We start from the raw sequence: 288,358 nt of genomic DNA on the forward strand, positions 1-288,358 counted from the left end.
AAGCTTATACACATGAAAGAAACAGTTAACTAAACTAAAAAACGACCTACTGAATGGGAGAAGATATTTGTAAATATTTGCAAATGATGTATCTGGTGAAGTGTTAGTATCCAAAATATATAAAGAACTCTCACAACTCAACTCTCCAAAGTAAATAATCCATTCAAAAAATGGGGAGAAGATAAACAGACATTTTTCCAAAAAAGACATACAAATGGCCAACAGTGGCTCAACACCACTCATCATCGGGGGAATGCAAATCAAAACCACAATGAGGTATCACCTCACACCTGGGGTACCTGGGTGGCTCTGTGGTTGAGCATTTGCCTTCAGCTCAAGACATGATCCCAGAGTCCAGGGATCAAGTCCCATATCAGGCTCCCTGCAAGGAACTTGCTTCTCCCTTTGCCTATGTCTCTGCCTCCCTTCGTGTGTCTCTCATGAATAAACACATAAAATCTTTTTTAAAAAAATTATCACCTCACACCTGTCAGAATGGCTAATATCAAAACCTCAAGAAACAACAAGTGTTGGCAAGGATGTGGAAAACAAGAAACCCTCATACACTGTTGGTGGGAATGTGAACTGGTACAGCCACTGTGGAAGATAGGATGGAGGTTCCTCAAAAGTTTAAAAATAGAACTACTCTATGATCCAGTAATGACACTGTTGGGTACTTACCCAAAGAATATGAAAACAATAATTTGTAAAGATATATGAATAATTATTTACAATAGTCAAAATATGGAAGCAGTCCACGTGTCTATCAATAGAGTGGATAAAGAAGTGGCAGTAAATATATACATTGGAATACTATTCATCCCTAAAAAGAATGAAATCTTGTCATTTGCAGTAACCTGGATAGATCTACCGAGTATAATGATAAGCAAAATAAGCCAGTCAGAGAAAGCAAATACCATGTTTCACTCATATGTTGAACTTAAGAAACAAAACAAATGAATTAAAAAATATGTGTTATAAGTATGTAAGTTATATGTGTTATAAATATGTAATGGAGGATTACAGATGGGGGACATGGGTGAAATAGGTAAGAGGAATTAAGATTACACTTACCATAATGAGCACTGAAGAACGTAGAATTTTGAAGCACTATGTTGTACACCTAAAATAATAACATTGTATGTTAACTACAGTGGAACTAAAATTTTAAAAATTTTAAAAATAAAGTATATATTATAAACCACTATTAGTATGTGCATTATATATTCTATAGTTTTATATTATTGCAGTATGAATATTTATATTTCCATTATCATGAATGTCCTCATAACCTAATGAGCCAAGAGGACACAATTTTTGAATAAATAGCAAAAATACCATTTGTAAAAATATAACAGATATTCCAGAAAAGACAAAATTAAAGAGCAAAAATTTAATGTTATTTCAAATACATTTTTATAAAGTCTGACTTATCTAATAGCATATATAATATTATACTTTCTTTAGCCTATATTTGTAATATTTACATAAGTTATACTACTAATCGTCCTAGGTATAGTGTAGAAGTTTTGCAGCTTTTTAAATGCTATGAAAATATACAGAAACCCAAGTATAAAGGCCTTGTAGGACTTTATAAACTAAAGCTATAACTAAAGCTTTTAGCCTTTGGTATTTTGCAATTTACTATTGCTCACCTCTTAACATTTCTGCAGATTCAGATCCTAACATTTTTATTATTTTATTTTATTTTAATTTAATTTAATTTTATTTTATTTTATTATTTTATTTTATTTTATTTTATTATTTTTAGAACAAGAGAGCATGTTAATTAGAAATATAGAAAAGAGGAAGAAGATAAAATACATAAGAAAAGGAATAACAAGGGGCAAGATTTCTCAGGAGATGGTAATGGTAAACTTGCAGGGAGGGGACTGACTTCCAATAGAAGGGTGCCTCATTATGGCAGGAGGCAAAGATGAGAGAATGGATGGGATCACATCGTGGATTGGGAGGTATTGTACCTTCAGATGATTAAATCCCTAAAAGATTCTGTTTCCCCTATGAGACATAAAACAATATCTTATGAGAGAATGGATGGGATCACATCGTGGATTGGGAGGCATTGTGCCTTCAGATGATTAAATCCCTAAAGGATTCTGTTTCCCCTATGAGACATAAAACAATATCTTATGTTTGTTGCTCAAGTAAACTAAGGATGAACCCATCGTAAGGTGTTACTGTTTGCTGCTTCTTCCAGGTGAAACTCCCATACCTGGGTATCTGAAAGAATCACGCTTGCTTTTCCCAACCGTCAGTTTTTCCCCTGCCATTCTATCCAAAAGGCATGATAGTCATTTTCTATTTCTCATAATGCATTTTCAGCTTCATTGACTTATCACCACTTAGCATACTGAACACTTCTTTATTTTTTTGAATATTTCTTTATTTATGGATCATAATCTGCAGGACAAAACAAATTCTGCATGTTTTGTTCCCAGTTATATGTAGCACCGAGAACCATCAGGACCTGGCCGCTAAGTGCTCAGTAAATATGTATGAAAAGAAATACGTTGATTCTGTGGGTGGCAGTGGGAAAATAGAGAAGGGACGAGAGGGTAGGCATAGCTGAAGTTTCTATGGGTTGCAAAGGTCTGAAGTGGAAAGTTATACAGAATGCCAAAATAACGACCAGAGATGCAGGGTCAGTTTCCCAGGCAATTTGGGAACCTATCTGAGGCCCTCGAGGTGATGCAATGATCATGGATTTATGGTGGTACCATATTCCATGTTTCATTAATTTCTCCAGCTATACTTCAATTATTTGGCCCAGCATGGAAAAGGCCATAAATTGAAGAGAATAACATAAAAATGATAATATAAGAAAGTATATGTTAGATAGCAAGTAAAAGAAAAAGGCAATGCCATTGAGCAAGAAGGCTTCAGGAAAGTCAGCAGAGTGGGTACTATTTAAATAGTGCCTGAAAGTCTATTTTAGTTACTACAGAAAGGAGATTGGTATTTTGGGTTTAAGGTAGGGAAAAAAGAAAACAATAAACAGGTGCAAAACAATTACTCTGTATATCAACAATGTGCTATTATTGTAATTTCTAATTTATTATCATTATTGTTACCATGAAAACAAATGTGCTAACTGCTTTCAGACTGTTGTGTAACATTTCAGAGGCCATAAATTTGTAATTAGTGCATGCACGCATGCGCACATGCACACACACACTCAACTCTAATTAATAAAAAATAAGTTAAAATATGTCTGGTTATCCTTCTTGCCCAATGAGAAATATTTATGGAGTTGTAGGATGGAGCTGAGGAGGGATAGGAAAAGGCAAAAGACAGAACTTATCTATCTTAAGAGGAAACCACTTAAGTAATAGATAATTTCTGGTACCATTCTAAACTAAGCAGACATGACCATCTCCTTTTGTTTCCTTATTTTTAAGCCCCTAAGGTGACTCTAATGCATGTGCAGTCATTTTATTTTGAGCTCTATACTTAAGTAGTGGTTATACTGCAAATATGTGCTGCAAATTCCTTTCAAAGTCTCTAACTTTAAATCTAGTTATTACAATTATTCTACAATTTGACCAATGAGATCAAGAAATGTATGCTAAAAAAAAAAAAGAAATGTATGCTAATGATAGATAACTAATTAGATGAGACAGCTGTTTCAGAAACTGTTGGTCACTGACGCTCTCCTTTCTTTAGCAGAATGCAAAAAACAGATTACCCCAAGGTCATGGAGAAATAAATGCTTTAGTCAAATAAAAATGTCATGCTCATAGTCTCTCCTTATCTCAAATTATTTTGAAAAATCAATACTAAGCCATTGTTCAATCTACGGTGATTTTTGTCCTGCAAAATACATTAACCTAGTTCTCCATTTCCCTTAAATGTAGTATAAGATTATACGAGACCTTTGCTGGTCTATGATGCATCCACTGGGGATTATTATTATAATAATTAAATATATGGACACAAAATTACTGAAGCCTAATTTCAGTCACAGAATACAATTTCCATGTAAGTAGTGTCTGATTAGGTGATCCAATTTGGAATGAAAACATTTACCCTAGTAGTTAAATTAGTTTTTAAAAACCATATTCAAATAAAACTTAACAACTATTGTACCTTCAGAGCTCTTAAGTTCAGCCAAATAACAACTCATCAGATGGAACATCTTCCCACAAGGATACCTAGAATGTAATTTTTGCAGGCTTCAAATAATCAGCAATATCCAGTTTTAGTCAATTATATGAAAAACTGATAAATTTTTCTAAAGTGCTATATGCTATCTGTATTTTATAGCTTGAGAGGATTTTTAAAATAATAAGGATGTAGATCAATTGATGTTTATATGTGTGTGCATATGTGTGTGCATGTGTGTAAAGTACGATGAAGTGGTGCACAGTCATTAATATGAATATGTATTCTAAGTGGAAAGCAGAAGCTACACTCTACAGGCCTTTTTGAATATGTGCATATGTACAGAAGAGATCATTTATATGCAGACACACAGAAAAGACCTAAAAGCATTTTTAACAAAGTAGAGGCTTAGACTAGATAGTAGGACTGTGGATGAGCTTCAGTTTTGTTTCAATATATTCTGATTTTTCTTTAGCTATAATTTTGGAATATAAAAAAATAATGAAGCTACAGAGTGCTTAGCAGAAAAAGATATTTGAGAACAACTAAGCCCTAAACCAAAACTTCAATGAAATATTTCAGAAAAGGACAAAAGAGAAAACGAATACACACAATGTATGCCAGAGAAGCAGAAAATAGAGTGATCATTCTAGGAAAGCCTGCATTTAAAAATGTTTTTCCCCACAAGCCAATAGTGTCCAAGGTCAATTGTTTTAATATCTATGAATTAGATCGGAAAATGTAGTGGCTTCAGCAATAACAGGCCATTACAATATCAACATAATAAAGGATAGTTCTTAAAGGATCCTATCGTAGGAACAAAGTGTATGGATATGCTCTCCTGGGAATAGACAAGGACAAATTACTTTACTGCTGTTTTACAGGAGATTTTCCACAACATTTATGAGGGATACCTTGAGGTTACATTGTAACAGCATGCTTCAGTAACCAACACTATTAAAAGCAGTTTCAATCCATTATCTACTGGAAATCAACAAACTATAAAATCCGGTGCCAACCAGTAAAACAAAGTCAGGTCAAATAAACCAACGTTTATGTCAGTGTTTGTTAATTGTGGGGAATAAAATTGTTGTTAAGAAATTATTTGTTCTATATCATAGATGTGGGTAGTTAAATGAAGATTGCTTTGAAAACTTTTACTAGCTCACAATAAACACATCATATATACTATATGACCTTGAAAATATAATTTTGCAATTTGGTTATTTAAGTTGATCATTAGGTTTATTTTAATAAAAATTAGAGCTTACAGTGCAGACTATCCACTGAGTATCTTTTTTTCAGAAAGAAAGTAAAAATTTCCCCCCACAGTAAATAAAAAAGAAGTGACCATCATTTATTTGTCTATTTATCCAAAGCGTATAAATGAATGAACAAGCAAATAAACTTATTTGGGGGTAGGGGTAGGTGGAGGTAGCTGAGCAAGTGAGTGTGTGTGTGTGAGAGAGAGAGAGAGAGGGAAGAGAGAAAGAGAGAGGAAAAGAAGCAGCAGGGAAGAATGGAAGAAAAGGAACAGAGGGAGGGAGAAAGAGGAAAAAGGAAAGAGGGAAGAGAATATTAGTGATTATGGCAAGTGTGAAGCCAAGGCTGTTGATAGCCAAGCCAATGTCTAGCTCCATCAAACATGTTTGGTGAAACATGAATCACTAGGGATTACTGGTAATGACTTTCATGTATCAGGATGGAGGAGAAAGGGAGAATTCTCTTCTATCTGAGGGCAGCATCATGGGGAAATGGTGAGGACTATAGGATTTGAAGTCAGACATGGCTGAAACCCTCAGTCGGGAACTTGCCAGCTCTGTGACTATGGGTAATTTTCCTAACCTTGCTGCAATCACATTTCATACCTGGGGAATGTGATACTAATACTGATCTCATGGTTAGTATCAATATGATTAAAATTGATGATTGAATCTATAATATAGGAATTCAATGACTCAGTAAACTGCTCAGTAAACTGATAGAATGGCAGCTTTCATTGCTGTGCATGACTCAAAATCTCGATTTTGTTCCAATTTTTAAATAAATCTATTTTAAAAAGACACAGTTCTGCCAATATTGTTAAGTATTTATTTACAATTGCTGTAGAGGAAGTGAGGATATGTGCTTTGACATTATAGAAATAGTCTGGAGCCTAGAGAAGTAGCACATAATAGGTATTCAATTAAAAAAGTTGTGAAGTGAAAAGACAAAGGAAAAAAGGATTGTAAAACGAGAAAACAATTAACAAAATGGCAATAATTACATACCTAATGATGATTACTATAAATGCAATTGGGCTACATGTTCCAATCAAAACTGGATAGGGTTGACTGGATAAAAAATATAGTCCATCTGTATGTTGCCTATAAGAGATCACTTCAGACCTAAAGACGCATACAGAATGAAAGCGAAGGGATAGAAAAAATTTCCATGAAAATGAAAACAGAAGGAAACCTAGGGCAGCAATACTTATATCACATAAAATAAACTTTAAAACAAAGACTGAAACAAGAGACAATGGACATCACATAATGATAAAGGGATTAATCCAACAAGAGTATATAACACCTATAAATATCTATGCATCACACATAGTTGCATCTAGGTATAAAAAGCACCTTTAATAGACATAAAAAGAGAAATTAACAGTAATTCAATAATACTAGGGGAATTTAACATCTCACATTAATGGATAGAACATCCAGACAGATAACTAATGAGGAAACAGTGGCCTTAAATGACACAGTAGACCAGATGGGCTTAACAGATATTTATAGACACTCCAACCAAAACCAGAAGGATACACATTCTTTTCAAAAACACATGGAACATTCCCTAGGGTAGACCACATGTTAGGTCACAAAGCAAGTTTTAACAAATTTAAGAAAATTGAAATCATATCAAGCATCTTTTCTGATCCAAATGGTATGAAACAGAAATCAATTACAATAAAAAAGTGAAAAAACACAAATACATGAAGGCTAAACAATGTGCTACTAAACAACCATGGATGAATGAAAAATTAAAGAGTAAATTAAAAAATACTTTGAAACAAATTAAAATGGAATTACTTAAAAAATCTATGAGATACAGCAAAAGTAGTTCTAAGAGGAAAATTTATAGTAATACAGGCTTATTTCCAGAAACAGGAAAAATCTCAAACAATCTAACCTTACAGCTAAAGGAAATAGAAAAAGAAGATACAAAGCCCAAAGTTAGTAGAAAGAAATAATAATGATCAGAGTGGAAGTAAATAAAATCAAGAGGAAGAAAATAGAAAAGATAAATAAAACTAAGCTGGTTCTTTGAAAAGATAACCAAAAGAATAAAACTTTGGCTAGACTTACCATGGGAGGGGCAGGAGAGAACCTAAATAAATAATATCAGAATTGAAAGACAAGTTACAACCGATAGAGAAACACAAAAAATTATGACGCTACTATAAAAAATTATAAGCCAACAAATGGACAGTTAAAACAAAATCTCCCAAAACTGAACCAGGAGGAAATGGAAAATCCAATAGCTTGATTACAAGCAAACAAACTGAATCAGTAATAAAAAATAAAACTTCCCAGAATAAGTTCAGGTCCAGATAGCTACATAGATGAATTCTACCAAATATTTAAAGAAGAGTTAATAATAATTAACAGTCTTATTTACAACTGTATCAAGAAGAATAAAATACCTAAAAATAAATTTAGCCAAGGATGAAAGACTTGTACTTTGTTAAGTATTAACTCTTCTTCTCAAACTATTTTTAAAAATTGAAGAGGAAGAAATTCTTCTTAATTCAATCTATATGAATCCAGTGTTACTCTGATACCAAAACCAAAAAAGACATCACAAAAGAAGAAAATTACAGGCTAGTCTCTCTGAGGACTATAGATGCAAAAATCTACAAAAAAAAATTAGCAAACCAAATTCAGTAATACATTAAAAGAATCACATGCTATTATCAAGTGGAAATTATTCTGGGGATGCAAGAATGGTTTATTAACTGCAAAATCGATCAATAAAATACACCACATTAACAAAATGAGAGAAAAGTCATATCTCAATAGGTGCAGAAAAATCATTTGAGAAAATTCAACATTCATTTAGGATAAAAACTCTCAACAGAGTGGTTATAGATGGAACTATCTTGACATATTTAAAGCCATATATGATAATACCACACCTAAAATCATACTTACTGATGAAACACTGGAAGCTTTTTCTCTAACATCAGTAAGTAGGATACTCTTGTGCTTTTATTGAGAAGCTTCATTACAGCAATCAGACAAGAAATAGAAATAAAATATAGCCAAATTGGTAAAGAAGAAGTAAAACTGTCACTATTTGCAGATGACATGATATTATGTGTAGAAAAAAAAGAAAACCCTAAAAACTCCACCAAAAACAGAATATATGAATTCAGTAAAGTTGCAGAGTACAAAATTAGTCTACCAAAATCTGTTGCATTTCTTTCTACATATAACAAAGGAGAAGAAATGGAAATTAACAGTCTTATTTACAACTGTATCAAGAAGAATAAAATACCTAAAAATAAATTTAGCCAAGGATGAAAGACTTGTACTTTGTTGTTTTTTTTTAAAAAGATTTTTTATTTATTCATGAGAGACACAGAGAGAGAGAGAGAGAGAGAGAGAGAGAGAGGCAGAGACATAGGCAGAGGGAGAAGTGGGGTCCCCTCAGAGAACCCGATGCAGGACTCGATCCCCAGACAGGGATCACACCCTGAACTGAAGGCAGGCGCCCAACCTCTGAGCCACCCAGGTGTCCCAAGACTTGTACTTTGAAAATGATAAGATTTTGTGAAAGAAGTTAAAGACAATACAAACAAATAGAAAGATATTCCATGCTTGTGGATTAGAAGAATATTGTTAAAATGTCTATACTACCCAAAGCAATCTACAGTCAGTGCAATTCCTATCAATATACAAATGGCATTTTTTCACATAACTAGAATAAAATTAAAATTTGGATGGAACCACAAGACATCCCTAATAGCCAAAGCAATCTGAGCAAGAAGAACAAAGTTGTAGATATTACATTCTCAGATTTCAAACTATACTACAAAGATACAGTAATCGACATGGTATGGTACTGGCACAAAAACAAACACATAGATCAATGGAACAAAATAGCCAACAAATAAACCCATATTTATATGGTCCATTAATCTATGACAAAGGAGGGGAGAATATACAATGGAGAAAAGTCCCTTCAATAAATAATGTTGGAAAAACTGGACAGCTACATGAAAATAATGAAAATGGACCACTTTCTTACACCCTATACAAAATTAACTCAAAATGGATCAAAGACCTAAATATAAGATCTGAACCTATAAAACTCTGAAAAGAAAACACAGGCAGTAAATGCTTGGGCATTAGTCTTAGCAATATTTTAGGGGGACTCTGTCTCCACAGGCAAGGGCAACAAAAGAAAAAACAATTAGAACTAAATCAAACTGAAAAGCTTTTGTACAGAAAAGGAAACTATCAACAAAACGAAGAAACCTACTGAGTGGAAGAAGATATTTGCCAACGATATACCCAATGAGGGGCTAACACAAAAATATATAAAGAACCCATAAAACTCAAAACATTTTAAAAAAATCCAATTTAAAAATGGGCAAAGGACAAAGAGGACATACAGGTGTCCAAAAAACACATGAAAAGATGCTCAGTGTCACTAGTCATCAGGTAATGCAAAACAAAACCACAAGGAGGTGTCACCCAACGCCTGTCAGACTAGCTAGCATCAAAAAGACAAGATCTAGTAATTGTTGGCAAGGATGTGGAGAAAAGGACCCCTCATACACTGTTTGTGGAATGTAAATTGGTACAGTCACTGTGGAAAACAATACAGAGGCTCCTCAAAAAAATTAAAATAAAAATGTCATATGATCCAGCAATTCTATTACTAGTATTCGTCCAAAGATAAACATTAATTTGAAAAGACATATGCACCTCCTTGTTCATTGTAGTATTATTTACAATAGCCAAAATATGGAAGCAACCAAAGTGTCCATCAATAGATGAATGGATAAAGACACTACACACACACACACACACACACACACACACACACACACTCTGGAATGTTATTCAGCCATAAAGAATGAAATGTGTTCTTTGCTATAATATGGATGTACCAGAGGATATTATGCTAAGTAAAATGAGTCAGACAGAGAAAGACAAATACTGTATGCTTTCACTTGTCTGTAGATTCTAAAAAACAAAAACAAAACAGAAATAGACAAATAGAACAAAGTGGTGGTTGCTAAAAAAGAGGGGGTGGGGAGGATGGTGAAAATAGGTGAAAAGAATTAAAAATGATAAATTCTCAGGTGTAGGGCAGCCCCTGTGGTGCAGCGGTTTAGCGCCGCCTGCAGCCCGGGGTGTGATCCCAGAGATCCGGGATCGAGTCCCACATTGGGCTCCCTGCATGGAGTCTGCTTCTCCCTCTGCCTGTGTCTTGCCTCTCTCTCTCTCTCTCTCTCTCTGAATAAATACATTTTAAAAAATCTTTAAAAAAATAAATAAATTCTCAGGTGTAAAATAATTAAGTCATGACAATGTAAAAGTACAGTGTAAGGAACAGTGCTAAACTATGTATGGTGACATGATAACTAGATTTATTGTGGTGATCATTGTAATCATTTTGTAATATATATATATATTGAATCATGATGTTATACACTTGAAACTAATATTGTATTTCAACTACACTTCAATGTAAAATAATTTTTGATAAAAAAAAGATTGAATGTTGACAACAAAACTGCACAAGCAATATCTGCCCAACAATACAACACTTAGCACACTTAAATAAAAAAACCAACTTAATAATATGTATTTTGGTTCTGTCAAAAACTTATGTCATTAAGAACTAAATGGACACTTAAAGTTTAAGTACCAGTGAATTTTATCTTATTTGGTACAAAAATACCTATAAAATCAAGACATCTCCAGAGAAAATTGAAATTGCTTTTTGGCTTTTATATTTTATGTCTACAAAACCATTTCATGCCTGCATAGTTCACTCCACTATGACTGTATAGTTATTTTAAGAAATAGTAAGTCACCTTTTTCAGTATGAGCTGGCAAAGTTTAGGGGTCTTCCTTCTGTTAAGATGCAGAACAATAAATAGCAAGCACATTACCTTTGCCTTAAGCAGCCCACACAGCAGGGAAAGAAGAAAATACACAAACTGTTTAATGTCTAATATAGTTAAAATAAAGACATTATATAAAGGAAATATGAAAGCTTTTCTTCCATGAATCATCTATTAAATATAAAATGCTGTTATGTCTGTTATACTAGATTCTGGGAAAATGAGACATTTCCTCTATTTTTCATTTACATTATACCATTGCATTGTATTTTGATGTTCTTGTATCTGACCCATGATTTCTCAGAAATATTCAGGCTTCCTCCTAAGTAGTAAAGAAGTAAGTATATTAATACCGAGCATCTATATAAATGAAAACTAACTTATGACAGTGGTGTCTTAAATATCAACTAGACCTCCATTCACTGTTAGGACACTATCATGGTCAATGCTAGGGTCGGGCACTGTAACCAGTGTTATGATTTTATGTGGAAGAGGATAGCAGATACTTTCTATTTCAACCTAAGTTTCAGAATCAGTTTGTTAAATATGATTATAACACTCGCTGGTCAGGAGAATAAACTCTAATACTTTTATAACCTGGATGAACCATAAATCCCTTGAAAATAAGGTTCATACTGGTGAAATGCACTCACCTCTGACATGAGTTCACTTCCCTTAAATTCAGTCTCCAGCGCTATTTTCTGTAAAGGTAGTTCATTAACTACCATATGCCAAATATGTAACTCGATTCATAATATAATGTAATAAATGTGATAAAACTGCATTGTAAACTCTAATTCCAGCCTCTACTTTTTTAAAAGTGTCCTATATATAGTCACTATATATAGACTCTCTCTATATATAGCCATTTAAAGGTCAGTACACACCCTGCTTTAAATGTTGACTTACCTATAAAACTTCCAAATGCCTCAATGAGTAGTTAAGCTTTTCTCCAAGTTTATAAAGACAGAATTCTTATGTAATGAGAAATACAATTGTTCTTAATGAGAATTCATTAACTCCTATATCACAACTTTCTCTGAGATTTTTCAGAGCAAATTTATATATAATTAAAAGTTAGTAAACATTCCATATAATTGACTATAAAATATTAGCTTTCATAACAGCATTTTTCCTGCATGCAATGTGATTCATTAACATAAAGAAACAGACTGTACATAAAGACTATGGGATACTTTTTGGCTATTATCAAAACATACAAAACAAATGAAAAAAACACATAAGAACAATGTGTTCTTTATTTACCTGCAATACCTTTAAAAATTTCAAGCGTTTCACAAATACACATTTGCAAGTCACAAGTACTTATAATAACAAGGGCTTAATATCAAAAACTGTTTCAGATACCAATATTCAATAAATTAAGATTAAATGTACTGAAAACTTCATGCCTCTTTGTACAATTCTTATTTTGCTAACTAAAAAAATATTTCTAAATCTCTTTACTTTGTATCGCTAATATTTCTTGTATTTCTGTCTTCTGGAAAGATCATGATATCTAAAAAATGGAATACTGAAAAAATAGTGTTGGAATTTTGATCTGGGGAAAAATGGAACCCAAACCAACCAGATTATATTAGAAATAATGTTGTCAATATGATCACTGAATAAATATATTTTGTAATAGGCAAAAAATGCATCAGAATTGGCAAGCCCACATGTTCAACAGATACATTATTACTCATGGGTTTATGTACCTTAATGAAGTGAATCATCTAATACTGCCACTTAATCATAGGATATTAAGAGCCTGCATGTTGAGTGCATTGGGTTAATTTCATTAGAGTTTAATCTGTTGAAAGGAAACATAAAAAATAAGATGAGGAGACATATCATTTAAATGTAAAATGAAAATGAAAAAAATTCATCATTTGTGACCTCTATTATCTGTTCTAACCTTCTAAAATTTATTTTAATCTAGCAGTAGCTTCTGGCATACAATATGTGTCTTCTATAGTAAAAACAGCATTTCTCTCCACAAAAAAAAAAAAAAAAAATAGCCTTTATTTCACCCGTCAACTGGCAACCATGAGTAAAGATGGCCAATTCTTTGGGTTATAGATAAAGCTTGATATTTAGACCTATCAGAATCAACAGGGTATCATCATCAAAAACAGTAGATAGCAGAATAGAAACATTGTTCCCCCTAAATTTATAATAAACCAAGTGTAAAAAGTACACTTGAGAAAAGTAAAGAAATATAAATTGCATATGAAAATATGTAGAAGGATACCTCACATGCTATCTTTCCCTTTTTAAAAAGAAATTAACAGAAATAAAGCCCCTGAAATAAGAATAACCACAGGCAACAACATTTAGAGGGCAGAAACATTTATTTCCTATCTCAGAACTACAATCTCAGAAGAATCCATTATTTACTGGGATGATTTACATTGGTTAATATCCATATATAATAAGCTGACTCAAGTCACTTATAAATGTGAAATATAAATGAAAAAATATCATTTGTTCTTTTTGCAATTCCCACATATCACATTATCATGAAAGTTTAATCATTAAAAAAACTAGAATAATTTTAAACTGAAAGTATACTTATCTATTTCATATGTTTACTATAAAATAAAGAATTTAATTTATAACCAGTTACTTTAGGAGAAAGAAGGAAAAGATACAATCTTTAATTAGTATTTAATTGAATTCAACAGACTTTTTAAATTTAAATTCAATTTGCTAACTCAGCGCTCATCACATCGCATGCCCTCCTTAAATGCCCATCACCCGGTTACCCTATCCCCCCATCCATCTCTCCCTCAGCAATCCTCCTTGTGTTTCCCAGAGTCAAGAGTCTCTCATGGTTTGTCTTCCTCTCTGATTTTTCACTACTGTTTCCCTCCTTTTCCCCTATGGTCCCTTTCATTATTTTTTTATATTCCACATATGAGTGAAACCATATGATAATTGTCCTTCTTCAATTGACTTATTTCACTCAGCATCATACCCTCCAGTTCTGTCCACATTGATGTAAATGGTAAGTATTCATCCTACTGATGTCTGAGTAATATCCCATTGTATATATAGACCACATCTTCTTTATCCATTCAACTGTGAAAGGACATCATGGCTCCTTCCACAGTTTTGGCTATTGTGGACATGGCTGCTATGAACATCGGGGTGGAGGTGCCCTTTCATTTCACTACATCTGTATCTTTGGGGTAAATCCCCAGTAGTACAGTTGCTGGGTCATAGGGTAACTCTATTTTTAACTTCTTGAGGAACCTCCATACTATTTTCCAGAGTGGCTGCACCAGCTTCCATTTCCACCAACAGTGCATGAGGGTTCCCCTTTCTCCACATCCTCACCAACATTTGTTGTTTCCTGTCTTGTTAATTTTAGCCATTCTGACTGGAGTAAAGTGGTATTTCATTGTGGTTTTGATTTGTATTTCCCTGATGACAAGTGATGTGGAGCATTTTTTTATGTGCCTGTTGGCCATGTGTATATCTTCTTTTGAGAAATGTCCGTTCATGTCTTCTGCCCATTTCTTGACTGGATTGTTGGGATTTTTTGGGTGTTGAGTTTGATTAAGTTCTTTATAGATCTTGGATACTAGCCCTTTATTGGATAGACCATTTGCAAATATCTTCCTCCATTCTGTAGGTTGCCTTTTAGTTTTGTTGACTATTTCCTTTGCTGTGCAGAAGCTTTTAATCTTGATGAAGTCCCAATAATTCATTTTGCTTTTGTTTCCCTTGCCTTTAGAGATGTATCTTGCAAGAAGTTGCTGCAGCTGAGGTCAAAAAGATTGCTACTTGTCTTCTCTAGGATTTTGATGGATTTCTTCTGTCTCACATCTAGGTCTTTCATCCATTTTGAGTTTGTCTTTGTATATAGTGTGAGAGAATGGGCTAGTTTCATTCTTCTGCATGTGGCTGTCCAATGTTCCCAGCACCATTTATTGAAGAGACTGTCTTTTCTTTTTTTCATTGAATATTCTTTCCTGCTTTGTTGAAGATTAGTTGACCGTAGGTTGAGGATCCATTTCTGGGTTCTCTATTCTGTTCCACTGATCTAAGTGTCTGTTTTTGTGCCAGTACCATTCTTTCTTGATGATCACAATTTTGTAATACAGCTTGAAGTCAAGCATTGTGACTCCCCTAGCTTTGGTTTCCTTTTTCAACATTTCTCTACCTATTTGGGTCTCTTCTGGTTCCATACATATTTTAGGATTATTTGTTCCAACTCTGTGGAAAATGTCCAAGGTATTTTGATAGGGATTGCACTGAATGTGTAGAATGTGTAGGCTTTGGGTTCAATAGCCTTTCTAAAAGTTTTAATTTTAATTCCAGTTAGTTAACATACAATGTTATATTAGTTTCAGGTGTGCAATATAGTAATTCAACACTTCCATACATCACCCTATTCTCATCATGATAAGTGCACTTCTTAATCCCCATTACAGATTTAACTCATTCCCACCCACCTTCCCTCTGGTAACCATCAGTTTGTTCTCCATAATTAGGAGTCTTTTTCTTGATCTGTCATTTTTTGCCCTTTGCTTGTTTCTTAAATTCAACCTTTGAGTGAAATTATATGGGGTTCTTTCTCTGACTTATTTTGCTTAGCATTATACTCCCTAGCTCCATCCATGTCAATGCATATGGCAAGATTTCATTCTCTTTATGGCTGAATAGTAGGCCACTTTATATACACCACATCATTACCCATTCATCAAAATAGACAATTGCTGCTTCTGTATCTTGGCTATTGTATATAATGCTGCAATCAATACAGGGGTGCATGGATCCCTTTGAATTAGTGTTCTTGCATTCTTTGGGTAAATACCTACTAGTGCTAGATAAGGTAGTTCATTTATACATTTTTAAATAACCTCCATAGTATTTTCCAAAGTGGCTGCACATGTTTACAATCCCATCAACAGTGTACAAGGGTTCCTTTTTCCTCACATCCCCACCAATTCCTGTTTCTTATGTTGTTGATTTTAGCCATTCTGATAGGTGTGAGGAATAGCTCTCATTTGATTTGCATTTCCCTGTTAATGAGTGATGTCGAACACTTTCATGTCAGTCAGTCTTATTTTTTTTAAGATTTTATTTATTTATTCATAAGAGACACAGAGAGAGAGGCAGAGACACAGGCAGAGGGAGGAGCAGGCTCTATGCAAGGAGCCCAACGTGGGACTAGATCCCATGACTCCAGGATCATGCCCTGGACCGAAGGCAGGCACTAAACCGCTGAGCCACCCGGGCTGCCCATTAGTCAGTCTTCTTTGGAGAAGTGTCTGTTCATGTCTTCTGCCCACTTTTTGATTATTTGTTTTTTGGGTGTTTTATACGTTCTTTTAGACTGTGGGTACTAACTCTTTATCAGATATGTCATTTACAAATATCTAGTAGGTTGTTTAAGTTTTGTTGCTTCTTAGCTGTGCAGAAGACTTTTATTTTGATGTAGTTCCAATAGTTTATTTTTGCTTTTGTTTCCCTTGCCTCAGGTGCTATTCTAGAAAGAATTTGCTATGGCTGATGTCAGATTATTGCTTGTGTTCTCTTTTAGGATTTATATGATTTCAGGTCTTACATTTAGTTCTTTAATTGATTTTGAGTGTATTTTTGCATATGGTATAAGGAAGTAGTCCAGTTGTATTCTTTTATATATTGCCATCCAGTTTTCCCAACACCATTTTTTTGAGGAGGCTATCTTTTTCCCATTGGATAAGCTTTCCTGCTTTGTCAAAGATTACCTGACCATATAATTGTGGGTTTATTTCTGGATTTTCTTTTTTTTCCCATTGATTTTCAATAGCCTTTTTGAGTATGCTTTATTAGTGTGACATACATTTTATACACACACACACACACACACACATAGTTTTTGGCAGTGAAAGTGGTATAAAGTGATTAGATTCTGAATATATTTTGGAGGTAAAGTTGACAAAGTATGGTAATGGATTGGATGTGTGTAGGAGAGAAAGCAAAGAGTAAAGATTGACTTCAAAGATTAGAGAATAATGAATATACACTTTTGTCTGTTTTTGGTCATTCTCCACCCTCCATTAAATTGTATGTATATCTCAAAACATTATAGCACAGGAGACATTAAATAAATATTCATTGAATGAACAAAATATGAAATGCATTTAAAACTTCATCCAAATACAATTTATAATATACTGACGATTTTTGTATAGAGTATTTGCTGAAAAAAAATCAGAGGAGACATTGCCATTTTCCTATTAATTACCATCTGACTTCTGGTTACTGCATATTTTTATAGATTTTTCATATATGTATAAAATTATTAACTTCCACAGATATAGGATAAGATCTTCCCTTAATTAAATGCCTAGGTCAAACAAATCTATCTTCTCAGAAGCTGAAAATATTGAGGGTTCTCAGAAACCATCATGAGAAGGAATACTAATTTGTGATAATCCATTTCAAATACAGCTTCCTGATATAAAGTGATCATACCCATGTAAAAGATTACTTTTGAAAATAAAGTTTAAAAAAATTGAATATTGGTATTCATTATTTAAGAGAGCTATCCAGTTAGTTCAAAGAAATCAAGAAAGTTGAATTAATTTTCTAATGATCTAAAAACAAAACAAAACAAAACTTAGCTTCTTTAAAGAGAGTTTGCCAACAATTCTCTTAATATGCAAGTTATCTTAAAATTTACAACTTAGTCTACGGCCGTACCACCCTGAACACGCCCAATCTCCTCTAAAATTTACAACTTAAATTGTCTTCCAAATTTTTCACTACTCTAAGACATTTAAATTACTTCTCTACTCTAAGGATAGATCTTTATAGTTGGTTGTCTGCTGAAGAATGTGGACATAGTAGAAATCAGATGCTTTGGTTATATAATTTTGTCAGTAGTAACTAATAATAGGTGAAAGGACATTTATCTAGTGGCACCTGAGAAAAGATTACTGCCTCTTTTAAAAAGAAGCCTAATTTCAGTTATTGTAATACATAAACAGCTCTCTCTGGCTGTCAAATGGTCCTTTAGGTAGAAATTACATTCTTTTGGATTTTTTTTTTTTTGGCTTGTTTCTACTTTTGTTCTTTGGTTAATTTTTTAAAATTCAAATTAAGTAGGTTATGAGTTTCAATTAAAGACAATTATCCTAATCACATTTATATTATCATGTCATAAGAATTACAACACATGAACTTCTACCATTTGATTGCAATAATGCCTGGCATCATTATACAAGGTTTTTTTAAAAAAATATTTTACTTCAGAGAAAAAGAGGAGAGTGAGAACACCAGCAAAGGGAAGAACAGAGGGAGAAGGAGAAGCAGACTCCCAACTGACTGGGGGAGTCCTCGCCAGGCTGGGTCCCAGGGTCCTGACACCATGACCTGAGCCAAAGTCAGTTGCTCAACCAATTGAGCCACTCAGGTGCCCCTACAACAAGTTTTAAAACTGCTACTCAGCTCCACTAATCCATCACATAATATTATTTTAAGAATATTAAAAGCCTAAGGAAATTAGAGCTCCATAATTAACTATATACATAACTCATCGAGTATTTTGCCCAGACTGCTTCAAACTCATGAATGACTGCCCCATTATCAGGCCCTGTGGATTTGGTTACATATCCCATCAAGATTATCTACTTTCCCAAGAAAGTCAAATGATTCCAATCAAAATGATGTTAAGATCTCTAGAAATGTTTTAGAAAGAAAATGAAAATTATAATTATGCTTAAAATTAAGAGTATCTGGAAAAATTATAAATGACAGGTAAAAATAAATTTATCTCCTTAAAATTCAACTTCAAATTGTGGACAGATTAACCAGAAACTGGAGATTTTCCTCTGTTAAATGCTTGTGGCCAGGTTATGGACAATTCCCAGTTGCGGCGAGGTGACCTTCAGAGTCAGCCAGCCTTGAATCCAGATCTGGCTCTCTACTGACAAGCTTTGTCATTCATTCTTCCACCTCAATTTTCTCCCTTATAAAATGTGAACAGTAAAATAATCTCTTCCTAAGTTTTTGAGTAAATAATAATTTTTAAATTCTTAACAGAGTGGAGGAGATTGTAATCACCCAACATAGATGAGTCAGAAATACAAAATAAAAAGTGAATATGCACTGTAATTACGGCTGAAAATACTGACATGAATACTTATTTAACAAGCAAGGCTCTGTGTCCGTTCTCAAGATGCCTAGTGGACATTAAGCTAAATTGTGTTATGACTCAAGAGCAGAAAGGAGATTTTTCTAAATAGGAGAAAAAGAGGAGTCTTTCTGTATCCTCTAAAGAGGAGCCTTTCTGTCATTTGACAAAAAAGCAGAAAAAAATGAGAAAGTTTACCTAAGGAAGGCTGTTTGGGGTTTTTGTTTTGTTTGGCTTTTGATAAAATTAAGATATAGAGTGATGCAATGATCTGTGTGTTTCATGGTGAGGTATGGAACCAAGATTTCTTTCTTGTCATAACAGTATTTTTTTCTCCCCAAACCCTATTACCTCAAATCTAATCCTGAACTAAGTATTTTTTGGAAATCGATAGGTTAGTCTCTAGGAATTTTTTCAGAAGATTGTGTTATATAAAATGGAATAAAGGAGAAATTCTAATTCAAAGAATTCACTAAAATTGTAAGCACCCAGTTTGCATTTTAAGGTAGATTTTATCCACAGTCCTCTCCAACATAAGCAATCCCAAACTGTATTGTAGTATAAACAATTCTCTCACTTGGCGATTGTAAAGTACTGCTTCTTCATTCAAGATAACTCACCATAGGTCTCTACAAATAATTGCTCAAAAGCATTTTTTAGGGGCACTTGGATGGTTCAGTCCACTAAGCACCCAGCTTGATTTTGTCTCAGGTCATGATCTCAGGGTCCTGAGACTGAGCCCCACCTGGGGCTCCACACTCAGAGAGAGTCTGCTTGAGGATTCCCTCTCTCTCCTCCCTTCACTCTCACTTTCCAAATAAATCTTTTTTAAAAAGTTTTTTTAATCAAGATATTTATAGATTATAATAAGAGCCATTTTTTATAAATTAATATTTAAATGTCAAAATACTGTACAAAAAAAAAAAAAAAAGAAGAGGAGATAGAGAAAAAGCCTAGACTAAAATCACAGAAATACTGCTTGACTATATACTATCAACACTGAATAGTGAAGAATCCCATAAACTGAAAGGGACTCAATTCTCCATAATTGGCCAACAATCCACTGACAAGATCTACAGAGCTGGAATCTGAGAATCAGAAGAAGCTGACAGGGAGACCCATATATCAGCTCAGCAAACAGTTCAGGAAATGTTCACTGAATGTCCATTTGATGATAGGTACACACCTATGAACTGGAATTTAAAGGTCAGTTGCTATTCACTAAAATGTGTTTGTAGTGTTTCTGAACACACAGCTAGACTACATTTCCCAGGTCCCTTGAAGTTAGCTGCAGTCATGTGACTGCATTTTAGCCAATCACTGTGGGCGTGAGTGCTTCCTACCACTGTCCTACTTGGTCATAAAGCCCTTTTATGCACCCTCAGGCTATCATCTTCTGTCAAATGGCAGCAAAAAACAAGAGTAAAGCCTTAGAATAGTTTCTCAACCCTCCTTCCCATTATTACCTTCACCAAGGGATAGTTTGAGAATTTTTCTTTTCATAATCCTTCCTTACTATAAAATGGTAATACTATGAATATATTGTGCTATAAATCATTTTTTATACTGTGGCCCTTTGGAGGAACATAGACTATAGTAATGCTAAAATTGTTGTCACCTGTACCCATTTCACCTCCCCAGAAACACACACACACGCACACACACCAATTTTTACTCCCTTTCATGATTTGGCCATATTGAGAATGTGTTCCCTGGAAAATTAGAAACAACAAATGGAAAGTGTCAGGGTCCAATTTAGATGGCTTTATGATCACAACGTAAATTGCAAATGCTAAGCCATTGTAGATTTTGGGTCCAAGCTGTTATAACAACTTAGCCCATCCTAAGTAATATGAAGGTCTTAAAATGTATCTGTAAAAAATGTAATAATATATCTTGCCCACTTAGTGAAAGAATCCAACAGTTGGCAAAAATTAATAGCAAGCAGTAAAATCCCTGCTATACAAAACAAAAAATAGAGAATTCCACTAGATAGTAGTGACTTAAAGATTATGTTTCCCTTTGAAAGAGAAGTCCAGCCACAATATCAAGCAGACTATTAGTACATCCATTCAATCACAGAACTCCCTTCAAAACAAACATAAGAGGGGGGTAATGAGGGACTTAATGACTGCCCAACATCCTCCTTAAGCTCACTATCCTCAGAGCTCTCTCTAGAGAGCCATTTATTTCATGAGGTATGCAAAGACTAAGTATTTCTTACTTTATATACACTCTATAAAAGGTAGTAGAGAAAATATTCCTCAGTCTGAATAGTCTACATTTCTATTTCCAAAAAAAAATTACTGAAGCCTATCAAAATGAGACAAGCTTAGAATCCTTAAGTTTGCAGTTATTTTAGTTTTGAAATTAAAAAGTAAATGCAACATTTTATGTAGATTATATAAATGCAAAATAACAATTATTTTAAAATTTTAAATTAAGCTGTATGTTATAGACACAATGAATGCTGGCTGAATACAAATTGCCCTCTGTTATATTTAATTATGTAATGAAATAGCACATAATTCTTATTACTTTGGACAATTAGATTTTTGTTATTAATGTTTTCTTCCAATTGTTTTAATTTTTCAAATATATAGGTACCTGAAGTTTCAGCTGAAATTTTATCAACTGATGATAATTTATGGTGTTTTCTTAATTGGAAAAGAAAGGTGGCAGATTTCCCAATTCATCCATTATGGCTTCTGAGTGTGAAAAATATTCAGCTTAATAGTATGCCTCACTTAAGGGACCAGGTTTATTATATATAAGTGATTCTTTGATTTCCTGAGTATACATACAAAAATGGCAGCTAAAATAAGCATAAGAAAAATCTGTACCAAAAATTTACATTATGTCTAAGAAAATGGATACTCTCGAAAACAAACTGTAAAAGCTACTTTAAATTTTAAGGTGGCCGGATTATTGAAATGTAAAACAAAACCCTAAATTTATTGATCATGCTTTTAAATGAAAGATGTGGTATAAAGTAAAAAAAAAAATCAGAATAATTGAAGAATTCTCTAGCAGTTTAAATAAGCTTTTCAAATAAATCACTTCACTGGGAAAAAATATATGCATCTAATGTGTGTGTATAGTTGCTATTGTGTTTTCTATAGATTTCTTGACATTTCACCCTATTAATATTTGCCTTTTATTTTTATTTTCTTTAGTATTTGCTTTTTAAACCAGATTTTACTAATAGAATGTCCCTGAATTTAACCAAAGAGCCATTTGTGAGATGGAGAAAATTAAGATAACCATCCAAAACTCTCCATCAATGTCTATATTTTTGAGCCTTACATTTACATAATTTGCCAGTTTGGGAGGGTAGCTTATATGCTGCCTTCATGTGGATTTATTTATTTTTTCTTTTTTTTTCCTTTTTTTTTTCTTTCTTTTTTTTTTTTTTCATGTGTATTTAAAAAGTTATTCCTCAGGAGACACAGAGCCAACCTGGGCCCATGACATGAGGAACTCCACACATTTTTAATTTCAGCCCTATCACGCCCTATTTCAAGTGTCCAGTCTTCATGACCACATCACTGGTGTGCAACAATGCCATTCACTGATTTTTGTTTGTGATATCTACAGTTAATGATTTATTGTAAATTAAACTGTAAGGAGAATAGGTTAGTGAGATCTGCTTTTACTAGTTTCCTGACAACAGCTGTAATAAATGGCCTATAAAAAGATCTACATGGACCTTGTATACATATATATCACATAGACGTTAAAGTATCTGGATTCTTTACAGACCACACTGCCCTATGTTGACTTGTAGATCTTTCCAGCAAAGTCCATGCGATTATCAAATTCATCCTAGGAAACTTCAGATGTTAGAGAACTGAAAGATGAACAAAATGAAAAATACAAACCCAAACAAAAAATTTCATGTTGGCGTAGAAAAAACACGAACATCGTTTTGACTCATAGAGTTTTATAATTATAGTAATAAATTTTATCATAAAAATATTAAACATGTGCTAGATATGGTGATTTTAGGTATCACACACACACACAATTTGTTCACTTTTAGTAGCCCTATTATGCCCCATATACTCTACTCTAACAAAGGTGGGACCCCTCAAAAATTTTATCAAATTATCAGAAATTCACTCTCCAAAATTTTAAGCCAAATCAAGTCACTGAAATAAACCCTAGAAATTCACTTCTAGAAATTTCTAGGCAAGATGGAAAGTAGAATTTAAAGTTGAAATACCAACTGTTTTTAATGCTTAACAAGCTCAGGCGCCCTGGTGCTTCTCCCTCACAGGAAAACTGAAGCTTTGGCCAGCCCACCAGCAGGGGCTTCAATAAAAGCTACTTTCTTTCCTCAGTAAAACCAACGCAAAGGCAGTCTGTCGGAAAACCGATGCTTTTGTAAAGTGGAAAACTCAGCAGAAGGATGAAATTGTTCCGTTTCAGGTAGAAAACTCTTTACACAGCCTTTCCATCCATTTGGTCAAAATTGAAGTTTTTAGTCTTATGAGACACTGAAGGGTGAAATTAAGGCTCTCCCTAGCTTTGACACCCCTGCTGGGTGGAATTTGAGAGAAAAGGCCTCTGTTAGGTCACATTTTCTACTGAAATTATTAGACCTCTGCTCCAATCCCACAGACCTGACTGAATTTTCAAGTGTCTTTTGTTCCTTTATAGTCCTGAAAAAATATATAACCTTTAACTACTAATCTTTAGTTGTGATGATTTAAAATATATTTGATCTAACCCAAATAACTCATTGAGCACAAATTCCTCATCTTCCAGTTGATCTGCTTCATTGCTCCAATTGCCTCTACTGACACATACACTGTTCTGCTCATTCATCGTGACCTCCAGCCGTCACCCAGAAATCTCTGCCATGTCTCTTACTATTGAGTTCAAATCCCAACATCCGTCATTTCACCTTTCTTGCTCTATAATAATCCATCGTTCCTCCCTATCCAAAGTCCACCTGCCCAAAAAAGAATCAGTCTTACTCTTCACAGAGATTCCTGCTCCAGCATACATCTGACCCTCCTCTCATCTCACTGCAGAACAGGTGACCCATCCTATTGTATCCAACTCAAACATCTATTCAGAAAACCTGAATCATTGGTGGTCTCCTTTCCAATTCTCTCTACATTCAGAAGCCTCATGGTTCTAAAAATAAAATAAATAAAAATTACTACACAATATAACTCTTATTCCATTTTTTTTATTTTTTATTTAAGATTTTATTTATTTATTCATGAGAGAGAGAGAGAGAGAGAGAGGCAGAGACAGGCAGAGGGAGAAGCAGGCTCCATGCAGGGAGCCCGACGGGGGACTTGATTCTGGGTCTCCAGGATCAGGCCCTGGGCTGAAGGCGGCGCTAAACCACTGAACCATCCGGGCTGCCCTCTTCTTCTGTTTTTTAAATTTCACAATCAAATATCTCAAAATAGTAATCTATAATAGTTTCTTCCATTTCTTCACCCTCCACTCTAATTCTCATCCCATTCCAATCTGGCTTCTGCCTGTTGCTTCTCGGAGATATTCTCAACCAAGATCACTGTCAACTCCTAGGTCCTAAATCCCTCGAGTATAGTTTATATTCCCCAGGTGACTCTCAGGAGCACTTGACAGAGGTACCCACTTCTTCCTCCTGAAATCAGTATTTCCCAAGCAACATCACTCCAACTAATTCTGATGCTCCTGGTTAGCCTTCTTCGCCAACTCTTTCCCAAACTGCTTATCACATTTATATGGGATCAATACCGATCTCTTATTTGTTTTCTCCTCCACTGTCAATTAACCTTTTCACCTCCCCATAGAATGGCCTATCACCTGTGGGTCCAAGATCCTGAACTCCATGCTTATAATCTGGGCAAACTGCTGGTGTCTAGGCCCATGTGATACTCATAATCTTGATTTAATGACTGAAATTTTTTGAGCCCTTACTATGTATTAATCTTTAAGGATAAGCACTAATAACTGAATTACCTCATTAAATCCTCAGAATGCCCCCTAGGTAAGTACTATTATTATCACCACTTCACAAATGAGAAAAGGGAGTCTTGGATCAAAGAGGTGCTCAAAGTCACAGGGTTAGTGGGTGGGCAAGCCAGAATTCAAACCAAGTTACCTAACTACCCACTCAGTGTCTGCAGATGAGATGTTTGGTGTGCTCCACCTCAAATACCTGAAAGAGATTTCATGAAGGACATGATTGATTCTCCCCTCCCTCTACTCCCTCTGAAAAATCCACTGCATGCCCACCTCTCTCCTCAACACTTCTAATCCTCCAGTTACCAGCAATTATGTAAGGCCCCTCTTCTCCAGCAGGTTTCTACAAACCATTAGGGCATTTTCTGTATTGGTCACCATTGTATCCCCAGAAACAGAGGACATATTTGGTATCATTTCACTTAAAAAAAAAAATCTAGTTAACTGGTGGATTAACTATTAACTACTGAGGCTGAATCATGAGTAATTACTGAGATTTAGGACTACACATCTCTTGTCACTGTCCTTTCTGAGAACTATTAAGCTACTTCCCAGGTAGAGAAAATGCTACTTAATGTGTTATCATAAGCAGGATAGAATAGATCGGTTATGCTACTTCCCAGGTAGAGAAAATGCTACTTAATGTGTTATCATAAGCAGGATAGAATAGATCGGTTATATGAACACAGGAAACAGGGGAGGTAAAAACTATTGAGCATTAAGGTCTAAACTCCATTAGACAGAGACTAAGTCTCTCTTACTAACACAGTACCTTTGGTGCCAACCAGAGATCTCTTGCATTATAGGTGTTCACAGATATTTGTTGAATAAATTAGTAAATGCTTAAATAGAATGGAAAAACGTTCATGCTTCACACATTATCAATTTGTTGTATAAATTTTTTAATGCTTACAGTATTTCTAAGATGACTTTTAATTGGGAATCTGGGGCTTGACAAAGTTTAAAAATCTCTCCAGACTTTGGAACCAATTTAAGCCTGACTCTGAAGTCCACACTTTTTTATTTTTCTTGCACCATACTGTCATCCATTATACATGCTGACTTCTTTATCTTGGGTTCAAATATTTCTAGGTAGTCCAAACAATTGAAGTTGCAACAAACTCTAACCTTTGACTCCTTTATTGTATGAGCTTTGAATAAGCCATCAGCAGGAGAATATTGTTTGACATGTGAAAAGCTTAAAGAACAAGCTAAAATTTAATATTGTTCTGATTCATTTATACTTGATTTTTCAAATTTTGCTTAAGGTAATGATTTGTAATTTTTAATTTAGAAGGAATTGTCCATGCTGTACTTTAATTAATAAATACACTCCATAAAGAAAAGTGATGAATACAAATGAAGCTTGAATAAACCTTGGAAGGAAAATCATCACAAAAGAGAATTGCATCTTAAAACAGATATGTGAAAAAGCAGTGCCACAAAATTATTCATTACATAATGAAGTTTAATAATAATAATAGTCATTTATAGAAATTATGACAATCATAGTCATTATGGAAATATTTTAATAATACCTTTGGTATTCATGACTTCATTTGCATGAAATACCACTCAATTACTAACTTTAGATCAATTGAACAATTATGTCTATTGGAGTTGTTCTAAAAGAGAATTATATTCATTCTAGCTCCTATCTCCTTTAAAATTACACTGCTTTATTTATATCACTAGATACCCAGAGCAAGTCAAAGAAATAATTAAAATAGAAAATTTCAAATCTTGCCTTAATGCGTGTTTTATAAATAATTACAGGTTTTTGATCTCATAATCTGATTCACTACTGCTGAGCTAAAGAAATAATAGACGTTTTAAAAGCCAGAAGTCCTGATTAACATAAAATTGTAAATATTGGTACCATAGTTGATTAAACAGTTTAAACATTTTTTAAAATGTTTACATTTCTTCTTAGTTTCCTTTTCATGCTACATTTTTAAAAATGTCATAGCCCTTACAGATTTAAAAGATAATCTATATTGTTATAGCCGTCATTATAACATCCAACATTCAAGAAGAAATCATGAAGTATTTGTATATTATCTTTCACGGGGATCCCTGGGTGGCGCAGCGGTTTGGCGCCTGCCTTTGGCCCAGGGCGCGATCCTGGAGACCCAGGATCGAATCCCACATCAGGCTCCCGGTGCATGGAGCCTGCTTCTCCCTCTGCCTGTGTCTCTGCCTCTCTCTCTCTCTCTCTGTGACTATCATAACGAAATGTTAGCCAAAGCCACCATACACCCATCTTTTCTTTTTTTCTTTTCTTTTCTTTTCTTTTCTTTTCTTTTCTTTTCTTTTCTTTTCTTTTTTCTTTTCTTTCTTTTCTTCTTTTCTTTTCTTTCTTTTCTTCTTTTCTTTCTTTTCTTTTCTTTTCTTTTCTTTTTTTTATCCAGTTTTAACAATATTTTGCTGTTATTATTCCTATCACAGGAAACTGTACAATTTATAAATGTAGTATCAACTAGAATATTTCCATCTCAAATGGTTTAAAAAAAGCAAAGAAGTGTTATGTCAGTGACATAACATAGGGTTGCGTCTTCTCAGAGAAGCTATGCCCTGAGCAGAGGGGCAGGGTCTCACTCTGAAGGCATTCACTGTGCCATCATTTAGGAAAACAACATCTCTGGATAGAGAATGTACAACCCAATGAAATGAACCTCAGCTTGGGAAATTTGGAGGTGGGGGCCAGTGTATCAGGAGGGGGCCAGGAGAGTGATGGGGGCCTGCAGACTTGGGCTCCCTTCTGTGCTTGCAGCATTATCACAACCTGGCTGCACATGAGAAGCGTTTCAGGTGAGGGTGAGTTAAAAAATATACCAGTGCAACAGGTCAGATGATTTGATGGTGTCTGAGTATCTCCTTTTCCTTTTTACTCCAGCATATTAATACACACTGTTACATTAGTTTCAAGTGTATAATATAGTGATTCAACAATTCTACATGTTTCTCAGTGTTCATCACAGTAAGTGAACTCTTAATCCCCTTCAGCTTTTTCACCCATCGCTTCCCTCTCTCCTCAGGTAACCATCAGTTTGTTCTCAGCAGTTAATGTTTCTTGGTTTGTCTCTTTTTTTCCTTTGTTCATTTGCTTTGCTTCTTACATTCTGCATATGAGCAAAAGCATATGGTATTTGTCTTTCTCTGATGACTTATTTCACTTAGTGTCATACTCTGTTGATCCATCCACATTGTTGCAAATGGCACAATTTCATTCTTTTATGGCTAAATAACACTCCATTGTATATATACATATATACGTAGACACACACACACATATATGTATATATATGCATATATACACCACATCTTTATCCATTCATCTATCGATAGACACTTGGGTTGCTTCCATAATTTGGGTATTATAACTAATTCTGCAATAAACATAGGGGTGTATATGTCTCTTCAAATTACTGTTTTCATTTTCTTTGGGTAAATAGCCAGTAGTGGAATTTCCGGATAATTCTACTTTTAATATTTGGAGGAACCTCTATACTGTTTTCCAGAGTGGCTGCACCAATTTGCATTCCCAGCAACAGTGCATGAAGATTTCTTTTTCTCCGGGTCCTCATCAACACTTGTTGTTTCTTGTGTTTTTGATTGTAGCCTTTCTGACAGGTGTGAGGTGGTATCTCATTGTGGTTTTGATTTGCATGTCCCTGATGATGAGTGGTGTTGAGCATCTTTTTGAGTATTTCTAATAAGCTGTCCAAGTAATTTATTTATTTACTTTTCTCTAAGCAATCTTAATATGAAGCTAGGATCAAGAACCAAAGGGTGGCATATAGTACTCTCAGAAGCTGTAGAAACAACTAGGTTGAGGGAACTTGGTAAAATGCTTGCCCACAGCAGGATTGGAGAACCACCATTGTGGGGAGCATCTATTGTTCCTGATTTTTCCATGCTTCTTGTCTGAGTACCTTAGTAGGCATTAGTGGTTTCTAACATGTGATCACCAGACCACCAGCAGCAGCAGGATTGCCTGGGAACTTGTTCCAAATGCAATACTTACTTAGGTCCCATCACAGAAATACTCAATTAGCAAATCTGGGGATGGGGACTGGTAATCTATGCTTTAACAAGCCTTCTGGGTGCTTCTGGCAGTTCATTAAAACTAAGAGAATCATTGGCATAAGTAAGGTGGTAATATAACTCGGCTAAGTGAAGTGGGATCAAGAGAATAATTTATGTCTTCAATACCTGACCAGGGCCTCATGCTGAGGACTGGCATGGGCTAGCATGTAGATGGCAGTGGGACTTAACGTAAGAGAACCATAGTGATAGTGAGCCAGGGGCAGACAGACAAGTCAACTGATCTACCTGCTTCCTGTCACATGGAAAGCTTTTCCTATTTGAAAAGCTGTGCATCCAGTATGTTTGGATGTTGCACTGTTGTTGATATCTCCCACCAGATCTGGTGTATGACGAAACACTGTGGAATGAGTCAGTAGAAATAGAAGGCTAAGTGTTGGAGGGAAGGAGGAGAGAGACGCAGAGAGGCAGACACTGGATCAGAGGTTAGAAGACTAATTTAAGTAAAATAGGCAGCTCAATTATTTCAATCCTAGGAGAGCTCCACAGTTGATAATGATGCTACTTATAGCAGTAAACATGGAAGAAACAAGCAATTGTGAAGGTAGCTCTGGGACAAACAGCAAGTTTTGTTGATGATGCCCAGAGATCCCTTGTCATAGTTGGTAAATTAAAAGCATTCCCTTGGGTTCCATATATTCATTACCATGAATCCATGCCCTGCAAATGCAGACAAATCCAGTCCCAGGATACCCTGTACTCTATGTTGGTGGCTACTCATGTGTGATATTATTTTCCAGGTGATATAAAGACAACAAGCTTAATGAGATTCTGTTACCAAGGTTGCCTCTAACTCCTTAATTTCTGGTTCATGGGAAGGCAACATGATTCCAATAACTATTTTCTTTACTCATTTTCTTTCACTTCAATGCAAACCTGTGTTTGAATACAGGTTCCTTTACTTATAGCCTTATTTAACCTCACAGGAGTTCAGTTTTCTCAGCTATAAAATGGGAATAACAACATACTATCATCTGAGGGCATCTGGGTGGCTCAGTCCCTTAAGTGTCTGACTCTTGGCTTCTATTCTGGTCATGATTTCAAAGTCCTGAAATTGAGCTCTGAATTGGGCTCCAGGCTCAGTAGGGAGTCTGCTTGAGATTCTCTTTCTTCTTCTCTCTCTAAAATATATAAATAAATCTTTTAAAAAATACTGTCAGCAGATTTTATATGATGCCATGTTTGTGCTACACCCAGCACAAGGCATGAAACATACTATGTGTTCAATTAGTAGAAGCTGTTTTCTGTATATTATTTTAATATTCATCACTGCAGCCTGGTAAAACAATCACTGGTCCACCTATGTCAAGCAGGAACTGCAGCTAGCCATGTGACTCACCATAGAGTTTGTCTTTCCCATTCAGGCCCTCCAGAGAACAGAAAAACCCATGGGGGCATAGCCAGGTGGACTGGACTTTAGGCCTCCAGCGATCACTCATAAATGCAGACCACCCTCTTGCACTCACACGTACACAGAGTGGGATAACTTCGTTTCGTTGGACTGATGCAAATTCAAATTTAAATGCTCCTCCTGGCCCTCAAGTGATTTTGAGTTTTGCTGTACATGGTTATGGAAGCTGCAAATATGACAATATCCTTGTGGCTTAACCAAACCCCTGTAATACTAACCCAAAGTAAGTTCAACAGCAAATCCTAAACTGGAGTAACCTGTGTCCCCAGTGAGATAACACAAACCCCAGATCAGTAATACTTGCATTATAGTGAAAACAAGGAGAGGTAGGGTTGCCAACACTTCTCACAGTCTCTGGATTAATGCTACTATTGGGGTGGAACATGCCATCAGAAAACAACGTTAAATAGTTTTCTGAAATAAGACCCACCACTCCCCTTTGGAGCTTACTCAGTAGGCTGAGTGAGGGGTCTGAGGTACATGCTGAGGTCAGTGGTGCTGGCTGTCCTCATCCTGCGGATTGGAATTCTGTTGTTAACACCACGAATCAACTGCTGTATGAAAACTGAGTGGATTTGGCCTCAGCCTTTATTAGAATATGAAATCCAAGTGGCAGAGTAGTAGCATGGTGGTGGTTCCCCACTGTTGTGTAAGAAATTGCAACAAAACTCGCTGTTTTATACAACACATACATTATCTTAGAATTCTGGAGGTCAGAAATCTGACATGGATCTCACTTAGCTGAAGCCAAGGTGTTAATAGAGCTGCATTGTTTTTTGTAGATTCTAGGGGAAATTTCTTTAATCATTGAGGGTGTTGCAGAAGTTAGTTCCTTGAGGTTGTGGGATGGAGGTCCCGGTTTCCTTATTGGTTGTCACCGAAGAGACTTTCTCAGCTTCTAGACACTGACTGCAATCCTCAGCCTGCTGTCCTGTGTATCCTCAGCCCATGGCCCCCTTCTTCCATCTTCAAAGATGGCAATGGTAGGTCAAGTCTCTCATATTCTACATCTCTCTGATGAACTCTCTTGTCTTACTCTTTCACATTTAAGGACCCTTGTGATGACATTGGCCCCATGCAGAAATTCCAGGATAATTCCCCCATTTAATGTCAGCTAATTACCAGTCTTAATTCCACATGCAAAGTTCCTTTGGCCATATAAAACAACACATTCCTGAATTCCAGAGGTAGAGTGTGGACATCTTTGGGGCCATTATTCCATCATCAGCATGCAGTTATACAAATGTAAACTTGGCTAAGAATATATAGGACCAAGGGATGAATTGTTGAAACAGGCAGTTTACTATGACCCTGAATGTCCCTGCACCTCATTGCTGTATGCACTTCTAAAGTAGCTAGTCACATAGGTAGCTAAGTTGGTCAAGGTGACCACAACATGACTCCTTTACTGCTATTCAGTCTCTAGAAAAGGGCAGCTGGCTCAGTCCTCATGCTGCTGAGGGCATGTGGAGCCACCTCTGATCCATACATCACTCAGTGGAACTTGGAAACAAGGGAACTAGCCCTACCATGCTGGTACCTCTGCCCTTTGCTGTGTTGTAACACTCTTGACCTGATCCACTGGAATTTGGTTGTCTACTTGCCGCACATGTGGAGTACTGACAGATGAATCTGTTAATCATTTTAATGGATTGACTTGTGTCCCTAAAAAGATATGTCTAAGTCCTAACTGCAGGGACTATGAATGTGACCTTACTTGGAAATAGTCTTTAGAGATGTAATTAAGTTAAGGATTTCATGATGAGATCACCCTGGATTTAAGATGTGTTCTAAATGTGATGACTGATGCCCCTATAAGAAAAAGTTGGGAATATTTAAACTCACCTCCACAAATACTAAGAGAATCATGACTAGGGCTTCCACAGGAAAAGTTTCCTTTAGCACTAAATTTGCAACATAGTTTGACTTCACACTGTGTGTCTCTAGAAGAATAAAAGAACTTTGAGGGGAACACAGTTCTGTGTGCTGATTCTCTATGAGTCCCAGGATAATCAGTATGGTAACAAGGTGAATATTTTTTCTAGACACGAAAATGCTGCTTCTGAATTTCCAAATTTTTAATAATTAATTACTGAAATACACCTGGTAGAGTTTATGAAGAAGTCAATGTTTTTCAGCTCAGTATGGGTAAACACAGATGACAAAGCTATATTTATTTTTCTTAGGTGCTGCCATAAGGGGAACCAGCACATCTGCTTATAAGACTGTGGCCAATATAACAAAACTTTTCAATCCATCTTCTACTAGTGTGTATCTCTTCCAGATATTCACATATACTGAATAACCTAATCTCATTAGCACTTTATAAGTGTTGATAACTAATAGTTGGGGAAATTACTTAATATTATGACAGTTATAAGCAATAAAAATTATATCACAGAATATAACTCTTTAAATAGGAGATAAACCTACAAAATACATTAGGGAATAGTTTTCTCCAACATGGAAGTGAAAAAAAAAAAAAACATCTACTCACAGTTCACATGTGCAATTCACTGCACCTGTGTGTATAGATATGTTCACGCTATTCCCCTTTTATATTTATATATAATACATCCTTGATAGCTAAAAGCTGAATACCATTTGCCTATCCTAATAATGATTAGCAAACTTATTTGTTCTGTTTTTCCTTGAAATGAAGTTTATTTTTTTATTTAAACTAATTTTCCTTTAAAACCTGGCTTTTATTTTATTTTTAAAGATTTAACTTATTTATTCATATGAGACACACACACACACACACACACAGAGAGAGAGAGAGAGGCAGAGACACAGGCAGAGGGAGAAGCAGGCTCCATGCAGGGAGCCTGATGTGGGACTTGATCCCGGGGCTCCAGGATCATGCCCTGGGCCAAAGGCAGCACTAAACTGCTGAGCCACCTGGGCTGCCCGAATATATTCACTATTATTACAATTGTTTTGATTTATCAGAAAACACATTTTTATTTATTGGAATTTACTGGAAACTCAGTTTCTTTAAAGGAGAAGAAAATTCACGGACACAAATAACTGAAAATCCCAGTGGTATCTTTTTCATTATTTTTATTTTAATTCCAGTATAGTTAACATACAGTGTTATATTTGTTTCAGGAGTACAAGATACTGATTCAACAATTCCATACAACACCCAGTGCTCATCACAAGTGCACTCCTTCATTCCCATCACCTGTTTCTCCCATCCCCCCACCCCCCTCCCCTCTGGTAACCATCATTTTGTTCTCTATAGTTAAGAATCTGTTTCTTGATTTGTCTCTCTTTTTTCCTTTGCTCTTTTATTTTGTTTCTTAAATTCTGCATATGAATGAGATCATATAGTATTTATCTTTCTCTAACTGGTTTATTTTCCTTACCATTATACTCTCCAGCTCCATCCACATTATTGGCAATGGCAAGATTTCATTCATTTTTATGGCTGAATAATATTATATATATGTGAATAATATTATATATATGTGTATACACACACACACCCCACATCTTCTTTATCCATTCATCAATCGATGGACCCTTGGGCTCCTCCCATAATCTGGCTATTGTATGAGACATCACCTCATAGCTGTCTGAATGGCTAACCACAAGAAACAAGTGTTAGTGAGGATGTGGAGAAAAAGGAACACTCATGCCCTGTTGCTGGGAATGCAAACTGGTTCAGCCACTGTGGAAAACAGTATGGAGATTCCCTAAAAGATTAAAAATAGAACCACCTTATGATGCAGAAATCTCACTCTGAATATCTACCCAAAGAATATAAACACACTAATAGAAAGGGATACATGCACTCCTATGTTTATAGCAGCATTATTTACAATTCCCTGGGTATCTTGATCCAGGCTATGTCTTAAGCCAGGGAAGCTCATTATGTCTCCTGGTCAGGTCCCTGTCTATGCCTAAGCTCTCTTCCCCATGCAGCTCCATGTGAAAGTATGATGCGTTTTTACTGCTCTAAATCTGTATATTCTCAGGTTTAACAGCAAGAAAGTGTGTCTCTTCAAAAAGTCTAAGCATCCTTACATTTAATTGTCTCTGAGGTGGTTACTTGCCCATACTAGTATGGTACCCAGCAAACTTGATTTTGATTAGATAAACATGAATCACCCCACCTGAAGTTAGAGGTGATATTAACCTTAAGCAAAGGGTGTGGCCTGAAATTTGGGGGGTGGAGTTGATCCTAGAGGAAAAAAAATGCATGTTAAGTAGAAGCCAGGTGAATAGATGTTATGGTTCTCTAAATAATGACCATCCACTAATAAGACAAAATTGATGTTGAATCTCCAAACACATTTACTTTTATGTTTTGCCAATAAAATAAATATTTAAGTATAGATTTTTTTTTATCTTCTGGTCTCAGATGATCAGATCATTATCATAACAAAAAATTTAGGAACTTCCTAATTATCTTTATCATCTTGGATTTATCAATATTTGGCCTACCGCATTGTTATACTTTTCTCATGCATATGTAGCTCTGCATGTCTGTGTGTGTAATTAGGAGGGGGTGTTTTATATATATTACATATATATATATATAATGGGTCTCTATGTAATATGTATTTTATATATATCTATCTATAGGGTCTATATGTAATATGTATTTTATATATCTATCTATATATATGAATTCTATACTGGGTAGATGGCAAATAAAATGGTGGGACATATTCTGATATAATAAGTGTCATCTTGTCCATTTTCTACCTGAAGATGAGATTTATTTTCAGATCGTATCCCAATAAAAATAACTATCTCTATGGTGAAGTGAACCTTGATTATAGTATACAATGTTTGGAATAAAAGTAGATAAAGGTACAGAGCAAAATGTAGCCATTCTTAGGTAAATAAGTAGTCAAAACATGTTTAGCTGCAGATGCTAACAGAAAACTTCCAAAATAACAAGTCAGTACAGGCTTAATCATTAAAGAAACTAAACTATATCATTAGTGTACACCAAGAATAATCTGAATTGATGGATAAAGTCCCTAAACAACATAGAAGGTACTTTAATTTCAGTGCAAATACATTTGGACAGAGACAAACAACAGGATCTAAGGATAAAGCAACCAGGAAAGGTCATAACATGACAATTCCTTTAGCTACACAAGCTAAGTATAGCCACCAGATCCTTTGAGGGGAATACTTAAAAGTTAATTTAGGAGATCCCATGACTTCTTTTTCTGTGCCTTCCCCACCACTTCTATAGCACATGGACTTTTGCTAGCACATCTCCTCCCTTTGCTCACCAGTGGTCTTCAGATCAGTCCTTGGAGCTCCATCACCAAGCCATGGACCTGAGAAGTAGTAGATATAGGTTTTAGAGCCTTAGAACTTCAGCTTTCTTCCAAATATCTCTCCCCAAGCCATTTCTCTCCTTGACTTCACATACTCAAGGATTTTGAAAATCAGTAGGCTTGGGGAACCTGAGGGCTCAGTGGTTGAACATTTGCCTTTAGCTCAGGTCGTGATCCTGGGGTCCTGGGGTTGAGTCTTGCATCAGGATCCCTGTGGGGAGCCTGCTTCTCCCTCTGCCTATGTCTCTGCCTCTCTGTGTCTCTTATGAATAATTAAAATCTTTAAAACAAAACAAAACAAAAATTCGTAGACTTCACTTGTTTTCCCCAAGCTTCAACCAAAGCAAATAAGCCCTTGCACTTATTCACTTGGTATGGAATGCTCTTATACGACACCTCTCCAGGTCATGACTTCCTTTCTTCTTTCTGACCAAAATCTGAATAGTCATTTCTCAGGGAGAAGCAATGCCATAAATCTTCTAATTTTCAGCATTTGACACAGTTGCCATTATAGACTGCTTCGTTGATGATTTGATTTGACTGTACTTTTCCTAAGGACAGCTGTTAAATTGTGTGTCTTGCCACCCTTATAACCCCTATCTACACTGTGTGTGTCTGAAATATAGATTGACTATCTCAACATTTGTTCCAGATTTCTTCTAGTTTTTCCTCTTGTATTGCTAAACATCTACATTTCTTTGAATCTCTTACAGCGGGAGCTCCAGATAGGCCTTAGAGGATGAAAAGAAACGTGCTCAAGCAAGGCCTGAAATTGGAGCTGATCTCAGAGTGGGAAGAGTGGCAGTAAGAAACTATAGAGTTGGCAGGCCCAGGCATAGGGTGTCTTCTATCCCCATCTTGTAGGTAAGGTAGAGTGATCATGGAGGCAAGGATGGAACTGTGTCACAGAAAGCTGTCCCTTCCTGATACCTTCTCCGAGGAACCCATTTAATTAAACCTGTTCTGCGGTGATCCAACAGGGGTCATTCCTATACATCAAGTGTGGAGTTTACTTCCAAGTCCTAAGTCATCGGATTCCTTGTATTACATACTTATGTTATTTATGTGTTTTTTGATACTTAAAACCAAACTCTGACTTCAGCAAATGTTTGTTGAATTAATCAACAAACACATTAAAGCGTAAATGTTACCTGACTTTAAATGAATTTTTTAACATATAATAAATACCTTTCACCTTTTATAAAATTATGTCTTAATATTCTTCTTCTGATGGGATGAATTGTACCATTTGAACACTCATATTGCTTCATCACAGAAAACACTGAAAACCTTTTTATCTAGTTTTGAAAAAACAAAATGCTGATACTGCCTTTACAATCATTACAAATAAAAAAAACTAAAATAAACTTTTTCTTATAATGAATGACATGCTAATAAGCAAAAAGTGGATAAGACAAATCTAACATAAAGAATGAAAAAGGCATTCCTCATATGGTGCAAGTTAAGCTAATAAGCAGTGACTCATTCAAATATAAAATCAGAAAATATTAAAACCCAGAAAATTATCTGGAGGGTAGGACAGATTTGGGCTTTAAAATTTTGTGAATCTAAATTTTTTCTTTTTTTTTTCCTGTTTGTATACAGAGCCAAAGGACGTAGTTCTAATTATGAAATGCTCATTAATGTGAGTAAAAAACATTCCAGCTACGTCCACCCAAATTGTGCCAAATAAACAGTTTCTTTGGGAGAAATTGAATTAATTCTATCTGGCTTAAGGTAGGATAATTAATTTTAACTGGCTTAAGGTAAAATTATTCTTGTAATACAGACTCAGCCAGCTAATTATTTCTCCATATGCTACTGTTCCCCTACACCTGCCTCACGTTGGCATAGCAGACCTTTCACATTTCCCTACTCTTTCCCCATGTTGTCAAGGACATGCCACCAAAATAACCATCAACTTGCCTCCAGCACAGAGAACCAGAGTTTCCAGCATTAGTGAAATAGACACTTGTGGTATTTATTTAAATTAACTATGAATTGAAAAAAAAATTCTCAAAAGTAACTTGATATTATCATTAACAAAAGATATTTACCCTAATCACTAAAGTTACACACACACACACACACACACACACACTATTCAATAATGCAAAATCAGAAATAACCTAAAATCATTTAAAGGGGATTATAATATATTTTGAAAACACTGTGTGTTGACTTGTAGTTTTCCAAGTTTTAGTGGATATAAAAATCATTGTTTTTTGTTTTTTGAGATTTTGGCTGAATCTATCAATATTTTATTTTTATTTATTGGCTGTTAAAATAATTTTTTAATTTTTATTCAAATTCCAGTTAACATACAGCATAATATTAGTTTCAAATGTACAATATGGTGATTCAACACTTCACTAGAACACCTGTCACTCATCACAAGTGCACTCCTTAATCCCCATCCCCTATTTTACCCATCCCCTACAACCTCCCCTCTGTTAACCATAAGTTTGTTCCCTGTAGTTGAGTCTGTTTCTTGGTTTGCCTCTCTATATCCTTTTTTTCCCCTTTTGCTCATTTGTTTTGTTTCCTAAATTCCACATATAAGTGAAATCATATGGCATTTCTTTCCCTGACTGATTTATTCCACTTAGCATAATAGTCTCTAGCTCCTTCCATATCACTGCAAATGGCAAGATTTCATTTTTTATGCCTGAGTAATATTCTATTATATATATATAATCATGATAAATATTATATATAAAATTATCGTGTGTGTGTATATATATACATATATATACGTACACACTTATATATGTGTATATATATAGAGAGAAAAAACACATTTTCCTTATCCATTCATCAGTCTAATGGATGCCTAGCTACTTTTTAAAAATATATACATTGCTACTTCCCAAGTTACATGTCTATTAACTTGGAATTTTCATTTTAGGAAAGCACCCTATTTGGTACAGTAGGACCATGATCCAACTTCAGGAAACATTGCTTTAAGAGGTAAGAACATCTAATCTATTTTTGAATTCCTTCTCTCTACCATGTGAATTCTACTGAACATACATGGAATAACAGAATGCTAGCAAAGGAACTGAACGTGAAATGTGAATGTGATTTGTAATTTAATTGACTTCCTATTCATGTTACACTAAAATAGGGCCACCTTCACACACACACACACACACACACACACACACACACATACACATACACACACACACGTGGAACTATGAAAATTAAGTCAAAGTTGGTTAAAAAGCAAAGAGATGATTATTGTTAGTTACTGATGTATTGATGCTTCCTTTCCTCTGTTTTCCTAGAATTTAGAGAGAATTAGAAAGGCTGCCAAATGCTGTGGGGATTTAAATACCATTAAATTAAGCAAAATAAAATGATAGGGAAACAGAAAGTGATGGGCAGTAGCAGAGGAATATGAAATGAAAAATCTCTCAATTATGTCAACAACCGTATTAAATTTAACTGCATGAATTAAAAAGAAATAAATCCAGCAAGTGGAAAGAGTACGCTAAGCTGTATCAAGAGCCAACAGCTATTTTAGTGAAAATAAACTGAAACTCTAAAGAAACAGTACATTGTCCTCATGAACCCAAATTAGTGCTTTTATTTAAACCTAGTGGCTAAATTTTGGAAAACATAATAGGATAATGGCATTTTGGTGCTGGGAGAATCTCAGCTATTTATTCCAGACTCTTTTCTTAAAAATGAGGAAACTAAAGTACAAAGAGTATTATTTGGTCCGAAATATTGAGCACAGACCAGAATAGGAGTTTATTCTTTCATCCTCTAACTTCAGGCCCCATTTTCCTGTTACAGATGTGTTCGGTCACACATTTAGTGGTTACCACTTTCCCTGATTACTAATACAGATGCTCTTTGGAGTCTCTTTTGTAAAGGCATCGCACCAACCTATGGGTTTTTCCCTCATCTTATAATTTTATTTTTAATTTGAATTTTTGCTTTAGTCTTAAAGAAGTATTAAAACCATAGTGTTTTGTCATTTTAAGTAAGAAACTAAATATTATGTCTTTATCATTGCTTTAAATCAAGCTAATATAAATCAACCGATAACAGTTATGTGAACTGCCAATCATTTTGCAATAATATAGTGGATTATTAGTAGCATGCTAGACACATCAAACAGAAAATGATATAATTTCATATCTGAATGTCACAATTTATAATACAAAATTTCATGAAGTTTCTAAATCTGCAAAATATAAGTGACCTAAATGTCAAAATTTGCCTCTTGGTTTTAATTGGCTATCAGACAAAATATCATTGATCTGCTATACAGAAAAGAGATTTTGAAGGATATTATAAGCCTCCAACAGCCTTATAGACCTATTGCCCTCTAGCATAGAATTAATAGGAAAGTAGAAGAATTAAATATTTAATTAAATAATGAAATTTAAATAATGAAAATGGAACATAAATTCATTTATTTATATATCTAGCACATATTTATGAAGGTGTGCCAAACACTGTAGTAGTTGAGATTTACTATTCATAATTTTAATTTAATAAATTTAATTTTATTTAATAAGCTATGATTGCATTTGTGAAAAAGTGAAACCCCATCTCGTGATAATATATCCCTAGAAATAAGGATTCATATATACAAAATCTTACCTTCTCTCTGGTGGAGAATCACAAAACAGAAAAAATAAAATTCCTATTTTAGAGTTTATTTATAAAAAATCAACTCATTGTATGTATGTGCATGTACATTTGTGTGCATGCAAGCATATGTATATTTAAGGGTGAGTGAGGGCAGTCATATTATATTAGAGAAAGTGTCACCCTATTGTGTAGTATATTGATTTATTTCAATCCCACGGGAACTCTCAGTAGATACCTCTTTATGACATTCATAAACGGTACTTAAGAATCTATCTCTGGTAATTTCAGAAATTCTTGGGGAAAAGAACATTGTTCTGCTCAACCCATGCAATCCCATTCACTTTTGTTAAAATGTATACAAAATCAGGATGCATTTCTAATTTTCATGAAATAGCTAAATTATCAATTCATAATGACATCCACAGGTAGCTTAGTGTTTTGCCTCAAAGAAAAATGAATTATTTTCATTTTTATACACAAAATACATTTCACATATGAAAGGGTTAAAAATTTCCAGATATCCAAAATAATCACTATGTCAAAAATTAAAATTTCTGGTGTACCTTGGAAAGCAAAGCAACATAAGAATAGTTAAAAGAAAACTTGAAATGACCCTATCTAATTATGTTATTCTGTATTTAAATTATTACTATTTTATAACAGTATAAGAATAGGTATTATTTTTATTCTTAAATTATTCAAAAATGTTATGAGCAAAGAAGGTTTTGAAAGAGAAATAGTGAATGCAGAAAAGTTAATAAATCCATAGGTTTGCCTACTAAACATCTGAATGAAAATAAAATATTTCTAAGGGTAAAGTTACTAAACAAAATAAATGTGATGTCATTCCTATTCAAGGAATGGACACTATCAGAAAAGTAAATTCATTAGGAATTGACTTTGATGGCCTTTCCACTTTTAGATTAATTCATCATTTTCCTGAGACACATCAATTACCACTCTGTCACATTAACTTTCTGAAAATGACCAATTGTGTGACCTGAAGGAAGGAGTTCAGTTGCCAGAATGACTTAAGAAAACAAGCCTCCAAAAAACTTCATGAGAGGCATGTTGACTAGTTCATGGGGCTTTACCCAGTAGAACACTGACAGCTTTATCCAATAACTTTTCACTTGAAGAAGTCTTATTTGGAACGGAGAATACATACACTGCATAACAATAGAGTTAATTAAAGCTTTCTAAGTACAAAAATCTGTCACTTGATAAAGGAAATAAAGTAAATCATCATTGATAGGACAAGAATCATATCTAGGAAAATGGTTGGGAATTATGATTCTACTTTTCTCCATTACAGCAAAACAAGGACATATTGTGATAAATATTAGTTTATCTGTGTTTGTTCCCAGTTTATTTTGTTGTCTTCTCTATCATGGGCTCAAACTTCACTTTTCCCTTCCTTGTCCCTCATTTGTCTTCTTTTTTCCTCTCTTCTCTCCTCTTCTCTCTGTCCTCCTAAAAGTTCCTGGAAGTGAACAAAGGGAGGAAGGAAGGTGGAAGTAAAACCTCAGAAAGAGATCAGAATTCATGAAGTCCTTAAAGTTTTGTTTTCTTTTTCTTTTCACCACCCCTTTGTGAAGATGTCCTTTTCTTAATCACACAATTTACCAAGTTGTCTCAGAACTTCCTTCTCCCTGTACCTCTCATAGGCATGGTCCCACCTCTCAAGTATTCTTACTGATTAGTAATTTTCTAACCTAGTAACTTTCTTAATTAAAAGTTCAGGTGCATGCTGCTGTATGTTTAATTGTAAAAGATTGATGCACACGTAGCTTTAACATAGGACATAAAAGCAACAACAAGATGGAGATTCGTGTGATGCAATTATTCATGCTAAGGAGAATCTTTGTCCTTAAATTAATAGTGTACTTTACACTATTTTTTTAAGATTTTATTTTATTTATTTATTTGAGAGAGAGAGAGAGAGTGTGTGTGTGTGTGTGTGTGTGTGTATGGGGAAGGGTTGTGAAACAGCAGGAGAATCAGACTCTGTAGGGAGCCTGGCACAGGGCTTGATCCCAGAACCCTGAGACAATGACCTGAGCAGAAGGCAGATGCTTAACTGACTGAGCCATCCAGGTGCCGCAATAGTGCCATTTAAAATGAAAATTTAAAAATTTATTCCCTATAATATGAAAGCCAAATATATGCAAAATATAGCACTATGTATTTCAAATATGTATGTGAAATTCTTCCCTTCCTGTATAAATAAGGATTTATTTTTAAAAAGTCATTGAACAATGAAAACATTAAAGTTCAAGAAATTAACACAATTTATTGATATGGAGATTTCTGTGAATAGCAGGCAATTCCGTGTCTGTCACAGATATTTGTTAAATGTGATTGGATATAAAGATAACACAGTAAGAGACTTTACACCTCTTTTAGAGACTGATAATTGAGTAGTTACTGTTTTGGCACTTCTATGTCAGCACCTATATATAAGTGTTACTCATATATAGAACTTATTTTCACATAAGTAAATGGTGCTTCTATATGGTAATTATATACCTATATACACAGAATACTCCTATATGATATTTATATGTGTAATTATATACATATAAATAGCTTTTATTTAAAAATATTAAAACTACAATTTGGCTTCATGTTATAATAAAATCTACAGTATTCTCTGGACTTAGGCATATTTTATTTGCAGCTTTGATTCATTTGGTGTTTGGGGACATTTGAATCTCAATCCCAGTGGGGGTCTCTGTGGAACGAAGGATTTTGACCTGTAGCTGCACTATGATAAGTAATTATTTTGGTTCAAGGGTAAGTCTGAATCCTAATGAAGAGCATTGGAATCACCAACACCTCTTCCTGGTCATCAAGATAATATATACTTAAGGGATAGTTTTCTGACTTATGAACACATCCACTGGTTTGGTCAGGCCTTCCAGAATCTTCTCAGTTTCCAACTTCTGTTTAGTTCTAAGCTGAAGAACTACACTTGTCCCAAAGAGACCAGGTGTGGCCCCTGTGCCCTGTTGACAGGACATGCCAATTGATGTATATACCAGTTCCAAACAGTCCTCATTCAACCCTCATATTTCTTAACTGACATATTTTAAGTTATAATATTTTGATGTAACTAGATAGGAATCAAAATGAAATTGAATGAGTTATTCCATACATATTCTCATTCTATTTTATTAGCCTTATCATAATGTACTACTGATAATAATTTATGTGTTTATCTCCCCATATAGACTTTAAGCCCATTCTGGGCAGGGATAATGATTCATTAATCTTCACATCACCCAGCTTCTACCGCAGTAAGTGATACAGAGTGTAACAGAAAAACTTGTTCTGTTCCAGTGACTCAAATGCAAACAGGTATTTTGATGATCAAAACTTGTTTCATAATTGAAATAATTCTGTTCTCCCACAAGTAGAAATCTGTATAAAAACATCTCTACAGATTTATCAGTTGTATATGTTAGAATCAAATATACTATTATGGCTGGTTTCTGAATCCATATAATAGAAAATTAGGATTACTGACTATAATATTTCACTTTAGATATCTGTACTGACAAGTCACAGAACACCAATGCAATTGAATCTTGCATATGCAATTAATCCCTAGAATCACAAAGAATAAAGAAAAGTGATATGGAATTCAATTTTTTTTTGGCCATTTAGCTTTTAGGACTCATATGAGTATGAACTACTTATATAATTTAAAAAAATATGAGCTTATCAAACACACTTTTAATTCACTGTTAACAAGATAGAGTGAAATAATAGAATTGTGCACTAAGATATTATACATTATTTTTTAAAATATTTTATTTATTTATTCATGAGACACACACACACACACACACAGAGAGAGAGAGAGAGAGAGAGGCAGAGACACAGGCAGAGGGAGCAGTAGATTCCATGCAAGGAGCTTGATCTGAACTCGATCCCGGGTCTCCAGGATCACACCCTGGACCGAAGGTGTTAAACCTGCTCATTAAACCGCTGAGCCACCCGGGCTGCCCACTATACGTACTTTAATGGAAGAAATAGAAACAAGATGTAAATGTTTTTCAGCATGTTGACAATAAAACACACAAATTGCACCATTAAGAGATTATTTTTAAAATCTAAAAACTATTTATTTTTAAAAATCCCATCTATGCAGTAATTATGTCTATTGGCTTTAGGATAAAACAATTGCAATTTGAAGTTCTCAAAGTCAGATTCTGAATTTAATTCTAGTTTTAGTATTTGTTCTATAGGCTATAAAAGGTATTTGCAACATGAGGCATTGAAATGACTCAAAAATAATTTTTCTGAAAATTTTTCTGAAAAGAACCAGAGGAGTAAACTTCCACTGAATTGAATTGTTTATGCAGATACTATCGCTGCTGACAAATGCTTATTAGACAGTTGTTCAAACTAATCGAGAAATATACTTACTGAGAAATAAGATCAATTGCTTGAAAAATACTGAGACAAAACTATAAAAGGAAACAAAAACCACAAAGGTCCATCCCTTCACTTTTTTCTTCCTTTTGGAAAAGCTTGGAACTGTCAAGTTTGTCGTATTGTAACATTTTCATACAAAACTGGTTACACTCTGTTTTCATATTCATGAACAATGTTATTCTACCTCACAATGAGAAAGAGAGCAAGCTATCAGATGTTAAATAGAAAGGAAATGTTCAGATTTGGAGGTGGGTGGAAGTGAAGGCAGCATCTACTGAGCATCAGGGAAGCACGAATAGTGAGTGAGAACATTTGCTTCCAAGGAGCACCAGTACCTTGCTTTTCTCCTGCAGTTCAATTTGTGACGTCTTGAAATCAGGACCTTGAGAGTTTGAACTTAATCTAGTTTTCCTATCCAGGAGCTCTTCCATTTCTTTCACCTGGGCCTTTAGCCTTCTATTTTCTTTTTCCAGTCCTTGTTTTTCTGTTTCAAGCATTTCCCTCTTGTCCCACTCTGAGATATTTTCAGCCTGCAATCTCTCTAGCTAAACAAAGAAAACACAGAGAGGCAACATGTAGCATTGGTAATTGCTAAAAGGCAAGGCACCCTGCAAAACAAAAACAAAAACAAAAACAACCCACTATGGAAGGTTCACAGATACATACATTTATATAATTTTTAAAACGAAAACTGGATTTGTCTGAAAATTTGCAAACAACACAAAGGTCCTAAGACCAGGCCATGCCTTAGATAAACATACCTTTCCTCTTGGTTCATGAGACTATTTCTAAAACCATATAGCCCATATTTGTCAAATAAGTATGTCAAGTGAAAAACAATGGTACTCTGCCAACAATTTCCACTTAAATGATGAACATTTATCAATTGAGAAGGCACAAAATAATTTCTTGGGCAATTCTGGTTGCATGGATATACTTCATGTATTCATTCGCTGGTTTATGTATTTATTTACTATACCTTTCGAGTTCCACATATTATGTTAGTCACTGAGAACAAAGACAAGTGAATGTAACAGAATATTATACATTCCATAATTGGAATACCATAAAATATAGTCACACACACAGTGAGTGAGTGGTTAATTGGATTTCCAGGGAATAAAGGTTGGCCACCATGGCCAGCGGGCCAAATCTGACTCATCTATTTTAATAGATCCCATAATATTGGCGTTATTTTAATGGTTGAAAAAAAGAGAATACTCTTATAGATACATTAACATTATATAAAATTCAAATTTCAATGTCACAAATAAAGTTGTATTGGAATGCAGCTGCATTCATTTGTTTACATCTTGCTTATATGACTGTTCTTACACTAACAGTGACAGAGTTGAACTGCTGGGATAGAGACTGTTGGGATAGAGGCAGTATGACCAGCAAAGCCTCAATTACTATCTAGCCTCCTACAGACAAACTTTGTTTACCTCTACTTTCACCCCATGGTTCCTAACCAAGGTTACACATGAGATTCTCTTGGGGAGATGTTTATAATTACCAGTGACTAGAACCCACCTCTAGAAGTTTTGATTTAATGGATTTAGTTTAATTTTTATGTCCCCCTGGGTCAGTTTTTATTTCTAACATTTTTATATTTAGATTCTAAAGAGGCAATAGCAAATGGGTTTATATTATGCAGTTTTATTGTGTTTAAATGTTTGCTCATTATAGTGAGATTGAATTACATTGGTCTGTTATGATTATTTTTTCTTACTCAGGATATTGTAAGCAGAAATGATTAGTAGCTCTTTTAGCTCTAAATTCTAATCCTGAGCTCTGAATTCTAACCTTGACTTCACCATTGATTCGGTGGGTAAGCTCAGACTGGTAACTTCATCTCCCCAGTATGAACAATTTATTCTCCAATGTGACAGAGTTTGTGAAAAGTGAAGTTAATTAAATTGACAGGAAAACACTTTGCATAGCAATATTCTACTTAGAGAAGAAACACTGTGGTAATATAATTTGGGAAAAATAATTATATAGGTATTTCTCCGATATATTTAGGCATACGTATATCCAAATGTCAAGGTAATTTTATGGCATAGATCTGTATGGTGAAGCCATTCTTTCCAGTAAATAAGCAAGTAGAACCTAGTCCTGTTTCTGTCACTTTCTCATTGGCTGATTCCGAACAAAATGTTTCCTCTTTCTGTTCCTGTTTTTAAATAAAATTGAGAACACCAGACCCACCAAATTTGTGGAATTATAGGGACCAAATAAAGTCAATTATTCAAAATGCCTTGCAAACTATGTAACATATTTAAAATATGAGACATGTTAAACAGTTAAGGATAAAAATTGGAAATTATCTATTTTTACATAGTTGTTTCAAATGGCCTGACTGCAAAGTGTTGATTAGTATTAGACCATTACAAAGTATTTTTCAATGACATTTTAAATTCTAAAAGAGAAATCAACTGAATCAAAAGCAACTTAAAATGTTAAGACTTAAAAAAAATGGAAAATATTAGATTTCAAAATATCTTTGGAAATGGATTTTGGCTAAAAAATTTCTAAAATCTGTTTTCTCATATACATGAAATTGTACCATTATTGTAGAAAATATTATGTTTCCAAACCAGAGAAGCTCTCGCTTCTAAAATGCAGGAAACAAAAATTACATTCTTGGAACTAGATCTTGTTTATCAATTAAATATAATAAACTAAGGTATGTTATTTTATTTTCAAAGATTTATTTTAGAGAGAGGGTGAGAGAGAGAGAGAGAGAGAGGGTGCATATGAGCAAGGGAGGAGGGGCAGGAGGAGAGAGAGAATCTCTGCTGAGCAAAGTGTCTGATGTGGGGCTTGCTCCTAGGACTCTCAGAGCATGACCTGAGTTGAAATCAAGTCAGACACTCAACTGACTGAGCCACCCAGGCACCTCAAAGTTCACATTTCAGATGATGTGGTTTAACATGTGGGGTATCTATTTGGGGATATGAGGTGAAAATAGTATTTCAAAATCCAATTACCAACATGTCATTTTTTTAATTATTAAGATTAATGCTTAAACATTTTGACTATCATCACATCACTTATCAGAATGAAAATAATAAAGCTATAACAAAAAGTCATTAACTTGGTGATAAAAAATTAATTTTAGGAAAATATATGTATTTCTGGCCAAGGACAAATATGCTATGTCAAGGCTTTGTAAAATTATAGGCATTTAAAAGAAATTGCTTAAGTCAATTTTATACCTGATAACAGATAACAGGTAGAACTAAGGTCTTAAATAAGTAACAGATAATTTTAATGAATAAACTCCAAATCTTTAAAAAAAATAATTTATAAAAAGTAATAATTATAACAGTTGTAACAGAAATCTTAAATAATGATGTCTTATTATTTTCTATTTGTAGTTTATTGACACAGCAATTATTTCATAAATTTATGTATACACGACACAGCAAAAAAGTAAAGGTTCTGTAGAAATTGGAACATCATAAATATAAAAGTTTTATTTCTTTTCTCATTTTATAAAATTTTTTATCAGGTTATTCTTTTCCAAGAATCATATGAAAATCTACTACATGAAAAGCCATTCAACTGAGGGGTATATGGGTGGCTCAGTCAGTAAGCGTCAGATTCTTGACTTCCACTCAGGTCATGATTTCAGGGTTGTGAAATCCATCAGGCTCACACTCAGTGGGAAATTTGGTCAATATTCTCTCTCCCTCTGCCCCTCCCCCAGCTCATGTGTTCATGCTTTCTCTCTCCAAAATAAATAAATAAATCTTAAAAAAAAGAAAGGCATTCAACTGAATGCAAGTTAAAAATAAAATAAAAATCAGGTGCTACTTTAAGCTTCCAGAATTTATTGTAAGCAATTTTAATAGTAATATCAAATTGAAATGGAGTTCCATTAATTTGCTTTTAGTGATCAAGAGAAAATCCTAAAATGTTCTAATTCTAACTCTACTATACTATGAATTTTAACTAATAGTGGGTACTATTGTTAATTAAATTTCATGTAATATGGGAATTATTGAAAAAAAATGTTTTCTAAAATTTTTAATGTAAAAATATATTATCCTAAGAGTTCAGTAAAATATTTGTTGAGTTAATGATTTCTCATGTTATGCATATTAAATATTGTGAAAAATATGTAAACACCCAAATAACTATTCAGGTGTTTAACAAATATTATTACCTCTTACATAAGAAGCTTGGAATATTCTATTGACAAAATACAAATAAATATATAAGTATAGATTGGGCAGAGACTCATGAAGAATGAAACTCCCTGAGTGCGATGAGAAACATCTGCAATAAATTAAGCAATCAGAGGTTTCTTAGAGGAATAATATGTAAGCTGAAACCTGAAGTTTAAGAAGGAAGAAACAGAATCAAGGCAAGAATGTTCCAATAAAGGAAGCAGGAAATGGGTTTGAACATTATTAAGAGCCAAGAGTTCTATCATGAAATATTAGGTGTGGGATAGAGTACAATATGAAATCTAGACAAGCAGGCAGTGGTTCTTGAAAGTAAGTGTGAACCTAAGAATCATTTGAGTTGCTTGTGGAAAATGTAATATTGTGATTATTCCTAAAGATAGAATATGAGGCCATCTCTAAACATTTTAATCTACTCACCTGATGTTATTGCTGCTTGTTATTGAGAGAACATCAAAGATTCTAATCAGTATAATACTAGAATGCAAGTTTATGAAACCAGAGCTGTGCCATTTTGTTCATCGGCCTGGGACCTAACACATGCTATGGAAGTGATCTACAAATACTGTTGAAGGAAGAAGAAAGTGCACAATGGTAGTCTAGGAAACAGCCTTCCTATATTTCAATTAGACAAAAAGCAAAATTAAGAAAGCATCTTAGAAGGGCCAGTTATTTAGCTTACTATGCCTAACACCAGTAGGATTTCTCAGATTTACTCTTAACTCACTGATCTTGGCATAGCTCCACTGCATTTTGTGGCAGGTGAATGACCCTTTCAGTAAAATGACCTACAGTTGAATCCCAATTCCTTTATCCTGAAAGCCTCCATTTTTCATTTATAAAATATAGAAAATATTTCCTAGAGCCTAGTCTTATGAGGCAGAAATTATATTATTTGTATTTATTCTAAACTCAGTATTTCATGTGATGTTTGTTTTCTAAAGGAAAAAAAAAACATATCAACAGCTGAATTAAATACTGACAGATGAAAATAGTATATTAATTTTTTATATTTTTATCAAGATGACAATCATTTGGTAAATGGACATTGTCAAGCCCCCCAACAAAACTTCCCCCCCAACAGAAAACCCCCAACAGAGTGTACTATGTGGCATTCTGCGGGTTAGTGAAGAGTCATCTAAAACCACAGGGTATTCCAATAATATATTTGCAAACATTCAGAATTTTCATTTTAGACAAGTCAGCCATAAAATCACATCACAAACTGAGGTTTTGGAAGTAAGAGGTAAAAGGCAGGAAGCTTGCTATTTCCTAGCAGTATGAGATTATTACTCTTTTACTGAGGGTAATATATATTTCTGGTAAAGAGTTATATAGGTTATTTCTTATCCTTACAATAATCCTGTACATTTGTACTTGCTGCCGTGAAGAAAGTGGGGTCCTTAAGGGTAGAAGCAATTCTCAAGGTAGGCAAATAATCCAACCTATGGCTTACCTAAAGTTCCTCTCTGATTCCAATCCTGAGCTAATTATATCCACACCATGCTAACAGATACCTGCTAATATATGTATATCCCTTTGCAGTAGTACCCATCACATTCTGAGGGCATTGTACTATATATTTTCTTTTGATATATTTTGGAGTTTTGAATATTGTTCATCTTTCTCTAACAGAAAATTTACTCAAAAGAAAAGCAATTCTATTGACTCACAGTAAAAAGTTGATTCACATATTACTGGTGTCAACCCACCCCGGGGTCTTTTAACATTCTTTCTCTAAGTCTTAAAATCACAAATAAGACGGCACCTGGGTGGCTCAGTCGGCTAAGCATCTGCCTTTAGCTCAGGTCATGATCCCAGGGTCCTGGCATGGATCCCCACATTGGGCTCCCTGCTCAGCATGGAGTCTGCTTCTTCCTCTGCCCCTCACCCTGCTCTTGCTCTCTCTCTCTCTCTCTCTCTCAAATAAATAAATATTTTTTAAAAAATAACAAAAAAGAATTGGATAAACTCTTTCCTAAATTAAAGTCTACTTCTCACCTGTTCAGAGTTACATACAGCTCAGTGATAGCTCACACCATCTTTTACCAAAAGTCAAGAGAATAAATGATTTTAGTAATGGGCAATGTCACATGGATTTTCGTTACTTTAATTTTATTTTATTATTTTTTTAAGATTTTATTTATTTATTTATTCAGGAGAGACACAGAGAGAGAGACAGAGACATAGGCAGAGGGAGACACAGGTTCCATGTAGGGAGCTCAATGCAGGACTCGATCCCAGGACCCCAGGATCATGCCCTGACCCAAAGGCAAAAGCTGAACTGCTGAGCCATCTAGGCATCCCTTTAATTTCATTTCAAATCTATGAATAGTTTCTAAACATAAAGATCCCTAGAAATAATTTGAAATAAAACGTGTGACAAAGTTAAATAAAAGAAGAGGAATCCACATGCAAAAGAAATAATCTAGGCACAGACACTACACCCTTAAAAAATTAACTCAAAATGGATCACCAACCAGAATGTAAGACACAAAACTGTAAAACTTCATAGATGACATAAAATACAGGAGAAAATTTAGATGATCATGGATTTGGTGATGGCTTTTTAGAAACATAACCAAAGGCATGATTCACGAAAGAAATAATTAGTAAAATAGACCATTAAAATTAAAAATTTCTGCTCTGTGAAAAACAATGTCAGGAGAATGGGAAGACAAGCCTAAGACTGAAAGAAAATATTTGCAAGAAACATATCTGATAAAGGACTGTTATCCAAAATACACAAAGAATTCTTTAAATTCAACAGTAGGAAACAAACAATGCATTTGAAAATGAGCCCAAGATCTATAGATAATAGATAATGAAAGCAATGGGATACCACTACACACCTATTAGAATGGTGAAAATCCAAATACTGACAACACCAAATGCTTGTGAGATTGTTGGAGCCACATGAACTCTCATGCATTCCTGGTGGGAATGTAAAAAATATGGTCACCTTGAAAGAGAGTTTGGCGGTTTGTTGCAAAATTAAACATGTTCTTATCATACTATCTAGTGATCATTATGCTCCTTGGTATTTAGTAAGAAAAGTTACAAACTTACATCCACATAAAAATCTGCACACACACAAAAAAAAAACAAAATTAAAAACCCCCAAACCTGCACTAGGATGTTCGCTGTGGCTTTATTCATAACTGCCAAAACTTGAGGCAACCAAGATGCCCTTTGGTAGCTGAAGGGATAAATTGAAGGGTGTCCAGACAATGGAATATTATAAAGCCCAAGAAAGAAAGGCACTATCAAGCCAAGAAAAGACATGAAGAAATCTTAATGCATATTACTACAAAGCCAATCTGAAAAGACTTCATCCTGTGTGATTCCAACGACAAGGCATTCTGGAAAAAAAGCACCATAGAAAGACTGAAAAATATTAGTGTTTTTTAGAAGTTGCAGGAGGTAAAAGGACAGGTTGAAGATAGGGAAGAATAAGTAGGTAGAGGACGGAGGATTTTTATGGCAGTGAAAATACTGTATATGATACCATAATGATGGATACATTAAATATCTGTCCAAATCTTTATTATGTATAACACCAATACTGAACCTTAATGTCAACTACAGGCTTTGGGAGATAATTCTGTGTCAGTGTAGGTTCATCAGTTGTTACACTGTGCTATTCTGTGAGAGATTTGATAATGGGGGGTGGCTACGCATATGTGGAGTGGGAGATATAAATCTCTATACTTTAGATTTTGTGGTTACTAAAGCTTCTTCAAAAAATAAAGCGTAATAAAAATATTTTTTAAAAAGAGACTTTTTCATATTTTGGATATTCACTCTATATCAGATGTATGTTTTATAAATATTTCTTACTGATCTTTGGCTTGTGTTTCAATTATCTTAATAGTGTCTTTGTAGCAAAAGTTATAAATTTTAATAAAGTACAAATTAACAGTTCTTTTTCAAAAAAAAAAAAGAAGAGAAAAAGGAACCCTCATACACAACTGAAGGGAATGCAAACTGGTGGAGACACTATGGAAAATAGTAAGGAGACTCCTCAAAAAATTAAAAATAGAATTATCATATCACCCAGTAATTCCACTAGTGGGTATTTACCCATGAGAAATTAAAACACTAATTTGAAAAGATAAAGCATCTCTACGTTTATTGGAGCATTATTTACAATAGCCAAGATATAAAAGCAACCCAAGTGCCCATCAATAGAGGAATTGATAAGGAGGTACATATACATATATATACACATATACAATGGAATATTAGCCACAAAAATGCATGAGATCTTCACATTTGCAACACCATGGATGGAGCTAGAGGGTCTCATGCTAAGTAAAATAAGTCATCCAAGAAAAGACAAATATCATACAATTTTACTAATTTGTGGAATTTAAGAAATAGAACAAATGAGTAACAAAAGAAAAAGAGACAAACAAAAAAAAATACAGACTCTTAAATATAGAGAACAAACTGATGGTTGCCATAGGGGAGGTTGGTGAGGGAAGAATGAAACAGATTAAGGGGATTAAGTATGTGCACTGTGATGAGCATCGAGTAATGTATAGAATACTTGATTTATTATATTGTACACCTGACCTTAATAAAACAATTTATGTTAGGTATACTTCAATTTTAAAAAAGGAGGCAAAAACACATGAATTAAAGACAATGCAAGTAAATTACAAAAGAACAACGCATCTATGTATAAATAAATCAATATATATTAGAATGACAAGAAAAATACTTTTATAAAGACTTTACTTATACTCTGGCAGAGAAAACTTAATAGGTTTCACAAGTAAAAATTGAGTATTTTGGATCCTTGTTTTTGCAAGAGCCAGGCAGTCTAAAAAGTCCTGACTAGTGTTACAAAATTTCACACGCAAATATCACTGAATCACTGAAAAATGATGTAGATGATGTAATAATCGTCTATGAATATCCTAGTAACTGTTAAGATTTAAAAATGTGAATGAACACACTGTTATGTTAAACATAGAAAATTGTTTTATGAGCATGTCCTTAGAACAGCCAGAGAAGAGCCATAGCTTAAAAACAAAGCAATGAAAAGATGCTTTTCTGCACCTCTCCTGCTGAGCTCTAATATGCTGCAGTGGATTTCTTATAAACTTGATCAGGCATGAACTTTACAGAAGCAGTACTTCTAGAACTTGAGAAGTGAAACACAATAGAGGGTTTAAATGTGGATCTTGTTCCAATAAGAATAGGAACCAGAGGTTTATATAAGATGTCTAATGGGACTTAATTTTGCCATGGATTTCCTACATCAACTGTGCTCTATCGTTAAGAAAAGCTGTGTAAACACACAATCCATAGCAAGATCTGCATTAGGAAAATGAATACACTAGAAGAAAGATGAAATTAAGCAAGCTATGAAAGGTAGACCTTTTTTATTTTCAAAATCTCTGCTAAAAGTAAATTTAAAAGTAGACAAACAAGGACGCCTGGGTGGCTCAGTTGGTTAAGTGTCCAACTCTTGGTTTTGGCACAGGGCATGATCTTAGGGTCGTGAGACTGAGCCCTCCATCAGGCTCCATGCTCAGTTTGATATTTCCTCTCTCCCTCCCCCTCTGCCCCTCCATCCCTGCTTTTTTTCTCTCTCTCATTCTCTCTTAAAAAAAAAAAAAAAAAAAAAAAGACAAATTGACAAATTCTCTTGGCCCCAGAGTTGTCTTCTCAGAGATTTTGATAGTTCTCAGTATCATTTTACCTAGAAGGTGTCCTGATTAATTGCATGTACTCTGATAGTTCAGATAAAATAGAAAGTTAACTTTAATTATTAACACTGAGCTGTAAAGGAGGAAAAAGCGTTCATATAATTTACAGGAGAAAATCATAGAAAAGAACAATGATGTAAAAATGAAATAGTGTCAAGTATTTACAAGCATCCCCTAAATCACCACTTTACATCAAGAAGAACGTGGTATAACACGTTCATATTTTAAATATGCTTGCTGCTTTTTAATATCTGATTTTGGGGAAAACTTGACAAAGAGATACATTGATGGATTCTTTAAAAAAAAAACATAGTGAAGAATAAAAATTAGTTTGTCTTATTGATCAATCCAGAATAACACAATAATATTTTTACATTAAAATTAGATCATTCATTTAAAAGATTAATATTATAATGAGGCAAGTTAATTCCTTCCGTTCATCTTTAGTCTGAAGCCAGTACTTTGTACAGACTCCTCTATTCATTACTGGCACGTAGTGACAAATCTGTTGACAAATCAAATGTCCATTTGCGTATGGCTCTGATTCTGGTCTCCTATTTCTTTGGTCTACCAATCATTGCACAAACATTGCTCCATTTATTATATATACTATATATAACTTTTATGTATACAAATATAAATTTTTGCTAGTGATAAATACTTAATTGATATCAAGTAGTATCTCTAAACTTTCATGAATTATGTTTTATGGACTCTAAGTAGATAATTATGTCATCTGTGATCATTATAATTTTGTATTTTTCCAATTCTTATAATTTTATTTATTTTGCTTCTTCTGTTGAACTGTTTGTCATCTGGAGTAGAATCTTAAAAAAGTGACAGCAGGGGTATGCCTGGGTGGCTCAGTGGGTTAAGCGTCAACTCTTGATTTTGGCTCAGGTCAAGATCTCAGGATCATGAGATTGAGCCCTGCATTGGCTCCGTGCTGGACGTGAAGCCTGCCTAAGATTCTCTTTCTCCCTCTCCCTATCCCTCTCCCTACCCAATCCTCCATGCACTTTTGAGCTCCCTCTCTCTCTCCCTAAAAGGAAATAAAAGTGATAGCATGTTTCTAATACTCCATCATTAAATAAAATATTTGCTCTAAAATTTTGCTACCCCATTAAGTTGTAAAAGTCCATTTTGATTCTACCATGCTAAGATGTTTTTCTGGAAAATCTTGAAATAAGTTGTAGCAACTATTTTTATGTAAATTTTGAGATAACCACATAATTAATTTTTTTCTTTTACTATGTGCTGATTTACATAATAAATGATCTAATAATATAATATACCTTTCTTTCCTGTGATAAATCATTTTTTTCACTGTAAGATTAAGACTACTTCAATTTGGTTAATATTTTTGCCACTACATCTATGTGTGAGAATGACTGTGATTTTCCTTTTTTATATTATCCATGTCTAGACGCAACATTAGCATTAAACTAATACAGTGGAGAAGTTTGGAAAATGTTTTTCTCTTTTTCTTCTCTGGAATATTGAAATTATTACTTTGCATGGTAGACCTTAACCACAGCATTTTGATACTGGAGTTTTATCACGGGTAGAGTTTTAATTTATTAATTTTTAGTTTACTTTATATAATGTTCTAAATCCATTCATGCTTTCTATTTCTACAAGAGTCATCCTGGATAAAGCTATATTTTTCTGGTCAATAATTTATTTCTTGTAAGATTTTTTTATTAGCATCATGCCTTCATAATATTTCCCTATCTTTGTGGAATTTCTGCTCTATCTAAAGCTGTGTCCCTTTTTTATTAGTAGTTTTTCCTAATTATAGTTCTTGGTTAATTTTACTTAAATTTCATTTCAGTTTCTTTCTTTCTTTCTTTCTTTCTTTCTTTCTTTCTTTCTTTCTTTCTTTCTTTCTTTCCTTTTTTTTAAGAATCAGCTTCTGGCTTTGTTGATGATCTCTATTATACTTTTTAAATATATTATTAATTACTAATACTATCTTTCCTTCTTTCTACACCTATTGTTATTTTTTCTGCTAGAATACTAGCTTGTTAATTTTTTGGTCATTGTTATTCTGTTATGCTGGGTATCCAACAAGCAGCTGTATAGTGTGATTAAAAAGGAAATAGTTTTATTAGGAAGAATGAGCATGAAAGAAAATGAGGAGGAGTCAGGAGAGGCAGGGGGCAGCTGGATGGCAAACAGGACTGACTTAGATTTAGGGGTGGAGAGAGGAAAGGAGAGAAGATTGAATGGAATCATCTTAGATGTCAGCGTGGTCCAAGGAGAGTTAGATGAGGCCATTCAGGAGCTCTTAAGTCAAAGTCACTAGTGAGGAGGTCCCATCTCCCAGAAGCAAGGAGGCCGCCCTCTGCTGAGAGTAGTCTGTGGGAAGCATGATCTTACTGCCTGGTTTTCAGAGTACAAGCAACTGGAGTTCTGGGTTAATTACGCTCCCTGTAATTGAGATCTGAGTGTCACCATCCCATGGTAGACATAACTGTTTCCTAATATAGTCATTGATATTATAACTATCCCTGAATTTTGCAGCATCCCTCAAGATTTCAGTGCTTTTATCTTTCAGTCTTATATTCCATTAAATTTCTTTCTTTGACCCATGAGTTACTTAGATGTCTGTTTTCCAATATCCAAATAAAGAAGTTTCTTAAAGTTATTTTCTGTAATCAATGCTATAATCAATGACCACCCATGGTCAAACAATAGCGCTTTTGGGGAATCACACAGTTTAGAACATGAACACAGACTAAATCCCTATCTCTCTACACAGCCTCCAAAAATCTACAATGAGAAAAAAAAAATCAGTCATTCTGCAAGTATAATTAAGAGACTACAAGAAAATCCTTTTTTTTTTTAAGATTTTATTTATTTAGTCATGAGAGACACAGGGAGGGTGGGGAGAGAGAGAGACAGAGACACAAGCAGAAGCAGGCTCCATGCAGGGAGCCCGATGTGGGACTTGATCCTAGGACTCCAGGATCATGCCCTGGGCCAAAGGCAGGCCAAACCACTGAGCCACCCAGGCGTCCCCAAGGAAATCTTAAAACTCCATTCAAGAGGATTATTATAGGTCATAGTATTTATGTGAGTTTGTAACAATTTTTGTATGTTGTAAGACAAAGCAAATAACTTTATATATTAGCATTATTAAAAAAGAAACAAAATTTTAAAAAGAAATAAGAAATTAAGAAAACAAGACATGCACTTTAGAAACTGATTTGGTAGTTTTCCAAAAAATAAGTTTTCCAACACTTTATTGGTATTATTTCCAAAAACCACCTACACTATGAATGAGCAATTCCACTCCTAGAGAAATAAATTCCACTCCCATGATTAATAAAAACAGCACCACAAAACATAAATAAATTAAAATATATTAAGAGTTGTATGCATTATAGTCAAAATCTGAAAGAAAGTAAGGGTTCAGCAACAGGAAAGGGATAAATAATTTTCAGACTATTAATACAAGGGAGTATTATTACCAAATAAAAGGGACAAACTATTGATACATGAAACACCACACATATGAAACAGAATATGATATGATGAGCAAAAGAAGGCTGGTACAATCAAGCATGTATATTTCTATTTATGTGAAGTTCTAGAATGGGAAAAATTTATGGTAGCTCTAAGCTAGGAAATTGGAAAGGGACATTAGTGAACTTGAGACCTTCTCAGGGTGATAGAAATATTCCATATCTTGCAGAGTGTGCTTTATAGAGATGCTTGCATATTCCATGATGCATTGATCAGTATCACTCAAAATCTTCTCTGTAAATTGTGTGTAAATTATACCTCAGCAGAAAAGGTCAGCAATAAATACTTAATGCTAAATTTAAATGAAAAATGTGAAATATGAATGTAAACGCGGTTTTCTATCTCTGTCTACTGAAAGGACACAGAAGCAATTATATTGCAAGGGAAATGACTATGTTCAGCACCCAAATCTTTCCAGTAAGATAAACCAGGGCTCTTTGAAAAATCCTTGATTCCAGTACTGGAGCTAGGAAAGTAAAAGATGAACCCAGAACATAATTGTGTCTGAAAACTGTTAACCACTCAGTGATTAATGGAAAAATATCATAAGAACACCAGTTTCAGCTTAAGAGGACTCCTAGTGGCTAAACCTGAGACAATATGAACATCAAAAACAAAGACAGTATTAATGTATAACTTGTTGAATAAAAATAAATTTGTAAGTCATTAATATAACCCAAAGAGAGAAAAACAAAGAGAAAATTTTTTTTAAAACTTTTTAAAAAATTTTTTGCAGAAAAATGCCAGCTAAAACATGTAGAGGGATAGTAGAATTAGAACGTTTGCAATTATGAATTATAATCATTATAACCATTGTAAATAAAGATCATCCATGGGTACCAAAATCATTAGATAAAAGTACCTAGAGAACAGGGTATTTTTAGGATATTAGAGAATTTTCTGAAAGATCATTTGCTAATTTCAAAGTGAGTATTATATTAGAGAAAGCTGGAAGTCCACACTCTAATCCAGCACTCATGTTCAGCATTGCTCAGAGTAGAACAACATGGCATCATGTTTTTCCATATGTGAATCATAAGAAATATATGTATAAAGTACATGCTATTCTTGCTAAAAAAAAAAAAAAAAACAAAAAAACAAAAAAAAAAAAAACACCTGTTTAACCTGACTGTAATGTAGCTTGTAACTTGGTGGTTCTCAACCAGGGTGGTTTTACCCAAAAGGTGACATTTAGCAAAGTCTGAAGACATTTTTGTTTGCTACGTCTGAAGAGGCACTACTGGCATTTGATAGAGAGAAGCCAGGGATACTGCTAAATGTCCTACAACACAAAGGAAAACACCCCACAGCATGTCAATAGTGGTAAGGTTGAGAAAAATCTTGCTCTACACCTACCTTCCTCTTTACAGGTAGTGCAGTACATAGAAGAATAACGAATACCATAATCAAAGAATTAGACAATCCCAGAATATGGCATATTCTCCCACAGGACTAATCTGATTTTTAAAAATAGTAATGTATGAAGAAATAATTGGAGAAGCACTTGTAGAATAAAAAGATGACTAAATAAGATAAGTCCTTATGCATTAATAAACTCAGTTGCATTAAGACAAGCAGAAAAGACATCCTTGGACAAATAGAGGGAATTTAAATATGAACCAGATATTGATTATATTATAATCATTTCTTAGGATGGATAATTGTGGTCATGTAGGAAAGTGCCCTTATTCTAAGGTGATACATGCTGAAGAATTTGAGAGAAGTATTATGATGAATACAACTTGTGTTCAAATAGTACACAAATGACAGAGATTAATCTTAAAAGAGAATTAATTTAGAAATTAACAATGAGATATATGATGATATCATTTATAAAAGTTTAAAGTGTACATTTTCCAAGAACATATATAAAGAATAGGTACATATTACAACAGTTGCCTATAGAGGGAATGGGTGTGGGAGGGGGATATACAGATAATAAAAAAATGAATGAATGAATGAATGAATCCAAAAAAGAGAGGGATTTTGCAGAGACCCATTGTGACAATGTGCCACGAACAAAGGCATATTGCACAAAAAAATTCTCTGCCTCTAAGTACAAAAATAGATCCAAACATCAAGATATAAATATTAGTGTATGAATGGGTGCCAAAACATAATTTAAAGAGCTAGTTATATTTTGTAAAAAGGAAACTGATAAATATGGTTGATACTGGTGAAGAAACTGAAAGGTAGAGAGGATAAAAATATATCTGTTTTCCTGAAAGACTCAGATAAAGACAGTTGTACTAATAGGGCCCTGAAACACAAACCTTCTAGATGTGATTCTGGTACTTGAATGGTGCAAGGACCCCATCGCTGGTGGTAGCAGGATACAAACTGTGAATCTCACCTGTGGACTAGGATAAAGTCGAGGGGAAGCACAGAGTTGAAGGGGAAGCATTGTATGTAGTCATTTAACAGTTAAATAATATAGAGGCAATGGTAATTATGTGGATTTTGAACTTGGCTAGATTTTATTAAATGACTTGGAAGCCATAAAGAAAATAACTGACAGGCTCAGGTCAGCCAACTTTCAAATCAGGGAATGTTATTAAAGCCAGAAGTTGTCCCTGACCGTGTTTAAGGAAGCTCTTATCTCCTGAATCCAGCAGGCAGACTGAGTGTCTCCAGGCCCAGGAATCAATCTTACATAGAAGAACTGCCCAGGACACAAAACACTTAGTCTTGGCAGTTCTCCTGTGCTAAATCAGGGCCCTGGGAGGGAAGCAGTGGGACCTTGGAACGTGGAAAGAGCTTATTTGAGTGGATGCACTTGAACACCTTGAAGCAATATCCCATCTCAGGGGGATTGCTGAAAGGAAAGCCTCAAAGACCATATTGATACAATAAATCTGCAGGCCCCTTAGAGACAGCAGTGAATGGTGATGATGGACAACTAAATGTAACAAGTGATAACCCAATCTCATATTCTCTTTCTGGATGTTGTATTTTTGCTGGACCTCAAATGACCTTGGTGTTCTTCAGAATATGTCATTGGTCCATTATATTGAACATATCATGCTAATTATATCTTGTGGACAAGAAGTGGGAAATACTCTGGGTGCTCTAGTAACTCACAGGTATGTCAGAGAGTAGGAAGTTCATCTACATAGATTAAGGACCCTACCACACCAATAAAATGTTTAGGGGCCTAGTTTTCTGGAGCATGCAGAATTATCACCTCTAAGGTAAGGGACAAGATACAGGGCTAAGAAAGAGGCAGAATGGGTGGCCTTGGAGCCTGGAAGGTATTGCACTTGGAAATAAGGTTATGACCCATTTAGGGGGTGATTTAAAGCACGGCATTTTTGAACGGGACCTAGAGCAAGAGAGGGAGCAGCAGTTCTAAGATGTTGTGCAGGCTCCCTTGCCATTCATTCCACCTGGCCCAGCAAATCCAATAGTATTAAAGTGTGTCATCAATAAGAATGTATTATGGAGACTTGACAGACCCCAAAAGAAGAGTCTTAGAACCAACCCTGAGGGTTCTCTAATAAGGCGATGCCATCTCCGGAAGTGAACTGCTTTTTATTTGAAAATAAAAATCATAAAACCAGTTCCTAGTAGAGAATGAGTCCTGTCCAGAAGCCAGTAAGTGACTATGCTTCTGGGGCTGCCCATCATGGTCTGACTATCATCACACCCATTAGGCTATAAAATCAGGCAGCCTTAACAGCAACTCTTCCTATAATGGAAATAATCTATTGAGGATCAGGCCCAACAGATGCAGAGGACAACAGTAATTGACACAGACAGGTGGACCTCACCCTCAAGGTCCCTACGTGTATTACATGCATGTCTCTCTCTTAGCTCACACCTATGACTTTGGGGCAGTCTCTGTCAGTAAGCTAATGTAGAAGGACAAGAAATCAGCATGAGTAGGTCTTCTTGATAGGTTAGCATGAGATAAAAATGGAGCTACTTTACTACCTACTTACTCAGCAGTGGCCCTGAATGACAGTGATGAGAAAAATTCCTCCCAGTACTTGGAGAAATACACTTGTCATCAAGGTTGAATGGGAGTACAACTGACCAAAGGTAAAGATATCTACAACTGACTGGAAAGTGGTGAGTCATGTGGCCTCTGGGCCAGGGACCTTGAAAGACTAAAGACAGAGAGGTCTGTGCAAGAGGCACAGGGATGAATATATGGATGTGGACTTAAAAGTGTGATTTTTTTTGACTCCCATATCCTATCTGCCAGATTTTTGACCACAGAAGAGGCATTTTCCAACCAGGTGGGAAGAATGTTGGCATCCAGTCAACATAGGTCATTCTCAGTCCACCCCAGCCTGGTGCTTGAATAATGGGTGATAAATGGAGTTGTTGTAATATCAGGGTTCAAGATGACTCCTGAGTCTCAACAGAATGGGCTTCCTCTTAGCAGGGTGATCTAGTCATTCCTCTGCCAAATGTGTGATCTGTGAGCCTCAAAGAACAGCCACTTGGTGATACTATACTAGACCCCTTCTGTAAGGGGCAATGTACAGTTTTCACCTGAATTAAGAAGTACTTTAAGTTTGTCTTTTCTCTGGTCTCTGCAAGCACCATGATCTAAAGACTTACATGGAAAGTGGTTTACCAACATAGATTCCTGTCTCTGAAACATCACCTAAAAGCTTAGGTACATTTAACAGCAAAAGATATAAAAAATGGGTGTATTACCAAGGGATGCACCAGTCCTCAAATACCAAACACAAGTCAACAGCAAGCCTGAAAAGGTGAGAATGGTTTGTTAAATTACATCTATGTTTTCCAACTTGAGGGAGATACTCTATGAGGCAGGAGGACATCATCCCCTACTTGTAGAATATACAGTGGACTAATGGCCAGTGTATAAGGCTGTGTCCCAGTAGATTGAATATGTACGTCCAGAAACCAATGCATGAAAGTAGGATTGTTTTTCTCACCTTTATTCGTAGTGTGTCCCTGATATTCTCAATGTTTGCAGAATTGTATTTATTCTCTGGCAGGGATAGATTAAACATCTATGTAAAAAATGCTTTTCTACTGTGCACTATAAATATATTATGATTTTGAGATTTTTCAATGTTTTTAATCACTTGGGAATATTAAAAGTTTAAGAGTCTTAAGAAAATATTGTTTGAGTGTTGATAGCAACATTAGAGGTGCGCATGAGTTAGCTTTACATCTGTAGTTTAGGTTTTCTGTTTTAGAAGGGGAAAGATATTTCTCAAGTGTGAGTCAGTTAAAAAAAATCAATTACTCAAATATGTCAGTGAGCCAAAGCCCAACGCGAACATTTGTCCAAATTCAAAAACAAATGTCAATGGCTATGGATCGATTACATGAGAATCTTCAACTCACCTGACCTTTTTACTGAAAAATTCTTAGACATTTATGGTAGAGGAAAGATTTTCCCAACAGATTTGATAAAGGTCAAAGTATAGACTTGAGTATTATTTGAAATTTAGTTTCCAATAATTATTTTTGATCAGAATTCCAAATAACTTGTAAGGAAAATTTTAAATGGCTCTCATCTAGAATAAAGCAAATTCCTTTTGAATTTCTAAATGTATTTGCTTTTTTTTATCTCAGCTCCCACCTGACACTTCCACATCTCACCTCCGCGAAATAAAACAGAAGAAAGAAAGATCTTCCTCTCTTCAGGGATTAGTCAAAGTATCAAATTTATGGAGTTTTGAAAGACAATAGTTTCTAGTTAATTTGGATTAACTGATAAACCTTGGTGGAGGCCAGGATTTGATGCAGAAGAAGAAAAATTGTAGAACAAGTTCAGAAATTTTTAAAGATTCAGGAGCTAAAAACAAAACAGTGGTCAGAATTGTGGGATCACCTTACGAAAGTCAGTGATGGTCTAATGAATATTATTTCTCATTTTATTCTCTGTGCTATTGGGCATGAATTTCCAGTGTTTGATTAATAATCATTGTCTTGTTTGTTTACATTCTTACCCAAGTGGCTCAGATTCAAATTTTCTAGAGTGCAGCAATGCAAAGCCTGCTTTTGTATTGCACATAATCACTGCCTTTTTAAGGATGCTTGATGATTTTTTTTAAGATTGGTAGAATGATAATTATGGTTAAAATAATTTTTTAATATATTAAAAAATCAAGGGTTCCTATAATCATGTATCATTATTTAGCTAGTTTTGCTTGCTTTGTGTATTTATATTTGGTATTCTTTCATGGGAAATTTATGTTCCAAAAATATTTTTAAAAATAGGTTCAAAATAAGACGAAAAATATTTAAATATTAAGTTTACTTATGAAGGTAGGAGGTTTAATTCTAATTCTCCCATGTACTAACTGTGAAGCCTGGGGTACATTCCTTAAACTTTCTGAATCTTCTTTCTCATCTGTAAAAACAAAAACTATGTAAGTGCTTCTCTTATAGGGTCGATGTGTTGATGAAATGAAATCATATATGTAAAGGGATTATACAGTACATGGAACCTACAAAGCATTCATAAACATTAGCTGTAAATACCTAGTGACACTCAATCTGAAAGAAAACAGAAACATGTATTTTAATATGTGTATCTTCCATTAATTTTTAATATTTAAGACAAAAATGCAGAGATTAAGTGACTTTTCTTCTTCCTTTCTCCTTTGGTCTTTTCTAATCCTATCCATACTCATTTCCAGATGACATCCTCTACTTTTTATAAGACATACTTTCATTGATTGGTCTATAAAATACTTCATAAAGGGGTGTCTGGGTGGCTTAGTCGGTTAAGCCATCTGCTGTCATCTCAGGTCATGAGGTCAAGGTTCTGGGATGGAGCCTGGCATCTGGCTCCGTACTCAGCAAGGTGTCTGCTTCTCTCTCTGCCCCTCCCTCCCCCTGCTCATGCTTGCACGTGCTCTCTTTCTGAAATAAATAAATCAAATCTTTCAAAAACACTTTGTAAGAATAATTATCTTGATTTATCACTTGTTTAATTTATTTCTTTATTAGTACAATAATTATTATTGTGGTAATTACTAGAATGCCTAAAATCAGAGACTCAGATATGGACTTTGGAGAATTTTTCTTTTTCCAGGATACTTCAACCTTGCTGAAAACACACACAAAAAAGCCTCAGGCTGTAAGACTTATAATTCCAGAACAACTGCTTTGAACTTAAGCAGATTAGTACTGAAAATAAAAGCTAATATAATCGTGGGGATCCCTGGGTGGCTCAGCGGTTTAGTGCCTGCCTTCAGCCCAGGGCGTGATCCTGGAGTCCCAGGATCAAGTCCCACATCAAGTTCCCTGCATGGAGCCTGCTTCTCCCTCTGCCTGTGTCTCTGCCTCTCTCTCTCTCTCTCTCTCTCTCTCTCTCTCTCTGTGTCTCTCATGAATAAATAAATAAAATCTTAAAAAAAAGCTAATATAATCCGTTACGGTTAAAAATAATTATTCCAATAAAGGCCTACCTCAAGAAACAAGGTAAATCTCAAATAAATAGCCTAACTTTACACCTAAAGAAGCAGTAAAATAAAGAATAAACAAAACCCCAAATCAGCAGAAAAAGGGAAATAATAAAGATTAGAGCAGAAATAAATGACAGAGAAACTGAATCCCTCCTAAAACCCCAATAGAACAGATCAAACATATCAATAAAACCAAGAGCTGGTTCTTTGAAAAGATCAATAAAATTGATAAACCTCCAGCCAGACTCAAATAAGAAAGAAAGAAAGAAAGAAAGAAAGAAAGAAAGAAAGAAAGAAAAAAGAGAAAAGAGACAGAAAGAAGACCCAAACAAAATCAGAAATCAAAAAGGAGAAATAACAATCACACCACAGAAATACAAACAATGTAAGAGAATATCATGAAAAATGATATGGCAACAAATTGGACAACATAGAAAAAATAGATAAATTCTAAAAACATATAAACTACCAAAACTGAATCAGAAAGTAGAAAATTTGAATAAACCAATTATCAGCAATGAAATTGAATCAATAATCAAAGAACTTCCAATAAAGTTGAGGACCAGATAGATTCAAAGGTGAATTCTACCAAACAGTTGAAGAGGATTTAATACTTATTCTCAAAATTTTCCAAAAAATAAAGGGGAAAGAAAACTTCCAAATTCATTCTATGAGATGAGTGTTACCCTGATACCAAACCAGATAAAACACTACAAAAAAAGAGAACCACAAGCTAATATCTCTAATAAACATTGGTGCAAAAATCATCAACAAAACATTTGCAAACCGAACCTGAGAATACATCAAAAAAAAAAAAAAAATCATTCACCACGATCAAGTGGGATTTATTCCTGGGACACAAAGATGGTTCAATGTTTGCAAATCAAATAATGTGATATATTACACCAATAAGAGAAAAGATAAAATTCATATGGTCATCTCAATAGGTGCAGAGAAAGCATTTGATAAAGTACAACATCCATTCTTGATTAAAAAAACCCTCAATAAAGTAGTTTAGAAGGAACATACTTCAACATAATAAAGGTCATATATGAAAAACCCAAAGCTAACATAATACTTATACTCAGTGAAAAATTTAGAGCTTTCCCCCTAATATCAAGATAAGACAAGGGTGTCCACTCTAACCACTTGTATTAAACTTAGTACAGGAAGTCCTAGCCACAGCAATCAGACAAGGAACAAAAGGTACCCAAATTGGTAAGGAAGAAGGAAAACTTTCATTATTTGCAGATGACATGACTCTATATATAGAACACCCTAAAGACTGTATCAAAAACCTACTAGAACTGACAAATGAATTCAGTAAATCTGCAGGATACAAAAACAAAACTGAAATCTTTTGCATACCTATATATCAATAATGAAGCAACAGAAAGAGAAATTAAGAAAGCAATCCCAGGGGCACCTGGGTAACACAGTCAGTTAAGTGTCTAACCCTTGACCTCAGCTCAGGTGTTGATCTCAGGGTCATGAGTTCAAGCCATGCACTGGACTCCACAGTGTGGAGCCTACTTAATAAAAATAAAAAATAAAAAAAAAAGCAATCTCATTTACAATTGCACCAAAAATAATAAAATACCTAGGAATAAACTCAATCAAAGAGATGAAAGATTTGTACTCTAAAAACTATAAAACATGGGAATCCCTGGGTGGCTCAGTGGTTTGGCGCCTGCCTTCGGCCCCAGGTGTGATCCTAGAGACTCGGGATCGAGTCCCACGCCGGAATCCCTGCATGGGGCCTACTTCTCCCTCTGCCTGTGTCTCTGCCTCTCTCTCTCTCTCTGTGTGTTTCTCATGAATAAATAAATAAAATCTTAAAAAAAAATAAAAACTACAAAACAATGATGAAAGAAATTAAAGAAGACACAAACAAATAGAAAGATATTCCATTCAAGGATTGGAAGAACAAATATTGCTAAAATGTTCCCACTATCCAAAACAATCTACAGATTTAATGCAATCCCTATCAAAATACCAAAAGCATTCTTCACAGAACTGGAACAAATAATACTAAAATATGTGTGAAACCACAAAAGACCTGAAATAACCATAACAATTTTGAAAAATAAAAACTAAGCTGGAGATCAGTCTCACAATTCCAGATTTCAAGTTACACTACAGAGCCATACTAACCAAAATAATACAGCTCTGGAACAAAAATAGATACATAGATGAATAGAACAAGACAGATAGCCCAGAAACAAACTCATGGTTATATGATCATTTAATCTTCAACAAAGCGGCATTGAGAATAATAATTGATCAGATGATGTGATGAAAATAAGCACGCTAATATGAGTTTGCCAAGTCCACTTATTGCCTCTATGGAAAGCAGTGAGCTGGATCTTGAAAGAAATGTGCAGAAATTATAGGCCAAAGGGCCAGGGAAGTCCCAAATATTTGTGAGTGCACCCAAAAGAGGACAAGACCTGGAGGGCATCAGAGTGGAAGCTGTAGTTAGATCATCAAGAAAACACGAGGTGACTGAGGTTGGCAGTTTTCATTAATGCAGTCTCTTCTCTTCCCACACACATGACAATCTTCAGTAGACTTTTTCTTTCTTCCTTTCTTTCTTTCTTTCTTTCTTTCTTTCTTTCTTTCTTTCTTTCTTCTTTCTTTCTTTCTTTCCTCTTTCCTCTTTCTTTCTTTTCTTTCTTTCTTTCTTTTTTTCTTAGTAGACTGCTTTCTATCCAATAGAATACAGTAAGGAATTTATAGGAGAGAGAAAAAAATCTCAATTTGTAATTAAATCGTCAATCTAATTTAGCTAGAAACACCTGGCCACCAGGAAAAACTATTGTTGATGGGGTATCTGCACAAAGGAGTTTTAAATTCTTTAGCTCACCCTGCATAACTCTAAATTTTTTTTCGTAAAAATAACTATTATTCAAGGCACCCAATACTTCCTGGATAAATCATCATGGGCTTTCATCTGTTACTCAATTTTATATTTATCAGTTTTCTGTAAATGCAAGACAAGTGACAGTTTTGGTCTTGGATAATTGGACCATTTAGACTTATATTTGTCTAAATAACCAGAATGCATATCCATGTGTGACAGCTTAATTTTCAGTTTTCCCAGAATATTATTTTTCTCTAATGGCTTACTCATATAAAATATCTCTTTAGAGATTCTGTTTCCTGAGTTTTGTCAATATAAACCCCAAATGTGCCAGAACGCTTAAATCCATATCACTAACAGACTTCTAAATTAACTTGCTTGCAACCATCAATATCCTGTTTCAAAATTATGTAATTATTTCTGATATATTTATTAGAGTATTCTCAGTAACCTAACTCACTTTGCTACAATGTGTAAAGTCAGTCAGAGGTATGAGATACAAGAGATTTAAATCAATTTAGATTAACATCTATTGTGGCACTCTCAGAAAATTAAATTATGATGGCGCTGGATTTCTAATTATACAACTCCCTTCCAATCAAAGATAATACTATTTAACTCTGTCAGTAAATAAAATCCCAGGCATCTCTTCATTTAAAATTTATAACTAGCTCAACTCAGCATCATGCAGATCTGCTACATAGCTCCCATACAGTTGAAAACAGGCACTTAACTGTAATTTTTGATGAATCTTATGTCCCTCACTGAAGGCAGTTCTCTGAGGGCATGCCCATTTCGACATCACAGACTACTGAATTACTAGATCCTAGCACAGTAGGTGCCATACAATATACACAGAATTCAAATCTGAATTATAATTTAAGAAAACATTCTGAAAATGATATTTTTTTTAACATAGACCAAAAACATTTTTCTGCCCTCTGTATTTTCTCGCACCTTAAAAAAAAAAAATCTGGTGATGAATTGCTCCTATTGGACTATGCTAGTTACTCTTCTAGTGATCAAAATATTCTTTCAAATCAAGTAATTCCTGATATTTACTACTGTGAGAGAGGGAGAGGAGGAATTTTTGCTGCACTGTTAATCCAGCAATGTTTTAAAAAAACTTTAAAATATATTCCTCTACTCCAAAGCAATGGTCTAAATCTTCTATAGATCAGATCACCCTTTTTATCACACTATTTCTTGCTAATACTGCAGTCTTTCACTATTTCACCTGATACTCCCTTTTCCTGCGCTATTGGCTAGCTGTTGTTCATCTTGCGTATCTCATTCTGGACATCTTTTCTGGGTACCTACCCCGATCACTGCACTTCACCTACCAACATACAGAACACACCGTATTTAACTGTCTGGGTTTGTTGGTTCATTTCCCAACTGTGGCCATCACTATGTCCATCACTTTCTCAGACTCTTGGTGCTTAATCCCAGTGCCAAGCACACTGGAGATGGTTGGGAAATACTTGTTGGTAAATGAATAAGATAATGAATGAATGAGTATGTGAATTATTTATTTTCTTACCTTGTTTTGTTTCCTACTTTATTATTACAGAGAAAACAGAAAGACTCTGCAGCATGTTCACATTGAGAACATTTTCCCTTTAAACCTCAATCAGGGCAGCCTGGGTGGCAAAGCGGATTGGCGCCGCCTGCAGCCTGGGGTGTGATCCTGGAGACCCGGGATCGAGTCCCACATCAGGCTCCCTACATGGAGCCTGCTTCTCCCTCTGCCTGCGTCTCTGCCTCTCTCTCTCTCTCTCTCTCTCTCTCTGTGTCAATAAATAAATAAATAAATAAATAAATAAATAAATAAATAAATACCTCGATCGATAATTTAATGTCTGGGTATGAAAAATTATGGCACAAGATGTTCATGTTTTATCTTGCATAAGCAAAATAAGGAGGCCTACTTATATAATCACTAGTTAAAGTTAACATGTTACCCATTTGGGCTTTTTTTTCTCAATTAGGAAGCAGTATTTTTAAAGTGAATAAATAAAGACATTCTAGAGGCACCTGGGTGGCTCAGTCTGTTAAGTATCCAACTCTTGGTTCTGGCTTAGGTCATAATCTCAGGGTCCCGAGATATGGCCTGCATGCGGCTCTGCACTCAGTGCAGAGTCTGCTTGACATTCTCTTTCTCCTTCTCCCTCTGCCTCTCCCCTGAAGTTCTCACACTCTCTCTCTCTCTCTCAAAATAAATAAATAAAATCTTAAAAAAAAAAAAGACTTTCTAAAAAGGGAATGTGAAAAATAAATGAATATATTTGGTCCCTTCAATTTATATCATGCTGCATTCAATTAGGATTAGGAAGAAAAAGAAATTTTAAGAGCATTTTTTGGTACTATGTGGAAAGATGTTAGCCTTACTGAAGTATCAGAGACAATATGTGTCAATGGCAGAACAAAACTAGAGCTAGAAGAGCCTACTGTGGATAATTCACTGACATCAGAAAGGGAGATGTAAAATGAGGGGGCCTATTTCTTTAGGTTCTTTCCAGCTCAAGAATTCCATGGTCTTTGCTCATATACTCATCAAAGATCTGCCTAAACATCAATGTATGAGAAGATAGAAGCAAGAGTCTAGGTGAATCAGAAATGGGAAAAGATCTTCTACTTTCCTTGGAAGATCTCACCAGTCTAACTTTAGAGGCACATTATTCACATTAAAAGATGCATTGCCCTATCATTTATTGGAACCCTGCTTGACGTTGGGAACTGGCCAGTACACTTACTATCTTCGAATTTAAGAGTTCACAATGAAGAAGAGGTAGAACCTATGTACGCACATGGAAGTTACTAAATGAGATCTGGATGGCAAGGGAAAAAATATGTATTTACCAAATGCCTATTACCTGTAATGTACAGTTTTAGTACTTTACATATACAAATGAATTGATCCTTTATATAAGCTGTTATTTAAATGCTATTTTGCAGATAATCAAACAGACTCTATTAATAATTCCTAGAATGTTAGACAGCCTGGTATTGCCAGGATAAGAACTTTGATCCAGATTTCTTGCATACCAAAAATGGAATATATATATGTATACACACACACACATATATATGTATATAAAATCGACATATTAGAAATGTATATTTTTAGGAATGTATATTTTCAGAAGAGTATGTGGAAAAGGTCGAACTTAGTCATCCATATTGAAAGAGATTAGAATTTTTTAATTGAAGTGTGGAGATAGTTGTAGATACTTAAGCAGTTGTAAAAACTAATTAAAATAGATTCCATGGAGGGGAGGAGCACGATGGCGGAAGAGTAGGGTCCCCAAATCACCTGTCTCCACCAAATTACCTAGAAAACCTTCCAATCATCCTGGAAATCTATGAATTCAGCCTGAGAATTAAAGAGAGAACACCTGGAATGCAACAGTGAGAAGAGTTCGCGCATCTATCAAGGTAGGAAGACGGGGAAAAAGAAGTAAAGAAACAAAGGCCTCCAAGGGGGAGGGGCCCCGCGAGGAGCCGGGCTGAGGCCGGGGCGAGTGTCCCCAGGACAGGAGAGCCCCGTCCCGGAGGAGCAGGAGCTGCACCGACCTTCCCGGGCGGAAAGGGGCTCGCAGGGAGGTGGAGCAGGACCCAGGAGGGCGGGGATGCCCTCGGGCTCCCGGGGACACTAACAGACACCTGCGCCCCGGGAGATGCGCCGAGCTCCCTAAGGGCTGCAGCGCGCACGGGGGGGCCCGGAGCAGCTCGGGGGGCTCGGGGGCGGCTCCGCGGAGGGGGCTGCGGGGCGGGAGCAGCTCGGGGGGCTCGGGCAGAGGAAGAGGCTCCGTGCAGAGGGGCCTGCGCGGTTCCAGGAGCAGCTCGGAGGGGATCGGGCGGCGGCTCCGCGGAGGGGGTTGCGGGGCGGGAGCGCGAATCCACCAGCGCAGGCTCCGGAGCACAGGGCGCCGGGACACAGCCCAGGATCCCGCCTCCCCCGGGACAGGCAGAGGCCGGGAGGGCCCAGGACAGCGAGGACGCTCCTGCCCCAGCTGAGCAGATCAGCGGCCCCGCCCCGGAGCCTCCAGGCCCTGCAGACGGAGTTCCTGCAGGAGCTGAATCCAGGTTTCCAGAGCTGCCCCGCCACTGGGGCTGTTCCTCCTGCGGCCTCACGGGGTAAACAACCCCCACTGAGCCCTGCACCAGGCAGGGGCACAGCAGCTCCCCCAACTGCTAACACCTGAAAATCAGCACAGCAGGCCCCTCCCCCAGAACACCAGCTAGACGGACAACTTCCAGGGGAAGCCAAGGGACTTAAAGTACACAGAATCAGAAGATACTCCCCCGTGGTTCTTTTTTTGTTTGTTTTGTTTTGTTTTGTTTTGTTTTGTTTTGCTTTTTGATTTGTTTCCTTCCCCCACCCCCCTTTTTTTTCTCCTTTCTTTTTCTTTCTCTTTTTCTTCTTTTTTTTTTCCGTTTGTTTTCTTCCCTTTTTTTTCTCTTTCTCTTTTCCTTCCTTCTTTCTCTCCTCTCTTTTTCTCTTTTTCCCAATACAACTTGTTTTTGGCCACTCTGCACTGAGCAAAATGACTAGAAGGAAAACCTCACCTCAAAAGAAAGAATCAGAAACAGTCCTCTCTCCCACAGAGTTACAAAATCTGGATTACAATTCAATGTCAGAAAGCCAATTCAGAAGCACTATTATACAGCTACTGGTGGCTCTAGAAAAAAGTATAAAGGACTCAAGAGACTTCATGACTGCAGAATTTAGAGCTAATCAGGCAGAAATTAAAAATCAATTGAATGAGATGCAATCCAAACTAGAAGTCCTAACGACGAGGGAAGAACGAGTGAGTGACATAGAAGACAAGTTGATAGCAAAGAGGGAAACTGAGGAAAAAAGAGACAAACAATTAAAAGACCATGAAGATAGATTAAGGGAAATAAACGACAGCCTGAGGAAGAAAAACCTACGTTTAATTGGGGTTCCCGAGGGCGCCGAAAGGGACAGAGGGCCAGAATATGTATTTGAACAAATTCTAGCTGAAAACTTTCCTAATCTGGGAAGGGAAACAGGCATTCAGATCCAGGAAATAGAGAGATCCCCCCCTAAAATCAATAAAAACCGTTCAACACCTTGACATTTAATAGTGAAGCTTGCAAATTCCAAAGATAAAGAGAAGATCCTTAAAGCAGCAAGAGACAAGAAATCCCTGACTTTTATGGGGAGGAGTATTAGGGTAACAGCAGACCTCTCCACAGAGACCTGGCAGGCCAGAAAGGGCTGGCAGGATATATTCAGGGTCCTAAATGAGAAGAACATGCAACCAAGAATACTTTATCCAGCAAGGCTCTCATTCAAAATGGAAGGAGAGATAAAGAGCTTCCAAGACAGGCAGCAACTAAAAGAATATGTGACCTCCAAACCAGCTCTGCAAGAAATTTTAAGGGGGACTCTTAAAATTCCCCTTTAAGAAGAAGTTCAGTGGAACAGTCCACAAAAACAAGGACTGAATAGATATCATGATGACACTAAACTCATATCTCTCAATAGTAACTCTGAATGTGAACGGGCTTAATGACCCCATCAAAAGGCGCAGGGTTTCAGACTGGATAAAAAAGCAGGACCCATCTATTTGCTGTCTACAAGAGACTCATTTTAGACAGAAGGACACCTACAGCCTGAAAATAAAAGGTTGGAGAACCATTTACCATTCGAATGGTCCTCAAAAGAAAACAGGTGTAGCCATCCTTATATCAGATAAACTAAAATTTACCCCGAAGACTGTAGTGAGAGATGAAGAGGGACACTATATCATACTTAGAGGATCTATTCAACAAGAGGACTTAACAATCCTCAATATATATGCCCCGAATATGGGAGCTGCCAAATATATCAATCAATTATTAACCAAAGTGAAGAAATACTTAGATAATAATACACTTATACTTGGTGACTTCAATCTAGCTCTTTCTATACTCGATAGGTCTTCTAAGCACAACATCTCCAAAGAAACGAGAGCTTTAAATGATACACTGGACCAGATGGATTTCACAGATATCTACAGAACTTTACATCCAAACTCAACTGAATACACATTCTTCTCAAGCGCACATGGAACTTTCTCCAGAATAGACCACATATTGGGTCACAAATCGGCTCTGAACCGATACCAAAAGATTGGGATCGTCCCCTGCATATTCTCAGACCATAATGCCTTGAAATTAGAACTAAATCACAACAAGAAGTTTGGAAGGACCTCAAACACGTGGAGGTTAAGGACCATCCTGCTAAAAGATAAAAGGGTCAACCAGGAAATTAAGGAAGAATTAAAAAGATTCATGGAAACTAATGAGAATGAAGATACAACCGTTCAAAATCTTTGGGATGCAGCAAAAGCAGTCCTAAGGGGGAAATACATCGCAATACAAGCATCCATTCAAAAACTGGAAAGAACTCAAATACAAAAGCTAACCTTACACATAAAGGAGCTAGAGAAAAAACAGCAAATAGATCCTACACCCAAGAGAAGAAGGGAGTTAATAAAGATTCGAGCAGAACTCAACGAAATCGAGACCAGAAGAACTGTGGAACAGATCAACAGAACCAGGAGTTGGTTCTTTGAAAGAATTAATAAGATAGATAAACCATTAGCCAGCCTTATTAAAAAGAAGAGAGAGAAGACTCAAATTAATAAAATCATGAATGAGAAAGGAGAGATCACTACCAACACCAAGGAAATACAAACGATTTTAAAAACATATTATGAACAGCTATACGCCAATAAATTAGGCAATCTAGAAGAAATGGACGCATTCCTGGAAAGCCACAAACTACCAAAACTGGAACAGGAAGAAATAGAAAACCTGAACAGGCCAATAGCCAGGGAGGAAATTGAAGCAGTCATCAAAAACCTCCCAAGACACAAGAGTCCAGGGCCAGATGGCTTCCCAGGGGAATTTTATCAAACGTTTAAAGAAGAAACCATACCTATTCTCCTAAAGCTGTTTGGAAAGATAGAAAGAGATGGAGTACTTCCAAATTTGTTCTATGAGGCCAGCATCACCTTAATTCCAAAACCAGACAAAGACCCCACCAAAAAGGAGAATTACAGACCAATATCCCTGATGAACATGGATGCAAAAATTCTCAACAAGATACTGGCCAATAGGATCCAACAGTACATTAAAAAAATTATTCACCATGACCAGGTAGGATTTATCCCTGGGACACAAGGCTGGTTCAACACCCGTAAAACAATCAATGTGATTCATCATATCAGCAAGAGAAAAACCAAGAACCATATGATCCTCTCATTGGATGCAGAGAAAGCATTTGACAAAATACAGCATCCATTCCTGATCAAAACTCTTCAGAGTGTAGGGATAGAGGGAACATTCCTCGACATCTTAAAAGCCATCTATGAAAAGCCCACAGCAAATATCATTCTCAATGGGGAAGCACTGGGAGCCTTTCCCCTAAGATCAGGAACAAGACAGGGATGTCCACTCTCACCACTGCTATTCAACATAGTACTGGAAGTCCTAGCCTCAGCAATCAGACAACAAAAAGACATTAAAGGCATTCAAATTGGCAAAGAAGAAGTCAAACTCTCCCTCTTTGCCGATGACATGATACTCTACGTAGAAAACCCAAAAGTCTCCACCCCAAGATTGCTAGAACTCATACAGCAATTCGGTAGCGTGGCAGGATACAAAATCAATGCCCAGAAGTCAGTGGCATTTCTATACACTAACAATGAGACTGAAGAAAGAGAAATTAAGGAGTCAATCCCATTTACAATTGCACCCAAAAGCATAAGATACCTAGGAATAAACCTAACCAAAGATGTAAAGGATCTATACCCTCAAAACTATAGAACACTTCTGAAAGAAATTGAGGAAGACACAAAGAGATGGAAAAATATTCCATGCTCATGGATTGGCAGAATTAATATTGTGAAAATGTCAATGTTACCCAGGGCAATATACACGTTTAATGCAATCCCTATCAAAATACCATGGACTTTCTTTAGAGAGTTAGAACAAATTATTTTAAGATTTGTGTGGAATCAGAAAAGACCCCGAATAGCCAGGGGAATTTTAAAAAAGAAAACCATATCTGGGGGCATCACAATGCCAGATTTCAGGTTGTACTACAAAGCTGTGGTCGTCAAGACAGTGTGGTACTGGCACAAAAACAGACACATAGATCAATGGAACAGAATAGAGAATCCAGAAGTGGACCCTGAACTTTATGGGCAACTAATATTCGATAAAGGAGGAAAGACTATCCATTGGAAGAAAGACAGTCTCTTCAATAAATGGTGCTGGGAAAATTGGACATCCACATGCAGAAGAATGAAACTAGACCACTCTCTTTCACCATACACAAAGATAAACTCAAAATGGATGAAAGATCTAAATGTGAGACAAGATTCCATCAAAATCCTAGAGGAGAACACAGGCAACACCCTTTTTGAACTCGACCATAGTAACTTCTTGCAAGATACATCCACGAAGGCAAAAGAAACAAAAGCAAAAATGAACTATTGGGACTTCATCAAGACAAGAAGCTTTTGCACAGCAAAGGATACAGTCAACAAAACTCAAAGACAACCTACAGAATGGGAGAAGATATTTGCAAATGACATATCAGATAAAGGGCTAGTTTCCAAGATCTATAAAGAACTTATCAAACTCAACACCAAAGAAACAAACAATCCAATCATGAAATGGGCAAAAGACATGAACAAAAATCTCACAGAGGAAGACATAGACATGGCCGACATGCACATGAGAAAATGCTCTGCATCACTTGCCATCAGGGAAATACAAATCAAAACCACAATGAGATACCACCTCACACCAGTGAGAATGGGGCAAATTAACAAGGCAGGAAACAACAAATGTTGGAGAGGATGCGGAGGAAAGGGAACCCTCTTGCACTGTTGGTGGGAATGTGAACTGGTGCAGCCACTCTGGAAAACTGTGTGGAGGTTCCTCAAAGAGTTAAAAATAGACCTGCCCTACGACCCAGCAATTGCACTGTTGGGCATTTACCCCAAAGATACAAATGCAATGAAACGCCGGGACACCTGCACCCCGATGTTTATAGCAGCAATGGCCACGATAGCCAAACTGTGGAAGGAGCCTCGGTGTCCAACGAAAGATGAATGGATAAAGAAGATGTGGTTTATGTATACAATGGAATATTACTCAGCTATTAGAAATGACAAATACCCACCATTTGCTTCAACGTGGATGGAACTGGAGGGTATTATGCTGAGTGAAGTAAGTCAGTCGGAGAAGGACAAACATTATATGTTCTCATTCATTTGGGGAATATAAATAATAGTGAAAGGGAATATAAGGGAAGGGGGAAGAAATGTGTGGGAAATATCAGAAAGGGAGACAGAACGTAAAGACTGCTAACTCTGGGAAACGAACTAGGGGTGGTAGAAGGGGAGGAGGGCGGGGGGTGGGAGTGAATGGGTGACGGGCACTGGGGGTTATTCTGTATGTTAGTAAATTGAACACCAATAAAAAATAAATTAAAAAAATAAAATAAAATAAAATAAAATAAAATAGATTCCATGTGCCTTTTCCGCAATTTTCCCCAGTACTGTAATTTAGTAACTATATACCCAGATATCAACTATATAACCATATATAACTATATAACCAAATATCAACAATTATACAGTCGAAATATAAACCATTTCTATTAGAAGAATGCATTATGTTGCCATTTTATAGGCACATTTGTTCCATCTCATCACTCCTTAATCTCTGGCAACCACTAAGCTGCCCTTCATTTCTAAAATTTTGTTATTTCCATAATGTAATATAAATTGAATCATAGTTTATGTATTTAACAAGACTGGCATTTTTCACTTAACATACTTCTTTGGAAATTCATTCAGATTGTTACAAAGATTAAGAGTTAATTCCATTTTATTGCTGAGGAGTATTCCAAGGTATGAGTATAATGGCTTGTTTAGTTTTTTACCCATAGAAAGTCATCACCATAGTTTGCAAGTTTTGGCTTTGTCAAACAAAATTAAAGCTTCATGTGTAGCTCTTGAGTAAATATAAATTTTCATTTCTCTACAGAAATACTCAGGAATGCAACTGTTTGATGACATAGTAGTTGCTATTTGGAAATTTACCAAACTGTTTTCCAGTTTTATCATTTACATTGCCCCTAGCAATAGTGGGTGGTCCAGGAGCTCTGCAACCTCGCCAGCATTGCTATTGTCACTATTTCTTATTTTAGCCTTTCTGAAAGGTGGTGGTTATATCTCACTGTGGTTTTAATTTGCATTTCCCTAAAGGTTAATATGTTGAGCATTTTTTCATGTTCTTATTTGCTGGAGACAAATTCTTAGTTTTCCTTCACCTGAGAATGTCCTGAAGGATATTTACACTGAGTATATAGTATTTTGAGTTGACAGTTCTTTTAGAACTTGGATGATAGTGTACTACCTTCTTTTGGTTTCTGATGAGATATTCACTGTTTTTTGGGTTTTTTTTTTTTTCTGTAGGTCAGATTCAATTTTCTTCTTGGTGCTGTGAAGATTATTTTTTCTTAATTTTCTGAAATTGACTCAAGTGTCTTGTTGTGGATATAGTTGAATTTAAGCCGTTTGGGGTTAACCATATTTATTAACTATAGATTTGAACTTTTTCCTAAATTTGGATATTTTTCACCCATTGTTTGAGTTCTATCAAGCCCCATACTATTTCTCCTCTTATATGGGCCTCCAAAGGCATATGATATGTGTTTGATCTTTTGTTACCACCCCACAGGTGGGACCTCAAACCACCTCAGCTGCTGTTAGCAAAGGCTCTATTTTTCTTTTCCAGGCTGCATAATGTCTAATGTTCTGTCTTCGAGATCACTGATTCTTTCCTCTGTCCCTTCCATTCATAATTTTAAAAATAGTTATTGTTTTTCAGTTCTAACTATTCCATTTGTTTCTTCTTTGTATTTTCTATTTCTCTGAGACTTTCTTTACTGAGAATTCCTATGGTTTTTCTTTGTTTCTAACACGTTCATAATTGCTCATTAAAGCACCTTTATGTTAGCCATTTTAAAATTCTTGCTGGTAATTAAAACAGCTCCACCATTTTGGTGTTAGTATCTACTGATTTTCTTCTTCCGTTCACTTTGAGATATTTTGTTCTTAATAGGAGTAATTTCCAACTCTAATCTGGATATTTTGAGTATTATGTAAAGAGACTCTAGATTTTATCTAAACATTATGTTTTAGATGGGTTCCTATTACACTATTCTGGAAGGTGAAAGAAGGAAGTAGCACTGCCTTGCTACTTCCAGGTGAATGGAGAAGTTCCATTTCTTCACTAGACCTCCTTGACACATGGTTGGAGGTACTCCTGTTAATTCTTTGTGAAGGTGAGAGTTCCAGGCACCCACCAGACCTCCCCAACTGCGAGAGGGTGGATGTGAAAGCATACGCTCCCTATGTTTTCCACTGGCACCACTGGGGTCTGCTGGCCTCATTACTATCTAACAGGAATACAAGTCCTGGCTTCAGCTCAACCCTCTCTGCCACCACTTCAGAAGGGAGGACTGAGGGGACACCTGGGTGGCTTAGTGGTTGAGCGTCTGCCTTTAGCTCAAGTCGTGATCCTGGGGTCCCTGTGGTGAACCTGCTTCTCCCACTGCCTATGTCTTTGCCTCTCTCTGTGTGTCTCTTATGAATAAATAAAATCTTAAAAAAAAGAGAGAAGACGAAGAAGAAGGGAGGACTGGGTACCTCTTTTGTAGTCTGGCAACGGTGGGAGTCCAGGCTCCCCATTCAATTTTGCTAACAGGGGTTGAGGTGGGACTACCTTATTTTTCTGTGGGTGAATTAGAATACTTATCTGAAAGTTTTCTGTCTTTTTTTTTTTTTTTTTAATTTATTTATGATAGTCACAGAGAGAGAGGCAGAGACATAGGCAGAGGGAGAAGCAGGCTCCATGCATTGGGAGCCCGACGTGGGATTCGATCCCGGGTCTCCAGGATCGCGCCCTGGGCCAAAGGCAGGCGCCAAACCGCTGCGCCACCCAGGGATCCCGAAAGTTTTCTGTCTTGAGAAGCTGACAGTTCCATAGTTGTTTGGCTACAGTAAGCACACTTTAGTTGCATTGTTTTATCTTTTTTAGAGAGAGAGAGAGAGAGCATGAGTGTGGAGGGGGAGGGGTGCAGAGGGAGAGAGAATCTTAAGCAGGCTTCACACCCAGTGCAGAGCCGGACACAGGCTTCCATCTCACCACCCTGAGATCATGACTTAAGCTGAAGTCAAGAGTCAGACACTTAACTGACTGAGCCACCCCGACACCCCTCCATTTTTGCTTTTATCTGTACTACTGGTGTTTCCAGGTTGCTGGCTTCTTTAGCTCCAGTTCTGGGATATACACAGCAAAAAGAAAATTCAGGAAATTCACTTCCATGTCATTTCTTAAGTTTTTTTTTTTAAGATTTTATTTATTTATTTTAGAGAAAGAGAGATAGCAAGTGGAGGAAGAGCAGGGGGAGAGGCAGAGAATCCCAAACAGACTTTATGTTGAGCACAGAGCCTAACGTGGGGCTCAACCTCATGATCTGTGAGATCATGACCTGAGCCAAAATCACAAGTCAAATGCTTAGGTGACTGAGCCACCCAGGCACCCCTCATTTCTTAAGTTCTAAGTTACATAGATGGTATGCCTCTTCTCTTCAACTTTGAGATACTTTTTGTTTAAGTACAATGTTCAGAGTTTTTAGTTGTACTTATTGGGCTAAATTGGGAAAAATATGTCTAATTCGTCTTTCTGAAGTGCAACAGAAATAGGATACATACATGTGGATAGATGGGAACAATCCACAAATAAGAAATAAAGTAAGGGATCAAAATTCCTAAAAGTTTGAAACTGAAAATGTTGGCAATATGTTTTTTAGAATAATAAAAGATAAACCAGTTATTTTCTCTCGAATGAATGTGTATCCCAAAAATGTTGGACTAAAAAAACTGTAAAAGGAGTTTTTCCTGATTATGAGCCTGCTTTCAAGTAACACCAGATTGTAGAAAGAAGTAATGATTTCTTGACTCAGAATGCCTGTTAATTTCCATTCTAAAAAAAAACTTTTCATTTCCAGTTTGAAGGGCCCTGATCTTAAATAAGGAGAACAGATGAAATGTATATGTTATACATATGCATATACTGAGAAATATCCATTTACCCAGCGACTTGGTGCTCAGAGAATTCACCTCATTACACATGGGCCAGAAGAGCCAATTATGTAAATACTCTGGGACCTTTTTGTCAGGGCTGCATTTCAGATTTCTTTAACCAAATTTCTACAATGAGAAGCTTACTTTTGAAAAAAAAAATAGGCAGATTTAAGAAATAGAACATACTGGTCAAGTGAAAACAATACTATTATCAAATTGGCAAGTATTAGTAACAGCTTAAAAATTGTCCATCATAAATGGGAATCATCAATGTTTAAAAATTGTGATGTCTGATATTAAAATACTGTTTTTTTCCAATTCAAACACTATTGTTTGAAAATCCATTGCATTTCTTCAGTAAACTCACAGGGTGATGGACAAGGTCAGCAGTGTCTAAGAATGACTGACTGTTGGCAACATTTGGCTTGTGGATTAAAACTCATTAGCTAGGGGGCCTTGGTAAGTGGCCTAACTTACCAACAATCTGAGTCTTGAGTGTGCACCTCCAGAAAACTGGAACTAAATGACAACATGGGTAAAAATTTATTTCGATAATGTTTGACGTTATTTTGTAATCGTGAGCAAGGTAAATTCTCTAAGGCTCTTTCCTTTAAAAGTAGACAAATATATATATATATAGATAGATAGATAGATAGATAGATCATAGAACAAATAACATAATAAAATATGTTAACTATGCTGGAATTAAAATAAAAAACTTAATAAACATGAAAACAAAATTAAAAAAAGAATATACAGATAAAGGTATTAAGATATTAAATGAAATCTTATGTGTCAATGGCCCAGCACTATAAATGTGACATATTTAAAGTTATCAGTAAGTGGTAGCTATTATAATAGACATTATATCAGTAAAGATGAGAAAACAGCTAGAATTCTATGTTTAGATAAGTAAAATACAAATTAAAATGACCTTTTTGTTTATCAGGGAAATATTACAAAAATAATATATACTGTTTACTGTTGGATATAGAATAATGAAATGAGAATGTTTATATATTGCAGATGAATGAGAATGTAAAATGATATAATTTTTCTTTCTTTTTTAAAAAATATTTTATTTATTTATTTATTTATTTATTTATTTATTTATTTATTTATGAGAGACATAGGGAGAGAGGCAGACATAGGCAGAGGGAGAAGCAGGCTCCCTGAGGGGAGCCCGATGCAGGATTTGATCCCAGGACCCCAGGATCATGACCTGAGCCAAAGGCAGGTGCCCAACCACTGAGCCACCCAGGTACCCCAATGATATAAATTTTTTAAAGGATAATTTGTTGGGATCCCTGGGTGGCTCAGCGGTTTGGCGCCTGCCTTTGGCCCAGGGCGCGATCCTGGAGACCAGGGATCGAATCCCACATCAGGCTCCCGGGGCATGGAGCCTGTTTCTCCCTCTGCCTATGTCTCTGCCTCTCTCTCTCTCTCTCTCTCTCTGTGACTATCATAAATAAATAAAAATTTTTAAAAAAAGGATAATTTGTCAATGTGTATAAAATATTTGAAAAAATAAACATTCTCTTAACCGAACCATACCATTTCTAGGAATTTACCCTAAGCCATTTTTAAATGTCCAAACATGTATGTGTACATACAAACTGCAATTTTGTTTATATATGTAAAAAACTTGATTTTTAAAAATAGTTTAATACTTTAATGGCACAATCACACAATGGCTTTTATGAAAACATATTACACAGTATGATATGATTTTAGAGACCTTAACATAGCCAGTGTAAAAAGTGAAATAATGCCAACAAAGGGTGGTTATCTGTCTTCTTTTCTAAGGAAAGAAAGTAGCTTTTATCCTAATTTAAAATTGAAATGAACACATGTATGCTCACATATATAACACACACATACATGCTCATTGTTTCTATTAAGAATCTGTCTCAATATTTTGTTTAATATTTAATTTTCTCTTGAACAAATCTGTCTTTCTGCAATTTAATTCAACTGAGTATACCAGTCAAGTGAACATAGTAAGACACAGCCAATTCATGTCTTTCATTTGCTTTCAGCTTTCAGTGCTCTATTAAGATAATATATCATAGTACTTGAATGTCTTGTGGAAAATTACTTTTAGGTGTTTAAAAGGTTTGTATCCTAATCTAAGAAACAGAGTTGAGCAGTATCGATATGAAACAGCTAACACAAGACCACTTAATTAATAAGTGAGTCTCTGAACTTTTTACCGAATCAAACTAAAAAAGCTGTACATCAGAGATCCTATGTTGCTATGGTTCCCAGTGCATCTGAGAGTGATGATATAAGATCATGTACTTGGCTTTTGAGGAGAGTTATAATAAATAGCCAGATGTGCCTTTCTGTTTTTGTCTCTGTTAAGTAAGCTTTTATACATGTTGTGCAAAGCTTCATCTAAGATGTTCTCAGATCTCAGAGCCAAGAAAAAGTGGCGCCTCTCCTGATGGTTTGTTTGATTCCTTTTAGAAAACAGCCATCATAGAAACCAACAATTTTCCCATTTGACTTAACTGGTAGAAGAATTGTTTTCAACAGATCAGCCTTTCTCATCACAGATCTCTGCATATGCCTTTCCTCACCCCTCCACCCCTTTCCGTACGTGACTTGTGGTAGAGGTGGCAATGGCACTGATGCAATAAGGAAGAGCTCTATCTCTATCCTTAACAATTAGTGTAACTTCCCAAATTAAGGCATGCTGCCTCCGACAGGTTTTCCCTTGCAGTGTGTGACCTTTCCAAAAATCCTATGTGATGACTTTTATTATTCTTACTTCCATTATTTCAATCTGTAAACTGAGACTTAGAGGCATAAGGACTTGATCAGAATAAAGTAATCAGTGATGGAGCTGCTTCTGGCTGCAAAAATCTATGACTTATGCATTTTCTACTGCACTACGTTCTTCTGATATAAAATATACTGTGGTGTGAGTTCAGTCTTTACAGACTTTTATAAAGAAGAAACCATCTAATACAAATCTCCTTCCTCCCAGCCTGTATTTCCTGAATTGTTCCTACACATTGGTATCCAAGACATTCTTCCAGAATTATGACACAAAATAAGTAATTTATGACTTTCCACTTTTAATGCACTATCATTATTTTCTATGTACTGCGAATAATTCAGTCCCCTATTTGCAAGAACAATAATTCCTCCTTTATTAACATGACAGAGAAAACAGAGATTACAATCTGTGAAAATTCTTTTGTTGGTGGTTTGCGGTAGAAGTGTTGAAAATAAATGTTCCCACCATTTTACTTGTTATACCTAAGAAATGAATTAACTAACAAAAGTGAGGTCACCCCACCTGTCTCTCACTGTTGCAAGCTGCCAACAGCCATGTTAATTCCACCAGAAACTACATGCAACACATTTTGTAAGTCATTGGTCCTGACAATAACTTAACACAGATCCAGCAGCTGACTGAACCTTGAATATGTATTTACTCACAGTTAGAATTGTATTGGCTATCGGGTGGTTTTTTTCATCAAATAATTTTTCTTTATAATAGTCAGATAATTCTGACCTAGTCATGAGTCAGTATCATCCTACAGCATTTTAAGTCATATATAAACTGATTATATTATTTTTGATATTTGGCAGCATCCTTCTTCATAAAGTAACCCACAATGCCTCAGCTATACTTCTTAAAATAGTATTTCATTTAACAATCTTCAAGTATGTTGTGGTATTGTGATCTTTATCCAATATCTTACCTCAGTTCTTAACTGGTAGATCAGTCTATCTTTGTTGTTTGGGGATTTTGATTCTTCTTTTATATCTCCTGATATTTCTTCCATTTCATTTTCATGTTGAATGGGAATAATGTTAAACTGAAAAGAGAGAGAGAGAGAGAGAAGTGAAAACTATAATCACATCATGCTCCAAAGGCTGGCTCCAGGATAATCCACATTAGTCTTTCATTTTGCTTTTAGTTTAGTTTTTTGTTTTCTATGTGGATTCTGAAAGGATTTACTGTTGCTGTGGTAATTAATGTAGTTAAACCATTTATTTCTTATATTTGAAAAATTCTAGGTTGTTTGAAAACAAATCAGCAAATCTCCATAAGCCCAAACTCATCAATTGAAAAAATTGAGCAAAACTTGGTTACCATACAGAGTCCTGGTAATTGACCAATTGGATTCTAAACAAATCCGATTATTTTATTTTTTAAAAGATTTATTATTTATTCATGAAAGACACAGAGGGGCAGACACATAGGCAGAGGGAGAACCAGACTCCCTGCAGAGAGCCTGATGCAGGACTTGATCCCAGGACCCCAGGATCATAGACACTCAACCACTGAGTCACCCAGGTGTCCCTAAACAAATCCAATTAATACTGATCTTACAGACTTGAATATTTGTAATACAGTACCCTGTGTAATTCTACTTAATAATGTGTATTTTCTATGAAGTCTAAAGTGTATGCAGATTATGACAAAGGCAAACTTGGGCAATAGGAAAAATACACCTATGCAATGCTGGAACTGGTAAAAATACATTTATAAATGACACCAATAAATTGTGATATGGAACTATAAGAAAACAAGATAAATAAACAGTGGCATATCCATTATTATATCTCCATAATAATGGAATATTGTTCAGCACTAAAACAAATCATGAAAAGACCTGGAGGAAACTTAAATATATGTTACTAAGTGAAAAAAGCCAATCTGAAAAGGCTGATCTGAAACGGCTGCTTATTGTATAATTCTAATTATGTGACATTCTGGAAAAGGCAAAACAATGGAGACAATATAAAGTCAATAGTTTTCAGGGTTGCAGGGAGGAAGGGATGAAAGGTGGAGCATAGAGATTTTTAGGGCAGCGAAACTATTTGGTATAATACTGGTGGATACATATCATTATACATTTGTCTAAACCCAGAGAATGTACAATACCAAGAGTACAATTTTAAGGTAAACTAGGGACTCCAGTGACAGCGATGTGTCAATGTAGGTTCATCATTTGTAACAAATGTACCAGTATGGTGGAGGACACCGACAATGGAGATGGGTGTGCTTAAGTGGAGGAGACAGGGAGCATATGGGAAATGTGTATCTTCCATTCAATTTTGCTGTGAACGTAAAACTGCTCTAAAAAATGGTCTATATAAAAAGAAATATAGAAACATGTGAAAAATCCTATACATGCACAGTAATTTTTCCCCCTAGCTGTCCTTATAGTCTTCAACAGAAACACAAAATTTGATAAACCTATAAAATGGGTAATACATACACATATAATATTTTGTTAACTTATATTTCCCCTAAAATATGTGGGTAAATAATTTCCAAATTTATATAATTTGTAAGTAAGCCCACAATAAATTAGAAAATAAAAACAAACATTATGCTACCTATTTAAAATTAGAAATTATTTGACTCAATATTATCATTGTTAATGGTACTATTAAGTATGTACTAGTCTCTAGGAACTGGACTTGCATGTATTTCCTTAGTTAAAGCTAGACTAGTCTTGTGTGTTAGGTATTACCATCTTTACCTTAAAGAAAAATAAGCCAGGACAGCCCGGGTGGCTCAGCAGTTTAGTGCCACCTTTGGCCCAGGGTGTGATCCTGGAGACCCAGGATCGAGTCCCACTTCGGGTTCCCTGCATGGAGCCTGCTTCTTCTTCTGCCTGTGTCTCTGCCTCTCTGCCTCTGTCTCTCTCTCTCTCTCTCTCTCTCTCTTCTCTCTCTCTCCTCTCTGTGTATTCTCATGAATAAATAAATAAAATCTTTAAAAAATAAAATAAGCCATATTTTTACTAGCCTTAAGCAAATTTCCCGAATTCACAAAGCTAGTAACTTGAAGAAGCACATTTTAAGAATGTTCTTGCCAAATGCACTGAGTTCTTAATCATAAACCAGTAGCTACATCTATAATTATAAAGCTAAAAGCCATAGTATAGTTTACCGAAAGGCAAAAAGCTTATAGTCACATACTAGAAATGAACTACAATGGTGTTAGGGGGCTGATTTGCCTAGTAGAGAAGCTCCTTGTTCAGAGTTAGCAACATGGAGAACACACCATGGAAGGCAAGTGTGGAATGGGACACAATGCCATGGAATTCAGTAAATGTCTGTCTATGCATGTTTCACCCTACTTTCATGCAAATAGACAAGAGTGGCCTTAATCACAGGCTAAAATAAAATAAAAGTCACTTTGCTAAAGAAAATAATAAATTGCAACAGTAAATCAAAGCATTTGGTTTTGGTTTGAATTCACCAGAGTAAAATCCAACTCATTCTGGTAATTGAATATCCTTTGTTTAACTTTCTGAAATCTTGACCAATAATTCCCAAGGAATTAAATCAATCAATAAGCTCTCTCGCTGTCAACAGAACTTCAATCAACATTACAACTCAAAGGAGAGAGGAGGCAGGAAAATAAATTTTCATGCATAACAGTATGGGAAATCCACACCAATTCCCTAAAATAATTCCATTTTCATTTTTCACTGACAGTTAAATATCAAGGATCTCTAGACATATGAATAAACCAAGAATATGAATAAAATAGCCAATATTTGAAAACACAATGGTGAAAAAGAAAGATAAATGGTATAATTTAAGATATGAAAGAAAATGTTATTAAAAATCTAATCACTATGTTTGGGAAAAATGAACATTGCACTCATAAATTAAGGACAGGACAATTTCAAAACTACAAAGAACAATAAAAGAAAAATTTAAAAATGTGTCTAATAATCCCTTCCTTTAGAAAAATGTACTAGGAAAGTTGGAAAATAGAGTCAGATGTTGAAATGTCTCAAAGCTCAACTCTTGGAACTGCTCACTTGATGCATGCACTCCTTTGGACAGCTGATGTGCACCCATAGCACTGCATACTAGTCAAAATTCTGACAGTCTCCCACTGTCTAGCTCAGTCCTGTAGGTCTCCTTTGAACTTCGGACCCACATGTTCCATTTCTTACTTGTCACTTCTATAGGTACCCAAAACTTAACATGTTGCAAAGACAAATTAAGAACTCCTCTAAATCTGTTTCTCTGCCAGTCTTTGCCATTTCTGTAATTATCAACTCTATGCTTCCCTTTGATCAGGCCAAAGATATTGGATTTATTTTTAGCTTCTTTCTTTCTCTGACACATCATTTCCAAACTGAAATCAAAATAATTCAACTTTGGGATCCCTGGGTGGCGTAGCGGTTTAGCGCCTGCCTTTGGCCCAGGGCGCGATCCTGGAGACCCGGGATCGAGTCCCACGTCGGGCTCCTGGTGCATGGAGCCTGCTTCTCCCTCTGCCTGTGTCTCTGCCTCTCTCTCTCTCACTGTGTGCCTATCATAAGTAAATAAAAATTAAAAAAAAATAAAATCTTTAAAAAATAATAATAATAATAATTCAACTTTGCCTTTAAAATACGTAATAAATCTAACCCACTTGTCTACCGACACTACTACTGCCCTGATCACCACCAGGGTCTCTCCCAACAGTTATTTTAATAGCTGCCGCAATCTCTGTTCCTCCATGTAGTTCTGGAGCCCCTTTCCCAAAACAGCAATCAAACAAAGCATTTTAAAAGTAATTCAGATAATGTCACTCTACTGCTCAAATCTTTCCTGTGGCTTCCTAATCCATTCAGAGTATAAATCAAAGTCCTTATCATCTGCCGCGTCCTGGAACCCCTCAGTGTCCTTCTCCTACACCTGATTCTGTCAGTTACTCTTGCCTTCTCAAGGGCCCAACACTCCAGGCAGGAAACAGCAAAAGTAAAATAAAAACAGTAAGTGAAATATTGTACAGTGAAGGCTATTAAAACAATACAACAACAACAACAACAACAACAAAATAATACAACAGGAAAAAAATGATGGCTAGATTAATAAAACACCTATATTTCTCCCTATGAAAATTTGAGTTATTTTGATCATTTTAAAATTATATTTTAGACTCAAAATCACCTTAATTTTGCCACTTACCCTATTCAACTTCAGGTTCAGATTAATGGAGTTATAACTAAAATCTAATTAGCAGCTGAAAAGTTGAAAGCTGTGGATGTATAGATGTTAAAGATTATTCATTTAGCATAATTATGAACGTCATCCACAAGTGATATATCATATTACTTAAATCGAAAGTGACAGAAACAGAAGGTATCTGAGGAAGTGAATGAGTCAGCATTAGAAAGCATTTTCCAAGTTCAAGTCCTTTTATTTAATATTTATTTAAGTAAAATCTCTTATAAGACTTTTTCTGAAATTGCATCATAATATAATTCCAAAATTCCTCTTTAAAATTCCTCTTTTCATACTGCAGTATTTGCGAAAGGTTAAACCAGGCAACTTGTCATATCTCTGACTTCAGAAATATCTGCCATAATTTGCTTCTGGAAAATTAGCAACACTATATGCAAATATTTATTCCACTATATTTAAATTAGCATGGATTGTAAAGTCTTTTTGAAGATAATTCTGGAAAAAAATATTGTGTAACATAAATAAAAATATTTTATTACCTATTCAGATCAAATAGGAGAAGAAAATTTCATTTCAAAAAGGGCACAAAAGTATAATATAACACACCCTGTTATTTCAATTTCATCTCACATTTTCTCCTTCAAAATAATCTAAAACGATTAGGTAATTATTGCTTATCACAAAGATCAGGCCTTTGTGAAATACTGTGTTCAATATTTATGTCAATATTATTAATAATACAACATAATTCAATCTCCTCAAACATCAAACACACCATTTCTCCTCAACAATCTTCAAGCTTCATTCATGGAGAAGTAGAAAAGCTACACATAGGTAGGGTTCTCAACTTCTTGTTAACATCATCTACAAATTTACATGCATCTATACAAATCTTTTCTTCTTTCCTCTTGTTAAAGAATGTAAATATCCTTCCTAGAGTCAAAGACTAATCATTCCATTTGCAATCAGGATTTGGTACCTTTGAGGTACTTGGCAAACTCATTCTAAAAATTGTTCCTCTCTTGGATTTTCAAGATTTCCTGGTTTCTCCCTCATCAACATGTAATTGATTGATAGTTTCCCTTCAGGTTTGAGAACAGAGTATGAGAGATCAAGTGTAGAAGATCCTCTCCCTGTCTTTCTCTGTTTCTCTCTGCTCCTGCCTTCTTTTCCAGTTTTGTAGTTTCTATTCCAGCTCTTTGTTTCCTCTTACTTTCAAGTGCCTTGGAAGAGTTGCTGATGCTTATGTTTCCCCATGTTCCCCCCTCACTCATTCCTCCATGGCTTTTGCTACATCCATTCCCAATACTTTCCAACACACAATATTCAACCTTGTCCTTAATTTGAATCTTTGGCAGAATTTGATTATTGTTACCAATGCCTTTGTTCAAGCACTCTTTTCCTCTGGTTCATGGGAAGGATCCTTCCCAGCCATTCTGAATTACATGCAATTTCCTTTTCTCTGTCTGCCCTACGTGGTGCTAATCCTCCCAATGGTCTTTTGTTTCTTTCAATATACCAACACTGCAGGATCACATTTACTCCCATGGCTTCCATCACCATCTCACTGTTAGTTGTTCCCATTTCTTTCTTGCAGTCATACATCCAAAATCCCACAAACATTCCTACCTCAAACTCAATATATTCAGTATTGAATCCATTGTTGTTTCCTCTCAAGTTTCTCTTCCTCATGATATGCTTCCTTTGGTGGAAGACCACCCCATAGAGAAGGTCAGAAATCTGTAACTTCACCTTCTCTCTAACCTCCTAGCATCCCCAGGCATTTCCAACATTCATTGAATCACCAAGCATCACAATTTCTTTCACTTGCATTATTTCTCAACTCTTCACATACCCCAACCAAATTTAGGACACGTGATTATTTCTTTCTGGATTACCATGACAGACTCATAAAAGTTTCCCCATCACCTGGACCCTTGAAATCTCTCCTTCACACTGAAGGTTAAGTCTTTTTTTTTCCTATTGTAATCAAAACTGATGCTGGTCAACACACTGCAATGGCTCTTCCCATTACTTTCATGTTGATGCATACATTTATTTTATTTTTTTTATAATAAATTTATTTTTATTGGTGTTCAATTTGCCAACATACAGAATAATACCCAGTGCTCATCCCGTCAAGTGTCCCCGCTCAATGCCCGTCACCCATTCACCCCCACCCCCCGCCCTCCTCCCTTTCCACCACCCCTAGTTCGTGTCCCAGAGTTAGGAGTCTTTATGTTCTGTCTCCCTTTCTGATATTTCCCACACATTTCTTCTCCCTTCCCTTATATTCCCTTTCACTATTATTTATATTCCCCAAATGAATGAGAACATACAATGTTTGTCCTTCTCTGATTGACTTATTTCACTCAGCATAATACCCTCCAGTTCCATCCACGTTGAAGCAAATGGTGGGTATTTGTTGTTTCTAATGGCTGAGTGATATTCCATTGTATACATAAACCACATCTTCCTTATCCATTCATCTTTCGATGGACATCGAGGCTGCTTCCACAGTTTGGCTATTGAGGCCATTGCTGCTAGAAACATCGGGGTGCAGGTGTCCTGGCATTTCATTGCATCTGTATCTTTGGGGTAAATCCCCGACAGTGCAATTGCTGGGTCGTAGGGCAGGTCTATTTTTAACTCTTTGAGGAACCTCCACACAGTTTTCCAGAGTGGCTGCACACATTTATAATTTGGCTCGTGGAATAAGTATTGAATATCAAATAATACAGTCTAAGACAAAGTGTTTATCAGTTAGGCAGGTTCTGGTGGCCATACTATATTCCTATAAGAGGTCAGGAAATTGAAGAGGAAATGTGTCCAAACAGGAGGTGACCCAAATGCAGTGGACCCAAGGATAACTAACAATGAAGTTAAGGTTCCAAGTAATATCTATTAGCTCTAAGTGCTTGGAGAAGCCTCCAAAATTTATCATAGCCGCAAAAATTTTAGCCAAAATTATTTAAAATAAACATTGCTTAATTCCTTCCCTCCACCCTAACAAATGGTAATAAAGACACAAAATATGTTGAGCTACAATCAAAGGAAATTTTCTTGTATTTTTCAGGTCAAAATAAAAGTGCTAAATAACTAATCTTAGTGATATTCAAACTGTTTTGCTCTCATGCTGGTGTATCCCTTACTTTTTTTTAAAGATTGATAGAGTATATTTATTTAAATTTAAAAAAACTTATATTTCTGCCAAATTTTAAATATTTTAAATAGTTGCATTAGGGAACCCTGGGTGGCTCAGTGGTTTAGCACCTGCCTTCAGCTTAGGGCGTGATCCTGGAGTTCCAGGATCCAGTCCCACATCAGGCTCCTGGCATGGAGCCTGCTTCTCCTTCTGCCTGTGTCTCTGCCTCTCTTTCTCTCTCTCTCTCTCTCTGTCTTTCATGAATAAATAAATAAAATTTATTTTATTATAATAAAAATATATTTTTAAAGATATAAAAAATCTTTATTTAAAGATAAATAATTTTTTTAAAAAATTAAAAAAATAGTTGCATTATATCTCAATGTTAACATCTGAAAACCACAAAAATATGGTACTATCACCTATTCAAAACATTGTATTTATTTCATTTCTTGAATTTTTATTTTTATTCCACCTTCCCCAGATCATCATACTGTAACATGCTTATATTTGAAAATGTTTTTACTCAATAAAAATACATACATAAAATATATATGTATATATTGTGACTATAAGGCTCCAAATGTTAAAAAGTTTCTTTGGATTGAATTATATCTGCAATTATTATGGGTACATGATTGCTTAAAAACAAGACAAGATAGCACATATTGTGATAAGTAATTATTAAATATAAACTAATCATTTACTGGAAATGCATCTCTTAATGAGACAGATAGATACATGTCTTCAATTAGTTTGTGTATCCATGGATGAAATTACTTATTGATAAAATGAAATAAATTATCATCAGTTTTCTGTATTCTTTTTTAAATGTAGGCACTGAGAAAGTTGATCACATGTTAATAGAAATGGAAGATGTTTTGTTATAGCAAAGGCATCGTTTTTGTTGTTTTTTAACATCTTTCTAAATAAGTGATGAAGCCACTTTTGATCTTATATACAAATTAATTTTTTATCATCTATAAACTGACCAATCCATTAGGTCCTATTCAAGTATTTTTATGAAAAAGTAAAGCATAAGCCATCTTTAACAACAAAGGTTTTGTGATCCATTGATTAGTTGGTTTCTCAACACCTAATATTTCAAAATGTCTATAAGTTCGCATTTTCCCCACTCTGGCAAAATGTTCTAAAATAACACTTGGGTTGGGAGATAGTTGATTTTCATTTGAGAAGAGGATGGAAGATAATGTGGGAAAAGAGAACTCGCTTGAAAAGTACTTCTTTGGTGCAGTGGTGGTAGTTCTTTTAGGGTAGACAAATCTCTCCATGAAAACAAGCAGAGCAATGACAATAACAAAATCAAAAGCCTATGGAGGCCTACTGCAAAATCAGGTGACAAGTGTTCCTTACAAACTCTAAGATACAGGTGTGTTAAGACAATCTCAGCTTCAAGAGCTGCAGAAATCAGCATATGTTTGAGAAAATTAAATGGAAGCAACATGCCCTGAGAACAGGGGAACCCCAAATGACAGCACACATCCCTGAAAGTGTGTTGGGTCAATGTGAACCCAGCAGATGAAACTAAGGGAATTTTATACTTTCTAACTGGTAAGTGAGCATAAGAGGCCCACAGTGAAATCCAAAGAAGTGCAACAGTCTATATACTGTATACTCTCAAAAACAAAAGCAAAAACAGACAAAACTTCCTTTAAAATTATATCCTACAGGCACTAGGGTGGTTCAGTCAGTTAACTCTTGATTCAACTCTTGATTTTGGCTCAGGCCATGGTTTCAGGATCATAGGATCAAGCCCTATGTTGCATTCCATGCTCAGCGTGGATCCTGTTTGAGATTCTCCCTCTCCCTCTCTCTCTGCCCCTCCTGCTGTGTCTCTCTTGCTCATAAATAAATAAATAAATAAATAAATAAATAAATAAATAAATAAATAAAATCTTTAAAAAAACAACAACACACTGCATTAAAGTGGGAAATGCTGAGAATAGAATCCATATGAAAGGAACAAGACAATAAAGGCAGAGAGATCCAGATAAATCAGAGAACAGAGTCAGGGGTTTTGGAAAGGACCATTGCCATGGTTATGGCAATGAAAAATTAACAACCCAAAGGAAAATGAACAAAGGTTATGGCAGTACCACCCATTAAATAATGTATTCTTTTCTCAACAGTAGGAACTACTCATCTTATTATATCTTACACTCTCCTACTTAAACATAGCATTGGATTCTCTATTCTGTTCCACTGAACTACTTATGTTATCCTGTGTCAATACCGCATTGATTTGATCCAAAGACTTTCTCAGCACATTGTGATCAGTGGTTTTTTTCTGTATTTGTCTGAGCTCTTCTCAAGTATTATGCATTTACTCTTCACAATTATTCAGTTCAAAAAGTAAAAGGAAAAACCCACTGCGTTGGAAATTCTAAGTGGCACTGTAATAAATACATGAATTTGATGTGTTGCATGTTTCTATTTCAGAATCTCTAAAAAGGATACAAGTCCCATACTTGTTCAATGATTTCCTAGGTCATTTGCTGCTATTGAGAAGAGGAGTACTTGGATTTCCATTTCTGGGTGCTCATTTTCAAAACAGAAATGGATCACTTCTAGACTTATTTTTTTATCCAGTTACCTTGGCAATTTTTCCTATTGATTTTATATATACATACACACATACACATTTTTTAAAACTAGGGATTCTTAAGTTTTCTAGACATACAAACACTTCATTGTCTTATTACATTCAGTAGAACCTCTAAGACAATGATAAACAACTGTAAAAGCAGACATCATTGGAAAATTCTTAATTACAATTGAAACAGTTTTAGTGTTTTCACCTTTTTAGGAAACATCTGTTATGGAGGTGTTTTTGTTAAATTGTAACATATAGCCTTTTTATGTTTAGGTAATTTGTTTTTATTCCTATTTTGCTTTTTTAGATTGTGTTATACTAGGAATGGAAAAAAAAAAAACCTGCCGCAGGTTTATTTGTACAAATAGCACAGGAGGACACCAGGCCCATGCAGACAGAAGCCCAGGGGTCATACCAGTCCTTCCGTCCTCACACTGGCAGGCAGAAGCCTCTACACTGGAGCCTTTGTGGGGGCCTGGGCACCTTTGGGAGCCTGCGCTGCAGGAGTAGAAGCAGGAGTAGAAGCAGGAGCCAGAGTCAGAGCCGGGGTTGCAGCTGCAGCCTGGGCCTTGGTTTGAGCCTTGGCCTTGGCCTTTGGCCAGCAGAGCCTGAGACCTTTGGCAATGCGGGCACGAGCACATTTCCCGAGCTTGGGGTGAGCGATGTAGGCAAGTCGATTGAGCTTGCAGCTGCCGCCCTTTGGGATCTTGGGCTTAACCTCCTTGGGCTTGACAAGGGCCTTGATAGCCTCAGCACGCGCAGTCATGGCCTTGGCATTGTTGGCCTGCATCTTCTTCAGGCCCTGGTCCACTCCTATATATTATAAGTAAAAAAATATCCTAAGGGCAACTTGGTGGCTCAGTCAGTTAAGCGTCTGGTTTTGGCTGAGATCATAATCCCCAGGTCTTGGGATAAAGCCCCAAGCAAGCCTCTGTGCAGTGGGAGGCCTGCCTCTCCTTCTCCCAGAGGGAGCTTACTGCTCCCTGTGCCTATATTCTCTCCCTCTGTCAAACAGATAAAGTCTTTTTTTAAAAAAAGGTACAAAAGCCCTAAATCTACATAAGAATGACTAACACAAAAGGATCGTAGTTGAATCATGTGGAATGCTATTATAAGGACAAAAGAATGAAGAACAGAGTAATGTTCTTACAGACAATGAAAATATGCTATAGATGAGAACATTTTAGAAATACATGCCCATGAGAGAAAAAGAAAACAAGAGTCATTTTTTTCACTGACCTAAACAAAAATAATAAAATTATATATAATACGAAAGAGCAACAAAACCAAGAATTAGAAAAACTCAGAAATATCATAGTACTAGGAAAGAATTAGAAATAAAAGAAAAAGCATTTCAGAATAAACTACAAGGAACATAAAAACAAGTAAATTCAATAGGTAATGTCTTAAGTGATAAGGTGAAAAGAAATAATATGCTAAAACTCCAAAAATATTCAAGATAAAATACTAAAAAGGATATCAGAAACTGTGACAGAGCAGAGTGACAAGGATTTAACATATTTATAAGTTTTCCATTTCTTTCCACAAAAATGACCTTAAATAGTGACCATCACTGCAGCAATGTATTCATCCATGCACAGATTGTGGTCTTAAGATATTTCCTCTTATGAGAATTTAGGACTCTTTGAAGACAAGTCATACCATTTAGTATATATCTTGTCATACCATAGAGTAAGGAAACTATAAAAGATTACTAGGATTGCATCAAATGTTCTAAGTTGCCAATATTAAAAAGATTTTCCTCTCTAAATATAGTAGCTTTGAATATCATTTAAGGATGATTAAGTATAGTTATTATAAAAAACAGCAATAAGTTTAAATTCATGAATTTATATAATGCTTTAAAAAACTAATTTGATTAATACTTGGGAATGCTAGTAATCCAACTCATTATTTTGTAAATTGGTAAGGAAAGGGAAAATAATCTATCTTGTATCCCAACTATGTCTAAATGAGCAAGTATTGTATAAGAGGAAGTTTTTAAAACATATATATTATTTTTTGAATATTTAAGTAATCTCCACACCCCATGTGGGGCTTGAACTCACAACCCCACGATCAAGAGTTGCATACTCTACCAACTGAGCCAGCCAGATGCCCCAGAGAGGAAGTTCTATTTAAATGTTCCAAATGATAACTTAAGCAGAAATAATATAATTAGAAATCACAATTCTGCAACTCCTAATTAATGCAATGAGCATCAGTCTATCAGCACTACAAAGAAGCACATACAATATGCTTTCTAATGGAAGAACACATTATCTAGGAGAGAGTCTTGAAACTGAGTCAAGTCGTACCTCTTGATCCAACTAACAGTTAATAGGAAATTTAGAAGATGAAGTAATATATTAAGCATTAAATATATAAATGCAATCTATAATATCCAGAATAGAACCCTAAAGGATAAATAACCTGTTTTTAGAAAAAATAAACAAACTATAATAAGGAAAAAAGGGAAAAAGTTGCCTAAAGGAAAAAAACCTACATATTAAAATGAACTTAGAAAAAGCATTTAATTAAAATGCCTACACTTTATTTGATTTTTTATTCAAATAAGTAAACTATGAAAATAAAAGATATTTATTAGAAAACTAGAAATTTGAATACCAAATATTTGATATTAGCAAATTATTGGGAATCTTTTAGGTTTCAAAATAGTATTGCTATTTTTAACAAAAGTCCTTATGTTTTGAGATACATACAGAAACAGGTCCAGATATAATAATACAAAGTTATAATGTGGATGGATGGTATGGGTAAAAATGACTGGCCAAAGACAATCATTATTAAATATAGATGATGGAAAAATTAGATTCATGATAGTATTATATCTGCTTTTGCATATAGTTGAGATTTTCTATAGTAAAAAGCTTAAATATAACAGACTCCCTGCCTGTAAATCTATCTCTTATCCATGTAGATGAGCATACTTGGAAAGTCGCCCAACTCTGGCTTATCTTAAAGTATAGAATCTATTAATCTACAGGCTTTGTTCTGTTAGTAATTCAGTTCCAGAAACTTTATAAAGACACTTACTGTTCAGGGCTGTTACAGTAAGTTTATACACACCCACGTCAGGTCTAGAGCCGCAGGGGGCTCCAACTCTTTTACAAGCATTTCATCACAGCACCTGCTTGGGGGCCAGCAGGCGCAACCGGGCTGTCCCCATACAGGTCCTCACATCACAATAATGCTTTATTAAAAGGAAGATTAATATGCAGCTTGGGGGGGGGATTTTTACAAGTATGAAAAGGATATTAAAGTTTCAGATAGAAACCATTTATTAGCAGCACCTGGGTGGCTCAGTCAGTTAAGCATCTGCCTTCGGCTCAGGTCATGATCTCAGAGTCTTGGGAATTGAGCTCCAAATTGGGCTATCTGCCCAGTGAGGAGTCTGCTTCTCCCTTTTGCTCTCCCTCTGTGCTCTCCTTTTCCCTCTCTCTCTCTTAAATAAATAAATAAAACCTTAAAAAATAATAATAATAAATAAATAAATAAATAAATAAATAAATAAATAAAATCTTTAAAAAAAAGAAACCATGTAATTTACATGTTATAGGAGGTGATGTTTTTCTTCTATATGTGGTTGTGGGGGTGCAGATGGAAACAAATGGTAGTCTATTCAAGAGTTAAATGTCCTAAGATTATAAATCAAGAGTATGAAAAATAACACATCTCTGTTGTGCCTATTGGAAAGTACCAACAATCTATAATACTTTCTGGCTCTTCCAAATGCATAAAATGCAAGCCCAGTACTTGCTTCAATAATCCAAGGTTATACTTTTTATTGATAGCTGACTTCTGTCCACAGAGCCACTCAAAGGCCAGGGGAAAGCCAGTTAGAATCCCAAAGAATAATTTATTATTCTTAACAGATTTATCCACAAGGTTATAAAAGAGTATCAAAGTGGTCAATAGAGGATTAATCATGACTTGCAGAGAATGTTCATCTAAGAAATTTAATTTGTATTTCATCAAGAAGTTAACTAGTATATATTTTAGATAAAACATCGATTAAGAGAATACAATGAGGTGCAGTTGTTTGTGTGGATATTTGTCAACAGATGTTTCTACAAACGTGTTTTACCAATAGAAAGAAGTTATTTTGTATAATGATCGATGAACAGAGAAATCAATAACTTTCCTTTATTCCATGTTGAATCTAGAACTAGTGCTTTTTTCCCTCTTAACTTTCGATTTATCCATTTCTAACAATCTCAGGTGTTAAATCATGACAATGACAACAAAAATTGTATTTCTTAGTCACAGACTCCCAATAAACTTTCTAGCATTTTTATAAAAGAGTACAGCAGAGTGATCCAAAGCATACTAGGAAAACATCAGGAAGGATGTGTTCTAGATATGATTCTGCTAAAGCTCTTCTCTCACCTTGGACAATCAGACCTTTAGGACCTCAAATTACTCTGCTTAGTAGGATAAGCTAGATTTTATTTTACATAAATTTTCAGCATGAATATTATGTGAATGTGAGAGACTGAAATTACATATCTCTTGATAAATTAACAAAAGGAGGAATGGTTAACAGCTTGGAAATTATGTAAAAAATAAAATGTTATCTAAAAGAAGGTAATGACTCATATTTTTTAATCTAAAAAGGAATAAAATATATTTAATACAAAGAGTATTATTTTAAAACAAGTTATCATGACTAACCAAAACATTCACAAAATATATGAAAAACATGTTCTAAATAAAAACTAACTGCTTTTTTTTCAAATGGCATATGTAAGGGAAACAGGATGGAAAGCCATATTTCTAATATATGGTCAAAACAATAGTGACTGTGGATAGGATGGAGTAATAGAAGCCAAATCTGCCAACCGGAAACCATGAAAATAGCAAGAAAAATAGAGCAAACAACTGTTGTAAAAATCCTGATTATCAGGCAATTCCTGAGAAATGGAAAACTAAGAAAAATAGCCCTAAACTGTTATTTACTGCTTGGAGTGAATTTTCACTTCATAGAATATGAAGGAAAAGCAAGGTGGTCTCCCTGAGTTGAGGTGAAGCTGAGAATGAAGTAGGCTGAGGTGGTCAAGAGTTCCAGAAATTCCTGAGCAGAGGGAGAACCCTAGAGCTCTACAGAGCGCTCACCAGGGTGGTGACCAGAGCATAATTTTGAGGAAATTTACTCCTAAAAGGATTAAAAGAAACAATCCCTATGACTGAAATAAGGCCAGTAATAGTAATTCCTATTCCCATCTGACAGAGAAAAACCTCACAATTCACAGTGCATTAGGTGAAGAAATCAGAATGGTTTTGCCTCTGGATTCAGTAGAAAAAATAACTGTAGACTAAAAGCTGCTGTGGTCTCGCCTAACCAGGCTTAAAAGCTTCAAGACAAAAAAAAAAAAAAAAAAAAAATCTCTCCAAGTAATGGAACCAGGTCACAGAACAAAGCTTAAGAATATTTATTTAATTTTTTAAAAGATTTATTTAATTATTTATTCATGAGAGACACACAGAGAGAGAGGCAGAGACATAAGCAGAAGGAGAAACAGGCTCCTCAAGGGGAGCTGATGTGGGACTCAATCCCGGAACTCTGGGACCATGCCCTGAGCTGAAGACAAACTCAATCGTTGAGTTACCCAGGTGTCCCAAGAATATTTTTTTATTTTTTATTTTTTTATTTTATTATTATTTTTTAAAGATTTTATTTATTTATTCATGAGAGACACAGAGAGAGGCAGAGACACTGGCAGAGGGAGAAGCAGGCTCCACGCAGGGAACCCAATGTGGGACTTGATCCCGGGTCTCCAGGATCACACCCTGGGCCAAAGGCAGATGCTTTAACCGCTGAGCCACCCAGGCGTCCCAAATATTTTTTTTAAATATGAAAACATTCAGCACCTACTCAACGATGTAAAATTCCTAACGACAGGAGTCCAATAAAAAATCACATGTCATGCAAACAAATAGGAACACATGACCCACAATGAGGAGCAAGATCAATCAATTGAAACTTGCTCAGAAATAATAAAAATGATAGAATTAAAAATGACCAAGAGGGCCTTAATGTTCCCCTGAGCTTGATTAAACTTTAGGCAGGTTTATTTGTGACTACAGGCTCTTTACTTTTCATTTTTTTAGTGTTTCTTTTGAAAACAATGCCCTGTAATTGTAAATTCTTTCTCTATCTCTCTGGGGTATAAATCTTCTCCCAGCCTTTTGCCAGCTTTATAACCCAGGCATGGCTTTAGGAGCTGGAAACCATTTCTTTGAAATGTAATGGTGAGGAAAATAGCATTCTTTTGCCCAGTCTATGGGAGGGCAGAAGCCTAACTTCTGTTGTGCTATTTAGCAAACACTGATAACCTAGTCCTAGAGAAGACCATCTGCAAACAAAGCAATGATCAAAGTGCTGGATATAGCCCACTAACCAAACTTCCTCTCTCAGACCCCTCTGGCATATTTCCATTATCTCACCACAATGGGACTACAATGGGTGCTAATTACAAGCTCCAGGACAACTTCAAGTGTCCTGATGTACTTGTAATTGGAGTCTCTAAGAAACGGTTGGGGATAAGTACTTTAAAAAATAATGATAAAAAATGTTCCAAATTTAATTAAAGAGCATAGATACACAGATTCAAGAAATTCCACAAACTCAGGCACAAAGATATAGTTCATATCAACACATATCAAAATCAAATTGCTCAAAGTCAGTAATGAAGAAAAAGTTTTCTCTCCCCCATCATTTATAATTGCCTAATGTGCTTTAAAGGTCTTGTTTTTAAGATTTATTTATTTATTTTAGAGAGACAAACAGAGAGAATGGGGGAGGGTGGGCAGAGGGAGAGGAAGAGACAAACTTAAGCAGACTCCACACTGAACATTAGCCCCATGCAAGACTTGATCTCAGGACCCTGAGATCACAACCTGAGACTAAACCAAGAGTTAGATACTTAATCAACTATGCCACCCAGACAACCCTGAAGGTCTTTAAAAAAAAATTCAGCTTGTTTAGACACAATTGACATACACACTGTGTAAAGTTTAAAGGGTCCAATGTGATGATGATTTGACCCTCATACATTGTGAAACATTTACTACAATGAGTAAGTAAAAACATCCTTCACCTCGTACAATCATCACTTTGCTGTTATTGTTGTGAAAATATTAAAGCTCTACTCTTATGGCAACTTTTAAGTATACAGTACGGTATTGCTAACGAGAGTCCCCCTGCTGTCTTCCACAGTGGCTGCACTATTCTGCTTTCCTACCAGCAATGAATGAGAGTCCTCTTGCTCCATATCCTTGGCATCATTTGGTGTTGTCAGTGTTCTGGATTTTGGCCATTCTCATAGGTATGCAGTGGTATCTCACTGTTGTTTTAATTTTCATTTTCCTCATGATATAGGATGTGGAGCATCTGTCCATGTGTTTACTTGCCATCCATATATCTTCTTTAGTGAGGTGTCTAAGTTCTTGGCCCATTTTTAAATCAGGTTGCTTATGATCTTACTGTTGAGTTTTAAGAGTTTTTGTATATTTTGGATATACAGTCATTTCTCAGATGTGTCCTTTGGAGACAGTCTCTCGTAGTCTGTGGCTTGTCTCCTCATTCTCTTCACATTGTCTTTGTAGAGAGAAGTTTTTTATTTTACTGAATCCAACTTACCAATCATTTCACTCATAGATTGTGCTTTTGTTGTTGTGTCTAAAGGTGACATCGCCATAGCCAAGACCATCTAGGTTTTCTCCTAGAAGATTCTAGGAGTTTGATTAAGTTTTACATTTAGGTCCATGATCTATTCTGAGTTAAATTTTGTGAAAGGTATAAAATCTGTGTCTTTGGGTATTTTTGCACATGATCGTCCAATTGTTTCAGCACAACTTGTTGAAAAGACTATCTTTTATCCACTGTATTACCTCTACACCTTTGTCAAAAATGAGTTGACTATATTTATATGGACCTATTTCTAGGTTCTCTATCTTTTTCCACTGATCTGTTCTTTTGTTAATACCACATCTCTTGATTTCTGTAGCTTTATAGTATGTCTTGAAGTCAGGTAATGTCAGCTCTCTACCTTAGTCCTGTCCTTCAATATCATATTGGCTGCCTCTCCAAATAAAGTTTAGAATCAGTTTGTCAAAATCTACAACATAACTTGCTGGAAATTTGACTGGGATTGCACTGAATCTATGGACTGAACTGAGAACTGATATCTTAGCAATATTGAGTCTCTGTCTCCACAAACAGAAGCATCTTCAAGATATATTTTTTTAATGTGATACCACTCTAGGTATTGATTATAAGGCCTTGAAACTTCACAGAATATTGTTCTTTAACTTCACACACACACATACATGAGAGAGAGAGAGAGAGGTCATGCAAGAGAGAAAATGAGTAAGCTGAATCCTTAACGCCCAAAAACAGAACAAAACAAAAACAAGAAATTATAGAACATCAAAGTTCTTGGGGGAAAAGTATTTTAGATTTTTACTTTTAGGTAAATGGATTTTTTTTTAAGAAAAACTTTAAAAGGATTAGCATGGCTTAATTCTTAATTAAATATTGCCTGAAGTAACGCATAATTACTACAGTAAGAAACTAAGAAAAACAAATACTCATGTTTGAATATATTTTCTTGCTGTTAAAGTATGTGTTTTAACTTCGCCAACTAAAAAATTAGTGCCAAGTTTGGTTATAGTGAAAGAAGGTCTTACGTTTCTGTAAAGCCTTAGAAATTGAAAAAATTGTTTTTTGCTTTCTGATTTAGTCCTTTTCTATTAAACATGAACTAGTAGCCTATACATCTGTCAAAACCTAAGTGTTCATTTATGGAAAATACTTTAAAATGTTTATCTCTTGCTTCAGGCATGAACAAAACAGCTAAATATTAATATTTTTGTTGTAGGGAATAGAAAATTACACCTCTTAATACTTTTTTTCTAAATGAGGCTTCCATAAAAAATATCAGCATAATGTTTATGTCTTTATTGAGTTATGGCAGGAAGAGTGGCTGAGATAGCAGATTACAGAAACTGTATTCAAAAAACAACATAAAGTGGAGAATCCAGTCAAAATTCCATTTATATGAAATGTCCAGAATCGGCAAATCTATTCAATTGGATTAGTGATCACTTAAAGCTATGGTGGTTGGAGGGCAATTCTAATGGGTATGACGTTTCTTTTTGGACTGATGAAATGTTTTAATGTTGATTGTGGTGATGGTTGTACAACTCTGTAAATACACTGCTACTGAACTGTGCTCTTTAAATGGACGAGTTGTACAGTATGTGAATTATATCTCAATAAAGCTGTTAAAATATGTAAAGAGCAAAGATTACTTCGTCGAAAGAATTATAGCAATTATGCCTTCTACTTTAATTTTAAATCTCAAAGAGCATCTGTTAGGAGCATTCCTAATGAAATGACCTGAAGCACAAAATAAGTTTTCACCTCTTAATTTGTCTCATGGCATCCCTATCTGAGGAAAAATTAAAAAGCCTACTCACTCATTTCTCTGTCTCTTTCATTATTTAACACTGAGATGGTGGTTCAAAGTGAATTTGATACTTCCCAAACTCATTCTCCATCAATATTAAAATTGAATTAAACCTAGGATTTAAGTCTAAAATGCATACAATGCTGTTTACTTTTTATGTACATAAGTCACTCTTGGAAACATTCCATCTTATATAATTTTTCACTAATTTAAGGTTTGTTAATGCATTTCTCCTCTCCCCTAACATATGGCATTTTTGAAATCTTTGGAGATAAGAGCCTGACCTGTGCAAATCTTTCCCATGACCAAATAGCTGACAATACACTTTTCTTCTTTGGGATTTGGTGTCTTTTTATGTAAACAATGCAATATGTAGAATCAGCAAAAGTCATCTATGTAGTGGTGGTTGGAGGGGGGGGGGGGGGCGGTGGAGAAAGCCAGAACAATGGAAAATAGGCCAAAAGCAAGGAGTTAGAAACCTCCAGCAACTCTCCTTCCCTTGCCCTAAAACATTTACCCCATCCTCATTAAGCACTTCTCACTGAGTCAGATTCAGGTAGTGGAAGATGAGTATTGTCTAGGTGAAGAAATAAAAAGCAAGCAGGCACTTGTAATAAGTGCTAAAATAACAGAGTGGAACACCAGGAATCACACTATGCAGAAGAAAGCCATCTCCTGGAGTTTGGGAGGTTGAGTTAAGGGAAAGCAAAGGAACATGAGGAAATTCAAGTTTTACAGAAGCTGATTATTTTTTTTTACAATTGGGGACAAAGCAAAATTAGGAATGAAAGTAAATATTTATTTAGAATTAGGAAACAACATTACAGATTTTGGAATATCTGACAAATACCATAATATATCACAAAATCCTGATAAATAATATAAAGGTCTAGTAACAACTATTAAATAAAACTAAAAATTTTCCCCAGAATTTTGACTATATACATTTCATCAGCTTTTATTATGACAGTGACTGTGTAATGTCATTTTTAATAAAGAGGTTTGTCTTTCTGCCAGAATAGTTGGTCAGGTTTTTGTGAATTGAACTTAGATAAATAAGCTCACAGGATAACACACAAGCCTAGCTGCTTTTTGGAATATTCCTTTTTTGAAACTTGTACCCCACAAATATTGGTATCCTAGGAATATCTTTTATATGATTTTCTTTTTTGTAATCTAAAGCTTTTACTTACTTATTCATGAGAGACACAGAGAGAGGCAGAGACACAGGCAGAGGGAGAAGCAGGCTCCCTGCAGGGAGCATGATAGTGGGACTCGATCCCAGGACCCCAGGACCATGAACTGAGCCAAAGGCAGATGCTCGACCACTGAATTACCCAGGTGCCCCTCTTTTATATGATTTTCATTTAAAAGTATCAAGTTTGTTTCTGAGAGGAAAGAACTTCCATAATGACTAGGAACATATAACAAACACGTCTAAAAATATGTCCCTCTATATGCATACTGTATGTAACTTCAGTTCAATTTCAACTTGGTAAGACCCCAAATATTTCCACAGCTACTTTATGTCCAACATAGAAGAGGATAAGCATGTTAGGGGCAAATTCAGAGTGGACAGATACAGAGATTTAAACAAGTATGTCTTAATTATCTTATTTTTGAAAATTACACAAAAATATATGATCATATTTACAACTTGCTAGGATGCCAAGGTCCTAGAAGGGTCCATGTCAGGGGCATGGAGCTGAAACTTCATCTTGTTTGTACAGTGGCCTTTGCAGAGGAGGAACCATGCTCCTTCTCCTTTGTAGAACAGAAAGTAGTGTGGTTCAAAACGCTAAATCACCAAGTAACAAGTGTCTTTCTTTTAACACAGTTTTTTTTTTCCATAATACATAAAGAAATTACTTTCAAGTTAATCTACCAGTCAATATGAAAAATAAGTAAAATAAAGTATACATTCCATTTCACAATTTATGTTGCTAACTAGGAACACATGTAACTCTTTCAGTGCCAATAATACAGCTGGCCAAAAAGGAACAAATCATTAGATGGGAAGAAACCAGGACTTCAGCAAGTAGATCTGGGTAACCTATGGGTTTTTTAATAAGGTTGGTGCATTAGTCAGAGTTCTTCAGAGAAACAGACAAATAGAAGATATATATCATTCTTATTTTATCTTATATACATTATAATCTTTCCAAATATTTTTATTTTTTATTTATTTATTTTTTATTTATTTATTTATTTTTAATTTTTATTTATTTATGACAGTCGCAAAGAGAGAGAGAGAGAGAGGCAGAGACATAGGCAGAGGGAGAAGCAGGCTCCAGCACCGGGAGCCCGACGTGGGACTCGATCCCGGGCCTCCAGGATCGTGCCCAGGGCCAAAGGCATGCACTAAACCGCTGCGCCACCCAGGGATCCCTCCAAATATTTTTAAATTTTAATTTTCCTTAAAGATACTTATCATGAGGAATTGGCTCACACGATTTATGGAGGCTGACAATTCCCAATACTGCAGTTGGCATGCTGAAGAAACCAAGGAGAGCCAGTGGTGAAAGTTCTAGTTAAATTAAAGACCTGAGAACCAGAAGAGCCCGTGATAAGCCCGTGGTAAGGTAGAGTCTGAGTCCAAGAGGCTTGAGACCCGGGAAGGGCTGATGTTTCAGTTCAAGTCTAAAAGTAAGAAAAAAAACTGATGTCCCAGTTGGAAGACAGTCAGGCAGGTGGAGTTCCCTCTTCCTAGCAGGAGGGTCAGCCTTTTTTGTTCTATTCAGGCCTTCGGCTGATTAGATAAGGCCCACTCACATTAGGAAGAGCAATCAGCTACTGATTCAAATGTTAATGTCATCCAAAAACATCCTCACAGACACACCCAGAATAATGTCTGACTAAATATCAGGGGACTCACTGGCTGAGTGAAGTTAATCTGCAACATAAAATGAATGATCACAATTGGTTTTGAGGATCTTAATGGTCCCCCCCAATCCTGCCCTGAGATCTGTTGTTTTACAGAAGCAGATCTCAATTTTGGGTATTTATCAGAATGATGAGCTTCTAAAAATACAGATACATGATAAGCACTCCTATCTAATTAGATCAAAATGTCCAAAGAGTGACCTGGAGATAGATAGATATAGATACAGATATTATCTATATGTATCTATTTGTATTTAAAAATTCCTCTTCATGGATTCTGCTAATTCATTACTAAATGATTCATTCAGTATTAAATGATTATTTATATTTTTTTATAAGATTCAGATTATAGATGGGAGAACCCTCATGAGATTCCACTGGCACTTCATTTCACTTACATTAGAAGAAGTTTTAATGTGAATATATAATTACATTTTTCACTGTTTTTTATCACAATTTCAGAACTATGTTACAAAGGAAAATTGCCTCATGTGACAACTGCGCATTCTAAAGTGCATCCCAAAGAGTACTCTCTGTTCCAGTTTGTCATCTGTGCTTCTTCAGTCCTCCCATATGATCCCTGTAAAAATACCAGCTAACAGAGCCTTCTGTCTCTATGATTTCTTAACTCTCGTTAAAACTACTGATACTAATTAGAATGCACTACAGCCCTGCAGAGGAGTCAGTGATGCTCTGAGTCTCCACCACATGCACAGTCCCTTCTTATCAGAGCAGCCAACCTGAGTTCCTTCCACGTAACTCGCCATGCTCTGAGCTGCTACCCTGGACACAATCCTGCCTGTGCCTCCTTCAGATGCTGCTATCTAGAGGGTGGCCAGTGATCTATGAAATAATCTAAGTCAAGAACTCATTTCAGCAGAGGTAATGATTAAATGAAAAGAAACTGAAAACCACACAAAAACCTACACACAGATGCTCATAGCAGACTTATTCGTAACTGCTAAAACTTGCAACCAAAGATGTCCTTTGGCAAGTTGACGGATAAACAAACTTTGATGCATCCAGACAATGGAATATTATTCAGCACTAAAGAGAAATGAGCTATCAGGGTGTGAAAAGACATGGAGGAAACTTAATTGCATATTACTAGGTAGAAGAAGCCAAACTGAAAAGATTATATAATGTATAATTCCAACTATATACATTCTGGAAAAGGTAAATCTATGAAGACTTAAAAAGATCAGTGGTTGTCAAGGATTAAGGGAGCAAGGAAGGATAAGCAGACAGAGCACAGATTTTTAGGACAGTGACAGTAAAAATACTCTGATACCATAATGATCGATATACATTATTATACATTTGTCTGAACCCACATAAATGTACAACACCACGAATGAACCCTAAGGTAAATGATGAACTTTGGGTGAATATCATATGTCAATGAATGTTCATCCTTGATAAAAAGTGTACCATTCTTGTAAGTGATGTTGATGGTGGGAAGCTAGTATGTGTGGGGGCAGGAGGTATATGGGCAATCTCTACTATGGAGAACAGCATAAAGATCCCTCAAAAAATTAAAAATATTATCATGTGATCCAGCAATCCTACTTATGGGAAAATATCCAAAATAACTGAAATCAGAATCTCTAAGAGATATTTGCATTCTCATGTTCAGTGCAGCATTATTTACAATAGCCAAGATATGTATTTACAAAGATATATTTACAAATGAATTGATAAAGAAAATGTGGAATATACATGTGGTGTAATATCATCTAGCCTTAAAAGGAAGGAAATCCTGCCATTTGCTACAACAGAGATGAACCTACAGGAAACCAGGGTAAGGGAAATAAGTCAGTGACAGAAAGACAGATATTGCATGATTCCTCTTATATGAGGTATCTAAAATGGTCAAACTCATACAAACAAATAATAAAATGGTAGTTGTCAGGGGTTAAGATGGAGAGGGAAAAAAGGCATTGTTTTTTAAAGGGGTATCAAGTTTCTGTTACATGAGATGAATAAGTTCTAGAGATCTGATATGCAGTATAGTACTTACAGTTAATATGGTATCATGCACTTTAAAATACATTAACAGGATATATATCATATTAAGTGTTCTTACCACAACACAGACATACACAGGCACACACATGGACAGACACACACATACACACGAAGAATACAAGATAATTTTAGGAGGTGATGGATATGTTTAGTACTTTGGTTGTGCTAATGATATCACAGACATGCATATGTCCAGACTCATCAAAACGTATACATTAAATATATTTTTTTGCATATCAGTTATGCACCAATAAACCAAAAAATTTTATTAGAACTACTTGGAATTCCAAGAAAAATGCATCTTCCAAACCCCCCAAATCATAAACTCCTAACTCTAGAATCCTTACCCTTAAATTATATATTTGAAAAAAATTTTAAAGTATGTTTCTAAATTTAAAAATGATATGTAATGCATATGAAAAGAATTGGGCAATTTAAAATTCATCATTCCAATATTTTATATCATACAGATTTTTTATTTTTTATTTTTGTAAAGACTTTATTTATTTGACAAAGAGAGAGAGAAACAGAGGACACACAAACAGGGGGAGCAGCAGAGGGAGAGAGAGAAGCAGCTTCCCCACTGAGCAGGGAGCCTGATGTGGGGCTCGATCCCAGGGTCCTGGGATCATAACCTCAGCTGAAGGCAGACGTTTAACTGATTGAGCACCCCCATATTTAAAATGGTATACCATATACTCTTGTTTTAGATCAGGTTTTTTCATTCAGTTGTATATAATCAAATACGTTTGATGTCAGTACATGGTAGGGGTGAAATGGGCATACATGTAGGGAAGAGGAAAGATGGCAGGTGTCTCTGTTCAATCTTCTTTGCAACATGAACTGCTCTTAAGGGTAAGAATATTAATGTTCTTTAGTAAAAGGAGCATTCTCATCTCTAGAATGGTCTTAACTGAATATCCTTGTATAGAGCTATCTTATAGGAAGAGGTAAAACAAGAATCTTTAGATTTATGAGTCATACATTTCTGGAAAATGTCCTGTCAACTGGCATAGAAAATAAAGATGTTTCATAGACCAACTGTCCCCACTCTGTGCAGCCATTATGTAACTAAGAGAACTTAGTTGTTTTTTTTTCTTTTTGACCTACTTTTATTATTAGTCTCAAACTAGTAATTTCTATAATTTGATATCAACTAATTCCTTTGTGTTATGTTTTAATTTTTAAAATAGTTTTGCTTACTTAAATGATGTTGAAACATCTGATTTCAACCTTTTTCTTTTTATATTTAACTGTCAGTATATCTATACCTATCTACATCTTTATATCCACAAGCAAAGTGGGTTCTGAATAACCTAATTTTCTTTCACAATTCTTATAATAGCCTTCGAGTTAAGTAACTCATCACAGTGTTCTGGGTGTTACCTTGGCAATGTCTATAAATTATCCACTAGTAGTTCAATTAATTCTGACTTATGTAATTTAGTGCTTATATTATTTTTAATTAGGTTTGTTTAAAAGGGTCTTGAAGGCACTTATATCAGCAAACTGGTGTCCCATATGCTTCACTGTTCTTAAACATTTACAGAATTCTAATACGGTATTTTATCAGCCTCACTCTTTGGCCTGATAAGCTAATTTATGTCTTGCAAAGAACAAATTGAACAGATTTTCATGATGGGTAGGATGTTAGGGGTGAAGGTTCACTCCAGCACTCTGGAAATTCTAAAATCCTCAGGGATGCAGAGCAGTAGCCTCATCAGGCTAACAAGAGAAGTCTAGGATTTCCACTACCCTCCTTACCCGATAACAACAGTGATCATTCAGGGCATAGGCATATAGAGCTAGAGACAAAACAAGCTGATCACCACAAATTATAACACCATTTATTCATCACTGGCTAGAGGGAGATGAATAAGGCAGATGTGATATATATTATAATGAAGCTGACAGTTCACAGGGAAAGGCATATAGTAAACAAACATAAAATAACTACACATTTTGACAAAGCCTTTTAAAATCTTGCACATTTCTTTGAAGGAATATAGTGAAGGAAGCATTTTTATACTGAAATCTTTCCTTTTTATAAAGTGATATATAAACTGAAGTTAATGGCAAGAAGTGACTGGCCAGTAGGAGGTGAAAGCATTTTGTGTGACTGTTCTAGACAGAGAAAATAGCATGGAGCAAAAGGTACTAGTGAAGATTGTCCAAAGAAAAAGAAAAAGGAAATATAAATACAAATATGAATGTATACACACGTGCACATATATAGATGAGAGAGAGAGAGGTTTATTATAGGAATTGGCTCATGTGGTTATGGAGGCCAAGAGGTCCCAGGATCTGCAGTCTGCATGCTGGAGAACCAGGAGTCAGTGGAGTAAATTCTAGTCCAAGCCCAAAGACTTGAGAATTGGGAGCCAAAGGTATAATTCCCAGTCCAAGTCTGAAAGCCCAGTGTTGGCTGTTTGGGACAGGAGGAAATGAATGTCCCAGTTCAAGCAAGAAGCAATTTTACCCCTTCCTCTGCCTTTATGTTCTATTCAAACCCTCAGCAGATTGGCCTGCCTGCATTGGGGAGGAAGATCTTCTTTACTCAGTATACCATTCAACTGTTAATCTCTGCCAAATATACACACACTCTCTTTTTAAAGATTTTATTTATTTATTTGAGAGAGAGAGAGAGAGAATATAAGCAGGGAGGAGGCTCAGAGGGCAAGGGAGAAGCAAACCCCCCTACACACCCACTGAGCAGGGTCCCAATGCAGGGCTCGATCTCAGGACCCTGGGACCATGACCTGAACTGAAGGTAGATGCTTAACCAACTAAGCCACCCAGGTGTCCCCCAAAGACATTCTCAAAGACACACCAGAAATATTTACCAGAGATCTGAGCACCCCTTAGCCCAGTTGAGTTGACACATAGAATTAATCATCACATGGGACACCTGGGTGGCTCAGCAGGTAGCGCCTGCCTTCAGCCCAGGGCATGATCCTGGAGTCTCAGGATGGAGTCCCACGTCAGGCTCCCTGCATGGAGCCTGCTTCTCCCTCTGCTTGTGTCCCCAACCCCCCCATGAATAAATAAATAAAATTTTTTTTTAATAAATAAAATCTTAAAGAAAAAGAATTAACCATCACAAATCTGACCTTCATCAACACAGCATCCATATGTATCTCTTAAAACTACACTTAATCTTCACATAAAGACCAAAACAATCCATCTAACATGATACATCTCTGTATAGAACTGAAAATGCACTAATCCCTTCTCCAAAAGAGGAAGGGAAGTCCCTGAGTAATGTTTACTCTTCTGATATCCCATAATTTAAACTCTGAAATAAAATTAATAATTCTTAAATACTGATATAAAAGTAATACATCTTATGTTAATGATAGGGAATCAGAGAGGAAAGAAAACAAATATATAAAGAGATAGGGCACAGTGTTGGTTTCTGCTGCTGGCAGACAGAAGAATAGGGAGAAAGACATATTCATAGCAAAATAAGGAAAAACTACTGATGACTTCATTTCTATAACTGGTCATCTGGTTGTAGCTACTTTCTTCAACCATTCATTCTGTATTCCCTTTGTCTTCAGCAAGCACCTAGATGGTCATGGTTCTTTACCTGATGGGATGACCCAAACCTTCATTCCCAAAGGCACAGGGCCTTTATTAATCCTGCCTGCATTGAATTGTTACAGTTTTCCATCAACCGTAATCACAGAACATGGTAATGCTGACTCCTTAAGGGATTTCCTACACTCCTGATATACTCTTCCTCAGTTCCATGGTGTAGCACCAATCCAAATTCCCCTGGTAGTCAGGAGCAATCACTCCACCTGGCACAGGAACAAGTATCATCAGTTGATAAGAAGAAGAAGAAGAAGAAGAAGAAGAAGAAGAAGAAGAAGAAGAAGAAGAAGAAGAAGAAGAAGAGGAAGAAGAAGAAGAAGGAAGAAGAGAGGAAGAGGGAGAAGGAGAAGAAGAAGTGAAATCATGTAGATGACAGTAAATAGTAAAGGGAGGGGAGCTTTTTTCTCTCTACTTAAAGTATGCATTCCTCTGGATGGTCAACTATTTGCCTACAAATTCAGGTGTCCCTCCATCTGTTACTTCTTCTTTCCCAGGAGAAGGAGGAGGAGGAGGAGTTATCTCACTGGTGAGTTTAAATGAGAAATCAGGCACCTAGAGCTCTACTCCTTCCCTCCCATTTTTAGGGTAAAAGAGATCTGCAAGAAGCACACCTTGCATAATCTTTCTCAAACACAAAAGATGAAAAGTGAAAGGGACTCACATGAAAAACAGGTCTCAACCTGTTTAGCCCATTTGTGGGGATGTAAGTCAAGCTCTTTAATATGGATTTTAGGATTAGGAAGCTCACTTTCCCTTAAATATAAGTCTTATCAGTAATAATGAAGGTAATACATTAATTAATATATTTATTAATAGGAGCACCTAGATAGCTCAGTTGGGTAAGCATCTGCCTTTGGCTCAGGTCCTGATTCCACAGTCCTGGAATGGAGCTCCATGTCTCTTGGGCTCCCTACTCAGTGGGCAATCTGCTTCTCCCTCTCCCCCTACCCTTCCTCCCACTTGTGTTCTGTCTCACATGCACTCTCTCTCTTTCTCAAATAAATAAGTCTTTAACTATATGTGTGTGTATACATATATATTTATATTTATCAATAAGATAACATATTAATCAGTAAATGTTACTAATTATGTAATATATTGTTTCCTGCATTAGGAACTGGTTTGATGGTTACAAAATTCACTTTGTCTTTTTTTTTTTTTAAGTATATAGCTTGAAGACATTTCCTAACATTCCTTACAATTAGGTATCACTATGCAAATGAGTACTTGCCTGTGGGTTATAAGGTACACCAGACCCAAGCCTAGAGCACAAAGCATCTCCATATGATTCCCATTCTCTTTTTTCTAATCTTGCTTGGATGCAGAGTATTCAGTTGCATGACCTCTGAGAGCCCAGGGGACAGAGAGTCACTGTATAGAAGGAGAAGGCTACCCTCCAAAGGGAGTATATGTGAGTCAAAAATAATCATTCATTGGGTCCTACCTGCTGAAATTCGGGACACTGCTTGTTAAAGCAGCTAGGGTTGAAAAGAGTGGTATCATTATCAGAAGACATCCTTTGAATTGTCAACATCTGGTGGTTTAACCAGGTGGATTCAGATTTCCTTAGACTTCCGATTACTTGGAGGGACGCATACTTTAAGTACAAGGGAATTCACTGAAGAATTTGAAGCAAGGGTGTAATATGATCCAATTTATGTTTTTAAAAATATCACGCTAGTTGCTGGATGGAAAAATAAAAAGTCAACAGTGATGGATAAGAGACGACAGGAGGGGGCAAAGTAGGAGATCTGAAGGTTATGATGAGGAAAGCAATAGAGAGGGAACGTAGTGGTAGGAGCTACCATTTAGGGTTAGAACTGAGAAGACATTAAGAATTTTTATCATTTCTATGGAGTAATTTAAGCCACAAAATAGCAAAATGACAGTTTTTGAAGAAGTTTTGCACTCGCAGCTGTACTAACACTTCACCATACACCTATTTCAAGTAAGTATCTTCGAGGACCCTTTCCTTATGTATGCAGAACAGTTCCCATAATGGCAAGGAAAGAAAAGCAAAAATAAACTATTGGGACTATATCACAGTAAAAAAAAAGTTTCTGCACAGCAAAGGAAATAGTCAACAAAACTAAAAGACAACCTATTGAAAGGGAGAAGATATCTGTGAATGACATATCTGAGAAAGCGTTACTATCAAAAATAAAGAACTCATACAAGTCAACACCCAAAAACGAATAATCCAATTAAAAATGGTCAGAAGACATGAACAGATATTTCTACAAAGAAGACATACAGATGGCCAAAAGACACAGGAAATGAGGCTCAATACCACTCATTATCCGGGAAATGCAAATCAAAACCACAATGAGTTATCACCTCACACCTGTCAGAATGGCTAAAATAAAAAACAAGTGTTGGCAAGGATGTGGAGAAAAAGGAACCTTCGTGCACCAAGGAATGTAATTTGGTACAGCCACTGTGGAAAAAAGTACGGAGGTTCCCCAAAAAATTAAAGATAAAAATACTGTGTATACAACAATTACACTGATGGTATTTACCCAAAAAAATGAAATACTAATCCACAAAGGTATATACACCCTTGCATCTATTGCGTTATTTACAATTGCCAAGAGAGGGAAGCAACCTGTGTCAGCTGACATAATCTTTTAAAAAGTGAAGGTATCTTTGATGAAACTTCAGTAAAAAATAAAGAAAGAAAAAAAATCTTATTTCTGAAAAAAAATAAAAGTACTAGTGTAGAATTTTAGCTACATATAATGCTAATTCTAACCTTCTATTACCCTCAAATCAGAAAGGTGTTTTGAGATATTTGAGATTATACTTTAATGGCAGCTCTTAGTGTCATATACAGTCCCACAAAGCCTATCTCTATCAGTATTTAATATAAATCTTTATAAAACAACATTGTAAATTATAAACTACTGGAAACATTGTTATTATCATTGTTTATCAAATTCCTTGATAAAATCCTATAGAATATACTGGTGAAAGCACAAAATTTTCAAAGACAGATTACATTTTTAAAGTTACATTTAATTTTTCAGTTTGAGACCAGTTTTAAAATGTTAGCAGTATTCTACACATATGGTAAGATATCTTTCATTAAGGAGAGAATCAGTCATTTATTGTTAAAGCAAAAGTAGCATAATTATTTGTAATCAATATTACTTCCATGAATATTTGATTCTCTAAATGATAAGATTTCATGAAAATGACCATTTAAAAAAATTGGAATTCATGATGTAATTCCAAATCAATACTTACAGATGTGCAAAGGAAAAGCTGAATAAGTATTAAATTCAGCATGGGAGTAGCATTTGGAACATAATCATCTCTACCACTCATTGTCTTGGTTGCATTTTAAATACTTATTAGATTTTACAATTGCATTCTTATATTTACTCTTCTCTAAATGTCAGTGATTTAAGAATGATTTCTCTCTACAGATGCCAGATTTTCAAATACATTTTTAAAAACCTTGGTCTATTAAGCACATCTGTTTCCAACTCCAAAAATTGCCAATCTTTCTATCACCAGTTCCTAGCCAGGCATGTATTTGCTTGTAACAGTTTCAGGCATCTAAAACAGAATTACACTTGTGTTCAAAATTTTTTTATAGATGAAGAGCTACAGTGAAAGTGAAGGTCATTTATCATAATTTTTGAAGAATGGAGTAAGAAGAGAGAATTCATATGAAGCTCCAAAGGCTGCATCATGACATGTTTCCGGATTGTCAATCAACTGAATAGAAACTTTCAATATTTTACACTTATACTCTACAATCCCATTTCTAAATGTACCAAAAAATTCTTCTTGTTCTAATCTATTATAAAGCAATTAGACAAAGTACATACAAAAATTGCATATGACAGTGTTTTTGTTTATTCAGTTTTTAAATACTTTCAAATATTCCACAATATTTTATAAGATAATTTAAACATATGTTCATACCACATCTCTTCATAAAAGCTTTAAAGAATATCACAAATTCCATTTCTAGGGAGTGGAGAGAGCTATTAAAAAATAATCTCATATAAATAATTCAATGTTTTTTCTTTATTTCTATAAAATTAACTTTCCATCATCTACAGTAAACTTTTTTTATTCATTGTCACTTCCACTCAGTGTTCAAATTTGTAGTTCACTGAACTGAAACTTGCACTCAAAGTTTAAATAGTTGAACAAATCTCACAACAATGTTGAGGTTTTCCTGTTCCAAACACCCTATAATTTTATCTAGTAAAAGGATCAGATTTGTACTAATACATATTTCTGTATGGGTTTCAAATTGTAGACCCATTTTACACTGTAAAATGCTACATTGGTTTTATCTTTTCTCATCTATAAAGCTTTGTTAAAGTAGACATGTTCCGACTTAACGTCCAAAATATCATCTTTGAATATAAAACATTAAACATCTTAAAATATACATATCCCTTTGTAAACCAACTCAACATTACGACTTTTTTCCAAACCAGTTACTATACAAATGTTAAATTACTTGAAAAAAAAGCCTTAAAAAACGAACTTTATCAGGTCTGCACTGTCCACTAGTGGCAAGAGATAGTAACTGCACATTTCTTTTAAAATTCAATTTAAAACCCATTCTACCTTCAATATTATCTTTCTCAATCAAATTTAGAGACCACTGTATTATAAGGGCAAATACATAGAAACTCTAAACATAATATTTTTGTGTTGTGAACTATTTTCCCTGTATAACATTAATTTACTGTCTTTGGTCAGACTCAGAGACATCATGTTCAGTTAGGTACCTGGGAATATAAATACTAGGATCCATATATAAATGTATGTGTATGTGTACACACACATACATTGTGTGTGTGTATATTATATATATGATTTATATATGTGATGTACATATTTATATATATGATTTATATATGATATATATATATATATATATATATATATATAAACCTAAAGTTTGAGCTAGAAACAAAACAACTCTGACAATCTAACATGAACATATAAAGAAGAGGTAAACTTTATGTAGCAAAGCCTTAATTATTTAACTTACCCCTCATTGAGAAATATTCTCAAACAGTCTGTAGCTCTCTCTGAAATTGCCTTTTGTTAATAAATGATTTTTAAGCAGGAAATATTTGCTCTAAAATATTAGGAAAAGCTCTCCCTCCTTTTAAATCTCAGTGGTCCAATGTGTTAACATCTGACTATTTCTGAACCAGTGCATGATAATTACGACACTCGACATCAGAATGCTTGCATATGACTCAGAAGTCAGGCATATGCTTCAAACAAGGTTCCTCATGGGATTTCAGCAAACTTAAGTTAATGACTCTAGGGCACCTGGGTGGCTCAGTGGCTGAGCATCTGCTTTTGGCCCAAGTGGTGATCTTGGGGTCCTGGAATCGAGTCCCACATCAGGCCCCCTTCCCTCATCAGGGAGCCTGCTTCTCCCTCTGCCTGTGTCTCTGCCTCTCTTTCTGTGTCTCTCATGAATAAATAAATAAAATATTTTTTAAAAAGTTAATGACTCTAAACTTTACCACCTGCTGGAAACAAACCTGAAGCATCATTAATGTGGATTTCATAAACAAAGAGATGTATTACTTACCAATTTTTTTTTTAAATGGACGTAATAGTGTTTTTGATTAAAGCACAGTTACATAACTGATTACTTACCTTCTTTAGACAGCTGGTCAAGGTACATATGATCTGTAGGCATGTGTGTGTGTCTGTGTGTGTGTATATGTACAGATATAATGTATAACATATAGTATATAATTAATGTAATACACATATAAATACACATACATATATATACACCCCAACTAAATGTTGACTCATTTGAAGCTTTTGGCTTATTATTTTGTTAGGATTTTTCTTTTCTTTGCTCATTATTCTATCCCACATGCTTACCTGGAACAATGCTTTGGTGCACACAAAACGTACAATTAATATTGTTTAAACAATGAATATTAATAAATCATTGAAATGGGAAAGGTTCGTGACAGCATTTTATTGATGAAAATGCAAAGGGAAAGTATAAAGGCAAGTAGCTGATCCTGAATAGCCATACAGTCAATATTAAAAGAACTTAGGTGCACTTGAGATATATTGATATTTTCAGACTGCTACCTAAACGAGTAAAGTAAAATTGTTTATTATAAGTGCTAGGATATAATGACTCTTTAGCAGTCCCCTCACATGAGCCTGACATAGAAAGTTAATTGTGTCACGTTCATTAAAAACATACATTATTTAGAACAAGATTTCTTATGAGTTGAGTTTGACTAAGTTCACATGGACATGTCAGCTAAAATATCCCTCTGATGGAGGAAATTCAATTTTTTTAACCTTTCCTCTTGTTTATAGAGCTTTCTGCCCATGAGGTTACATATCTGAACAGAGAAAACTGTCAGTTTCATTTCTTCCTCTACATTGTATGCCTTCATACCTCTTTCAGATTTTTTGGCTTTGATTCTTTCAGTTCTTCATACTTCCATTTCCACACAGACAAAGCTGACTCCAGTCGTTCTATTTCTTTTTCCAAAGATGAACGCATTCTAAATAAAGAATTAAGAGCAAAAGAGTCTTACAATTTAAAAATAATTTTAGGAACACATTCAATTTTTGATTTTTTTTTTTTTTAGATTTTTATTTATTTATGATAGTCACAGAGAGAGAAAGAGAGAGAGGCAGAGACATAGGCAGAGGGAGAAGCAGGCTCCATGCACCGGGAGCCCGATGTGGGATTCGATCCCAGGTCTCCAGGATCGCGCCCTGGGCCAAAGGCAGGCGCCAAACCGCTGCGCCACCCAGGGATCCCCAATTTTTGATTACCTATTTTCCTTATCTTTATACTCGTATATGACCATTATAATCACAAAAAAAAACTTTTCTAGCTAAAAAATTATAAATGATGAGTAAAACTTGGTTTAGTTTTTTATTCTGTTAATTAGTATTAGAGTAAGTTAAGCATTTTTAATTTTCCTTTGCCATTATCAAAGTATTTGAGTTTCTGCCAGCTTTCTCCTCTATTATTCATGCCTTTCTCTCATTCTCTTATTCATATTGTTTCCTTATTTAGGAGGATATATATATATATTTCTAATTTTAACATGGCTTTTATCAACTTCATATTGTGACTATATATAAATAAAGAAATCATCCTTTGATATGAAAGAGAATGCTAAGGAGTCCACATAAGAATTTAAGAAATCATTTACTGGAGATATAAAAATACTTTTTAAAAATATTTGCAATTTTGTTTTAATGAAAAAATTTCACTTGGATCTTTATTTTAAATAATTGGATTAATTTATCCATTTCTACAACAAATGACAGAATTAGAATTGAAATCTGGTCTTTTAATATCTTCAATTATTGATTTTTTTTGTATGCCCATATGTCTATCAGAGTGATTCACTGAAAATAATTGTTTACTTCTGGTTGTAATTAGCATATATTGACCTTTGCAGATGGCCAATCTTCATCTGTGTGGTGCATCAGATTACTGTTAAAAAATGTAGTGTTTTTTCTACTTCCACGGACAGAGTTGCTTTATTCAATCCTTGCTTCTAGGTTTTGACAATAGGATATTAGCAGATATGACAGACCCAGATGTTTGAAAAGAATCTGTGTGGTTGGGCTTCTTGTCTCATGTCTCAGCCATCACTGTGAAAAGAGTTTCCCCGAGGAATTGCTGTCCCCAAATAAAAACATAAAGCAGATCTGAGCCCAACCTTACCATGGAGACAAACCCAGCTGGCCCACCTTTTTTGTCCATATGGGCAAAATAAATAATTGTTTTAGGCCACTGAATTTTATGGTGTGTGTGTGTGTGTGTGTGTGTGTGTGTGCACGCTCAGGTTGTTTTATTGTATTTTTTTCTGCAGCAAATATAACTGATATAGAAAATGATACTTAAAAGGGGGATGCTAGAGGAAAAATGGTGATAAAGCATAAGCAGCTGGAAAAAAAAATGGTGATATGTGTTATTTGGTGGTGAAAGACATGATGAAATCATCACTTGCAGTGATTTGGAAAATGGAAAATGTGCCTGACACCATCAATGGAATGCTAGTGGGCACCATGTGGCTGAGCCTTCAAAATGTTTATGCAACTGGTTTTACCTTCTTGTATTTTGGCCACAGCAATGGGAAGTACATAGCAATGTGGACTCACTGCTCCCAGTGGGAGTATGAGAGACAGGGATCATAACCAGCCTCCCCTGCAGAGCCTCGTCTGGATCAAGCAGCCTTTAGTTGGCTCACAGACTCCAGCTGAATAAAGTCTGATTGTTGTATACCACTGAGATTTTGTGGTTGTTAGTTACAACCTTATTGTAATTAACCAGTATACACACTTGGGTCTATTTCAGTGATAATATCAGTAGAAGTTTCTTAGAAACATGTTCATAGACCTAGAAGATGCATCCAGAATCAAAATTGAATGAAGTTTACATATTTATGAGAAATATGAATCTTCCATAGCAATACTGTGAAAATAATTCAAAATAGAATTAGGTCATAAATATATTAGTTTAATCCAATCAGTGGATAAGTAGCTTATTAAAAAGTTATATAATTATATTTGCATGAACCTTTGAGAATGTGAGCATTAGCTAAGTTTTAACCTCAGAAGACTCAGGTTGCAAAAACACCGACACCATTTATTAGACTATAATTTTGAATCTCCTATTAACAGCAAATACATTAAAATTAACAAACAAAAGGGCTTGATATGAAAGTCTAGGTCCTATGAACACTGTCTATGAATGTCTACAGCTCCAGATAACAACTTCAGCCCAAAATCCTTATAGATAAGCAGACCCAGCCAGTTAATGACATCCAAGTTACTTTCCAAGATATTATTTTTATCTTAGTGACTATGGTTAGGATTTCAAGAATGAGATTAAGTATAGAAATAATGAACAAACTGCCAAATACTAATGTTTGGTGTCACACTTAAACAGAACATGAAAAAAATCACTGTACATTAAAATATGTTATATATTTGGCATTTGGATAATTTTAAGGTTTTCAAATGATAAGTCATATTTGAATATTTAAGAGAAATTGAGTATTGACTTAGACTTGTAATTTCAGTTGCAAAAATAAGAAAATTTCACTAAATTTGTAACTTCACTGGAATGTTTAAGAATCACTGTACTCTTAATTTACTAGAGTTGCATGAGTAGAACATGGGAATCTCTATTTTTGTCAGGGATTGAAAATTTTAAAAAGGAAAAGGAATATAGTAAATAAAGTGATTTTATTAAAGGATACTAATTAACTACATTTGTGTAATAAGCATACATTGATAAATTATCTCAAAATTTATTAGTAGAATAATATAAAATTTACTTGAAAAATTGAGAAAAGTCTACACTTTAAAATTTAGGATCATACATGTTCAGAAATCACCATCAGTTCTTAACATTGCAGTTTAAAAGATCAAATGATAATGTTAGCAAAAAGGCTCACATTACAGTAAAAATGATTTATTATTATTGTAGAATAAATGTTGATTCTTAAAAATGTCATAAAAAGTATTGGGGTAAATATTCTTTCAGAATTTTATAAGAGGTTCAAGAAGAGTACTGCAAACTATATATTAATTAAGCTTTTAATCTTAATTATACAGAAACATAGAAATATTCTAAAGATAGAATTATATCTAGATTACACCTAGACCTAGAATTAGTCAAAACCAGTTCATAAAATAAAAATAATATAATTTTGCCCAAATGTGTTATAAGGAAATAGATTCTTATGCCTTATTTAAGACATATTAGTAATATTTATAATATAGTATTATTTATCTCTTCATGTATGCATCTTAAATATAATAACTAATATTTATTAGTTTACTGAAATAAAATTATGTGTTTTTATTACATAAGATGGTATAATTTAGTCTAAGAAGTGAAAGGAAAGGCAATTCATAAACATGTATTTAATGATATAGCGATGCTTGGATATTTTTAGCAAATTTATACAACTAAAATATTTTTAGTTGACTCTATGCAAGCAAACATTGAGGACATAAGGACCCTGCACACTTAAATTTATGCAGCAGAGGGCACTCTTTAAATTCTTAATTTCTGGCCTAATCAATTTATTCTATATTTTAGAGGAATTTCCAAAATTACTAACTATGCAGTTAAATTTATAATTGAAATTTAAATTATCATCAGATCATTTGAACTATTAAGGCAAAGAAAAAAACTTATTTTACTCTATAAAGAATATTGCATATTTAAAAAATAGTAAGATAAAGTTCAGCCAAAATGTAGTATTTTTAATATGATGATATAAACTTTTAAAGATCTCATTGCTGAAATATATAAAATTTGAAGAACTAAAAGATAAAGTGTAAACCAAAATGATTTTTCTGGAAAGGTATTATTATATTTCTATACAATCCTTTGATAGTTATGATGATCCCACAATAATTGAACATAAAACTTGGACATATATATATAGACAAAAATTTAGCCAAAATATTTTTCAGGGATGAAAATTCCTGAAACACTAATATTTGGGGATAAAAGTAATCACTTTTGAACTGTGCGAAATTTTATTGTAAAATAACAAGTACTTTCTTAAAGTTCTATCAATATTTGTTTTTGCCAGACAAAAACAAATTAACTTATAATAACATCTAAATATTAATTTTTCTATTAGTCTAAACTGTAGTTAGTATCAAACTATAAATAATAAAAAAGTTTTAAATATGTTTTTAATCAGCAACATATTTGTCATTTTGTGACTCTACTCTCAAGTATTAACAATTATATCCTTAGCATTTTTAGCATCTTTCAGCAAATAGCCAAGCCATATATAGTTAATTTAATTAGAAAAGAGATGAATTTTTAAAATACTATGAAACTCAGAAATATCCAAAATGATCAGAGACCAAGACTCTGAGATGATCCAGCCAGGAACAAAGGATTTGCTCTCATGCCACAGAGCTGATCCTATGAAGACCCCACTGCCTGTTGCCTGTCCACTTTCTTGGTATCAAATATGTGTCTAATGAGTAAATATTTCGAATTAGCCAATATAAGTAAAGTAGTAAAGGATATTATTAGCTCAAAGAATCTTTTTGAGGAAACTCTGGGAAGATCCAGAGAAGCAAATGGGGAACCTGCACAGCAAGAAATACCAAAGATGATGCCATAGCAATCTTCCCATCAGTATTTCATTGCAGCCACCATTTAGGTACGGGCATCACAGCATGACCTCAATACCACCAACTCCAGACATGGCGATATTTTCCCTGGAAACCACTGCTGCCTCTTGGATCAAGATGTAGCTACTACCACAGGCTTCCTCCTCACCAGGATAGGTGCTCTCTTTTTCTTGGGGCATTAGCTTTTGCTAAAAAGGCTAGGTGGCTACATCTCAAGAGCTGTTCCTATGTCAAGTGCCTGCACCTTAACCACAAGGGAGACTCAAGTTGAGACTTACTAACAATTTTGTAGTCTATGCAGAAAAACAGACTCCATCTCCTTAAGTAGGGTATTACTCAAACATAAAAGACACTATACAATAAAAACCAATTGCAAAAGTGCACAAAAAGTGGCTTGAAATGGATTAAATATAAGACTGAAACTGTAAAAGTCCTCAAAGAAAACTTAAGGAAAAAGCTCCTGGATATTGGTATTGGCAATATTCTTTTGGACTCAACACCAAAAGCAGAGGCAGCAAAAGCAAAAATAAGCAGAAATAAATCAAACTAAAATGCTTCTGCACAGGAAAAGAAACAACAAAATGAAAAGGCAACCTATAGAAAATATTTGGAAACCATATATCTGATAAGGAAGCCAAAATATATAAGGAACCCACACAACTCAATAGCAAAAATCAAAACCAAAAACACCCCCAAACAAACAAAAATTAAGGAATGAATAAGGTAAACAGTTTTCCAGGAAGACATACAAAAGGCCAAGTATATGAATAGATGCTTAACATTAGTAATCATCAGGGAAAAGCAAACCCAAACTTCAGTGAGATATTACCTCATTATTTTAGAATGGTCATTACCAAAAACACAAGTGATAACAAGTGTTGGTAAGAGTGTAGTTGAAACGACATTGTTGAGGGGAATGTAAGTTGGTGCAGCCACTGTGGAAAAAGATATGCAGGCTCCTCAAAAAATTAAAAACAACTGTTGAATGATCTAGCAATCCCACTTCTAGGTATACAGCCTAAGGAAAGGAAACAAATATCTCAAAGAGACCTTCATGTTCACTGCAGCATTATTTGCAAAAGCTGAGATACAGAAGCAATCTAACTGTCCATCTACAAATAAACAGATGCAGAAAATGTGAGGGGTGTGTGTGTGTATGTGTGTGTGTGTGTGTACACAGTGTAGGACATTACGGGAAGTGAAATAAACCAGATGCAGAAAGACAAATACTACATCATTTCACTTATATGTAGAATCTTAAAAATCTCATAGTAACAGAGAGTAGAATGGTAAATGCCAGGGGCTGGGAAGTGGGGACAGTTCGTAGACATCAGTCAAAGCGTACAAACTCTCAGTTATAAATCCTTCTGGAAACTAAGGTACAGCATGATGATTATAGCTAACAATACCAGACTGTACACTTGAAATTTTCTAAGTGGGTAGATCATAAGAGGTCTCACCACACGCAAAAATTAATAATGGTGTTAAGCGATGGATGTGTTAATTAGCTTGATTGTGGTAATCATTTCACACATATACCAAAACATCACGTGTGCTTGTGGGGATGTGCACAGGGTGACATATGGAACTGCTAAATCACTGTACTGTACTACTGCAAATTAACTAACTGGAATTAAAATAAAAACTTTAGGAACACCTGAGTGGCTCAGTTGGTTAAGTATCTGCCTTTGGTTCAGGTCATGATCCCACAGGGTCCTGGAAGCAGCCCCATGTCAGGCTCCCTGCTTCTCCCTCTCCCTCTGCCTGCCTGTCTGCCTGCTTGTGCTCTCTCTCTGTCAAATAAATAAATAAAATCTTTTTAAAAATATAAAATAAATAAAATAAAATAAAATAAAATCTTAAACCAAATTCATCACATTGCTCAACTTAAATACACACAAATTTTATTTCTCATGTATACTTCAATAAAGCTAGAAAAATAAATACATATGTATAAAGGAATACAAATCATAAATTACTTTTTTAAAAAGGCAAAGGTTTACCACATATCCCATTAGTAATAGTGAATAAATAAGTAGGCCTGACTGTGTAATTTATAATAATATTACATTAAATAATATTAACTAGATTTGCATGCCATTTTGTTCATTGGGCTCATTGAAGAATATATATATATATATATATATATATATATCTCATTTTATCAAGAAAAAACACACCATTTATGAAGCAAAGCAAAATAATATATATATATGTCTCATTTTATCAAGAAAAAACACACCATTTATGAAGCAAAGCAAAATAATTGAAGCATACTACTTTTCTTCCATAGAAAATAGACTAAGAAATAAAATAGTGAGGCGAGGATTAAGGCTCTGCTTAAATGCATGGTGCAAACATTTTCTAAGGGATACAGGTGCCATCTGCAGTTTACTTTGAGAACTGGTTCTAAATGAAAATATTTTTACTTCATCATCTCCTTTACATAAGATCTGACATTGCCAAAATTCCTCTCCCTAAACGTCTAGGTACACCTAGCTCTGTAAGTGGATGAGGTTCCCATCCTCACTTCACATTTTCCACATGGGAAGTCTTTATCTGAGAGATCAAAAATACACAAATTCTCAATACATGAGGAGCTTCTAGATCCCGGAAAATTATTTTCATAAAACTGAATAGTACTCAGAATACAAACAATATAATAAAGTTTATTGTTTTTGATAAGGAGGTTGTCATCAGTGACAATGGTGAAAAGCATCCCCTGAGTTCTCTTGGCTGATTCCTAGACAAGAGAATTTTCCCATTAGCTGGGAACATAGAAAAAATTATATTCACATGTTCTCAACTCCGGCCATCAACTTGCTGATTCCAGGAGGAAGAATTTAAAAGGTTAGACAGATTTATAGCAACAGCATATACTATATCCTTGGGAAACAGTCTCTTGTGATAGAGAAAAGGCTTTTTGATTGCCTCACGTGGACTGCATGCTCATGTTGATTCATGGACACATAACACCCACGGGACTGTTTATTAGAGAGAAGAGTGAAGAGACAAAGTGGAATCAGAGGTCCCTTTCCCCCTTTTTCTCTGGCCCGATTATGGTTTATATATTGAAGTCCCAGAGAGTTGAAGAATTTACTTACTATAGGGATTGGTAATTTATTCCATGGGAGTCAAATATATAAGTGTGCGTCTGTGTGTCTGAGTGGGAGTGTAGAGAGATACACATGCGTGTCATTAAAACTGGCACCGCAGGGAGTTTATACGTAGGAGGGAGCAGCTTCATATGGTCCGTACTACATTATGTCAGTGAAGTAACAGTGTGAGTGGGTGTGAGAGAAGTCTGTAACTACTAAGAAGTTAAACCCTTCAAGAAATAAAACACAGATTTAGAACTTGACTGAGATCTACAGTTCCAGATAAAATTAATTTTTAATATGGGTACAGGCCTAAAAATTAATTCAAATTTTTTCTCCTTTCTACTAATATTGATTGCCTCTATTAGGAATTTGTACTCGATGACAGAATAATAAATATTTATTATATAGACAGGTACATTATTACAATGTATTGTGATTGTATTATCACAATCTACTCATATGGCGAGGTATAGATAAAGCCTCTGAAAAAGGGAATTAGTAGGGCAATACATTTAGAGAGACTAAAGAGAAATTTCTGGTTAACAGATAAAGAATGGCATATCAAGGGCTTATACTATCCATGAAAGGTCTGTGTGCATGTTATCATTATTCCAATCTATTTAAACTAGGAAAATTGAAACCATTATATAACATATAATAATATTTATACCTATTTTTCCCCAAATTTTCCTGCCCATTAAAAGTCTTATAACTAGGTGGAAAAATAATGATTTTCAGATTTGGGGGCCATACTGTAACATGTTTTAAATATTCCGCACAATGCTAATCATTGTCTAAGGTGATTATGAAGGAATAACAAATAAATCATACTGAGTAATTCACACCACTAGCCACTTTCCCAGACAATATTTGTGTTTGATCCTCATAATAATTTGGTGAATAAGGCTGAAGTGATGCTATGTGACTTTTCAGACAAGGTAATTAAAACAGCATATTTTTTTTTTCTGTGCTTTTAAGATGTTTGCTTTCAATCAAGCCACGGCACTGTGAGGAATCCATGTGGCCAAACGGATAGGACACCTGCAGGTGTTCCGACTAAGACCCCAGGGGGAGAATCAAGATCAAGTGCCAGATATGAGAGTAAGTGAGGAGGCTTCAGATGATTTTGGCCCCCAGCCCTTAAGTCATCTCCAGCCTTGAGCCATCTCAGCTGAAGCCACATGTAGTGAGAGATGAGCTGTCTACACAAAGCATGCTCAAGTTTCAAGAACAGATTATATGGTGACTGTTGTTTCAACACAAACCATCGTGTGGGCAGTGTTGCTATAAACCAAAAGATAACTGGAACATAGGCACCACTATCCATATTTTTACAAAGGAAATAATAGCACAATCTTGGCTAACCCAAAATCATGTAGCTGGATATGTGAGAACCAAGGTAAATATCCAGGTCATCTAATCTCAAGTCTAGCTTTCTTTGCTCTATACCACAAATGATAATGAATAAAGCACAATTTTCTGCAATCAGTAACTCACAAACTGAGTTGTCCCTTATAAATATTAACATATTTTTCATTTGTAATGATTCACTGATGTCTGCTAATGCTGTAGAAATTTGAAAACCACTGGCTATTCTAGCCATTTACATTAATGATTCAAATATAATTAAGGTGAATTTGCCAGAGACAAGAACAAAGTTATATCAAAAGAATGATAAAAACTAAAAACTAACAAGTTTTAAATTACTTTTCAAAATTCAGAACTTGACTTGTTTTGTCATTGTTTCTGGAGATTTCCTCTGATCCTTTCTTGTCTTTGTCATTTTTGGTCTCTCCTTTGCACTCAAGAGTTCCCTTTAATATTTCTTGCAGGGCTGGTTTAGTGGTCATGAACTCTTTTAGTTTTTGTCTGGAAACTCTTTATCTCTCCTCATATTCTGAATGATAGCCTTGCTGGATATTCTTGGCTGCAGATTCTTATCACTCAGCACTCTGAATATATCGTGCCACTCCCTTCTGGCTTGCCAAGTTTGTTGAGGAATCTCCAGCTAGCCTTATAGGTTTTCCCTAGTAAGTTCAGGACTTCTTATACGTAAGATTTTGATTAACTTGTCATTAATTATTTTTGTAAATAATTGGTAGAATTCACCAATGAAACCATATAGTCTTTGGCTTTTTTGTTTGGGGAGATTTTTGATTTTTAATTCAACTTTCATTCTTGCTACTGGTCAAAAAAGATTTCCTACTTGGAAATCAAGATCAAGATTGGAATCAAGATGCATGATTCAATCTTGGTAACTTGTGCATTTTTAGGAATTATCTGTTTTTTTTTATTTTCTAAGTCTGTTTATGATAATATGTTATCCCACTCTGTATTTCTGTGGTTATCTCTTGTATTATTTTCTCTTCCATTTCTCATATTGGTTTTTGACTTTCTCTCTCTTTTACTTAGTATATTTAGTTAAAGCATTGTCAATTTTATTTATATTTTTTTTAAAAAACTGGTCATTACTTTCGATGTTATGTTATTATTTGTTCTAGACTCTATTTTATTTCTGATTTTTCTTTGTTATTTTCTTCCTCTACTAAATTTCAGCTAAGTTCATTCTTTTTCTAGTTTCTTGTGGTGTAGTGTGATTTATTAAACTTTTTTAAAAAGATTTCATTTGTTAATTCACGAGAGACACAGAGAGAGTGGCAGAGACATAGGCAGAGGGAGAAGCCAGCTCCCTGTGGGGAGCCTGTCCGGACACCCCAGGATCACACCAGAGCTGAAGGCAGACACTCAACAGCTGAGCCACCTAGGCATCTTGAACTTTTTTTCTTAATACAAGCATTTATAACATAAATTTCACTCTAACATCTGCTTTTGCTACATTTCACAGGTTTTACAATATTGTGTTTTCTTTCTCCTGTGTTTTGAGACATATTTTGACTTGCTGTTGGATTTCTCATTTGGCCCACAGCCTGTGCAGTAGTGTGTGTATTTAATACTTACATATTAAATATTTAATATTTTAAACATTCAAAAATGAATACATATCAAATGTTTTTTTAAAATATTAGTACTTAATGACTAAGCATAGGTAAAATACATTATCAAATGGCCAGTTTGCTAGACTTAATTCAGTAAGTTTGAAAAATCAGACTTGGTTAAGGGAGACAATGATTCGCACTTACTCTCTTTCTTTCCATAAAATTTTTTGGAAGTCATCCAGATGCACTTGCAAAGCTGAAATTTCAGACACTTCATTCTCCAAAGGTAGGTTTATTGCTTGCAGTCTTAATGCAGATTTCAGTGTACAGTTTTCAGTACCACCATTCTTGAATGAATCAGGGCTGTTAAGATTCAGTTTCATCTCCTCATTTAACCTTAACTGGTCAATAATCAAATCTTCCTGAAAAGAAAAAAATATAAAACAACTATTGTTAATTTTTTAAATCTAGTGCAGAAAACACATGAAGAAAACATATTTTGGAGAGGAAATAAATATTATGATTCACCATCCAATTACTATTTTCATTTATCAGTCTGTAATTGAGACATATGACTGAACTTTAACTTGCATTCCTTAAGCCTTTTTTTTTTTCCTTCTATGTTCTACATTATAGTGAAATACATTTCAGTCTATGAAAACTTTTTTATTTACAATGGAATCTAGGTTATATCTACCATAAATCCCATACATAATAGAAAGGTTTAAATTTTTAGATTGAATCATAGAAGAGCAAGATATCATGCTCTATATTTTTAGAGGTGGAATTAGAAAGGAGTAACAATATAAACTGATATTATTTAAAGAAATAAAATGAATTCCTAAGGTTTCTGAAAGTATGTTCCATGGGTTGTTAATAGTATTTACCAGGTTAAAGAAAATGGATAAATAAGGTTACAAACTGCTATATTAGATAAAGCTTCTAAAAAGTTTATTTTGTGCAGAATTCTTAAAAACTTCAAGACTCTAAGAATATCAAGAAATTCCACGAGTGGATAATGTGAAGCATTTCCTAAAGGTATTTGCCTATAGTACCCATTTTACAGGAATTAATCATGAAGCCAAAGTCCCAAACCTTTGTATGAAACCTACTGTATGAACAATTTATTATTATTGTCATAATGAGGGTAAATGGAGAGAAATCTCTCTAAATATTTTCTTTTCACATAAAAATGCTAATTTTTGCTAAAAATATTACTAAGATCAGTAATATGGGCTGTTGAACTCTGTCTCTTCCCAAAAACTGGTATGTTGAAGTCTTAGCCTGCACCCAGTACCTTAGAATGATACTGAATTGGGTACAGTGTCTTTAAAGAAGTCATTAAGTTAAAATGAGGTTAATATGGTAGGCCTAGAGATAGTGTCTTTACAAGGAAATTTGAAGATAACCACACACAAAGAAAAGACCATGTGAAGACACAAGGAAAAGGTGGCCATCTGTAAGCCAAGAAGAGGCCTCAGAAGAAACCAAACCTGCTGACACCTTGATCTCACATTCCTAAACCTCTAGAACTATCAGAAAATAGATTTCTGTTGCTGAAGCCACCCAGATCTGTGGTACCTAGGTATGGCAGCCCAAGCAAGCAAATGCAGTCACCACTGGGTTTGTCATTTTCTCTTTCCTCCCCATTACTGTATACTGCATTCAAACCCACACATAATCTCTGGATTCCTCTGTGGAGCTTTTTTCTTACCTTACTGTATGTGTTGTCTTTTGTAGGAAATTCTCTTTTCACCAGATACTCTCTGATAGACTTACATGTTTGTGAAGCAATTTGAAATTGGTCTCCTTGTGCAGAGGACACTTCCATGAAGCTGGGATGCTTCAGGTCCTGGGTAGTTTCTAACACCTTTTGGTGTGGCAAACTCTGTTTCTTTTTCAATTCGCTCAATTCTTTCATTGTCATCTCTAATTTTATTCTGAGCTGTCTTCCTTCCTCCCTGGCACTGTTCCTTTCAGCCCGAACTTTGCTCCACTTTTCTCTCCAATTAGCAGTGCAGTCTGACCACCACCGCATGGTCTTCTCCATCTGGGCAGCTCTGGCCTTGACTTCTTCAAGCTCCCGCAGGCGAAGCTCTTCACAAATATTCCATTCATTGGTATTGCACGAGTGTGCACAGAAGTTGTGAGCAGCATGTGATTGCAGCCCCTGAAGTGGCAAACAGGAATGACAAGTGTCCCTAGGGGAGGAATCAGGGGCTACGATGTCACAAGGTGGTTTTACTGATGACTGCTGCATCTGGAAGATTTGTGTTTCTTCAATTAACCGATGGATGGAATCTAAATTCATATTTACCTTTTTGGGTCTAAAAAAAGAGAACATAATTAACATTTTAGTTTCCATTGCAATGGAATGAGCAAGACCTATATTACAAAAAGAAGGTGGATGAAAACAATATATCTTTCAATATTACATATTTTCTTTTCCACTATAACTAAAAATACAGAAGAACTTATGTATTTGTAATTATCCTCAAAGAAACAGAAATTGCTCATATTAAATTTGGCCAAATGAATACAAATAAAAATATAAAGATACAATCGGGAATAGCATATGACATGAATAATTCATTTTAGCAAATCCAATTCTTTTTAGGTAATATTTACTGTAATCTGTATTGTCCCTTAACTACTCAGGGATCCTCTTTTCCCTGCTAATTCAAGCACAACCCATTTAAGTGGAAGGCGGAATCTATTGATCTCCAGGTCCCTTTTCTAATCCCAGGGGCTAAATCCTAATTGGTCTAACTCTTTCATGGTGGCCTACATGTCATTGACCATGCATTAGCATAGGATCAGGTTCCGGCTGAGATTTGAGGGAAAATTTGTTGGGAAAGTTTCCCAACTATAAAACAAAAAAATCACAAAGTGAGAAACTCTTTCCCTCTGCTTTCTTCCTGCCTAAACAAAGACATGATTCTGGAAGAAGGCAAGTGTAACAGCCACCTGATAATACTTAAAATAATGGAACAGAAAGAGGAAAAGGGCTTGATTTAATGATTGAACTGTGGCATGAAATCTCTGGTTATCGTACCATGTGAGAATGGTTACCTAACTTTATTTAAGGTGTGATTGTTGAAGTTTCTGTCACTCCCAGTTCAAAGTGACATTAGATTGATACATGAATTACTTTCATCCCATGGTTAATATTATGATAAATTCTAAAAAAAAAAAATATTGTGAATAAGACATGGTTTTTGTCTTAAAGATTTTGGAGTTCAGTGGGAGACAAGCACATGAAAATTAAAAGTACATATTCACACTATAAAAGTATAGTTATTTACTCAATCAATCTTTTTTTAGTATATATTATGTGTCAAATCAGTGCTAGGTTGCTACGGTATGTAGGAAGCTCTGTAAGAAGCACTGCTCAAGGAGCGATGAACTGTCTCCTAGAAATGAAAAGACTTCCCAGCATAGATAACAATGTTATCAAAGTTTCATAGCTTTCATGTTATCATAGTTTCAAAGCTTTATAAAGGAATTACAAGCAGCTTCCCATATATATAACACAGACAAATTAATTGGTCAAAGCAGACCTACTTATCAGTATGTACACCCATTACTTTATTCAATATTGCAACATAGCCATATTGATGACAGCAAGTAGAATTTTTTTAATAAATGCTTAAAACATGCAGGTTAATCTATAAATTAATAAAGTTCTGAGGTCGTATAATATTACCCATTTTTATTATCAAATAAGATTTATTGGTATAAATAATATTTAATGTACATGACATTAATTCCTCTCATTGTTTTATTTGCTTTTATATAACTATATAAAACAGATCATAAACTGTCTCCTTATGAGCCATCCATTTAATCAACTGAAGGGGTGTCATTAAACTAACAACTTACAAAATAAGTCTTTTTTTTTGTTTTTTTTTATTATTTTAGAGAGAAAGTATGAGCTGGGGGAGGGGCAGAGTAAGAAGGAGTGAGATAATTCTCAGACTCCCCACTGAGTGTGGAGCCCAGCATAGGGCTTGATCCCAGGACCCTGAGATCATGACCTGAGTCAAAATCAAGAGTCAGCTGCTTAACAAGCTGAGTCATCCAGGAACCCCCAGCATAAGTCTTTATATGGTAAGAAAAAAAGTATATAATATTAAATGTATATCACTTTCAAGTTGTAAGTAAAAAACACATTTTAACACGTGTTCTGTAGAGGTGCCAAACCAATTCACTTTCTATTATAATACTTATAATAATATAGATTCATGGTTGTAATTATTTTTGTTAGCATTGGTATATGTCCAAGCACATTTGAATTACTGCTGATTTGGAGCAATTGTTCCCTACATTTACTGCAATTCAGAGGGCAATGATAATATAGCTGACCAAATTTCTTGGACCATTACTAAACCAAGATCAATATTAAAAAAGAAAATAAAGAACTCTTAGAAGCAATATTTTATGTATATGTTCACATATCATATATATACATATATATATACACATATATATGTATTTGTTATTCACTATTTAAAGATATTTCTGATATTTTTTGGCTGGAATTCCAAAATAAAGACAGGAAAGTTATTTCAGCATATTAAATTTAAATTTATCCTTGCCATTTTTCAAAATAAATCAGTACCATAAAATTGTAATGTCTTTAAAAATGTCTCATTAATTTTTATTTCACTAGTGTTTTGAAGAGTCTATAATTGGATTCTGGTACATGGAGACCTTGCTTACCAATTAACTATGTATTTTTTCACATCTGACTAAACAAAATTGAGTTGGGTTTAATCATTCAGTCCTTGAACTTGAATAGTTTTTCCTGTTCTAAAGTGTTTCTCAAGCAAGTGTAAATGGGGATATTGAATCCTTATGTGTATCTACTGAGGCACTCATTTTCCCTATACATATGTGCATGCTCCTCATGTTTTATTTCAATAACTGTGAAAGTATTTGTCAGTGGTTGTAGTACAAAGCCTTTGATGCATGAGGAAATATCTTAATGGTATGGACTCTTTGGTCTCTTACACGCAATTTTGCATTGTCCTTACTACAAAAAGGAGTGAGGGAGCACAAGGAAACTTTTGAAGGTGGTGGATATGTTTATTACTTTGATCATGGTAATGGGCTCACAGGTGCATGCCTATGTTCTAACTCATCAAATGATATACATTAAATATGTGCAATAATTTGTATTAATCACATCTCAATAAAGCTATTAAAAATGTTCATACAACCCGGTTACCCTGATGACTACAAGTATTTTTAATGTTGTACATTACCAAATAAATGAAAAATGATGGGTCTACTCTGTATAAATAATATTGCTAAGCATTATTTTTCACTAAAGATAAGTTTAATGTATAAGACATTGAGTTCCAGATTCTATTGATTCAAACTCTGATTCTGCTTCCCACATAGATGATCTTGGACAAATTATATAAATTTGTCAAAATACCTTTGACTCATTATCCTTATCTGTAAGAGAAGACAGAAATATTGTACTTCAGTTAGTTCTTCTGACCAGAAAGTGGAAAAAATGCCTGCAAACTGGCTGGCCCAGGTTGTCTCTTAGGCAGAGTGACAGTTTTCCTCAGTGCTATACAAGTCACCAATATGTAAAAAAAAAAAAAAAAAAGTCACCAATATGTCACTTTGGACTACTGCATAATTTTTTTTCAGTTTCTTTTCTCTCTTTGGAAAGAGAGGTGGTATATTTAAAAAACAGAGATAGCAACAGATAAATGAAATTTACCAAAAAAGCTCTTAATTTCATGTAATAAAGGTTATAATCAATTTATATATCATATTCACATTATTCAGTGAAATATTCAGTGCTACTATTATCTCCATCCTAGAGATGAAGAAATCAGGGCTTAGGGATCTAATGTAAACAGCCCAAGTCATACATGTAAAAGGGGTCAGCAGAGCTTGGGAATTAAGGAAATTTGAACCCAGAGCCACTCCCCCCCCCCCCATATCAACAGCCTACAACTTCGAAACACCTATGTTCGCTACAGTAACATCATCTTTTAGGTTATTGCAGAAACATATTTGGCAGATTTCCATTTTGGTTATGTTTATGATCCAATATCTCCCATTAAATCACATCCCAATTAGTCAAGTGATCCTGATATTGTGCTTTGAGTTTAATCTCATTATAGATTAAAGAAACTGCAAGTTTGGGGCTTGTAAATCCCTGCAGCCTCCTCTCTGTCATCCTGCTTCCGTGATCCACGCTTCAGTAATGCTGATGTCCATTCCCTGCACAAACCTCCCCTAATTTTCTCCTTGGAGCAATCACATTGCTACTCAAGAGACTCTTGCCTCTCTCCACATGCTCACCTCTGCTCGGTTTCTCAACCTTTGGGTATCAGTTAGTGAGACCTATGCTTGATTGACTCTCCTCCATCCCTAACCGGCCTGACATCAGAGCAGGAAGTTTACATTTGGCTTCCTCTGTTGATAGTGAACAATATACACACAGATTCTGCGATCCTGGGACCTTGTTAACACCCAAAAGTAATACATAAAACTAACATCCACAAATTTTAACTCGCTTTGAAAGAAATAAACAGTGTATTGTGATTCCACACATAATATATGCTTAAAGAAGTCTCTCTGGGAGAACCTGGGTGGCTCAGTGGTTGAGCGTCTGCCTTTGGCTCAAGTCATGATCCCAGGGTCCTGGGATCGAGTTTCCCACCAGGCTCCCAATGGGGAGCCTGCTTCTCCTTCTGCCTATGTCTCTGCCTCTCTCTGTGTGTCTCTAGTGAATAAGTAAATAAAATCTTTAAAAAAAGTCTCTCTGAAGTGACAGACGTCTCATGTATTATCTGAAGAATGAGGTGGACCAGAAATAAAAGCATTTTTGGCAGAAGTTGTACTATCAGGGCAGAATAAAAAAGGGTCCAGAGGGATTTTTGTTTTATTGTTTATACTTATTTATTTCCATTAATCTATAGGAAAAGAATTCTAAATGAAATCCTTCTTGGATTTTTTTCCCCCTAAGAAGCACAGGACCACTAACGCATGCACAGTAATGTTAATAAAAGCCATAAGCAAAAAGTAAATAGATTAATATAGATTCAAAACATAAAGCTAAGGAACAGTTATTCCTTCATATATGATGCCATATACTCTGATAAAAATCAAAAAAGAAAAATCAGATTTTAATACTTAAGAAAGTAAAACACCACATTGTATTTTAAAATGTGGCCTGTCACACATGCACAAGTGATTATATAACAAAAATATGTATACTGTATGGGTCTAAAGCAGAAAAAAAATAATTTTAGAAAGTTTTGCAAGAGAACACTAAACATGAACTGTGAGACAGCAGTTGTAACAGAAAAAGGAGAGTGAACAATTACAGCAAAAGGCAAGATCACACCATTGCAGTCAAGCTCAGGTTCTGTCCATGGGTAAGTATTTTAGAAATCCATACACTGTGGCAGTTATTTGTCTATATTTGTTGACATAAATGCAAAATTTTGGAACCAGATAGAGGCAGGAAATACTTGCACAAAAAGGCAGCTAAATATTATAAAATAAATTTGTATGTTATTTAAAGCTTGGATACTTTTCTTTCCCCCCAAATCCTCATAGTATAAGCATAATTGAAAACATTTAAGACACAAATATTTGTTTGCTAACAGTCTTTATCAAATTATAAACTGCATTATCTGATCAATTAGAAATTGATTTTAAAGAATTGGCATGGAATTCATATGATAAGCCCCATCCTGCTCTTAGAGACTCTTCCCTGCTTCCTAAGTCTTTAGCCTCCTACTCTTCACCCTGTTGCTGAAGCCATGTGTGATGCCTTATCTTTACTCTAGGTTTTCAGTAAAAAATGATTTGAGGAAAGTAATATATTTCTTAGATAATGCTCAATGATAAAAAAAATTAACTCCATTTCTTTTTTAAAAAATCTATTTCAGAATAATCTCTCCATATCATATCTTTTTTTTCCTCCAAATTCCTGGTTTAATAAGGACTTGTTTATTTGAGAAAAAAGGGTCCCAAACATCAGGCTGTTCACAAAAATAACCCACAGTATCAACTTTAGAATACAAATCTTAAGACTATTACACTAATTATTTTTCTAGAGGATGCATTTGACATGCCAACTCTCATTCACAAAAATACATTGTTACATTTGTGTTGAACAGCCCCACATAGCATTCTTATGTGGGGTATAACACACATACCTCTAACTCAAAGCTGCTCTCAGGTGCTACTCAACTAATGCGATTGCCTTTGCAGTTAGGGAAGCAACTACTGAGCTCATGTATGAATGGAAAGAACTGTACTCCCTACATAACAAGAGATTATTTTGGAGACAGTTGATAAAAACCACACATCCTTTTTATTGTTAAGTCACAAAGAGGTATCAAAATTAAAAGTAAAAATTACAGGGTAAGACTTACCATAACTACTAGGAACGTCAAAGGAAGTGAAAACGGGACTAGGCGCAGGGCGATATGAATTAATGAACATGGGAAGGATAAGGATGGGGAGAACAGTGAGCATGTGCTGAAGGGGAGAGGATCTGGTGAAAATTTTGATATTAAACAAGTGCCTAGGTAAAGAAATAATGGGACAAGATTTCTAAACCCCGCTATGTGCTTAAGAGTCATCATTCTCGCCATTGGCACTGTCTCTGTCATCCTCTCCTTCCTCAGCCTCTTTTTCATCATCCTTGATCAACTCCAGCTGGTCATCCCCCCGATCTTCATTGTCACCATCATCCAGTAGGTCCCCCTCCTCAGCAGAATCATCTGCACCCCCCTCAGACTCCATCGTCACATTAGTCTCCTCTTTCTTCAGGGAGCTGTTGTTCTGCTCCTCTTCTGACTTACCATTCATACATTCATACTCCTTGTTTGCTCTGTTCTTTCTCATTTTTTTCCAGGCTTTCCAGTAGAGAATCCACTTTTTGTTTTATCTGGGTCAACTCCTTCTTAATGGTTTGAAGGTCATCTCCTTTCAACTTTCCAGACTTGGAAGAAGATCCTCGCTGTCCACTCTTAGAATTGAAGCCACTTTTGCCCCTTTGTGAGATGTTTCCTGATACACACTGGCGTTTTGAGGAGGAGGGTGTACACATGCTGGGTAACTGTACATCCTGACATAATAATCTCAAAGAAAGTCATAGTCCAAATCAAAAGAGGAGCCGTACATCTCCGCTGCAGATCGTTTCACACCTGCTTTTCCTCGGTTCACTTTTGGCTCTGCAGCCAGATTATTATCTAAAACCTGGCCAGCAATCATTCTGCCATCCTCTCCTGCCACAGCAGCCTGGACACTTCTCTCATTAACATACTGAACAAAGGCAAAGCCTTCATGAACAGAGCAACCCACAATTTTGCCGTATTCTGAGAAGATTGCCTCCACATCAGATTTCTTGACCACAAGAGTATTGAGATTCCCAATGAATACATGGGAGATCATGGAGCAAGGATCTGTCTTGTTGGCAACATTGTTGGCCATTGTCTTTGATGGTAAGGTTCCTCACAAAGCCGAAAATGTAGCTGAAGATCAAAAAAATCTCACAGGAGTGAGGAGAGAGAAGGGATTTGATTCTGAATCTCCCACTCCCGGGTTCTACTGGAGAAGCCAACTGCTGCTCGAGGGCAACAATGCGGCCGTCACCTCCACATCATACCTTGATGTCTTTATTACCATTCCCAGACAATTGCCATGTTTTCTACATGGCTTTAAGAAGAAAACAAAAACAAATAAAAACCATTAAGAAAACACTACATTTAAAACAAAAACCTTATTGGTTTGACATAGAAAGTGATCAGTTTTACTTCTTCAGAATATGAATAGAGGAATAAAGAAAGATCCAAAATCCACAATCCATTTCCGTTTTATAAAGTGCCAATGTATCATCTGTAATGAAGCTTAGAAAATTTCTTTTTTCTGGCAGGCTGATCATGTTGAAGCTCTTATAATGCTTTGCCTGCCAATTACCAATTTAGGTTTAGATCATTTAGAATTTCTTGGACGATATAATATAATTTAACTACTCTTATGTAGAGCTTAAGGTATCAATCAGGTTCAAGTAAGTTCTGTTTTAAAATATTCCTGAAATGTCTCACCAGTTGAACAAATATTGCAACATAAAGATATTTTCCCTAAGATTTGAGTTTACAGCTTAAATATATTTCTTCTAACAATATATACAAAACCTATGTTACTTATTACCTATTTGCATGGGAGCCTGACACTCGTTGAATTCCTTGGCATTTCCTAATATTTATGTTTAAATTTCAAGGTTTCAGTGAACAAAACCACAAATGATCCCAATTTTCTCATGCAATCTAATCCAACTTAATAGTGCCAAATAAATAAACCAAAATATCTGTTGAGACCTTACGCCAAAAATGAAATTAGTATTAGCTGTGGAACTAGAAAGCCCTGTTGAATCTAATTTTCATATGAGGATAATCTTGCTACTATTTCCAGGTGGCTAACAGTCAGAGTGCACATTTTGTTGGAAAGAGCACTGAAAAAATGTGGTTAAGTCAAAGATCCTATCACTTTCCAAAGTTAGACAGGTGACCCTGAATCTGGAATATGTATCACTATGTAAATATCATTTTGTATAATTTCATGAAAATTAAAGAATGTAGAGGGCAATGTAACTATGTCCATAAATATTAGTTTAAAAGAAATCAAAATAAAATCCCAAAGAACAAATAGCCAATAACTCAAAATTATGCTTATTATTAATTTATAATGTGAAGGTGAATTACCCTATAAAATATAGGGTATATATTTTAGGATATAAATATAGGGTATATATAATATATATATATATATTCCTATACCATATATATATATAAAAATATATAATTCCTATAACGGTTCCACAACAAACCAGGTAGTGCTGAAACAGAGCAGTTATGCTTTCCATTTTTTGTTATTGAAAATCTATTTCTTTGTTAAAATTACACATTTTTTGAAATATTGGATCTATCAACTATTTTCCAATATTTATGTCCACTTCAGAGTTTGAAACCACCAACTATTCCAGTTTCCCTATGCATTTCCTAAGCAAAATTCCTTCATCATTTACCCCATTCACACTTGCTCCTAAAGAATGTATGAGGTTAAGTCAGAAATTCTTCATAGGTCTGGTTACACTTTGCATTGAACAAGAGAAAGCCCTTTCCTGTCAGTATGATTCAGTAATATTTTCTCACACCCATTTGATGGAATGTGCATCGCTGCCAACTACTTTGTGTTAGCTGACTGGAAAGTTTTCACAGGCTTAATAATGAAGTTTGGAGAATACAGTCCAAATGATTGTCATGTTTACTTTTGAAATGCAGCTATAAAACTTTTTAATAAAAAAAACCTATTCTTAAAGTCTGTTTCATTTCCCCAATTGTACATTCTTTACATTAATAATCCAAATTGGTTAAAATCTATCCCACATCAAACAGCAATACAAAAATCTGGAATCAGAAGCAGAAATGTCATAATGTATGTAGACTTTTGTAAGCCCTACCTATGTATAATATTTCTAAATACTTTACTTCATGTACTCTACTTCTTACTAAAGCAAAGCAATACTCCTATAAAATCATGCAAGATATTATTTGTTAAGCTTTATCTCTTATGTATGATCTGGCATTTAATTTTCAGAGTAAAGAGCTATGACCATATTGGTGACAGAGATTAAAATGTATCCTTTGAATTATAAATCAGATTTTTAAAAGTCTTTAAAAAGCTCAACTCCCCCAAATCACAAGATTACTGGTTCATTAGAAGTTATAGAGAACATCTAGAAGAGATGGGGCAAGGTAGTTGTTTTTCTGGACAAGAACAGATTTGAGAAACCCACATTCCAGAGTTTAAGAGGCAACTTGGAAGCCCTCATATTTATAGCTACTCCCTGTCAGTGGCTACTGAGGGCCTGTTTCCAAAATATTTGCCAGAGTAATCTTCAGAAGTTTCAAATACACCCCCAAGAGGTTGTGTAAGATTGTCATCTTTGGTTTAAGATTTTATTATTTAATTGAGAGAGAGCATGTGCCTATGTAGGAGCAGGGGGGAGGGATAAAGGGTGAAGCAGACTCCCCGCTGAGGAGGGAGCCAGACATGGGGCTCGATCCCAGGATCCCAAGATCACAACCTGAGCTGAAGGCAGATACTTAATAGACTAAGTCACCCAGGTGCCTTGTCATCCCTGCCTTGATGGTCAAATAAAGCAATGTTCTAAACATAGAAGTTAGTATTTGTTTATTCAGTATAATCATTAGACAGTGCCATGATAAAACACATTTAACATGAATTTAGGAGCAATAGACAATTCTGCAAATAGTTAACTAACATTGTAAAGGTGGTGGATTAGTTTCCTATTGCTGCTATAGCAAATTACCACAAACTTCAACGGCCTAAAGCAACACAGATTTATTATCTTACACTTCTGAAATTCAGATGCCCGTGATAAATCTCACTTGGCCAAAATCAAAGTGTGTGCAGGGCTGGTTTCTTCTAGAGGCTCTAAGGGGAGGATGTTTCTTTGCCCCTTTCAGCTTCTAGAGGTCCCTTACATTCCATGGCCCATGGCCATCATCAGACCACCCCAACTATTTGTCCCCATCATCACAACTCCTACTGCCAGTACTGATTTTCTGCTCTTCTATCAGGACCTTTGCAGTTACATTAAGCCCACCTAGATAATCCAGGATAATCTCCCCAACTCGGAGTGCTTGACCTAACCGCACCTGTAAAATCTATTTTACCATATGAGGTAACTATTACAGTTTCCAGATACTAAGATGTGACATATCTGGGCAGGGAGGGGCATTGTTCAACCTATACCAGGTGATATAGTGAAAAAGAGATTGGATTTTGAAACCACATAAATGTGACTTCAAATTCTTTCCATAATTGGGCTATTTCTTGCTTTGTCCTTTACTGTCTTGTGACCTTAGAAAATTGCTTCATCTATAAAATGGAGTTATTAATAGCTTGTCGTGGTTGTTTCAAGGGTATCACATGAATTTTCCCTCTGTGTGGGTCATTTCCCTCAGTATACCCTCAGCAACTGACTGCAGCATCACCGCCTTCTCCATGAAGTAATGCCCCCTTTCTCTGCTCCTATGACAAAAGAGACAGTTTATTTCATCTGTTGGTTTATTTTCACTGTTTTCATTTCCTCACATTCTTTCCTTTCATCATTCCACTCCAACTGGAAATCTGTACCCTCCATTCCACAGAAATCCCACTTGTCAAGATCACAGAGGACCTTAATATTGTCAAATCACATATTCAGTTTTTACCCTTGCCTAATGTGACTGCAACAATGTTCACAACAATTGAAAATTCCTTGCTCTTTAAACACATTTATCACATTTTTTTCCTTATCACCACATGATTTTCACCATTCTCTTACCTCCTTCTCCTTGGCCTCCTTTGTTTCTCCCTGATGCTCATCTCTAAATATTGGAGAGTCCAAAGCTTGGTAATATGAAATAGAATGTCTTTGCCAATGAATGCCAAGTTCTTATCTCCAGTCCTTTAATGTCTCCTGAGCTCCAGACACACAGTGCCTCTGTGCCTCATCTGGATGTCCAAAGAAACCTCCACCTCAACCTAATGTTACAAAATTGAATTCTTATCCCCAGCCTGCTGCAAAGTTACAATGGAAGTTTTTCTTCCATTATTAACTTCCCAGTAAATGGTACCACTGTCCATCCAACAGTTCAAGTCAAAAGCCTAGTTTCTCTCTAACCCACATTTTGTCAGCAAATTCTCCTACCTCATTTCTTCAGATGACTTCCTAAATCCATGTATTTCTTTCCACCTTTGCTGCCTCTATCCTGTGGAAACCACCACGACTTCTTTCAGCATTACTACTTCTGAGATGCCTACTAATACTTCTGTCTAGTTGGTATTCAGCAGTTAAAAAATGTTTTTAAAAAATTTAATAAACTTATATAACTCTCTAATTACCACTTGCCCATGCCTCTATTACAATTAGAATAAAATGAAAATGTTTAATCACAGTCTGTTTCATATGACCTGCCACCAGCCTTACTCCCTGGCCTTGATTCCTGTCTCCCGTTTTCTCTCACCTTCCCTTTTGGCTCCAATCATGTTGACTTTCTTTCTATTCTTTGAAGAGGCCATGTTCATACCTGTCTTAGGATCTTGTGCGTGGAATGCTGTTTCCTCAGATCTTTGGATTCAGATATGTTCCCCTGTTCTGAGTATTTAAATTTTAAGAGGCACTGAAAGTTCAAACCAAGAGAATAAAATGCTACTAGTATAATTTAAGCACAACCTCCAGATGTTATAACTCTTTACATTTGTATAATGTTATCTGTTTTAAAAACACTTTTAGTGTATACTTTGCATGATGCTTATGGAAATTCTATTAGGAAGCTATGGGTGCCCGGACCAATGTCAGAATACCTGACTGATAAGTGGCAGAGACAGGACATGATTCAGATCTCTCATCTCAAAATTCAGAGTTATTGCCACTGCACCAGATTTTTTCTTTTACAAATCTTCAGGAAAAACATCGGCATCCTGACCCAAATACCATAGCAAAGTGTGTGATCTCCTTGCCCGTTAACTTACAGAGAGTGAGGGTCAAGAAGAAGAATTTAGTTTCAAACTATCAAACTACCCAGAAGGCAGAATTTAGTAGCCAATACCACGTTCTTGTGTTTCTTATAAAAGAAAAATCCAAAGGCCATGAAGACTGTACCCAGAGGAAAGTAGTGGTACCAACACACTATGTTGGTTCTCACGCTTTTAGCCTCCGAACAAGAGACTCTGTTGGAGTCCAGCTTTCTTCTCTGAACAAACATTAAATTCCTTGTTCAAAAAAGGGAAATTAAAAAAAATTCAATATCCTTAAAGTGCCTTCCCAAATCACCTCAAAAAAATATACACCGCACACCCTATGTGTGTGTGTGTATATACATGAACATATAAATATATATACACACAGTACACGCACATATATTTTTGAGTTGCATATGATTTTAATATTATTATTTAGTAGACTGAGCTAAACTTCTGTGTATATTTAGGAGTGTCAGTAATATTTGCAGAAAATAATTTCTGTTTAACCCATTTTCACTACAATGATATGCAGCAAAGACTTCAGAAAAAAATCAGTTACTCTCCAAGTATTTTTAATACAAATTTCTGTGTTTCATTATTGTTTCCAAGGTTATGTCACATGCTTCTAAAGTCTTTTTTAGATTAAAAAAATAAGTAGTGTCTGCATAGATTATCAAGTTCTCAGTAAATGTTTGCTCCACTGCAGATCATAAATCAATAATCAGTAACATATATGAAGATTATATTTCTCCATCCAAATCATGCATGTTTACTAAGCCTGGTTTTATGCCAGGATAGAAAAAAAAAGGCACTGCCTATATTTAAAGAGTAGACATTTAGAAATTGACAGATTTGGTTGAGTAGATGAAGATGCACAGTTAAAATAGTTCATTGAACATTCATTCTTTTTAAATAGTAAATAGTAAGATAAGGAAACTATAAAGAATTACTGAGAATACTGACATTTCTCCAAAATAAAGTACAAGTAAAGGATGAGAAAAAATGATTGACTCTGAGTTAATATTAATTAGAATTATTTGGGGGATCCCTGGGTGGCGCAGCGGTTTGGCGCCTGCCTTTGGCCCAGGGCGCGATCCTGGAGACCCAGGATCGAATCCCACGTCAGGCTCCCGGTGCATGGAGCCTGCTTCTCCCTCTGCTTGTGTCTCTGCCCCTCTCTCTCTCTCTCTCTCTGTGACTATCATAAATAAATAAAATTTAAAAAAAAATTAGAATTATTTGCAATGTCCTTTTAGTGCCACAGAGTAATCTTCAACTGTGTATTTTTGACATGTAGGATCAAAATGAGAAAATGTCTTGGTATTGTTCAGAATCTACATTATGGATGTATGCTGAATTCCAAACTGAAATATTTGGTTTGTGACTTAGTCTAATCTTGCCAAAAGATCCCTGAAAGAAGTAGCTCAAGAGTATTCTTGGACACCAAATATAAAAAAGAAAAGAAAAAAAAAACAGCCTAACATATTAAATTATAAACATATGGATGGAATTTCCTTTAAATTACACTTGAGTCTAAACCTTAGGGGTAAAGAATTTAACAAAATACATTTGAGGTTTCCGTAACACAAAACACTTGAGAAGTTAGACAGGGAATTCGACTACCCCAAAGACAGATGAGATTTTCACTCTAATATTGAGTAAATGGAACCTTCTCTCCTGTTTTGAAATATCTTTACTCTAAAATTAATATATAAATCTTTACTAAGCATCTTTGTAATAAACAGTTATGTGTGTGTGTATATATATATATTATAGTTAAAAGGTTATTATTTTATTTGTTTTTATATTCTGGAGCTAGAACAACTGAGAAATCAAGAGAAAAGCAAAATAAGAAAGGTATACGTTTAAAAACAAACAAAAAATACATACATTAATTTTCCCATACTTTGTCCTATCCTTTCTCACCTAACCCACAGCAATCTTTTTCAAATGATTATGCTTTTGACTACTAAGTACTTCATGGTATGCGAGTACCTAGAAGCAGTGGAGAATGAAATATTACACAGGAAATCAGGTACGTTTATACTCGAGTCCATTGTCTTCTCAATGATGAATTCTTGTTTTTTTTTTATTATCCTCAAACAAGCATATTTTTAAAAACACTGCCTACCAATGTATATAAAATAGTGAACATTGTCAACGTTGAAAATATAGATAAAATATTAAGGTAGCAAAAGTTTGCATAGAAAGTATATGTTTACCGAAATTTTAAAGATTTATTTATTTATTCATGAGAGACATAGAAAGAGAGAGAGAGAGAGGCAGAGACACAGGCAGAGGGAGAAGCAGGCTCCATGTAGGGAGCATGACATGGGACTCAATTCCAGGTCTCCAGGATCACACCCTGGGCTGAAGGTGGCGCTACACCGCTGAGCCCCCCCGGCCACCCCTTGTTTACTGAAATTTTAAAGCAATTATGATTGTAGTAAAAATATGTAAACTTTTAAGAGTGATTTTATCTACATTATGTGGTTCTATTTTTCTTCTATATAAGGCTTTCTAATATATACAGCAAAATTTTTCATATATATAAATATGCATGTGTATATATAAATAATCACTCAAATAACAATCCAAATATATGAAATAGAGATTTTGAATTAAATTCTAAATTTAAATAATTTGCATCCAAATTACTCAACAAATGGCAGAGTTGGAGCACACCGGAAAGACCATAAATAATAGTGATACTGTGTAGATTGTAGATACTGTAAGGTAATGATACATCTTAGGTATATTTGGTGACAAGAAAACATATCACAATGTATGGAATGAGTACTGCAGAAATTTAAGGAGGCTAAATCAAATGCCAATCTGCTCTAATCCCTAAATTCTCTTTTGGATTAGAACATTCTACTAGAATACTTACCATGAACCCAAACACTGAGGTTGAGGCAACATATCTACAGTTATGTGTGTATGTGTCAGTATTTCAGACATTCACAGCATATGTGGATTTGCAACCTTACCACTGAGAACTTCAACTAGACCACACTTTAATTTTTGTTGATTAATAGTAATAATTTTACTTCCTGATTATGGCTAGGTTATTCTCATTCTCTCTCCCTCCTTCTCGATCTCTAAATCTCTCTCTCTCTCTCTCTCTCCTCTCTCTCTTCATACAATTACATTGGGAGGCTTTAATGCATTTCAATAACAAGACTAACACTTGTTAGAATCTAAGTTTTTGTTGCTGGTTTATAACTGAATTCTTTATTGAGAAAATTGTAGATTCACATGCAGTTGTAGGAGAGAATGCCAAGATATCCCATGTACTCTTTAGCCAGTTTCCCCTTATACTAACATCTTCCAAAACTATAGTACAATGTCCCAAACAGGATATTGAAATCAATACAATCCACTGACCTTTCAGGTTTTCCCATTTTAACTTGAACTTGTTTGGCTTGTCTATTTTGTTCTATACAATTTTATCACATGCACAGGCTTGTGTATCCACCTCCACAGTCAAGACCAAACCCATATTCTTCATGTTCCTCCTCCCTGTCCTGAGTCCCTGGAAACCATTAAATTGTCTCCATGTCGAAAACTTTCTCATTTCTAAAATATTATAGAAATTGAATAATTCACCATGTAATCTTTGGAGATTGGCTCTTTCATTCACTCAGCATAGTACTCTGGAAATCATCCAAGGCGCTGCATATATGAATAGTCTGCTTTTCAGTTTTTGTTTTTATTGTTGGGGAGAATCCCATGGTATATATGCAGCACACAGGCTATTTCACCTGCTAGCCTGTGGAAGTACATCCGAGCTATTTTCAGCTTTTGGCTATTATAAATAAACAGTTATAAACATTGGTATACATGTTTTTGTGTGAACATAAATTTTCACTTCTCTAGAATAAATGTCCGTGAGTTCTCCTAGAGTAATTGCATATGTAGTGTTATAAGAAACTGAAACTGTACCATTTTACTTTCTCATCTTCTCCAGCATCTACCATTGTCAATTTTTTTAAAATTTCAGATGTTCTGATAAATATGTAGCTCATTGTGCTTCTAAATTGCATTTCCTTGATAGCTAAGAATACCTTTGTAATGTGTTTACATATTTTGAATATTACTTTCGGTGAAATGACTTTTCATATCTTTCTGCCATTTTCTTTTTTTCTTTCTTTCTTTTTTTTTTTTTTCTTTCGGCCATTTTCTAAATGTACTTTTGGTTTTATTGTCTGGTTTTCAGAGACACAGTCTTTGGTCAGAAATGTGAATTCCAAATCTTTTCTTTCAATATGTATTTTTTCTTTCCATTCCCTTCATGTGATCTTTCACAGAGCAACAGTTTCTTTATTTAGAAACCATTTATCATTATTTCTTTGTGGATTTTGCTTTTAGTATACAATCTAAGAATTCCTCACCTAGACCTAGATCCGGAAGATTTTCTCCTTTATTTTTTTTCAAAAGTTGTATAGTGTAATGTTTTATAGTTAAGTCAATGACCCATTTGAGTTTCTTTTTTGTGCCACATGTTTAGGACATGATTTTTCTCTGTTTATAGAGATCCAATTGCTCTAACACTTTTGTTAATAAGCTATCCTTCCTTTGCTGAATTTCTTTTATATCTTTGTCAAAAATTACATAAGCATATTATCTTGGCTTATTTCTGGACTGTCTTCTCTGTTCCATTAATCTATGTGCTACGACAACCCTTCTGCAAGTACCACAGTATCTTGATTACTGTGCTATATAGTAAGACTTATTATCTGGTGAGGCAATTCCTCCATTTTATTCTTTGTCAAGATTGCTTTAGCTATTCTAGAGCTTGTGCATTTCTCCACAAATTTTAGAATAAGTTTGTCTATGTGCAAACATAAAAAAAATACTGTGGTTTAATAGGAATTGATTTTTACCCGTATGTCAATTTGGGGGAGATACAGTGTATTTACATGAACACAGTATGTCTGCTTTATTTAGATCTTCCTTGAATTCTTCCATCAGCATTTTGCAATTATCAGCATACAGGGCCTGTATGGGTTTTGTTAATCTGCATTTTCTTTGGAGTGAATATAAAGAATACTTGGATTTTTTTTCTTTTCTACATGCTTATGTTAGTGTATAGAAATACAATTGATTTTTTGTGTGTGGTGCTTTTATATCCTGCATCCTTGCTGAACTCATTAATTCTAGGAGTTTTATTTTATTGGAAGATTCCTTGAGACTTTTATGTAGACATTCACGTCATCTCTAAGTGGAGATAGTTGTATAACTTCCTTTTTGATCTAAAGTGCTCATTTATTTATTTCTCTTGAATTATTGCAGTGGTTAGTGAACACTTCTAGTAATGTTAAACAATGGTGAAAATAGATATTCTTGTTATGTTCCCAATCTTAGGGGAACAGCACAGTCTTTACATATTAAGTTTGGTGATAATAGTACATTTTTTTAGATGCTTTATTGTAAGTTGAGGCATTTCTCTCCATTTCTAGCTTGCTGAGAGTTTTTATCATGAGTATTGAATTGTACCAAATGCTTTTTCTTTGTCAATTCATATGATTAAATGACTTTTATTCTTTCATTAGTTGAGAGAGATTACATTGGCTGATTTTCAAATGCTGAACCAACCTTGCCTACCTGAAATAAGTTCCTCTTGGTCATGCTGTATAGTTGTTTGTTTACATTGTCTGTTTCATCCTGGTTGGGTTTTGATAACTATGGTTTCAAGGAATTGGTCCATTTCTCCTAAGCTGTTCACTTATGATCATAAAGATCATTCATAATATTCACCTGCTTTCCCTTAAGTAGCTGCAGGTTTTGTAGTGATATTCTCTATTATAATCTTGATATCATCATTGTTGATATAGATCTACTCTTTTTTTTCTTTTTGTTAGTATTGATAGATATTAACTATTCTTGTTTGAAGAACCAGCTTTGTTTTCATAGATTTTCTCTATTATTTTCCTGTTTTCAATTTCATTGATCTCTCCTCTAACTTTTATTATTTCCTTCTTTCTTCCTTTTTTGGGTATATTTTGTCTTCTTTTCCTAATTTCTTGTAGTGTATATTATTGTTTTCAGACTGTTTGCTATTTCTTTTTTTTTCTGTTTGCTATTTCTAATATAGGAATCTAGTGCTACAAATTTTGTTCTCTGCATTCCTTTGGTTGTCTCCTAAATATTTGATATATTTTCATTTCATTCAGTTATGTACAATTTTTATTTCCTTTCAGAATTCCTCATTGACCCAAGGATTATTTAGACATGTGCTATTTAATTTCTACTTCTTTAGAAATATTTCTATTGTTGACTTCTGGTTGATTCCATTATGGTAAGAGAACATACCCTGCATAATTTCAATAGTTCAAGTATTAAAAGTTGTTTTGGCCTAGGACATGGTTTATCTTGGTGCATATTCCATGGCACTTGAAAATATGTATATTCTACAGTTTGGGAGTGGAATGTTCTATATTACAACACTTAGATCATTTTTCATTGATTGTGTTATTCAGATCTCCTATATTGTCACTGATGTTTGGTCTTGTTTCCTAGACTCATTAGTTACCTTTTCCGTTGCTGAGAGGAATTGTTGAAGTCCCCCTCTTTGAGCTGAGAGGAGTTGTTGAAGTCCCCCTCTATGATTTCCCCTTTCAGCTCTATCAGGTTTTCCTTCATGCATTTAAAAACTGTGTTGCTTTGCTGTGTACTCATTAGGATCATTGTGGATTGATCCTTTTATCGTTATGAAATTTCCCTCTTTGTTTGTAGATCTGTGGTGTTTTTGTTCTGTTTTACTCAAAGTAACTTCTCTGAGATTAATATAGCCATGTTAGCTTTTATTTTAACAGATGCTGGCATGGTGTTATTTTTTTCATTTTTAAATTCCGACTTACGTATGTTATGGAGTTTGAAATGAGTTTTTTGTTAAGAGCACATAGTTTGATCTTTTTTTAATGTTTTGAGTTTTACTTAAATTCTAGTTAGTTAACATACAGCGTAATATTAGTTTCATGAGTAGAATTCAGTGATTCAACACTCACATACAACACCTGGTGCTCATCACAAGTGCCCTCCTTAATATCTATCACCCATTTTCTTAAGCATTTAACATATATGAGTCTTTTATTTTTCACGATAACTCAAGTAGTATATTTGATTGTATATATCTCTCTATGCTTTCCATTTTCTACTTATTCTGAGTGCAGATGTAGATGTGTGAGAATGTGTGTATGTATAATAGACAAATTCTTCAGCAAAAATCTGTTTCATTTTTATTACTATAAATAATTTTTATTAATTGTAATTGCAAAGACTCTCTGACCTAAAAGATTTCCAAATATTTATAATACCACTTTAGTCTGGCTCTTTAGTGTTATTCAAATGACAATTGTGCACATGTCAATATTTTCAATTTTCAGTTAAATCTATTTCAGGAATGTAATTAAAAATAATAGTTTTAAAATACCCTATTTCAAACTAACATACCAATTTGATATGTTAAGCATTAATTCATTTGCATCTGTAAAATTTGTGTTTTAAACAATAAAAAATTCCATTGTTGTTGGAAAACTGCCAAAGTAAATCCTGTGGTAGTTAGAATGCGCTCTGATTTCATAGTTTTACAAGTTACTAGTTTAAAGTGAGACTTGACAGCATATTTAGCAAAACCTCCAAATCCATTTATGTTCCAAAAAGAAGAATGCAAATCTTACAACTCGTTGACAGTTGTCTCCTAAGAGAATTTTGACATTATTTTTAGGTATTTTATTTTATTTTTACTTAGAATTACTTTAGATGATATTTTCATGCTTTATTCAAAATGATACACTGGGTACTTTTAAATTTTAAATAACTTGTTTTACTTACTAATTAAATACTACTGACTTTTTTTTTTTCTAGAAAATATTTTTTTTTTAAAAAGAACTTTGTGGGATGTCTGGGTGACCCAGTCAGTTAAGCAGCCAACTCTTGATTTCAGCTCACATCATGATCTCAGGGTCCTGGGATTGGGCCCCATGATGAGCTCTGCTCTGTATGGAGCCTGCTTCAGAATTCTCCTTCTCTCTCTCTGCCCCCCACTTCATTGTCTCTAAAATAAATAAATAAATCTTTTTTTTTAGAAAAAAGAACTTTGAACAAATTGTGCATATTATCTTGTTGCCTGTTTGGCAGGGCTTTGTATTATATTAGATAGCTTCCAATGTAATCATAGTTAATATAAAATATAAAATCATATTTATGAAATTTAAGACAGAAACAAGTATATAAAACACAACAACCTAGAAAATGCAAATTTTGATATATTTGCAAACAAAAAATAATGGTAAGAAAAATGACTGCACAGAATTTAAGAAAAGCAGCAAGTATTTATTTTAGTCATTGCTATTAAGAGCCCAGTGAGGCTCATTTATTGTCAGTGTTTTCCTTTCCTGACTTAAATATGCGGTTTTTTGTGCCAGATTTTCATTTAGAATGAAGGACTTGAATTTGCTTCTGGATTACCAAACTTCTTTACGTTGGGAAATCAGCTACAAAACATGGGAAACAAACCACACTGAACAACCAGTAATTCTCATTAGCAGCATTCAAACTATATGAATTAAATGTCAGTCCAAATAAGAGAGGGTGAATTAATTGATCTATTTATTTCTGTTAGCTTACTCAGGAAGCCTCCATAGCCTCCACCTACTGTGAACTCAACTAGATATCCTTTCTTCATATATGTTTAACAGAGTTTGGTTCATGTTTTAAAGCTATTTGATTACTCTTTATATTTCCCGCTGACTAGGCTGTGAGTTCAGTGTGGGTAAGAACCATGTTTGTTTTTATTCATCATTCCATTCCCAGGAGCGAGGACAGTGTGTGAGTTAAAGTAAACATTAAGTCAATATTTATAGTTGAATGAAAGATTAAATGAATGAGAGATATTGAAGAGGAAAGTGTCTCTAGAATCCAGCAAAGGTTATTTATAAAGAGTTTATAAACATAATATTTTCATATCTGGAAACGGATACCAATTTTTCACACTTCTAGATAAGATGATGAGTGAACACATCCCAATTAATTTTAAGAAGTCAAAACAACCCTGATACCAAGACCTGACAAGAACTTCATGACAAATATCTCTCACTAACATAAGTGTAAAAACATGAAGAGAAACATTAGCAAGAAAAAGCTAGTGATTAAAAAGATTAATATATCACAAAGAAGTTGAATATATTTCAGGGACATAACTTTGGTTTAGCATTTGGTTATTAATTATTGAATTTTTTTAATAAACCACACTAATAAAGAAGATCTCAATAGATAAATAAGATGCATTTGATAAAATTCAACACCAGTTTATGATTTAAAAACATAGCAAACCAAATATAGAAGGGAAAATGTGTCACATGAGAACAGTTCTACCTGCAGAAAACCTAAAGCATTAATCCTTAATAGTGAATTATTGAAAGCTTTTATTCCTAAATGAAAAATAAGAAAGGAGTACCTGTTAATACTATTTCTGTTCAGTATTATATAGCAAGTGAGAAGAAAACTAGACAGGAATAGAAAGGAAATAAAACTACACTGTAACATGATTTTATAAGTAAAAATTCAAATCAATTCACCAACTATTAGAATAAGTGAAATGAGTAACATTACTTGATATAAAGTCAATATACACAATCATGTGTATTTCTATGTTCTAGAAACAAATACATATCAAATATAAATTTTTTTAAGATTTTATTTATTTATTCATTAGAGACACAGAGAGAGAGAGAGAGAGAGAGAGAGGCAGAGACACAGGCAGAGGGAGAAGCAGGCTCCATGCAGGGAGCCCCCACACGGGACTTGATCCTTGGTCCCCTGGATCATGCCCTGGGCCGAAGGCAGGCGCCAAAACGCTGAGCCACCCAGGGATCCCCCAAACATAATTTTTTAAAAAACAATACCATTTTATAATCACATTAAATATATCAAAATGGCTAAGGATATCACAGAGGTAGGGTAAACATATGTTCTATAAACTACAATATGTTATTGAAAGAAGCTAACAAATATCTAAATAAATGAAGGACTATGTCATGTTATGGGTTAGAAAGCTCAAGATCATAAAGATGACACTTTTACCCAAATCGACCTATAAACTTAATGTAATCCCAGTTAAAACTTGAGAAGGCTGATTTTGTGGAAACTGACAAGATGATTCTAACATTCATTTGTAAATGTCAAGAGTGAAAAATGTGAAGAAAATGTTAAAGAAGAACACAGCAATTATATGACTTGATATGAAAACAATATAAAGCTGCAATAATTAAAATAATGAGGTTTTGGCACAAGGAGAGACAAACAGACTAACATAAGAGAACACGGTCCATATACAGACCTGCTCCTCAGTGGTACCTGATTTACAACAGCTCAGTATGAGATATTATTTTTCCTTTTTTCAACAAAAGGTGCTAGTCAACCATATATCCATATGGCATTAACTGCTATGTCACACCGTAGAAAAAGATCATTTCCACTAGAGAACTGACCTAAAAGTGTAGGACAAGAAAAAAGCTCCTAGTAAAATCAACGAAAAAAAAAAAATACATCTTGTTACCTTGAGCAAGCAAACAGGATAGCAAGCATTAGAGTAAATGTTTATACACTGAACTTTATTAAAATTTAGAATTTCTGTTCACAAGAAGATGAATGAAAATGCAAACAACTGAATGGGAGAAGATCTTAGCCATGTGTATACCCACTGAAGCTTCATATCTAGAATGTATAAAGAATTATTCAAAATTTTCAAGAAAAATTTAACACAATTTTTAAAAAACATGCCAGAAATTCTTAAATATACTTCATGAAGGATGATATTCATATAGTTACTAAACATATGAAATGTTCTTACATGGTTAGTTATCAAGGGAAGGCAAATTAAAACTACAGTGGAAAACCATTACCCGTAAGAATATTCATAATAGCCTTATTCCTAATAGCTCAAAACCAAATCTGTCCATTTTCCATAAACTAAAAATGCATACATAAAGTTCATTATCATCATGGTGAGAATACTATATAACAGTAAAAATGGATGCTCTGGTGCTACAGAGAGATATAGCTAGTAAACAGAATGGCACATGAAAGAAGCTGGTACAAAATAATACCTTTTGGGTGATCCCATTTATAACAAATTCAAAAGGAGGCAAAGCTACTCCTCAAGATAGAGATTGCGGGTGTTTACCTTTCCTTAGAATGGTAATAACAGGGAGAAGGCCTGAGGGAGGCTTCTAGAATGCTAACAAGGTTCTATTATTTGATCTGGGTGGTGGCTACATGGGTGGGTTCTTTTTAAAAGTTCATTGAGTGCATGTGTTTACAGTTTGTTCACTTTACATGAAGCCATTGATGTTGAGCCTCATCATTTGGATAATAAGAAAACAGCCAGTTGCCAAGTTATCTTTACAAATACTCAGACTTCTAGCCATTAAGCAGCTTTCAAATTAGGTGCATGAAAGGAAATATTAGGCAGAGGGGAAAGATCCCTCTGCTTGTGGCCTGGGAAAGAGTATTAACATCTTTGGTCACATGACAGGGAGAACATGATAACATGACTAGTCCATCAGCAAACTGTAGATCAATCAGCTCGGCTAGAAAGGAAGCATGTTCCCTCAAAAGGACAATACCTTGCTTAAACTAAATGATTCCTAATTGGTTGTACTGAAATAGTTTGTTTTCTTATGCATATTTTGAATGAGAATAAAATGCAAAAATTCCCAGTAAATTCACTGTTTAATTCAATAAAGAGCTTATGAAATTTGTACATAGAGTATGCAATTAAAATTTTAGGTATTTTTTCTCTAATAATGTCTCTTTAATGCAAGGAAACATAATATACTAGTTGATTCATGCTTTAGTTAATGCAATCACTCAGAATTAAATTCTCCAGATGTTTCCTTGTTAGATGAAATTAATGCTTATTAAAACAGTAATGTTCAGATTATCAGAATTTCATTATCAAATATACCTCCTCTTAATGAAAATAAAGGCAGGAGTCTCAGCAAACAAATGGTTTATAAGGCCCTTAAGAAGTCTCATGACAAAACAGCCAATTGTCCTGTTTCCCTTAAACATACACACACATAATGATCACATGCTTGATAATGTCTCCACCATTATCTTTCTTGCATTCATAAATTTTTAAAATCTAAATATATAACCAGCAAGATTATCTGGGTTTGCTTCAAAATAATGAGCATTAAGGCAAATTGTAGTGGGGGTGGGAATGGTAGGAGACAAATCCAACCACTTCTGTCTTCTTTTTTTTTTTTTTTTTTTTTATGATAGTCACACACACAGAGAGAGAGAGAGAGAGACGCAGAGACACAGGCAGAGGGAGAAGCAGGCTCCATGCACCGGGAGCCCGACGTGGGACTCGATTCTGGGTCTCCAGGATCGCGCCCTGGGCCAAAGGCAGGCTCCAAACCGCGGCGCCACCCAGGGATCCCCACTTCTGTCTTCTTTGCACATATTCACATTTTCAAAAATTTAGGAAGCATAAAAAAAGGAATCAATTATTTTGCTGCTCAAATGCTTAAATTAAAATAGAAAACAACAAAAAAAGAGAAAGTAACTTGATATTTTGGAAGAAGACTAGATTCAAATGTTGAATTCTGCTTTTTCATTATGTTTGTGAAAGCCAGATCTACTTTTAAATTTCTAAAAATCTTTGGCAGCCTAAAAGACCTGACCTCAGAGTCCCAAGTCTCCCACTAAGTTCTGTTGCATAAAATCTAAAAAACAAACCCATGTTCAAATTCCTACTATGCTTTAAAATAATCTGCACAAGTCAGAAGAATTCTCAAATATAAGACAAACATTTCATCCAAGTAATAAAAAACCTGAAATTTAAAAAAAAATGTAACATTTTATTATTTTTTTAAATGTAACATTTTAAAACAGCAGATTGTCCCTACACATTAAAAAAAAAAAAGAAATGAAGATAGTTTTTTTTTTTTCCCCCTAAACAATGAACAAGTAAGTATTCTGGTTACCTTGGGACTGTTCTGGCTTAAATACACTATCATAATGTAAAATAACAGAGCAGGCAAGCACAGCTTCTTAATCATAACAGAAGTTAAGTTGAATACAAAAACATTTTCTTTCCCATTTTGTCATCCCTTAAAGTTAGCCAAACATCTCTTTATTATTTACTGCAGCTTTTAGGCATTATTCCTGATTTTATAACAGCTAATAGCTTTTCAAGGAAAACTTCTGTAATTTTTTTTTGTTACTCCAAAAAGTGAAAAGGACATAGGAAGAAAGGTATACTGCAAAGGGATTTGATATAACCTCTGGCCAGGTGTGAGACCTTGGAGAAGTCAACTTTTCCCAGACTAGTTTTAACAATAAACATGGAGTGATAAACCTACCTCATCAGTTTGCTTTGAGAATACAATGCTGTAATACATAAAAAGATCCAGGTACGATGTTGACATGCAATAAATGGTAACCATTATTTTATGATTCTTTTTACTACAGAAGATTCCCTTTCTGCATATCATGAATTTGTGGCTAAAATTAAAATACAGCATATAAAACCAATGTTCACACATTTCTTATTACTAGTACCAAGTTTTCAATGAAAATAGAAGCTATGATCCTGACAATCAGCTCTTTAAACACTTTATTCTATTTTCTATTTCTCCTTTGGGCGATAAAATATCTGCTAAAATGAAATCAAGAAAAAATGAGATTAATAAAAATTAGGAAGCAAAGCACTTAAGGAAAAATCAAAGAAGACGATATAGGAATGTAAACAATCCCACTTTCAAATTATCTGAAGCTATGGGAACGATGGGAATGATAAACTGAAATAAACAACTCAAACTGATTTTTCCTTGATATCTGTCCAGACAGGATGCACAATTCACATGTAAAGGGCTCATAAACATTAAAAGCAAGCTGTTCTGTGATTTTACTCTGGTCCTGTCATCAACTCTTAGCTTATGCTTATATGAACTACGCAGTCTTTAAGAAAAGAAAAGATTTTGTGCCTATAAAAAAAGGTTGGTGTAGAAACTATTTGAAAACCCAAATACTGTTCAGTTTGGTAATTTGTGTGTGCACCTGTGTGTGTGTGTATGCGTGTGTATATTGTGTTTGTGCACGTTATGGGGGTGAGGGGGAATGATGGCTAATAACGAGAAAAATGAGGGATCTAAACTAAGTTTACTGGTCATTTTGTTCCTTTTTTTTTTTTTTTTTATCTGTGGCCCCATGCTCTGGTTTATTATTTTGTTCTGGATTTGTGACATCACATCATAATTTTAATATACCTGCTTCTACCACCAGTCTATGAGCGTCTATGAGCTTCTGCAACTTGCTTTTTATTTATTTTTCTGTTCATAGTGACTAGAATGTAGAAGATATTCAATTAATGAACCTAGAGGAAACTAATTGAACCATTCAATTAAAAAAGTTTACAACTGCCAAAATACATATGTATGCAATTATGTTTATGCATGTCTATTGGGCCTTAACAGATTAAGTTTATTTTATTCATGTGAAATCCTCAGGCCTGTTGGAAATGAAAAGAGTTATTTGCTGTTTGTGTTTATGTGGAAATAGAAAGCATGAATTTTGCTGCTTCAGGGAGTTTAGGGAGGCTCTTCCATTTTTTGGTCTACTGAAGGTTAACTGGCTTTCTTCCATTTTTTCCCCCCATTAATCAAAGTCACCTCCATCCCCTCAGTTTGTGTAAGCCAAAAATTTACACTTCCCTTACTGATCATTGTTCATCATCCCCTATTTCCAATCAATTACCAGGTCCTGTTCATTTCACTGTCTAGGAAGTTTCTAATCTCTGTTTACTTTTCTCCTTCTCACTCATCTGAGTGCAAGCACACCCCGCCTCACTCAGGTTCCCAGAGGAGAATACCAGTGGTTCTCAGGAACCTTCCACCAATTGCAGAGATATTTTTATATTTTTGATTGGATGATTTCATCTTTGCTGAAACCCCTTCCATTTGCTTTCCTGTTATTCTCAGGATTAGTTCAGAATTCTTACTGCCTCAAAACCAATTTCACCTGCTGGTCGCCCTTCCTCACTTTTCCACTCCAGCAGCTCCATGCTTCCTGTACTTGCACGCCTGGAGATCTCACTCCTTATTCTAGCCAAGCCTTTAGTCTTGGATTACCAAAATAATTCAGCTTCCTTTGGGTGTCAATGGTCTATTCCTATACTAATTTGCCAGAGGGAATATTTCACAAAAAATGTAGAAGTTCCAATTTGAACTAAAATATGTATATTTTCTATTGTAAAAGTAGGTGATTCTTAAACATTCATTAAATTCTTGATTTATTTTTCTTCCTCATGATTTATTCAGAATATCAACCTACTCAAATAATACTCAATATGCAAAAGCTTTAATTTGTGCTATACAGATATTTAATGCTAACATACAGAGAAACTACTCAAATTCCTTACCGTTTTTAAAATGCTTTACTATCACTTAAAATGAGCCTCCACAGACAGTTGTTTTCTACTACTTAATAACTTCCATCATCAGGTGATCACATAGAGCCATAATTTCTACATGATTATAAAATTTAGAAGACCTAAATGGGAAATTTCTTCTGAAATAATTGCTTTGGTTAACACTTAAGTTTTTGTCACAAAATGCATTTTTAAAAACTCAACACTTTTCATAAAGTACAACAAAAACTACTTGACATATTAATATAATGTGGATTTTGAATCTTTTTAAATAAAATTATTCAAATGTATTTTCCCATTAAAATATTGAAACTTCCTGAAACTTCCTCGGGTGGCTCAGTCAGTGGGGTGGCCAACTCTTTATTTCATCTCAGGTCATGAGATCATTGTGGGGCTCTGCACTCAGCAGGAAGTCTGAGGATTCTCTCCCTCTCCCTCTGCCCCTCTGCTCACACATTTGTTCTAAATAAATAAATAAAAAAATAATAATAAATAAATAAATAATTCTTAAAAATAAATAAGATATGGAAACTTCCTAATAACATATGAAAAGCTGATTTTCCTTTCTGTAAACTCAACTATGGACTTGTAGTTTTTGCAATCTCCTTATTTGCAACAATAAAATGTTTAACAATAAAAGATTAAGCATCGATTATGCAACAGTGAAAATCTAATGATCTACGTATATTTATGCTTATACCTCATGGGAGTTCTATTTCATTCTGTAAGAAAATCTTATATATTTCCAACATGGATAACAAAAGATGCCCACATTTGGTGACTGAATCATTTTCCCATTTAAGTAAACACACTCAGTGCATTAAATCCAAAGTCAGTCTAACATTTGTCTCCTCTAGCTCCAGACACTCACTCTCTTAACTCAGCTTTTTTCCTTACCTATGAGAGGCAGACTGCTGTCCTTCATGCTTCACGAAACACCAGGATCATCACATGTCATCCCTGCTACCTCTCCTATTCCAACCTTCCAGAAAGACTACTGCCTTTCAATCACTTAATCACCTTGGTTATTCCTTTCAAAACTCCTGTGCCTGTCTAAATCACTCACTTTCTTTTTTTTTTTTTTTAATCAGTCCCTTTCTTAAAGTTCGCATTTTATCAATACAGCAAGAAAACTGTTTCTCTCTCTCTTTCAAAGAAAAAAAAATCACTAAATTTATCAATACCAAGAGAATATCCTGCATTCAGGAAGCATTCAAAAGCAATGCAGACTAAGCAACTAAAAAAAAGACTTTATTTTCTAGATTGTTAAAGCGGATTGGGAGAAATATTTTTCTAATGACATTATAGAACTGTGAAAGAAATCCTTTGGGTTTTTTGTTGTCAAATTTTAATTTTAATCAGATGGAAGTCATATGCATGATGCACAGTGACATCTGAACAGGGATTTACCACCTGCTGAGTGTGTTTATGCAAATGACTGTCCATTTATGAAAGTTCTTCACTGAGGTTTACAAATAACTTCCTTGGTTGATAAAACAAAGACCTAAGAAATTCATGTGAAAACACTGCTTACCATCTGTTTACAAATACTTGGTCCTATTAGGTTTTTGTTTGTTTATTTTTTTAAACCAGCTTCCCTTTACATAATACGCCCTATTCAAAGATGAATACTCCTTCAAACCTCTCTGTCACTCTAAATCTAACTGAAAAATTGTTATACAAACTCGAATTCACATAATCAAAAGCAAGTAGTGGTAATTACATAACTTTAAAAGATAAACTGGGGTCTATTCAACATTTTAAAATTTTGAAAAAAAACTTGATTTTAAATCGAGGGAGCTCCAAACTAGAAGTGGATAGTAGCTTTCTACCTGTAGGAGCTCAGGGAGAGGCTTTTGTAGAGAAAAGGCAGAAGCAAAGTGAGGAAATTAATGTTTGGCTATAGCTTAAAGCCTAGTTGGCCATTTCTGATTGGCTGTCCTTTGGCTTCAATCTTTTAATCTTAAGGCTATTGTAGATTTTGGTTTGCTTATGCAGGTCACCACAGCATCGTGTGACATCAGTCTAATGGCCTCTTTGTTCAATTTAACAATAGTAGTTTTAATCATTTAAAAGTACCTATGTATATGTCCATCTCCATTTTACTCCAATTTTCAACAACTTTAGGGTTTTAAAATCATTTCAACAACTTGTGTGAAAGAAGGCAAAATAAAAGACAAAAGCAGCAAATGCATATAAAACAGTGTATTTTGATGATCATGTACTTAAAACTATACACATGTGTATATAATAATATCATTTCTGCATGTTTCTGACATAGAATAAGGATAAACATTTCTCAGCTTTTGAGCTTTGAATATTCACATATTCTTTTGACAGATATTTACTGAATTTCTCCTATGTGCCAGGCACACTGTTCCAGAGCTTTGAAAAAGCATTAGGAAATAAATGGATTTAAATGTCTGTTCTCAGTGTACCTGGTTGGCTCTACTGGTTAAGCATCCAACCCCTGATTTTGTCTGAGGTCATAATCTCAAAGTTGTGAGATGTAGCCCCATATTGGGCGTTATGCTGAGTGTGGAGCCTGCTTAAGATTCTCCTCCTCCCTCTGCCTCTCTCTGCTACCACTCTCTCTTTAAACAAATACATAAATAAATACATGTCTGTTCTCATGGAACTTAACATTGTGATTACTTGTGAAATCTGACTCACAGAAATTCAAGCGTATATTAGGTTTTTTTCCTCCAAAGATTCACTTGCAGCAAATTATCACGATGTTTTCACATCTTAAAATGGAACCAAAATTTTGTTATATAAGAATCAAAACAAATTATTTTGAACATGTTGGAAGAACTGGCTATAACAGAATTGCATAAACTATAACACAAACAAACTAACCCAATTTTTGGAGTTTAATCACATATTCCTGATTAATCTTACAAATATAAATATTTATAAACGTTCAACTCTTCTTTTATGAAGGAACTGTGAGCTGAGAATGAACTGAACTTTCTAAAAGTTCTCAAAAATATTTTAAACAGGAAACCAGCTGCCTTCCACCCACCCATGGCAATGTGTTCAAAGCGTAATACCACAGGAGCTCATTTAAGTCCTTGAAACTGCAAATTTCTGCAGGTCAGGTTTAGACCTTGAATTATAAGTCTTTATGAATGTGATTGCAGAGGAAGTTGAGAAAATAAAATTATTAGTGAATATGGATCTACCCAAGGTTCATAACTATGTTTTCTATTAAAATACATGACTAATCTACTTTGAAATCACAAGGCTATCTACCTCTGAATAGGAGAAACATAAGTTCCAGAAAGTACATTGTATCTCTTGTGACATAAATGGTAAAAATATAAAAGGGATATGTAAAATTGATTTCATATATAGTTAAAACATAGTCACTTATAGTACTACATTCCCTTAAAGTACTATGAAGATATTAAATCAATTCTTTTGTCTTGGTAAGGAAGATTCTAATACTCAGAAACACTGAAATAAAATAATATTAAAAAAAGTGAAGGTGAAACAATGACATTTTTTAAAACTGAATGTTCTTATATCATGTAACAAAAAGAGAAATAGTAATATATACATATATATCACCAAAAATTATCAGAACAGCAGTTGATGATATGTTGATTTTTAGAGAAAATGTAGACTTTTTATCTTAGTTACTGGCATTAGATTTATAGCCTCATTACATTTCTATGGACTCTCCTAAGAGTAAATTGATATAAATCATATATTTTGTTCCAATTCTATCAATTTTAATGTAATAAAACAAGTAATCCTCTTTCAGATACATTATTTGGAGGAAAATACTTTGTCCAGAAATACAAAGCTTGTGGTTGTATAATACTTGTTACCTCTTGTAATAATGAGATCTAAAATCTTGACTTCACTGGGAAAATGTAATTTATAATCTTAAGACATGAAATATTAAAAAGTGTAATGTTAGATTTTGATTTCAAGATTAGTTACTATACATGCTAATGAAACTTTTTTCCTGTCCATACATTTTCCATTTAGCCAAAATGTCTTTGTACTCTGTTTAGAAAGAGTCTCCAATCATCTATCATCTTTTTAAGTGTTGATATTTTGGGGGTTTGCCCTTTGGCATCAGAGAAGTTAACACTAAAGAGTAAAGCAATTTAACTAAAAAGCAGAGTTCCCAGCAAATTGCTAATTGATCTGAAATCAGTTTTTATCTGTTTGTATTGTAGGCATAGTGTTTTAATCCCCTGGTAAAGACCAGGAATTGGATTAAAAATGTCAAAACAACAGGAAGTCAACAGCTAGTGTTTACAATTCTCAAGAGATCTTGCTTTCCAGCCCCTAAAATAGAAAATGTAAGACATGTGCAAAGAACTGCAAAAAGCTGAAGACCAGATTAAACCCTTATATTTCTGAAAACTTGCTATGTTTTTATTTGCCCTCCCAGCCATATAAATATTTCCTTTCAACTTTTTCTCAAATAATCCCTATAATGCCACAGTTTTAAATCTTCCTCCAAACCTCTATTTTTACTTTTTCTATCTCTCTGTTCTACCAGATTTGATTCTTTCACTTAATTTATTTAAAAAAAAGAAAAGAAAAGAAAAACTGAGAAATGTGTGGAATCCTAAAATTGGGTTGATCTTTTTTTTTTTTTTTTAAGATTTTACTTATTTATTTATTCATGAGAGACACACAGAGAGAGATGCAGAAACATAGGCAGAGGGAGAAGCAGGCTCCATGCAGGGAGCCCAATGTGGGACTCGTTCATGCCCTGGGATCATGCCCTAAGCCAAAGGCAGACACTCAACCACTGAGTCACCCAAGTGTCCTGAGTTGATCATTTTTATTACTGCTTACTTTTCACGCCAATTAGATTTTTTTAAATTACAGCAAGGGTAGAACATATTAGTACCAGTTATTTCCAGAGGCCACCATATTGTACACACTTCTCAGAATCAGTATAACATAAATACAGCAACATAACCACCATCAGAATGGAGAGTGGCACTCAGAGAGCACTGGATTCAGAATCAGAAAACCTGGGGTAAATTTGTTCCTTAGAAAGGTCGCTCAAACACTTATCTCCATTTACAACAAGGAGATAAATGTAATGCCCTACACATGACCTACACCTGCTAAGAGAGTACTGTGTAATTATTTATATTCCGGAGTATAATAGTCTGTGCTGTCCAACTGGATAGTCACAAGCCTGATGGTGCTAGAAAACCACTGAAATGAAGGCAGTCCGAACTGAGATGTACTCTAAGTCTAAATTAGGCACAGTGTGGAAAATAAAAATGTAGACTATTTCATTAATTTTATATTGGTTACATTTTAGAATGGTAATATTTTAAAGATATTGGGTTAAGTACAATATGTTATTAAAATCTATGTCACATTTTTAAATTTTTATTTTATTTATTTTTAAACATTTTATTTATTCATAAGAGACAGAGAGAGAGAGAGAGAGAGAGGCAGAGACACAGAGGGAAAGCAGGCTCTATTCAGGGAGCCTGACATGGGACTCGATCCCGGGTCTCCAGCATGGCCCTGGGCTGAAGGTGGTGCTAAACCACTGAGGTGCCCCACATTTATTTTTTAAATGTAACTTCAGATTGTAAAGGTTGCTTGAACACTACTTCTGTTGCATAGCTCTACTCTAGAGCAACCCAAAAATTTAAGGATTTTTCTTTTTCATAGAGAATTTTCCAGAAATAGAAAACTTTGTTTTGAATTTTCAAACTTATGTTCAGTGTGTTCTCACAAAATTTCTATCTCTGTCTTACAGAGGCTTCTCACTTATGCATCAAACTAAGATGATTGCTAATAATATTATTTTCAAATATATGTTTGAAAATGCATTCTATTGATAATGTAAATACACATCAGCATCATAGCTATCATTCAAATATAAATGAACAGAACATTTTCATTCTCTGCCACATGGTCACATAATGTAGAAGAGGAGATGCTACAATAGTCACATCAAAATAAAATGGCCATGATTCAAAACACTGGATATGACTGTTCCACGTTCTCATCTGAGAAGTTTAAAAGAAATCCCATTTATTTTAAGCTATTTAGACAGCCTGGCTTTTAGAAAAAAAAAATTAAATATTAAAATAAAGGTAGTTCATGGTTTCTGACCATCATTTGCAAATATAATTTAATCTTTATCCAAAACTTTGGCAATATAATGAACATCGAGAAAAATTATGGGCTTACAATTCGTTAGATGTGAAAAATTCTATGTCTATATCTTATTGTTCCCTGAAGATCCTTCTCTAATACAGTCTGTAAGACCAAGCAAAACATCATTAAAAATAGAGGACAGCAGAGGGGATACAGTCAATAATATCATAATACACTTATCCTGGTGAGCATTTCATTAGGTATAGAATCGCTGAATCACTACGTTGTATACCTGAAACTAGTTTAATATTATATGTCAACTACACTTCAGTTAAACATTTTTAAATAGGTAACTATAGGGGATCCCTGGGTGGTGCAGCAGTTTGGCACCTGCCTTTGGCCCAGGGCGCGATCCTGGAGACCCGGAATCGAATCCCACGTCGGGCTCCCGGTGCATGGAGCCTGCTTCTCCCTCTGCCTATGTCTCTGCCTCTCTCTCTCTCTCTCTCTCTCACTATCATAAATAAATAAAATTTTTTAAAAAGTTAAAAAAAATAAATAAATAGGTAACTATATGAGGCGATGGATGCATTAAAAAAATAAGAAGGTAAGTGGAGGAAATTATGAACAAAATTAGTCTCAGCATGGGAATGGGTACTAAAATTAGTGTCCACTTGTGGATATTTATCTTCTTACCATAATATAATCCACATATAAAACACCATGTTTTTCCATGTATTTTTATAACAGGACTGTTTTCCCATTTAAGTAAATTCAAAGACATTTACTAATAAGAAATAAAATGTATCTAGTAAAACCAAGGGTGGTACTAATTGGTTGTAATGGAACTAAACTTAATTTCATGTCCAAAATATTTTCACATGCAGTATCCTTACAATATTCTCATCTTTCCGTTCCTATCAATTCCAATAGTTCTACCTCATGCACCCACTGGCTGGTATATACCCTAGATACTATTACCATACAGCATTTCTTCCATTTCCATGTTAAGCACCCTTTTGATTACCTTCTGTGGTCCACAAAATTCTCTTCTTTGACCTAACTTGGACCTCCTATTAACTGATCCCATTATCTTTTAACCATTTATTACCTACTTCATATTGATACTCCTTCCCTTTTCCAAGCCCCATTAATTAACAATTTATGCTCAGCTAGATTGGCATTCTCTTAACCTTATTGCCTAGAAAACTCCAATTCTGGTTGGCATTCAACTATCTGCCTGTTCCACATAGGCACCTACCTGAGCATCTGCTAATACTTAGAGAAAACATGGTTTACTTTCAGGTCTCACTTCAATTCTTGATTCTGAATATCACATCAGCCCTTAGCACTGCACAGCCAACCCTACTCCATTTCCCTTATCATTTCACTTTCCCATTCTCCAAAACTCCACCCATCTTCTTCCTTAACTCTTCCATCTTTCTTGATGAAGTTATTCTTTTTTTCCCTCTGTTTCACTTTAAAAAAAAAAAAAGTTATCAAAAGACAACTACCATTCTCTGGCTCTACCACACTTATCAGCCTTGTGGTAACCCTGATCTCAGCCTCTTTCTACATCATCCTTGCCCCTAAAGTCAAACTTTCCATTTGCAGGTTCCATCTGAATCCCCACTAGCTGACTTAAAGACTTAACTCCTACAAATAGAGTTCTCTCTCTCCTTTCTAATAAAATTAAATCTCCCTCCTAAGTCATTCTTATCGGCAAAGGGGACATGCTATAATATCTTCAACCTGAAAAACAAAAATCATCTTGATCTCCATCCAGGGACCATCACATTTCTCTGATATTTTTTATAGTAAAAACCATTAGAAGATATTTTCACTCATCTCACTCTCTCTTGAACTCACTCTACCAGTTTTTAAGCCTAGATCTCTGCAAAAACAGAAAATCAATAACTTCTGTATTGCAAAATCTAATTAACAGTTAACTCCTATTTTCCTTGACCACTCAGTAGCATTTTATATAACTTGGCCATTTCATCTTTCAGCAATGACTCATTTACTTAGCTTCTGAAAGACTCCTCTTTCATGGGTCTCCTCCTACCTCTCTGAATGGTGCTCTTCATTCTGCTCTGGTGGGTCTGCCTCTGATATGGTAGTACTCCAGCACATCTATTTTTTGGGGGGAAGAGGGCTTTAATTCTACAAATTAAAGACAAGGATTATAGGATACCATTTAAAAGCTCTGCAATGAATATGTTTTTTATTCAAAAGGGTACTTCTGTATTCAGCTACCAAAAAAAGTCCTTCTATCAGTTTTTAACAGCAAATATTCTTTTATCTTTTCTACATATAACAGCAACTCATAGTAAATATCATCATATGCAAGTCACTCAGGTATTTAAATATATAAAAATATTAGTAATCTGCAAAGCTATGACCTTAATAGAATGGTATTGAGCACAACCCATCTTCTCTTTGATAGGCTGCTTTCCTCCTATAAGATAACCAGTTTTCTATTTTATAATACTTGATAACAATTGTGCATCAACAGTTGATCAGGGCATTGAGGACCAAACACTGAGGACCAGGTATTGAACATGTAAAAGACTCTCTATAAAATAGAATCTTGGAAAACAGCCTAGATCTGTTTAATTAAAATGAAATGTCCTAACCTAAGGTCAGTGATGAAAGTATTTGAGCTGACAAGTATACTTATTGTTTTCTTAATGATATATTTAAAGGAATGAATCTTTACATTACAACTATCTTCAGCTGTTTGGGCATATGGCAAAAAGGCATTACTCCAGTAAAGCCTATTTAAATGACAATAAACTTCTAAAACAGTAGATCGTACATTTCTAAAATGAGAGCACAGACACTATTATATATATATAGTTATAATATATATTTATAAAATATTCTATTTAGAGAAAAGTTAAATATATTTAAAGTTTAGATATACGAGGAAAAATGTTAAATGGGGCTTATTCTTTTTACTACTGATGTACTGTACTCTGCATTGTCTATTAGCAACATAAATTTTATATATGCTCTTCACCCATTCAAATAAAACTTACATGATAATCATGGGGTCTTTCCATTCATATCACTCATCATAAACAAACAAAAGAACGCCAGTGTGTTCCCAATATCATTTCCAATAACCACATGCGTTTCTCTTATGAATATGTGATATTTGATGAAAATCAGTGATTAAACTTCCTCTGAGAAATCAAAAGACATCTTCTTTGAATACAATGTTCAAGAAAATAAAAGAGAGGAAAGCCTAAGTGTTGAATATGAGAATCGCCAATTTAAGTATAAAAACTGCTTATTTTCAGTATCAATTTCTTCTGTCTATTCCCTAAAGTAAGAGTGGACCACCTGAGAGAATTGTGATTAGCTTGGATTTACGGATGTCGTCTCACTGTCTCTTCCCTGCACGCTATTACCCCAACGCCATCCCAAACCATTCTGCTCAACTTCTGCCAGACTCACATTCCTAAAATACCAGTGGAGCAGAGTGGAAAAGCTTTGGAGCCAGAAAGACATTATTTGGAAACCTAGCTCCAGAACGTACTATATCTGTGGCTTTAGAGAAATCATTTACATTTCGGAACATCAAATTTCCTCGTGTAAAATGAAGATATGTGATATGAATTTCATTCTATTAAGCAACTATCAAAGTTGTAGATACGTATGTAAATTACCTTACACATAGGAAATGCTATTATTTGCTGGTAGTGTGATGATGATGATGATGATGATGATGATGATGATGATGATGGAGATGACAAAGCAAAGAAGAATAAATACTCCCCATCTCTTCAGAAATTTGCAATCACCCTCACTGTACAATATATAGGGTCAAAATTACTCTGTATATTCAGAGTATACAGTGCTCTGTGTTTCACAACTTTGTCTCACTCTTGAGCCCAATGTCTGCTACTCACAATGGTGAGTTTTTCTTCTTCTCCAATGAGGTTCATAGCCTCATAGCTCATGCCTCAAAACTCTTTGCTCCAACTACTACTACAAAGTAGAACGGTCTTTTTGTTTTTCAACAACTATCTACATTCCACTGATTTTTAAGACTCAGCTCGGGAAGCAGGACTTTTCTTTCAAGGCTTCTTTAAAATCTTGCTAAGAAGAAGATTTTTGAAGGTTTTACCATTATAGAAAAATTCAATTAACCTTGCAGTATCAGCCCAGGAGAAATGGTACTTCTTCAAATAGAAGCTGTCCTTATATCATTTTTAATTTTAAAGAATTATCATCATTATATTTGTGGCTCTAATAATTAGAGGAAAACCTCATAAATTTCAAGACCACAACTGTATCAAGGCACCAGGAAGCTTATATGCTAGTGATCATGCAATTACTGAACCCAATAAAAACATGAAGAATGCAAAATTATATCATCTGTCATTTTACAAGAAAACTAAATTTTTAAAGTTTTCCAAAAAAGCAATCCACATATAGCATTTTTCTAAATGTCATTCATATAGATTTATTGATCCCTTAAGTCAATACTACAAAATCACAGGAAAATTACACAGATACTGTATTTCTAGCATTTTAAGATTGCTTTTTCATCTAATGCTTATTTAAAAATGTGCATAAAAGTCAGAATTCAGAAATGTTTAATGTATATGCAAGGATATTCAACAAAAATGACTAAAAACAAGGCATTCAGTCAAAAGTTGTAACAGTACCCTATTCCACAAAGCTATTAGCAAAAGTGTATTTGCATGATTTCAAAAAATAAAAAACTAGTGTTGATATAAATGAGAATATTAAGAATTATCATTGTGTATTTCAATTGCATATGTTACTTGTTTCTATTTTTAAATAATATCTTCATTATATTTCTATTTAATAGACTTAACCACTCAATATTCAGTTTATAATTTATCTTTGTGGAAAACATGAACAAGTATTTCCCAATGGTTTCCATAGATCTTTTTTTCCCTTCAGTTCTACTATTACTTCCCATATAAAGATCCATTTCTTTTTTATCATGTACAGGATTTTTATTATTTCATTCTATGTCCCTATCTCCTCCATACTGCCCAGGTAACTTCTATAAAGAAATCAATATTAGTTCCAAGTTTGAGGTATATTTTTCTGTTAACAATAACAGAAATTCAGCATGAGGACTATCCAATCAAAATAAAAATAACTCTGAATGCATGAAGCATAAATATGAGGGTTTGCATAACAGTTTTGCATTTTTTTAAAACTCTAAGAATATAGATTACTTCCAAACACATTGACTAACTCATATTCATTTGGAACTACAAAACAAAGTCTTAATATAAACATAATCTATGACTGTCTACATTTAGAGTTGAAATTCTTACCTGAGTTGTGCTTAGTATAGTTATTTTTTAAAAAACAGGAAAAGTATGGCAAGCTGTCAGGATAAATAATATCAACAGTGGAAAATGGAAGAAAGAGGGAAGGAATCAAGTCCACTTTAAGAAGAAACTTCAAATCCCTCTGTTTCCCAGACCTACAGTAGTTTTGTTCTGCATCTTATAAGTAACTGTCTTTTTCTTTGCTCCGAGAATACCACATGCTCTGCTCCAGCAGGAAAATATAATAATTAAATAGAAAACCACAAGGTTATTAGGCATCTTACCCTCTGGGCTTGCTGGGCTGCTCTAGCGGCTCAGTGTTACAGACACATGTGTAAACAACAGAATTTCCTGCATCCTTTTCTCATCTGTATAGCTCTGGGGTCCTGGCCAACAGGATTATTTCCAGCATTAAGGCCACTCCACACTAACTCAAAAAAGATTCCCATTGGTTGTGAAGTTTTATCAAAACCAATACCACAACACCCTCTTTGGATCACAAGTGAGTGAACCAAAATGAAATCACTTTAATGTTCCCTAACTAAGTGTGGTTGTACAAAGCTTTCCATCCAACCCATTTGAAACCATGTACTGTGAGTGAAAAAGGAAGAAAATACCCACCCCTCATCCACATGCATTTAATGTTTAATAACAATAGGTATAACTTGTAATAGTAATAGAAAAAAAACTAAAACCCGAATAAAGTAGTTATCTGCAAGATCTAAAGAGAGATTATATGACAGATCAGAGGAACAATAGGAAATATCATTGGTCCGATATGATTTTTATTCGATTGCCAAGAAAAGAAAGAATATTTAATTAAATATTTGAGTAAACAAATCATGATACAAAAACTCTATGTCAAAACTCTGGATCTCAGTCATGTGGCAGGAACTGTGAGTTGCATCTCCAGAGCCCCCCAGGGAGAGTTCATTGGCCACTAGTGTGGTGGAGGGAGGGAGTGACTTTCCGGTGACAGGACAAGGCTGTCAGGAAGTGCTCTGATGAAGGGGTGATGGCAGACCACGTAAAAGAGAGCTTCTCTGGTTGACACTACCAGCATTGGCTGCCCAAAGAAACAGACAAGGGCAGAAAATACATAATCAACATGTTCCTTATAAATAGCATGAGAATAGCATTTAAAAGTTAGATTTAACATTTCCAAATCATTTCACTCTTCCTCCCTCCTTAATTTGGATGATCATTCTTCACTGTTTTGTTTTTTTTTTTTTTTTTTAAGTTTATAGACTCCTCTTAGCTCTCATTCCACTTGTCATCTCCCACGGCAGTTTACGCTGCGGTCTTTGATGCTGCTCCCCATGGACATGGAGACTTTCTCCTCTATCTTAACACAATGCTCCCCTAGTCTTCCCCTTGACCTCTCTCTCTGGATCTCCTCATCTCTTTGGTGGTGCTTCTTTTCTCTCCTATCCCTCCAGGTACATCAAGTATATTCCCATGTAAATCTATTATCTCTCTGGACAATGTCACCCATTCTCATGGTATGAATTATCATCTTTCTTTTCAGATGACTTTCAAATATCTACAATTGGATTTAATCCTCTTTTTGTCTCTGACACTTACATGCACCAGCTTATTAGACCCTGCCACTGGAAAATATGACAGATACGTCATCAACATACTTGAAACTGAAATCATCTTCTCTCCATGGACTCGCTGCACTGTTTATCTCAATAGTGCCAACCCAGCCTTACAGTTTGCTAAAGAAAGACCTTGGAAGTCATCCCTGACCCCTGTTCTATATCCAATCCAGCACCAGCTTCTTTTGACTTTATGTCACTGATATGTCCAGTACTCTCCTTCCCACTGCTACATCTTGTTTTGGGCAGCTATCAAAATCTGTCTGGAATGCTGTGGTATCCTAAATTATTAACCTGTCCCCACACTGGTCCCTCTCCATATTTGGCAATAGTTACAGTGGTCTATTCCCTGTATTCATGCTACTTGAAATCTTTAAAGATTTTTAACCTTCTTATCAAATCTCTTCTCTATAATGCATTTGCCAGAATGAAGCTATTCTGGATTACTTTTTCTACCCTGTTGACCACATCATGTTTTTATATCCCCCCCACTCCTTTATTAGCTTACACCCCTTTCAAGGTGCAGTACTTCCAAGAGATTATTACTGGTCCTATTCTCAATCCACATCTTGTCTGGGTGATCACATTCGTTTTTGTGTCTTCCTTGCCACACATGTCATTTTGGGGTGAATTATGTCCTCTGAAAAGATATGTTGAAGTCCTCTCCCCCGACCCCTGTGAATGTGACCTTATTTGGAAATAGGGTCTTTGCAGATTTGTAATCAACCTAAAATGAAGTCAAGTGAATCAGGATGGGCCCTAGTCCCGTGAATGACTGGTATCCTTACAAAGAAGAGGAAATTTAGATACAGGCACACAGGACCAAATTCCATGAGAAGACATTGGCAGAGATTGGAATGATACATCTACAAGCTAAGGATTGCTGGCAACCACCAGAATCTAGGAAGAGGCAAGGAAGGATCCTCTCCCAGAGCCTTTAGAGAAAGTATGGCTGTGCTGACACCTTGATTTTGGACTTTTATCATCCAGAACTATGAAATAATAAATATCTGTTTAAGCCACCAAGTTTGTACTACTTTGTTATGGTAACCCTAGCAAATATACTAATATGTGTATAATTTTCAAATACATATGGTCAGCTCATAACAGTTTATCAAGCTTGAGACCTGGATGTCTAACAGTCTAATGAGAAAAGGCACTAGGAACCATTTAAATCCCTCAGTAATTCCCAGACAGCAAATATCTTACATTTCTTCCCGAACCTCTTCTGTATCTTGTTTTTTTCTAAATCTTAAATAATGATGCTGCTATCCATGCAGTCCATCAAGCTAGAAACCTTTTTATTATTCCCAAGACCTTACACCACTCCACCCTGACACACAGCAGCTACCCTTATAGTAAAACCTGAAATAACCGTCCTTTGTTGTCTCCATTTCATCTGCTTCCCTCTCTTTTGGACTCACACCAATCAAATTTTTGTTTCACACATCGGGTTTTACTCTCAAGTTTATAAACTAGTAGTAGATCAATAAAATATAACTACATATGTAAAGTGACTTCCCGTTTGAAGCTCTGTCAAGTGAAGTTTCAATTTCCTGTACAACCTCTCTTCTCTTGGGTTAAGAAAGTGGAGAAGGATCCTGCTTTGTGCTTATTACCAAGTTTGTCTCACAAATGCTTTGTTGACTGAGGGGACCTACCAGCGTGTTGGAAACAAAGTTATCCAATGTCTCCATCTTAGTTCAAATGGTATTGCCATCATAGCTTACACACAACACACACACACACGTACACACACACGTGAGTGCACAAGCATCTTCATTATCTTAATACACCATATCTCATAATAAAAAAGAGGAGCATAAGAAAAAGGGAGGAGAAAATTCAGCCTTAGAGTTTTCATAATCTCTTGGTGAGTTCACAGTATCTTAAGGCACTCAACACACAACAATGAAGGCTGATATTCTGTATGTGTGGATTCCAATTTTATTCTATATATTAAGTCCTCCCTGTGAAGTCTGCTATTTAGCTACCTAGCGTCATTTCTCTGTTTCCTCCCTACAATTTAAAAAAAAAAAAAAAAAAAGGTTATGTTACCAAGACTCTCATTACAGATACAATTAGCTATGTGGTATAGTTTTCACAGTAAAACATAAGTGGAAGCCTCATAAGTATTCTTGAAAAGTTTTATCTTCCTTATATGGATGCCTCTCCATTTCAGTTCTTTCTTTATCCTTCCTTGAACAAGGATAGGAAGCTGGAGATGGAGAAGCATGAACTGATCTCGAGGTCTATAGCCCATAGAAAGTTCTAACACTATCTAACTGGAGAAACAGTGGGAAATATATTAATCAAAACTGATTTTACTCCAGATCTCTATCAGCTAATTGGGGGAGTTCAGAAGAAACACTAGGCTTGAAAATTCCCACAGCAACTTTTACCTAATTTCACAGCTATTTCTCACGATCTCTGTGAGGCTTCTCTGATTCCCACAGAAAGTTAATGTTACAATCCAAGGCAATATTCATGGTCTTATTTCCCTGTCTGCTTCCTCTGAGAACTGTAAATTTTTTAAGGCCATAATATTGCATTTGTCTTTGAATTTGAGGCAGATAAACAAATAAATGGATAAGTGAGTAAAAGTAAAAATGCATAAATGATGGGTGAATGGATGTTCTGCGAAAGCAATGAAGGGACAAAAATAAATCTGAAAGATACACCATTAAAACAGTAAGTATACAGTGATTTTTAAATTTCTACTATGATTGGAGGTTTTTCCCTACTTTTATATGTTGAAACAATTAATAACAGCAACATCACACATATGTGCCTCTCACTGACAAAGTAGGATAGAGAAATACTGACAAAGACAAACAGAAAAAATTTTCTGTGGATTTTCACTACCTGAACTCAGTTGTACTATTAAATCTTAATTGCTGCAATTTTAACAGTTTTAACAATACTTGTAAGAATTAATTCAAAAGCATCATAACTGTCAAAGTAGCTGAAAATGTCTTGCTAGGAAACCAGTTTGGTGAAAGGCACTAGGTGATTTGAAACCATAGATTAGAAACACATATACACGAAATCACAGTTTGTTGTGATTTTCCAAGTACATCCTTCACTAATCAAGACACACCAGGTGGAAGTCACCATCTTTTATTAAACTAACTGTGTCTACCCACACACATCAGCAACTAAATTGGAGTGTCTGTATATGAATCTCATTGCAGCATTACAGAAAACGTTTTCTTCCCTCTCACTGTTTTAATAAACTACTGTCACACAATATCCAGAATTTCTTTACAAACACGATGTCTATTTTCTATGACAATGTCTGAGTTGTACCACAGAGCCAAATTTATTGTTTTTTTTGTCAGTTAAGGAAAAGGTTAGGAAAAAATTGTAAGAAAAATAAATTTGAGGGGCGCCTGGGGGTGCTCAGTCAGTTAAGCAACAACTCTTGATTTGGGCTCAGGTCCTAATCTCAGCTTCCTGGGACTGAGCTCCACATCAGGCACTGAACTCAGCAGGGAGTCTGCTTCCCTCTCTCCTGTCCCCAACTCTTGCACACTCTCTCACTCTCTCTTTCTAAAGCAAATAAAAATAATTTTTTAAAAAGAAAAATAAATATGATCTACAACAAATATAACTTTAAAGAGGAGAGATCCTAATCACAGATGGAGGTGGGTTTGAGCATCAGTTGAGTGAGTTCCCTCTCTGAGTCTCAGTTCCATCATTGTAAAATGGATAGTAAAACCTATAGGTGGATTCTAAGGGTAAGGACATAATGGAAATAGAGTACTACTACTCTTTTAAGTAGTCAACACTAAATAAAGTTATCATTAGTACTAATTATTTTAAAAAGTAGTTATGTTAGCCCAACCACAACATCTAGAAAACAGACTTAAAGCAAATTTTTATATTCTAAATACAAACACTAAGGTGACTTGACTTATTTGGCTGCCTCTCTCAGTATTCACTTTGCACTTGTGATCTTGTTCTGGCACCAACACTTAGGTTCTGACAAAACCAACTAGACATATTCCTTAGGCTTATAATAAGTATAAAAAAATTATCTTTGTGAGACTTTGTGAAATTATAATGAATTTATCTTTGCAACCGATATTCCAGGAACTTTCCTTGGGGGAAAGTAGGGAATACCTACTTATGAGAAAATGGCCCAGAGATAAATACTTTCTTCCTAAATAAGAAATATATATGTAAATATATGTATTTATTTATATATGTTATGTAATATATAAATATATATTTTATATTTTTACCATACATATACATTTGTATGTATATCTTATATATTTATATATATGTAAACATACATATTTATATGTTACATAACAAGGATTAAAAATTTAGTCATTGGATTTTGATCAAGCTCATAGCAGAAGTACAAGTTAACTGTTCTTTCCTTGGTTAATAATGGTTTGTGATATACTTCATGTTTTATTTATTTATTTATTTATTTATTTACTTATTTATTTAAAAGATTTTATTTATTTATTCATCAGAGAGACAGAGAGAGAGAGAGAGAGGCAGAGACACAGGCAGAGGGAGAAGCAGGCTCCATGCAGGGAGCCCGACGTGAGACTTGATCCCAGGACTCCAGGAGTACACCCCGGGCAGAAGGCAGACACACAACTGCTGAGCCGCCCACATGTCCTAACCCTTAATCTTTTTGTATCACAACATTAACCAGGCTTGAAATCTCTCTTTATTTTTAATTTAATTTTATTTTATTTAAATTCAATGAACATATAATGTATTATTCGTTTCAGAGGCAGAGTTCAATGATTCCATTTGTATACAACACCCAGGACACATTACATCTCTGCCCTCCTTGATGCCCTTCACACAGTTACCCCATCCCTCACCCACCTCCCCCCTAGCAACCCTCAGTTTGTTTCCTATTAGTATTAAGAGTCTCTTACAGTTTGTTTCCCTCTCTGATTTTGTCATTTTATTTTTTCCTCCCCTACCCTATGATCCTCTATTTGTTTCTTAAATTCCACTCTTAATAAATATTAAAAAAGAATATATTTGAGGTAAATCAAACCTATGAGACAGTAGAAAAAAATACAATTATCAAAGCACCATTAGTATAGTTATAACATTTCTTTTCAAGAAAGAGAAAAACATGAAGCTTAGTCTTGAGTATCAGCTTTTAAGCCTGAGATGAGATAGCTCACAAAACTCATTTATGGCAGGCTTTAATCTAATGGACTCCAAATACGTGTTTTCTTCTCCTCATACCCTGTATCCCACTGACACGACAAAAATGTGGCTGTTGTTAAATTAGAAACAAATCCATAACAGTACTGAAATCAAGAAACAGTGCTTACATCAGACAAAGCATTTTTGGAAATTTCTAAACATCAAAAGCATATTGTATCTGATGACAGGGAAACCAATACGGGGGAAACTATAAAATACAACATCCAAAAGAGAAGGCTGCCACAAGGTAAAAGTCAATTTTGCCAGAGTGTCTGGGGAAGAATCCAAGAGCATCATAAACCCAAACTGATGGGGTATTTATCACCAAGATTATCACTGTGCTAGCTGTGGCACTGGGACCTCGTTTTTCCTTCTCACACACATACACAACAGCTGCCCAAAGACAGAAAATAATGCCTGAGGAAATGCTTTTTAAAAATTATTTTTATTAAGTATAATTAACATACAGTGTTATATTAGTTTCAAGTATACAATATAATGATTCAAAAATTCTATACATTTCTCAGTGCTCATCAAGGTAAGTGTACTCTTAATCTCCTTTATCTATTTCTCCCATCTTCTACTCCCCTTCCCTCTGACAACCATCTGTTGGTTTTCTATAGTTTAAGAATCTATTTTGTTTGTTTTTCTCAGTTTTTTTTCATTTGTTCGTTTGTTTGGTCTCTTAAATTCTACCTAAGAGTGAAATCATATGTTATTTGTCTTTCTCTGACTGACTTAATTCACTGAGCTCATTCCTTCTAGGTGCATCCTTGTTGTTGAAGAAATGCTATTAAAGTAGATAATCTCCCTGAGGAGCATTCCTAGCTCCCAGGACAGAGAGAGAAGTATAATAAAGTTTCAGGAAAATTTCAAGACTACAAAAGCCACTAAAGAATAAAGAAAAGAGACCCCACTGCTAGTGAAATATACTAAAGAAGTCCACTGAAAAATAAAATACATTTTTTACAGATTGTAGGTATCTAGAGTTTGCTCACCTGCTCTCCACCTACACACCAGATAAAGCCTGAAAACAGGCCTTATCCTCCCTCACAAATCCCTCCTCAGGGGTTCTTTCAGGGCCAGGTCCCTAGGTAAACAAATGTACTCACTTCACCAACTTCCCCTGAGCATCTGTCACTTTATCTGCAAAAAGCTGGCCAATATGTTGTTATAAGGATTATTCTGAATTTGCAAAATAAAATTCAGAGTCTGGCATATTGTAAGCACTAAATCAATGGCAGGTATAATAATAATAGTAACAACAATAGTAATATACAGATCCAATTATATAATATGAAAAAAATTAATGATATTCTCTTTATTATAGGCACTTAAAAGGAGTAAATGTCCCTCAGGATTTTCTTTAATTCTGGTTAATTGATATTGATGAATTCAAATCTCTTTTATGTCCAACCATTGAAAATAAGAGAGTTAAAATTTTGCAAAAGCAAAAGACATACAAAACATTCATTTACATAAAAATAAAATATACATTATCATTAGCTAATTAATGGCCCTAATGTTTTCATTTTATATCTGACATTACCCAGGCATAATGTCTTTTGGCTTCAAAAAACTATGGGAAAGAAGAAAGAAAAGGAATTGAGGTTCGTATTTTTTAAAAAATATATTTTTTAGGGCACCTGGATGGCTCAGTGGTTGAGCATCTGCCTTTGGCTCAGGTCATGATCCTAGGGACCTGGGATGAGTCCTGTATCAGACTCCCTACAGGGTGCCTGCTTCTCCCTCTGCCTGTCTCTGCCTCTTTCTGTTTCTCATGAATAAATAAACAAAATCTTTAAAAAATATATATGTATATATATTTTTGAAGGCAATCTTATTTTGGTCTATTCCTCTACAATAAGGTCATAAAAATGTGTACGTTGATTTTTTTCATGAATTTTAAAATGTCTCAAATCAATAAAAATAGAAACCTTTTTGGTAATGATCCAAAGAGAAAAGTATAATTTTACCTAAATCCTAGCTATATGAAAAGTAAGTTAAAATTAGGCCTATATTATTAAACATATTTCTGAAAGAATTCAATGACAATCATGTGTTTGGTAGTAATACAACAGGACTACATATTTTTTTCTGAAGATATAAATTGCATTCTTCACTTGTTATGATGAGCACTGGGTGTCATATGTAAGTGATAAGTCACTAAATCTACTAAATAAATCACTAAATAAATCACTGAATTCTACTCCTGAAGCCAATATTACACTATATGTTAATGAATTAGAATTAAAAAAAAATTGGAGAAAAGAATTGCATGCTTATTGGTTAAAACTAGTGAAAAATTACATTTCTGGTTAAATGATAGAAATTAACACAAGACAATTACAATAAGATAGCTTTTGTATTTACAATTTCCTTATCTATTGATTTCTAGAAACCTTGAAAATTACCTGTGACAATTATCTTATTTATAAATACCCTATTTATAATATTTCTGAGATAGTAAAACTTGAAACTAATGCAATTTATCACTTTAATTAAATTAATCAAGGGCTCAGCAATATTTGTTATTATTAAAACTTTCAAAATACCCAAAACCTAATGCTTTTGTCTTCTATTTATTCCCCAAATCGTTGTTTAGGCCAAACTCAGATGATGTTCTAGGTAATTTGAAAAATAACAAAATAATAATTACATTTTAATATTCGGACAGTATATAGTCAGAAAAAAAACTTTAGAGATTATTTTTCACATTACATTTCATAATGTTTTTTTTTTAATTTTTATTTATTTATGATAGTCACAGAGAGAGAGAGAGAGAGAGGCAGAGACACAGGCAGAGGGAGAAGCAGGCTCCATGCACCGGGAGCCCGATGTGGGATTCGATCCCGGGTCTCCAGGATCGCGCCCTGGGCCAAAGGCAGGCGCCAAACCGCTGCGCCACCCAGGGATCCTCATTTCATAATGTTTTTAAAGTACTGGAGTCTTTTCTTTTAAAAATAAAATACTCATATATATTATACAGAAGTCATGTATATCAAAAGTGGAATTTTTTCCATTAATTCTTGGAGAAGGACTTGGAAAACTGCCTGCTTGGAAACTCTCTTCCCATCTAATTTCCTCCAACAACAGCCCTTGGAGGTCATCCACAGAGTCCCCAGACTCTAAGGAGCACTTTGGAAAACAACGAATATAATCAAATCATTATTTTACAGATAAAGGATCTTGACTTCAGCGAGGAAAAATTATGTCCAAATTTTTAATGTCTACCCACTCATTCTTATTAATTTTATGAGAATTTAAATTTTTTGTTGAAAAATAATATTTCAAACAAAAGTACTTATTCTAAGAGATCAGAAAATATAAATAAGCATAAATAAGACTATTGTCCACAATTCTCATGAACAAATAAGTAATCTTGTCATGTATCATTTGCAACATTGCTAGTTAATTACTACAAATGACAAAGAGATCAGTTATGCTTCCTTTATCATGGTGGGAGATGCAAGATATGCTAATCTGAACGTTTATCCTGTATGCATAAAATTTTACTAATGTGGTAGGGTTTTTCCTTCACCCTTGTAGGGCATGTATCTTAGCAAAGCCATCAACATAATAGTCACTTCCTCACCTAGTGTGATCAGCATTATGTCATTATTCTAACAGTGGTCCAGGTCTTTTTAGATCTTATCGTGACAGAGCGTGGAAAAGTTAACATAGCTTTATGATAAGACTGTCCATTCTAAATGAATGAAAAATGTTTCTGAACCAACTAAACATCAGCAAAAATGGTGGGACAGGCAACTCTGAAGCTCAAAAACTGAAAACTTGTTAAAACTATCAGAATCTATCTACTGGAAATCTGCAAGATAAGCATAGGTTTAGAATCACCAGATACTTTACCAGGAGAAAGCAGGAGGTCTTTGTGGCTCAAATCAATAAATTAATCTTATTCCTTAAGAAATTATATTTAAAAAACTAAACTTAAAACTAGCAGAAAGAAGAAACTAAGATATGAGCAAAGATAAACAATATAAAGAACGAAAAAACTAGAGCATCAACAAAACCAAAAGTTGTTTTCCTTTTTCTTTAAAATATCAACTGTAAGCCTTTAATAGAATGAGAGGGGGGAAGACAAGAATTGTATTGATAAGATAGAAATGAAAGGGACATTTCTACCAACCTTAGAGAAATAAAAAAGATTTTAACATAATACTATAACAACTGTATGCCAGAAATTAGATAACTTAGATGAAATGGACAGATTCCTAGAAATGTAGAAACTACCAAAACTGACCCGGGAATCAACAGAAAATCTCATAGACATATTATCAAGTAAAGAAAAAATGAGTAATCCCAACATGTAAAACCCATAACCAGAAATAGATTAACTAGTGAATTCTTTAGAAATAAATAATTAAAAGAATTATTAATACCAATCCTTCTCAAACTGCTCCAAAGATAGAATAGGAGGTAACAGTTGCTACCAAAACCAAAGACATCACAAGAAAACTACAGACAAACATCCCTTATTAATATTGCTATAAAAACTCTCAAAAAATTATAGAACAAAGAATATAATAGCATATTAATAGGATTATATACCATGAAAAAATGGGATATATTCCAGGAATGAAAAGGTGTTTCAACATATGAAAATCAATCAGTGTAATAGAACACTGTAATAGAAGGGAGGGAGAAAAACACAGGTGATCATGTCAACAGATAAAAAAAGAAGCAGTTTGCAAAATCTGACAATCTTCTGATAGAAACATTCAGTAAAACAGAAGTAGAAAGGAATTTCCTCACCATTATAAAAAGTACATATGAAAAAGCCACAGCTAATATAAAAATCAATTATGAAACGCTGAAAGCTTTCTCTATTAACTCTCTAATATATCAACAAGAAAGGATGCCCACTTTCACATCACTTCTATCTGACATTTTACTAGAAGTCCTATCCAGAATAATTAGGCAAGAAAAATATGCAAAGGTATCTAATATAAACTATCTCTATTTACAGGTGGAATGATCTTATATGTAGAAAACCCTAAAAGATTCCATATAAAATCTGTTAGAGCACATAAATTCTGCAAAATTGTAGATTACAAGAACAACACAAGAATCAGTCATATATTGGAGCACCTGGGTGGCTCAATGGTTGAGCATCTACTTTTAGCTCAGGTCATGATCCTGGGCTCCTGGGAGCCTGCTTTTGCCTAAGTATCTCTGCCTTTCTTTGTGTCTCTCATGAATAAATAAATAAAATCTTAAAAAGAAAAGAATCAGTTGTATTTCTGTACAGTAGCAATAAACAATATGAAAGGATATTAAGAAAACAATTCACTTACAGTGCTACCCAAAAGAATAACATACCTAGTAATAAATTTACACAAGAAAGTGCAAGTGTTGTACATTGAAAACTGAAAAGCACTATTGAAGGATATGACAAATATCTAAGTAAATAAAGGCATGTTATGTTCAAAGATTAGAAGACTTAATATTATTAAATGGCAGTACTTGCCAAAACTATTGATTCAATGTAGGGACTGTCAAAATCACAAAGCTCTTTTATCGTGGATATGGAAAATCCGATTTTAAAATTCATTTTATTTGCAAAGTACCCAAATAGCCAAATAATCTTGAAAAAAGAAGAACAGATTGGAGAATGTACACTTCCCCACTTTATTTTTTTTAAGATTTTATTTATTTATTCATGAGAGACACAGAGACAGAGAGAGGTAGAGACACAGGCAGAGGGAGAAGGCTCTGCAGGGAGCCCGACGTGGGACTCGATCCCAGGTCTCCAGGATCATGCCCTGGGCTGAAGGCAGCACTAAACCACTGAGCCACCCAGGCTGCCCTTCCCACTTTAAAATTTACTACAAAACCACCCCTATCAAAACAGTATGGTATAAGAATAAACTTATAGATCAGTGGAATGGAATTGAGTCCAGAAATAACCCCATCCTGTGGCCACCTTATTTTCAACAAGATTGCTAAGACAATTAAATGGAGAAAGAGCCATCTGTTCAACCAATGGTGCTAGGATAACTAGGTTCTACATGCAAAGGAATGATACTGAACCATACACACACACATGCACATGCACACACACAACTTACAATAGATCAAAGGTCTAAATTTGAGAGTTAAAACTATAAAATCTTACAAGTAAACATAAGGACAAATCTTCATTACCTGGATCTTGGCAGTGGTTTCTTTTTTTAATTTTTAATTAATAAATTTTTATTATTAATTTTTAAAGATTTTATTTATTTGAGAGAGAGATTATGGTCACACAGCTCTGTGAACACACTACATGGAGGTCATGTGAATTGTATCTGAATAAAGCTGTTTTATAACAAAACAAAACAATAGCCTTTGTGAGACGTAGCAAGTTTGCCTAAGTTATCAGATCTCCCTTTAATTCTTATAAACTCTGTAGAATTACTAATATAACTCATCTCTGTAGTTGGCTATTTTTTTACTGCCTTTTTCCCTACCTCACTGCATGATTTTTCTGCTTCTCTACTTAATAGTCTCCAAGCATTTTTGATTATGTAATCATCAGCAAGTTATATTCCGCATGAAGCCTTAATATAAAAAAGTACATGTATTCATTAATAAAATATGTTCATGTACTATTGTGCCACCATGTGATATGTTATTAAAGTACTATGAAAATACACATTTAAAAATACAATTTTTAAACGTAAATAACTTATTATTATTCTTTTTATACTCTTAAATTGTGTTATGCAATCCACCCACATAGTACGTAAAAATGATAGAATTCCCAGCATGCCCTGCTACCTCATATTTCCTTGTAATTCATTTTGGAAGAGAACTATACTTTTCATAATGTCCTGTTACACTAGCAGCTCACACACACACCTGTATAAAGATGCAAACATATGTGTGTGCACAAGAATTTCCTGCCAGAGTAAATCTTTGGCATTTGCATTCTTTGTTTACCAGGGTACTGGGCGATGAGAGCAAGGTATTTAAGAACATCTGTCAACCTCATGGAAATACATATGAGAGTAAAAGTCCAGTCCTCTAGGTGGTTGCTATATGTCATTTAAAAAGGAACACGTAAGGCATCTTTGTGCTATTATTCAGAATAACCTCTATCAAAATTTAGGATAAGTCAGATGTTGATGATTGCCTTTTCACATACCACCCTGTCTGCCTTATAATTGTCTACAATTCTTCAAAATTCTGGCAGTTCTTGTTTTGTTCTGGTGATTGAGTTTTCCCCTTTCTCATCTTTGCAGTGATAAATTTGGAAAGGATGTGTTGAAAGCTACTATAAGAAGTTATTTTGACCAAAAGTCATAACTATTTCTTTATAGTTAAACATCTCCAACTCTGTGAATTCCTTCAGAGCAGTTCCCATGCCTTATTCACCTTTTATCCTCAGTTTCCAGCACACTGGCTTGATAAGTACCAGGTTTCCAGTAAATGCTATGATTTGCTCAATCAGTTCTACATCAAGGATTTGGCCAGTTTGTGTTTTTTTTTTAACATAAACATATTGTAATTGAATGACTTTGGGGAAAGTTTCACATATCACTGTGCATTGGTCTTCTTTTGTTTTTTCATACTAAAAAAAAAGTTTTTGGCCTGATGATATCCAAAATACTGTTCATCTCTGAGCTGGTCACATCTGGTGAGACAGCAAACTAAAATGGTACATCTCACACCAAATGGTTGCAGCTACTCAACTGTAAATACAAGACTGCCACAGATTAAGGAAGGCACTTTTGGCAATCAGATTCATATAGAATGGTAGATATGCAACATGAACTCATCAAGAATAAATCTGTTGATGAAAATGAAATGACAAAACTTAGACAAAACTAGATGATGTTTTATTTGTCATATTGATCAATAAAATCCTTCTTCTGGCAAATAATGACTTTGGATCCAGTAACCAGTAATGTTTGTCATTAATTAAAAGAAATATGCTAAGACAGGCATATGGGGAGTGAAAAAAAAATGTCAATTATCTCAAGATCCCCAGTACACTAAACTACCATAAAGTTGTTTTTCTACTATTAGATTGAAGGTGAAAACATCTTGAATTATATCTCTCAATTCCTTGCCAGAAAGAGCTATCTCACTGGTTAAACTTTTGGATCAGTGGTTTAATTTGTACCCTCATACAAGCCCTATAATTTCTAGTTTCTAATCTACTACATCCAACATGCCAGCAAATGTGATTTGGTAACCAGAATTTTCCTTTAAAAGATCAAAGAAACACTTCCATCTAACTCATTGCAATACACTTGTCAACTTTGAATCTTTATTTTGGCCCTTGATAATCAAACAATTGTAATAAACTGTGATTGATGCATTTAGGAAACTGTTCATATTTTGTTTGTTTGTTTTTACTTCCAGGCAAGGAACTCTTAGAGTGACTCTTAAATCTGTTTAATTTGAGGCATATGACATTGAGTCCTTTGGTTTGGATAGTTTGTCACTTCTATTAACTTAAAATTTCTACCATGAAACAGTTTCCTCTTTCTAGCAGCATAATGATCTAAATATTCCCTTAAGGGATCCCTGGGTGGCGCAGCGGTTTGGCGCCTGCCTTTGGCCCAGGGCGTGATCCTGGAGACCCGGGATCGAATCCCACGTCGGACTCCCGGTGCATGGAGCCTGCTTCTCCCTCTGCCTATGTCTCTGCCTCTCTCTCTCTCTCTCTGTGTGACTATCATAAATAAAAAATAAAAAATTTAAAAAATAAATAAATAAATATTCCCTTAAAACTCTACTAAAGATAAGATTTTGAATAGCTGGTATGAAAAAGAAACAATGTTTTGCTGAATTGTAAAGAAATTAAGAAATATCAGGCCAAGTGTAAAGTGAAATTAAGAAATCAAGGAGAGGGACGCCTGGGTGGCTCAGTCGGTTAAGTATCTACCTTCGGTTAAGCATCTGCCTTCAGTTCAGGTCATTATCCCAGGGTCCTGGAATCAAGCTGCACATTGGGCTCCCCTGCTCAACAGGGAGTCTGCTTCTGTCTCCCTCTGCCCATTCCCCAACTTGTGCGCGCTCTCTCTGTCAAATAAATAAAATCTTTAAAAAAAAAGAAAAAAAGAAATAAAGGAGGAAGAGTGCTAAAGTCAGCTTTCATTGTGAAGTATTTTCCTAAGTTCAGGGAACTTGCACCTCCATTTTGAGGACATTTCGGGGCACAGAAGAAGGGAAAGCCTAGAACCCAATACCATAGACCCTTATGTTGAACTAGAACTCCAAATAGTTATCACCCAGCATGAAGTAAATAATCAATTAGTCTGCCGTGTGGAATGTAAATGATTAGTTAGTATCTCCTTGTCCCTGTCTTCAGCTTGTATAAATGTTAAAGGGAGAAATATTCCCTGAAAATGTGGAAATATAAGCAGGACCCATCTGTATGAGTTTGCAGAACAACAACATGACCTGCTTAATCTTAAAATTCTCAGAAAATTTATTTTAAAATAATTCTGAGTTGAAGGTACTCCCAAGACCTCAAAAATTCTCCTGGATAAAGTCCTCCCACAAATTATCTGCACATACACATACACACACACACGCACACAACACAGTATATGAGTACACATCACATGATAAGTGAAACCAGGAAGAAAAAATAAAGTATAATAAAAACTAGAGAGACTTCATGTATTGGAATTGAGACAGACCAAAAACAAGTAAGTTCAATGTATGTCAATGTCTTAAAAGTATACGCAAAATCAAGAGGTTATGGAAGTTGCCCAAGTAGTTCTTAAATAAAGTGACACTCTAAATATAAAAATTAAATGATTAAAAATTTTAAAATTCACTGGAAGTGGCTAACCAGTACATGACCAAGCTGAGGTGGTTAATCAGCAGTCAGATCAAGCTAAAGTGACAATTAGCGATCTTGAAAATACAAGCAAAAGAAAAATCTAGTATGCACTCCAGAAATAAAAGATTTGGAGAATATGAAATAGAGATATGGAACATGGACTATGATGTGGAGACAGAAAAATATGTCTAATCATAGTTCCAGAAAGAGAACAAAGAAAGGATGAGAGGAAAGAAATAATCAGCTATATTATAATAGAATTAAGAGTATCATCATTCTGTGCATCACTAATTAATAAGGAGTCCAGGATATAGTCATTAATGGCTATATCACAACATCACACAAAGAGAGCCATCCAGTTATTAGATGTCTCCTGATGAAAGTATCCAACACTTCTTGTATAGAAGTTGCCAAACTTAAATCAAAACTCAAAATATAGCATTTAGTTTATAAGAAATACAGGGAAGAGAAGATAATTAAATTCTACATGCTGTTACACCAATAAATAAATGTCAAGGAAGAAAGACATAATGGGGATTTATAGATGAAGAGCAAATTTAGATCTAAAATCAACCAAATGGGGATCCCTGGGTGGCGCAGTGGTTTGGCGCCTGCCTTTGGCCCAGGGCGCGATCCTGGAGACCTGGGATCGAATCCCACGTCGGGCTCCCAGTGCATGGAGCCTGCTTCTCCCTCTGCCTGTGTCTCTGCCTCTCTCTCTCTCTCTCTGTGACTATCATAAATAAATAAAAATTTAAAAAATAAAAAAATAAAAAATAAAAAATAAAAAAATAAAATCAACCAAATGCAATGTATGGAGCATATTTAAGATCTAATTATAAAGAAAAATACAAAAAAGTTCATATATCATTTTAAAATGGCTCTATTTAGCAAAATTATATATACCTCTCACCATTCTATGCAATAGCAATACCCCTTGTAGAAACATATACTGAAGGTAAACTGGTGAATATACAAAAGGACTTATACAGAATACCATTAATTGGAAGAATAACTGAAAAAGCATAGATTGGAAATACCACAAATATTTGTCAATATTAGAATGGATGAATAAGTAGTAGCATATTAACAGAACAAAATGCTTTCCAATTATAAAAAAGAATGAAGATATTTCTGTACATGACTGTAAAGTGATGTCTAGAATATAGTATTAAAAAACAAAAGGATAAAAGGTACAGCATAGAGATTATCATCAATGATATTATAATAGCTTATGGTGAGAGATGGTGGCTACACTCATAGTGAGCAACAACATAACATTCAGACTTGTCAAACATGTGGACTTGTACACCTGAAATTAATATAACACTATGTGTCAACTATACTTTTAAAAAAAGTATGATATGCTACAATTTACCAAGGAAAGGCAAAACATGACTATGTACATGTATTTTAATATATCATATACATAGAATACATTTCATATATGATATATTAAAAATAAATGGATAAACTATAAACCTAAGTGACAACAATTGGGGTTATTGGGTGGAGAGAATAGGACAGTAGTTAAACTTTTTCAGGGTATCTTGTTTAGTATATTCAACTTTGGGATCACGTAGAATTAAATTAAAAGCAAGCAATTTCTTTTTTTTAAGATTTATTTATTTATTTATTTATTTATTTATTTATTTATTTATTCATGATAGACAGAGAGAGAGAGAGAGGCAGAGACACAGGCAGAGGGAGAAGCAGGCTCCATGCTGGGAGCCGGACGCAGGACTCGATCCCAGGACTCCAGGATCACGCCCCCGGCCAAAGGCAGGCGCTAAACCGCTGAGCCACCCAGGAATCCCCAAAAGCAATCAATTTCTAAAACTCCAAAATAAAAGGAAACAAATGAACTTACATGTATATCCAGTTAGTGGCATAACCACACAGTGATTAAAGATTTCAAGTTATTTAAATCATGATAATTTGACCAAAAAAAAAAAAAAAAAAAAACTCTGCAAACAAATTTAAGCTATTTTCAGTAACCATTTTCTTGGTGGAGGTGTTGGTTTTGTTATTCTGAGACTGTTGTGTGTCTGTTGTGGATAAAACAAATGAAAGACTATGTGAGCTGTGACATGCTAATGTTATGATTCCTGGTGTCTTCAGGAACCAGTATTTGCAACACAGAAGAAAAGAAACATGGATGGAAGATGGAAGAGGTTAATAAAAATCCTGGTTCTAGTTGTTAAAGAAAGTATCAGTGAGAACTCATTCTGTATTTCATATATATATATATATATATATATATATATATAGTATATATATGATAATATAAAAGGAATATATAAAACTATGTACTTTATAAAATTATATATGGTTTATATGCATATGTAAGATATAGGTATTTATTTGTTGATTAATATATCCATTATTATATGAACTATACATTATAACATATCGACTAATGCATGTTAAATAAAAGAGCCTAGGAAGAATGGCAAGAAATTCTCATTCAAAGGAACTAGAAAGAACAAAAAAGAACAATTTAAACATCAGTAAAAATAACTTCAATATTGCCCATTGGAGGATACTAGTGAATCACCTGACTAATTTTAAATTGTATTTTGTCTTAGTGTTCCCCTTTTTATCAGTTTTTTAAAAAAGATTTTATTTATTTATTAATGAGAGACAGAGAGAGGTAGAGACATAGGCATAGGGAGAAGCAGGCTCCACACAGGGAGCCGGGTGTGGGACTTGATCCCTGGACCCCAGAATCACGACCTGAGCGAAAGGCAGATGCTCAACCACTGAGCCACCCAGACACCCCTTTATCAGGTTTTCAAATTAATAATGTTATAGTCACTTCTGCTTGCCCATTTAACAATAATAAGTACCATTTAAAGAAAAAGTGCTCATTTTTGCAAACATGTTTTTTCTCTTAAACACAACTCATGGGCAAAATTCATGCCTAAATTGATAGATATGGTATTTGACTATAATAATTGTGGTATTATTACTGTTTTCATTGTTCAAAGAAGGGAATGGATGTTTGGAGAAGATAATACTTAGTCAAAACTAAGTATGTGCTAATGTGAAAATCAGTCATGCCATCTTAGTTTTCCACTCAAACACCTTAATACCACTCAACAACAAACATGTTTATATTTCTGACAGCTATCTTTAAAGTAAGAAAAACTTTTTACATCTCTCAAAATCTTCATCCTTAATTACAGCCAATAAATAATATGCTTAGCATTTTTATATACTAGAAAAATATAGTTTTATTGATGACAATTATATTCAATCTTATAAATAAAATTATTTTAAGCAAAGCTGCTGAAAAGTAATCATGCTTTTATATGAATTTATTATTAAGAGAAATTTATACTAGGATATAGCAAAAGTTTCTAGTCCATTTTTTTACAAATTCCAATAGATACATTTATATAAAAATAGTATGGAAAAAAATAGAATACAGAAGATTAATTTTGAAAACTTATTTTGGATACATTTTTTCTGCTCTTTACCACATATGAAGTGAACTAACTTCTTGGATACTATAGGACATATCAAATTAACCTTCCCTTTCTCCCTGGCTCCCCTCCAGTATTACTAGTATTTCACTCAACCTCATTCTTGTAACTCTTGGAGTGTAAATTATTTACAGCTGTAGACATCTTCTAACACTAAAGCAATGACCAGGTTCAAAATTTAAGAGAGAAACTCAGCCCGATTCCTTTGTCTTGATACGTTTTTCTAGTTGTGAAGAGATCATTTCCAGAAACAAAAAAAAGAAAACTTCCATTCTTCTAAAAGAACTTCTTTTACTCTGGAAGAAGTTCTTTTAGAAAATGATATAGTTTTTGAGTGCATGCTAATACTGATTCAGTCCTTTCCTTTGCTTTGTAATTTTTCTTCTAGATTCCATGTTTCATGGTCCATGTCCCAGGAATCAGAACTCTGACATTCAATTGCCCCTTTTCCACTTACCAAAAAGCTTTAACTCCTTTTTCCAGACTCATACCAGTGTGGTCTCTCAAAAAATTTTGGTGATGTATTTTGCATCTCTTTTGTATTCCTTCTTTCAGAAATTTTTCTGTTAAACTATCGAGTTCTCTGGGAATGTGTACCAACTAGTTCTCCCAAAGAAAATAGCAAACCTATTCTTTTAATTAATCTGTATAGAATGACCAAGAAAAATCTGGCTACACTCCAGTATTAACATTCCTTCTTTCCTTGGACTGGACAAATTAGTTCTAAATCTCAATTTCCAAATAAACACAAATTTAATATTTTGATTATTTAAGCCATTTTTCAAGAGATAGTACATATCAACAAATAATAAATGACTTGCTAAATAGTTTTGCTTTATTCTACCAAATTAAGAACAAAATTACTCAGTTTCTTAGCTGTCCAGATTTTGCCCAAGCCTGTATAAAGTACAAAGCAAAATGGAAAGTTGGCCATAATGCCTATGGAGAGAGGCCAAACCAGACAGTTCAGGTCAAAAAGTAAAATTTTTACCCATTGCTTAAATATTAGAAGTTATTCACAGCTGCAGATAATTTGTACTCTACAAATTCTAAGAATATGGTGCTGAGTATGGTTCTGTTCTAATTATCTGGTTTGGCTGCTGATCATGACCAGCTTTTCAGGCATATTTCAAATTTTCCATTTCACCTTGTGCTGGCAACAGCAACAAAAAAATAGTAAAATAAATCTATTTAAACAAATCTTCATTCTGTTAAATGGTATTAGATTGTGTACAAGGCTCTGGTGAACTATGACTTTGATAGTCAAGCCAATGTAGTCAAATTTGCAGTCAAGAAATCTCAGATCTTTGGCTGAAACCATGGGAGAAGAATTTAATTCTCCTCATTACGTTTTATTGTATTTTGTTACATTAATCTGTAACCTTCCAAATCAAAACAACTGCATGGCAAAACAATAATTCTACAACATTATAAAACGTAACAGACCTATTTACGATAAGAGACTCTGACAAGATGTTTAAGAACTAAGCATCTTGAAAATTCTTATTTCAAAATGGTGTGTGTGTGTGTGTTTATATTTCAGACTAAAAACTCATGTGCAGAAACATAAATTTCCCTCTTTTTTATGACTCAGTTTGACTTCCAGGTGACCTCAATTTTGACCCCTAATTCCACTGATGGTAGAAGTCTCTGATTTTTCCTAATTCAAGGTAATAGTCACTTTTAGGTTGAAAATTTATTCTGTTGGTAGATATCCAGATTTATTCACAGCCACACGTCTGCTTAGCTCCAAAGCCCATGCTTCCCTAACATCACTAATGTTCTGCAGAGAAAGAGCTCCCATCACCCCTGTTTTACAAGTTTGCCCCATATGACACAAGCATTAAAAAATGTATTCAAGATTTTTCTAAGTCTCCTCTCCTTTTCATTTTTATATGAGTTAGCTCTCAGGGAGCAAGGGGTAAAGAGGTGGTCATAAAGGCATGTGGCTTGCATTCATCTCAATGGAGAGGTGAACACCTAACCCCTGAGCTATCTTCAATCATTGCTATCTTGTACCCTGACATACTACATCCCTGATAACTTTGGGTGTTTAGAAGTGGCACCTGTCATAGGTATCATTAGACCCATCCTGACTTTCCATACATCTTACCTTTTCTCATTCTGACACAAGGTGTCTTCTAAAGACTTCTTCCCTTTACAAGGCTTGGGAACACTTGGCTATTTTGACCACATCACCTTGGAGTATATAAAATTCTATAAAACTAACTTCGGGTACATTTGCCAAAACACCCATCCCTCAGCCATTGATTATTTGAACAGATTTTATGTTTTGCCTCTTGTTATCTGGAAGGCCAGGCACAAAATCCCTAATCTGTGAATCCCTCAAATCTATCACTTTCCTAGTTAGCTTTCTTCACCTACCAGCAATAATACCAATTAGGTCCCTTTGGAACCATCCCTTCTAAGCTACTGATTAAACTTTTCTTTAATTCATAATAAAACAATAAGCATTTTACAATATTAAATATTTTTCCTTTGGTAGTGTAAAACTATGCTCAGTACTCTGGGTTAGGCTCTTAATTTTTAAAATAGGGCTTTTTAAAATCACAGAGAATCCTTTCCACGTTTTACAAAGCCTGGATCTTATGAATCAAAATATATTTGGTTTCCTGAATGTGATTACAACTTTTCACTTGACAAAAACCTTACGAAATTACCTAGACTTTCTTACAAAAAAAAAAAAAAAGTATTAGCCAACCCTTTAAGAGCAATGTACACAGAAAGGAACTATTTCTGACTAAGTAATAGGGTAAGTACTGGGTTAAAAGGAATTGTCAACAAGCTTCCAAGTTTCGTTTGGGTAGAATATGATCTGGTTTGATTTTTACAACAGGCTGAATTATTAGCCACAATTCTCCCCTTCTCTAAAGTAGGAGTATGCATCTCCAGCTCTGTGCTGGCCTCACAGAGGCAGAGCACACTTCTCCAATCCCCTGTATTGGTCTTCACCAGGCATCTTGCTTTATCCAGTAGAATACGGGAAGAAGTAGCATTCTGCCAGTTTTAAGCTTCAGAAGCATGAGTTATTTTTCTTGAGCTTCTGTCACTGCCATGGAAAGGGCTCTCCCTAGGTAATTGCTGGAACCAGAGATAAGATCTCAGAATTACTCCCGGATCATACCTGAGCCCAGCCCCAGAGTGGGTCCAAGCACAGTTAGACTTGCACCCAGGAGCAGAAAAGACAGCACAGATTGGCTGACCCCTGGCTGAGTTAGTGTTGAACGCCACTGAAATGTCCTGCCATCGGTTAGGCAGATAGCTACTGTTTGGAATGGGGAAATAGGGGAATTGCTTTCCTTGTACTGTATCAAATAGATTTAAAAGTAAAGGAAATTGAGGAAATTATGATTTTTAACATGCTTTCCCCCCCTCCTTTTGGTAAAATAATCAGACAGCCATTCAAAAGAGTATTCAGAGGAACCATTATTCAACTGGTCAAATCTTCCATTAAATGCAGAAATACTCTTGTTAAAAGTCCAAGCAAGTTCCTATGGTCTTTGCTTTCAACCTCCTAGTCCAAAATCTCACCTGTTCAACTGGACTAATGCGATAGCCTCTAAATCATCTTCTGACACTCACTTTTATCACCATCTACCCCTTTCTAGTCTTTATGCTAATATTTTCAATGCAAATATAACCATATTGCTCCACAGCTTAAAATATGTCAATGCTTTCCCATTTGCTTTAGGAGAAATACCAAACTGTTTCACATGTTCTACAGGGACCAGCATAATCTAGCCCCATTTTATTTCTTCAGTCTCAATCCTTGACCTCAGCCATGTTCAATAAACTGTAGCCACAACTCCTTTCAGTTCCTAGGACAGAACTTGCTTCTTTATGACTCAGAGACTTCACTTACCATTAGCCACAATCTTTTTGCCTATTGGCCAGTGAGTTCCTTGATCCCATCCTCAGTGCCTCCATTCCAAAGCCAACTCCTTAGTTTGGGTTCTTATTGAAATTAAAATCTGAGGGGATCCCCGGGTGGTTCAGCGGTTTGGCACCTGGCTTCAGCCCAGGGCGCGATCCTGGAGTCCCGGGATCGAGTCCCTCGTTGGGGTCAGGGCATGGAGCCTGCTTCTCTCTCTGCCTGTGTCTCTGCCTCTGTGTGTGTGTGTCTATCATGAATAAATAAATAAATAAACCTTTTAAAAAATAAAATCTGAGACAAAAGTTTGGAGGCAGTTAGGTTGTCTAGGGGATGATTCTAGGAGCAAGCATAGGGGCAGAGAGAGTGAGAGGTGAAAAATAAGATATGCTATGGACTAAATTTATCCCCCCAAAAATCATATGTGGAAGCCCTAACCCCCAGTGTAATAATATATTTAGAAATGGAGCCATTGAGAGGTAACTGGATTTAGATGATATCATGAACGTGGGGCCCTTATGATGGGATTAGCGCCTTTATAAGAAAGACACCAGCAACTTGCTTCCTCTTAATCTCTCTCTTTCTCTAACTTGTAAGGACATGACAAGAAGGGGGCCATCTGCAAGCCAGAAAGAGGGCCCTCACTGGGGACCTGAATAAGCTTGCACCTTTATTTATGCACTTTCCAGCCTCCAAGAACTGTGAAAACTAAATGCTTGATTAAATCACTACTGAGTTGACTAATACAGGGTGCTGTCAAATTAAATTTTAATTACTGAAAATCTGGTAGGTTTTTAATAAGAATACACTTACCACTATTTTATTTTTGATTGGAGATTTAATTTTTCAGTTTTTTTAAGATTGATTTATTTATTTGTTTTTTTTTTAATTTTTATTTATTTACTTATGATAGTCACAGAGAGAGAGAGAGGCAGAGACACAGGCAGAGGGAGAAGCAGGCTCCATATCGGGAGCCTGATATGGGATTCGATCCCGGGTCTCCAGGATCGCGCCCTGGGCCAAAGGCAGGCGCCAAACCACTGCGCCACCCAGGGATCCCTGATTTATTTATTTGAAATAAAAAAGAAATAATAAGAAAGAGAGGGAAAGAGTGCATACATATGCATGAGCAATGGGAGGGGAAGATGAACAGAATATCAAGGAGACTCCTTGCTCAGCGTGGAGCCTGATGCAGGGTGATCCTACATCCTGAGATCATGACCTGAGCCAAAACCAAGAGTCAGATACTTAATGGACTGAGCCACCCAGGTACCCCTTGATTGGAGATTTTAATGTCTTGTTTAAGAAATCCCTGTACTGCAGATATGTTATCTATCTACTAAAAGTTTTTTAATTTGTCTTTTATTGTTGTTGTTTTTTTATGAATGCCTGTAATCTACCTGGAGGTTTTTTAAAAATGTGAGATAAGAGTCCAATTTCATTTTCCCCCTTAGTGGTTATTTAACTCACTCTGGTAACAACTCCGACAAATTCATTTACATGCTGCTCCACAGTAATTTAGTTGTAATGTAAACCTTACCAGGTTGTTTTCTTAATTAAGAACCTTCAATGGTTTTCCATTATTTATGAAGTAAAGCCTGAGCTCCTTGACATCTCGTGTAAAGTTGATTTTGGTGACAGCTCCCATCATATTTTCCCAACTATTTATGCTCTAAGGATAATTAATTACTTAACTTCTCAAATGGAACAGATATTCTTTTCTCAAGAACTTACCCTTCACTCATCTTCATGTCTAACTTATAGTTTGTCTCATGTATATTATTCTGCGTAATATTAATATCCACAAACTTTGTATACCCTTTGCCTTTGATTATTCTCTCTCCACTCTACCATACTTCTCATCCATTTCTGTGTGTATGGAAAACATACTTATCAAGTCCATCTTTAAATTTTTTAAAGATTATTTATTTATTCATGAGAGACACACAGAGAGAGGCAGAGACACAGGCAGAGGGAGAAGCAGGCTCTCTGTGGGGAATCCAATGTGGGACTTGATCTCAGGACTCCGGGATCATGCCCTGAGTCAAAGATAGATGCTCAAACACTGAACCACCCAGGCATCCCCCATCTTTAAATTTTATCTAAATTCTCTTTATCCCAATTAAAATCATGCCTTTTAATCACCTCTATTGTATAGTACGGTGTTATGTTGAATTCTTTATGCACATATCCCTCTTAAGTTTGAAAGCTACTTGAGAATAATAACACCTTATCTCATATGCTCATCACATATCAATACAATGAATATTAATTAAATTAAGCCAGAAATGAACATTGATATACATAATTCTATTCACTGACCCTAAGAATACAGATAATATGACATTTTTAGGCAGGAAAAATAAATTGTTTAAATATATTTACCTTGCATTTAATAAAAACACTAAGCCTCCCTTCATTGAACATTTATGTTTTTACTTTTTGTTAGCTAAGTTCTTTCACTCATACTTTTATTTAGCAGCTACCTACCAAGTAATTTATGAAAACTTACAGTGTCCAAAGGAGAGTAATCAGTAATGAAAGAATATAAGACCAATAAGGCATTCAGTTTCCTGCCTCTGGATAAGAGACAAAGAATAATGCCATGACTGTATATATTTAGGTACGGGAAGACTATCTTAAGTTATATTTACTAGCTGTTCTTCCCTTCTGGAAAAGGAAGCATGCGTTTGGCAAGACCAAAAGTGAACTCTCTAGCTGAATAACCTCTGCAAAAAGCTGTCATCAGGGAAGCAACTACTGTCCCTGTGATAATAAAACCCATCTTTGCTGATCTAAGAGTAATACTTGAAGCAGGAAATTGGATCCATTGCCCTATCATACAATGGAAAATCACCAACTTTATTCTTAAGGTCTTTGTTCTCAGATTATGAAACACTGTAGAAGCCCAATAAGGTATGGATTTGTAATGCTATCAATGTGATTATCAGTTGTAAAACAAAATTAGCCTGATAGTTTGAATTATATATTGATAATTAGCAAATTACAAAAAATTCAGGAAGATGTCACTCTCCCAAAATAAGTAATTATGTAATTACTACCATTTTAATTTTTGTTTCTTCTTAAAATCATAGACTAGTATAATAATGACAACTTGAAATCTCAAATGTAATTCTTAATTTAATATACTGGAATAAATAATGATTTTAAAGACACTTCCACATCTTATATTATAATTAATTTCTCTTTACTGAAATGTATTATGTGAAAGAGTAAACCTGAATACATTTAATATTAATTTTTCTCATTTTGTTAAAAAACTTAAATGGCTGTAAACAACTATTACTATTCCATTACTCTTTGTAAGTCTTATACAAAGATTATAATGACTTTTCAGAGCCTTACTATAATCTTTCAATACACTAATACAACATTGTGAACATATCCACTGTCACTGAGTTGTACACTGAGTTGAAATGGTTAAAATGGTGAGTTTAATGATATGTGTATTTTCCCATGATAAAAAAATTATATTCTGCTCGTTGGATGATGGATTACTCATTTTAATTCTTCTGTAAATTCTACTGTAATGGTTTAATAGTTCTCTTTCTCTCTTCTTCTAGCACTCCAATTAGCCATTACCCCATGCTTCATACCTCTTTGCCTCTCTCTCAGGTTTTTCCAACCTTCCTAGGATTACATGTACATGGTTCTGAGTTCTGAGTTCACTAATTCTTTTTTCAACTGTGTCTAATCGGCTATTCAACTTGTTCATTGAGTTGTTATTTCAACAGGTATTTAGTATTCATTTTTTAAAGTTCCATTTGAATGTTCTTTTTCAAATTTATCTCTTCAAATCCTTTGCTGTATAAGTGCACTTTTAAATACACCCTTTATTACTTTAAATACTTTATATTTTTCTCATATTCTGTGTATGACAGTCCCAACATCTAGAGTTCTCGTGTGATTAAATCTGTTATTTCTTGTTACTGTTGAATGCATGACTTATCTCACTAATTTTTCAGAGCCTACCTCCTGTTAATTATCTTGGCTTACATCAAGGACCCACTTAGCTGAAAGTAAATCTTGGAGGTGAGTGTGTATATGTGTGTATGTACACATATGTGTGTGTGTGTGTGTATGTGTGTGTTCCCAGCACATAGTGCCCTCTGACAACAATAAAAAAGAAATTCTGTTAATAAGGAAAAAAAGAATGGTCTCTGCCACAATGTTCCTAAAAAAGTGCACTCTACTTAAGGTTTCTGAGTACCTGGATATGTTCTTCAAATTCGTGGCATGTCATTCTCTACATTCTTCATATGGATAAGTCCCACTATTACCTCCCAGGTCCATCACAGGCATATCCTCCAGAAAGCCTTTCCTGATACTCCATCCACTCCTCCAAAGTACTGCTGAGCACCTTGTACCTACTGTCATACAAAGGTTTATTTGGGGGTTTATTTCCTTGTATTATAATTTTGCTTTTTGTATTTTAATTCCCTTATTAAACCACAGAATCCCTGAACACATACACTGTCTCTTCCTTCTGATTCACTGCCCCTATCTCAGTGTTAAGCACTCAGTAAATGTTCACTGAGTAAAAGACTAAATACAATGAAAATTTGGAAAGTTGAAAAATGAATTTTTCTACTGGGATCTTTGATTATTTTGCTAGATATTTCCTCCTCTCTCTTCCTCTGTCTCCATCCAATCTGCTCTGTGCCCCAGGAAGCTGAAATTTATGGACTACATCAAATTCACTTGCTCTCTGGCTTGCTGTTGGGTTCATTCAATGGCAAGCATGAGTTGAAGTTGGGAAGCCAGACACCACTCATGTCCCCAGTTTCCACTGGTGGAGTTACCACATGCTGGCTATGTGCCCTTCCACCCCATGACACAGCTCCTTTCATGAAGTCTTCTCCACTTTTTCTTTAGTTTGTATGTAAGCCCTCCCTTTCCTCCATCTGAACTATAAGCGGGAATGCTACTCAATTGTAGCTTATTCCAGAATCTCACATTATCTCTTCTTGGGGATAATATACCTTGCCAAAGCCTTTGCAATACTCCCTTTCAATTCTTCAAATGACACAATGTGAAGACTCTTGGCATTTGATTGATAACAACAAGGTGACACTGCAGAATTGATAGTGATTTGGGAAGAAAAAGAAAAAAGCTAGCATAGCTTATGAAAGACAGTATAATCCAGGGCAAATTTTTAGAATGTAGTCCATAAAATTTAAAATGTTCAAAACAACAAGGATGAACCTGGAGGACACTATGCTAAGTGACATAAGCCAGTCACAGAAGGACAAGTACTGCATGATCCTACTTAGATGAAGTTTCTAAAATAGTCAAACTCAGAGAAGCAAAGAATAGAATGGAATTTTCCAGGGGGTGGAGGCTAGGAGAAGTGGGGAGTTGCTGTTCAATGGATACAGTTTCAGTAATGCAAGATGAATGAGCTCTAAAGATCTACTGTACAACATGGTGCCTGTAGTTGGCAATACAGTATTATGCACTCCAAAATTTGTTAAGAGATCAGATCTCATGTTGTGTTTACCATCAAATGAACAAACAAACAAACACACAAACAAATGGTGGTGGGGTGGGGGGGAGAAACACACAAGGAAACTGAAAGATAAGGATATATCTATTACTTTGATCGTGGTGAGGGTACCATGGGCATTGGCATATGTCCATACTCATCAAGAATGAGCAGCTAATTTCAGGGCTAATATTCATGGAACTGGAGTATAAAACCAAAAACTCAGAAAAAGAATTTCAAAAGTAAATTTTTGCCTAGAGAAGTATAAGTTTCAAGATTGTATTTTTTCTTAAAATCAAAGAAGATACAGAGCCATTTGCTCTTTCTAAATCCATACTGTCATTGTTCCTCAGTAGTTCTATGACTGGGGACTTTGTCATTCCTTTGTGCAATCCCAGTATGGTTTGAATTAGAAAAGAAGCATATCACATTGTATAAGATTCTTTTCTGAGAAAAAAGTTAATAAATCTTCCAACAGCCCTTTGAAATTTCTCTTTGATGCAATAGGATTCCCAGATGAAAACACTTAAAGTATCTTTTTAGTCACTTCTAAATGTCTTATCACCTCTTCAGATGGTGAGTTATATTCAGAAATAGTTAAAGTAAGGGTAAGCTAAGGGCCCAGAAATTATGTAAAGTTCAGTTCTTTTGAAAGAAGCTCTTAGTATGGTAGTAATATATTGAGACAGACTGGTTTCCAGGCACACATCTGGACTCCATTTCTAAGGATTAGGACAAGATGTCATACAGTGTATATGTTTTTTTAATTTGCTCTAAGTTAGTGAAAACATTAAAGGTCTATGCTGCCCTGTGTTAGTTCACATGACAGTATAAATAATATGACTGAGTATATGATATAAACACAGAGGAATTGTCCTAGCATTTTAAGAAAGCCCAATAGGTGGCACTCCTCATCCTTACCTGAGTACTGAATATAATACAAATTAAGCTAGGAATAAGGCCTTTGGGGACAAAGCATCATCTTTATTATTCATAAAAGTAAGTGGTAGAAGATAGCCGACAGTAGGGGGTGAAATAAGCTATGTGACCTTCACACTTAGTCCTAGTCACAAAAGAAGCTAGAACACTACATGCTTTCCTTACAAGAGCTGGCCCCCAATGTGTATGACATGGTCAGAGAAGCAGAGAATGTGTGCTGCCTGTGGTCAGGCTAGCTCCCAAAGAGGAAAGCCAAGGATCTGAGCTGAACCAAACATAGCCCATTTCTTCTCAAATTTCCAACAAGAACACCACTCCTTCCCACCTCTGGGAGAGTGAATGAAAAAAATAGAAGAACGAGAAGTATAGATAGTGTCTCTCCTCCTGGCTCCAGAAGTGGAGAAGAATAGGTCTGCCCCAACTTTGCTTAGCTTTTGTCCCCTTTGCCCACTGGGCCCACCCTAGGGTCAATTAGGTTTTGACTATTCTTCTTGAGGAAAAGAACCAAATGTCAATCTGAGTCCTGCTTCAGTTTTAATTAGATTGTATCCTCAATGCCAATGGCTGCCCCATAGTTAGACTTCTGATTCAATGCACTGGTTGTAGTTGCTACACAGCTAACCTCTCAAAATTCAGTGGTATACACCAATAGTTTTTCTATGTTTACAGAATAATGCAGAGTGAGTGTCCTGCTCCAGTTTCTCTGGGGCCTTGACTAGAGCCACTTGACAGCTGAGGGTAATTGGATAGGTGGAGAATCATCTGAAGTCATCTTTGCATACATGTCTAATAATTGATACTAGATGGTTGAAGCTATTAGATGGGGCCTCAGCTGGTATCGTTGGCTGGAGCATTATATACTGCCAATCCATATGGTCTGGGCTTCTTCACATCTTGGAGACTTCATTATGGATGAACTTCTTTTTTTTTTAATTCTCAAAGTCTTTGTTTTTTAAAGATTATTTATTTATTTATTCATGAGAAACACAGGCAAGAGAGAAAGAGAGAGGCAGAGACACAAGCAGAGGTAGAAGCAGGCTCCATGCAGGGAGCCTGATGTGGGACTCGATCCCGGGACTCCAGGATCACACCCTGGGCCGAAGGCAGACACTAAATCCACTGAGCCACCCAGGGATCCCCAGTGTGGATGAACTTCTTACATCTTTGGAGCTCAGGGCTCCAAAGTGAGTGTCCTGAGAGAGCCAGATGTAAGCTATATGGCTTTTTCTGACCTAGACCCAAAATCCAGGCACTTTACTTCTGTGTTCTACTCTTTACATGCTCTAGAACTTTCCTCTGGCATCAGTCTAGTCTTTAGATTTAAAAGGAGGGACACACACACACACAAAAAAAATAATAATAAAAGGAGGGACATAAACCCCCTCATGAGAGGAATATCAAAATATTTCCATACATGTTACAAAACCCTCACAGTCTAACAGATGTTAGCACCGATTTTGTCTCAGAAGGATCTGAAATTAGGCAGAAAATATTAACTCTAAGATGAGTCTGCCACCAAAATTGAAAATCACCTCTCCATTCCATTTCCTATACAAATTGCGTCCAATTCAGTAATTCAAAAGAGCATATCAGAAGACCTTCAAGGAGACTAAAAGGCATCAACAAGATATTTCAAAAAATTAGTTGCATGCAGATACTCTAATAATAAAATCCCAACAATATAGTAATGTTCCAAATATTGAATACAGTTTCTCATTAATAAATCCCAGAAGAAATCAAATGCAATTACTAAAAGTTTTCAAGTTCAAAGACTTCAAATCCAAAAGCATTAAAATCCAAAATAAAAATTTCTTATACTTGTAAGTTAAAAGTTCAAAGAAATTATTTCTTCCCCAATTTCATTTTCTGCTCAGTCTCAGCTTTAAAAAAAAAAAAAAAAAGATTCTTACTAACTAGAAAACTTTGAAGTTCTTTCAGCCACAGCAGGCTGGAGAATCACTTCCTGAAATGACTGAAGTTCCTTCAGCCCTCAAAAGCTGTGTTAATTCCATCTCAAGTCTTCCATTAGCCTCTGCAAAGATTTCAAAAGTTCAGATATCTGAAAAGAAGGACAAGACTTCACACTGCTTACTTACATAAGGCTGGATGGCCAAAAATGGAACATACCTACCTGTCTTCCTGCAAAGTTGAAACATTTGCAACTCGGGCCATCCTATTCCTAGTCTCATTTGTAGCACAATTCTATTCTGTTCACCATCTTCAAAACCTCTTCATTCGTACTTCCACTGAGAGCCCCGTGTTTATGCTACCCCAGGATGGCGTTGCACATAGATAAATGTGATGGAGACCTTAGGTTCTCTGGTGAAGAAGGAATGTTAATTCCTGCCTCATTCATGCCCATTCAAGTGGTCTCATTGAGTCATCCAGGGATGTTTGCTAAAGTTGGCTTGACCCTCCCAGGTGTAAGTTACAGCGCTGAGACCAACTCTGCATCAGGGGCTGTCATTGTTCCCCTGCCCTCCTCTTATGGTTATCCCAGAAAATGAAAACAACTAGAATCCTGGAGAATCAGAGCCTGCATTGAAAGAACCTAATATGAAAAGCAAATGGATGTGAGCAGTGCTAGGGATTATGGTGAATACTTTGTTGGATGCCTAGATCCTCTTCATGGCAGGCACACCCATCCCCCAGATGGCAAAACCGTCTGGTTTTTCACCTTCTCCCGAGAATCACTTCCACTCAAAAGGAGCCATTGCACCTTCCAGGCTACTCTTTCCAATTCTCTAAGGACATATAGCCAATAACTGACTGAAATGGAGGTATAAAACTTGACTCCTTTGGCACAAGATAGGGCCAACTTTTGTGTAATTGATGCTCTAGAGCTGTGCTGTTGAATACATGTTGTGACTGACTACAGAAAAGCTGAAATGAGATATGCTGTTTACATATTGGATTTCGAAGATTTAGTATGAAAAAAGACTGTAAGATACTTCATCAATGTTTAATATTGATATATGCTGAAATGACAATATTTTGGATGTATTGGTTTAAACAGAATGTGTGGAGACCTCTGTTTCTTTTTATCTTTTTTAATGTGGCTACTAGACAGTTTAAAATTATTTATGTGGCATGCAATGTATTTAATATATTCCTTTTGGATGGTGTTGCTTTAGAGCTATCCTCTGGGATTAGTCCAGTCTTCAGCTAAAACCACAGGCTTATTGATTTGGATTCTTCTCTTCTGTCCTGATTCCCCCAGTGTCCTCCAGAGGAGAAATCTCTCACTAAATATCCAAAATAGAATCCCACCTCAGACTTTGCTAGGAACCAAACCCAAAACACTTGATGTTTCCAAAAGTTTGGTCTTCAATGTTCTATAAACAACTAGAGATATAGTTTAAATCAAAATAAAAACATATGGAGAAAACAGTACAAATATAACTAGCTCTACACCATCAAGAAGAAATTTATATTTGAACAACGTGCTTGGCTCATCGCCTTAGGACACAAAGCTAAGTGATATGCCCAGTACAATAACATTAAGAATCGTTTTGATCCAAATGCTAAAAAAAAAAAAAAACAAAAAACCCACAATTTAAATTATACAGGTCTTATGTTAGCTCTTATTCAGTTAATGTTAACTCAGTTAACTCACCCTAAGTGGGGAGAGACCTTTGTGTTCTACATATACTATTATGTGGCTCAATATTTAAGGTTATCATCACCGCTTTTGATGAACAAATAAAAATTCATAGTTTTTTTTAATTTTTTATTTATTTATTTATGATAGTCACACAGAGAGAGAGAGAGAGGCAGAGACACAGGCAGAGGGAGATGCACGCTCCATGCACCAGGAGCCCGACGTGGGACTCGATCCCGGGTCTCCAGGATCATGTCCTGGGCCAAAGGCAGGTGCCAAACCGTTGCACCACCCAGGGATCCCAGTTTTTTTAAAAATGTAGGAACCTACAAGATAAGATGTGATTTGATTTCAAAATTTAAATAAACTTAAAGTTCAGACCTTCTAAAAAATGACATCCACTGGGGAGTTTGTTCTTGCTAGATCAGCCCTTCCCTCATATGTGGAATTTAAGAAATAAAAAGAAATTATCAAAGGAGAGAGAGAGAGAGAGAGAGAGAGAGAGAGAGAGAGAGGGAGAGAGAAACCAAGAAACAGACTCTTAACTATACAGAACAAACAACCAGAGCGGAGATGATGGGGAGATGGGTGAAATAGGTGATGGGATTAGGAAGTGCACTACCTGTGATGAACACCAGGTGTTGTGCACTAAACTTTACACCTGAAACAAATACTACTGTTAACTAACTGGAGTTTAAATAAAAATCTTTTTTTAAAAAAGGAAAAAAAATAATAGAATTGTTACTCTGAATACTTATTTCAAAAACCTATCTCTAAAAATCCTAAAAATTCTCATTCAATTCAACAATATTATAAAGTGATAAAATACTGTTTTAGTATAAAAGAGTATGGTATTTTGCATAAAATAATTGTTAGGTTAAATATACCCCTCGCTGAAGAGTTGACCTCATTTATTAAACAAGCAATCCTAACAAGCCTTGCCTGCATAACCTCACACAACCACATGATGTCACTGTAACACAAGGTTTTAAACAATAAAATTGTTGAAAGACAAACTTTGCAGATAAAGTGTTCAGTTAGAATTACTGTGAGCAACACAAATCTTACAACACTAGATATTTCTAGTTAGTGAGTTTATACTGAATCTCATATCTCACTTATCAAAAAAAGAGTCCTAGACATACAGCAATCTGCTGCGTGGTTGGGACACTTGGTAAGAAGCGTGAGCAGTTCAGGAAAGCCCAGGGGTGTGTATACTTCATCAGATCCCTTTTCAGGCCATATAGGGTATGTCAAAAATAAAAACCAAAATAAACAAAAACCCTATACCTGCTACTGTGAAATTTAAAGACATCAAAGACATAGAGAAATGGATAAAACTTAGAGTTACAGCAGATCACCTGCAAAGGAACAAGGATGAGAACACTGCAGCTCACAACAAAAACAGATGCAAGAAAACAGGTAGTATGGTTTTCAGTCTTCAAGGAAAAGAATTTCAGATATAAAATCATATTCACAAGCAAATATCCTTTTAAATACGTTGTTGCAGAATGTTTCAACAATACCAAACTTCAGACATTTTCCTATGTAGAGAAAACATCATAAACATTCACAAAAGGAAATATTCAAATAAATTCTTGCAAGGGATATGGGAAGAATGATCTCATGACACCATGAAGTACTGTGTGGTCTAAAACACCAAGTTTCAACAAAATGTAAAGGAAAGAACATCCATAAACACTCAGTTCTCAAGTCTAGAAAATTCAGTAGGTTGAGGACAAAGCAGGGAGAGTAACTACTCATACATTTCACACACTCTTTGTCCTGTCAACTCGTAGAAAGTAAAGTGGAAAATGTCTAGAGAATGGTTAAAATAATCAAGTATTTCTTTCAGGAAAGGGACTTACGTGATTGTGATCTATGGCCTGAAAAAAATCCGAAAAGATTGACATTTATAAAAGTCTGAAAGGAATGGGGGGGGGGGGGCTCGTTTTCAGAATAGTTGAATTAGGAGGCATTGCTTTAAATCTAAAATAGACTTAAACTTGTGACATTTGAGTCACGACACATAAAACCCTTGGTATTTATGGATTCCTATTTATGGCTGAAATATCTGTGATGCATTAAAATTTCTCCCTAAGCAAGGTGATGACAGTAATCTCTTGCTATTGTCAGCCTGTGGCATTGAAACCATACTGCATCATGCTGACTACAAAATCCAGCTTGGGCTTTAATGCATGCCTAGGTACCCTGCTGTTTTGGCAAATTTCTATACCTCTGATGGCAACAGACTCACATAATAAACACACTTATAGACAGGCACTTCTTCGGCTGTTGGTCTCTTCATAGCTTGGTATCTCTTGTCACCCTGAGCCTCTTAATAAGCCCCGAGACCAACTTCCCTGGGGGCGGCTATTTTTCTGTTCTTCCCAGAGGACAGGCTTACTTTTGCTACTATGGCAACTGCTGCGAAGTGCTTTCTCTCTGACTTTTTCAGCTTCCTTAGTACTGTGGGTTTCTTTGCAAAGATATTCTAGAAGCTTCTGGGTCTTTCAAATTCTTGTCTCAAAGAACTTGTCTTTGAAATAAATCTTTATTATACATAGAACACATGGACTCCATTATTTCTCCACTTGTATGTGTACCTGTAACCTCTACTAGGAAACAAACGGAGGAAGGCAGGACTTGGGTCACATTAATCAGTTACTAGTTCTTTGATGCTGAAGCACATGGTTCCAGCAGATGTCGCCATTCTTATTAGTACAGCAAAAAATTCAAACCCAAACATCCTTTCAGGCTGTTGGAAACAATTTTAGCTCTCACGAAGGAAATATCACAAAGTGGAAGGAGTAAACATACCATCAAGTGTAAATTTATTTTCTTTTTCTTTCTCTTTTTCTTTCTTTCTTTTTCTTTTTTTTACAGAGAGAGTGGGAAGAGAGGGGCAGAGGGGGAGGGAGAGAGAGATTCCTAATCTGGCTCCATGCTCAGTATGACCTCAATCTCAAAACCCTGAGATTATGACCTGAGCCTTCCAAGCGTCCCAAATTTCATTTTTCAATAACTGAACTTTTAGAAGCAATTGCTTGGAAGATCTCTTAGATAAGTTCTTAATTTAGGCAAGATATTGATAGTTTATTTCCTAAATCTCAAATTGACTATAAAGGGTGACCAATTCATAGCAGTTGAAGTTGACATGAGAGTTATATAGTTACATATGTGACGTGTCTGGCACTCAGTATGTCCTCACAAATGCAAAATTACTTTGCTTCAAGGATCCAAGAATTTACTCGGGAAAGCCAAATTATAAAGAACTCAGCCCCTTAGGTAATCAGTAGTTTAAAGAAGACAGAATCTCACAAAATGATAGATCCTTAAAGTTTTCTTAGGAAAAAAAAAACAAAACATTATAACTTCATTGACTATGTGTTTTCAGTGCCTCTTTCAAAGATCTTCTTGAAATCTCCTAACTTATGACTGGAACCTCAGCCTTCCTCTCCCTTGCTTAGGATCACAATACTTCTCTTCTCTGTCTTTTCCCATTAACCACAGGTAATTCTCAAAGAGACTTAAACAACAGGATTCGTAATTTTGATGTATTAAGGAACCAATATGTATTGTATATCTCTCCCCTTTCCTTTATTCCCTTTTTCGTGTGTTTCTTAGCAAACACCACTTTTGTTTAATTCTGAGTCTGTGTTCGTATCTTCTAAGACCAAGGATATGTAAGAGGCAGGTCGCTGAGTCTTCTTTCCAACCTGTCTCCCCTTTGCTACCTGGGGAGGACCTGGGTGGCTTTGGCACTACTTCTGAGCTGTTTAAGCTCAGAAAAACTTGTGAATTCACATAAGGATGGTAAACTGTTTAATCTCTGCATAAATAACTGTTTCTCCAGTTCATGAACATCTCCATGAAGTTCTCCTTATGAACTGGATGTCTTCCTCTTGTTCCTTGGCTGGATCACTCTATGTGAGGTTCGCAGTCCAAGGATCTGGAAGGGCCCTCCCCCTATGACCTTGTTTGACTCATGTTAAACCATGAGTTTAACAACTTATGGTCCCTGGCCTGTAAATTGTAATTGGCATGGCAGGGATGACTCAAAGCTAGTTTTCTATCAATAGTTCTGGGAACCATGATACGCTGAGAAAACTGGAAAACTTCAACCTTGAATAGAGGTTATCTGTGGGCAGGTGAGAGTTATGACAGATAAGCAGGAGACATTCCTATGAAAGGCCCTCAGGAAAATTCCAAACAGGGGTGCCTGGGTGGCTCAGTTGGTTAAGTGTCCCACTCTTGATTTTAGTTCAGGTTGTGATCTCAGGGTCATGAGATCAAGCTCCGCATCAGGCTCTGCATTCAGTAGGGAGTCTGCTTGAGATTCTCTCTCCCTCTGCCCCTCCCTCTAATGTGCATGCATTCTCTCTCTCTCTAATAAAAAATATAGAAATCTTAAAAAAAAAAAGACAAAGAAAGAAGAAAGAAAGAAAGAAAGAAAGAAAGAAAGAAAGAAAGAAAGAAAGAAAGAAAGAAAGAAAGAAAGAAAGAAAATAGAAGGAAAGGAAGGAAGGAAGGAAGGAAGGAAGGAAGGAAGGAAGGAAGGAAGGAAGGAAGGAAGGAAAGAAAGGGCCAAACACCCATTTGAAGGAATATGACCTTTGATTCCTTCAGGTTTGATTACTATTTCCTGAGAACTCTTTGGGTCCATCCCAGAAAGACTTAAAATCCACAGGATACTCACACAGAAGATTGTAGTTCAGTAAATATCTGGCCCACATAAAGATGATTCAAGATTCCTCCCCTGAAACAGTATATTTTATTGAAATCAACTCTTCCACTCTCTGAACTTTAACTTTAAATGAATATATATCAAAATGGAGAAAGTTTCTAGAGTAATAAATACGAAAGTCAGAGGATTGAGAAATTATTTTTATTTGAAAAAAATAGAAAATATTTAGTAGAGACTAAAATTTAAACCTGGAAAACAATAAATTCTTCTCCATGGATATGAGATATAATCACAGATTCACATTTTAAAAAATTGTTTCCTCCAAAAAGACAATGGACTTCACTGACTCATGTAATTTTCTAAATTTCTACTGATGTGGAAATGGTGTTAAGAGATTTCAGAATTTTAAGAATAATTGTTTGAAGAGCTTCTCTCCAAATGAATTTGACAACTGATATATACCTGAACTGACCTTAGTATGGAGCATATTACATAACAGATACATATTTCCACCGACAATTGACCTTTGAACAATTCAGGAGGTAGGGGCACCAACCCCCATGCAGTCAAAAATCTGTATATGATTTGTGATTACCCAAAAATGTAACTATTAATAACCTGTTGACAAGAAGTCTTACTCCCATATATAAACAGTTGGTTAATACACATTTTGTGTGTTATATTAAATACTATATTTTTACAATAAAGTAATCTAGAAAAAAAATATTAAGTACATAAAAAAAATAAAAAAAAGAAAAGTACATTTACTGTACTATACTGATTCACTAAAAAAAAAAAAAAAAAAAAAAAAATCCATGTGTAAGTGAACCTGTGCAGTTCAAAGCCATGCTGTTCAAAGGTCAACTGTACATATATAATATATAAGTAATTATTAGCAAGATTGTTTTTCCCTCTGCCCACTGAAATGGTCTAGAGTTAATGAAATCTCAGGTGGAAACAAAGTAATACATAAATGGGAAGCCCAGACTATAGTTTCTAAAATTGATTTTCTATGAAAAGGAACCAGAGTTTTTTGAAGGATAACTGATTCTATGACTGGGGAAGGAAGGTATAAGAGAATATAGAACTTCTTTATCAGAAGACAAGGCTTCATTCCAGGTTTGGTGAAATCAGATCAAAAAGACACAGGAACCAAATTATAGAGGTCTGATTGTGCCATCAAAAATAAAATAATGATTAGAGTTAGTTAAAATACATTAAATCTATTAAAGTCATGAATCCATTATACCCAAAGATAAACTTTAACCTGAATACACCAAAGAGGAGCAGGAGATCAGAATATATTCCTCCTGGATCTTATTAGTTCGTCATTTGGTATTGTTGACACATTTACATATTGATGAATGACACAGATTTTAGTTAAGTATTAAATAAATCATTTAGAAGACATTATCTGACTCAGGAATGGCCTCATATGTGTAACATCAAGTCAAATGAAGATATATGACATCCATAATCAATCTGCTATCATTAAAATCAGTAAGATTTGCATGTTCTTAAGAATACAAATGAGCAGATTACATTAATGTCTTCATCTTTAAAATTCAGTGGAAAAGATAGTTACAGATATAAAAGTTCTAATTAGTTGCTTATCCTAGGTGGAGCTGCAGACTTCTATAAGAAGACAATTATCACTTGAGTAACTCCTATGCTAAAAATTATGAAAAAAATTGGCATAATAATTAAAAATAAGATTCAAAGTGTTTCTTCAGGGTCATAGACAAGAATCTAAGTTATTCCCGTGGGCTAATTCTCTAGAAGTGAGTAACCTAATTAACTGGAGTATTAACTGACTTCCATAATTAGGTTAGCACCTTTTAACCATAGGGAGACTTAGAAGTAAATATACTTTTTATGAAAAGGAAAACAAAGCATTAATATTTTTTGTATTTCTATATTTATAATGGGTAAGAGAATCTGACCTATTACAATGGTAGCTTGGAACTTAATCTGGTATGTAATGCAAGGAATTAATTTAGATGAAATCTCACATGTATATTTAGTATTAAAACATCCAAGAGAAATTTAGCTGGATGGCATTCATAAATATAAATTTTACTCACATCAACATATTGCGAATTCCCAATGTTCCACAACCACATACAAAATGAAAGTCAAATGGTGTATCAATGAGGCCTTATTTTGAGTTTAACACATTTCAATTAAGTACAGCATCTTTGTATATTGTTTGACATTTTTGTTTCCTCTTCCTTAAAATGTCTGTTCATTATGTTTTGCTCATTGTTATGTGCTTTATATTTTTTCTGGTTTTTAAAAATTTAATTCTTTTTTAGTGATACATATTGTATATAACAGTTCCAGCTCTCTATGTTATTTTTCAACAAATGTATCAATCTTTTCCTTTTGACCAGCAATTTTTGTGTTAAGAAATTTTTTCTATACCAAAGTATTAAAGGTATTCCCATATACTTATTTATGGAGATTTTAATATTTTGCTTATTCATTTGTCTTCTTTCTCACTGGAGCTGATTTTGGTCAATGGTGTAAGGTTTGGATCAAAATCAATTGCTTCATCTTTATGGATATTACATTGTCTGAGTGCAATATGTTGTTTTCTCCAATGTGACCTCGGTCACAGGTCAAGTTTTCATCTATGCAGGACTCTGCCGCTGAGTTGCCTATGTCCATTGATCAATATACTTACCCCTGAGCCAATACTATATCATCCTCATTATTACGGCTTTAAGTTTTGACGTCTAGCAGAATGAGTTTCTCATCTTACTCTTTTTCTGTAGGAATGTTTGGATATACTTGGATATTTGCTCTTTTATATGAATTTTTATCATGTCAAACTTCTTAGGATTTTCAATGAGATGCCATCGAGTCTATAAGTAATCTAGGAGATAAGAGATATCTGTGTGATACTGAGTTTTCTATCCATGAAAAGTGTTTTCTCTCTCGATTTATTGGTGTCTTTTTCAGTTGAATTAAGTAATGTTTACAATTCATAGAGTTGTCACATCCTTAGTTTATTAGAAGGGAACATTTTTTGTTAATAACATTAAGGACATGTTTTTAAAGTATACTTTTTTTTTTTTTTTTTTTTTTCTGGAACACATAGGTGGCTCAGTAAGTTAAGCATCCAACTCTCGGTTTCAGCTCAGGTTGTGATCTCAAGGTGGTGAGATCGAGCCCCACATCTGGCTCAGCATGGAGACAGCTTGAGGGTCTCTCTCCCTCTGCCCCTCCCCTCATATGCTCTGTCTCTTTCTGTCTCTCTCATGAATAAACAAATCTTTAAAAAAATAATGTTTGATCTAAGTTATGAAATTCATTATGTATCCTAGTATTTCCCAACTCTTTAAACATAGTAAAGCCCATAGAAGCTGATAATTTTTTAGAGCACTTTGATGTAAGTGAATGACGCTGCTTAAGGCAGGAGACAAGAGACTAGGTTGGTCTATCTACTCCAGGCCACACCGGCTGCACCTAAGGCTGAAGGGATAATACAACAGCATAGCTGCAACATACTGTTGATGCAACAGGTTTAAAGCTTTATCTTGATCTGAGGACTTGACCAGGTGGACCAAACTGGCCCAATATTTTGGCTTCTGTTGTTCAATCCTCAGACAGTATTAGCAGCAGTGGCTTCAGTTACTGACGTTACAGAGCCAAGTCAAGGATATGTATCCTGCCTGCACATTCAAGTCCTCTTGGAGGAACAGGGCAAGAGTCGGTTTGATCTGGCTTGCATGCTATGTGCTCACCCTTCTCTCCAAGGAATCCTTCCCAGAAAAAGCTACAAATGTTGCCTTTCCTATTGCCAGCAGCACAATTTTATTAAAGACTGGAGCTTCAGCAGAGCCAGGTGGCATGTGTCACCACCATCCAGCCTATCACATCATGGCTGGACTTCCAGCATGTCCCCACTTCGCCACTTCAAGAGATAGAACTGAAGCATCAATTTGATACCAGTCATGTACAGAAACTAGGAGTTCCTTGATGAGCCTGAGTAGGTTCTACTTCAATTTGCACTCAGAATTGCCACAGCGATTTCCACAGAGTGGTACCTGACACAGGGGGCTTGTCATCATCCAGTTACCTACGGCAGACTAGCCAGACCAAATTGCAAGTCCAAGTGTCAGTATGCGCCCAATTGTAAGAATTCTATTTGTTCCTGGAAGTTTCCTTACTGTGAGGAACAGGGTCTGTAACTCAGCCCACTGGGCTGCTCACTTGCTTTTGCTTCCTTCCAGGAAGAGTTTACTATCTGTTGGGCACAGGATAGGGCTTTCCCCATTGAGCCATGACACTCCATTCTGTAACTGCTATCTGTGAACCAGATCAGTTCCTTTACATCCTTGGGAAAATTGGTGGAAAGGTAAGACACATCAGTAATAACAACAGGCAAGTCTTCAGATAGCTTCTATGAGGCCCTAGTAGAAAATAAGCTACTTACCGGACGCCTGGGTGGCTCAGTGGTTGAACCTCTGCCTTTGGCTCAGGGCGTGATCTCAGAGTCCTGGGAATGTGTCCCACATCCCTGGGATCGCTCCCTGCAGGGAGCCTGCTTCTCCCTCTATGTCTCTGCCTCTCTTTCTCTTTCTCACAAATAAATAAGTAAAATCTTAAAAAAAAAAAAAAAAAAAAAAAGGAAAATAGGCTACTTGCTCATGAATACAATGAGTCCCACTGTGCTCCATCACAGAATGCTTCTAGAATATCATTTTCATTTTATGATGGAACTTCTTTGGACATTTCTCTCCTTGTTGGGATACTTTTTTTGCCATTACCCATCACATGAGGGGTAATTCAGGAGTTAATACAATGTTATGTCCTTCAGTTAATGGTGATCATGGGACCCAGGAAATTTAACTAAAATTCCCTACCCCTGGACAAGCAGAGCAGGACTGACTCCATTTTGTGCTGTACCCGCCTTGTGCTGACCTGCTTATTGCTTAGGGCACTGCCCCACCCTAGTCAAGCCCAGGGCACACCCTAATAGGAAACGGCTCAGTGATAGACCAGTTCAAATGGATACTTCAGGGTAAAATGTAACTCACTCGGCCACCTAAGAGTGTCTGGACCAGCATGACTGTGCAACTTTCTGCGTATCCCATTGGCTACTGGCCCCTATAAAGTTGCTAAGCCTCTTAGTCTCGGGGTCCAAGTCCCTGCTCCGCTGTGTGTATACTTGGACCCAAGCTCGAGCTTGTAAATAAATAAACCCTCGTGTGTTTGCATCGGTGTCGGCTCCTCGGTGGTTTCTCGGATTCGCGATCTTGGGCACAACAGGGATGTCTTAGTAAATGCCCAACAAGTAACCAATAACTATCTTTCAAAGAAATATACCAGAGAGCAGGATCAGATACCTACTCAAAAATCCCAGAGATCACTGTTAATTATGATTATGGGCTTTTGCCAAAGACGCGAGTCTGCATGAAGGCAGTGGCTGACATTTCGAGTATCATTTCAGCATTAGCACTTATACGGGTCAGTGCAAGCTGTTATAACAAAATACCATAGATTGGGTGGCTTAAACAATAGACATTGATTTCTCACAGTTCTGGAGGCTTAGAAATCTGAGATCTGGGTGACAGCATGATTGGGTTCAGTGAGAGCACTCTTTCTGGCCTGCAGACAGCTGCCTTCTTGCTGGTTTTTACACGGGGAGGGGGGGGAGGAAGAGACAGTTCTAACTGTCTCTCTAGTTTGATATTAGTAGTTTGTGAGGAATCCTGTAGTTTTCATTTGAATGACTTCAGTTCCTGTAGTTTGCATTTGAATGGTGTCAGTTTATGTCCACTTTTCAATTTGACCTAAGGAAGCACTACTAGATTTTAAGAGTGCCTAAGTGTTTGAGAAGCCTAAAATCATTAAGATAAAACCTAACATCAAAACATCCGAAGCCAAGTAACTTGTGCAGAAGGAATACACAGAAAACTTGGGGTGGTTTGGTTAGAGTATAATTAGGGGAGGGTGTGCATAAGGTAGATTTTTCTGGTTTTCAGAAATTGTAATTTTTTTGATGTGCTATTTCAATTTTTAGTAGCAAATGTGTATGTAGAGGATCTTATTAAAATTGAGACTTATTTGAAAAAAAAATGGGTACTTCTTATATGGGTACTAATCCCATCATGGGAGCCCCACCCCCCATAATCTCATTTAAACCCAATTATAGCCCAAAGACCTCATCTCCAAACAGCATCACATTAGGAGTTAGGGCTTCAACATTTGAATTTGGCGGGGGTAGGGATAGTGGTGAGTGTGGCAGCGCACAAATGAGTTCATAGCAGTAACATAAGGAGCAAATGGGATAGCCTGGGCTACAGCATCTCCAGTTCGAAGAAGGTTTTCAGGCTTCCAATCAAATACGAGCTTTTCCCAGGTGATTTAAGTGAATTGAGCCCAAAAGGATCCTTAAATGGGGGATAGGATTTCTCCAAAAGCCAAATAAGCCTATTAGGTATTAGGACTCTTGTTTAGTCTATGGGGCAAGGAACAAGAACATTTATTCTTAGTGGTCTGCGGTGTAACACAAGACACCCAGCCCAACCAAGCCTCCAAAATTTATAGTCTATACAAGGTCTTGGAATTTATTCAGAGTTCATTAACCATCCTCCACCAGTCATAGGACTTAGGATCATAATAAAGTTGCTAAGCTTGATTCTCAGTTTCATAAAATAATCATAATATAATCAATTCAGTGCAATGGAACCTTGTACAGCTGTATTATACTAGATCTGCCTCAGCAGATTGTGACAGCACATAGGGGAGTTCAAATACCCTCGAAGCAAACATATACTGGAAACCATTCCACACAAACACACATTGCTGCGGAGATTCCTTAGCAAGTAATATCAAAAGAAAGGCATTAGCCATGTCAATTACAGAGAACTGCTCACCTTCAGTTTAGTGAAATAATCCGTTCAGCGTTTGAATAATTTGGACCATATCAGGGACCACCGAAGTGACTAGGGTTACCTTTTATTGGAGTCCCCTCCAGGAGCCATAAAACTTCCCCACTGGCAACCTCAGATCATTGCAGAGTGAGTGTATGAGCACTAACTAGCTGCATCTAATACGTCCCTAATTAAGGCAGTAAATTTTTGTTGCCCTTAGCAAATGATAAGGTTTCGAAGTAACTATTTGACTAGGCTTAGATCACTCTAACAGCTCCCATTTTTCATATCCAATTAGTACTGGATTTAGGGCAGATCTACAAGTTATTTATTTTTCTATTTTATGCAGTAGAGGGAAAAATTTTTATCCAATCTTTATATCCATAACAATTATACATTCAGGTGAGGGAGACTTCCCCACAGTATACTCTTTAAAATCATGTATTCCAACTTTTAATGAGAATTTAATTTTTATTCCTTTTACGGTAGCATCTCCCTGTTCCCCTAAATTAATTCTATCACCCCTGAGGACCTCATTAGTAGGCCTAGATAGTGCTCCTATAACCAAGCGACCTAAAAGAATTTCTCTATCTGCAGGCCATTTCACCCACACATTTGTCAAAGGCCTTGGTTCTCCCATAGGGATTTGGTCAAGAGACCCTGTCCTTCATATAATGTGCTTCCTCCATTAAAACCTATAGTAGAAAATATTTTAAAAATTGTTTTCAAGACTCACATACTGCCATTTTTCAGGCAAAAACTAATCCAGGCAATGCTCTGAAAGGACTTTGCAGATAGAATGAAGTTACTAACAGGTGATTTTAAGGTAGGGAGATCATCCTGGATTATCCAGGTGGACCCAAAGTAGCCACACGAGCACTTAGAAGAAGAAGGAAGAAGAGTCAGAAAGTTACAGCAGAAGGGGAAGTTAGAAAAATTTAAAGCCCCGTGGGGCAATGATGCACTGATGCTGGCTCTGAAAGGGGCCACAGTCAAAGAAAGTAGGTGATCTCCAGCAGCAGAGAACTCCCAGCCACCAGCCAGCAAGGAAACAGGGGTGGCCAACCTATAGCCAATGGAAGTGAATTATACTAGCAACTTGAATGAGCCCAGAAGTGGGTTCCTTTCCAGAGCCTTCTGATACCCTGCCTTTTGGCTTTGTGGAACCTAGAGTAAATAAACTGATTCAGCCTACTGAACTTCTAATCTGCAGAACTGTGAGATAAATTTCTGCTGTTTTACGTTTCTGTAATAGAAAACAGATATCTTGCTTTAGTATTAAAAATTGGTATTTTAGAACTTGATGCTGTAGGCTTGTGAGAACCTTTCTCTACCTGGAATTCTTCTAAACTCAGGCAAGATAAGCATGCAGGCTTTTATATCTTTGAGAAGTTTGAGGAGAGGCAGTTGTGTTTTATTGGCTTCTTATAAAAGTCGACCAAGGTTTTAGTAGGCACTCTACCAATTTCCCCCTTTTTAATGCCATTTTAGATTAACCATCTATTCAGTCCTGAATTCTTTGTCTTTGCCTTTTTTGGAAGGGAGTGGCTTTTTTTTTTTTAATTTTCTAACTTTTAATTTTATTCCAGTACAATTAATATATAGTGTTATTTTGGTTTCAAGTGTACAATATAGTGATTCAACAATTCTATGAATTGCTCAGTGCTCGTTAAGATAAATGTACTATTAATCCCTATCACCTACTTCACCCATTCCCCCACTTCCTCTCTAGAAACCACCGCTGTGTTCTCTATATTTAAGAATCTGGTTGGGTTTTTTTTTCTTTTCCTTTTTTCTTGTGTTCATTTGTTTTGTTTCTTAAATTGCACATACGAGTGAAATCATATGGTATCTATCTTCCTCTGACTGACTTATTTCACTTAGCATTATGCCCTCTAGATCCAACCATGTTGTTAAAAATGGCAAGATCTCATTCTTTTTATGGCTGAGTAATATTCCATTCTACATCATCGCTATGCATTCATCTATTAATGGACACTTGGGCTGTTTCCATAACTTGGCTATTGTAAATAATGCTGCAATAAACATAGGGGTGCGTATCTTTTTGAATCAGTGTTTTTGTATTCTTTAGGTAAATACCCAGTAGTGTAATTCCTATCTTTAATTTTTTGAAGAACCTCCAGGCTATTTACCAGTGGTTACACCAGTTTGCATTCCCATCAACAGTGCGCAGGAGTTACTTTTTCTTCATAAATCCTCACCTATACTTGGTTCCTGTGTTTTTGATTTTATACATTCTTACAGATGTGAGGTGAGGTCTTGAGGTTTTGATTTGCAAAATGCATCTTTTCATGTGTCTGTTGGCCATCTGTACGTCTTCTTTGGAGAGATATCTGTTTATGTCTTCTGCCTGTTTTTTAACTGGATTATTTTGGGGTTTTGGTGTTCAGTCGTAGAAGTTCTTTGTGTCCTTTCCTTGTCTTTACTTCCTTTTCTTTTTAAAACTTTAACATTTGTATCAACCTGAAGTCTCATCAGAGGTAGCTGAGACAGGAGATGCAAAAACTATCTCTTTTACATTCTCTGAGGTCTAAGAGCAATATCACATATGGTGTCCACAGTGGTAGGGGTTCCTTTTATCATAATCTGAGTAAGGGGCATCCCACGCAGGTCTGATTTTCATTGTCCCATGACCTGTCCAGTACAGTCCAGGTTTGCAGCATTTCCGCAGCTAGAGTAGACACGGACATTTAAATGACAAGGAAGGAGCAGAGGACCTACCTACCAGTCTCTAGTAGCTCCCCGTCTGAATCTATTCTAATCAGCAAAGACTTCTCCTTGAACTATCCCTAGGGAAGACAGCAGTCAAAGGAGGATCCAGGATAAGTGCAATCATCTCCACTGAACAGTATTCAAAACCAGAGACACTGCTACTCGATCTAAAACTCTCAGGAACCATTTTAACAAAGGTCATCAGGACAATGCTTATGACAGTCTATAAAAGGCCTCTATTTTGTTAGTGAATAATCTCTTACTTCATTGCTTTCTTCCATCACCAATCATCCTACTTGAATTACCTTCGTAGTTGTAGTGGGCCTCATAGGCTTAGCCAACCCATCAGACTTTATAGTGCCCACGTTCCTTTGGCTGGAGCTCCATTTGCTAGTGAGAGAGGATGATGAAGCTCGATTGAGGGAGAATCTGGACTCTCATTTCAGCTCATGCTGAAAACAGCAACTAGGAACTGATTTAGCTGACTTGCTATCCATTTGCTCGTCCTCTACTTTTGCTAGCTCCTGGCATTCAGGCTGTCCTTTCTATCACAGAAAGTCTACCTATCAGTAAGTAACTGATTTCAAAACTTGTGCTACTTTGAACCAAGAGTAGCTGGAACACCACCTCTGCATCAATGAATGCTTCCTTTCCATCCCCTTTGTCAGGATTCTCCTTTTTCTTTCTAAATAGTGCCTATGTCATATTTTTAGCAAAAAAAATGAGTCAAAAATCTTCTAAGCTATCCCACCTCTAACACCAATTGCAACTGAAACAGGGTTCAACTAAGAAGACTGTTTGACCCCAAAAAACACCACTTATAAATCTATTACTCACTAGGGGAAAAGGATGCAAAACAATGTGGAAGCAAGAATTTGGATCACTGTTAAAGACTGTCTCACAGCAAGGGTCTGTGGAGACCTGGTACAAGCTTGTTTTCTACCTTCTACAATAATTATGGTTGTAAGCACTTTCTCTCTTAGATAAGGAACCCCCTACACGTGCATAAGACACCTTGGAACAAGGGAACCTAGGAGTCTCACTGGGATTCCTAATATTTTGCTGGTTACACATGCATATTCCTGGTACAAAACCAGCCTCAACAGCAGAGCTGTTGCAAGTCAGCAATCACACTCTTACCAATAAATAATGCTGACAGGCTGTTAAAAACCACCACAAAGCTCCTTGGGTCCATGGTTAACAAAAAGCAACATTCCTAATCTGTATGTTTCATGGATGGCAAACAGAGAGGTTACTGCCAGATGGAAACTTTTAGAGCAAAAACATCTCAGGCTAATTCCAGGACTGCTAGAGATTAACCTGAACAGAACATTATGCTGAGGAATTGTTCCTCTAGTCCCGGTTTACTATTATGATTAAAGGTTAATATGTGTCAAATTCAAGTAATTTTATTGTATTTATTTAAATGTTACATAAATTTCATCTTCTATCTGGGAGTGTAGAAAATTTACACAAAGTTTGCATCCCAATATTAATCCACACTTGGTTTTTCTGGGGGTGGGGAGGCTAATTTAACCTTTTTGGTACACTGCTAGATCTGGTTTGATAACATTTTCTTTGGAATTTTTTGCATTTTTGTTCATAAATGAATTGATCTGTATAATTCCTTTCTAATAAATGCTTCCTCTGGGTTTGAAACCAAGCGTACCCTAGCCTTTGAACAAACTGAGGAGTGTTTCCTTTTTTTTTTTTTTTTTTATTCTCTGCAAGAGTTTGTAACAGATCTTTTTTTTTTTATAAAAGTTAGCACTTTTTCTAAGACACTTTCAAACTTTTGATTCAATTTTCTCATGGTTATCCTATTATTCTTCTAGTTGTTGAACTGATACTGGTAAATTATATACATATTCTTTTTATTTTTTTAAGATTTTATTTATTCATGAGAGAGAGACACAGAGAGAGAGGCAGAGACACAGGCAGAGGGAGAAGCAGGCTCCACGCAGGGAGCCTGACACGGGACTCGATTCTGGAAGGTAAATTATATTTTTATAACTTTTTATTTTTTTTGTCTACTCTTTAATTTTTTCTATACTGTAGACAAAATTTGCTTATCTCTTTAACCTCTTCTGTCTATATCTATGTCCTTGTTTTGGTCCTAATATTAATATAATTACACTGAATATGCAACAAATGGCAACATAATCAAAATAACTGTCTTCCTATCATCCCTTTAAAGATTTCTCAGTATGGGTATTCTTCCCCTGTCTCTGGATGAAAATTCTAACAAGTCCATCTAGATAAAAGATCTAATTAAGCTGAAAAACCAGTTCAATTATTTTCATACTGAGTCCTAATATTAACAAAATTCTGAAACAGATTTATCATCAAAAAAATTCCTCCCTTCTCCTGAGACTTAGGCTGGAAACTTGCTGTGGGACTGGAGGGGGGGGGGGGGGGGGCCTTGAATCACCTCTGTTTTGCCTTTCCCAGTTAGTGAACTGGGCTTAGTGAATCATTCAAGGGTGGTATGTTGAGAGAGAACATGAGATAGGTGCAGGTGTTCTCTTCCCTGAACTGAGTCCCCTTGAATTGGCTTCCCTTCTCTGGGAGTAAAGGATGATTTAGCCGGCCTCTTGGAAAGGGGCCATGATTTCTGGATGCTTTGGTATTTTCTCATTTTTTTCATTCTTTCTTGTATGTTATTTCTGGATTCACTAAAACATGAAATTTGTCCATTTTATTACTTCAAAAAGCACGTTGGGACTTCTTTTGAGTCTACTGTATCTTTTTTCCCTCTCTGAAAGAGTTAACATATAAAGCCTTTAAGACACTGACTAATATATAAGCCTTATACGTGATCACTCTTATAACCCACTAGGAAGTGAACTGTAAAAAAAAAGGAAATGAACCATATCAGGGTCCATTTTGCTCAATGCTATGCTCTCAGTACAGAGTTTCTGGCAAATAAAATCGAACATCCCTGTGTATCTTTTATGTCATCCTTCCCTTTTTTTTTTTTGAAATTTACGATTTTTATTTATTTGAGAGAGAGTGAACATAGAGTGGGGGAGGAACAGAGGGAAAGGGAGAAGCAGACTCCCTCCTGAGCAGTGAGTCAGACGTGAGGCCCCATCCTGGAATTCTGGAATCCTGACCTGAGCAGAAGGCAGGTACTTCAGCAACTGAGCCATCCAGGAGCCCATCCTTCCTTTTTCTAAAGTCTTTTCATCTACTTCTTAAGGAGAATATCCAGTTAACTAATTTTCATTTCTCGCATTCTAAAATATAAAAGATATTTACACCTATAAATTTGCACAGATTTTGCTGCAACCTACAATTTTAATAGGCATGTTTTTTACTTCTAAGTATATTTTAATTCTTTTTTTTTTTTTTACAAAGACATTATTTAAAAGTGTTTTTAAATTTCCAGATTTAGGAGGTTTTATCTTATATAGATTTATAATCTTACTGTGTTGTCAGAAAACACACTGATAATACATTTTTTCAATCTATTGAAAATAATATGATAGGTTTGTAATTTCCCTTAATGTATGTTATAGTATGCATTCGCTGCTTATTTAATAGTTTGTTTTCAAACTTTTGTTCCCAAAACCTCTGTCCATTCTTAAAAATACATGAAGATCTCCAAAGACCTTTCTTTAATGTGGGTTATGTCTAATTATGTTTACCAAATTTTAAATTAAAATAGACATTTAAAGGGATCCCTGGGTGGCGCAGCAGTTTGGCGCCTGCCTTTGGCCCAGGGCGTGATCCTGGAGACCCGGGATCGAATCCCACGTCGGACTCCCGGTGCATGGAGCCTGCTTCTCCCTCTGCCTGTGTCTCTGTGTCTCTCTCTCTCTGTGACTATCATAAATAAATAAAAATTAAAAAAAATAGACATTTAAAAAAGTATCATTTAACACTAACAATAAAACCATTTCACGCCATCAAGAAAAAAACTACAAAGAACTTGATTTTATTTATAGATTTTTTTTTTTTACTTAATATATTTTATACAGAACAATCTAAAAATGAATGGCATTTTCTGGATTTATTTTCCTTCAGGGCTAAATGAGATCTGAAGGCCAGAACAACAGCATCACCTGGGAACTTGTAAGAAATGCAAATCCAGACCCACTGGTTCAGATTCTGTAAGGAGTATTCAGAAACTGTTTTAATCAAAGTAAATGATGCTTAGTACAATTTGAGAAGCACTATTTAACACCATATAATGATCACTTTTCCATTAAAAAAAAAAGCCATAGATTTATTTCTCTTAAACTTTCATTGCTAGAGTTATATATACAGAAAAGTACACAAACTGTAAGGGTAAATAAAGCTCAATGCATGTTCACAAAATGAACAGATCTGGGTAGCAGGGTTCAGATCAAGAAAGAAAACATTCAGGATCCCTGGGCGGCGCAGCTGTTTGGCACCTGCCTTTGGCCCAGGGCGTGATCCTGGGGGCCCGGGATCGAGTCCCACGTCGGGCTCCCGGTGCATGGAGCCTGCTTCTCCCTCTGCCTGCGTTTCTGCCTCGCTCTCTCTATCTCTGTGACTATCATAAAGAAAAAAAAAAAAACATTCCTTGTACCTCTGCCTTCTAACACTATTAATTTCCCTGATTTTAAGCTTATGTGCATAAAATCATACAAGCAGTACCTTTCTTAGGCTGGGAAAAACCCAACCTAACTCCCAGGGAAACTGATCAAACATTTGTACCATTAGTGAAAACAGGATGACTGAAAGGGGAAGGGGAGGGAGGGAGAGAATCCTGGAGCAGAGAGAGGTCTGGGAGGCAGCGTAGTGCTAGAATAAGACCAGCTCCGGAGTCTGAAACTTTGTTTCAAATGGCAACTCCACCCTCAAAGCCATTAAGCAAACTACCTCTTCTGTGCCCCAGGATCTATAAAATTCCTACTTTGAGAACCTGTAGGAGATTTAAACACTTTTGTATGTTAAAATCAAAGTAAACTAGACAACCAAAAAATGTTTGAATCTGCTGAAGGTCTGCAATGGATCCTGCGCTGTATTCATAAAGCAGGTGAAATCTCGGGCTTGCTCTCAATCAGATCACAATGTAACCTTTCAGTCATTAGGAGTAGAATTTTCTGAGATCTCTGCCTGTTGGAATTTTGAACCTCAGGTGACCTGCCTGACATCATAATTTATTTCTATTCCCAATAACGCATGTTCAATGACTGACTTAATCTAAATCCTCTGGAATTTTAGGTCCTATAAAAATGTCATTTACACTGGATGTAGTGATTGCAGAGCCGCCATATGAAAAAATACCTCGTTTTTACACTTTTGTCGTGTAGGAGGAGATAGCAAATATTTCACAGTATTTCAGTCTTATCAAAAAGAACCAGAAAACAGGAACAAATCATCAAAAAAAAAAAAAAACTGTATCTTAAGATCAACTTCATTGTTTCAGGTTCCGAGAGAAGTCTTTAAGATGGGGCTCTTTTAGTTGGCAAAATCGCATTAGTGGAGCTTCCTACTAGTTTCGCAAACAGGTTCAGGGAAGATGCCAAACTTATTTGGAGACACGCGGAAGCTCACACACGAATCCACGGCCTTCCATCTTTCCACGCGCTGCTAACACCCACCTCTTTCCACGAATTTGATCGCTGCTGCACAGGAGCAGCAAGTGAAAACAAATCTGGCAGCATCAAGCCCCCAGGGCGGCGGCGTTTCTCTCCCGTTCCCCTCCAAACTTAGCGGGCATCTCGCCTCCCGGAAGCGCCCCCAACTCCGCACCGGCTCCGGCCCCACAGGAAGGCGCCCGCGCGCTCGGTTCCCACGCTCCCGGGGGCAGCGGGGAGCGCACAGATTTACGTCGCGACTGCGCAGGCGCCGCAGTTCCGCGCAGGCGCCGCAGTTCCGCGCATGCCCAGAGGCGGAGGCCGGCGGGGTCCTGGGAGGGTAGCGGCGGCCGCCTGCCCTGCCCCGCCCCCGCCCTCCGCGCCAGGCTTCCCTTCCGCGCGCCCGCGGCCAGCTTCCCTTTCCGGCGGTGCCAACTGCGGCCGCCCGCGTCTCTGCTCCGGGGCCTCTGCAGCTCTCCCTGCGGCGAGCATGGCGGCTGGGACGCTCGGGGCCGGCCTGCGGCTCTGCGCCACAGGTAAGGCCGCGCGGGGGCGGGCGCGCGCGGGGACCTCTCCGGGGGGCGGGCCGGGGTCCCCCGCCAGGGTGCCGACGGCTGTGGCGTCCGCCGGGAGACCCCCGGCCGCTGTGGTCCTTCCCCCAGCGCGGCCGCGCGGGGACCCGCGCCAGGAAAAGATGCTCCTGCCTCCCGTTCGGTCCTTGGCTTCGTGGGGCAGGAAGTTTCCGTCGCGCCGCCTGCACGGAGAGGCGTGGGGGCCGCGCCACCCCAGCCTGCGGCCACGCCTGGCTTGGGCTGCGGGCTCCGAGGCCTGTCACGTCCGGAGGATTTTTACCCACCTGGGGGCTGAGAGAGATGGCCGAGGACAGGCCGCGGTGGGGTCGCCGGACCGCGCGGCGTGAGAAGCGACGGCAGAGTCGGGGCTGGCCTTTCCGGCGTCGCACGCCCGGTCCTCGCCGCCGCCGCCGTGTGTTCGCTTAGAATCCCCGTGACGCCCCCTGCGTGCCAGGCTGTGAGGACGCCGAGCGCTGCAGGTGTAGCTCGGGCGTGACACGCCGGTGAAGTCGAAAAAAGCTAAAACGGCATTTTGAATGGCCGCTGGAGTTTATACAGACGAGGAGGTAATTACTACTGGAGAAAGAGAGAAGAACGAGTTCTCTGCTAAAAAAAAAAAAAAAAAAAAAAAAAAAAAGGTGGAATGGCAACAAGGAAAAATAAGGGAATAAAAACATGTTGAAAGAGAACCTCTGTGCCTCAGATTTATTAGCCTATATAAACCTTGCGGGTCACGGTATAGTTGCTGACAGAGCGAATATTTCCTGAAGGGATCAACTACTTAGGCTTATGCATTGTTTGTGCCTTGGGATGGATCAGTGATGGGTTTTATGGTAGATTGTAAAAAATCAAAAACATTTTATAGATGACTAAGCATGTAGCATGAAACAAGTAATAAGTCAGCGTTTATTGTAAACGTTTTGTCCTCTTATCCTCTTTTTCCAGTTTTTTTACTGGATATGGCTTTCAGTAAAGGATTTGTACAAGATTTGGATGAATCGTAAGTATATTTGTATTTTAAATAGTATTTCGACTTTTTAAAATTCTGGTATTATCTAAATATTTCCATGGATCTGGTCTTTTAACAGTTAACAGTAATGAGCGATGTTTATATGGCACTAACGTTTTCAGAAGTTGTCCCGAGTTCTATTACATACATATGTATGGGGTTGTGCTCTATGGAGTTTACTAACTGTTCCATATTCTGTTTTATCATTTTTTGTTGTATTTGGGAGCCGGTGCTGGAATTTAGTAACTACCGTATATTTGTTTTCATAGAACCATAGCATTAATCATGATGCATTGCTTAGAGTAGGTGAGGAGTACAGCTCCAGACAGACCAAATATCCTATGTGTGGTCTTTCAGGCCTGACCATAGGCAATTTCAAGGCTTTTCCTGGCAGGCCTTAGGAGGGAAGCTGTTCTCCCCACACCAGACTTGGTGCACAGCCAGCGTGTTGCAGTCTCTGGAGGGAGTTGTAGTCAGAGACTCAGGGCCCGAGGCTAGTTCACGTGCATATTTGAATCTCTAGCCCCAGGTTGCCTCTTCCAGAGGCCTCCTTAATTGGGGGCGTCACCTGGGGCACTTCCTGGGCATCTCTGCTGAGATCTTATCTGGGGGCTTGGCTGAGCCACTCATCTTCGCTTGGAGTCAGTACTTTTCCACTACTATCCCTCTTCCTCTTTCATTCTCCTGCCCATGGGTTCATAAAAAGGCAGAAACCTTTGGTTCAATGCTCCTCTGCAGTGAAGTAAATTCTTTGGTCTACGCTGCATCCACCTGACCCTTGCCTGGTACTGTTCCACTCAGAAAAATGGAACATTGAGGAGCTGGCACCTTTTTTATTTTTTTGGCCTGTTGGCTTATGTTGTCACAGTGAGTGAATAAAGGCTTATTACTTTCAGTTTTGCGTGTTGTCCTAATTAACTACCTGTACACAATAAAATTGGTAAAGTAGCAAGTGGTCATATGAACACAGTGCTGTTCTAGAAGAGCAGAAATCCTGAGGATCCCAGGGAGCACTTTATTAGCTGTGCTGAGTGATAGTAGGTTCTGAAGGGAACCGTTGTAGTTTTTTTATTTTGTTTTTCTTAAGATTTTATTCATTCATGAGAGAGACAGAGCATGCATAGCAAAGAGCATGAATGGGGGCGGGGGGGGGGGGGAGAGGTAGTGGGAGAGGGAGAAGCAGACTCCTCGCCAAACTGGGCACAATCTCAGGACCCTAAGATCAAGACCTGAGGCAAAGGCAGATGCTCAACCATCTGAGCCACCCAGGTGCCCCTGAAGGGAAAAGCATTGTTAACATGAAGGTAATCTTGTTAAACTTGAGGTCTTGAGGGCTGTGTCACTATAGACTTCCTCTTTTAGAATGCCCTCACGGTGGAGAGTATGAGGAAGCATATGAGCAGGCACAGACATCTTTCTCAGCTGGGTGCTCTTTGAACTTGACAGGTTTGTCCCTCTGTGACAGGTTTCCTGTTACCGAAAACCATGGCTGGCCTGCTCTCACAGAGGTGGTAGTGGTCCTGTGAGCCATCTTGGTGATCCCTTGGGTCTGCATGGAGGGATTAGGAAACTGCAGATAATGAGACAGTTACACAGACTCCGATTTCTAGGTTTCTCTCTAATGTTCCTGCTTGTTACCAAGTCCATGTAAGCCTCCTCACCTAATCCATTCAGTCTGTGACACAGTCCACGTCTTAACTGAGAAATATCCAGACACGGAAGAAGCAGCCACCCCTAAGACTGCAAAGATTGACAAGCACAGAGACTGACATAAGCGTGGGAACTGAGCACCCTTTCTTGGGCAAACCAGGTGTGAGCCTTTCTGAAAAAAAATCTCTAGGTCTGTTTGTTCAATAATGGGGTCTCAAAGGAGGATATTAATCGACTCCTCACCAGACCCCTGATGGCCAGATATTAAGTCATGAAGAGTCTGATGGGCAGTACCACTGGGGTCTGTATGATGACAGCCCTTCTGTCACTAGTAGTATCCCCGCCAGATGAGTGGAGGAACACTGAAATATTTACTCAGGCCTTGAGTAGGTATTAGGTTGAAGTTTCTCTGTCCTAGTGGTAGACTGGACATCCTGTGCCAAGGTCAGAGTTCATGGGAGAATTATACTTCTTGGGCCTTTTGGATATCAGTGCACAAGTGAGTGTGATCTCTACTTGCCCCTGCTACCAGGATGAGGAGGATACATATGCCTCCCAGGTTTGAGTCTGTGATGACCTATATAGGCACGTTTGCCCAGCTGGACTCAGGATGAGTGCTTTCAAGCCCATCCTACTAAATGTGGTATTGTTTCTGTGTACTCCCATTCGTCTTTGTCCCTGAGCCCCAATGGGAGTTGCCATTATTAGGACCATTTTAGTAGAACATGGGGAAGACTACAAACCTACTCAATTACTAGCTCCAAAATAATATTGTCTGCCTGGTCAGTCAAAAGGAAACAGTCATCTTGGCTGCTAAGCTGAAGAGAGACAAAGTGCTCTGTGAGACTTAATTTCTCCACTCAGTAGTGCCGTCTGGCCTTTGTACAAGGCCTTGGGTACCAGGTGACTGGCTGCTGGTTATAGGTCTCTCAATACCAAAGTATTGCTCTTGCCAACTGGTGGTAACTGTCATCATGAAGAGGCTGCTACTGGAGGTAGCTTGGTCTGTAGCAGTTAACATTGAAAATGTCTTTTCCAGCACTCCACTCTTGTGGGTTGATCAGGGCAGTTTCCTTCATGTGGGATGAATTTCAGCATACCTTTAATGTCCTGCAAGGCAGGTTAATTCCCCATCTGTCTGCTGTCAATGGGTAGACCATGATCTGGAAAAAGTTGTGCTTCTGGAGGGAGTATAGGCTTTCTGTTATGTTGATGACAACCTCCTAGAGGACCTAGACAGGGCACTGCCCAGCAAGGACTGGATGCCATGATGACTCAAAAGCAGCAGTTGTGGTTGGGCATTAACATAGATGAGGTACAAGGACCTAGTTTCTGAGCCTGATCTGGGAAGCGGTACATCATATATTCCAGAAGGAGATCATTATTAAACTTTTGACTTTTTTTGACCCAAGAAATAAAAATAAAGAGGCCCAGGGATTGGTGAGCCTATTTGGCTACTGATGCTGTCATATAGCCCTGTGAGGATTTTAATGGCTACCAGAAGGCCTGCTGCTCTTGAGAGGGGCCCCAACCAACAGGATAGGCCCTCTAACAGGCTACCAACCCTGCTCCTCTCCTGAGCCTCACTGATCCCACATCTGCTGTTTGAATTACACATGTCAGCAAACTCTCAGTTCACTGATCAGAGCCTATGGCAGGAGGACAACACTGTAGGTCAGCATGGACCAATTCAAGTTGGCTGAAAGGTACATGCCCTTTGAGAGACAATTATTGGTCTTGGATGAGTGCAGTACTGGGTTCACAGATAGAAATTCCCATTCATGTTGCTAAGTAGGGCCAGCTATTGGTCTCTAGTGAAGTGGAAATGGAACTTATAGGAGCCCAACTGGAATCTTTCAAATCCATGAAAAAGTCTCATGAGTGCCCCTCCACCACCCAGGAATAACATCGAAGGAGGTGTTGCCTACTCTGGCCCACTGGGGACCCAGACAGACCTCCCAGACCACCCGTGGGCCTGGGCACTAATGTCTTCTCTGGGTTAACTTGTAGGAATTTGGTGTGGCTACCATCCAACCTGAAAGAAACCTGTTCTTCACCAAAGCAAGCAGGTGCACAATCAGTTATCTCCTGGATCCACCAGAGGATAGCCCATGGAAATTCACACGTCATCCTAGATGAGGCTGGCAGTACAGGGGCTGCCACTGTGGTGAGAAGACACGAAAATGGCATGAAAAAGCCAATCCACTTGTCAGACCCTAGTCAAGGCTAAAAATACTGCCCCAGAACAGTTTCCTGCAAGTGAGTGGACTAGGGCATCCTTAGCAGATAGAGCAGATGGGGCCCCTTATGTCGTCAATCATATTCCAGTAGATCTTGATATTGTTTGACACTTTGGGTTTGGCCCAGCCATTTCCATACATCCCAGTGACTCCAGCCACAGTCTCCTAGGCCCTGCAAGACAACATTTGTTTCCTCTCCAGGTTCCCCAAAACACTGCATCTGATAACAGTCCTGGAATTTATGCTCAGGCTACGCATCAGTTGCCTAGTCATGGGCATACAGCAGATCTCTGTGCTCCATGTCACCCCTGATCCATAGGGGTACTTGAGCATTTTAATGAACACTTGAAGTATAGGCTTAATCAGCTGATGGGAGGGGACAAGATTACCCCAGTTTGGATGTCCTATGCACTAGTGTTGGCTGGTTGGCCTGGTTGTCTGTTCCCCTTCCTTCAATGTGACAATCACTGACTCTGTAGCCTCAGCATGGGGGATGGGGGTGGCTATAAATTACCTCCATAGACTTCAGCTCCTTCCCAAAGATTCAGATCATTGAAAGATGAAAATGGCTACTAAACACCAAGGACTGGGAGACAGTAACTTTTTGCATTTACCACTGGGTGCAAAGTATGGGTCCTCCCCTCAAGCGTAGTAACCATTAACTACAGGTTTGTAGCTCAGAAGTTTACTTAAGGTGGCGATGCTGCTTGGCCTGGATAGCTCCATGGATCAATACCAGTATATAAAATAGAACCTTTTACTAAACCTAAGAGGAGCAAAGGCTCCAAATCTTAGAAGATTTGGCTTTACCAACCTGGGAGGTTGATTAAGGGTGCTATCCCTGCCCATGTCACAGGAAAGACTGTGTCACAGCTGGATAAGATAGGAGTGCCCCGTTGGACTGAAGAGCTCAGATACTGGCCAGGTATTCTCTAAGTCTTAACCTGTAAGTTCAAGAATCTTACTAAATATTCTCATTAAGAATTTTTGTCATTCATTCAGTATAGGTTAAACATAGGTCACTTTGCAAGGTACTAAGAGATGAAACAAGCGTATTTATGGTTGGGTAATATGTGAGTACAACATGTGAAAATTGATAAGAATCCTAAAGAAGATAAAGATGATGTGGAGAGATTGTTTCTAGTGGTGAAGAATTTAGGAAGGCATTAGGGAGTAAGAAATGCATTTAGCTGGATAGGGTGTGAACATGAAAGAATGTAGAAAGTCAAATAAACATTGTGAATTCAGCTGTGATAAATACCATGGGTTGATTGGAAATCATAGGATGCTTACATTTGAGTAGAAAGATAATTGGAGCCAGCACATAAGTACATAAAGCAATTTATACTTCTTTTTGCAGGTGGTGGAAGGGGACCTAGAAGGTGTCAGATAAGAGTAACATTATCAGATGATCAGAACTATGTATAGGAAAATTCTTTAAATGTAGGCTGTTGTGACAGGGGGTCCCCAGACTTGGTTATTGGCCATGAAACACTCAGAGGACTTGGCCTGTTGTGGAAGTCACAGCTATGATTTATTATAGTGAAAGGGCCCAAAGGAAAACCAACAAAGGGAAAAACCAGTGTGGGGTGAATTCTAGAGGAAACCAGGAACAAGTTCCAAGAGTCCCCTGCTGGTAGAGTCACATAGGATGCACTTAATTCCTCCATCAGGAGTTGTGACCATATGTGTGAAATGTTCTCTTCCAACAAAGCTCATTAGAGACTCAGTGCTTAGGGATTCTTATTGGAGGGTGGTCATGTCAGGACCTTCCTGCCTAGTCTGGACCAAGATTTCAGACTCCTAGAAGAAAAGCAGGTGTTCATCATAAAAGCACATTGCATAGCATTGGAACAGTGAACCATCTTATCGGGTAATGGTGGAAACCCTCCTGGAATTCAAGTTCCCGGATGCCAACCAAGGGCCAGTCTTACAAGCTGACCTTTCTAAGGGTAGTAGCCTCAGATTAGCCTAGTTAACTGGAATGCATGGGGGTTGGTGGGATAGAGGGGCTCAGAACTGAGGTCTATATCTGTGTCTACCAAGTCCCACTTCTTTTTCTTCTTTACTCCTGATTCTTAGTTCTCTACTTTTTTTTAAAGATGTTTAATGGATAAGATTTAGAAGTCGTGTAGTAAAAATTCTATGTAAAAATTTGTTGAAAGAATTTGTTTCATTCTCCGATATTTACTGATTATCCTCACATATTTTAAGGTAGAAATAAACATGCAAAGATTTGTTTTCTCATTTTTGTGTTTTAGGTTTAAAGATAATCGGAAAGATGACATTTGGCTTGTAGATGTGAGTATGTAAATTTTTAAATTTTTGTACTCATTAACTACCCATGCCATTTTAAGTATTTCCTATTCTCCTCCACACAGATCTAGTTATGTATGATTAGTGTTTATGTATATTATTCAGTTTTTGTCACATAGTATTATATAGGTTATTAAATTAAAATGAATCTCAGGGCCTTAAGGTTCCTACAAGGGAACCTGTTTTTGCCGAAATTCTGAAGAAGTCAAAATATGGATTATGTCTGAGGGAGATTGTGATATGATAAAGAATTCACTCTTCTTGTTTCATATTATCCAAGAAATTACTAAATAGCACTTGACAGTAAAGTCCTATTTTCATCTTAATAGGGAACAAAGTCAGATTTTCATCTTCCTTCCTTTCCTTACTTTCAAGTTTGGAATGTATTTAAACCTCGTGTTGTTTGGGATTCCTTTTAACGTGTTGCAGTAAAAAAGTAGAGTGGCAGCAGAGGAGATGAAATGAGAAGAGCAGAGTTGACAGTTGCTGAAGGCAAGCTATGGGGCAAGAGTCCATTGTTTAATTCTTGCTCTCTCCTTTTGTGCATGTTTGAACATTTCTATAGTATAATGTTAAAAAGTAGATAAATCTGGGGCAGCCCCGGTGGCGCAGCGGTTTAGCGCCGCCTGTAACCCGGGGAGTGATCCTGGAGACCCAGGATCAAGTCCCATGTCAGGCTCCCTGCGTGGAGCCTGCTTCTCCCTCTGCCTATGACTCTGCCCCCCCCTCCCCCCGTCTCTCCCTGAATAAATAAATAAATAAATCTTAAATAAATCTTTAAAAAAAAAAGTAGATAAATCTTACCCATGAAAGTACAACGAGCAGTTTGTTACACCATTTAACTAGAGGAACCTATATCCACCCCAGTGCCCTGGTGGCCCTGAAGAAAAAAGGAACTGTAGTTTTAGTTTAAGTAACCTGACTTGTCCCTATGCCAAACCAGTCATTTTACTGACCCCCATGCCTTACCAGTGGTTATGCTTAAAGCAGCAAAGGTACCTACTGTGTTGTGGTTTTTGTAATAGAAATAGACTGAGGTACATCATGAACTATTTTGGGATGTGGGGGGGATTTATGTGTATTTGGTGATTTCATACACTGACTTTAAAGCAAAGCTGTTTTTGTTGTAAATTATATCTGTTTTAAATAGGAATCAGTAATTTTAAATGAATATAAGGTAATAGCAGTGTTGAGGTATGTGCTAGGAGTTAAACTAAGCAGTGTTGGGATCCCTGGGTGGCGCAGTGGTTTAGCGCCTGCCTTTGGCCCAGGGCGTGAACCTGGAGACCCGGGATCGAATCCCACATCGGGCTCCCGGTGCATGGAGCCTGCTTCTCCCTCTGCCTGTGTCTCTGCGCCTCTCTCTCTCTCTCTCTCTCTCTCTCTCTCTCTCTCTATGTGACTATCATAAATAAATAAAAATTAAAAAAAAAAAATAAAATAAAATAAGCAGTGTTGAGGTATGTGCTAGGAGTTAAAATAATTAGATTCATGTTTTGTGTTTTACCTTTTATTATGAAACTGCTTTGGAAATTATATTTAGACTTTGTATCTAAAACGACTGTTCATCAGATCATTAATCAAAGAGATTTCTTTAAAAATTAAGATTGCTATACACAATAGCGCAACATTTTAGTGGCTGTCTTTTCTTTTTCCCCCAACAAGTTTTATGCACCATGGTGTGGCCATTGTAAAAAACTGGAACCGATTTGGAATGAAGTTGGTCTTGAGATGAAAAGCATTGGTTCTCCAGTTAAAGTTGGAAAGATGGATGCTACTTCCTATTCTAGTAAGCATTTTCTCAGTTTATTGTTTTTTTTACTGTTCTCATACTGAAAGTGGTTTAATTACGTGAAGGAGTATTCAAGGTAGGAGGAAGAAACACTTATTTTTTGCTCAGATGAATTAAGGTTATCTTAATAATTGAAGATTGTATACTTTATGAGTTAAGTGAATTAGCCACCAAATGTGTAATATGCAGTATATGTTAATCTTGTGCCTAACGGTGTATAAGCCATTGTTCCTATTGAGCCTGCTTGAGATACTCTGTTTACCTGAGGCAACTTCTGAAATTTGGGTGTTAAACTGTTGATGTTGCTGTGTTGACTTCAGAATGAGAGTTGTCTGAGTAGCCAGAGATGACCTATTAGAGGAATAAACGGGGACCTACAAGGTGAGGTAGAATAAATACAGTGGAGGATCAGGAAAGTTATTCACATTCGAGAGAAAACCTTAGAGTTGAAAATGAGCTTAATAAGTATGTTGCAGAGGATAGAATGTCTTAAAGCAGAGATTGACAAACCACAGCCCGTGGACAGGATCTGGCCCACTGCCCACGTTTGTAAAGGGAGCTGTATTGGAACCCGGCCACACTCATTTGTTTACTGCTGTCTGTGCCTATCTTCAAGCATCAGTGAGTAAGTTGAGTTGTAACAGATTGTTTTCCCTCAGTGCCTAAGCTACTTGTTATCTGACCTTTTTCAGAAAAGTTTACCAATGCCTATATTAAAGGATTTGAGAAAAGAAGAACTTAAGTTTAGAGAAGTATGAAGTATAGAAATTTGGAAAGAGCATGGCTTCAGAAAGCAGACCTGAATTCAAATCCTGCTTCTGCCTGCTACTTTTGCCATGTAACATGGGGAAAGTTTCTTAACATCTCTAAGCTTTGATGTCCACATTGGTAAATATTTAATTATCGTGTGTCTTTCATTGGTTTTTTTGAGATTTGAATGATGTAGCACCTGTAAAGTCCCTTGTAGTATTCAATACATATAGGTTCCCTTTTCCTTGAATTGATGAAGAAAGTAGAATTATATAATGTACATTTCTTTTTAGGAAATCAGGATTGTGTTCAGGATACAGCTTTGGAAAAGGACAGGCCTATGCTTTAATCCCAGATCTGGCATATGCTACTTCTGGGGCTTTGGAGAAGGCCTTAACCTCTCAATTTTAGTTTCTGTCTATAAATGGAGGAGTAATAATCTTGAAGGTTGTGTGGATTGTATTAACACTTCATATTCAAAACCCCTCACACAATGGCTAGTGCATATAACATGAAGTATAAGACCAGATTTTAGGGGTCCCTTGTGTCATAAAGTTTTGGATTTTACAGTTGCCAATTAGGAGATATTGTACATTTTTGAGAAGATAGTTGACTTGATAAAATTGTTTTTGGCAGCAACATGTAGGATAGAAAAGAAAAGCAGTTAGAGACAAGAAGATCATGTAACTCAACTTTTGTATGCATGTTGGTGTAGGAGCCCAGACTTCGTAGTGACAGTGAAGAGGAAACTGATCCTTACAGACATCTTCAAGGATGAAATCACAGATGTGATAGACTGGCTCTGTAATACAAAGAATAATCAGAAGTAACAGTGTAAGATTCTTAGTGTAGTTACTGAACTACACTACTCCTGGCTATATAAAAAGAGTAATTAATTTTCTGTGTGTTTCCATGTTAGTAGCTCTTGTGAGTTTATGGCATTTTTGGTTTACTGAAGTTTGGGAACAGGGAACTAGAGAACAGTTAGATATGAGGGCTGGAATCACAGTCAAACAAATGAGTCATTGAAAGTTTGAGAGACCAGAGTAATGGCAAGAATTACTGCAGACAGAGAATAATGCTTGGGTTGATTTCTTGAAATAAGCTTTTAGGAATGTTTGAGAAATTATTGCTTTGAACTGTTGCTCCTGAAAATAAGTTCTGTGTCTAGGCAATCTTGTGTCAGTCTTGTTGATTCTACCTGCGTGTACATACATTCATTCGCATAGTCCGTTGTATTTACTCAGCGTGTTTACTCACTTCTCTGTTAGTCTCTAGAGATCAAAGGAAGACCAAAACAAATCCTTCTTGTCCAGGAAGTGCTTAGTCTAATAGAAGGAAAAACATGAATAAACCAACAAGTACAATAAAGTCTCAAACGTGACAAATTCTTGTGATTATTTGAATCATTTAGTGGAGTCATAAAGTAAAATAATGTGTAAAGGGGTGTGGGTACATGATGACAAATAATCAATGAAAAAATTAGTACCAATAAATCAGTAAAAACCTTAATGATGAACTACTCATGTGATGCTACAATGATAATAACTATTTACAGTAAGTCAGTTATTTTTATAGTATCTAATTTATTAGCTTACTATTCAGTATGTAGTAAGTACCCATGTATGTCACTATTAAGTGACACTATGTTTAGGGAAAAAATATCTAAGATTTCTTTCTGAGTAGCTTAGAAAAGAAAATGTTTTAAATGCTCAGATTAAAATACAACGTTCTTATAGGCATTAAGACTTCATATATGGTTTGTAGTTTTTTAGATACTTCATGATGGGACTATTTTTCATCCCATTATTCATAATCTATTAAAAGGTTTAATTTTTGCCTCCCATATGTGGTTGTTATAGATTTGTTGTTCTCTCAGCATTGTGTTATATATTATATTGTATTAAGAGGAGGAAGAAACCTGTATAGCCCACACAGAGCACATTTTCTCAAGCAAACCATCTAGCTTTGGGAAAAGGGATAGGGGAGCTGGTATATATGAGAATGATCCTCTCCCAAGTATTGTGATGGGTGTTCTATACTTTATATCCTTTATGCGTTGGATGTGCAGCACTAAACCCGCCACCCCTTTTCCCAAGCCACCTGGTAATGCTTGCTTGTAAATCTTTTGGACTACTTGCATCATACAGACATAGCCTATTGAAAAGTCATTCTTTTGTCAAAAATTTGTACAGTCAGTATTCACTCAATGGGTATTTAATGAGCCCTTACTATATGCCAGAATGAACCAGGCACATTCTAGGCAGCTATGATACATCAGTCACCAATACAGACAACAATTTCTACTCTCATGGAAATTATATTCTAGAAGAGAGAGACAACAATAACCAATAGACATAAGTCAATTGTTATGTTACTTAGTGTTTGATGTCTGCCATAGATGCATTTTCTATTTTAATTATAGAATCAAGGAGATATTTTATGTGTTATGGAGAAAAAGAGTATTATCTTACTAGTATTTAAAAAAAAGGTGTATTTGAAAACTACTGTCTAGAGATGACACATAGATTTTAGACATATAATTCTGTAAGTGTACTTAAATACCTCAAGGAAGCTCCATTACAGGAATTTTAGTAGAAACAGGTAAAGAAATTGATTTTTTTTTAAACTCACTGTCAACATTTTTCTGTGTCTGTTTCATATGTATTTCATCCATCTCCATAGGTCACTTTTCAGGCATTTACAGCATTAGTGTATCTCAGCATTTAGTCTGCAGACCACCTGCATTAGGATTACCTGGGCTGTTCAATGTAAATTTAGACTCTGAAGACGCACACCAGCCCTACCCAATGAAAGTCTTTGAGACTGGGTCATGAGAATCTATATTTTTAGCGTGGACTTCAGGTAATTCTGCTGCACATCTAAATTGGAGAACCATAGAGTGAAGTATTATTCTGATGAATAGTTACTGATAGGACTGGGCTTGAGGTGGGTTAGGATTATTCAGTGATCAAGTATAGAAAATCTCTGAGAGTAGCTTATTTCTCAATCACGTAAGTGCAGAGATTGGAAGCACGTGCCGTCATATTCAGTCCAGCAAATCTCTGGGTATAGAATTCTTGAACTAGAGAAATTTGAACTATTATGGATTACCCTGGCCTGTGTGTTTGGAATTATATCAAAATTTTCTTGATGCATGGTTTTAACTAATAATGCTATAATTAACATTAAAAAAAAACTGTAAAGATACGTATTTTAGCTTCTCGTTCTGTACATATCCCTTCCAAAATCAAGTACCAGAATTGTTTCTCTTTTGCAAGTTAAAATATGGTGTGATACCACCTGTAATGGTGTACTGATTTCTATATGGAACCACTAAAATTCTGTTTATTCCTCAACATAAGTGTGATAATCATTTTTTATGTTAAAGGTCATAATTTACTTCTCAGTGATGTGTGAACTTGGAATGACATTTGGCCAATAATATTCTGATTTCTTGCTCACAGATTATATTGGCAAGTTAGTTTTACCTTTTTTCTAAATTAGAAGCCCTTTTTGGTCAGTGACTATGTTTCAGAGTTGCTCAGTCTGAGCACGAAGGATACTTTGGCCAGATAATTCTGTTTAGGGGAAGGGTTGCTGTGCATTTTAGAATATTTGGCAACATCTCTGATCATCTTCTCATCCCCCTAGTGTCCTCCTAAGTGATGGCAATGAGAAGTGTCTCTAGACATCACCCAGAGTCTCCTGGAGACATAATCTCCCCCAGTTGAGGACAACTGCTGTATTTTTTCTCCTTTTTGTGTTAGACACATAGTAACACTCCAGAAATACTAAGAAAGGTAGAATCTTGAGCTGAAAAAGGACTTGACATAATGTCAAGTCCAGCTGCTCCCTTCTTCCCCCAGCCTGTTGTGTAGATGAAATAATAGCAGGTAGTTAAATGACAGTGATTTCAAACACCAAACTTAGAGGCAGAATTAGGACCAGAATTTGAGATCACCACAATTCATATCCAAGCCTAGCTTTAACATCAGGTTGTTATCATTTCAAAGAGAAAACAGGAAGGAAGTAGGGAGCTTCATGTTTAAGTTCATTTTTTGAGCATTTAAAATTACAGAATTTCAGAGAAGTTATTCATGTTACAAATGGATTCTTGAATTTATGAAGGAATTGATCTCAGGTTTCTATGCAAACCGTTGTTGTTTAATATGAAAAAATAAAGAACAAAAAGTTAAACTCAGACTTGAGCTTCATTCGTAGTCCTGCTACCTCAAACACATTACCAGATCTTCTGAAGTATTAGTGTCTTTACCTGAAAAGTAACATCAGCACCTTTCTCCTGCTCACAAAATTGTCTCAAGGTGTAGTTGAAGGTCTGCTAAAGTCAGTTATATTTTACATGTGATAGTTCTTATTATCTGCACACTGATGTGTCAGCAGATAATTACCTAACAGTGAGATTTGGAACAGAAATAGGAAACGGACTTTGCATTTGAGGATCTCTGTGTGCCAGGCTTTCTCTTAGATTCTTTTCCACATGTTTTCTCATTTAAATCCCACCCATAAACTGAGCAAGGTGAGTACTGTCCTCAGAAGGGAAAGAACTGCTTGCATGGTAAATGAGATGTTAGAATCCTAGCCTACATCATTTTAAGTCTATAACCCGTGCTTTGCTTGTGTGCTTTTTATATTATTATTACTGTTATTATTATTATTATTATTATTATTATTATTATTATTATTATTATTATTATACAGGGTTTTCTTTTAAGATTTTATTTATTGATGAGACGGGCAGAGGGACAGGCAAAGGGAGAAACAGGCTCCTTGTGGGGAGCCTGATGCAGGACTCGATTCCAGGACCCTTGGATCACATCCTGAGCCAAAGGCAGATTTTCAGCCACTGAACCACCCAGGCATCCCTTTACAATTGTTTTCATGGGGAAACCTAAGTTTAAGGTTTTAGGAGTGACCATCAATTGAAATTCTATCAGAAATTAAATTTAATGCTCAAAGAGTCAAGGTACTAGAGAGTGGGTTAGTTATACATTTCCATCTTACAAATAAGTTGAGGCCAGGGAAATGAAGTGTGATGGTATTAAACGTGGAGCTGGGATTTTCTCTCTAAAACTTGTTTTGAGAATCACAAAACAAGTTTTGTATTTTCTCATTGCGTATTTTATTTGGTTTGTTTATAAATAAGCTTTACAATAAACAAAGAATTGATAGCGGGATACCCTCCCCCCCATCAATTATATTAGTCTTAATTGAAAGTAATTAAGGGCTAATATTTTCCTGCCTTCTTCATTTGGGAAGGGGGGGCATTAACATATTTTACTCACATAATCCTCCCCCAAATCATTCTTATTTTTTTACTTAGAAGTCAGTCTCAATAACCAGTCTTTAGTTAGACTCTGACAGAATTAAATCCTACATTAGAGATGGGCAAAATAAATTCTGTAATTGGTTTAAGTTCACATACCTATTCAGAAGCAAGACCTATGTCTTCAGGGACGCCTGAGTGGCTCATGGTTGAGCATCTGCCTGTGACTCAGGTCATGATCCTGGGGTCCTAGGATCAAATCTCGCATCGGGGGTCCCCACAGGGAACCTGCTTCTCCCTCTATGTCTCTGCCTCTGTGTCTCTCATAAACAAAATCTATTTTTTTTAAAGACCTATATCTTCAGGACTGAGTTATTTTTGTTACCTCTACTGTTTGTGTTGCTTCTAATAAAAACCAGTGTTGATCACTGCAACCTTCTAGTCACCTTTCTCCATATGTTTAAGGTAGAAACTGTTGGGGACGAAGGAAGGCTGAGAGATTTTGACTATTATTTTGCCACAAATTTACTTAGTCATTATTCTTGTGTATTGGGCAGTGCTAAGAAACCAGAGTAATGTTTACTAAAGTGATTGGTGAACCAGATCCCACATATAGTAGTGTCCTTATATCCAACCATGGTAAAATGTCCTTGAAATAAGTAAAATTAACAAAGAGATCATATGAATAAAGACATTATATTTTACTTAAACTGGTATATGTATAAGTATACTGTATATCACCTCTTACCTGATGCAGTTCATTTCTTTGCTGTCCTGGTTGCTTTGAATCTGTAGTTACAGATACTAATTTGCAGTAGTGATTTCTATACCTCTTAAAGTTCTAATTCTCTATTTGATTATTTTTGTTTCTTTTTCCTTCAAAAAAGATGCCATATCTCATTTTAATTAATGTGAGGACTTCAGAATAATCTTCAAAAATAACTAGAATTATTCTAGGTTATTACAAAAGCAGAAACTTCTAAAACAAATAAGGTTGCTTTTAGGTCATGTGTTGATGGCAGAAATTAAGTAATTTTGCAAATACAGTTTATCTTTTTAAAATTAAAATACAGTGCAGTTCTTTCAAGACTCAGAAAACACTAAAGAAAAGGATGATGAGCTTTGATTTTTTGTTGTTTTTTTATGTTATTTATTTTTGCAAGGAACCAGTGAGACCTAGAAAAATTTGTTCTGGAAAATGAAATCAAATGACAAGTGAGACTTTGTGTGTGTTTGTGTATGTATATATATATATACATTAAATATATATACACACATTAAATATATATATACACACATCTATATATATTTATCTTTTAAAATAACGACTTTAGAGATAAAATATTAACTATTCTTTTGGCATTAATTTCTTAATTTGTCATAGTGTTTTGTGCTAGACATAAGTTGTATTATTAAGTAATTGTTTTTTATGAGAATGTCATGTTTTTTCCTTTTTTGGGTGTGAATTTATATTCTTCTTTAAGACTTAAAAGCAAGACGTTTTTATGAGTTTGTATAAATCTATATATTTTTTTAAGTAAAAGGCTCGTTTACTACCTAGTTTCTCATTTAAAAAAAAATTTAGAATTATTTATTCTTTTTCTTATCAAGGCATTGCTTCAGAGTTTGGAGTTCGAGGTTATCCAACAATTAAGCTGTAAGTTGAGTGTTGTATGTTTATATGTGTATTTTTATTAGTTCACTCTACTTACGTTTTATTACATTAATTTCTGGTAGCTTCCTTGAAGGATTGAAAATTTGGGTTTAGCAATTCTTTCTAGGTACAGCATGTGATCAAAGAGAGAGGGACTGCATCTTCCTGCTTTTCTGTGTATTTAAGTGAGTGTGTTGTTTACGACTAATTCACCGAATGCGCTCTGAGTGCTTACCGTGGCAGGCATCGTGCACACAAGATGTACAGCTGTAAAGTATGGAAGCCCTTTTACCCTTGAGGAGCTCAAGAGTGTATTCTGCTGTATCACCTGAATCCTGTTTCCTAGCAAAGTTTTACTTTTCTATAATTGAAATAGACTTAATTCATTAGAGAGGAAAGAAAGAGAATCAAATTGATGGATTTAATTCTAATCTGTAAGTGTTGACAAAGTCTAATATAAAGTGTATGTAAATTGGGAGAAATGGTATGCTAATTCTAAATGATTTATCTTATAATCATTTTATTGAGTTTATTTCTTGAGTTTCATTCTTATTTTGGTAATGTGCAAGTTGAATTATTTTAAAACTTATTTTTATAATAAAGTAAGCTTTATTTCGGTGTTTTAAAATCTCAAATCTCAAAATTTGACTATTCTTAATTTTTAATTTCTTGGGTTTTGTGTTGACTTCCCCCTTCCCCTAGCTTTAAAAAATGTTGCTCAGCCTCTTTTACTTGTGTTAAGTAGAATATCCTTTCTGTTCTTTTTGTTTAATCATAGATGGTCTATTGTACTTTCACATTTTTTAAAAATCTCATTTAGACACATCATTGACAGACTTTTGAAAAATTATCTTAATTTTCTAGAATAAGTGTTTTATGCATTGTTCTACTGTGTAATCTTGGAGCATATTTCAAGTTCCTATGATGTTGTGTTGCTTAAAATTTGTTTTCTTAATACCAAAATACTATTAATTCTCTATCATTTTTTTTTACTAGAGAAGATAGTAAGAAATACAATGCTTTGACAAGCTTTTGACCATGAATGCGTACACTTTTCAGGAGGTATAGACACAATGCAGCTATCAGATACACAATAAACTATTTTCATGTAGTTTTAATAAAATACAACCTTTTTCTTTATATTCTAAGTTGTTGGTCCCCTGAAGCCAGTTGCCTACTATATTTTACATGGTTATGCTACTTCTCAACTCTGCATTTACTATTTTACATACTATAATTTATGTAACAATAGTGATTAGCATTAACTATTAAGACTATTTCAACTATTAAGTTGAAATAATCTAAGCTTTTATCCTTTTTTTTCTTTTTAAGATTAAAGGGGGACTTGGCATATAATTATAGAGGACCACGAACTAAAGATGATATTATTGAGTTTGCTCACAGAGTGTCTGGGTAAGTTTTTATTAGGAAAGGCTTTTTTGCTATATGGTTACATTTCACAGAAGCAATGTCCACAATAGCCACAATATGGAAGCAGCCCAAATGTCCATTAACAGGTGAATGTATAAAGAAGAGATGGGATATATATATATATTCTATTGCATACATATATACAGATATATATATGAGCAATATTCTATTGCATAGCCATCAAAAAAGAATGAAATCTTGTATTTGGAATAATGTGGATGGTACTATGTTAAGTGAAAGAAATCAATCAGAAAGACAAATATCATATGATTTCACTGATATGTGGAATATAAGAAACAAAACATGAACATAAGGGTAGGGAAGAAAAAATAAAATGAGATGAAATCAGAGAGAGAGACAAACCATAATAGATTTTTAACTCTAGGAAACAAACTGAGGGTCTCTGGAGGGAAGAGGGGTTGGGGGGAATGGAGTAACTGGGGGATGGGCATTAAGGAGGGCACATGAAGTAATGAGCACTGGGTGTGATATACAACTGATGAATCTCTAAATACTACCCCTGAAATTAATAATATACTATATATTAACTAAATTGAATGTAAATAAAAATATTTTTTTAAAAAGATACTAATACTTTAAAATTAAATGCAGTTTTGGAGCACCTGGGTGGCACAGTCGGTTAAGCATCCAACTCTTGATTTTGGCTCAGGTCATGATCTTGGGATCCTGAAATTGAGCCCCATGGTGGTTGCTGTGCTGAGCATGGAGCTTGTTTAAGATTCTTTCTCCCTCCCTAAGCCCCTCCCCACCATGTGTGCACTCTTTCTCTCTCTTTAAAAAGTTACTTAATTAAATAAAAATAAAGCTAAAAGTATTTTAAAAGACCATATTGAACCCGTATGTTTTTAGGTTTAACGTAAATGACATTTGTTCATTTATGACAAAAGGTAGGCATATGTAGCATACCGAAAGAGGAAACAAAAGGAGCTGTGACTTGTATTATATATTTGTTAATCTCACATTAAATTCATTTCATACGTAGAAAAAAAATTTTCCCCAGTTTTCTTATTTATTTTTTATTTTTTGAAAGATTTTATTTTTTTATTTGACAGAGAAAGTGAGAGATCACAAGCGGGGGGGGATGCAGCAGAGGGAGAGGGAGAAGCAGACTCCCTTTGGAACAAAGAGCCCGTGCCAGGCTCAATCCCAGGACCCTGGGATCATGACCTGAGCCCATAGCAGACAATCAACTGAGCCAACCAGGTGCTCCTCCCAGTGGATTTTTTAAAAAATATTTTATTCATTTATTCCTGAAAGACCGAGAGAAAGAGAGGCAAAGGGAGAAGCAGGCTCCACACAGGGAGCCTGACACGTGACCCGATCCTGGGAACCCAGGACCTCGCCCTAGGCCGAAGGCAGGTGCCAAACCACTAAGCCACCCAGGGATCCCCCCCTAGTGGATTTTTTAATGCATTTTCAGAATTTGATTACTTCTAACAACCTTTTATGAATTGTAATTTTTATTTTACTACAAATTTGTTTTTATACCGCTTCATTTATATCAACTTATTTTTCTTGTTACTTAATTTCGGAGTTTTTAAAAGAAACCCCACAATATTATTGTTCTGAATAGACTTGGGCTTTAATCCCTGGCCTGTGATATTGGAAAATTCTTTTTGGATACACCTAAAGTACTTTCCCTGATCTGTCACATGCTGCTTTATGCCATCTGTGAGATATTACTACACATTTTGCTTAAATGTGACATAATTAGAACCCACATACTTATTTGAGTTACTGATCTCTTGAGTTTTTACTGCTAAGAAATCTATAAGCATTTCCTGTTGGTTTGAATGTGATGATTTTGTATTTTAATCTACATCTATCTTGCGGGGCTCTAAAGAAAGTTGGTGCTTATAATTTATTTAGTGCGATTATGTGGAACTTATTAAAGAGAACATTCGGGGCACCTGGGTGGTTTAGTGGTTGAGTGTCTGCCTTTGGCTCAGGTCATGATCCCGGGTCCTGGGATCGAGTCTTGCATCAAGCTCCCTGGAGGGAGCCTGGCTTCTCCCTCTGCCTGTGTCTCTGCTTCTCTCCATGTCTCTCATGAATAAATAAATAAAATCTTTAAATAGATAAATAGATAGACCATTCATCAAAGTAGGTTAAACTATATTAACTTTGAAAGTATAAGTACTTTCTTCTGAGTTTGAATGGGATACATTGATACTTTAAATAGCTTTAAAGTGAATTGAAATATCAGGATGGATTTGTTGAGTGGCCTGACATTGTATGGCTTAAATTATTTGAGAAAAGGCACAGAATTAGGAAAGATCTTTATTCAAGTTTGCAAAACTTACTATATAATTATCACTGTATTTTCTCATCAATTACATATTTCATTTTATTTGCTTTCTGAATATAAATTTTGAGATGACTTTATATTATATGAGGGAATTGCTGGTGGGATGTACTTTATTCCCTGTGATTAGATTAGTCTTCATTTTTGGAAATTTTTAATGAGTTTTATTTTAAGCTTATGATGGCCTTCTCCTGATGTAACTAGGGAAGACTCTGTTGCAAATGAAATTTCATGACTCCGTTCTGGGGTTGCATCACTTAGTAGTTAATTACTGAAGTATGAAAATAGAGGCCAGAGTGGAGTGATGCAATGCGTCTAAGGAATTGTGCATTTTGAAAATGTGTTTGCCTTTGCAAACTCTGTGTTTACTCTTTTGCAAATTTAGTGGAATAAAAAATCTGATCATATGGACCATGCCTCTTTTTTAGTTTTTTAATAATATTTTGCAAGTGATGTTTTGTAAAAACCTTGATGTATTTATTTCTTCCTTGTACTTGGCTTTGAAATATCTTGTATAGTAAAACTATAGAGTTTTGAGGTGCTTATGTGCTATTATGATTATCATTTTCAATTTTATTTTTTCTGAAAAGAATAATATACTTGTGAAACATTTAGATTTTAACCTCTATAGGGTATTATAAAACTAGTATTTAAATGGCCATAAATCTTAACATAGTATAATTATAATTTTCTGAGATAGGACTCCAGTGTGTTACTGTACATGATCTTATGAAAGGGAAAAAAGAATTCTCTTGTGGATCATTTTGTTTTTAGCTAAGGACTCTAAATGGATTATAGGTCTGTCTTGCCTGTCAAAATATTGACTAAGATGGTATTCTTTAAAGGGTTGTATTTTAAACTTAATTTGTTTTTAATTGATAGCTTAAATTGGTACTTTATTTTCATTATGTGAGTACAGTAGTGGTCATGGGCTAAAGTTTTTATTAGATATATGTAGATTGGGTGATGACTTAAAATGCAGTTAATACAACATTAAAACTTTGTAACTTCAGATGTAAATTATATACTGTCTTATGTTCAAGTGCAGATTTGTTTTTTGTTTGTTTTGTTTTCAAACAGGGCTCTAATTCGGCCGCTTCCAAGTCAGCAAATGTTTGAACATGTGCAAAAGAGACATCGTGTATTTTTTGTTTACATTGGTGGAGAGTCACCGTTGAAGGTATCAAATGAGTTTATTTTTTAAATTCACAAATACAAATGTATTGTAATTTAGTTTTCTCTATTCCCAAAACTTGATCCAAACTCAATTATTTCACTCTTATTGGAAATATTTTAGTTCAATCTAAGCATTTTTCTAACAAAAACACTTTCTTATTTGCCCTCTATTGTGTTTGCCTTCATAAAACAGATGATGCTTGCTTTAGTATTTCTTTTGTTACTGACAGGGTTATTCAGATTGTGCTTACTTTTTAGCATTTTTGGCTCTTTGTGACTATGGAGTGCAGTCTGAATGTAAACTTTTTGAAGATCATTTTGCATGCGTGTGTTTATATATGTGCATCTTCCCGTAACTATCAAATTAAATTAATATGAATTGAGCTTCTATTACACTTTATTTAGAGGACTGTCAAAATATTAAGTATCAGTAGTCTTTTTGCTTTAGAAACCATATATTTCATTTGCTGCTTATATTCCATCATCTTTTCACGTTAAAAATGCTTATGGCATCAAATTGGTATGATATTGCTGAGGATGATACTACTTTCTCTGAATGTTTAATGAGGAATGAATTCTGATTTTAATGTTTAAAAGTCACCTCTTTTCTATTTGTAACTTCACAGGAGAAATACATAGATGCTGCTTCAGAATTAATTGTATATACATACTTCTTTTCTGCCTCAGAAGAAGTGGTTCCTGAGGTAATGTTTAAAATTGGATTTTAATGACTTAATTCCACTTTTTAAGTTATTACTTGATTATATTTATCAGATTTATTTACTGTCATATGTGTAGAAACAGTAAACATGTTATCTCTACTTCTGGCACCCAGATTGCTTATTGTTAATAAGCAAATACCACTGGATTCATAGCATTTAGTAATTACGTTTATTATGTTGATTTTTATTCTTTTTAAAATAACAGTGGTAGTAAGTGCGAACTCAAACTATTAAATTGGTTTATAAGTAATGGAATGGTTAATGTATTTATATCTCTTAATTTATAGATGCTGCTTATCTCATCATGTGCCATGCCCTGTATTAAGTCCTGAATAGTTGATGACAAGTAGGATCTTTCAGGGTCCTGATAGGGTGGAGCTTACATTCTCATGGGTAGAGGAAGTGTACTAAATGTTAGTGTTGCAGGTTACATCTTTTGGGTCCTTGGACTGGGATAGTATTTTTCAGTAAACAGATATGTAAACAGGATATAACTGCCATGAAAAAAGAAGTAAAGGAGCATTGTGATAGCAGGGGCATGAGAGTAGGTGACTTCTTTGGATTGGTTGATCAGGAAATGTCTGTCTGGGAAGAAAATATTTGATTTGGGATATATATGATGTGAAGGAGCCATGCAAAGATCTGTGCCCAGAATAAACTAGAAACAGGGAACAGATAAGAACACTGCTGGCATATTTGAGAAATAGATAGTAGGCCGATGTGGCTTGAGAAAGGAGATAGATAGGAAGTAGGCAGAGACCAGTGAAGACCTTGCAGGTCATGACCATGCATGTGATGGGTTGAAGTTAGTGAAGGGTTTGATCCGACATTCATCTTAAGGACATTTCTCTGCTGAGAACAGAATGAATTGGTTAGGGAGAAGAATAGATCCAGAGAGATCAGTTGAACTCTTGAAGTAATCTGCAGAGTTTGAGCTTGGAGGTTTGTAAAGGGATGGGGGGAAAAGTGAAAGCATTGTTGTTTTTTAGAGATGGAATTGTTTGAGCTTACTGACCCGGAGGAGCAGGGAAGAACCAAGGGTGACTCTTTGGTGTTTGGTTTTAACAACTGGGTAATTGGTAATGTTAATCTATGAGCTTGGGAATACTGCAGAAGAAACGAGTTTGGGAATGTGGGAATGATCAAGAGCTTTGAATTGGTCATTTTAGCCTGTTCAGCATATTAGTTAGACATCCAGATACAAGCATCAAATTCACAGCTGGATATAGTGGTCTGGCGTTAAGGCTCTATAAACTTCTAAGACATGGGATGCAAATTTTTAAGCAAATAAATGGGCCCACGACCTAAAGATTGCAAAGGACAGTAAGAGGAAAATAGCTGGAGAGTAGGAAAACAAGATAGGTGGAAAGCCAAGATAAATACTTTTAAAAAGAGGATCAGTTGTACAAGATACTTGGAAAGTGATCGAGATGAGTTGAAGAAAGTAACTATGATACTTGTACACATGGAGGTTATTGGTGGTTTTACAAGAAGTACAGGTGCCTCATTGGTGTCATTTGAGAGAATGCAGGTAAGAAATTGTAAGTTACAGGTATAGACTTCTCTTTGGAAAAGTTTTCCTGAGAAAGGAACCTGAGAAATTGCAATAGCTGACAGGAAACATGAAATTAATTGTCAAGGGAAGCTTTTTCTTTTTAATCAGTATAGGTTACAAAAAATCAAAACAGTGTTTTCCCACAAAGTTATTTCATATTACACATTTGATTAATTTTTGACATTTTTTAATATTTAAATATTTTTAAGAAGATTGCAGAATCACCTAGAATATATATGTGTAGTGCTTCTTGCAATGTGTACATAAATGTTTATCTTTTTTTTTTCATAAATGTTTATCTTATAAATGTATTCTGAAATGATTTTCAGTTCCTTGGGAAAACTTCAGACAGATCTGGTCAGCTTAAACTCATTTTTAGGTTTACTTAGTTTGGTCTCATAAGTTATTTGCAGTATTTTATGTGTATGCATTTCTTTTGAAGGGGAAGAGAAGATAGGGTGGGAGGAGAGCTATATTTGCCATTAGATTCTCAAATAGATGCCTCAAAAGGTTATGAAGCTCTATTCTAAAATGTCTTAAGATCTCTCAGTGTGATGTGAAGGTCTAGAATGGATGGAATCTAGTTCTAGGCCCAGGCCGTTTAGTCCATTCTCTTCTCCAAAACCCAATGTTAGTATGAGAGGTGAGAATGTACACTGTACCCTCTCCTGTGAAGCTGTCCCAGCAGTTTACTGGGAGTGCACCAGAGGGCACCTGCGTCCTGGACCCTGACACCATCTGACACTCACCCCAGTCCTCGAGTAGTGACACATGTCTTAGATCAGAATTCTAGGAGCCTGGAACATCTGTGTGGAAGAGCATAAACAGTATCTGCTATGTGGGCACACTTTTGCTTATTATGTGTTGTTTTTTATTATTGACCTCTCTACTAGTTTCCTCAAACGTTCCTTAGTTATTCTTGCAAATCTCAATATTTGTCATCTCTTTTATAGTTCTGTGTATATGGTTGTAAAAGTCTGCTAAGGGGGAGTCCGTGTTCTTTCAGGGTAATATGAGGATTTTTACTCCCATAGAGAATTTTCAAATAAGGACAAAACCCATGATTTTATATCCCCCCCCCACCCATATTTTTAATTTTAATGTTTGGTCATGCAAAGCTTCCTTAGCTTTACAGCTAGTGTTTATGAAAGCCCTTGTAAGTATGTTAAGGAGATATAAAGATGAATTGACATAATTTCTGACTTCAGGATATTTAGAGGTGAATGGAGAAAAACAGCCTGCAAACAACTGTAATATAAGATAGTAAGTTTAAGGAACAGAAAGCAAGAGAAAGAGGGATTCAGAATATGTGGAAATTAATAGCTGCAAGATTCCATCTCTGTAGTAATGTTATGATGTGGCCAACTCCAGCATTGAAAGAGAGGCATGCTGGATGCTCTAAAATACTTCCAGGGCACCTTTGTGAATGAGTTGCCAAGAGCAGATGAGGAGAGACTTACTTGATGATAGAACCTTACCTAAAAGCTTTACTGCTGACTTTCAAATAGTTATTTTTGTGATGCTGTACCATTTTTTAGTAGTCATGTAAGAGATCATTGTATATTAATTACCTGAAGTATGCCTCCCGTCTTCTCCATACTTCAAGGACAGCCATCTTTATTTTTATCCTGTTGGCAGTTATTTTTATTTTATTAGCTATCAGTTGGTTATTTGTTGTTACTTTTCATTTATTACCACATCATGTAATAATTCTATATGGCTCACCCAATTATATCTCTTCTGTATGGAAACTGATTTCTTTATAATTTTAGTATTTTTAAATAATTACAGCACAGGTATAAGAAGCAGGTACCTTCTGAAATAATATATTATTAATTGCCATTACAAATTCCCATTTTAAAGCCAATTTACATTTTAAACTTGCTCTCACGTATGTTAGTGGATCTAACTTCCCTAACTCTGTGGTGAGGTGGAGACTCCGTTTCCTTGATTCACAGAGAATGAAGCCCACTCCCCAGGATAGCAATGGAGTCCATGCCACAGAGCCCAGGAATGTTGAGGAAGGACTCAAACCTACCCAGTGCTGATTGTTACCTTAGCCACTGCTCCTTAGCCACCTCAAAGTGTGTCTCCTACTAAACTTCTTTGATATCTTTGGGTCTGTTACCAACTCTAAGAATATTCTGTGGTTTTCACACTAACAAACAGCACTGGGCCAGGAGATGTATAAAGAGATAAACCTGTCCTTGGATGAGGTTGGATCGCCTGTGCTCTTTTTAACTATAATGGTTTCGTTCTCATGGTTTTTTTTCTGGCATCTTTCAATACTTTTGAAATCATAGTACCAATTAAAATTTTTTCAATGATACAAAGTATTTACATATCTGATTTTTGCAGTATGTGACACTGAAGGAGATGCCAGCTGTGCTTGTTTTCAAAGATGAAACTTACTTTATTTATGATGGTAAGTTCCAAAGTTGTAACTCATGTAAAACATGTTAAAATTAAAACACTGTGGCTATTATAGGACTTAGGTATTGATGAAAGATTTGGTAGATGCAACTACTTTTTGCCTTTCCCATTAGTTGAATGACAGATTTTTTTTTCCCCTTCAACTTTAGTTTTAACATCTAATGTGTTTTCTGGGTTCTGCCTACAATGATTTTTTTGGAGAGGGTTGGTCAGGTCATTTGACTTTTGAGACATGAACTCTATGCAATTGCTGTTATTTTAAAACATTCAAAACTATTCGTATAAAAAAAGGGATCTAACATCTTAGACTCACAAAAAGGTAAAGAAATAAAACTCCTTCAGTAGTGGCAAGGCCCCTTGGGGGTTATATTCTTTCCTAGCCTCATCTCTCCCTCTTTCTTCCTTCCCTCTCCCCCTAACCACTCACCAGCTAGTCAGCATTTCTTCAATGAAGTTAAATATTAAATACTTGGTCTACATTTGTTATGCCAAACATACATCATAATAAGGAGACTGCTGGGACACCTGGGTGGCTTAGTGAGTTAAAGTATCTGCCTTGAGCTCAGGTCATGATCTCTGGGTCCTGGATTGAAGTCTGGAATTGTCAGCTCCCTGCTCAGTGGGGAGTCTGTTTCTCCCTCTGCCTCTCCCCCTGCTCATGCTCTCTCTCTGTAGCTCTCTGTCTCAACTAAATAAATAAAATCTTTTAAAAAAATAAAAATAAAGAGATGGCTAGAATAGTAAAATCCTATGTATGTACCCATCATCCGGGTTTAGACAATTACCAAGATCTTATCATATTTTCTTCAACAATTTTTTTGTTTGTTGAAGTATGTTAAAGCAAACCCCAGAGGTTTTTCATCACCAGGTGCTTCATTATGCATCTTTTAAAAGATGTCTTTTTTTTTTTCAATAAAATAACTACCTGCTATTATAATACTTAATAAAATTCACAAAAATTTCTTGGCATCATCAAATACCTACTTCCACAATCCCCAAACTGTGCAATGAGGTACCTCAGGCCAGTGTAGCAAAGTCATAGGGGCTCGAAGAGAAATTTTAAATACAAAGGGAAACAGTGAAACTCAACATCTATTAGATACCATATAGCCTACCCAAAAGCAAAAGTGAATGCAAAGTTATGCCTAATAACCTTCTTTGTAACTTTCTAAGTTATGGTTTAATAAACTAGACACTTCAGTTTATTTCTGCTAGTTGCCTTTGAAATACTCAATGCCCTTGTGTGGCTTTTTGTTACTATGTTGGAGAGTACAGATATGGAATATTGTATTCATTACAGAAAAATTGTAGAATGTTATTTTATAACAGAAAAGAAACTAGAACTACTTGAGAGCTGTAAACTTTGGATTACATAAATAATTCCAATGAATAGAATATCTAATAAAAGGAATATTCTGATTTTTTTTTAGTAAAATGAATATTTTAATTATTTTAACAATCATGAAGACAGCATTTCTAAAATCTCCTCTTTTCATTATTTTTAAATAAATGTGAATTTAATTTTTGCTGTAGTGGAACAACTACTATTTGTTATATTTTATGCAGCAGGATACTAATTATGTACGTGATATTTTCATTTTATCCTTGCCATAATCTGGAAGGGTAGATAGGCAGATGAGTGTCCTGAGATTATGAAAGAGATAATTAAGAGTGTTAGATAAGATGATGTATAATTAAATCACAGGTTCATTCATTTGCTCACTGGATACTTATTGATTGTATTAGATATTGGGCTTGAAAAGGAAGTGAAGAGGAACTTGGATATATGAAAATAGGAGAAAGAAAATAGTGCATATCTGCACCGATTCTATCCATTTGCTCTTTGATTACTACACTGCTTGAATGATAAGCACTTAGTTTATATTGTCTTATTTTGTCATTAAAACCATGCTTTTGAGATCAGTATTCTTACTATTTTACAAGTGAAAGGATTAAAGAGGTTTTTTTCTCTCCCCCAAGTTAAAATAATTGATAGTATAATCAAGTGTCTGCTTTCAGATCTCCTCTTCTAGTTCTCCTATGAGTTTATTAACACTTCAGAAAGCCACTTTATTTTTGGAACAAGCCTGATCATATCTGTTTAGATTAAATATGTTCTTTAATCATGGCTAAGAAAGTGCACCTCCTCTTCTCTCCACATTTCAGATATGCCCTCCCTCGAGTGCACAAGAAGATGGGCGAAGTATCTGTAGCTCTTGTGAGGGACCATCATTCTTTAACATGCAGCAGTTAGTATTTAGAACCTGCCCAAAGTCTTCAGATAACACACAGAATTTATCTTGAATGTTTATTCTAATGTTTAATTGTTGTCATGAAGTTTAGAAGCTTTGGGGTCGGGACTTAGAAGGATAGTTTATTTTCTGTATTTCAGATATATCACTTGGTGCAATCTTAAAACATTTGCTTTTGACCTGGAATAGAGATTGTGGCCCCGTACTCAACTCCTAGTTTTATGCTTATTTTTCTAATTTGTAAGTCCAAATCCATAAATACTTTCAGATTTGTGTTATGTCACTTATTTTATAGGTTTGGTAACTTGAAAATGTTTTGTTTAGCAATGCAAGTGACAGAAAAAGCACATTTTCCAAGAAATCATTAAAATCCAGTCTTCCACCAAACATATTGGTAGCCTTTTACATTAGCTTCTTTTTTATGCAGTTATAATAATTGTTCACAGTTACTTCAGAATTATATTTCTAATCAGGACATAATATTTCTCTTGATATTACACATGTTTTTTATCTGCTTAGCAGGAGAATTATTTGATGTTGGAAAAAGGCTAAAATACAATGGCTTTAAATGTGTTAGTTTTACATATGAGAAAGGGTTCTAAGCTGAGGAAGAAATGTCATAAGATAGAGAAGAGCAAAAAAATTGTAATAAGTTACGATACTGCCACCATTCAAGGATAAATGTCAACCCAGGATAGCCATTTGGTAGGAATGTTCTCCTTCATTTGATCATTCTGTCAGTTTTTGTTTTTTTTTCATACTTTGTGTTTTCAAAGCTACAGTCATGCTGTAGTATTGTTTTGCAACCTGCTTTACCACTTAATTATTAATTAAAAAGAATCTATAAATGAGTCTTCCTCATTATGTACCAAAATTGTTTAAATTTTTTCTTATCTAGGGTCTTTCACTTATTTCCTATATTTTTATTTATCTGTCTTGTGCTGTTTTTAATGATGTTCTAGTAAAGAATTGCTTTGTGTATTAATCCTTTTGTACGTCTCATTGTTTCCTTAGAATAGATCTCTAAAAATTAATTTTATGAATTTAAGACTATGATTGTGTCAAGGCATTTTATACATATTGCTAGATTAGAACATTATAAACATTTTAAACTCTTATTTGCATATAACTTATTAGCTTTGTTTAATTTTTAAGAATACGAGGATGGTGATCTGTCATCTTGGATCAACAGGGAGAGGTTTCAGAACTACCTGACTGTGGATGGCTTCCTCTTATATGAACTGGGAGATACCGGTAACAAGCGTATATATACAACTCTCCATCACTCTGCATGATTTTTCCTTAATTGATTTCTTAAATCTGATTCTGTGGGAAATCTTAAGCTCTCTTTCATAATTTTATTGCTTTTTAAGACCTGAATGCCAGTTCTTTTTCATAAGAATAGACATTAATATTAACAAAGAGCAAATATTTGTATGGGAAACAAAGATGAGTTAGAAAAGATTTCCTAGTTAGAACTGAAGTGACAAGAAGAGCAGAGCCTAGATAATAAGGAAATGAGAAGAAATAACCAAGAAGCTATATTAGGAGCTGAATTTGTAATAGGAGTTGGGATACAACTCCTCACCACGTTTGAGGCTGCTTTTACTTGTGACAAAAACATGGGCACCACACCACTGGCATATGATCAAAAATGATGAGCAAAGTAAGTGTATTTATAGATGCAAAAACAAAAGCTAACTATAGGGTCTCAGATGCAAACTACCAAAATTCTAAGAGGCCTAACCATGTAAGTTTTAAGAGGAGGTGTTTTGTAAATTTATAATGATTTCAGTGGAGAAATCATAGGTATTGTCACATTTGTTTTCATTCATAACTTCATGATAAGTGGGATGGAGATACGGTTTTAGATTTTAAAAATGGGAAAATTTTGCTCAAGTTTCATTTTCTTTGTATGAGAAGTAGCGTACATAGAGTTCCTGTCTTTGTGATTTCTTGCTTTTGAATCTGATTAAGAATACAAATTAGAAATGCTCTAATAGGTTCCCATGTTATTTTCAAACTTAGGATATTTGTTCTGGCTCCTGAGCCTGCTTTTTCATGTTCTGTGTCCGGTGACATTTCTATCTTTGCTTATTGCTATAGAGAGAGGTGTGTGGTAGTTCAGTATTAGTCGGTGTGAACACTGTCGTCAAAGATTGTGAGTTTATTTTTGGATTTTTACAGACTGATGCAAAGGGAAAAGGGGAACAGAGGAGGAATACAGTAGTTTCAGTAGTTTTGCTTTCGGTTTGGTAATCATAGGAGACAGCATTACCTTGAAGTAATTAAAGTAGACAGCTCTGGCTCTACTCGAATAGTTTCTTCTCCCAGATTAATTTGGAAAGAAGTTGGCTATGGAATGCTCCCTTTTTGTACAACATAATTGCCCTTGTTCCATTGTGCTGCTGTGGCTCTGATTCTGCTCATTGTCTCATCCGGCTGCTTACCTCATAAGCACAAGAGATCCTGGCTCTGGGTGGCTTCAGACATGTCATGTTCTTTCTCAGAAGTGCTGGTGATGGAGGGTCCCTGCGTCTTCTGACCCCCACTTGAATCTCCCATCTCCTCACTCTACCATCTTCAGCCATACTGACTTCTCCGTTTTCTTAAAAAGGCTGTGCACTTTGCGCCAGTGCACCTTTATACCTGGAATGTATAGTTTATTTTCATTCATCAAAGTCGGACCAAATACTACTTCTTAGGACAATCTTTTACTGATCCCCTCAAGCTACTTATGTTTACTCTACAGTACTCTCTCATAGCGCCCTGTTACTTTCCTTTGGAACTCTTCTCATTGTTAACCGTACATCTGTTTGTGTGTCATAAATGATCTCTATTTGTCTGTTGTTTTCCCTACTAGACTGTGGTTCCCACTCTTTCAGAGATGTGTGTGTGTGTGTGTGTGTGTGTGTGTGTGTTCATCACTCTGCAGCTAAGTCCCATAGCTAATAAATGTGCCTCACAGCTCTTCCCCCTGGCCTAGACCAGAACATGCATACTGAAATGCAGCATCTGGTCTTCTGACTCCCAGGAGCAGTGCTCTGGTTATTACGTCATGCTGTCTCCTAGAGGATATTAGAAATGGATGTGATTTATGTTGTATTTAGGGTTCAGTAAATTTTGAATCAGTTTTGTTCTGTGTATTATTACTAGCAAGTAGTAACCCATGGTACTGCAGGGATAGCATGTAAAAATCTTTCTCTTGTTAGAGGTCATTCTTTTAGAGCTACAGTAATTAATAAATTTCTTTTATTAATTAATAATAAATGTATTTCTTAATATCCTAGCTTTTGACAAAGTATGTAATTTAGTCAGTTTGTCAGTAGTGTGAAAACAGTACGATTTGAATATATAAATTATTAAATATTTAGCTTTTGACAAAGTATGTAATTTAGTCAGTTTGTCAGTAGTGTGAAAACAGTACGATTTGAATATATAAATTATTAAATATTTACTATTATTTACATTTGTGGGATGGGAGGTGGGAGGGAACATCTCACTTTGAATTGACTAATTCATTGATTCATTCTACTGTGCGTAACATGTAGGATAATTGGAATTAAATTCTAGAAATTATTTACTAATTCCGATTCACAGCTACAGTAATAATTGAAAAGTTTGTATAATGAGGGCTATTGAATTTAGATATGTCATTCTTAATTTCAGGAAAGCTTGTGGCTATTGCAGTTATTGATGAGAAAAATACATCAATTGAACACACCAGGTATAGTGTTTTGAAATAGTTTTAAGCTTCAAATACCATCTAATTCAGACTTTACATGGCTTCAGATAAACTTGATATGGCATCTTCCTTTTCCCCACAGTATTAGATAAGGCAGCAGATATTATAGTTGGAAAATGATAATATATTTTTGAAGCAAAGAGATGAAACATTCATGTGTTCTTTCACAGATTAAAGTCAATTATTCAGGAAGTTGCTAGAGATTACAGAGACCAGTTCCACAGGTAGGTGCTTACATTCAGGAAGATTCCTTTATCTTTCTTTAATTATGTAATATAATAAAACAAAAGTAGTACTATTTTATACTTTTAAAGGTGAATCAAGATACTGACGTGAATTATTGTATGTTACATTTCCATATGAATTATCTGGACTTGGTATTTGTTTTTTTGTTTTTTGTTTTTTGTTTTTTAATTCACATGGATATATTTAATTTATTTTTTTTAATTTATTTTTTATTGGTGTTCAATTTACTAACATACAGAATAACCCCCAGTGCCCGTCACCCATTCACTCCCACCACCCGCCCTCCTCCCCTTCTACCACCCCTAGTTCGTTTCCCAGAGTTAGCAGTCTTTACGTTCTGTCTCCCTTTCTGATATTTCCCACACATTTCTTCTCCCTTCCCTTATATTCCCTTTCACTATTATTTATATTCCCCAAATGAATGAGAACATATAATGTTTGTCCTTCTCCGACTGGCTTACTTCACTCAGCTGGACTTGGTATTTGTTGACGTATGTCATGCAAATAAGATTTCCTTTATAATTTGTATCATACTTGCTGTACGATGGGATTTGGGATACATTTGTGGTAAGGAAATATGGACATGTACTCATAAATTTGAGATTTAAGTTAAATTGAGTAGTCACAAGTTATAGACCGATGATTATAACAGGAATTCAGAGAATAACTTTTTGTTTTATGCCAAGTCATTCTTTTTTTTACTGCCATAAGAGACTGTCAATATAAATTTGTTACAATACCTTTTTATTCTGAGTCTTCTAGTGATACAACAGTGATATATGTTTATATTTCTCCTATTCCATAGTATGAACATCTTCTTATTTGTCCTTTTTTAAACAGAGTGGATTTAATTTTCTTAAATATATATTACTTAGAAAAGCATATGTTGCCCTACATTTTAAATACATGGAAAGTAGAAATGTCTTAGAATTTGTTTAATTTTACTCACGTGTATTTGTATCTCAGAAGCCAGTAGAATTCATACTCTTTTCTACATTTATTTCATGTAACTTATATGTTGAACATTTACAGTGTTTACATGCTAACCATACCCTGAAGTTCAGTTCTTGGTTCATATTTACCTTGTTTTGTATCTAATGTCACACTCTCTCTCTCTCTCTCTTTCTCTTGATTGTTGTTGTTGGTTAGAGATTTTCAGTTTGGCCATATGGATGGAAATGACTATATAAATACCCTGCTGATGGAGTAAGTAAAATTCTAAATGTTTAAATGACTGCTACCAAATCTGTCAATTTTTAAGTTTCTGTTTTTGAGAGATAAAAGCATTACTAGGTGGGAAGCAAAAAAGGAAGTCTACATATATACAAAGCAGATATCCTCCCATCAAATATCTCACTTTAGTTTTTAAGTCTAAATTTGAAACACATTAAACTTTAATATTGTTCTATATTAAAAAATACCTATCTCTAAATTTCATATATTTTGGAAAGAAGATAGCATTCAAAACTTTTAAATCTTGTAGTTTCTGTTTAACACACATCTTCCCTTAAGGTCAGTTTCAGTGAGTAAATGTAATTTAAGTGGAAAATTTTTACATTTAAGTATTAACTGCTATATGAGAAGAATTAAGAAAGTATAAATAACTTTATAGGGAAAATATACAATTTTAAAATAATTCCATCAGTTGTGTTTATGACATAAAAATCTGATTTGTCACTTCAAAAAGTTGTTAGAAAACATTTAGCATATTTATACTAAATTAATTTCAAATAAGAATCTACTTGATGCAGTAGACCCTTAGTAAGGGTTTACTGTATATCACACACTGTGTTTAGTACTGTTGACACAGAAAAAGAGTAGAGTTCCTCCTGTCTTCAAAATGCCTGTAGTCTGCTGGGTAGGACAACATAGTAATTGCAAAACTGTATGAAAAATTCATTGCAGTAGAGGGTTCTGGAAACAGAGTGGCTCCCACCACACCCCAAGGCACATAAAAGTGGAAGGGATAAAAAAAAAAAAAAAAAAGTGGAAGGGATCAGAAAATGCTTGCCAGAGGAGGCAGTCATTAAGAGAAGTTATTTTAGGCAGAGCACTATAGCACACAAGAGGTGATAAGGAAATGGGGCTTTGGAGAGAATGGGGCTGTAAAATAGCCCCTGAAATGAAGATGGGGAAAGCTCACTAGAGACAAGTGACCTTGTCCAGCGGTGTTGAGGTTCCATTTTGAGTTCACAGCATTGTGCTCTGTTTTGGTGTTCTCTAGCTTTGCTTAGCAGCAAAGGTGTGGCAGTTGCCTTCATTCACATTTTAGGGTATTATTCCATTTTCCAAGTAAGAGCACTGAGGAAATACAAACCAAACTTACAACCCCAAGTAACATTCATAATTTCCAGTTAAAAGCCTAAAATTATAAAGTATTTTTATCTCTATTCATTTATATTTATTATCTTCTTAGTCCAGTAAGAATTTGAGAGTGTTTACCAGTGATACAAAGTAATGTGATATAATATATAACCAAGGAATCAAGACAAAGGAAAATAAAATAAAGGATCTGTATTATTTTAGGTATTTATCATTTACAGGTCATTACTGAAGGTACTTGAAAATTTTGATCCTGAATATTTAATATTCAAGAGTAGAAAAACATTATTCACATATTTCCTGTAGCCTGTAAAATAATTTGGTCATAAGGAGTATGGCAGACCTTATATAATCTCATAAAGAGGGGGACATTATAATAGAAATATATTTTTGATAGGATTTTTACAGTATATATAGTAGGGAATTCGACAGAACCGTTTCTTACAATGTCCTTCAAGGCAAGCCAGCATTCAGTAAAACACTGTAAAAGGCTGAAAGAATTTGGGTCCAAGAGACAACTCCTTGATCCAGGATGATATTCGGAATATATACAGATGGATGGATATTCCTTCATAAGTATGATTGTTAATGTGAGTTGTGAGATAGAAATTTTGAGCTTCAGTTGTGGTCCAAGAACAACAGTAATCTCTACCACCAACACCTTGTTGTGTTGTTTTGTTTGTTTTTTATTCATATTTTGCTTTTTTTTTCTTTTTCAAAAGAAGAGAAAGCATATGATGATGGTTACGTGATTATATTTGAAAGTCCTTATTGAGCACTTAATTCTGTGACCGACACTGGACTGAGTGGTCAATAGGTATTTTTTAACTTTTACAATAACTCAGTAAGGTGTAAGTACTATTATTATTTCCATTTTATATAGATGAGGAAATTGAAATTTCTTAGAAGAAACTCAAGGAAGTTAAATAATATGCCAAAGGATGCCCAACAAGTAAGTTAAAGAGATCCAGTTCTCAAATCCAGATCTCTCTTACTCCAAAGCTCTTCTGTGACATTAATATTGTCAGATAAATAGTAGCATTTAATAGGTATTGATGCTGAAAGGGGTTTTAACGTAGGGCAAATACATGATATTTTGTAAGATAGTTATACGGCAGCACTATGTTTTTTACGTTGTCTCAAAATAAATAGGGTACTATCAGACCCTAGATTTGTTAAATATTTTTGGGGGGGGTGGTTCTTGTGAATGTAATTAAGAGGGAATAGGATGAAATGATATTTTCCCTTTCCATCATTACTCGAATTATTGAATTCTAGTTCCACTGTGTATTTAACTTTTTTATAATATGTATTTTTATAGGCAGGCCAAGTTCTGATCTATTCTGTAAAAATGGAATTTTTTGCTATGTATGCATTATAACTAATAACTAAACTGCTATAAATCAAAAAGTTGTCTATTCTTATGAACAAGAATGAAGCTAAGTTTTTTTTTCTTTTTTAATTATATAATCAACTAACTATTGCCAAATAATAATTCTGGATAATCAACGACTCTAATACCCAGTGACTTCCAGCTGTAATATTTACTTTCTCTCACTTACCTGGGCTTGGCTGATACTGCCTGGGCACAGATAGATATGGCTCCAGACTGCCACTGAGGTTCAGGTCTGCAGTCTTTGCATGCCTTGATCCTGGAAGGATATTTTCCTGGGAGGTTATCATGTGGCAGTCACAGAAACACAGGCAAGCAAGCCTACCCATGCACTCACATTTCAAGCCTCTGCTTGAGTCACATCTGTTACCTTGCCCTTGGCTATACGTCACATGGCTGAACCCAACATATGAGGAGTCACATGAGTATGTTTTGCCTCCCTGGGAAAAGAGCATTGCATGGGGAGAGTAGAGAATTAGGAGCAAGAAAGCCATCTGCTGAACTCACTCATGTGGTGATAATACAGTGGTGTGAATTGCTGCTACTCTAGAGTTTTGTACTTTTACATAATATTTTCATATAGACATACAAATAACCTTAAACCCATGTGTAGGTGACATACAGAATTAAGTACTTCCCTTCCTTTTATGACTGTGCAACAACCTATCTTTGGAAGGAAAAAATAATTAGTTCAATTAAATGGCCCCTATTAGTAATGTTTTGTGTTTGCAAACTGAATTGATGTCTAGTACATCAGTGAGCACTTCCTGAGGATGTGTTGGGATGTGTAGTGGGATAGTGGGAGTTCAGAGAATTTGGAAGAGTGTCTATTAAACACAAGGTAGTGTGCTAAGTGTTTAAATTGGAGTTTTCTCACTTAATTTTTACAATATAGATACCCTCCTACTACTCCCTTTTATTCACTTATAAATGACAAGCATGAGGCCTAGAAACCTGACTTATGATGAAAGCTCCGGGTTCAAGCCATGTGGCTGCAGAGATGGTGCTCTACCCTGTCTTGTTTCCCTAGTACCACTTACCCGGAACGGGCTGTGTGTGACCAACACTGGTGGTATGTGGATGGCAGAGAATAAGATTGCCCAGAAATTGGTACTTCATACATAATTTTTAGCCTTCAGTTTAAGCAAATACTCAGATCTCTGATATTATATATTAGAATATATTCTTTCACTTTTTTTTTCCTTAATAAAGAAGGAGAAGGGGAGAGGGAGAGACTTCCAGCCATTTCCCTTCTGAGTGCAGAGCCCAACGTGGGGCTCAGTGTCATGACCTTGAGATCAGGACCTGAGCTGAAATCAAGAGTCAGATGCTCATCAGCCTGAGCCACCCAGCGCCCTAGAGTGTTTTTGGTATAATCTAAATTTAGCTATTTTGTAAACTGATGGACAATTTGAAATTTTCTTCATGTGAGCATAGGGAGGCAAAGCCATTAATGCAGCTTCTCCCTTTTGTAATTATAGTTACTTAGATACAGTATAAATGAATATCAAAATACTTGGCATCTCAGTGTTTAATGTGTATTTTGATTCTTTTATTTTTCTGTTTCAGTGAACTCAAAGTCCCAACGGTGGTTGTACTAAATACTTCCAACCAACAGTACTTTTTACTAGACAGACAGATCAAGAATGCCGAGGACATGGTGCAGTTCATTAATAACATCTTGGATGGCACAGTGGAGGTGAGTCGATGACTCCATTTCAAAGGGATGGTGGGAGGAGGAGGTCGGGGAGAAACAAACTTTCTTCTCCTCCTCTGATTCTGGAAAGAAGAGCAATCACCTGGGGTGTGAGGGGCAGTCCTCCCCACCTTGCTTGTCTCCTGTCACAGAGCCACATTCTGAGAGACATAAAAGGTTCTCTGTGAAAGATGCTGCTCATAGCTGGAGAGGTCTCCTTTAGGGTTATTTGGAAGATATTTTTGATTGTCATAGTGAGTGGGAGGTGCTATTGCCATTTGGAGTCAGGCTATGGCTGCTAAGAGGTCTTCAGTGTGCAGAGCTATCCCAGGAGTGAAATTTCCTGGCCCTTAACCTTTCTGGGTTCAAGAGTATAATTGGATTAAGTTATTCAGATTGCTTTTCTAAGAAAACCTGTGTATAAGATTACAGTTTCTTAAGGAAATGTGCTGAGAATCAGAGCTTCAGGGGAGAGTTCCAAATTCATTCATATAAAATATTTCTCAGAAATAATAGACAGTCTTAGCTTTCCATTTTTTTCTATAAATCTTACTGTAGTATTATTCAAACTGTGGATTGCAGTCCATATTATAGGGCCATGAAGTTGCCTCAGGACATTGTGACCAGCATGCATCTTAATTCAACAGACAAGAATGAAATAGAAAAAAGTATGAGACTTCTAGGCTTTTATGAAGTTAAACTACTATTTTGTGAGCGTTTTGTTTCAGCTTTTGCAAACTTTGTTTGAAAGTTAGCTCACAGAATAACAAGCATTTCTTTTTAGAAACAATCACATAGTAGAAATTTTTTAGTTGAGAAAATAATACTACTTGAAATAAAACTCACCTCTATGAGTGAGAATTCTTCTATGTGTGAGCTAGTGAGACCCAATTCAAACTGTTTGACAAGGAGAGGCTCATATAGTTTGGGAATTCAAGCACTGAGCCAGATTTCAGGGATGGCCAAATGCAGAGATTTGATATATTTGCATCAGAAGTTTTTCTCTCTGCCTTTCAGCACTTTTGAGGTGAGGGGAGGGCCATTCTTGGGGAGACTCTCCTTACACAATCACAAAGATGTCCTATAGCAGTTATTGTTTTCCAGAATTCCAGAATCGCGCAGGCTTGAGATTGAATTCTTCAGAAGAGGATCAGAGTGTGTTCACACAAGAAAGCAGGGGACCAAAAAAAAAAAAATTGTGACTATATACAGCATGGCTCTTTCAGGTGCTTTTCGTAATCTCCTGGGGTCAACCCTTGACCTGCGGTTGTAAGGTTATATAACAAAAATAAAGTCTTGATACTTAAATAATAATTTAATTGTGGGTTTTTTTCCCCTGTTAATTTCAAGGCCCAAGGAGGTGATAGCATATTGCAGAGATTGAAGAGGATAGTATTTGATGCCAAATCTACTATTGTGGTAAGTTGTGATGGTCTGCTTAGTGTCATGGATTATTGAGAATATACATATATATAGTTGCTTTATGTCTAATTGAGGGTAAATCTGAAATTTCAAAGGATTAGGTAAAGATACATCTTCAATTTGAAAGCTAGAAACTAGTCCATATTTACATTAAAAAGATCTTTTTCAGGTGGAAATTAAGTTTCTCTAAGTACTCATTTCTGCTGATGGGTGAGTTACCTGGGATTCAGAATCTGTTACCTCACTGGCATGACTTTAAAAATGTTTTCCAGAGTCTCTTTCCAACTCCTGCCCTTTTTAGTCATTGGATCTGAACCTGCTTCACCTCTAGGTCAGCTTGACAGCAGAGGCATGTCTAAGTTTGTTTGGGCCTTAAACTTAGTTCTAGTTGTTTAGCTACTTACTCCATGGGCGTTTTCATTAAGGCCAAAAGCAGTCATCAAAGTAGAAATCCTCAAAATAAGCCCTTAGGACATTGTGTCTGCTGCTGCTCTAACTTCACTTGCTGTCACTCCAGCTCCCATCCATTCTGTACACTACCACACAATGAATGTTACCAGAATGGTCTATTATCACTTTCCTTCCCTTTTCCATCAACACATATGGGAATATCTGTCATCTCAAATGGCCTCTCTAGTTTTCGAATAATTGCAGAAGCTTCTCTGTAGCTTCCTGCTGCTTCTCACAGTGCCTTATTCTTACTCATGCTTAAATTTCTGCCTCAAAACACCTTTATTCTGGGAAGCCATCTTCCATTACCTCCACCCAAAGTCACTTTGCCCTCTTCTGACTTTGTCTGCACAGTTCTGAGTTACAGTCGTAACCCACAGAGGATAGTATAGTTGAAAAACCTATTCAATAAAATTGCTTTTACTTTTCTGAGAACTAAGCGGATTGTGTATACACTGAGGGAAATAATTAAGTTAATGTGCTTTATCATTAACCAGTACGTAAAAAATATCTTAAATGCCATGTGAAGAGGAATGTGTATGTACCTTTTTTATGGTAGATAAGCAGCCTTCGCAGTGAGCACATTGCTGTAGTCCAGGATCCGACTACATAGCTGTTGGGCATGCAGTTGCCATCTCCAAAGAGACATTTATGGTTATGTGAGGAAGATAAATGTCTTAGAAAAGGATATAAAATATTTGGTGCTTTTTTCTGCTGCTGGTAGCTGGTCTCTCTCTCACACACACATACATGTAAAAGTTCTATCTTACAGTGTCTCTAACATGGTAGCTGCTGCAGAGATCCTGACATTGATTCATTGGAACTAAAAGCAAGTTGACTGGTTAGCAAGTGGAAGAAATTTGCCGTAGTTTGAAATTCATTCATGTATCTTATACCAGAGTACATATAAGGAGAACTGAATTGTGATTCTCTTCCCACAGTCTATATTCAAGAGCTCTCCACTGATGGGCTGCTTTCTCTTTGGCCTTCCACTGGGGGTCGTCAGTATCATGTGCTATGGCATCTACACAGCAGACACAGATGGAGGTTACATAGAAGAACGATATGAAGTATCCAAAAGTGAAATTGAAAGCCAAGAACCAACAGAAGAAAGCAAAGAACAGGAGCCAAGGAGTGGAGATGCCCTAGTGCCTACGGTGCAAGGACCCAAAGATGTATTAGAAAAGAAGAAAGATTGAAATTTTGCTAATGTAGAATATTTCATAGGATTTCAAATTATTAAAGAGTCTATTTATTGAATTTAGACATTTAATCATGATCTTTACAAAAAAGAATACGTTATTTGTATTTTGCTAATATCTACTTGCATGGATTAAAGTAGTCCTTCCTAAATGGGGGCATATTTGGAGCAAAGAGATGAAATGTTTGTCTAAAAAAAAAAAAAAATCCAGACACTCCATCAAAGTTGACCTTATAGATACTGTTACAGCAGATCAGTTCTTTTGCATGTTTCTCTATCTGAGTATTCTGTGACACAATTAAGATTCCTGAACAGAATATTTAAATTGGTCAGTCAGGTAGAAGATACATGTTTGACAAAGAAAAACAATACCTTCACCTCCTACCATTCATTCTCCTCATATATTTTAGGTAAGGTTTACGTGGACAAAATTAAGTCTTTAAAATTTAGGCACTTTAAAGGAGAACTAACAACTTTTTCCATGGATCAACTTAAGATTGACTTAAAAATAATTTGGTTTTATATAGCTTAGCGATTTTATTTTGTTATTGTTTTTAAAGGAGAAGAAAAGTTCCTTTTTAACTTTATACTCAGTTGCATTATAAAAATTTCCTATGCGTCTATAGAGTGGGGAAAAATAGTCTTGTGTTTAATCTTTGCAAAATAAATGGATTTATTTGGGACATTGATTTCAAACCACACCCTGGGACATGCTTAGCAGTTGTCTCAGTGGTCACTGTAGGAAGGGGAGGGTCTCTGTTACTCCTACTCTGCTTTAGCCAGAATGGCCTCCTATTTTTTCTCTATTTTATATATTGGAATCTCTTCTAAAAATTTGCTTTGATAAAAAGCTCCTGCTGCTTTTTAAAAAGTAATATATATCATATTTTTTATGTTTATGATATGGTAACTTATGACATAGTATATGTGTATCTGTGTATATACACACATGCACAATATATTTACATACACATATATAAAATTTATTGACATATGTCTGTTACATAACATGGGCATGTTTATATTCATAATGAGTGACATTATCAGCCTGTCAACAAATTTATGATAATCCAGTGAGTAAGAGATCTGCCAGTTACCTTCTCCATCCTCTCATTTCTGACGCCTATTTCAGCCAGTGACCTCTCCTCTTCTCCCTATAATGAAATAAGAACTCTATCCCGAGTAATGGATAAAAATTGGCATTATTTTAAGTATAATTATGGTGTGCTTATTGTAGATTATTTTTGAGTCCTTCATTTTAGCTAAGTTTATAGGATTTTTATTAGATGACCATTGTGTGGGTGATTATTCACTGAATGAGTTAAACAATATAATAGTTTTTATTAAACACTGAAAAATGAGTGTTAATCACTTTAAAAATATGCAACTCATGGTCCTGATATTGAAGTTGTTTAGGGCTTTGGTCCTCAAGCCAGCTGTTGGTTACTTCTGATGCCATGCTGATCCCAGCTAAACTGAAACTCTTGTATCTACTAAGAAGTTTCTAGCAATTGTTTTATTGTATCCATGTGTTCTTTTAGCATATCATAGTTAAATGCTACCAATTTAACAATTGGATTCCTCTCCAAAGAGTAATGAGGGGTTCTTTTGGAGGATAAATATTAATGTTCCCAGAGGTCGAGCTTGTTTTGCAGCAGTGACAAAAGCTTAGGTGACTATCATGCTTCGAGTCTAACCTAATAAGGAATGTAAAGCATAGCCTCCACCAGTGACAGTAGGAAATTGTAGAAAATGCCATGGCTTTTCTTCATGTTTATCATTATCAGACGTCCATCATCTGCACATTTTTGGCCTTTGTCAGGCATCACTTATAAAAATGAAAGACTTCAGTAGAGAAAGAAAAAATAGTAAAAACTCAGTATGTATCAACAAACAAGACATCCAGTGATCTTTGTATTCTGAGACTTGCTTGTCAGTAAGTTAATGCCTTAATTTTCTGTTACCTTTTTCACAACTCTCTACTGTTGTCCTATATTCTATTTGTGTTTTTCAAGAGTGTCTGTTAGGAAAACAAAACGTGTAGATGGTTTATAAGGAATAATTTTCTTTCTTTTGTATTAAAATTTTGCTTTTTATTTTGTTTCTACTTTAGGATACTATCAGATTTCTCACAAAACAAATTTAAAAATTTTGTTCAGTAGTATGCTGTTCCCTTTAATGTGGTATCAGCATTTAAGTAGAAATGCTATTTTCATTTTAGGAAAAACTACACCCAAGTTAATTTCTTAATGAATCTAGTAGTATAATAGAGATATCCTCATTCACTGGTGAATCTTATTATGATTACATATTAATAAGAGTATCCTTTTGTCTTTTCTTTTGGTTGCAATAAAATTCTCTTTCTAAATCTTAAAATTCAGAATTCTAGGTGACTTGCTATTGCTAAATCTAGTGTTCAGACAATATTTAATTACATTTCAGAGGAAGAAAATATATATTTTTATCAAGCTATGCACCCCATTATAGCTTGTAGTCCTTTCTATTTGCTTCATCATACACATTAATATTTCTCTAGCTACTTTATCTGAAACTTGAGGTGTATTAGGCCTGAATTTTTATTTTCTTCTCACGCCTAGTGTTTTCCTGGTATCTGACTTAGAAATAGCATTAACAGCCAAATGTCTAGAGGTTGAAGGAAGGGCCTATGTGAGTAGTTAGACAACTGTATTTTTGTTTAGTGGATTTTTGTTGATGTTTCTTGTGTTTTGTTTCAGGGGCTTTTGTGGTTTTGGTTTTCTAAAATAATTTACATTTTTTCATCATTGCTTCATATGATACAGAGGTATCATACAGAGGACAGGTAAAAAAAAAAAAAAACTTAGCTATTCTCTTTATGCAGACATTGTTCAAGTAAACCAGTGTGAGATATTAAGACTATCAATTATTTGGTGGGATTAGGTTTGCCATTTTATTTTTATAAATATATATTTTTTCTGAATGTGTCTGAGTCCAAGAGTGGGCAAAAAATAATTTTCTACTTTGGACTAAATCTATAAAGGTTTTTGGAAGTCTGTATTACTACTAACTTGTTGAATTCATGATATCTTGCCTTATGGCACCAATTGTAAACCTTTGATTTTCTAAAATAAATTAATTGAAAAATGTTATTACTTTTACTATTTGTATATTTTCAATACTAATAGTTCCTTGTGCAAGCAAGAGGACTGATCTTCCACAAATTATTTTTCCTTTCATTAAATTGTAAGTTATTTGTCATTATAGAAACATAAAATGAGTTTAAACAGACTTGGGAGAGATCAAGTTGTTATCTAATCCTCTTATAGATAACCTGAGATTCATAGGTTTTATATTTCTGTATTTGTAACACTTGATTATTTTTAAACATTCATTGCAGGGTTTAGAGTTGGAATAATTGGACTTGAGTCTGTGATCTACAGCTTCATTGTGATCGTGGACACAACACAACCTCCCCTCCTTTTTGTTGTCAGTAAAACGGAAGTCTAACGCTTCGATGTTCTTTTTGAAAACAGCATCAAATGGAGAAAGTGTATTAGAAAAAACAGAAGTCTGTAGAAACACTAATTTTTTAGTAATTTATTTTTCACATGTTATACCTTCGGCACATTTTTTAATGAGAATTGTCCTGGCACAGGAATAACAGCCAAAAGTGGGCCCCACCCAACGTGGGACTCATACAGATGAGCTGGTTAGAATGGACCTTCGCAGATAAGAGCGACCAAACCATGTCCTCTGTATAAATTTCGTGGGTGATGAACTGGCTCCCAGGTCATTGCTGAGAGGGGACTGCATCGTGGATGTGGAGGCCCAGTGTCCTACTGCCTGAAGTCCAGTCCTTATTCCATCACATGTTGTGCAAAGTTGGGAAGTGTCTAATTCCGGGTTGATGGAACCCATCTCCCTGGATTGAGATTGACTGAGTTACATATAAGACACATGACTGGCACATGAAAACAGCTCAGAAATATATGTATATATTCGATTTATTTTTTTAGAATTTATATCATTGTTGATCACAGAGAAAAGCCAAGACTTCAGGAATATGAAATAGTAGTATGTTTAAATTTGCTTGGCCACTTTGCAACTCAAGCTCTAACATTTTTGGATGGAAATGGGAGTTGTTAGTTCTTTAACAAATATTTAGGTTCACAAACATCTCCAAAAACCCCATTGGGGGGAAAAAAAAAAACATTGGGTTTTATGCTTTCAGTGAAAATGCATGTAAGAGGATATGAGTATCCAGTAGGGTTATTGATGGTGTGTGTAAATAGATACCAGTGTTATTTGGATACAGATTTAGAATATTAATAGATACTGAATATAGATGATTTGATTTTCCTACAAGCCTTCCTGACAACAGTCCTCAACCCTTAACTTTCTCTAAAACCGAGAAGAGATTTCCAACAACTAGTAAAAAAAGTGGCAATTGTTTTCTTGACAATGTATTCTTTCAACACATGTTTTTTGCACATCTTCTGTGTCCTACTGAGGATACAGCAGTAAAGGATGGCCATAACCTGCCTTCACTAAAAGTGCTGTTTTCTGTTTGCCTTTTCCTGTAATCTGTTGTTCAATATAAAATCCTTGCTGTTACGTCTTTAGGATCTTTGGGACTTCGGGAATGAGACCAGGACAGTGCAGGCCAGGGCAGCTTGCTTCAGATAGATGAAGGCTATCTTCACCCATTCAGCATGTCTACAACAGAGCCAGTGCTGTGGGCGGAGAGGAGGGGCTGTGGACTGCGGTGCTGGGTGGGGATCCCCACGGGAGGAATCTCCAGAGAGAACCCGCCCTGACAAGATCACATGGGAGCTGGACGGCCCCTTTTTCCTGCAATGCCTTCTGAGACTGAGATTCGGTGAGTAAGTAAATGTAAGCGCTAATTGCTGTGTATTTAGAAATTCTTAGGTAATTTCTGTGGATGTTACAAATCTGTGTGGACATCTTGCAAATTTGTGTCTCCAGCTTGAACTCCATACTTGATATTCAACTCAGCCTCTCCACTTGGGTGTTTAGTAGGGAACTCAAGCAACGTATCCAAAGTACTGGCTGTCCACCAAGCACCTGCTTATGCTCAGTCCCCCTGATCTCAGTAGATGGTAACATCATTGTTATAATTACTTGGGCCAAATATCCTGGATTAATCTGAGACTTCTTTCCTTCAACACTTCTAATCTGTGAGAAATTTTTGTTAGTTATATCTTTAAAATACACTTAGAAGCCAGGTTCAGGGATGCCTGGGTGGCTCAGCGGTTGAGCATCTGCCTTCGGCCCAGGGCGTGATCCTGGGGTCCTGGGATCGAGTCCCACATCGGGCTCCCTGCATGGAGCCTGCTTCTCCCTCTGCCCCCTGTCTCTGCCTCTCTCTGTGTGTCTTATGAATAAATAAATCTTAAAAAAAAAAAAAAAAAGAAGAAGCCAGAGATCACACCACCATACAGGTCAGCAGCCTGGTGTAGGTGCCACATCCCATAGCCAGGCTTCACTGCTTGCACCCTTGCCTGACTGCAGGCTACTCTCCAAGAGCAGCTAAAGGGATCTTTTTTTTATGATGTAAGGCAGATCGTGGCATTTTTCTGCTCAAAACAACATTCCAGTGACTTCCTACCTTAGTGTAACAAAGAAGGGCCTCACCATGAACTATGTTACTGATTGAAACGTGCCCCCCCCCCCGCCCAGATTCCTACGCTGAAGTCCTGACCCCCTAGTACCTTAGAAGGTGACCTTATTTGGAAATAAGGTCATTGTGGATATAACTAGTTAAAATGAGATCATACTGGAATAGAGTGGGTCCTAATCCAAAATGACTGGTGTCCTAAGAGAAAGGGGAAATCTGGAACAATCACATATACAGGGAGAATGGGAAGGTAAAGGCACGATTTGGGGTGATGCTTCTACAAAGTGAGGAACGCCAAATATGGCCAAGGAGCCACGGGAAGCCAGGAGAAAGGTGCGCTGCAGGTTCTCCCCCACAGCCTCAGGAGGCCCCAGCCCTGCAGACCCTTTAGTCTTGGACTTCTGACCTCCAGAAATGTGAGACAATAACTTTTTGTGGTTTAAACCACAGGGTTTGTGGTACTTTGTTACAGAGACCCTGACAAACTGATACAGCTCATGATTATTTTTTACAGCCTCCCTGCCCTGACCACATTTCTCTCCCGCCCGCCTCCACGCCCTTCCTGCTCGTTCCATTCCATCACCTGCTGTCTTGTTCTGGACCATGTCTTGTGCACATGCTGTTTCCTGTGACTAGAATGACATCCTCCTGGATATGTACCTGGCTCCCTCCTTCCTCTAGCTCACCTCATTATTCATGCCTTTATTAACCATCCTGCATGAATTAGCCCACCCGGCCTCCAGCTCCCCCCAATCCCTTTGCTGCTTTATTTTTTTACAAACACTTCTCTATAATATTATATATTTTTGTTTACTGCCTGCTTCCCCCCTGAAATACACACTAATGTAAGCCCTGAATGGTCAGATACATTTTCTGGGTTTTTTTCAAGGCTACAGTCTCAGTTCCTGAAACATGGTTGGCATGAAGTATGATTCAATAAATATTTATAAAATAAATGAATGAATAAATGAATGGATGAATAAATATTTGAATATATTGTATTTATATGACAATGTATTTATTATGAGTATGTTAGTGTTGAAGGTTTCTGATTTTTAAAAATATCAGAAAGACTTAATTGAAAATTTTAAGTGCATGTTCTGAAAGTATCTGAGTGCTTACTGATTGAGCAATACAAAAGATGAGTAATTAACATGAAAGAGTCATAAGCTTTGGAAATATTTTATGTTTTAGTATGGAAGATTTGTATTATTTAGCTTAGGATCCAGAACCTTAAAATCTATACAGTCATTGAAAATAAAAATAGGGATCCCTGGGTGGCGCAGCGGTTTGGCGCCTGCCTTTGGCCCAGGGCGGGATCCTGGAGACCCGGGATCGAGTCCCACGTCAGGCTCCCGGTGCATGGAGCCTGCTTCTCCCTCTGCCTGTGTCTCTGCCTCTCTCTCTCTCTCTCTCTGTATGACTATCATAAATAAATAATAAAAAATTAAAAAAAAAAAAAAGAAGAAAATAAAAATAGATTTGCGGTCAAGAACTATGAAAACTTTTGGATAACCAGATATTCAACATCCCTCAAATATTATTGAAAAATAAACAATTAGCCCTTTTGCAAATGTCAATCTAAAATTGTTAGCCTTGAAAAAATAAATAAAAATTAAAAAAAAAATTGTTAGCCTTGGCACCTGGGTGATACATTCAGTTAAGCGTCTGACTCTTGGTTCTAGCTCAGGTCATGATCTCAGGGATGTGGGATCCAGCCCAGTATAGTAGGGCTCATGCTCAGCATGGAGTTGGCTTGAGATTCTCTTTCCCTCGCCTTCAGTCTTTCCCCCTACTTATGTGCTCTATCTCAAATAAGTCTTTTAAATTTTTTTTTAAAAAAACCATAACATTGTTAGCCTTGTGGTGGTAATTACTGTATTTTAAGTTATGGATTCTTAACCGATTGTGCTTCTCAGAATTCTGTGAGCATCCATTGCCTCAGATGCTTTATAAAAATACACAAAAGTCCTAGAAAATCCATTTGGTTGGTTTTGGATGAGCTTCTGCTTGAAGCCAAAACAGAGGGAAAAAAGCCTCCCCTAGTTGATCTTGATGTGTACTCCCAGTTGGGAAGCAGTGTTTTAAATGATCATTAGGAAAGGTAAAAGTGTCAGCGCCTTTAAAAGAAGCTGTGTTTTCTGGGAATTCCTTGTGAGCATCCAGAGGTCAAATATGATACAAGAGCATGATGTGCTTCATTTCCCCTTCACGACCCCGCAGCCTCCGCCAACCGTGAGTAAACTTGCTTGCACAACAGCAGCAGCTTCAGGAAAGTGGTTTTTATTCTTGCAAACAAGAGAGTAGGTTATGTCCAGCTGGGATGATTTATTTCCCTTTGCATCCTACCATCCTTCTCTAGAGATGAGCAGGGTGGCTCAGGACTAAAGTGAGCCTTTGCTGTTGGAGATGAGGGCGGTGGCAGGGTGATGGCAGAGTGGTGGCAAGGGGTGGCAGCCACGAGCCTCAGAGTGTCATTGTCATACTTTCTGCTTTCATTCATCCTCATGAGTCATTTGTGTAGAAAGTGAAACGTAAAACACAAAAGTGGTCACAATTTTACTTCTTTCTTCTACACTATCTAGCAGAAAACAAGTTTTCATGTGACCAGGAACAGGTTCCAAATATAAAAACGTGTCCCAAGATACCCATTTGAGTGTAAGGCAAAGCTCAAACACCGAAGCACATCTCTGCAGGAGGGCATTTCTGCTCAACCGCCTGTGGTCGTCGGGTGCAGCTCATTCCTAGCTCGTCAAACTCTTGTGATCAAAAGCAGTTTCTTCCCTAAGAAGTTGGATTGTAGAACTTCACATTGTCAAAGAATAATAACGAGAGAAGAACTAAAATTCGCAGTCTTCAGTGGCGTGATGCTGTCCTTACAAAGGAAGAAGGGACAGCACCATGGCTTGGACCCCAGTTGTTCTTTTAGTCAATTTTACATATTCTAGTTAAAAAAAAAACCACATAGATACTTTTTATTGTATATATTTAGGGAGGCAAACAGGTAAAGCAAATATAGCTACATGTTTACAACTTGTGGTTCTAAATACAGGGCAGGAGGGTGTCCTGTACTCCTCACCTGGAATCAACAATTATACTCTTCATGCAACTTCCATTTGGTTTCAAAAGTTTCAAAATAAATGTTGGGGAGAAAATGGAGCAAGTATTACTGTAAATTCTTGTTTCATTGTGATAATCTTGAATATGCATCCAAAGGTGCTTTTAATATTAAATATGATGGAAATATACATTGTGGCTCTGAAAAATATGTGCTATGGCAGCGCTTACCTGCATTTTTAGAAGTACTGTCTCTCAAATAATTTAGATGGAAATGGCCTTATGTAAAATGAAACCTTGATAACATATCGAAGATGCACAGGAAAGGTTTGAACAAATTGGTTCATGGAATCTTAAAGGCTCTTGCTATTAAAAAATAAATGAATAAATCACATTCAAAAGCCATGAGCATAGGTTGAAAGTTTCATCCCTTTCAATCAACGTGGACAATAATAAATATATTAGCAGACATTTGATCATAATTTTTTTGGAAAGTATTTTTTTAAATTTAATATTATTTATTTATTTATTTATTTATTTATTTATTTATTTATTTATTTATTTATTTATACATTTATTTTTTTATTGGTGTTCAATTTGCCAACATATAGAATAACGCCCAGTGCTCATCCCATCAAGTGCCCCCCTCAGTGCCCGTCACCTAGTCACCCCCACCCCCCACCCACCTCCCCTTCTCCAACCCCTAGTTCATTTCCCAGAGTTAGGAGTCTCTCATGTTCTGTCTCCCATTCTAATACTTCCCACTCATTTTTTCTCCTTTCCCCTTTATTCCCTTTCACTATTTTTTATATTCCCCAAATGAATGAGACCATGTAATGTTTGTCCTTCTCCGAGTGACTACTGTCACTTATATCAGAGTATTACTAATCCTAATAAAAGGAAAAAAAATCCAACCTAATTTATTAAAAAAATACCAACCTAATTTATAAATCACTTCTTTGAAGCTTTTAACAACCATTTTAAGGGATATTGATTCCTTCTTCCCACCATCTTGGCTACACAGGACATTACATATACATATATGGTGTTTAATGTACAGCATTGCACTATTAATGAATTAAATCAACATATTTGTTTATTGCAAAGCTAATACTATTTTTAAGAATTGACATCATGTGGCCTGGACTGAATGTTCAATAAGAGTTTGAATGAACAATGACTGAATCGATCAATGGTTAGATAGATAAGATGGCATTTTCAAAGATTCAGAATGGCTATAAATACCGAAATCACGCTGCTTCCCACACACTATTCAAATAAAAGCTACTATCTTCATTCTCTGTTGCTTGGGAATGACTGCACACACACAGACATAAATTCCAAAAATCATACCTTTCATATGACACTACCACAAGGCAACATTTCTATTACATATTTCCATAAAACAAGGAAACAAAAATGCCCTCTGTGCAGAGACAGCTAAATCAGTAAGTATAGTGTATCTGGAGCAGAACCACTAGGTGATCTGTACCACGTGTGTGCACACACACACACTCATAAAAGGATTCACTACAGGAATCTGGATGTGGGCCGTGGTAGGAATGGGTTGAAGCTTCTCTGTCAGGCTGTGGTCTTTGCATGTGGAGCTTGAGTGTGTGCTACACAGAGGTGGCTACCTGACAGGGAGACGGGTGGAAGAGGGTGGACGGCAGGAAGCCAACTGAAGCCCATGTCGGTTCTTGTTGCCTCTGACCTTGGCGGTATGAGGATCCTTCTGAAGTCTGCACAGTGCTAAACACAAATACCTGGCTTGGGAGTGGAAAAGCAGGCGGACCCAAGGGAAAGTGGAGCATCTGCAGTCCCCACCACTTCCTGCTTCATAGCCAAAGACTGAAAGCCTCCTTGTTGGGTCCTCCCATGGGTCAAGGGGCAAAAGAGCTCTGGGGTGTCTAGTGTAACAACACTGACCTCAGCATCCTGATCTGATTGGATGATTACCCCCAGTCGTCCAACCTACCACCATCACGTTGGGAGTAAGGATTTGAGCATATGAATTTATAGCGGGGCACAGACCTTCAGGCCATAATGGTGCCGTAGGTGAAAAATCCTGCAAAAATGAGGTGCTGCATACACCACTAGGTGCTTATACACATGCCCAGTTTCCCTCCTGAAAGAAGGGAAAAAGAATCTGCTCCTTCCTTCCTTCCTGTTCTGCTTACTGTAACCCTTTGGAAAGTCAGTACACTTCTCCAGGGGAAGAACACCACCATTAGATGTCGCAAAGCAGGGATGTGTCCACATCTCAGGTCTCAGGCCCCCTTGAAATGAAAATAATACCTCCAGAAGGCAAACTCTCTGACGTTCCATGCAAACAGTCATAAATTACCTGGTAAGGCCTGCCTTCAGCCCATAGCCCACGTTTCGGGAAAATGTGCTCAGAAAGCTCTCATTAGGCAGAAATAGAAATATTCTTCTTTAAAGTCCCACAAGGGGTCAGCAAACAGTTTTCTGTAAAGGGCCAGATAATAAATAATTTAGGCTTTGAAGACCCCATATGGATTCTGTCACGTATTCTTTTGCTTATTTATTTATTTTTAAAGATTTTATTTATTTATTTGCAAAAGCAAGGAAGAAAGGCAGAGGGAGAGGGAGAAGCAGACTCCCCACTGAGCAGGGAGCTGACAACTCGGGGCTCGACCCCAGGACCCTGAGATCATGACTTGAGCTGAAGGCAGATGCTTACCCGGCTGAGACATCCAGGTGCCCCTCTTTTATTTTTTTTTTAAACTCTTTAAAAATGTAAAAACCTTTAACTCAAGGCCTCTTCAAAAACAGGCTCCCAGCTGGATTTGGTCAGCAAGCCACAGTTTTTCTGCTAGAGAGAGAAAAAGTACTCACCAGACGGACAGCTACATATCAGACACCAGGCCGGGGACGGGGTATGTGTTCAATTTGCTTCAAGCAAAGAAATCACATCTGGAACAGCAGCTGCAATTAGAGTCAGGGCCTGATTAAATAGTCAATAATCTCCTTCCATTCTTGAACACTCATCTGTTTTCCACGCAGGCACAACAGGGGAGCTGGATGAAATCACCAGCCGTGTCACTTTTTAAGTCCTTGACAGTGGTGATAATTCCTGCAGTGTCTTCAGGAATGTGGTACGGCCTTTGCTTTGCCATTTTCAAAGCTAGAGTCAGTTCCAGTGGTTTCCGTTTGACTCTCTCATAGCCCTCAGTGTGTCTTCGGGAACCATGTGGAAGTTCTGCAAGCTGTTCTACATGTATTCTAATTACGCTTTCTAGAACTAGGAAAATAATCAGTGAGCTCACTATGAGATGAACTCAAGCCAAAAGTCCACTGATTATCTGACCTCCTTACCTTCCTACTCGGATAGGTCTCAGGAAGTACTGCCAGTTTGGGGCCAATGTCTATAAATCATCAATATCTGATTATTTTTCCTTCCCCCAAACTGTCACCTGGTCAATGGCTGACGGTACTCTTTAAGGGAAGGGAAGAGAAGATGATGTACGATAACTATGTATATATATTTCTGAGTAGTAGCATCCTTTCCATAGTGGAATCTGGCCTTCCCTTCATTTGAGAGACCCTGGATGTGGGAATCAGAAATAAATCAAGGGGCATTGGCTGTCCTTTTCAATGATTCAATTCAGACTTGAGTTCATCAGACCTACAGATTTTCTATTTATACAGCTCAACTTTACTGGCCTGACCATTGGTTTCAGTTCTAGTTTGACTCGTTGAAATCAAACTATGTGCTATCACAGTGACCACACTCACCTTGCCTTTGGTGGTTAAGTCCTTCCCTCAGCTCCTACTACCCTGGGTCCTCTTACCCCCATCTGTCTGGGAGCACACACCCATGTAGCAGTTCTCTTGTAACTGGTGACATGGAAGAGGCCACACAGCTCTTCAGAAGTGCCGGAGCTCCCCTCATGAATTATTTCTCATGGCTGTGGTCAAAGCTGTGTCTTCTGGGCCTTCCCAGCCTAGATCTTACATTATAAATCCACTGGAACATCCTCTAGTCCTGAAACCTTTTTATTGGACAGCTTTATTGAGCTATGATTCATTAAGATTTTCAAACCATTGTATCATCTCTAATTTCATTTGGCCTTAGCAAAGTGAAGAAGTGCAGAATTACTTTCATGTTTTTGAAATGAGAGTGGTAAAGCTCCAGAAAGTTTAGTGATGTGGGTCAGTAAATTAAGACACTTTTTTGACTTGCCAACTTTGTAAAGTTCAACTTTTATAATAATTTCATCTGCCATGTTATTGTATTATCAGATATGAAGACAACAACCCCACATAGAAATATTATTACAGAGATTATTTATTACTTATCTGATAATACCTTTATTTTAGATGCCACAAAACCATCCCTATTACTAATTTTTTTACAGTAAAAAAGTACCTGTCTGTTTATTAATCTCTACTCATAAGTACTCTTAAGTAGTATGCTGTTAGTGTGAGATCATTAGGTATAACTATTTTACATTACAAAATTCTTTTCTCTTTTTTAAAGTAGCACCTTTTTAATTTCTTTTTAAAGATTTTATTTCTTTATTCATGAGAGACACACAGAGAGAGGTAGAGACACAGGCAGAGGGAGAATCAGGCTCCATGTCTGATGTGGGACTCAATCCCAGGACCCCACGATCACTCCCTGAACCGAAGGTGGATGTTTAACCACTGAGTTACCCAGGCATCCCAAAGTAGCACCTTTAATGGCATCCTTGAAGAGCAAACACCTTCAGTATGTAGCTGAAAAAGTCTATCCTATGTCTACTATTTTATGGACTGTAGAATATGGGATTTAATGAATGTATGATGACATGTATCCACCATTATAGTATTATAGAGTCTTTTTGCAGCTCTAAAAATCTTCAGGGCTCTATCTATGCATCCCCTAACCAACCCCAACCCAACCATTTACTTTCTCCATAATTTTGACTCTTCTGAATACCATACAGTTGGAATCATACAGCATGTAACCTTTTCACATTGGTTGCTTTCCCTCAGTAACATGCATTTAAGGTTCCTTTTCATGGCCTGATAGCCCATTTCTTTCTAGCACTGAACACTATTCCATTGTCTGGATGTGCTGCAGTGTCCTTTCACCCACTAAAGGACATCATAGTTGCTTCCAAGTTTTGACAACTATGAATAAAGCTGCTGTAAAGCTTCATGTGCAGGTTTTTGTGTGCACACAAGTCTTCACCTCTTTTGGGTAAACACCAAAGAGTGTGGTTGCTGGATGACATGGAAAGAGTAAGTTCAATTTTGTACAAAACTGTCAAACTGTTTCCCAATGATATCTCCTTATAATTAATACTGTCTTTGTGCATTTTGAAGTATAACAGTGCTATTCGGTATAGTATTTCAATTCTTATGTGTGTTACATATCTACCAAATGAAAAAATCTATAATTTTTTAATAATTAATAAATTGAGGTCCCATTTAAAACTGGAAAAAATCTAGTTGTTACAGGAATAGAAAAAAAATGCATTTTAGAACACCTCTGGCCCTTAAAGCTGTAATGAAAGAATTGTATCTAGTGATTCCTACTGGAAAGTCAGATCTCATGGTGGGAATCTTTGTTTAGTTACTTCCTAGATTTGTTATCTTGAAGGGGTTACCTATCTGTTAAGTGGAGGCAATTCACGTTATGGACCTGAGAAATAAATGATACAATGCATCATTTAGCATTTAGTTGGTATATATTATTTTTTAAAAGATTCGTTTATTTTTGAGAGAGAGAGTGTGTGTGTGTGGACAGGGGAAAGGGCAGAGGCAGAAGGAGAGAATCTCAAGCAGGCTTCCCACTGAGCATGGAGCCTGACACAGGGCTCAGTCTCAGGACCCTGAGCCAAAATCAAGAGCCAGACACTTAACTGATGGAGGCATTTAGGTGTCCCTTTTAAAACACAGTACATATTAGCTGTTAGTATCATCATTATAATCTTAAGCTTCCCACAACTACCATTTCCTCCACCTAGTCAGCTTCAATTTAAAATAATACATTATTTCTATTTTTCTAGAGAATTTAACAGAAGATGTAAAAATGGTAATTTAACATGCTGTATTTTTGCATTGCTTGTCTTTGATATTTAATTTGAACATGTAATGTGATTAAGTGTTTTTTAAATAATTATTTTGTTCTTTTTGTTAAGCTTAGCTTCCTTTCTGGCCTTTCACCAGTTTACTTCATTTGATTTGACTTGTTTTATAATTAAATTGTGCCTAAAAATAGAATGAACACAGCAGAATTAAAGTTTTTGTGTGTGTCAACTTCTAATCTTTATATTCATTACCCTTTGTCAAGGAGGAACTCGCAACTAAAAATACTTTGCTTTTCCTAAATGACACGGAATTGCAATGTGGTAAATAATACTGTATATGCATTCAAGTTGAATTTCATACCTAAAAGCAGTGTTTTGATAGTTTCATCTTGGGGAATGGTCTGTTGATCACCTGTTCTATACCTCGTAGGAAGTAGACGGTAGCTTCTGTGTATTTATGTGTATGAATGAACTAAATTTAAAGTTCATCTCTCTGATGCTTAGTACAGTAGTTATGTTTGAAGAGACTTAAAAAGTGTTTTGTGAATTGAAATGCATATGACCAATGGACACACGGAGCCAAGGATCAGATTACTCTATAATCTAACTTAAAGTATGATTTTACTTAATTTATACATATATCTTAATTGACTTTCACTTGTTCAAACATGGGAGACATAACAAGAAGTATATTTCTAACCAATTGCTCAGTCATAAACAAGTGTGTTTAGAATCAGATGAATTGCAGGCTCATTGGTGGGGTTACCCGATTTGGGAAAACTCAGAACAGGAAAGAATGCCCAGTTCAATTTGAATTCCAGATAATCTACAAATGTTTTAGTGTTAATGTATCCCATGCAATATTTATTTGAACACATAAACTATGTAACATAGATATATATCCCACTGGGCTAAAATAGGTCAATAAAATGGACATCACTGGACTAAAGTGAGAGACACATACTAGGAACATTTTATACTAAGATATTATTTATTGCTCACCTGAAGTTCAAATGTCATTGGGCACTTTTTTTTTTTTTCTAAACCTTCTCAGTTGGGATGCCTGGGTGGCTCAGTGGTTGAGCGTCTGCTGTTGGCTCAGGGTGTGATCCTAGAGTCTCGGGATCGAGTCCTGCATCAGGCTTCCTGCATAGAGCCTGCTTCTCTCTCTGCCTATGTCTCTGCCTCTGTTTGTGTCTCTCATGAATAAATAAATAAAATATTAAAAAAATAGAAAATAAAATAAACTTCAGTTGAGCCATTCTGGTTGTTTCCAATGTGGCGACTCGCTCCTTGAAAAGTATTCATTTAAAAACATAAATTGAAGATGTAGCTTAGAGGTCCTTAAATCCCCCCATTGGTTTTTAAGGATTTAAGCTGATACCTACTTTATTTATTTCTTTTATGTCCTTTTCTTAATATATTCACTTTAAAATCATCCATTATTTCATACACATGAATAAGTGTGTGCTAATCCACTTGCAAGTTATGAATCATCATAATAAATAAACACAATATACTTTCCATATACAAAAGAGCCAGGCTGTTGGAGGTGACACCAACACCCACTTGCTCCCAGAGGGATCTCTCCACATGCTCTTCTGCAGGACACCACACTCCTGAATTCTGTGTTTATCATTCTTTCCTTTTAGGAATGATTTATTGTATATGTGTATGCCCCTACACAGTAAGTTATTTATTTCTACATATGTCTCTGTGTAATAATAGGATAGTCTATGAATTCTTCTGCAACTATTTTTTTCCCTTCAAATTTCTGTTCCTGAGATTACCTGTCCCAGTTTTGGTTCTCCCAGAAGCAGACCCTAAAACAGGTTTGAATAAAAGTAGTTTCTGTGGAAAGTTTTGGGAACACCAGTGGGCAGGCGTGAGAATGACACAGGAAGGCAGAGGCAGGCATTAAGCATTCAAGCACAGTAGGTCGCTGACACTTACTTCTGCAGGAGGCATCAGATATTGGCAGCTGGAATTTGGGTCAAGCAAAGCACACGGAATGATTGAGAGAACGTTGAGAGTACAAATGGCTAGTTTACTCTACCTCAGAGAACCAAATAGTATAACATAAAAAAGATAAAACTTGGAAATTTTGACTCCAGCCTCTACTACTTACTGTAAAATACTTGATTAACCTATTTGAATGTGTCTGTTTTCTCATAAGCAATATGGGGGTATTAATCATATTTATATCATGGGGTCGTTATAAGAACTAGACGTGGTCATCGATGTAGAGCATGCTATGTGTACATCAAATAGTTCATCTGTCTGGATTCTCTTCTTGCTGGAACAGACCCAGCCTCCTCTCCCAGCCTCGCCCCATAGTTGGCTGGGATCCTACAATGAAGTTTTGGCCAGTGAATGAAAATGACTTGTAACATTTCCAAGCTGGGTCCATGAGGTCCTCTCATGCTATGTGACCATCCCAGCAGGCTGAAAGAGAGATAATCCCTAGGGAAAGCTTTAAAAATTAAATATAGAATGGACACCTGGGAGGCTCAGTGCTTGAGCCTCTGCTTTGGCTCAGGATGTGATCCCGGGTTCCCGGGATCGAGTCCCATGTTGGGCTCCCTGCATGGAGCCTGCTTCTCTCTCTGCCTGAGTCTCTGCCTCTCCTGTGTGTGTGTCTCATCAATGAATAAATAAAATCTTAAAAAAATTAAAGATGGAAGAACTTTTCTTATCCTGGGTCCAGAAATAACTGCATGAACGTGGGCCACACACTACCAACAATATCTGACAAGTACTGGTGGGCAAGAAATAAGCTATTTGTTTCTTTAACTTTATATATTTGAGGACTAATTATTACAGAGCTTGCACTAACCTAAATAAAACGCTATTTATTATCTTGCAGTTCATGACTGAAGGCAGGGTTCTTATGCCAAACTTCAGAGTATTTTATTTATGAGTTTTTAAATCACAACATAATGAACAAAAAAAATCTTTCCTGCATATCTACTTTGTGGACACTAAACATCCATAGAGGTGCAAATAGATCATCTTCCAAAGAAAGGATTTTGAAATTTAGTATGGGAAGCCAATTATAAAAAGAGTTCATACAAGTGATATGTCCTCATGGTCAATGAAATTTGCTTCTTAAAGTCCTGAATGCTCACTATTACACCATGGAACTGCCAAAGGATTTTGGCCTTTGGAGCTGCCCAGGGATAGATAAATCTAGGACAAGTTCTGTGTGATCCCATTTATGTGTGGAATCTAAAAAATAGAATGGTGGTTGTCGGGGGTGGGGGGTAAAGGAAATGGGGAGACGTTGGTCAAAGGCTATCAAGTTTTGGTTACGCAGGATGAATAAGTTCTGGGGATCCAATGTACTGCATGGTGGCTATAATCAGTAATACTGTGTTGTATTCTTGCATTTTGCTAAGAGATAATAGGTCTTTAGTGCTCTCAGCACTCACACACACACAAAGGTAACTGTAAGGTGACGTGTATGTTAACTGATTATGGAATCTATTTCAAAATATCACTTTCTCCATAAATATACAATGTTTGTCAATTCTATTTCCATAAAGCGGGGGTGGGGGGGATTTTGCTTCTCAGGATTCATTCCTAGAAAAAGATGTTGATATATTTCTATATCTATAGTCTTCACTTGTGTTTATTCCTAAAATCAGTTATAACAATCCAATTTCCCTTGCCGGTAACTGATTTACAAATGGGCATGGGACACGTTTTGTCAGTTTTCCCGTCAGAATGCTTACCTTCAGAACAAAAGACACACAGGAAGATAGTCCATCTCTTTCTGCTAACTGTTGTGAAGTTAACATGAGACGACCGGACCTCTGGCACCCATCTTGTAACAGTGAGACACTAAACTGAGAGCCAAGCAGACACACTTCCACACTTGGAAGGATGAAGAGAAACCTCGGTTTAAGCGTAAGCAAGTCTCCTACTGAGTCCTGGAACTGTTCTCCTTAGGATTTCCTGCCCTGTGAGATAATGCATTTTCTCATGGCTTAAACTAGCTTGTGATGTGGTTTTCTGTCACTGTCAGCTGTGTGCATCTTAAATCTTCTACTATCTTCAAAATTTATGAAGAACATGTGGGAACAAATAAAATCCAAGCTTGAAATTTTCCAAACTGCTTCTCACTTAATCTCTATTTTCTAGTATTTAAATATGGGGAAGAAATCCTTGAAGCATGGCATGCTTGAGAAAATAAAACTTTCATATTCTTCCTCCTAATTTAGTGTGATAGAGATGGGAGGCAAAGAAATTGCTTCACAGGATGATTGTATAAGCAATCACTGTCCTATTGATCAGGAAAGACACCAAGTATGTATTCATGGATAAATCTCTGCTTTAGGATTCTCCACAATAAACTGGCAGGCTTGGAATTCTTGACAACTGAATCAAACTGAGCAATCTTCCTAATTTGTATATGAATCAAACCAGTCACTTTTCTGAACGAAAAGCCCAAGACCTAACATACATATGAACATCTTACATTTTTTCCCCCAGCGGATCTTTTCAAAGTTAGCTTTTAAAGAAATCAGCTCTTGCTTAGGTGCCAACAGAAGGCAGAAACTAAAACCCTAATGCCTGTGTCTATGAATGTGTGTATTTCTCATTGCTGCTGCTGTTGTTTCTACTGGTTGGTCATAATTATCTTACATATATAGAGATATATAATGTAAATTATACAATATCTAATCTTCAAAGTTTTGCAGTCTACTTTAGCATTGTAAAGTATCATTTTATTATTTTAATTACACTCTAAAAGTGTTATTTTTGAAAATGAAACTTAACCTGGGAGTTTATAGAAGTGGCTTAAATTTAACCGTTTTGAGAAACATAGATGAGCACCTTCTCCATAACATCTTTGCCATACTCTGGTTTATGCGAAGGGAAGGGGTCAGGATTTGTACTTCTGAGTTCCTTTGAGTGAAACAGGGACAAGATACAGCCAGGAACCAAAACCAGATAAATAAGAAATGGAGTTACACAAACTGGAATCAGGTTGGGATAGGTATGGATGTAAGGAACTTGAAAACCAATTTATAGAAAGCCTGCAAACAGGAACAAGGTTGGGTGTGAAGAAGATTGGATGAAAGAAGGTGAAAAAAATAAAAGTTTCATGTTCGTGGACGGACCGGCAGGGCCGTGTGGAACCTGCATGACCTCCCTGGTTTTGTCTCTTTCACATGACTCAAGCTCAAATGGTACCTTTCAGCAAAACCAGGCTGGCAATTGTCATAAAAGCCATTAATAATACTTCTTTGTACCTCTCTAGATATCTTAATAAACTCTTTTTAAATAAAATTTAAATTGATTTTCTAGAGCACCTGTAGATTCACAGCAAAGTTGGGTGGTAAGCATGGAGAGTTCCCATATACCCTCTTCCTCCACACATTATCCACAATGCCCACCAGTGTGGATGGGAATGTACAAAGGATGAACCCATGCTGACCCAACAGAATCACCCCAAATCCACAGTTTACCTTAGGGTTCACTCTTGGTATTGTATAGTTTATAGGTTTGGACAAATGTATCACAACCTGTAAACATCATTATAGTACCATGCCCAGTGGTTTAACTGCCCAAGGATCCTCTTTGCTCAGCCTATTCCTCCCTCCTTCCCCTGTAACCCCTGACATCCACTCATCTTT

At 35.8% G+C, this 288,358-nt stretch overlaps 3 protein-coding genes, 1 long non-coding RNA gene and 1 pseudogene across 12 annotated transcripts; 1 reads left to right on the forward strand and 4 right to left on the reverse strand.

Annotated features, from left to right (window-relative positions):
* Positions 1 to 34,316: 34,316 nt before the first annotated feature.
* Positions 34,317 to 172,899, reverse strand: CCDC102B (coiled-coil domain containing 102B). 7 transcript variants are annotated; one of them, XM_038525826.1, is made up of 8 exons: positions 156,730 to 156,812; positions 145,183 to 145,275; positions 132,750 to 133,362; positions 131,240 to 131,457; positions 120,257 to 120,365; positions 85,844 to 85,960; positions 45,563 to 45,772; positions 41,911 to 42,267 (listed from the first exon to the last, which is right to left on the reverse strand). In XM_038525826.1, exons 3-8 carry the CDS (start codon positions 133,344 to 133,346, stop codon positions 42,181 to 42,183), a joined length of 1,338 nt encoding a protein of 445 aa, XP_038381754.1. In that variant the 5' UTR covers positions 133,347 to 133,362; positions 145,183 to 145,275; positions 156,730 to 156,812; the 3' UTR covers positions 41,911 to 42,180. The 7 variants fall into 7 exon arrangements, with proteins under 7 accessions (XP_038381749.1, XP_038381754.1, XP_038381753.1 ...); XM_038525825.1 differs by having other exon boundaries at positions 145,120 to 145,275; XM_038525821.1 differs by lacking the exons at positions 41,911 to 42,267; positions 145,183 to 145,275; positions 156,730 to 156,812 and adding exons at positions 34,317 to 36,173; positions 169,225 to 169,298.
* LOC119875934 (60S ribosomal protein L29-like) lies at positions 96,171 to 103,563 on the reverse strand. The gene is made up of 2 exons (XM_038525568.1): positions 103,494 to 103,563; positions 96,171 to 96,643 (listed from the first exon to the last, which is right to left on the reverse strand). The coding sequence occupies exons 1-2, from the start codon at positions 103,561 to 103,563 to the stop codon at positions 96,282 to 96,284; spliced, it is 432 nt and encodes a 143-aa protein (XP_038381496.1). The 3' UTR covers positions 96,171 to 96,281.
* LOC100686410 lies at positions 139,634 to 140,577 on the reverse strand (annotated as a pseudogene).
* Positions 172,900 to 226,660: 53,761 nt separating the features above from the next.
* TMX3 (thioredoxin related transmembrane protein 3) lies at positions 226,661 to 271,129 on the forward strand. 3 transcript variants are annotated; one of them, XM_038525827.1, is made up of 16 exons: positions 226,661 to 226,897; positions 227,879 to 227,933; positions 234,094 to 234,133; positions 235,814 to 235,937; positions 243,589 to 243,634; positions 244,964 to 245,044; positions 248,469 to 248,568; positions 249,191 to 249,268; positions 253,200 to 253,266; positions 256,682 to 256,780; positions 259,196 to 259,253; positions 259,442 to 259,495; positions 260,667 to 260,723; positions 264,802 to 264,931; positions 266,279 to 266,347; positions 267,742 to 271,129. In XM_038525827.1, the coding sequence occupies exons 1-16, from the start codon at positions 226,666 to 226,668 to the stop codon at positions 267,997 to 267,999; spliced, it is 1,548 nt and encodes a 515-aa protein (XP_038381755.1). In that variant the 5' UTR covers positions 226,661 to 226,665; the 3' UTR covers positions 268,000 to 271,129. The 3 variants fall into 3 exon arrangements, 2 of the variants coding, with proteins under 2 accessions (XP_038381755.1, XP_038381756.1); XR_005353352.1 differs by lacking the exons at positions 266,279 to 266,347; positions 267,742 to 271,129 and adding an exon at positions 262,723 to 262,791 and having other exon boundaries at positions 264,802 to 264,874; XM_038525828.1 differs by lacking the exons at positions 256,682 to 256,780; positions 259,196 to 259,253; positions 259,442 to 259,495; ... (2 more) ...; positions 266,279 to 266,347; positions 267,742 to 271,129 and adding an exon at positions 255,441 to 256,541.
* On the reverse strand, positions 235,736 to 257,952 carry LOC106557620. Its single transcript, XR_005353353.1, has 4 exons — positions 257,805 to 257,952; positions 252,413 to 252,469; positions 237,951 to 238,018; positions 235,736 to 237,492 (listed from the first exon to the last, which is right to left on the reverse strand). It is a non-coding gene; the product is annotated as an uncharacterized LOC106557620 (long non-coding RNA).
* Positions 271,130 to 288,358: the final 17,229 nt, after the last annotated feature.

Source organism: Canis lupus, chromosome 1 (assembly GCF_011100685.1).
Source record: "Canis lupus familiaris isolate Mischka breed German Shepherd chromosome 1, alternate assembly UU_Cfam_GSD_1.0, whole genome shotgun sequence".
Lineage (NCBI taxonomy): Eukaryota > Metazoa > Chordata > Mammalia > Carnivora > Canidae > Canis > Canis lupus.

What these genes read in the sequence shown, in the direction of transcription:
- LOC119875934 (XM_038525568.1), bottom strand. Translation starts at nt 103,563, where the DNA reads ATGGTCTTGGCTATGGCGATGTCACCTTTAGACACAACAACAAAAGCA. An exon ending in ATCTATGAGTGAAATGATTG is followed by an intron (nt 96,644 to 103,493) that starts GTAAGTTGGATT and finishes TATAATATATAG; the next exon opens with GAGTGGACCAGGGCCTGAAG.
- CCDC102B (XM_038525820.1), bottom strand. Translation starts at nt 169,292, where the DNA reads ATGTGCTGGAGTACTACCATATCAGAGGCAGACCCACCAGAGCAGAAT. An exon ending in AAGACAACACATACAGTAAG is followed by an intron (nt 131,458 to 132,749) that starts GTAAGAAAAAAG and finishes TTTTCTTTTCAG; the next exon opens with GAAGATTTGATTATTGACCA. An exon ending in AGCCAAAAAATCTGAAAGAG is followed by an intron (nt 85,961 to 120,256) that starts GTATGAAGGCAT and finishes CTCTCTTTTCAG; the next exon opens with TTTAACATTATTCCCATTCA.
- TMX3 (XM_038525827.1), top strand. Translation starts at nt 226,666, where the DNA reads ATGCCCAGAGGCGGAGGCCGGCGGGGTCCTGGGAGGGTAGCGGCGGCC. An exon ending in GGATGCTACTTCCTATTCTA is followed by an intron (nt 235,938 to 243,588) that starts GTAAGCATTTTC and finishes TTTCTTATCAAG; the next exon opens with GCATTGCTTCAGAGTTTGGA. An exon ending in GGTTATCCAACAATTAAGCT is followed by an intron (nt 243,635 to 244,963) that starts GTAAGTTGAGTG and finishes TTTCTTTTTAAG; the next exon opens with ATTAAAGGGGGACTTGGCAT.